Raw genomic sequence first — 217,424 nt, forward strand, 5'->3', positions numbered from 1 at the left:
TCTGGCCTTATATATAGAGATGTTCCCATATGAACTCATGATTCATGTGAGGACGGAAAAGATAAGTAAATAAATTATAATAGGTGAGGATGGTGAGGGTGCGCTGTTGACAGGACGGACCTCTGGCACCAGTGGTCTCCTGGTGCGTTGCGACTCCTTGGACAAGTAGTCGATGTTATGGCATCTCCTTGTTCGCATTCCGATCGACCATGACGAACCTTTCAAACAGCGAAAATTTTATGCGTCATTACGTCAGTTCCGTAACCGTCATTGCGTCATTTCCACAACACGGCGGTCGGCGGTCCAAGGTTTGTGTTTAAGCAGAGGCGGTGCACGTTTCCTGTCAATGTTTGCACGTCCCGATTTCCCAATGAATGTGAGTGTCACGCTTCGAGGCGGACTGTGTCCACTAGGAGCCCTGGGTGCACGCAAACCATGTACGAATACCGAATGCGCAACTGTAAAGCCTGTGTGCTCTGATGGTGCCGGGGAACATGTTGGACGGCGGGTGGCGGCTCCCAGGGGGCAGGTCGGGACTCGGGAGTGCCCTGACCTGAGGGCCCAAGGGTATGCGGGAGAGACCGAGGGGTCCGTGTGTTGTGACGACACTTTTCGAAATTTGGAATCTCGTATTCCGTTAACGTTCGCGGGATATGTCGTTTGCTTTAATTAATGAATGCAGGAAGCTGTTGTCACTATTTAAACAGATTTGCAAAACTAGAACGTCACTCGGGAGAGAGCGTACCTCCACCTAGACCTCCACCTGGCTGACAGTTTACGTTTTGTATCCCACTGATAGGCCGGGTCTGGATTCAGGCCTGAACCAAAATTGAATCGGCTTGTTCTTGTCACTTATCCAACTCAATGAGTTACTCATCCACCTAGTTTGGTCATAACTCCTCCATAACTTTTTGATGTGTCGTGCTCACAGACAGGTGTGAAAACCTTACACGAGTACCTTACACGAGTCTTACAGTCTTACACGAGTCTTACGAAACCAAAATCTTAGGTCTTACACGAGCCTCGATCTTGTATAAAAATTGTGATCTGACATGAGATTTTCTTCCTTGCAGGGTCAACGTGTCATGTGTGTCTTGATCGTGTCATGTGCTTCAAAATTGTGATCTGACATGGTCTTATTCCTTGCAGGGTCAATGTGTCATGTGTGTCCTGATCGTGTCATGTGCTTCAAAATTGTGATCTGACATGAGGTCTTCTTCCATGCAGGGTCAACGTGTCATGTGTGTCCTGATCGTGTAATGTGCTTCAAAATTGTGATCTGACATGGTCTTATTCCTTGCAGGGTCAATGTGTCATGTGTGTCCTGATCATGTCATGTGCTTCAAAATTGTGATCTGACATGAGGTCTTATTCCTTGCAGGGTCAATGTATCATGGGTGTCCTGATCGTGTCATGTGCTTCAAAATTGTGATCTGACATGAGGTCTTCTTCCTTGCAGGGTCAACGTGTCATGTGTGTCCTGATAGTGTCATGTGCTTCAAAATTGTGATCTGACATGAAGTCTTCTTCCTTGCAGGGTCAACGTGTCATGAGCTTCAAAATTGTGATCTGATGTGGTCTTCTTCCATGCAGGGTCAACGTGTCATGTGTGTCCTGATAGTGGCATGTGCTACAAAATTGTGATCTGACATGGTCTTCTTCCTTGCAGAGTCAATGTGTCATGTGTGTCCTGATCATGTCATGTGCTTCAAATTTGTGATCTGACATGAGGTCTTATTCCTTGCAGGGTCAATGTATCATGGGTGTCCTGATCGTGTCATGTGCTTCAGAATTGTGATCTGACATGAGGTCTTCTTCCATGCAGGGTCAACGTGTCATGTGTGTCCTGATTGTGTCAGGTGCTTTAAAATTGTGATCTGACATGAGGTCTTCTTCCATGCAGGGTCAACGTGTCATGTGTGTCCTGATTGTGTCATGTGCTTCAAAATTGTGATCTGACATGAGGTCTTCTTCCTTGTAGGGTCAACGTGTCATGTGTGTCCTGATTGTGTCATGTGCTTTAAAATTGTGATCTGACATTAGGTCTTCTCCATGCATGGTCAACATGTCATGTGTGTCCTGATCGTGTCATGTGCTTCAAAATTGTGATCTGACATGGTCTTCTTCCTTGCAGGGTCAACGTGTCATGAGCTTCAAAATTGTGATCTGACATGAGGTCTTCTTCCATGCAGGGTCAATGTGTCATGTGTGTCCTGATCGTGTCATGTGCTTCAAAATTGTGATCTGACATGAAGTCTTCTTCCTTGCAGGGTCAACGTGTCATGAGCTTCAAAATTGTGATCTGACATGAGGTCTTCTTCCATGCAGGGTCAACGTGTCATGTGTGTCCTGATCGTGTCATGTGCTTCAAAATTGTGAATTGACATGAGGTCTTATTCCTTGCAGGGTCAATGTGTCATGTGTGTCCTGATCGTGTCATGTGCTTCAAAATTGTGATCTGACATGGTCTTCTTCCATGCAGGGTCAACGTGTCATGTGTGTCCTGATCGTGTCATGTACTTCAAAATTGTGATCTGACATGAGGTCTTATTCCTTGCAGGGTCAATGTGTCATGTGTGTCCTGATCGTGTCATGTGCTTCAAAATTGTGATCTGACGTGAAGTCTGCTTTCATGCAGGGTCAACGTGTCATGTGTGTCCTGATAGTGTCATTGCTTCAAAATTGTGATCTGCCATGAGTTCTTCTTCCTTGCAGGGTCAACGTGTCATGTGTGTCCTGATCATATCATGTGCTTCAAAATTGTGATCTGACATGAGATTTTCTTCCTTGCAGGGTCAACGTGTCATGTGTGTCCTGATCGTGTAATGTGCTTCAAAATTGTGATCTGACATGGTCTTATTCCTTGCAGGGTCAATGTGTCATGCGTGTCCTGATCGTGTCTTGTGCTTCAAAATTGTGATCTGACATGGTCTTCTTCCTTGCAGGGTCAACGTGTCATGTGTGTCCTGATCGCGTCATGTGCTTCAAAATTGTGAATTGACATGAGGTCTTATTCCTTGCAGGGTCAACGTGTCATGTGTGTCCTGATCGGGTCATTTGCTTCAAAATTATGATCTGACATGGTCTTATTCCTTGCAGGGTCAATGTGTCATGTGTGTCCTGATCGTGTCATGTGCTTCAAAATTGTGATCTGACATGAGGTCTTCTTCCATGCAGGGTCAACGTGTCATGTGTGTCCTGATCGTGTAATGTGCTTCAAAATTGTGATCTGACATGGTCTTATTCCTTGCAGGGTCAATGTGTCATGTATGTCCTGATCATGTCATGTGCTTCAAAATTGTGATCTGACATGAGGTCTTCTTCCTTGCAGGGTCAACGTGTCATGTGTGTCCTGATAGTGTCATGTGCTTCAAAATTGTGATCTGACATGAAGTCTTCTTCCTTGCAGGGTCAACGTGTCATGAGCTTCAAAATTGTGATCTGATGTGGTCTTCTTCCATGCAGGGTCAACGTGTCATGTGTGTCCTGATAGTGGCATGTGCTACAAAATTGTGATCTGACATGGTCTTCTTCCTTGCAGAGTCAATGTGTCATGTGTGTCCTGATCATGTCATGTGCTTCAAAATTGTGATCTGACATGAGGTCTTATTCCTTGCAGGGTCAATGTATCATGGGTGTCCTGATCGTGTCATGTGCTTCAGAATTGTGATCTGACATGAGGTCTTCTTCCTTGCAGGGTCAACGTGTCATGTGCTTCAAAATTGTGATCTGACATGAGGTCTTCTTCCATGCAGGGTCAACGTGTCATGTGTGTCCTGATTGTGTCAGCTGCTTTAAAATTGTGATCTGACATGAGGTCTTCTTCCATGCAGGGTCAACGTGTCATGTGTGTCCTGATTGTGTCATGTGTTTCAAAATTGTGATCTGACATGAGGTCTTCTTCCTTGTAGGGTCAACGTGTCATGTGTGTCCTGATTGTGTCATGTGCTTTAAAATTGTGATCTGACATTAGGTCTTCTCCATGCATGGTCAACATGTCATGTGTGTCCTGATCGTGTCATGTGCTTCAAAATTGTGATCTGACATGGTCTTCTTCCTTGCAGGGTCAACGTGTCATGAGCTTCAAAATTGTGATCTGACATGAGGTCTTCTTCCATGCAGGGTCAATGTGTCATGTGTGTCCTGATCGTGTCATGTGCTTCAAAATTGTGATCTGACATGAAGTCTTCTTCCTTGCAGGGTCAACGTGTCATGAGCTTCAAAATTGTGATCTGACATGAGGTCTTCTTCCATGCAGGGTCAACGTGTCATGTGTGTCCTGATCGCGTCATGTGCTTCAAAATTGTGAATTGACATGAGGTCTTATTCCTTGCAGGGTCAATGTGTCATGTGTGTCCTGATTGTGTCATGTGCTTCAAAATTGTGATCTGACATGGTCTTCTTCCATGCAGGGTCAACGTGTCATGTGTGTCCTGATCGTGTCATGTACTTCAAAATTGTGATCTGACATGAGGTCTTATTCCTTGCAGGGTCAATGTGTCATGTGTGTCCTGATCGTGTCATGTGCTTCAAAATTGTGATCTGACGTGAAGTCTGCTTTCATGCAGGGTCAACGTGTCATGTGTGTCCTGATAGTGTCATTGCTTCAAAATTGTGATCTGCCATGAGTTCTTCTTCCTTGCAGGGTCAACGTGTCATGTGTGTCCTGATCATATCATGTGCTTCAAAATTGTGATCTGACATGAGATTTTCTTCCTTGCAGGGTCAACGTGTCATGTGTGTCCTGATCGTGTAATGTGCTTCAAAATTGTGATCTGACATGGTCTTATTCCTTGCAGGGTCAATGTGTCATGCGTGTCCTGATCGTGTCATGTGCTTCAAAATTGTGATCTGACGTGGTCTTCTTCCATGCAGGGTCAACGTGTCATGTGTGTCCTGATAGTGGCATGTGCTACAAAATTGTGATCTGACATGAAGTCTTCTTCCTTGCAGAGTCAATGTGTCATGTGTGTCCTGATCATGTCATGTGCTTCAAAATTGTGATCTGACATGAGGTCTTATTCCTTGCAGGGTCAATGTATCATGGGTGTCCTGATCGTGTCATTGCTTCAAAATTGTGATCTGACGTGAAGTCTGCTTTCATGCAGGGTCAACGTGTCATGTGTGTCCTGATAGTGTCATTGCTTCAAAATTGTGATCTGCCATGAGTTCTTCTTCCTTGCAGGGTCAACGTGTCATGTGTGTCCTGATCATATCATGTGCTTCAAAATTGTGATCTGACATGAGATTTTCTTCCTTGCAGGGTCAACGTGTCATGTGTGTCCTGATTGTGTCAGGTGCTTTAAAATTGTGATCTGACATGAGGTCTTCTTCCATGCAGGGTCAACGTGTCATGTGTGTCCTGATTGTGTCATGTGCTTCAAAATTGTGATCTGACATGAGGTCTTCTTCCTTGTAGGGTCAACGTGTCATTTGCTTCAAAATTGTGATCTGACATGAGGTCTTATTCCTTGCAGGGTCAATGTGTCATGTGTGTCCTGATTGTGTCATGTGCTTCAAAATTGTGATCTGACATGGTCTTCTTCCATGCAGGGTCAACGTGTCATGTGTGTCCTGATCGTGTCATGTACTTCAAAATTGTGATCTGACATGAGGTCTTATTCCTTGCAGGGTCAATGTGTCATGTGTGTCCTGATCGTGTCATGTGCTTCAAAATTGTGATCTGACGTGAAGTCTGCTTTCATGCAGGGTCAACGTGTCATGTGTGTCCTGATAGTGTCATTGCTTCAAAATTGTGATCTGCCATGAGTTCTTCTTCCTTGCAGGGTCAACGTGTCATGTGTGTCCTGATCATATCATGTGCTTCAAAATTGTGATCTGACATGAGATTTTCTTCCTTGCAGGGTCAACGTGTCATGTGTGTCCTGATCGTGTAATGTGCTTCAAAATTGTGATCTGACATGGTCTTATTCCTTGCAGGGTCAATGTGTCATGCGTGTCCTGATCGTGTCATGTGCTTCAAAATTGTGATCTGACGTGGTCTTCTTCCATGCAGGGTCAACGTGTCATGTGTGTCCTGATAGTGGCATGTGCTACAAAATTGTGATCTGACATGAAGTCTTCTTCCTTGCAGAGTCAATGTGTCATGTGTGTCCTGATCATGTCATGTGCTTCAAAATTGTGATCTGACATGAGGTCTTATTCCTTGCAGGGTCAATGTATCATGGGTGTCCTGATCGTGTCATTGCTTCAAAATTGTGATCTGACGTGAAGTCTGCTTTCATGCAGGGTCAACGTGTCATGTGTGTCCTGATAGTGTCATTGCTTCAAAATTGTGATCTGCCATGAGTTCTTCTTCCTTGCAGGGTCAACGTGTCATGTGTGTCCTGATCATATCATGTGCTTCAAAATTGTGATCTGACATGAGATTTTCTTCCTTGCAGGGTCAACGTGTCATGTGTGTCCTGATTGTGTCAGGTGCTTTAAAATTGTGATCTGACATGAGGTCTTCTTCCATGCAGGGTCAACGTGTCATGTGTGTCCTGATTGTGTCATGTGCTTCAAAATTGTGATCTGACATGAGGTCTTCTTCCTTGTAGGGTCAACGTGTCATTTGCTTCAAAATTGTGATCTGACATGAGGTCTTCTTCCATGCAGGGTCAACGTGTCATGTGTGTCCTGATCGTGTCATGTGCTTCAAAATTGTGATCTGACATGAGGTCTTCTTCCATGCAGGGTCAACGTGTCATGTGTGTCCTGATCGTGTCATGTGCTTCAAAATTGTGATCTGACATGGTCTTATTCCTTGCAGGGTCAATGTGTCATGTGTGTCCTGATCGTGTCATGTGTGTCCTGATTGTGTCATGTGCTTCAAAATTGTGATCTGACATGGTCTTCTTCCTTGCAGAATCAACGTGTGATGTGTGTCCTGATCGTGTCATGTGCTTCAAAATTGTGATCTGACATGAGGTCTTCTTCCATGCAGGGTCAACGTGTCATGTGTGTCCTGATCGTGTCATGTGCTTCAAAATTGTGATCTGATATGAGGTCTTATTCCTTGCAGGGTCAATGTATCATGGGTTGTCCTGATCGTGTCATGTGCTTCAAAATTGTGATCTGACATGAGGTCTTCTTCCTTGCAGGGTCAACGTGTCATGTGTGTCCTGCCATGGAAAGGTCCCCGGATAGGACAACGGATCACGCGCTTCGGTGTACACGTGACCACCTGTGGCGCGTCCAGGCTGAGGCCCTCTTTGAGCAGTGGGACACGGACCGCCGTGGACCAGAGCAGGAGGTGCCATGTTATCTGGGAACGCCATGGTTGGGGTCGAGCGACGCAAGAGTACCTGCCTGCGTTTGCCGAGGCCTCTTTGCTCAACAAGGTGGTGAAGCAGATTCCCGCCACTTTTATGACGTCTGCGTTATGCTGTAAGCGTGACGTCACTCGAACTGAGAAAATGAAAAACGATAATCAGGAAGGACAATCTGGACCCTGGGATCGTTTTGGCATCTGGGATCATCGCATCGATGAGCCAATCCTTTTGCCCCCGAGTATCAAGGTACGCATACCTCGATCCGAGTCCGATGATGTTGAAAATGCTCGCGCACTCGCTCGTCATCATTTTCCAACGTTGTCGTCTGATTTTGTCTTGTTCTTGTCCTTGTCCCCCAGTACGGCAAACTCATTCCGAAGGTGAGCCTGTCCAGGATTGGCATGGCCAGTCGGCTCGGTCGGCGGAAGGAGAACGAAGATCGCTGGGATCTCGGTGAACTCGTGCAGGGTTCCATATTGTATTTTGCCATCTTTGACGGACACGGTGGATCTGCCGCGGCAGACTTCTGTTCCAGGAACATGCAGAAGTACCTCGAGTACGTGTCGAAATCCCTCGTTGTTCTGTACCCCAACTTTAGGGGTGCACATGCTCGTGAAGTTTGGAGGGGTTCATTTGTACCTTGGGTAAACTTCAATGTACCTTTTCCTCTCCAGAGTGTAATACGTATCAACCGGAAGTATAGGCCGCCATTTTTTTTTCTTTTCTTTTTTTCCTAACATACAAACGTCACTGCTTAGTTATTCCAGAATTCGTCGGGAGAAGGGCGGCTAAGGGAAGCATAGCTAAGGAAATGTTGGGGGAAAGGTCGGAGGTAACGTTTTTACCAATTTGTGGATGTGATGGTTCAATGGCCTCCAAGGTATTCCTTCACGTCCATTATAGCCCACCTTCAGGATGTTTGCACCTGCATTAAAAGGTAAGTAAACCGATAAAGCGAAGCTGAAGTAGTGGTCAATAAGGTAGATTGAGTCGATAGTGCCGATGCCTGAAGCTTGAGTTCTATTTCCCTTTTACGGCATTTATCTCGGAATCTTCTTCTTCTTTTTCCACGCAAGTTGAAGGGACCGTGTTTTTGTCCCCCGTCGCACAGCGGAGCGAAATGGGGACTATGGTTTTCCCTTCCGTCCGTGTGTCCGTCCGTCCGTCCGTCCATGCGTGCGTGCGTGCGTAAGCGAAGGACCGCATTCGAATTTGGTGTGTGGGTGCAACCCACGTCAAAATCCAATATGGCCGCCGCCATGTATGTCTGATGCCATGTATGTCTGAACCTTGTGAGCTAAATATCTTGAAAAATAAGCGAAGTACAAACTTCTAATTTTGTGTGTGGGTGTATCTAGGCATACGGAAGAACGCTATTGAAAATTGGGTCGCCACGTTAAAATCCAAGATGGCGGCCACCATATATATGTCTGAACATTGTGAGCGAAATATCTTGAAAAATAAGCGAGGTACCAACTTCTAATCTGGTGTGTGGGTGTATCTCGGCATAAGGAAGAACGCTCTTTAAAATTGGGTCGCTACGTCAAAATCCAAGATGGCCGGCGCCATGTACGTCTGAACCTTGTGAGATGAATATCCTGAAAAATAAGCGAAGTACCAACTTCGAATCTGGTGTGTGGGTGTATCTCGGCATAAGGAAGAACGCTATTGAAAATTGGGTCGCCACGTCAAAATCCAAGATGGCCGCCGCCATGTATGTCTGAACCTTGAGATGAATATCTTGAAAAATAAGTGAAGTACCAACTTCTAATTTGGTGTGTGGGTGTATCTCGGCACAAGGAAGAACGCTATTGAAAATTGGGTCGCCACGTCAAAATCCAAGATGGCCGCCACCATATATATGTCTGAACCTTGTGAGCGAAATATCTTGAAAAATAAGCGAAGTACCAACTTCTAATCTGGTGTGTGGGTGTATCTAGGCACAAGGAAGATCGCTATTGAGAATTGGGTCGCCACATAAAAATCCAAGATGGCCGCCGCCATGTATGTCTGAACCTTGTAAGCGGAATATCTTGAAAAATAAGCGAAGTACCAACTTCTAATCTGGTGTGTGGGTGTATCTAGGCATAAGGAAGAACGCTATTGAAAATTGGGTCGCCACGTCAAAATCCAAGATGGCCGCCTCCATGTATGTCTGAACCTTGTGAGCGAAATATCATATCATAGCATGTTTTCTGCGTCTTCCACTTTGTCAACTCACATCACTTCCCCGACGGGGGACCTTGGCGTAACGCTTGTTAGGTTTCCATGCCATGACAAGTTTCACATCGATCGGTGAAGCGGTTTCGGAGAAGGGACCGTAAGTCCCACGAGACATCGTGCGATGACGACGTAGGTAGGCCTACTGCGGCTTGTAATTTGTGGGTCGGGCGTAGTGCTCGACATGTCGCTGCACAAACACACCTGATTATATAGGCCTTGGTCGCACCAGCCTGGAACGTCGATTCCTGTTTGTTTTGCGTAAAGCAGACACGCACCTCTGCGCAGCAACTGCTTGTTTGTTATGGTTTTTTCCAGTTTATTACCGTTAATTTTTTTTCCAAGACACAGGGAAGAGCCGTCATGCACCTTCGCAGACACGCTTTGATATCACATGTAGAGACAGCAGACAGACAACATCTGACTGCGTCGGACAAACACGCCAGTCGGCTTTGTAGGATGTTACTTCCCGGGGCAGCCGGGGTGTCTGGCCCCATCTGTTGGCACTTTTCTCTCCATAAACAGCGGGGAATTTTTTAGGGAGAAAGGTTGGCAGCTGTTTGATTTTGCATTTTTGAATTGCCTAAAGGATTTTCTAAAACCGATACACCTATCGTTACGCACAGCGCATGCAATTGCCTAAACCCTCACCACCTCCCTGATGTGATGTGATCCTGTATGATGTCCTGTATGATGATTAATTTGATTGTTTGTCTGGATTCAGGATCGAACTGGAGAAGGAACAAAACCTGCAGACCGCCCTGCATAACGCCTTCCTGGAAGCTGACAGACATTTTGTAGGACAAGCCCAGGCTTCAGGCAATGGTGAGAGGCAGGTGGTTAGGAGCGCTTTGATATCACCATGTGGTGTGCGTATCATCCGGTTGTTCGAGCTTTGTCACAGTAAGATGTCGTGGATATCACATTGGAGCTTGTCTGTGGTTCCTGTGATGTATTTTGAACTCTGCTCCGCTCCCCTCCTACCACCTCTTGATCCCCATTCCCACCCCCCCACCCCCTCCCACTATCCCATAATACCATAGTAATATCAATCTCAGCAGTTTAAGGTTGGTTTCATACGATTGATCATTTTAACATCTTTTCGTCAGCAAAACTTAAATAACTAGAGCGACTGTGTCGCCAATATGCCCCCTTGTAGGCCCTGCCCGTGAAAATGGGTAGGTGTCCTCGTTGACTGTCCTAAAAATAAACGAGTTTGATTTAAATTCCTTCAGCTGTTCTCAATTATCACATTTTAACCAGCCATGACAGGTTTCACATCGATCGGTGAAGCGGTTTCGGAGAAGGTTTTTTTTTTAAATATCGGCTTTCACGCTAATATGGCTGCCAAACCTCGTGATATATGACATCAAAAATGTACACTCTGCATATGTATGGGTAGGGGATCACGTTTGGGAAATTTCATGTTGATCGGATAAGGTTCGTTTTTCGATCCAATATGGCTGCCAAACCACGTGACCTATGACGTCACAAATATCATAAAAACATTCTACATGGGTGTCACTCCTACTCTAAAAGATCTGTCTCAATCAGACATGTGGTTGCTGAGAAAAACGAGGTTTAACCCGTACAGACGGACGGACGGACGGACAGACAACCCAAAAACATAATGCCTCCGGTCACCTTTGGGGGCGGAGGCATGCAAATCTTTATTTTTACCTGTAGTTATTTCATTTGTTAATTACTTTATTATTCTCCTGTCCAATCCCGACGACCTTGTCTGGTGTTGTACGTTTGTTTTGCACCGTTTTCGGTGCAGAAGCTCTGAGAAAGTGCCCTTAAGGTTTTTTTTTTTCTTTTTTTCTTGTAAACAAGATCGAGCCTCGTCAAAGAGCTAACATTAATCACACAAAAAATCAAACAGACACATAAAACATATAATAAGGGGGGCGGTAGACAAGATGGGGAGAGAGGGGGAAGCACACAAACACAACATTTGAGAGCAGGGATATCGGATGATCTGAGGGAGGGAGAGGGCTTGGGGGGAGGTGAGAGAAGTATAAAACACATGGACACTGCAAGGACTTCCAGGAAAGAAGTTGAAATTTCAAAAAAGTGGATCTGGGGTGAATTAGCGGGGGTAGAAAAGATCAAGGCTTTGGATGGAGGAAGACAAGAGATGGTGATGAACAGCTGTTTTAAAGACCTGGAGGGAGGAGTGGGATTGAAGAGAGTGAGGGAGTTTGTTCCAGAGGCGGGAGAAAAGAGGAGTGAAGGTGAGCAGAGAGTCTTGATTTTGGTAGTTTAACCATAAGAGGATTGCTGGCAGATCTTGTCGAACCTGTAGGAATATTTGGGGGACAGAGCACAGAGAGAGCTGGGGGAGCAAGGCCGGAGAGGAGTTGGTAGAAGACAAAAAGACCACCAACCCGTCTGCGGTGAGTGAGTGAAAGGCCCTCGGAGTTAGCTTCATCACGGGAGATTCCAATGATTCTGGAAGCATTGGTTTCAACAGCGTGAAGCCGAGCTAGGTGTGAGGCAGGAGCACCGACCCAGAGGGGGGAACAGTATTCCATTGAGCTGTGGATGAAAGCCTTGTATGTGGTGAGGAGCTCAGGTGTCCCAAGGAAGGACTTCGCACGATGGAGGATGCCCAGTCGGTGACTGGCTTTGGAGGCCAGCTTGGAAATGTGGTTTTCCCAGGAAAGATCATGGCAGATAGTGAGACACAAAAGCTTGAGTGACAGAACTTCTTCAAGAGGATTGTTCAGAAAGTAGATGGGAGGGTTGTCCAGTCAGTCTTTTCGGAGAGACATAGTAAGAGTGTTAAATTTGTCAGGATTGAAAGACATGTTCCACTTGTTTGACCAGTCTGTGATTTTGTCCAGGTCTGCAGAGAGTTAGGTGGCTGCAGACTGCCGATCTGAGGGATGAGGAATGGAGCGGCAGAGAGTGGAGTCATCAGCAAAGACATAGAGAGGATTTTCCAGAGAGTCGGAGAGATCATTGATGAAGACCAGAAAAAGCACAGAGCCCAGAACACTGCCTTGAGGAACTCCAGCCTGAACAGGAAGGGGAGATGAGAGAAATCCATTCAGGGCCACACGTTGACGATGACCCGAGAGGAAGTCCGCAAGCCATGCGTGGAGATTTCCATGGATACCATAGGAGGAGAGTTTGGTGAGCAAAGCGGGGGACCGTATCGAAGGCACATGATATGTCAAGGGAGACGGCTCTGATTTCCTGTTTGGCATTGAGGACCTCCATCCATTGTTGAGACAGCAGAAGCAGAATGTCCAGAATCGAATGACCTGGTCTATCCAAATTGATGATCTGAGATCAAGCCATTGGAGAAGAGGAAGGATTTGATATCAGAAGCAATGATAGATTCCATGACTTTGCTGATAATTGGGAGCAGGCTGATTGGTCTGCAGTTGCAAGGATCTGTTTTTGCACCTTTTTTGTGTAAAGCGTTAATGTTTTCTGATTTCCAAGATGCTGGCAGATGACCTTGAGCAAAAGAGAGGGTGAAGAGAACAGAGAGAGGGTAAGATAGAGCGGCAGAGCATGATTTTAGCACCTGTGGGCTGATGCTGTCTGGTCCAGTTGCAGAATCAGAGTCGAGGTTTGACAAAAGTTCTCCACCTTGTCAGGAGAGAAGGACACAGAGTCCAGGAGCAGCTGGGTTCGACTGGGTGAGGTGGATACAGAGAGAGACGGGTTTGGGACACAAGATTTTGAGGCAAACACAGAGTTGAGGCATTCGGCTTTGTCACGTGCGGAGTTTGATGTGTAGCCGTTTGAGGTAAGGGAGGGGATGGAGGGGGAACAAACACCAGAAACGGATTTGACCACATGCCACCAGGATTTGGAGGAAGGAGACATGTTTGAGAGTTCAGTCTTGAGTTTGGAGAGATAGTGCTTCCTAGCTCTCCTGAGGGTAGACACGCACTTGTTCCGAGCTTGGTGGAAAGAACTGAGATTTCCTTCAGTTGGAGTAGCGTTCCATGAGGCAAAGGCAAGTTGTTTCCGGGCAACTGCCTCACCACATGATTCAGTGTACCATGGACGGGAGGAAGGGTATGACAACTGAAGACGAGATGGGATAAATCTGTGCATGAGAGAGAGCAGTTTACTTTAGAAGAATTCCCAGGAAGAATTGATGTCAGAGGCAGGAGAAATGGGAGACCAGTCCAGATGATCGATGGCTCCTTGAAGACCGTGCCAGTTGGCCTGGGTGAAATGCCAGGCTCGTCGACGCTGAGGAGGCTCTCTGAGAATGGCCGGAGAGATATTTAAAAAAAAATTTTTAAAGATAAAAAAAAGATATAAAAAATATAAGAGATATAAAAATCATAGGTTAGGCAAAAATCAAGCTTGAAAGATGTGCCTGCATCATCTTGTGGTACCTCATCCCTATAAAAGCAAACCTCCCGTGATTCGTGAGGTGAGACCTTCTTGGGACGGGTTCGACATCTTCAGGTGCCACTTGGTGGGCTACAAGCGTGGTCGCAGTTTAGTAAAAGGCGCCTCCATTGTCTTTAAAACGATGACACTGGTGTTGCCCCGGGTTGGTGGAGGAGGAGACAGGTTTGTACCCTTTGTCCTTTGTTTTCTCGTTGTTTTCTAATCATTCTCTTTTGTGCCATTTGTAAACAAAACAAAAACACCAGTGATAAATATGCTCTTCAACATTGACAACTTTTTGCTTGTTGTCTATTTTGGCCGAAGATGTACAAAATCGAAGCGGGTGTTTGTCCATTGCCTCGTACCGTTTGCCCTCAGTCTGTGTCGTTCTGTTTTGCAGAAGCATGGCAGGCCTCCGGCTCAACGGCCACGGTCGCTTTGCTCAGGGACGGTGTAGAGCTTGCAGTGGCCAGTGCAGGTGACAGTCGCGCCATCCTGTGTCGTCGTGGTGATGCGACGAGACTCACCGAGGATCATACACCCGATAGGAAGGATGAGGAAGAGAGGTGAGTGTTGTCTGGATTATCCATCAGGAGCAGGAACTGAGGGTGGGGGAAATTCGGAGGATGCTTTGAACACAAGAGAAATATTAGGTTAACTGGTTAACTCATGGTTAACTGGTTAAATGATGGTTAACTACCCATCATTCTTTCCTGGAAGTCCTTGCAGTGTCCATGTGGTTTTTTTTACCTCTCCCACCCCCCCCCCCCCTTCCCACACCTTCTCTCCCCAAGCCCTCTCCCTCCCACAGATCTCTCGATGTCCCTGCTCTCAAATGTTGTGTTTGTGTCTATGTGTCGGTTTGTGTCGGTTTGACTTTTTGTGTGATTAATGTTAGCTCTTTCACGAGCCTCGACCTTGTATACAAAAAAAGAAGGTTTTCAGGACACATTTGGGGGAACGCGGGGTTTTTGGGGAAACGTGGAACTGGATGAGAGCTTTTTTTTTTGAACGAACCAGTCGTTTTTGATCGAGGGCACATTTTCCCTGTTTTCCGAATGTGGATAGCGACTGAGGCGAGTGGCGCGTTGTGGTGTCACGCAACCCTTACATAACTGCGTGACTATGGCCACCCAAAGAAGGGGAGGAAGTGCGGAGCAGGGCACGGCGTGTTTGCAGAACGAACTGGGATGCGGAGGAATGTGCTCGAGTTCGCAAAAATTCTACCTCCCGAAGAGGAATGCCACGGGAGCGTTATTTCACAAGGCTAGCCACAGGAATGTGCAGCAATTCCTCCCCCGAGAGTGCAAAGGTCCCAAGGTGTCCAAGCAATGTGCGCTTGTAATGCAACAATGCGAGTCGGAATGGAGGCTATAGAGGTGGGTTGATTTTTAGAGCAGGTAACCAGGTATGGCTGGTAGGATTATGAAAGATCGCTGATGGTTCTGGCATTGTTATAAAATTAACACTTGAGTCTCATGTTAACCCTGGTGGTGGAGAGGTAAGGGAGGTAACCAGGGGTCATCCTTATATTTTAACGTTTTCCCCTCAACTCTACCATGGTAGGAGAGAGGTAGTGGAGGTAACTCGGGGTCAGCCTTGTATTTTTTCCCCCCATCATATCTACCATGGTAGGGAAGGTAACTAGGGGTCATGCTTGTTTGTTTGCTTTATTCCCTCATCATCTCTACCATGGTAAGGAAGGCAACTAGGGGTCATCCTTGTTTGTTTGTTTTTCCCCTCATCATCTCTACCATGGTAAGGGAGGTAACTCGGGGTCATCCTTGTTTATTTGCTTTTCCCCTCATCATATCTACCATGGTAAGGGAGGTAACTCGGGGTCATCCTTGTTTATTTGCTTTTCCCCTCATCATCTCTACCATGGTAAGGGAGGTATGTAGGGGTCATCCTTGTTTATTTGCTTTTCCCCTCATCATATCTACCATGGTAAGGGAGGTAACTCGGGGTCATCCTTGTTTATTTGCCTTTCCCCTCATCATCTCTACCATGGTAAGGAAGGCAACTAGGGGTCATCATTGTTTGTTTGTTTTATTCCCTCATAATCTCTACCATGGTAAGGAAGGCAACTAGGGGTCATCCTTGTTTGTTTGTTTTTCCCCTCATCATCTCTACCATGGTAAGGGAGGTAACTCGGGGTCATCCTTGTTTGTTTGTTTTATTCCCTCATCATCTCTACCATGGTAAGGAAGGCAACTAGGGGTCATCCTTGTTTGTTTGTTTTATTCCCTCATCATCTCTACCATGGTAAGGAAGGTAACTAGGGGTCATCCTTGTTTGTTTGTTTTATTCCCTCATCATCTCTACCATGGTAAGGAAGGCAACTAGGGGTCATCCTTGTTTGTTTGTTTTTCCCCTCATCATCTCTACCATGGTAAGGGAGGTAACTCGGGGTCATCCTTGTTTATTTGCTTTTCCCCTCATCATATCTACCATGGTAAGGAAGGTAACTAGGGGTCATCCTTGTTTGCTTGCTTTTCCCCTCATATCTACCATAGTAAGGAAGGTAACTAGGGATCCTCCTTGTTTGCTTGCTTTTCCCCTCATCATATCTACCATGGTAAGGAAGGTAACTCAGGGTCATCCTTGTTTGCTTGCTTTTCCCCTCATAATATATACCATGGTAAGGAAGGTAACTCGGGGTCATCCTTGTTTGCTTGCTTTTCCCCTCATCATATCTACCATGGTAAGGCAGGTAACTCGGGGTCATCCTTGTTTGCTTGCTTTTCCCCTCATCACATATACCATGGTAAGGAAGGTAACTAGGGGTCATCCTTGTTTGCTTGCTTTTCCCCTCATCATATCTACCATGGTAAGGGAGGTATGTAGGGGTCATCCTTGTTTGTTTGCTTTTCCCCTCATCATATCTACCATGGTAAGGAAGGAAACTAGGGGTCATCCTTGTTTGCTTGTTTTTCCCCTCATATCTACCATGGTAAGGGAGGTAACTAGGGGTCATCCTTGTTTATTTGCTTTTCCACTCATCATATCTACCATAGTGGGGGAGGTAGGGGAGGTACTTGAGGTCATCGTTGTATTTTTACCTTCTTTTCTCATCATTTCTACCATCGTAGGGAAGCAGTAACTCAGGGTCATCATTGTATTTTTACTTTCTTTTCTCATCATCTCTACCATCGTAGGGAAGCAGTAACTTGGGGTCATCATTGTATTTTTACTTTCTTTTCTCATCATTTTTACCATCGTCGGGAAGCAGTAACTAGGGGTCATCATTGTATTTTTACTTTCTTTTCTCATCATTTTTACCATCGTCGGGAAGCAGTAACTCGGGGTCATCATTGTATTTTTACTTTCTTTTCTCATCATTTTTACCATCGTAGGGAAGCAGTAACTAAGGGTCATCATTGTATTTTTACTTTCTTTTCTCATCATTTTTACCATCGTAGGGAAGCAGTAACTAGGGGTCATCGTTGTATTTTTACTTTCTTTTCTCATCATTTCTACCATCGTAGGGAAGCAGTAACTTGGGGTCATCATTGTATTTTTACTTTCTTTTCTCATCATTTTTACCATCGTAGGGAAGCAGTAACTAGGGGTCATCGTTGTATTTTTACTTTCTTTTCTCATCATTTCTGCCATCGTAGGGAAGCAGTAACTTGGGGTCATCATTGTATTTTTACTTTCTTTTCTCATCATTTTTACCATCGTAGGGAAGCAGTAACTAGGGGTCATCGTTGTATTTTTACTTTCTTTTCTCATCATTTCTACCATCGTAGGGAAGCAGTAACTCAGGGTCATCATTGTATTTTTACTTTCTTTTCTCATCATTTTTACCATCGTCGGGAAGCAGTAACTCAGGGTCATCGTTGTATTTTTACTTTCTCCCCTCATCATCTCTACCATCGTCGGGAAGCAGTAACTAGGGGTCATCATTGTATTTTTACTTTCTTTTCTCATCATTTTTACCATCGTCGGGAAGCAGTAACTCAGGGTCATCGTTGTATTTTTACTTTCTCCCCTCATCATCTCTACCATCGTCGGGAAGCAGTAACTAGGGGTCATCGTTGTATTTTTACTTTCTCCCCTCATCATTTTTACCATCGTCGGGAAGCAGTAACTAGGGGTCATCGTTGTATTTTTACTTTCTCCCCTCATCATCTCCACCATCGTCGGGAAGCAGTAACTAGGGGTCATCGTTGTATTTTTACTTTCTCCCCTCATCATTTCTACCATCGTCGGGAAGCAGTAACTCGGGGTCATCGTTGTATTTTTACTTTCTCCCCTCATCATTTCTACCATCGTCGGGAAGCAGTAACTAGGGGTCATCGTTGTATTTTTACTTTCTCCCCTCATCATCTCCACCATCGTCGGGAAGCAGTAACTAGGGGTCATCGTTGTATTTTTACTTTCTCCCCTCATCATTTCTACCATCGTCGGGAAGCAGTAACTAGGGGTCATCGTTGTATTTTTACTTTCTCCCCTCATCATCTCCACCATCGTCGGGAAGCAGTAACTAGGGGTCATCGTTGTATTTTTACTTTTTCCCCTCATCATCTCCACCATCGTCGGGAAGCAGTAACTAGGGGTCATCGTTGTATTTTTACTTTCTCCCCTCATCATTTCTACCATCGTCGGGAAGCAGTAACTCGGGGTCATCGTTGTATTTTTACTTTCTTTTCTCATCATTTCTACCATCGTCGGGAAGCAGTAACTCGGGGTCATCATTGTATTTTTACTTTCTTTTCTCATCATTTTTACCATCGTCGGGAAGCAGTAACTTGGGGTCATCATTGTATTTTTACTTTCTTTTCTCATCATTTTTACCATCGTCGGGAAGCAGTAACTAGGGGTCATCATTGTATTTTTACTTTCTTTTCTCATCATTTTTACCATCGTCGGGAAGCAGTAACTCGGGGTCATCATTGTATTTTTACTTTCTTTTCTCATCATTTTTACCATCGTAGGGAAGCAGTAACTAAGGGTCATCATTGTATTTTTACTTTCTTTTCTCATCATTTTTACCATCGTAGGGAAGCAGTAACTAGGGGTCATCGTTGTATTTTTACTTTCTTTTCTCATCATTTCTACCATCGTAGGGAAGCAGTAACTCGGGGTCATCGTTGTATTTTTACTTTCTCCCCTCATCATCTCTACCATCGTCGGGAAGCAGTAACTCGGGGTCATCGTTGTATTTTTACTTTCTTTTCTCATCATTTCTACCATCGTAGGGAAGCAGTAACTCGGGGTCATCGTTGTATTTTTACTTTCTTTTCTCATCATTTCTACCATCGTCGGGAAGCAGTAACTCGGGGTCATCGTTGTATTTTTACTTTCTTTTCTCATCATTTTTACCATCGTAGGGAAGCAGTAACTAGGGGTCATCGTTGTATTTTTACTTCCTCCCCTCATCATCTCTACCATCGTCGGGAAGCAGTAACTAGGGGTCATCGTTGTATTTTTACTTTCTCCCCTCATCATCTCTACCATCGTCTGGAAGCAGTAACTAGGGGTCATCGTTGTATTTTTACTTTCTCCCCTCATCATCTCTACCATCGTCGGGAAGCAGTAACTCGGGGTCATCGTTGTATTTTTACTTTCTCCCCTCATCATCTCTACCATCGTAGGGAAGCAGTAACTCGGGGTCATCGTTGTATTTTTACTTTCTTTTCTCATCATTTCTACCATCGTAGGGAAGCAGTAACTCGGGGTCATCGTTGTATTTTTACTTTCTCCCCTCATCATTTCTACCATCGTAGGGAAGCAGTAACTCGGGGTCATCGTTGTATTTTTACTTTCTCCCCTCATCATTTCTACCATCGTAGGGAAGCAGTAACTAGGGGTCATCGTTGTATTTTTACTTTCTCCCCTCATCATTTCTACCATCGTAGGGAAGCAGTAACTCGGGGTCATCGTTGTATTTTTACTTTCTCCCCTCATCATCTCTAACATCGTCGGGAAGCAGTAACTCGGGGTCATCGTTGTATTTTTACTTTCTTTTCTCATCATCTCTACCATCGTAGGGAAGCAGTAACTCGGGGTCATCGTTGTATTTTTACTTTATCCCCTCATCATCTCTACCATCGTAGGGAAGCAGTAACTCGGGGTCATCGTTGTATTTTTACTTTCTCCCCTCATCATTTTTACCATCGTAGGGAAGCAGTAACTCAGGGTCATCGTTGTATTTTTACTTTCTCCCCTCATCATTTTTACCATCGTCGGGAAGCAGTAACTTGGGGTCATCGTTGTATTTTTACTTTCTCCCCTCATCATTTCTACCATCGTAGGGAAGCAGTAACTAGGGGTCATCGTTGTATTTTTACTTTCTCCCCTCATCATTTCTACCATCGTAGGGAAGCAGTAACTCGGGGTCATCGTTGTATTTTTACTTTCTTTTCTCATCATCTCTACCATCGTAGGGAAGCAGTAACTCGGGGTCATCGTTGTATTTTTACTTTCTCCCCTCATCATCTCTACCATCGTAGGGAAGCAGTAACTCGGGGTCATCGTTGTATTTTTACTTTCTCCCCTCATCATTTTTACCATCGTAGGGAAGCAGTAACTCGGGGTCATCGTTGTATTTTTACTTTCTCCCCTCATCATTTTTACCATCGTCGGGAAGCAGTAACTTGGGGTCATCGTTGTATTTTTACTTTCTCCCCTCATCATTTTTACCATCGTAGGGAAGCAGTAACTTGGGGTCATTGTTGTATTTTTACTTTCTCCCCTCATCATTTTTACCATCGTCGGGAAACAGTAACTCGGGGTCATCGTTGTATTTTTACTTTCTCCCCTCATCATCTCTACCATCGTAGGGAAGCAGTAACTAGGGGTCATCGTTGTATTTTTACTTTCTCCCCTCATCATTTCTACCATCGTAGGGAAGCAGTAACTTGGGGTCATCGTTGTATTTTTACTTTCTTTTCTCATCATTTTTACCATCGTAGGGAAGCAGTAACTCGGGGTCATCGTTGTATTTTTACTTTCTCCCCTCATCATTTTTACCATCGTAGGGAAGCAGTAACTTGGGGTCATCGTTGTATTTTTACTTTCTTTTCTCATCATTTTTACCATCGTAGGGAAGCAGTAACTTGGGGTCATCGTTGTATTTTTACTTTCTCCCCTCATCATTTTTACCATCGTAGGGAAGCAGTAACTTGGGGTCATCGTTGTATTTTTACTTTCTTTTCTCATCATTTTTACCATCGTAGGGAAGCAGTAACTTGGGGTCATCGTTGTATTTTTACTTTCTCCCCTCATCATTTTTACCATCGTAGGGAAGCAGTAACTTGGGGTCATCGTTGTATTTTTACTTTCTCCCCTCATCATCTCTACCATCGTAGGGAAGCAGTAACTCGGGGTCATTGTTGTATTTTTACTTTCCCCCCTCATCATTTTTACCATCGTAGGGAAGCAGTAACTTGGGGTCATCGTTGTATTTTTACTTTCTCCCCTCATCATCTCTACCATCGTAGGGAAGCAGTAACTCGGGGTCATTGTTGTATTTTTACTTTCTTTTCTCATCATTTCTACCATCGTAGGGAAGCAGTAACTCGGGGTCATTGTTGTATTTTTACTTTCTTTTCTCATCATCTCTACCATCGTAGGGAAGCAGTAACTCGGGGTCATTGTTGTATTTTTACTTTCCCCCCTCATCATTTTTACCATCGTAGGGAAGCAGTAACTTGGGGTCATTATTGTATTTTTACTTTCCCCCCTCATCATTTTTACCATCGTAGGGAAGCAGTAACTTGGGGTCATCGTTGTATTTTTACTTTCTCCCCTCATCATCTCTACCATCGTAGGGAAGCAGTAACTTGGGGTCATTGTTGTATTTTTACTTTCTTTTCTCATCATCTCTACCATCGTAGGGAAGCAGTAACTCGGGGTCATCGTTGTATTTTTACTTTCTTTTCTCATCATCTCTACCATCGTAGGGAAGCAGTAACTCGGGGTCATTGTTGTATTTTTACTTTCTCCCCTCATCATTTTTACCATCGTCGGGAAGCAGTAACTAGGGGTCATCGTTGTATTTTTACTTTCTTTTGTCATCATCTCTACCATCGTCGGGAAGCAGTAACTAGGGGTCATCATTGTATTTTTACTTTCTCCCCTCATCATTTCTACCATCGTAGGGAAGCAGTAACTCGGGGTCATCGTTGTATTTTTACTTTCTTTGCTCATCATCTCTACCATCGTCGGGAAGCAGTAACTCGGGGTCATCGTTGTATTTTTAGTTTCTTTTCTCATCATCTCTACCATCGTAGGGAAGCAGTAACTCGGGGTCATCGTTGTATTTTTACTTTCTTTTCTCATCATCTCTACCATCGTAGGGAAGCAGTAACTCGGGGTCATCGTTGTATTTTTACTTTCTCCCCTCATCATCTCTACCATCGTAGGGAAGCAGTAACTCGGGGTCATCGTTGTATTTTTACTTTCTTTTCTCATCATTTCTACCATCGTCGGGAAGCAGTAACTCGGGGTCATCGTTGTATTTTTACTTTCTCCCCTCATCATCGCTACCATCGTCGGGAAGCAGTAACTCGGGGTCATCGTTGTATTTTTACTTTCTTTTCTCATCATTTTTACCATCGTCGGGAAGCAGTAACTCGGGGTCATCGTTGTATTTTTACTTTCTCCCCTCATCATTTCTACCATCGTAGGGAAGCAGTAACTAAGGGTCATCGTTGTATTTTTACTTTCTTTTCTCATCATTTCTACCATTGTCGGGAAGCAGTAACTTGGGGTCATTGTTGTATTTTTACTTTCCCCCCTCATCATCTCTACCATCGTAGGGAAGCAGTAACTAAGGGTCATCGTTGTATTTTTACTTTCTTTTCTCATCATTTCTACCATTGTCGGGAAGCAGTAACTCGGGGTCATCGTTGTATTTTTACTTTCCCCCCTCATCATCTCTACCATCGTCGGGAAGCAGTAACTTGGGGTCATTGTTGTATTTTTACTTTCTTTTCTCATCATTTCTACCATCGTCGGGAAGCAGTAACTAGGGGTCATTGTTGTATTTTTACTTTCTTTTCTCATCATTTTTACCATCGTCGGGAAGCAGTAACTCGGGGTCATCGTTGTATTTTTACTTTCTCCCCTCATCATTTCTACCATCGTAGGGAAGCAGTAACTAAGGGTCATCGTTGTATTTTTACTTTCTTTTCTCATCATTTCTACCATTGTCGGGAAGCAGTAACTTGGGGTCATCGTTGTATTTTTACTTTCCCCCCTCATCATCTCTACCATCGTCGGGAAGCAGTAACTTGGGGTCATCGTTGTATTTTTACTTTCTCCCCTCATCATCTCTACCATCGTAGGGAAGCAGTAACTCGGGGTCATCGTTGTATTTTTACTTTCTTTTCTCATCATTTCTACCATTGTCGGGAAGCAGTAACTTGGGGTCATCGTTGTATTTTTACTTTCTCCCCTCATCATCTCTACCATCGTAGGGAAGCAGTAACTTGGAGTCATTGTTGTATTTTTACTTTCTTTTCTCATCATTTCTACCATCGTCGGGAAGCAGTAACTAGGGGTCATCGTTGTATTTTTACTTTCCCCCCTCATCATCTCTACCATCGTCGGGAAGCAGTAACTTGGGGTCATCGTTGTATTTTTACTTTCTCCCCTCATCTCTACCATCGTAGGGAAGCAGTAACTAGGGGTCATCGTTGTATTTTTACTTTCTCCCCTCATCATCTCTACCATCGTAGGGAAGCAGTAACTTGGGGTCATCGTTGTATTTTTACTTTCTCCCCTCATCATCGCTACCATCGTAGGGAAGCAGTAACTCGGGGTCATCGTTGTATTTTTACTTTCTCCCCTCATCATTTTTACCATCGTCTGGAAGCAGTAACTTGGGGTCATCGTTGTATTTTTACTTTCTCCCCTCATCATTTTTACCATCGTCTGGAAGTAGTAACTTGGGGTCATCGTTGTATTTTTACTTTCTCCCCTCATCATCTCTACCATCGTCGGGAAGCAGTAACTTGGGGTCATCGTTGTATTTTTACTTTCCCCCCTCATCATCTCTCCCATCGTCGGGAAGCAGTAACTTGGGGTCATCGTTGTATTTTTACTTTCTCCCCTCATCATTTTTACCATCGTAGGGATGCAGTAACTCGGGGTCATCGTTGTATTTTTACCTTCTTTACTCATCATTTCTACCATCGTCGGGAAGCAGTAACTTGGGGTCATCGTTGTATTTTTACTTTCTTTTCTCATCATTTTTACCATCGTCGGGAAGCAGTAACTTGGGGTCATCATTGTATTTTTACTTTCTTTTCTCATCATTTCTACCATCGTCGGGAAGCAGTAACTTGGGGTCATCGTTGTATTTTTACTTTCTCCCCTCATCATTTCTACCATCGTAGGGAAGCAGTAACTCGGGGTCATCGTTGTATTTTTACTTTCTCCCCTCATCATTTCTACCATCGTCGGGAAGCAGTAACTCGGGGTCATCGTTGTATTTTTACTTTCTCCCCTCATCATTTCTACCATCGTCGGGAAGCAGTAACTCGGGGTCATCGTTGTATTTTTACTTTCTCCCCTCATCATTTTTACCATCGTCGGGAAGCAGTAACTAGGGGTCATCGTTGTATTTTTACTTTCTTTTCTCATCATTTCTACCATCGTAGGGAAGCAGTAACTCAGGGTCATCGTTGTATTTTTACTTTCTTTTCTCATCATTTTTACCATCGTCGGGAAGCAGTAACTTGGGGTCATCATTGTATTTTTACTTTCTTTTCTCATCATTTCTACCATCGTCGGGAAGCAGTAACTTGGGGTCATCGTTGTATTTTTACTTTCTCCCCTCATCATTTCTACCATCGTAGGGAAGCAGTAACTCGGGGTCATCGTTGTATTTTTACTTTCTCCCCTCATCATTTCTACCATCGTCGGGAAGCAGTAACTCGGGGTCATCGTTGTATTTTTACTTTCTCCCCTCATCATTTCAACCATCGTCGGGAAGCAGTAACTCGGGGTCATCGTTGTATTTTTACTTTCTCCCCTCATCATTTTTACCATCGTCGGGAAGCAGTAACTAGGGGTCATCGTTGTATTTTTACTTTCTTTTCTCATCATTTCTACCATCGTCGGGAAGCAGTAACTAGGGGTCATCGTTGTATTTTTACTTTCTTTTCTCATCATTTCTACCATCGTAGGGAAGCAGTAACTCAGGGTCATCGTTGTATTTTTACTTTCTTTTCTCATCATTTTTACCATCGTCGGGAAGCAGTAACTTGGGGTCATCATTGTATTTTTACTTTCTTTTCTCATCATTTCTACCATCGTCGGGAAGCAGTAACTTGGGGTCATCGTTGTATTTTTACTTTCTCCCCTCATCATTTCTACCATCGTAGGGAAGCAGTAACTCGGGGTCATCGTTGTATTTTTACTTTCTCCCCTCATCATTTCTACCATCGTCGGGAAGCAGTAACTCGGGGTCATCGTTGTATTTTTACTTTCTCCCCTCATCATTACTACCATCGTCGGGAAGCAGTAACTCGGGGTCATCGTTGTATTTTTACTTTCTCCCCTCATCATTTTTACCATCGTCGGGAAGCAGTAACTAGGGGTCATCGTTGTATTTTTACTTTCTTTTCTCATCATTTCTACCATCGTAGGGAAGCAGTAACTCAGGGTCATCGTTGTATTTTTACTTTCTTTTCTCATCATTTTTACCATCGTCGGGAAGCAGTAACTTGGGGTCATCATTGTATTTTTACTTTCTTTTCTCATCATTTTTACCATCGTCGGGAAGCAATAACTCAGGGTCATCGTTGTATTTTTACTTTCTCCCCTCATCATCTCTACCATCGTAGGGAAGCAGTAACTCAGGGTCATCGTTGTATTTTTACTTTCTTTTCTCATCATTTTTACCATCGTCGGGAAGCAGTAACTCAGGGTCATCGTTGTATTTTTACTTTCTCCCCTCATCATCTCTACCATCGTCGGGAAGCAGTAACTAGGGGTCATCGTTGTATTTTTACTTTCTCCCCTCATCATTTTTACCATCGTCGGGAAGCAGTAACTAGGGGTCATCGTTGTATTTTTACTTTCTCCCCTCATCATCTCCACCATCGTCGGGAAGCAGTAACTAGGGGTCATCGTTGTATTTTTACTTTCTCCCCTCATCATTTCTACCATCGTCGGGAAGCAGTAACTCGGGGTCATCGTTGTATTTTTACTTTCTCCCCTCATCATTTCTACCATCGTCGGGAAGCAGTAACTAGGGGTCATCGTTGTATTTTTACTTTCTCCCCTCATCATCTCCACCATCGTCGGGAAGCAGTAACTAGGGGTCATCGTTGTATTTTTACTTTCTCCCCTCATCATTTCTACCATCGTCGGGAAGCAGTAACTAGGGGTCATCGTTGTATTTTTACTTTCTCCCCTCATCATCTCCACCATCGTCGGGAAGCAGTAACTAGGGGTCATCGTTGTAATTTTTACTTTCTCCCCTCATCATCTCCACCATCGTCGGGAAGCAGTAACTAGGGGTCATCGTTGTATTTTTACTTTCTCCCCTCATCATTTCTACCATCGTCGGGAAGCAGTAACTCGGGGTCATCGTTGTATTTTTACTTTCTTTTCTCATCATTTCTACCATCGTCGGGAAGCAGTAACTCGGGGTCATCATTGTATTTTTACTCTCTTTTCTCATCATTTTTACCATCGTCGGGAAGCAGTAACTTGGGGTCATCATTGTATTTTTACTTTCTTTTCTCATCATTTTTACCATCGTCGGGAAGCAGTAACTAGGGGTCATCATTGTATTTTTACTTTCTTTTCTCATCATTTTTACCATCGTCGGGAAGCAGTAACTCGGGGTCATCATTGTATTTTTACTTTCTTTTCTCATCATTTTTACCATCGTAGGGAAGCAGTAACTAAGGGTCATCATTGTATTTTTACTTTCTTTTCTCATCATTTTTACCATCGTAGGGAAGCAGTAACTAGGGGTCATCGTTGTATTTTTACTTTCTTTTCTCATCATTTCTACCATCGTAGGGAAGCAGTAACTTGGGGTCATCATTGTATTTTTACTTTCTTTTCTCATCATTTTTACCATCGTAGGGAAGCAGTAACTAGGGGTCATCGTTGTATTTTTACTTTCTTTTCTCATCATTTCTGCCATCGTAGGGAAGCAGTAACTTGGGGTCATCATTGTATTTTTACTTTCTTTTCTCATCATTTTTACCATCGTAGGGAAGCAGTAACTAGGGGTCATCGTTGTATTTTTACTTTCTTTTCTCATCATTTCTACCATCGTAGGGAAGCAGTAACTCAGGGTCATCATTGTATTTTTACTTTCTTTTCTCATCATTTTTACCATCGTCGGGAAGCAGTAACTCAGGGTCATCGTTGTATTTTTACTTTCTCCCCTCATCATCTCTACCATCGTCGGGAAGCAGTAACTAGGGGTCATCATTGTATTTTTACTTTCTTTTCTCATCATTTTTACCATCGTCGGGAAGCAGTAACTCAGGGTCATCGTTGTATTTTTACTTTCTCCCCTCATCATCTCTACCATCGTCGGGAAGCAGTAACTAGGGGTCATCGTTGTATTTTTACTTTCTCCCCTCATCATTTTTACCATCGTCGGGAAGCAGTAACTAGGGGTCATCGTTGTATTTTTACTTTCTCCCCTCATCATCTCCACCATCGTCGGGAAGCAGTAACTAGGGGTCATCGTTGTATTTTTACTTTCTCCCCTCATCATTTCTACCATCGTCGGGAAGCAGTAACTCGGGGTCATCGTTGTATTTTTACTTTCTCCCCTCATCATTTCTACCATCGTCGGGAAGCAGTAACTAGGGGTCATCGTTGTATTTTTACTTTCTCCCCTCATCATCTCCACCATCGTCGGGAAGCAGTAACTAGGGGTCATCGTTGTATTTTTACTTTCTCCCCTCATCATTTCTACCATCGTCGGGAAGCAGTAACTAGGGGTCATCGTTGTATTTTTACTTTCTCCCCTCATCATCTCCACCATCGTCGGGAAGCAGTAACTAGGGGTCATCGTTGTATTTTTACTTTTTCCCCTCATCATCTCCACCATCGTCGGGAAGCAGTAACTAGGGGTCATCGTTGTATTTTTACTTTCTCCCCTCATCATTTCTACCATCGTCGGGAAGCAGTAACTCGGGGTCATCGTTGTATTTTTACTTTCTTTTCTCATCATTTCTACCATCGTCGGGAAGCAGTAACTCGGGGTCATCATTGTATTTTTACTTTCTTTTCTCATCATTTTTACCATCGTCGGGAAGCAGTAACTTGGGGTCATCATTGTATTTTTACTTTCTTTTCTCATCATTTTTACCATCGTCGGGAAGCAGTAACTAGGGGTCATCATTGTATTTTTACTTTCTTTTCTCATCATTTTTACCATCGTCGGGAAGCAGTAACTCGGGGTCATCATTGTATTTTTACTTTCTTTTCTCATCATTTTTACCATCGTAGGGAAGCAGTAACTAAGGGTCATCATTGTATTTTTACTTTCTTTTCTCATCATTTTTACCATCGTAGGGAAGCAGTAACTAGGGGTCATCGTTGTATTTTTACTTTCTTTTCTCATCATTTCTACCATCGTAGGGAAGCAGTAACTCGGGGTCATCGTTGTATTTTTACTTTCTCCCCTCATCATCTCTACCATCGTCGGGAAGCAGTAACTCGGGGTCATCGTTGTATTTTTACTTTCTTTTCTCATCATTTCTACCATCGTAGGGAAGCAGTAACTCGGGGTCATCGTTGTATTTTTACTTTCTTTTCTCATCATTTCTACCATCGTCGGGAAGCAGTAACTCGGGGTCATCGTTGTATTTTTACTTTCTTTTCTCATCATTTTTACCATCGTAGGGAAGCAGTAACTAGGGGTCATCGTTGTATTTTTACTTCCTCCCCTCATCATCTCTACCATCGTCGGGAAGCAGTAACTAGGGGTCATCGTTGTATTTTTACTTTCTCCCCTCATCATCTCTACCATCGTCTGGAAGCAGTAACTAGGGGTCATCGTTGTATTTTTACTTTCTCCCCTCATCATCTCTACCATCGTCGGGAAGCAGTAACTCGGGGTCATCGTTGTATTTTTACTTTCTCCCCTCATCATCTCTACCATCGTAGGGAAGCAGTAACTCGGGGTCATCGTTGTATTTTTACTTTCTTTTCTCATCATTTCTACCATCGTAGGGAAGCAGTAACTCGGGGTCATCGTTGTATTTTTACTTTCTCCCCTCATCATTTCTACCATCGTAGGGAAGCAGTAACTCGGGGTCATCGTTGTATTTTTACTTTCTCCCCTCATCATTTCTACCATCGTAGGGAAGCAGTAACTAGGGGTCATCGTTGTATTTTTACTTTCTCCCCTCATCATTTCTACCATCGTAGGGAAGCAGTAACTCGGGGTCATCGTTGTATTTTTACTTTCTCCCCTCATCATCTCTAACATCGTCGGGAAGCAGTAACTCGGGGTCATCGTTGTATTTTTACTTTCTTTTCTCATCATCTCTACCATCGTAGGGAAGCAGTAACTCGGGGTCATCGTTGTATTTTTACTTTATCCCCTCATCATCTCTACCATCGTAGGGAAGCAGTAACTCGGGGTCATCGTTGTATTTTTACTTTCTCCCCTCATCATTTTTACCATCGTAGGGAAGCAGTAACTCAGGGTCATCGTTGTATTTTTACTTTCTCCCCTCATCATTTTTACCATCGTCGGGAAGCAGTAACTTGGGGTCATCGTTGTATTTTTACTTCCTCCCCTCATCATTTCTACCATCGTAGGGAAGCAGTAACTAGGGGTCATCGTTGTATTTTTACTTTCTCCCCTCATCATTTCTACCATCGTAGGGAAGCAGTAACTCGGGGTCATCGTTGTATTTTTACTTTCTTTTCTCATCATCTCTACCATCGTAGGGAAGCAGTAACTCGGGGTCATCGTTGTATTTTTACTTTCTCCCCTCATCATCTCTACCATCGTAGGGAAGCAGTAACTCGGGGTCATCGTTGTATTTTTACTTTCTCCCCTCATCATTTTTACCATCGTAGGGAAGCAGTAACTCGGGGTCATCGTTGTATTTTTACTTTCTCCCCTCATCATTTTTACCATCGTCGGGAAGCAGTAACTTGGGGTCATCGTTGTATTTTTACTTTCTCCCCTCATCATTTTTACCATCGTAGGGAAGCAGTAACTTGGGGTCATTGTTGTATTTTTACTTTCTCCCCTCATCATTTTTACCATCGTCGGGAAACAGTAACTCGGGGTCATCGTTGTATTTTTACTTTCTCCCCTCATCATCTCTACCATCGTAGGGAAGCAGTAACTAGGGGTCATCGTTGTATTTTTACTTTCTCCCCTCATCATTTCTACCATCGTAGGGAAGCAGTAACTTGGGGTCATCGTTGTATTTTTACTTTCTTTTCTCATCATTTTTACCATCGTAGGGAAGCAGTAACTCGGGGTCATCGTTGTATTTTTACTTTCTCCCCTCATCATTTTTACCATCGTAGGGAAGCAGTAACTTGGGGTCATCGTTGTATTTTTACTTTCTTTTCTCATCATTTTTACCATCGTAGGGAAGCAGTAACTTGGGGTCATCGTTGTATTTTTACTTTCTCCCCTCATCATTTTTACCATCGTAGGGAAGCAGTAACTTGGGGTCATCGTTGTATTTTTACTTTCTTTTCTCATCATTTTTACCATCGTAGGGAAGCAGTAACTTGGGGTCATCGTTGTATTTTTACTTTCTCCCCTCATCATTTCTACCATCGTAGGGAAGCAGTAACTTGGGGTCATCGTTGTATTTTTACTTTCTCCCCTCATCATCTCTACCATCGTAGGGAAGCAGTAACTCGGGGTCATTGTTGTATTTTTACTTTCCCCCCTCATCATTTTTACCATCGTAGGGAAGCAGTAACTTGGGGTCATCGTTGTATTTTTACTTTCTCCCCTCATCATCTCTACCATCGTAGGGAAGCAGTAACTCGGGGTCATTGTTGTATTTTTACTTTCTTTTCTCATCATTTCTACCATCGTAGGGAAGCAGTAACTCGGGGTCATTGTTGTATTTTTACTTTCTTTTCTCATCATCTCTACCATCGTAGGGAAGCAGTAACTCGGGGTCATTGTTGTATTTTTACTTTCCCCCCTCATCATTTTTACCATCGTAGGGAAGCAGTAACTTGGGGTCATTGTTGTATTTTTACTTTCCCCCCTCATCATTTTTACCATCGTAGGGAAGCAGTAACTTGGGGTCATCGTTGTATTTTTACTTTCTCCCCTCATCATCTCTACCATCGTAGGGAAGCAGTAACTTGGGGTCATTGTTGTATTTTTACTTTCTTTTCTCATCATCTCTACCATCGTAGGGAAGCAGTAACTCGGGGTCATCGTTGTATTTTTACTTTCTTTTCTCATCATCTCTACCATCGTAGGGAAGCAGTAACTCGGGGTCATTGTTGTATTTTTACTTTCTCCCCTCATCATTTTTACCATCGTCGGGAAGCAGTAACTAGGGGTCATCGTTGTATTTTTACTTTCTTTTGTCATCATCTCTACCATCGTCGGGAAGCAGTAACTAGGGGTCATCATTGTATTTTTACTTTCTCCCCTCATCATTTCTACCATCGTAGGGAAGCAGTAACTCGGGGTCATCGTTGTATTTTTACTTTCTTTGCTCATCATCTCTACCATCGTCGGGAAGCAGTAACTCGGGGTCATCGTTGTATTTTTACTTTCTTTTCTCATCATCTCTACCATCGTAGGGAAGCAGTAACTCGGGGTCATCGTTGTATTTTTACTTTCTTTTCTCATCATCTCTACCATCGTAGGGAAGCAGTAACTCGGGGTCATCGTTGTATTTTTACTTTCTCCCCTCATCATCTCTACCATCGTAGGGAAGCAGTAACTCGGGGTCATCGTTGTATTTTTACTTTCTTTTCTCATCATTTCTACCATCGTCGGGAAGCAGTAACTCGGGGTCATCGTTGTATTTTTACTTTCTCCCCTCATCATCGCTACCATCGTCGGGAAGCAGTAACTCGGGGTCATCGTTGTATTTTTACTTTCTTTTCTCATCATTTTTACCATCGTCGGGAAGCAGTAACTCGGGGTCATCGTTGTATTTTTACTTTCTCCCCTCATCATTTCTACCATCGTAGGGAAGCAGTAACTAAGGGTCATCGTTGTATTTTTACTTTCTTTTCTCATCATTTCTACCATTGTCGGGAAGCAGTAACTTGGGGTCATTGTTGTATTTTTACTTTCCCCCCTCATCATCTCTACCATCGTAGGGAAGCAGTAACTAAGGGTCATCGTTGTATTTTTACTTTCTTTTCTCATCATTTCTACCATTGTCGGGAAGCAGTAACTCGGGGTCATCGTTGTATTTTTACTTTCCCCCCTCATCATCTCTACCATCGTCGGGAAGCAGTAACTTGGGGTCATTGTTGTATTTTTACTTTCTTTTCTCATCATTTCTACCATCGTCGGGAAGCAGTAACTAGGGGTCATTGTTGTATTTTTACTTTCTTTTCTCATCATTTTTACCATCGTCGGGAAGCAGTAACTCGGGGTCATCGTTGTATTTTTACTTTCTCCCCTCATCATTTCTACCATCGTAGGGAAGCAGTAACTAAGGGTCATCGTTGTATTTTTACTTTCTTTTCTCATCATTTCTACCATTGTCGGGAAGCAGTAACTTGGGGTCATCGTTGTATTTTTACTTTCCCCCCTCATCATCTCTACCATCGTCGGGAAGCAGTAACTTGGGGTCATCGTTGTATTTTTACTTTCTCCCCTCATCATCTCTACCATCGTAGGGAAGCAGTAACTCGGGGTCATCGTTGTATTTTTACTTTCTTTTCTCATCATTTCTACCATTGTCGGGAAGCAGTAACTTGGGGTCATCGTTGTATTTTTACTTTCTCCCCTCATCATCTCTACCATCGTAGGGAAGCAGTAACTTGGAGTCATTGTTGTATTTTTACTTTCTTTTCTCATCATTTCTACCATCGTCGGGAAGCAGTAACTAGGGGTCATCGTTGTATTTTTACTTTCCCCCCTCATCATCTCTACCATCGTCGGGAAGCAGTAACTTGGGGTCATCGTTGTATTTTTACTTTCTCCCCTCATCTCTACCATCGTAGGGAAGCAGTAACTAGGGGTCATCGTTGTATTTTTACTTTCTCCCCTCATCATCTCTACCATCGTAGGGAAGCAGTAACTTGGGGTCATCGTTGTATTTTTACTTTCTCCCCTCATCATCGCTACCATCGTAGGGAAGCAGTAACTCGGGGTCATCGTTGTATTTTTACTTTCTCCCCTCATCATTTTTACCATCGTCTGGAAGCAGTAACTTGGGGTCATCGTTGTATTTTTACTTTCTCCCCTCATCATTTTTACCATCGTCTGGAAGTAGTAACTTGGGGTCATCGTTGTATTTTTACTTTCTCCCCTCATCATCTCTACCATCGTCGGGAAGCAGTAACTTGGGGTCATCGTTGTATTTTTACTTTCCCCCCTCATCATCTCTCCCATCGTCGGGAAGCAGTAACTTGGGGTCATCGTTGTATTTTTACTTTCTCCCCTCATCATTTTTACCATCGTAGGGATGCAGTAACTCGGGGTCATCGTTGTATTTTTACCTTCTTTACTCATCATTTCTACCATCGTCGGGAAGCAGTAACTTGGGGTCATCGTTGTATTTTTACTTTCTTTTCTCATCATTTTTACCATCGTCGGGAAGCAGTAACTTGGGGTCATCATTGTATTTTTACTTTCTTTTCTCATCATTTCTACCATCGTCGGGAAGCAGTAACTTGGGGTCATCGTTGTATTTTTACTTTCTCCCCTCATCATTTCTACCATCGTAGGGAAGCAGTAACTCGGGGTCATCGTTGTATTTTTACTTTCTCCCCTCATCATTTCTACCATCGTCGGGAAGCAGTAACTCGGGGTCATCGTTGTATTTTTACTTTCTCCCCTCATCATTTCTACCATCGTCGGGAAGCAGTAACTCGGGGTCATCGTTGTATTTTTACTTTCTCCCCTCATCATTTTTACCATCGTCGGGAAGCAGTAACTAGGGGTCATCGTTGTATTTTTACTTTCTTTTCTCATCATTTCTACCATCGTAGGGAAGCAGTAACTCAGGGTCATCGTTGTATTTTTACTTTCTTTTCTCATCATTTTTACCATCGTCGGGAAGCAGTAACTTGGGGTCATCATTGTATTTTTACTTTCTTTTCTCATCATTTCTACCATCGTCGGGAAGCAGTAACTTGGGGTCATCGTTGTATTTTTACTTTCTCCCCTCATCATTTCTACCATCGTAGGGAAGCAGTAACTCGGGGTCATCGTTGTATTTTTACTTTCTCCCCTCATCATTTCTACCATCGTCGGGAAGCAGTAACTCGGGGTCATCGTTGTATTTTTACTTTCTCCCCTCATCATTTCAACCATCGTCGGGAAGCAGTAACTCGGGGTCATCGTTGTATTTTTACTTTCTCCCCTCATCATTTTTACCATCGTCGGGAAGCAGTAACTAGGGGTCATCGTTGTATTTTTACTTTCTTTTCTCATCATTTCTACCATCGTCGGGAAGCAGTAACTAGGGGTCATCGTTGTATTTTTACTTTCTTTTCTCATCATTTCTACCATCGTAGGGAAGCAGTAACTCAGGGTCATCGTTGTATTTTTACTTTCTTTTCTCATCATTTTTACCATCGTCGGGAAGCAGTAACTTGGGGTCATCATTGTATTTTTACTTTCTTTTCTCATCATTTCTACCATCGTCGGGAAGCAGTAACTTGGGGTCATCGTTGTATTTTTACTTTCTCCCCTCATCATTTCTACCATCGTAGGGAAGCAGTAACTCGGGGTCATCGTTGTATTTTTACTTTCTCCCCTCATCATTTCTACCATCGTCGGGAAGCAGTAACTCGGGGTCATCGTTGTATTTTTACTTTCTCCCCTCATCATTACTACCATCGTCGGGAAGCAGTAACTCGGGGTCATCGTTGTATTTTTACTTTCTCCCCTCATCATTTTTACCATCGTCGGGAAGCAGTAACTAGGGGTCATCGTTGTATTTTTACTTTCTTTTCTCATCATTTCTACCATCGTAGGGAAGCAGTAACTCAGGGTCATCGTTGTATTTTTACTTTCTTTTCTCATCATTTTTACCATCGTCGGGAAGCAGTAACTTGGGGTCATCATTGTATTTTTACTTTCTTTTCTCATCATTTTTACCATCGTCGGGAAGCAATAACTCAGGGTCATCGTTGTATTTTTACTTTCTCCCCTCATCATCTCTACCATCGTAGGGAAGCAGTAACTCAGGGTCATCGTTGTATTTTTACTTTCTTTTCTCATCATTTTTACCATCGTCGGGAAGCAGTAACTCAGGGTCATCGTTGTATTTTTACTTTCTCCCCTCATCATCTCTACCATCGTCGGGAAGCAGTAACTAGGGGTCATCGTTGTATTTTTACTTTCTCCCCTCATCATTTTTACCATCGTCGGGAAGCAGTAACTAGGGGTCATCGTTGTATTTTTACTTTCTCCCCTCATCATCTCCACCATCGTCGGGAAGCAGTAACTAGGGGTCATCGTTGTATTTTTACTTTCTCCCCTCATCATTTCTACCATCGTCGGGAAGCAGTAACTCGGGGTCATCGTTGTATTTTTACTTTCTCCCCTCATCATTTCTACCATCGTCGGGAAGCAGTAACTAGGGGTCATCGTTGTATTTTTACTTTCTCCCCTCATCATCTCCACCATCGTCGGGAAGCAGTAACTAGGGGTCATCGTTGTATTTTTACTTTCTCCCCTCATCATTTCTACCATCGTCGGGAAGCAGTAACTAGGGGTCATCGTTGTATTTTTACTTTCTCCCCTCATCATCTCCACCATCGTCGGGAAGCAGTAACTAGGGGTCATCGTTGTAATTTTTACTTTCTCCCCTCATCATCTCCACCATCGTCGGGAAGCAGTAACTAGGGGTCATCGTTGTATTTTTACTTTCTCCCCTCATCATTTCTACCATCGTCGGGAAGCAGTAACTCGGGGTCATCGTTGTATTTTTACTTTCTTTTCTCATCATTTCTACCATCGTCGGGAAGCAGTAACTCGGGGTCATCATTGTATTTTTACTCTCTTTTCTCATCATTTTTACCATCGTCGGGAAGCAGTAACTTGGGGTCATCATTGTATTTTTACTTTCTTTTCTCATCATTTTTACCATCGTCGGGAAGCAGTAACTAGGGGTCATCATTGTATTTTTACTTTCTTTTCTCATCATTTTTACCATCGTCGGGAAGCAGTAACTCGGGGTCATCATTGTATTTTTACTTTCTTTTCTCATCATTTTTACCATCGTAGGGAAGCAGTAACTAAGGGTCATCATTGTATTTTTACTTTCTTTTCTCATCATTTTTACCATCGTAGGGAAGCAGTAACTAGGGGTCATCGTTGTATTTTTACTTTCTTTTCTCATCATTTCTACCATCGTAGGGAAGCAGTAACTCGGGGTCATCGTTGTATTTTTACTTTCTCCCCTCATCATCGCTACCATCGTCGGGAAGCAGTAACTCGGGGTCATCGTTGTATTTTTACTTTCTTTTCTCATCATTTCTACCATCGTAGGGAAGCAGTAACTCGGGGTCATCGTTGTATTTTTACTTTCTCCCCTCATCATTTCTACCATCGTCGGGAAGCAGTAACTCGGGGTCATCGTTGTATTTTTACTTTCTTTTCTCATCATTTTTACCATCGTAGGGAAGCAGTAACTAGGGGTCATCGTTGTATTTTTACTTTCTCCCCTCATCATCTCTACCATCGTCGGGAAGCAGTAACTAGGGGTCATCGTTGTATTTTTACTTTCTCCCCTCATCATCTCTACCATCGTCTGGAAGCAGTAACTAGGGGTCATCGTTGTATTTTTACTTTCTCCCCTCATCATCTCTACCATCGTCGGGAAGCAGTAACTCGGGGTCATCGTTGTATTTTTACTTTCTCCCCTCATCATCTCTACCATCGTAGGGAAGCAGTAACTCGGGGTCATCGTTGTATTTTTACTTTCTTTTCTCATCATTTCTACCATCGTAGGGAAGCAGTAACTCGGGGTCATCGTTGTATTTTTACTTTCTCCCCTCATCATTTCTACCATCGTAGGGAAGCAGTAACTCGGGGTCATCGTTGTATTTTTACTTTCTCCCCTCATCATTTCTACCATCGTAGGGAAGCAGTAACTAGGGGTCATCGTTGTATTTTTACTTTCTCCCCTCATCATTTCTACCATCGTAGGGAAGCAGTAACTCGGGGTCATCGTTGTATTTTTACTTTCTCCCCTCATCATCTCTACCATCGTCGGGAAGCAGTAACTCGGGGTCATCGTTGTATTTTTACTTTCTTTTCTCATCATCTCTACCATCGTAGGGAAGCAGTAACTCGGGGTCATCGTTGTATTTTTACTTTCTCCCCTCATCATCTCTACCATCGTAGGGAAGCAGTAACTCGGGGTCATCGTTGTATTTTTACTTTCTCCCCTCATCATTTTTACCATCGTAGGGAAGCAGTAACTCGGGGTCATCGTTGTATTTTTACTTTCTCCCCTCATCATTTTTACCATCGTCGGGAAGCAGTAACTTGGGGTCATCGTTGTATTTTTACTTTCTCCCCTCATCATTTTTACCATCGTAGGGAAGCAGTAACTTGGGGTCATCGTTGTATTTTTACTTTCTCCCCTCATCATCTCTACCATCGTAGGGAAGCAGTAACTCGGGGTCATCGTTGTATTTTTACTTTCTCCCCTCATCATTTCTACCATCGTAGGGAAGCAGTAACTCGGGGTCATCGTTGTATTTTTACTTTCTCCCCTCATCATTTCTACCATCGTAGGGAAGCAGTAACTAGGGGTCATCGTTGTATTTTTACTTTCTCCCCTCATCATTTCTACCATCGTAGGGAAGCAGTAACTCGGGGTCATCGTTGTATTTTTACTTTCTTTTCTCATCATCTCTACCATCGTAGGGAAGCAGTAACTCGGGGTCATCGTTGTATTTTTACTTTCTCCCCTCATCATCTCTACCATCGTAGGGAAGCAGTAACTCGGGGTCATCGTTGTATTTTTACTTTCTCCCCTCATCATTTTTACCATCGTAGGGAAGCAGTAACTCGGGGTCATCGTTGTATTTTTACTTTCTCCCCTCATCATTTTTACCATCGTCGGGAAGCAGTAACTTGGGGTCATCGTTGTATTTTTACTTTCTCCCCTCATCATTTTTACCATCGTAGGGAAGCAGTAACTTGGGGTCATTGTTGTATTTTTACTTTCTCCCCTCATCATTTTTACCATCGTCGGGAAACAGTAACTCGGGGTCATCGTTGTATTTTTACTTTCTCCCCTCATCATCTCTACCATCGTAGGGAAGCAGTAACTAGGGGTCATCGTTGTATTTTTACTTTCTCCCCTCATCATTTCTACCATCGTAGGGAAGCAGTAACTCGGGGTCATCGTATTTTTACTTGCTTTTCTCATCATTTCTACCATCGTAGGGAAGCAGTAACTTGGGGTCATCGTTGTATTTTTACTTTCTTTTCTCATCATTTTTACCATCGTAGGGAAGCAGTAACTCGGGGTCATCGTTGTATTTTTACTTTCTCCCCTCATCATTTTTACCATCGTAGGGAAGCAGTAACTTGGGGTCATCGTTGTATTTTTACTTTCTTTTCTCATCATTTTTACCATCGTAGGGAAGCAGTAACTTGGGGTCATCGTTGTATTTTTACTTTCTCCCCTCATCATTTTTACCATCGTAGGGAAGCAGTAACTTGGGGTCATCGTTGTATTTTTACTTTCTTTTCTCATCATTTTTACCATCGTAGGGAAGCAGTAACTTGGGGTCATCGTTGTATTTTTACTTTCTCCCCTCATCATTTTTACCATCGTAGGGAAGCAGTAACTTGGGGTCATCGTTGTATTTTTACTTTCTCCCCTCATCATCTCTACCATCGTAGGGAAGCAGTAACTCGGGGTCATTGTTGTATTTTTACTTTCCCCCCTCATCATTTTTACCATCGTAGGGAAGCAGTAACTTGGGGTCATCGTTGTATTTTTACTTTCTCCCCTCATCATCTCTACCATCGTAGGGAAGCAGTAACTCGGGGTCATTGTTGTATTTTTACTTTCTTTTCTCATCATTTCTACCATCGTAGGGAAGCAGTAACTCGGGGTCATTGTTGTATTTTTACTTTCTTTTCTCATCATCTCTACCATCGTAGGGAAGCAGTAACTCGGGGTCATTGTTGTATTTTTACTTTCCCCCCTCATCATTTTTACCATCGTAGGGAAGCAGTAACTTGGGGTCATTGTTGTATTTTTACTTTCCCCCCTCATCATTTTTACCATCGTAGGGAAGCAGTAACTCGGGGTCATCGTTGTATTTTTACTTTCTTTTCTCATCATGTCTACCATCGTCGGGAAGCAGTAACTCGGGGTCATCATTGTATTTTTACTTTCTTTTCTCATCATCTCTACCATCGTAGGGAAGCAGTAACTTGGGGTCATCGTTGTATTTTTACTTTCTCCCCTCATCATTTTTACCATCGTAGGGAAGCAGTAACTTGGGGTCATCGTTGTATTTTTACTTTCTCCCCTCATCATCTCTACCATCGTAGGGAAGCAGTAACTCGGGGTCATTGTTGTATTTTTACTTTCCCCCCTCATCATTTTTACCATCGTAGGGAAGCAGTAACTTGGGGTCGTCGTTGTATTTTTACTTTCTCCCCTCATCATCTCTACCATCGTAGGGAAGCAGTAACTCGGGGTCATTGTTGTATTTTTACTTTCTTTTCTCATCATTTCTACCATCGTAGGGAAGCAGTAACTCGGGGTCATTGTTGTATTTTTACTTTCTTTTCTCATCATCTCTACCATCGTAGGGAAGCAGTAACTCGGGGTCATTGTTGTATTTTTACTTTCCCCCCTCATCATTTTTACCATCGTAGGGAAGCAGTAACTTGGGGTCATTGTTGTATTTTTACTTTCCCCCCTCATCATTTTTACCATCGTAGGGAAGCAGTAACTCGGGGTCATCGTTGTATTTTTACTTTCTTTTCTCATCATTTCTACCATCGTCGGGAAGCAGTAACTCGGGGTCATCGTTGTATTTTTACTTTCTCCCCTCATCATCTCTACCATCGTCGGGAAGCAGTAACTCGGGGTCATCGTTGTATTTTTACTTTCTTTTCTCATCATTTTTACCATCGTCGGGAAGCAGTAACTCGGGGTCATCGTTGTATTTTTACTTTCTCCCCTCATCATTTCTACCATCGTAGGGAAGCAGTAACTAAGGGTCATCGTTGTATTTTTACTTTCTTTTCTCATCATTTCTACCATTGTCGGGAAGCAGTAACTTGGGGTCATTGTTGTATTTTTACTTTCCCCCCTCATCATCTCTACCATCGTAGGGAAGCAGTAACATAGGGTCATCGTTGTATTTTTACTTTCTTTTCTCATCATTTCTACCATTGTCGGGAAGCAGTAACTAGGGGTCATTGTTGTATTTTTACTTTCCCCCCTCATCATCTCTACCATCGTCGGGAAGCAGTAACTTGGGGTCATTGTTGTATTTTTACTTTCTTTTCTCATCATTTCTACCATCGTCGGGAAGCAGTAACTAGGGGTCATTGTTGTATTTTTACTTTCTTTTCTCATCATTTTTACCATCGTCGGGAAGCAGTAACTCGGGGTCATCGTTGTATTTTTACTTTCTCCCCTCATCATTTCTACCATCGTAGGGAAGCAGTAACTAAGGGTCATCGTTGTATTTTTACTTTCTTTTCTCATCATTTCTACCATTGTCGGGAAGCAGTAACTTGGGGTCATCGTTGTATTTTTACTTTCCCCCCTCATCATCTCTACCATCGTCGGGAAGCAGTAACTTGGGGTCATCGTTGTATTTTTACTTTCTCCCCTCATCATCTCTACCATCGTAGGGAAGCAGTAACTCGGGGTCATCGTTGTATTTTTACTTTCTTTTCTCATCATTTCTACCATTGTCGGGAAGCAGTAACTTGGGGTCATCGTTGTATTTTTACTTTCTCCCCTCATCATCTCTACCATCGTAGGGAAGCAGTAACTTGGAGTCATTGTTGTATTTTTACTTTCTTTTCTCATCATTTCTACCATCGTCGGGAAGCAGTAACTAGGGGTCATCGTTGTATTTTTACTTTCCCCCCTCATCATCTCTACCATCGTCGGGAAGCAGTAACTTGGGGTCATCGTTGTATTTTTACTTTCTCCCCTCATCATCTCTACCATCGTAGGGAAGCAGTAACTAGGGGTCATCGTTGTATTTTTACTTTCTCCCCTCATCATCTCTACCATCGTAGGGAAGCAGTAACTTGGGGTCATCGTTGTATTTTTACTTTCTCCCCTCATCATCGCTACCATCGTAGGGAAGCAGTAACTCGGGGTCATCGTTGTATTTTTACTTTCTCCCCTCATCATTTTTACCATCGTCTGGAAGCAGTAACTTGGGGCATCGTTGTATTTTTACTTTCTCCCCTCATCATTTTTACCATCGTCTGGAAGCAGTAACTTGGGGTCATCGTTGTATTTTTACTTTCTCCCCTCATCATCACTACCATCGTCGGGAAGCAGTAACTTGGGGTCATCGTTGTATTTTTACTTTCCCCCCTCATCATCTCTACCATCGTCGGGAAGCAGTAACTTGGGGTCATCGTTGTATTTTTACTTTCTCCCCTCATCATTTTTACCATCGTAGGGAAGCAGTAACTCGGGGTCATCGTTGTATTTTTACCTTCTTTACTCATCATTTCTACCATCGTCGGGAAGCAGTAACTTGGGGTCATCGTTGTATTTTTACTTTCTTTTCTCATCATTTTTACCATCGTCGGGAAGCAGTAACTTGGGGTCATCATTGTATTTTTACTTTCTTTTCTCATCATTTCTACCATCGTCGGGAAGCAGTAACTTGGGGTCATCGTTGTATTTTTACTTTCTCCCCTCATCATTTCTACCATCGTAGGGAAGCAGTAACTCGGGGTCATCGTTGTATTTTTACTTTCTCCCCTCATCATTTCTACCATCGTCGGGAAGCAGTAACTCGGGGTCATCGTTGTATTTTTACTTTCTCCCCTCATCATTTCTACCATCGTCGGGAAGCAGTAACTCGGGGTCATCGTTGTATTTTTACTTTCTCCCCTCATCATTTTTACCATCGTCGGGAAGCAGTAACTAGGGGTCATCGTTGTATTTTTACTTTCTTTTCTCATCATTTCTACCATCGTAGGGAAGCAGTAACTCAGGGTCATCGTTGTATTTTTACTTTCTTTTCTCATCATTTTTACCATCGTGGGGAAGCAGTAACTTGGGGTCATCATTGTATTTTTACTTTCTTTTCTCATCATTTTTACCATCGTCGGGAAGCAGTAACTCAGGGTCATCGTTGTATTTTTACTTTCTCCCCTCATCATCTCTACCATCGTAGGGAAGCAGTAACTCAGGGTCATCGTTGTATTTTTACTTTCTTTTCTCATCATTTTTACCATCGTCGGGAAGCAGTAACTCAGGGTCATCGTTGTATTTTTACTTTCTCCCCTCATCATCTCTACCATCGTAGGGAAGCAGTAACTCAGGGTCATCATTGTATTTTTACTTTCTTTTCCCATCATTTTTACCATCGTCGGGAAGCAGTAACTCAGGGTCATCGTTGTATTTTTACTTTCTCCCCTCATCATCTCTACCATCGTCGGGAAGCAGTAACTAGGGGTCATCGTTGTATTTTTACTTTCTCCCCTCATCATCTCTACCATCGTAGGGAAGCAGTAACTAGGGGTCATCGTTGTATTTTTACTTTCTCCCCTCATCATTTTTACCATCGTAGGGAAGCAGTAACTCGGGGTCATCGTTGTATTTTTACTTTCTCCCCTCATCATCTCTACCATCGTCGGGAAGCAGTAACTAGGGGTCATCGTTGTATTTTTACTTTCTCCCCTCATCATTTCTACCATCGTCGGGAAGCAGTAACTCGGGGTCATCGTTGTATTTTTACTTTCTTTTCTCATCATTTCTACCATCGTCGGGAAGCAGTAACTCGGGGTCATCGTTGTATTTTTACTTTCTCCCCTCATCATCTCTACCATCGTCGGGAAGCAGTAACTCGGGGTCATCGTTGTATTTTTACTTTCTTTTCTCATCATTTCTACCATCGTAGGGAAGCAGTAACTCGGGGTCATCGTTGTATTTTTACTTTCTTTTCTCATCATTTCTACCATCGTAGGGAAGCAGTAACTCGGGGTCATCGTTGTATTTTTACTTTCTCCCCTCATCATCTCTACCATCGTAGGGAAGCAGTAACTCGGGGTCATCGTTGTATTTTTACTTTCTCCCCTCATCATCTCTACCATCGTAGGGAAGCAGTAACTAGGGGTCATCGTTGTATTTTTACTTTCTTTTCTCATCATTTCTACCATCGTCGGGAAGCAGTAACTAGGGGTCATCGTTGTATTTTTACTTTCTTTTCTCATCATCTCTACCATCGTAGGGAAGCAGTAACTCGGGGTCATCGTTGTATTTTTACTTCTTTTCTCATCATTTCTACCATCGTCGGGAAGCAGTAACTAGGGGTCATCGTTGTATTTTTACTTTCTTTTCTCATCATCTCTACCATCGTAGGGAAGCAGTAACTCGGGGTCATCGTTGTATTTTTACTTTCTTTTCTCATCATCTCTACCATCGTAGGGAAGCAGTAACTCGGGCTCATCGTTGTATTTTTACTTTCTTTTCTCATCATCTCTACCATCGTAGGGAAGCAGTAACTCGGGGTCATCGTTGTATTTTTACTTTCTTTTCTCATCATTTCTACCATCGTCGGGAAGCAGTAACTAGGGGTCATCGTTGTATTTTTACTTTCTTTTCTCATCATCTCTACCATCGTAGGGAAGCAGTAACTCGGGGTCATCGTTGTATTTTTACTTTCTTTTCTCATCATCTCTACCATCGTAGGGAAGCAGTAACTAGGGGTCATCGTTGTATTTTTACTTTCTTTTCTCATCATCTCTACCATCGTAGGGAAGCAGTAACTCGGGGTCATCGTTGTATTTTTACTTTCTTTTCTCATCATTTCTACCATCGTCAGGAAGCAGTAACTAGGGGTCATCGTTGTATTTTTACTTTCTTTTCTCATCATTTTTACCATCGTAGGGAAGCAGTAACTTGGGGTCATCGTTGTATTTTTACTTTCTCCCCTCATCATTTCTACCATCGTAGGGAAGCAGTAACTCGGGGTCATCGTTGTATTTTTACTTTCTCCCCTCATCATCTCTACCATCGTCGGGAAGCAGTAACTCGGGGTCATCGTTGTATTTTTACTTTCTTTTCTCATCATTTCTACCATCGTAGGGAAGCAGTAACTCGGGGTCATCGTTGTATTTTTACTTTCTCCCCTCATCATCTCTACCATCGTAGGGAAGCAGTAACTCGGGGTCATCGTTGTATTTTTACTTTCTTTTCTCATCATTTCTACCATCGTAGGGAAGCAGTAACTCGGGGTCATCGTTGTATTTTTACTTTCTCCCCTCATCATCTCTACCATCGTCGGGAAGCAGTAACTTGGGGTCATCGTTGTATTTTTACCTTCTTTACTCATCATTTCTACCATCGTCGGGAAGCAGTAACTTGGGGTCATCGTTGTATTTTTACTTTCTCCCCTCATCATTTCTACCATCGTAGGGAAGCAGTAACTCGGGGTCATCGTTGTATTTTTACTTTCTTTTCTCATCATTTCTACCATCGTAGGGAAGCAGTAACTAGGGGTCATCGTTGTATTTTTACTTTCTTTTCTCATCATTTTTACCATCGTCGGGAAGCAGTAACTCGGGGTCATCGTTGTATTTTTACTTTCTCCCCTCATCATCGCTACCATCGTCGGGAAGCAGTAACTCGGGGTCATCGTTGTATTTTTACTTTCTTTTCTCATCATTTCTACCATCGTAGGGAAGCAGTAACTCGGGGTCATCATTGTATTTTTACTTTCTTTTCTCATCATTTCTACCATCGTAGGGAAGCAGTAACTCAGGGTCATCGTTGTATTTTTACTTTCTTTTCTCATCATTTCTACCATCGTAGGGAAGCAGTAACTCAGGGTCATCGTTGTATTTTTACTTTCTTTTCTCATCATTTTTACCATCGTCGGGAAGCAGTAACTTGGGGTCATCATTGTATTTTTACTTTCTTTTCTCATCATTTTTACCATCGTCGGGAAGCAGTAACTTGGGGTCATCATTGTATTTTTACTTTCTTTTCTCATCATTTTTACCATCGTCGGGAAGCAGTAACTCGGGGTCATTGTTGTATTTTTACTTTCTTTTCTCATCATTTTTACCATCGTCGGGAAGCAGTAACTTGGGGTCATCATTGTATTTTTACTTTCTTTTCTCATCATTTTTACCATCGTCGGGAAGCAGTAACTTGGGGTCATCATTGTATTTTTACTTTCTTTTCTCATCATTTTTACCATCGTAGGGAAGCAGTAACTCAGGGTCATCGTTGTATTTTTACTTTCTTTTCTCATCATTTTTACCATCGTCGGGAAGCAGTAACTAGGGGTCATCATTGTATTTTTACTTTCTTTTCTCATCATTTTTACCATCGTCGGGAAGCAGTAACTCAGGGTCATCGTTGTATTTTTACTTTCTCCCCTCATCATCTCTACCATCGTCGGGAAGCAGTAACTAGGGGTCATCGTTGTATTTTTACTTTCTCCCCTCATCATCTCTACCATCGTCGGGAAGCAGTAACTAGGGGTCATCGTTGTATTTTTACTTTCTCCCCTCATCATCTCTACCATCGTCGGGAAGCAGTAACTAGGGGTCATCGTTGTATTTTTACTTTCTCCCCTCATCATCTCTACCATCGTAGGGAAGCAGTAACTAGGGGTCATCGTTGTATTTTTACTTTCTCCCCTCATCATTTTTACCATCGTAGGGAAGCAGTAACTCGGGGTCATCGTTGTATTTTTACTTTCTCCCCTCATCATCTCTACCATCGTCGGGAAGCAGTAACTAGGGGTCATCGTTGTATTTTTACTTTCTCCCCTCATCATTTCTACCATCGTCGGGAAGCAGTAACTCGGGGTCATCGTTGTATTTTTACTTTCTTTTCTCATCATTTCTACCATCGTCGGGAAGCAGTAACTCGGGGTCATCGTTGTATTTTTACTTTCTCCCCTCATCATCTCTACCATCGTCGGGAAGCAGTAACTCGGGGTCATCGTTTTATTTTTACTTTCTTTTTTCATCATTTCTACCATCGTAGGGAAGCAGTAACTCGGGGTCATCGTTGTATTTTTACTTTCTTTTCTCATCATTTCTACCATCGTAGGGAAGCAGTAACTCGGGGTCATCGTTGTATTTTTACTTTCTTTTCTCATCATTTCTACCATCGTAGGGAAGCAGTAACTCGGGGTCATCGTTGTATTTTTACTTTCTTTTCTCATCATTTTTACCATCGTAGGGAAGCAGTAACTCGGGGTCATCGTTGTATTTTTACTTTCTCCCCTCATCATTTTTACCATCGTCGGGAAGCAGTAACTCGGGGTCATCGTTGTATTTTTACTTTCTCCCCTCATCATTTTTACCATCGTAGGGAAACAGTAACTAGGGGTCATCGTTGTATTTTTACTTTCTCCCCTCATCATTTTTACCATCGTAGGGAAACAGTAACTAGGGGTCATCGTTGTATTTTTACTTTCTCCCCTCATCATCTCTACCATCGTAGGGAAGCTGTAACTTGGGGTCATCGTTGTATTTTTACTTTCTCCCCTCATCATTTTTACCATTGTAGGGAAGCAGTAACTTGGGGTCATCGTTGTATTTTTACTTTCTCCCCTCATCATCTCTACCATCGTAGGGAAGCAGTAACTTGGGGTCATCGTTGTATTTTTACTTTCTCCCCTCATCATTTTTACCATCGTAGGGAAGCAGTAACTTGGGGTCATCGTTGTATTTTTACTTTCTCCCCTCATCATTTTTACCATCGTCGGGAAGCAGTAACTTGGGGTCATCGTTGTATTTTTACTTTCTCCCCTCATCATTTTTACCATCGTAGGGAAGCAGTAACTTGGGGTCATCGTTGTATTTTTACTTTCTCCCCTCATCATTTTTACCATCGTAGGGAAGCAGTAACTTGGGGTCATCGTTGTATTTTTACTTTCTCCCCTCATCATTTTTACCATCGTAGGGAAGCAGTAACTCGGGGTCATCGTTGTATTTTTACTTTCTCCCCTCATCATTTTTACCATCGTCGGGAAGCAGTAACTCGGGGTCATTGTTGTATTTTTACTTTCTTTTCTCATCATTTTTACCATCGTCGGGAAGCAGTAACTTGGGGTCATCATTGTATTTTTACTTTCTTTTCTCATCATTTTTACCATCGTCGGGAAGCAGTAACTTGGGGTCATCATTGTATTTTTACTTTCTTTTCTCATCATTTTTACCATCGTAGGGAAGCAGTAACTCAGGGTCATCGTTGTATTTTTACTTTCTTTTCTCATCATTTTTACCATCGTCGGGAAGCAGTAACTAGGGGTCATCATTGTATTTTTACTTTCTTTTCTCATCATTTTTACCATCGTCGGGAAGCAGTAACTCAGGGTCATCGTTGTATTTTTACTTTCTCCCCTCATCATCTCTACCATCGTCGGGAAGCAGTAACTAGGGGTCATCGTTGTATTTTTACTTTCTCCCCTCATCATCTCTACCATCGTCGGGAAGCAGTAACTAGGGGTCATCGTTGTATTTTTACTTTCTCCCCTCATCATCTCTACCATCGTCGGGAAGCAGTAACTAGGGGTCATCGTTGTATTTTTACTTTCTCCCCTCATCATCTCTACCATCGTAGGGAAGCAGTAACTAGGGGTCATCGTTGTATTTTTACTTTCTCCCCTCATCATTTTTACCATCGTAGGGAAGCAGTAACTCGGGGTCATCGTTGTATTTTTACTTTCTCCCCTCATCATCTCTACCATCGTCGGGAAGCAGTAACTAGGGGTCATCGTTGTATTTTTACTTTCTCCCCTCATCATTTCTACCATCGTCGGGAAGCAGTAACTCGGGGTCATCGTTGTATTTTTACTTTCTTTTCTCATCATTTCTACCATCGTCGGGAAGCAGTAACTCGGGGTCATCGTTGTATTTTTACTTTCTCCCCTCATCATCTCTACCATCGTCGGGAAGCAGTAACTCGGGGTCATCGTTTTATTTTTACTTTCTTTTTTCATCATTTCTACCATCGTAGGGAAGCAGTAACTCGGGGTCATCGTTGTATTTTTACTTTCTTTTCTCATCATTTCTACCATCGTAGGGAAGCAGTAACTCGGGGTCATCGTTGTATTTTTACTTTCTTTTCTCATCATTTCTACCATCGTAGGGAAGCAGTAACTCGGGGTCATCGTTGTATTTTTACTTTCTTTTCTCATCATTTTTACCATCGTAGGGAAGCAGTAACTCGGGGTCATCGTTGTATTTTTACTTTCTCCCCTCATCATTTTTACCATCGTCGGGAAGCAGTAACTCGGGGTCATCGTTGTATTTTTACTTTCTCCCCTCATCATTTTTACCATCGTAGGGAAACAGTAACTAGGGGTCATCGTTGTATTTTTACTTTCTCCCCTCATCATTTTTACCATCGTAGGGAAACAGTAACTAGGGGTCATCGTTGTATTTTTACTTTCTCCCCTCATCATCTCTACCATCGTAGGGAAGCTGTAACTTGGGGTCATCGTTGTATTTTTACTTTCTCCCCTCATCATTTTTACCATTGTAGGGAAGCAGTAACTTGGGGTCATCGTTGTATTTTTACTTTCTCCCCTCATCATCTCTACCATCGTAGGGAAGCAGTAACTTGGGGTCATCGTTGTATTTTTACTTTCTCCCCTCATCATTTTTACCATCGTAGGGAAGCAGTAACTTGGGGTCATCGTTGTATTTTTACTTTCTCCCCTCATCATTTTTACCATCGTAGGGAAGCAGTAACTTGGGGTCATCGTTGTATTTTTACTTTCTCCCCTCATCATTTTTACCATCGTAGGGAAGCAGTAACTAGGGGTCATCGTTGTATTTTTACTTTCTCCCCTCATCATTTTTACCATCGTAGGGAAGCAGTAACTTGGGGTCATCGTTGTATTTTTACTTTCTCCCCTCATCATTTTTACCATCGTAGGGAAGCAGTAACTTGGGGTCATCGTTGTATTTTTACTTTCTCCCCTCATCATTTTTACCATCGTAGGGAAGCAGTAACTCGGGGTCATCGTTGTATTTTTACTTTCTCCCCTCATCATTTTTACCATCGTCGGGAAGCAGTAACTCGGGGTCATCGTTGTATTTTTACTTTCTCCCCTCATCATTTCTACCATCGTCGGGAAGCAGTAACTTGGGGTCATCGTTGTATTTTTACTTTCTCCCCTCATCATTTTTACCATCGTAGGGAAGCAGTAACTTGGGGTCATCGTTGTATTTTTACTTTCTCCCCTCATCATTTTTACCATCGTAGGGAAGCAGTAACTCGGGGTCATCGTTGTATTTTTACTTTCTCCCCTCATCATTTTTACCATCGTCGGGAAGCAGTAACTTGGGGTCATCGTTGTATTTTTACTTTCTCCCCTCATCATCTCTACCATCGTCGGGAAGCAGTAACTTGGGGTCATCGTTGTATTTTTACTTTCTCCCCTCATCATTTCTACCATCGTCGGGAAGCAGTAACTTGGGGTCATCGTTGTATTTTTACTTTCTCCCCTCATCATCTCTACCATCGTCGGGAAGCAGTAACTTGGGGTCATCGTTGTATTTTTACTTTCTCCCCTCATCATTTCTACCATCGTATGGAAGCAGTAACTTGGGGTCATCGTTGTATTTTTACTTTCTCCCCTCATTATCTATTTCCGAATATAAAGCACATGCTGCGCTGGTCACGGCACGTAGTTCTTTTTTACCGTCGATATAGATGTACACCTCCTCTCGTGTGCATTGGCTTTGGAGCCTTTTTAAGACTAATCGATGGGTCTTCCCTCGTTAATTCTGCACACTTGTAGCTCGACTTCCAGCAAAATACAAATCAACGAGGAGTGCCGATAAATGTGCTCGGTTATCAGGATTGTGTTTTTACTACTTATAAACCCGATGTTTTTGGAGTGCGAGCTGTTTGAACGCTTTTTTAAAACCATGGAACCTTGGAGGTGAAGAGGTGTGGATGTCCGGAACCATGAGACCGGTGACTAAGGTTTCTACAAGACCCACACGTACTTCAGGATACTTTCAATTAGATGGTGGCGGGTCTTAGGAAATCACAAGGCAGTCTTGGGTCTGAGGCAGCTCTCATTTTTAGCTCACCTGGACTTTAGTCCATTGAGCTTATGCGATCGAGCAGTCTCCGTAGGTAAGTCAGTCAGTCAGTGAGTCTGTAAACACTTCAGTCGTTATCACTTGAACCAAACACGCGATTTTCATGAAACTTGGCCACAAGCTGCATACGTGAGGACTAAAAGAAGTTGTATTGACAGCATCAAAATCTGCGCTCATTGAGGGGAACTACGGGGGTGTACAAATTCCTGCCTTGACTGATTACTGGGAAGGCAATGGCAAACCACCCAGCATGAATTATCCTCAACAAGAAACTGCTTGGGTAACACAGACGCTCTGTAAATATGGCACATGGCACATCATCCTTGTCATCATCATCTTCATCTATTACATGCACAGAAATGGGGAAATGTCCACCACAACATCCCCTCGCCCAGCCCCACGTGCTGTCTTCCAAGCTTTCCCATTTGCTTTCCTAATCCTATTTATTTGTTTAAAGACTAAGTGAGACGACTGGGGATAAACCCTTCCACAATCCAGGTGGAGAAGGATTTGCAAATGAGGAAGCATGAAGAGGTTTGAAGAGGTACATCTGCTAATCCTAATCGTGTTCCCCACCTCAACGTGTCGCGCTTTGCTTTAGCTGCTGTCTTGCTATAATTCCCGGAATGAGGCATCAAGTGCCATAAGACCAGTGACTCCGTGTTGTCCCACTTTTGGGAAGAATGTTTCCATTATTTCATTTTTTTTTATTCAAATTTTTAGTTATTTAATTTTTCCCCCTTAATTTTTACCTCTGCCGCCGAAGGTGGATGGAGGCTGTTTTCACCCCTGTCTGTATGTTTGTTTGTTTGTCTGTTTGTGTGTTTGTGTGTTTGTGAACAGGATATCTCAAAAAGTTGTTGACGGATTTGGACGAAACTCGGTGGACGGGTTCGGTGTCTGACAAGGACAAATCGATTAAATTTTGGTTCAGGACCAGATAAAGATCCGGCCTATCAGTGGGATAGAAAACATAAACTGTTCAGCCTGGTGGAGTTATGTGCTCTACCGAGTGTGGTCCTCGTGTTTTTTTGTTATTGAGGGGTGGGGGAACCTGATATTGTGTAACAAGTGTTCAGACATGATGTTACAGGAGTACGTGATTCTGAAAATGCCCTTCTCCTGACCTTTATTTATAAATTTCCAAATACTCTTCCTCTCCCCTCTCTCCCTTTCCCCCTTTTACAGTCCGCGGGGTTCTTGGTTACTATGTCCACCCGATCCACATCGACCCACTCACAGCACGTTATTCCTCATCCTTTGCTATCTTGCTTTCCATGAGGCTCGACTTTGTACATGTTAAGGATGAATAAAAACAGCCGCAAGCTATTCTACAAGTCTCATTTCGCATTTGTGTTTCTTTCCTGTCCCTGACATGTCCCTAGAATACGCCGGGCCGGAGGCTTCATCACGTGGAACAGTTTGGGCCAGCCCCACGTTAACGGCCGCCTCGGCATGACGCGCAGTATTGGAGATCTTCCCCTGAAAGGCGCGGGTGTTATACCTGAGCCAGAGACCAAAGCCATAATGGTGAGCGTGAAACGAACACAGATTTTCCCTCCCACAGATCTCCCGATGTCCCTGCTCTCAAATGTTGTGCTTGTGTGCTTCCGATGTGCCGATGTTGTACCGATGTACCGATTCTTCCGATGTACCAATGTTGGTCCGATGTACCTATGTTGTACCGATGTACCTATGTTGTACCGATGTACCTATGTTGTACCGATGTACCTATGTTGTACCGATGTACCTATGTTGTACCGATGTACCTATATTGTACCGATGTACTGATTCTTCCGATGTACCGATGTTGTTCCGATGTGCCGATGTTGGTCCGATGTACCTATGTTGTACCGATGTACCTGTGTTGTACTGATGTACCTATGTTGTACCGATGTACTGATTCTTCCGATGTACCGATGTTGTTCCGATGTGCCGATGTTTGTCCGATGTACCTATGTTGTACCGGTGTGCCGATTCTTCTGCTGTGCCGATGTTGTGCCGATGTGCCGATTCTTCCGCTGTGCCGATGTGCCGATTCTTCCGCTGTACCGATATTGTGTCGATGATGTTGTACCGATGTTGGTCCGATGTACTTATGTTTTACCGATGTACCTATGTTGTACCGATGCACTGATTCTTCCGATGTACCGATGTTGTTCCGATGTAGCTACGATGTGCCGATGCGCCGATTCTTCCGCTGTACCGATATTGTGCCGATGATGTTGTACCGATATTGGTCCGCTGTACCTATGTTTTACCGATGTACCTATGTTGTACCGATGTACCTATGTTGTACCGATGTACTGATTCTTCCGATGTACCGATGTTGGTCCGATGTACCTATGTTGTACCGATGTCCCGATTCTTCCGATGTGCCGATGTTGTACCGATGTTGTTCCGGTGTACCTCTGCTGCACCGATTCTTCCGATGTACCGATGTTGTTCCGATGTGCCGATGTTGGTCCGATGTACCTATGTTGTACCGGTGTACCGATTCTTCCGCTGTGCCGATGTTGTGCCGATGTGCCGATTCTTCCGCTGTACCGATGTTGTGCCGATGTGCCGATTCTTCCGCTGTACCGATATTGTGCCGATGATGTTGTACCGATGTTGGTCCGATGTACCTATGTTTTACCGATGTACCTATGTTGTACCGATGTACCGCTGTTGTACCGATGTACCGATTCTTCCGATGTACCAATGTTGGTCCGATGTACCTATGTTGTACCGATGTACCTATGTTGTACCGATGTACCTATGTTGTACCGATGTACCTATGTTGTACCGATGTACCTGTGTTGTACCGATGTACCTATGTTGTACCGATGTACTGATTCTTCCGATGTACCGATGTTGTTCCGATGTGTCGATGTTTGTCCGATGTACCTATGTTGTACCGGTGTGCCGATTCTTCCGCTGTGCCGATGTTGTGCCGATGTGCCGATTCTTCCGCTGTGCCGATGTGCCGATTCTTCCGCTGTACCGATATTGTGTCGATGATGTTGTACCGATGTTGGTCCGATGTACCTATGTTTTACCGATGTACCTATGTTGTACCGATGCACTGATTCTTCCGATGTACCGATGTTGTTCCGATGTACCGATGTTGGTCCGATGTAGCTACGATGTGCCGATGCGCCGAATCTTCCGCTGTACCGATATTGTGCCGATGATGTTGTACCGATATTGGTCCGCTGTACCTATGTTTTACCGATGTACCTATGTTGTACCGATGTACCTATGTTGTACCGATGTACTGATTCTTCCGATGTACCGATGTTGGTCCGATGTACCTATGTTGTACCGATGTCCCGATTCTTCCGATGTGCCGATGTTGTACCGATGTTGTTCCGGTGTACCTCTGCTGCACCGATTCTTCCGATGTGCCGATTCAAATGTTGTACCGATGTCCCTATTGTTGTTGTGCTTCCCTCTCTCTCCCCATCTTGTCTCCTGCTCCCTTTATCATGTTTTATTTGTCAGTTTGTCTTTTTGTGATCAATGTTATCTCTTACACGAGCCTCGATCTTGTATACAAACCTCAGTTGTGGATTCTAGGCAAACCTGTGTCCCACACTGCAAAATAGCACTCACCATAGATCACCCGGTAGGATGCATAGGATGCATATTTCCCACTTTTGTTTCTTTTCTCTTTACCAGAAAGCTTTCCTTCAGTTTCGCCGACCTAGTACATTCGGAGAAATGCTCAATGTTCAGCTCGACTTTCAAATCAAACAAGCTCCTATCTATAATTACTTTGGATTCCCTGAGCTCCTTGTCTGTGCGAGTGCCCATTCTGTAAACGCAATGTGCTGTTCGTGTATGGTGTAAATGACAAGCTAACGTATCACACCGTGTACTGAACATTTGATCGCCAATGGTATTTATAAACGGAGCAGATCTGTCAAGCGGTGACAAACCCGTCACGTGTTGCGTCGCTCCATCTCCCATGCCACCTGCACACACCTTGTGCGTCGGGCGCTCCGTTTCTGGCCCTCAGCTCCACGCTGTGGCTGCATTATCGCAATCTGTACACCTTTTCATGGAATTTATCTGCATTTCCAGTTGTAGAACCCACAATGTTAAAAATGGAGTTGTTTTTTTTCTCCCCGATAACTAAATCGGCGTCTTGTTTTTAAGAACTGCAACCGAGTGCCTTGGGAATCATGTTGACGTCGGCCTAGCCTCATGGGTCGTGTGCCATTATCTGGGCACATTTGCCGGCAAATTCGGTTCTTGTGTGGGGGTCGGGATGCGCAATATGAGGCGGAAAGTGAACCATGCATATGTTGATTATAAATTTGAACAAATTTGGCACAAAGCACTTCAATTTCATGCTGCTCGTTCCGTGAATGCGATGTAATTGGCGATGACAGAGTTCCCTTTCTTGGTGGAAATGTTTTTAAAATACTATTTTGCGGTTCAATTCAGGTGACTATTTTTGCAGTTTATATTGCAGGCCTGTATAGTTCCACCTCAGTTATGATGAGAGCTCATGGCTCTCTCTGGCCATTCTCAGAGAGCCTTCTCAGCGTCAACGAGTCTGGCATTTCACTCAGGCCAACTGGCACGGACTTCAAGCAGCCATCAATCATCTGGACTGGACTCCCCTCTCCACTGCCTCTGACATCAACTTATCCTGGGAATTCTTCCAAAGTAAACTGCTCTCTCTCATGCACAGATTTATCCCATCTCGTCTTCAGTTATCATACCCTTCCTCCCGTCCATGGTACACTGAATCTTGTGGTGAGGCAGCTGCCCTGGAACAACTTGCCTTAACCTCTTGGAAGGCTAATCCAACTAAAGGCAATCTTAGTCAGGTCCTTTCACAAAGCTTGAAACAAGTGTGTGTCCACCCTCAGGAGATCCAGGAAACAATATCTCTCTACTCTCAAGACTGAACTCTCAAACCTGTCTCCCTCTTCCAAATCCTGGTGGTGTATCGGTCAAATCTGTTTCTGGTGTTTGTTCCCCCTCCATCCCCTCTTTTACCTCAAACGGCGACACAGCTGACTCCGCACATGAAAAAGCCGAATGCCTCAACTCTGTGTTTGCCTCAAAATCGTGTGTCGCAAACACATCTCTCTCTGTACCCACCTTACCCAGTCGAACCCAGCAGCTCCTGGATTCTGTATCCTTCTCTCCTGACAAAGTGGAGAAGTTTCTGTCAAACCTCGACTCTGACTCTGCAACTTGACCAGACGGCATCAGCCCACGGGTCCTAAAATCCTGCTCTGCTGCTCTGTCTCACCCTCTCTCTGTTCTCTTCACCCTCTCTTTTGCTCAAGGTCATCCGCCATCTGCTTGGAAATCAGCCAACATTACCGCTTTACACAAAAAATGTGCAAAAACAGATCCTTGCAACTACAGACCAATCAGCCTGCTCCCAATAATCAACGAGGTCATGGAATCCATCATCGCTTGTGACATCAAATCCTTCCTCTTCTCCAATGGCTTGATCTCAGATCATCAATTTGGATTCAGATCAGGTCATTCAATTCTGGACATTCTGTTTCTGCTGTCTCAACAATGGATGGAGGTCCTCAATGCCAAACAGGAAATCAGAGCTGTCTCCCTTGACATATCTCGCGCCTTCGATACAGTCTGGCACCCCGCTCTGCTCACCAAACTCTCCTCCTATGGTATCCATGGAAACCTCCACACATGGCTTTCAGACTTCCTCTATGGTCACAGTCAACGTGTGGCCCTGAATGGGTTTCTCTCATCTCCCCTTCCTGTTTAGGCTGGAGTTCCCCAAGGCAGTGTTCTGGGCCATGTGCTTTTTCTGGTTTTCATTAATGATCTCTCCGACTCTTTGGAAAATCCTCTCTATCTCTTTGCTGATGACTCCACTCTCTGCCGCTCCATATCTCAACCCTCATATCGGCAGTCTGCAGCCTCTTCACTCTCAACAGACCTGGACAATATCTCAAACTGCTCAAGCAAGTGGCACATGTCTTTCTATCCTGACAAATCTCACACTCTCACTTTGTCTCTCCGAAAAGACCGTCTGGACAACCCTCCCGTCTACTTTCTGAACAATCCTCTCGAAGAAGTTCTGTCGCTCAAGCTTTTGGGTTTCACTATCTGCCATGATCTTTCCTGGGAAAACCACATTTCCAAGGTGGCCTCCAAAACCAGTCGCCGTCTGGGCATCCTTTCTGGGCACTTCTGAACTCCTCACCACATACAAAGCTCACCACAAACAAATATTCGATTTTGATGAAGATCTGAATATGGATTCGGTTAGGAGGATTATTTAATTTTTCAAGTGATTCTTCGCCATTGACTGATATGGCCAACCAGGTGGAGGTATGCTCTCTACTGAGTGCCGTTCTAGTTTTCTCTTGTATTCTCTGCTTTACCTTGGATATAGATTTGGCCAACTACAGTTCATTGGTGGCTCTTTGAGGCAACTTTTTATTCCCAAATGTATCCTCAATGCTACTGTCTCTACGTTGGTGGACGTTTTAAGATCCCGTGGTGTCATTCGCGAAGAGTAGGCAAGCTATTGCCAGCACCATGGACAAATTACAAATTCCTGCTCTAATCCACCAGGGGCACTGATCAGCATGCTGCACTCCCAGGAATAATGTAAATCCACAGCCATGTGCTGCACACCAAAGAAGAAGAAGAAGATTACTTGTTGTGCTGTACCGAATTTGCTTTTCTTTTCTTGTTTTTCATCAAATGTCAAATTGGTTTTTACCTCCACCACCGAAGGTGGATGGATGTTATGTTTTTACTCCCTGTCTGTCTGTCTGTCTGTTTGTTACTTGCAAAATCGAAGATTTTTCAAGTATATTGGTCAGTTGCGTTTGTTATTCTGTCTGTCTGTTTGTTTTGTTTGTCACTCGCCTACACGTCACAATTCCAAACCGATCGTCATGAAACTTCACCAAGTTGTAGAGGTCGTCACAATTGAGAAGCTTATTGATTTTGAGGTCAAAGGTCATCTGGAGGTCAAATTTCTAAAATCGCCATTTTTCATCTGATTGACTTTAAGAATTTACTTTTCTTTATCACAGCATCTGTATAATTTTCACCCTTTTACTCAACTCCGTTTCGCTGTTATTTTGTGGAGCAAAAAGTCAACTGAGCTTTATAGATATTTAGATCTATATATTGAACCGTTTCTAAAATGCAAGTCAATGAGATATGTTCCAGCCTCACAAAATATTTATAAAGTCCAAAAATCATTAATAAATTTAAAAACAAGACATTTAAATAGAAAAATAACAACAACCAGAACTGCCACTTTATAACTGCTGGCAGTGATGACCGGTTTCCACCGCCTTCCCGCTTTCATTCAACCCCGCTTTTGATACAACCCCGCTTTCACATTATTTTTTCACACACACACACACACACACACACACACACACACACACATCCCCATACACACACACACACACACACACATCCTCACACACACACATAGACATCGCCACACACACACACACACACACACACACACACACATAGACATCGCACACACACACATACACATCCCCACACACACACACACATACACATCACACGCACACACACACACACACACACACACACATCTCGTTTTTTCATTTCTGTTCCTCACAATTCTATCTCTCTCTTTTATTCACAGACACACACACACACACACACACACACACACACACACACACACACACACACACACACACACACACATACACACACACACACACACTTAATTAATTGTACAGTATCGGTTGTTCCTAAACTTAAATATAAATAATTTAAAGGATTGTTGGAAATGATGTTAATTTCACAACATCCCATATTCAACTTTATTTAAATTGTAAACCTCAAACAGTTCCTCCACCTAAAGCAAGAACCTTAACCCGTAAGCAATTGACTCGTTTCCCCACTGCATGGATCATCAGCTGGGCACCGTTCTTCCTCGAGGTTTCGATCCTTTCAGCCCAGGACCTCTCCAAACGGCGGATCCACAACCTCGATCATGGATCCACATCAATAGATGGTACATCAGTAGATCCACAACCTCAGTTGCGTCCAGGCAGTCAGTCAACCCATCAATGCACCAACATATTGCATCGCACATTTGCTACAGGTCAATAGGTAAACTATATTTGAGGTTTTACATGTAATTAATTCTTTAGCTTCTTTTAACTTGTAACATCTAGCCGTTACTGTACAATTAATTATATTGTTTGTGGTTTTCATGCTTTGAAATCTAGTTGAACAAACATAAAATATCATATAAATGTAGTTTAACAAACACATTAAAATCACATCAACAAAGAATAAACATATAAATATATGAGAAACAGTATCGTGGATTTTCCACCAAAAGATAATGACAAATCAGCAGGAGAAGCTTCACCAGAAGCAATGTCAATCATCACACACATCTCGTTTTTTCATTTCTGTTCCTCACAATTCTATCTCTCTCTTTCACACACACACACACACACACACACACACACACACACACAGCCACACACACAGCCACACACACACACACACACACACACACACACACACACACACACACAGACAGCCACACACATACACACACACACACACACACACACACACACACACACATCCACATCCACATCCACACAGGCTTACTTGGGAGTTCTCCATGTAAAATGCGATCGTGTGATATGTTCGTCAAAAATAGTCGGCATTTTGCCAAATCTATTTTGGTCGTGTGTGAATATACCCTAGCGATTGACAAATCTGAAATGAGAATTTTATTTGAGGTTGAAATTACCTCATAAGGTCGTCCGTGTGTAGCCTGCATGCCCTGGACAGTATGATAATTAATTAATTCCCCACTCTGGATTCCCCGCTAATTAATTAATTTCCCACTGCCATTCCTTGTGAGCTATCGCAAATTCCAAAAGGGCATTTTAGCATGCCGACATGGGGAACATAATTGTGAAGTTTCCATTCGATATGATCAAAAATGAAGGAGGAGCTAGCTTTTAAAGGTTTATGCTTCAAAACGTCATAGCTCCTAAACCATGTGACTTATGACGTAAAGCTCGCTGATGTTTTTGTTCATCATGGGTATGCGATTGTGACTGCAAAGTTTGGCCTCGATTTGTTCAGTTGTTTCAGAGAAAATGGGTTTTTCATGGTTTTTCAGGCTTTCCACTGAAAACAATATGGCGGCCGAACTACGTGACCTTCGACGTCATTATAATTTTCTTTCTGCATCAATTTATACCGAGACGATGCTCAAGAAATTTCATCCTGATGGATGAAGTTTTTTTTACTTGTCGAATGATGACGTCATCATTCACATATGTTATCCTGCATGGGGTGTTCTTTGCAATGAGACAGGTCTCAATTATTTCTGTGGAGTTTTTGGAGATATAGAGGTACAAAGTTTTGCGGTTTTTCCAAGATGGCGCCAGTACCACGTGACCTGTGATGTCATAATTACCATTAAAATATTCTACAGGCCGAGGCGCTCATATGGGGAAAATTTCCTGTAAATCGGTCCAACTATTGCAAAGAAAATGATTTTTAAAGGAAATGAATCCGAAAAATGGTAATGGCGCAATCCGTTACATGGCCTAAGAAGAAAAAGTGTTGCGCTTCTTCTTCTTTCAACAATAACGACTTCTAACTTCCAGACCGTATAACCAATCCAATTTAAATTTTAAACACTTATTCTGCTTGATGAGAGCTACATTGTATTAAAATTTCAAGTCAATCAATGCAGCGGTTCAAGTGATGGAAGCTTTTTATGATTTTCGTTCAATTTTCTATTGCAGCCAAACCATGTCACTTATCAAAACTTTTCAAGTAACGTTTTAACTTCCCCCCATGGGGAACATTTGTGTAAAGTTTCCACTCGATATCTTCACATATTAAGGAGGAGATAGGATTTTAAGTTTATGCTTAAAAACGTCATAACTCTGAAACCATGTGACACATGACGTCATGATCACTGAAATCTTTATTCGTCATGGGTATGCAATTATGCATGCCAAGTTTGGGTTCGATCTGTTCAGCCGTTGCCGAGAAAAAGGGGTTTTAGTGTTTCTCATGGAAAACAATATGGCGACCGAACCACGTGACGTGTGACTTCGAAAAATTTTGCATTCTGAGTTTTTGTTAACTAAGATTATGTTTAAAAAAATCATTTTTGTGGGAGCAAGGGATCTATTTGTCGAATTCTAACCTCGTAACGTTAGCACTTTTAATATCCTAAATACACATTTTTGGTCCCAATGCAGAGTTCTTTAGAATGAGCCATGAATCCATTTTTTCCATTGAGCAGTTTCGGAGATATAGATGGGCAAAGTTGAAGGTGTTTTCCAGGATGGCGCCCATACCACGTGACCTATGACGTAATAGTTAGCATTAAAAAATTATACGTACCTAGCCCATCACTTGATGAAAAATTATTGTCAATCGGAGCAACGGTTGCTGAGAACATTAATTTTAAAGTTTTCCAAGGTGAAAAATAGGGCGGAAGAATAATAATAAGAAAATGTAATTGTGTAATGTAATTGTAGAGGAAACCTAATTAATGAAAATAAGATCAAATAAGTAACATTTACCATCAATAAGAAGGCTTTTCTGCTTAGAGTGCCTGCACAGTACAGTACAGCATGGGTGAAACGGATCGCGCATGTACAGTACAGTACAGCATGGGTACAGTACAGCATGTATGTATTTTTGCTTTGATTGCACACCAAGCAGTGATGTCATAGCTGTTGGTCATAACCATCACACCCTCCCCCAATCCACTGTTTGGTTTGATTGTATTCATCTCAAGCTGATAACCTAAGTAAAACATAATATCAAGTTTGGATTTGTCGATATTACACATTCACCATCATGACCCCTGAACTTTGTTCTTCTGAGCTTTCCCTCAGGCTCTCATGCATTCTCTTGCCATCTACCACCCCCTACCTCCCATTCCCCTTAGTTACGCCACTCCGTTGATGCTTTTCTTGTCCTGACCACCGATGGCATCAACTTAGCTTTAAACAGCCAAGATATATGTGACGTCATCAACCGATGCCACGAACCTGCGGAGGCTGCCAGCAATGTCGCTGACCAGGTGCGCTGCATACCATTGCACCTAACAGCAATGTCACAAGCTCACAGTTAAACTTGTAACCAGACTCGGTTGCTAATCGGGACTCCTTCATATTGAACTAAGGAACGGACCCGTCACCCATGTGTTGCATCTTCACTCATCTTGCACTTAATAAATATAACGACATCCCACAATGCTTAGCTTCCATATCTATGGCAGAGTCTTCTTCTTTTTCTGTATCACGTTGGAAGAGCAACGAAAGTGAATGTCCATGTCTGATATCCTTCAATTGCAGCAGGAGAAGCCGAATAGTTATGCTCTTAGTTGGTCTGAAAGCCCTGACTGTGCTATGCTTTGTAGCGTCCACTTCCCCAAACATTACCCCCAACCCCACCCACCAGCTCCCCTCTCCCATACCGTTGTAAAATCAGCAGTCAGTGATACATCCAATATATAATTTGAGGACCTGGCTAGGATTATGAATAGGCCTGATGGTCGAGCATGATCTTATTCATGTTCAAATAAAAAGTCGCTCTGTGTCGATCTCAAGTTGTCGTGGCGGTCCTTTCGTAGGTCGTCATCTGCGCCACTCACCTCGATTTTCACCGTGACCAAAATGTGGCATGTAGATTGCGCACCAAAAATGCATTCTCACAAATACTCTCATGTCTGCGGCTCACCAACGTGATAATACCTCAGCACCGGGATATTTCGGCCCTTGACTGACCGAACGGTTTCTGAACTACTGCGTTCACTTTAATTAATCTACTCTTCACCGTTCCCCAAGGTCGCCCAAATATACAGAAATTGATGGCATACGCACAGGAGACAGATGGATAGAACATGTTTCTTACCTTTTTTAAGGTTTATTTATAAAGAATATGAGGAGAAAGGTGGACGGGACGAGCAGTTTGGAACAAACCATGCAAATCAACAGACACAAAGAGGGAAATGGTGACACGCAAACTTATGTACAAGGATGAGAGATAAATAAAAGTTAAACCACACCAAGTACCACAGATCACACTTGTACAACAACAACAACAACAACAACAGGCATTTTAAGGCAATTTTCCCTGCAAGACCTGGGGTTAGCTTTGCGGTCCCCATGACAATGTTCTCCATTTTGCCCTATTTTCTGCATCTCCCCTTGTTAACCCCCTTGCCCGCATTTCTTCTTCGACCATCTTCAGCCAAGTCTTTCTCGTTCTTCCCCATCCTCTACTTCCTTCTACATTCATTTCCATCACTCTTCTCAACCAGTCACTTTCAACCTTCCTCAACACATGACCAAACCATCTCAAACTGTTTCTCTTCACAGCATCCATCACAGGCTCTATTCCCATCATCTTTCGCAATTCATCATTTGTCTTCCTCTCTCTCAACAATACTCCACACATCCACCGAACCATTCGCATTTCCACCCTTTCCAGCCTTCGTTGCTGCTCTACGTTCATTACCCATGTCTCGCTCCCATAAATCATAACACTTCTCACACATGCAGCATGCACCTTTCCCTTCAGCTTCAACGACACTCCCCTCCTCGTCAGCACGCCACTCAGTTCCCGAAACTTCTTCCATGCACATCTCACTCGAGCAACCGTTGCCGAGTCTGATCCACCTTCTCCATTCAGCATGTCTCCTAGATAACAAAATGTTTTCACACCTTCCAGCTTCACGCCGTCTCCAAGATCCAACTCAACATTTCCTCCATCTGCAGCTCCCTCTGTGCACACCTTACACTTGAATGTAGCTGCCACACTGGTTAATGACCCTCTCAAACCACTACATTTTTGATGAACCCACTCAGCGCACATTGTACATTGAATGGAATTCACTCCGACACCCTTCCTGCACACAGCACATGGCCACTTCCCAGTTCTTTCCACCTCACCACATGCTTTACCACTTGCCATCACCTTCGTTTTTCCGATATTCACCTTCAGACCTTTTGTCTCCATACATTCCTTCCTCTTGTTCATCTTCTCCTTCAGTCCATCCATACGTTCTGCAATCGACACCAGATCATCTGCATACAACAACTCCCACGGTAAACCCTCCTTTACGTTCCAAGCCAGCACCTCCATCACAGCTACAAATAGTAGTGGGCTTAGTACCGACCCCTGATGCACTCCCACCTTCACCTCAAACTCACCACTGTTCCCGTCATTCGTCCTTACAGCTGTACGCGCTCTTTTGTACATTGCCATCACTCCTCTGATCAACCATTCCTCCACTCCTAACTTCCTCAATGCCCATGTCACTACTTCACGTGGAACCCTATCGAATGCTTTCTCCAGATCAACAAACCAAAGAAACAACTTCTTCCTCTTCTCCATGTACTTCTCCTGCAACAGCTTCACAATAAAAAGCACGTCTGTCGTTCCTCTTCCTGGCATAAATCCAAACTGCATTTCGTCAATCTTCACTTTCTTCCTTATCCTCCTCTCCAACACCCGTTCCAATACCTTCATTCCATGCTCCAATAACTTTATCGCTCGATACGAGCCACAGTCCAGAGGGTCACCTTTCCCCTTGTATAGAGGGACGAGGGTACTCAGTTCCCAATCCACTGGAATGCGGCCTTCTTTCACCACCAGATTGCAGACCTCTGTCATTCTCTTCACACCGCAATTTCCCGCTGCCTTCAACATATCTCCCACAACTCCCGTCGGCCCTCCCACTTTTCTACTCTTCATTGCTTTTATCGCTTCCTCAACTTCCTTCTCGGTTATCTTCTCTGCTGGTCCTAAAACTGGGTTACTCTCTATGTTGCCATCCCATTCATTCTCTGTATTCAACAGTATTTCCATATATCTCTTCCATCTTCCTTTAATTCCATCTGGGTCCACAACGATTTGTCCCACTTCATCCTTCAAGCAACTCACCCCCATCACATCACACCTCTCTTTCGCTATCTGCTTTGCAATCCTGAATACCGCTCTCTGACCCTCTTCCAAATCCTAGCATTCTCCGAACATTTTCTTACATGCCTCCTGCGCCTTTGCTACCTCTTTCTTTGCAGCCTTCTTGGCTGCCTTATAACTTTCATGCTCTGCCTTTTCTGCCCCCATACCCTTCGCCTTCTGCCACTCCTTGAACTTCTTCCTCTTCTCATCAATCTTCTTTCCAACTTCATCATCTCACCACCATGTTTCCGAGTGCCTTGGTGGTCCTTTTGTCCATCCACATACCTCACCAACGGCTCCCAACAGACTATCTTTCATTGACATCCAACCACTTTCAAGCTCAACCACATCATCCTCTACCCTACTCAGCCACTCTTTTTATGCCTCCCTCACTGTTACCTCTTTCAACCTCCACACCTTCATTCTCGGTTGTTACTTCACCCGCCAAGCTCTCCTCGCACCTTTCACCCTTATGTCGCAGACAACCAAGTGGTGCTGTGAAACAGCCTCCTCCCCCGGGATCACCTTTGTGTCCCGGAGGTGCCCCCTATCTCGCCTACGCACCATCAGGTAGTGGACGGTTGTCGTCGACCCACCTGACGTGTATGTAACAAGCTTATTATCCTCTTTCTGGAACTGAGTATTACAAATCAACAAACCAGCTCCATCAGCAAACTCCAAAATCCTTTCAGCTTCTCCATTTCTCACACCATATCCGTAACCCCCATTAACTCCCTCAAAACCATCCATACTCCTTCCCACATGTCCATTTAGGTCTCCTCCCACCACAACAACTTCCTAATCTTTCACGTTTTCCATCAGCTTCTCTATCGCACACCAGAACTTGTCCTTCTCTTCATCGCTCCGACCAACCTGCGGAGCATATCCCGAGATGACGTTCACCAAGAGCTTTCCAATCATCACTTTCACCATCATCAACCTTTCACTCACTCTAGTCACACTCACCACACTGTCTACAAACTCCTCAGGAAACAGGACACCAACACCGTTCACACCTTCTGGGCACCCTTGCCACACAAACTTGTATTTCTGTCCCTGCCTACCCTTCACCATTCTCACACCACTTCCCTCCCATCTCGTCTCCTGCACACAACATATGTCCACTCTTCTTCTCACCAATACTTCCACCACTTCTCCTGATCTCCCTGTCATTGTCCCGACATTCCATGTCCCAAACCTCAGAAACCGATCTCCACGTCGGGCATCAGACGTTTCATCGTCATAAATGGAGTGATTTCCACCCTTGCTTCGATCGGGTTCCCCACCTTGAGTTTTGACGAGAGGGAGTGGGGTCCCCCACGGGGTACTTCGGGCTGTATCCTGCCCATATGTAGTTGTAATTGTCATGGTTCTCTTTTTGAGGCAATGTTTTTATGGCCGGATGCCCTTCCTGACGCCAACCCTTTTAGTACAACTAAAAGGTTTCACACTTGTACAACAACAGAATAATTCAGGTAAGGACTTCCCTTTGGTGATGTGTGGAGTGCAAGGCGATGGTATAGATCAGAAACAGTGTCCATGTTTGAGAGAGCCATCCACCTTGAGCAACAACAAAACAGAGCCAGCTATGAGGCGAGCCAGCGACGGTGTGAGCCAGCGATGAGGTGAGCCAGCGACGGGGTGAGCCGAGGCAGCGACAGGGTGAGGCAGCGACGGGGTGAGGCAGCGACGGGGTGAGGCAGCGACGGGGCGAGGCAGCGACGGGGCGAGGCAGCGACGGGGCGAGACAGCGACGGGGCGAGGCAGAGACGGGGCGAGGCAGCGACGGGGCGAGGCAGCGACGGGGCGAGGCAGCGACGGGGCGAGGCAGCGACGGGGCGAGGCAGCGACGGGGCGAGGCAGCGAGGCAGCGACGGGGTGAGGCAGCGACGGGGCGAGGCAGCGACGGGGCGAGGCAGCGACGGGGCGAGGCAGCGACGGGGCGAGGCAGCGACGGGGTAAGGCAGTGACGAAGTAAGCCAAAGATGAGGAGGAAACTAAACCCCAAGGGGGTTATCCGCAACAAACGGGGTTGTGTGTTGAGGTGTATGTCCTTGTTAAGATAGCTCTATCGTGGCGTTTTTCCAAAGCCGCTTCTAATAACAAACATAACAACACCAAAACGAAATATAATAGCATAATATTAATGTTATTACAAAACAGTATTAATAATAATAATATCCCGTCTCCCCAAGGGGTTTTTCCTCCTTGAACAAACGGTGTTAATGTGTATAAAGAGCTTATCGTGGTGTTTTGTGGGAGCACCGGCCTCTACCAGAAGTAAAAATATTATAAACCACAAACACATTGAGTACCTTTTGAAAAAGTCACTAATGTTGTTTAACACGAAACTGAAAGGGAAGAAACCCGGGTTGTGTTTAGTTACTAAGCAGCGAGTTAGCGCTTGCTTAGCTAGCCGTTCCTTGTCAACAGTTTTAAATGGAGTGCTTCATCGAATGGTTAAACCACTGAATTGAAAATATATAGAACGCTCATACTCCGTGAAAAGTGTAGCCGCCGTGTCGCCATCTTGGTTAGCACGACTTGACCAACTCGCTTCGCGGATCTCGTTTGTTTTTAACGTGTCCCAGATTTTAAAAGCCAGAAAACTGTTAAAATGCCATTTTGTGCGGCAATAAACTGCTCCAATCGGTTACGGAAGGGTTGTGGAAAGACGTTTCACAGCTGTTTCAACACCGGTTACTACACCGGTTATACACACCAAATACACACCGGTTACTTGGATGATTATATACCTGCTACTGGAGTGAGTATACCGTAGTGACAAAATCATGTGACATACAAAAACAAACATTACATGTACACACCGACATGTACATTCTCCCGGCTGCTCACTCTGCTAACCATTTGGGCCTACTTAATAAAGTTGATTACATTTCATCACTTTAGTTTGCATTATTTTGATACGTAATAAAAGGACAGCTAAATTCATGTTTTCAATTTTGACCAAAAACAAATCATTGTGAAATAATTCGGACAGACTCTTCGCAAGTTTCATGAAAATGTCCCGAGTTCTGCACGCTCCCAAATTAACAATATTTGTTCTCAAATTTTTTTGTGTGAAAAGGAAAGGATAAAGGAAAGTGTTGTAGTAAATGTGATAGGTTTCCTATTGAAAAACGATTGCACAAAAGGTGAAAAAACGCAATCGCTTTTCGCTCTGAATGACGTGCAAACGCATGACGGAAATCACCATCGCCCAGCATCGAGTGCCAACCAAGATGGCGCCCGGTAGCTACATCTCCACCTGTGTGGTGTGAATGGCAATGGTCTTTCTATATATTTTCAGTTCAGTGGGTTAAACCACTTGGCGAGCTCTCCACAAGAAACTTGGTAAATGAACACACCCCCGATGTTCTTGAGGCCCGATCCTAGATCTACTGTAATCTATATATCCCAGAAAGGAATGACCCTAGCTGCCATTCCCATTTGGGAATGTGTGTACTGGAAAAATAAATGCACTTCAACTCTTCTGGGCTCCACAGCACACTGTGCCGCCATGGCTGGCACACACCGGCCAGAGAGATCATGATCGACCTTTTTGGTGCATGTGACACGCCCTGCCCTCAGACAAGATGTGTCTACGCATACAGTATTACCCGACTATCCTGTCTATAAATTACATATGTTGCCTCCTCGGCATCATGTGTTACAAAACTATTTACTCCGACAGGTGCCCAATACTTCCAACCTACTCGAAACATGTTACACTTATCACTGTCTAGCTATGGATCCACCTATTCTCCCTCCCCCCTCCCCCCCCCCCCCGCCCCCTTCACGCAACAATACTATTACCATATGCCAGATTATGTTGATGTTCTTATGCCAGATTAACACCGGAAGTATTCAATTCTGAGCCCGCTGTTTCTATTTGCTGCGCTGCGATTCTATTTAGACAGGCGATTAGCTGTACGCGTGTACAACGATGTTTTTGTCCGCGTTTAAGGGTTGGGCATGTGTTAGCAATAAGCGCCTTTCGTAAATTCATCCCGTAGTGTTTTCTCATTCGGTATTTTATGTCCAGGCTGGCTGGATGGCCCAGAGGTGCGCACACTCACTTCTGAGCTGTTTGGTCTCGGTTTGCATCCCAACCCAGGTATAAGCTGTCATACCTGTGTTTCACAGGCAAGATGATTCGTCAGTGTGTGTGCCGTCCCTCGGATGGACGTTAAATAAGGCAATAAGGCAATGATCACCACGTGGCAAGAAGGTTTGAGAACAGTGTAATTTTGGCCCCACATGCCCCAGGGGTTGGGTGTGGGGTCTTAGGGTCACAGCGATCAAAACGGTGGGAAAATAAATAAATAAATTAATCCAAATTTGATATTGCGTCATTCCGGTTGGAACCTTTTGCCATCTTTCAACTTTGCTTTAGGTGGGACGTGTGGGGATTTCCGATTACCTCCTTCCCTTTCTTCCCGCAAGGCTCTCCAGTATGGCACGGACGATAACTCGACCGCGATGGTTATTCCATTTGGAGCTTGGGGTGCCTATGCTGGAGGCGGTCCTGGTTACCCTCTGGGTCGCACACTTTCATCGAGCGGGCGTTGGGCCTAACCTGTGAAGACTAGTGGACGGAAATGTCAAACTTGCACTTGCAAACCTCAATATCTTCTTCTTCTTTGCTGTAATGTATGCTTTTGGGTAAAGTTTGACGATTGTGATGATGTCCCAGTTAATTCCAAATATGTGATGAACTATTACTATGATTTTTTTTTTTTTTTTACGAGGTCTGTACTCGTATTTTGATGGCATTCTGTATGACATGTTATCCTGTACATCACGTGCTGTTTTCAGCCATATTGCCCTGTCGATCAGAAGTCAGTGCAGCTCCATGTGAAAAACTTCCTCGCTTCATTGACACCGTTTGGAAAGAGGAGTCCATTGGACATGCCAGGTATTTCAACCAACCGCACCAATGATAGTTCAGCATTTGTTTGGATCAGAGTCAATACCCAGTCCAACTTGATAATAGTCTTCCACGATAATAGTCTTCCCCTAGTCCACGAAGAGGCATCTTCATCTTGGTGTTCTCATCTGTGTGCACAGCTCGTGATGCTGCAATCCCAGGTTTAAATCCCACACACTGTTCCTCTGACTGTTGTAAATCATATGATAGTAAACTGATGACTTTTACCACCCTTTGGTGCCCGCATGGACTTGTACAAACTCCTCCGTGAGCCTTCACAGTCCGAGCCTGTGAAAATGGGAGGTGTGGTCCACAGCTGGTGTACCAACACAGACGTCATTGAGTGTCATGGCCTTTTAAACGATCTCTCCCATTGCTAGACGTGCTTGAGTTCCACGCATAGATGGATTTCTGATTTGTTTGTGGAAAGCGATAATTTTTCTTGTGAGAAAAACGAGAAAAAGTGTTAAGAACAAGGGGTGTGGCCAGGTTTGAGTGTGTACCAAAATGACGTCACATTCTTCACCTGCTTTGCTTGTCCATATGGTTTAATATTAAACGTTTTTAGCATATTAATAAATTTTATCATATTAATAAAAACTAAGAAATTAAGTCTCCTTCTTATGCTCTCCTTCAGTCAGATTTAAACACCATACTTTAAGTGGAGTAAGTTTTGGCAAATGTGATTTAACGCATTAAAATACTATAAAATGTCTGTTGCATGTAAGAGAATCTAAAGTAATCACAACTTATAAACGTAACAATCGATTCCCACCCTCAGTAAGTTGAACACTATCCTTATTTAGGATTAGTTATGAGGAAAGATCTTCGTTGGAAACCCCACATTGCTTAGATTTGCAACAAATTAAACCGCATGATTGGCCTTTTCAGAAGGAACCTGAGTTAGTGCACAACTGCCATGAAGTCCATTGCGTACAAGGCTCGAGTACGCTCTTTCATGAAGTATGGATGCATCAGTTGCGACCCTAATGCTAAGCCCCAATCAGAATATTTAGAAAGGATTCAACGCAGAGCAGCCCATTTCATCTCGGGGAAAATATAGCTGGACGAGAAAATCATCGTCCATAGTCCACAACCTGGGCTGGGACTCGCTGCGAGAGAGGTGCATCCCTAGTCCACAATCTGGACTGGGACACGCTGAGAGAGAGGCACATCCCTAGTCCACGATCTCAACTGGGACACGCTGAGAGAGAGGCGCATCCCTAGTCCACGATCTCGACTGGGCCACGCTGAGAGAGAGGCACATCCCTAGTCCACGATCTCGACTGGGCCACGCTGAGAGAGAGGTGCATCCCTAGTCCACGATCTCGACTGGGCCACGCTGAGAGAGAGGCGCATCCCTAGTCCACGATCTCGACTGGGCCACGCTGAGAGAGAGGTGCATCCCTAGTCCACGATCTCGACTGGGCCACGCTGAGAGAGAGGCGCATCCCTAGTCCACGATCTCGACTGGGCCACGCTGAGAGAGAGGCGCATCCCTAGTCCACGATCTCGACTGGGCCACGCTGAGAGAGAGGCGCATCCCTAGTCTACGATCTCGACTGGGCCACGCTGAGAGAGAGACGCATCCCTAGTCCACGATCTCGACTGGGCCACGCTGAGAGAGAGGCGCATCCCTAGTCCACGATCTCGACTGGGCCACGCTGAGAGAAAGGAGCATCCCTAGTCCACGATCTCAACTGGGACACGCTGAGAGAGAGGAGCATCCCTAGTCCACGATCTCAACTGGGACACGCTGAGAGAGAGGTGCATCCCTAGTCCACGATCTCGACTGGGCCACGCTGAGAGAGAGGCGCATCCCTAGTCTACGATCTCGACTGGGCCACGCTGAGAGAGAGACGCATCCCTAGTCCACGATCTCGACTGGGCCACGCTGAGAGAGAGGCGCATCCCTAGTCCACGATCTCGACTGGGCCACGCTGAGAGAGAGGCGCATCCCTAGTCCACGATCTCGACTGGGCCACGCTGAGAGAGAGGCGCATCCCTAGTCTACGATCTCGACTGGGCCACGCTGAGAGAGAGACGCATCCCTAGTCCACGATCTCGACTGGGCCACGCTGAGAGAGAGGCGCATCCCTAGTCCACGATCTCGACTGGGCCACGCTGAGAGAAAGGAGCATCCCTAGTCCACGATCTCAACTGGGACACGCTGAGAGAGAGGAGCATCCCTAGTCCACGATCTCAACTGGGACACGCTGAGAGAGAGGCGCATCCCTAGTCCACGATCTCGACTGGGCCACGCTGAGAGAGAGGCGCATCCCTAGTCCACGATCTCGACTGGGCCACGCTGAGAGAGAGGAGCATCCCTAGTCCACGATCTCAACTGGGACACGCTGAGAGAGAGGCGCATCCCTAGTCTACGATCTCGACTGGGCCACGCTGAGAGAGAGGCGCATCCCTAGTCCACGATCTCGACTGGGCCACGCTGAGAGAGAGGAGCATCCCTAGTCCACGATCTCAACTGGGACACGCTGAGAGAGAGGAGCATCCCTAGTCCACGATCTCAACTGGGACACGCTGAGAGACGGGTGCACCAAAGCACGTTTAACATTTATTTATAAGGAGACTCACAGCCTTATCCCAAACACAATCTCGCATCTGAAAACTACGCTTGCTCATACCTTCCTATGTTTGCTTATCCCTATTCCTACCCAACACCAAGCTTTAATGAAGATTGTTTTCGATTAAATGGTCTCTTTACCCATGTACAATACATGAATGGAACCTCCTCCCTAAAAATACAAAGAATGTCCCAAACCTACAAACTCTTAGAACTCTTTTAGACGGTCTTAAAGTTGGAATTGTTGTTCAGTCAAGCCTATTATACAAATTAGATTACCTCTGCTTCTTCCCCCACTCCCCAGTGCAGCTGTGCCGCTGATGCAGTGCAGCAGTTCCCCCTGTAGGTTAGGGCAGGAATTTGTAATTTGTTCAAGGTGCTGGCCATAGCTCACCTACTCCATTGGATATTTGACGTCCACCAACTAATGCCAGCAAAACGGATGCCCGTTTAACGTCCATCTGAAGGACGGCACACACGTACATTGATGAATCGCTCAGTGTGTGAAACACCAGGGTGACAGTTTACATCCGGGTCAGGATTCGAATCCAGGCTAGACAGCTGAGACGAGTGTGTGTACCTCTAGGCCTGTGTTTCTCACATGGATTTACCAGAAGACCCACCTGTCCTGGTATTTGGTCGCCGCGACTCCCTGTTATCCCCTACGAGGGTTGAAAAGAAAAGACAGGAATGGGGATTGTGAAAAAAAAAAAACACTTTCTTTACTGAGTTTATTCAATTGGGGTTTTTTTTAACCCAGGTGGGGAAAACTGGACTGGGTGAATTTGTGCCAACCCTGACCTACAAGTGACAAAAAGGGTTGGAACCTGGACCATTTTTATTTCCTTCTTGCACACTTGTCAGGTCCGGGACTAGTCTTGCTCAGCGAAGACTAGTAGCTAGCTCTCGATATCAATCGGCCTGTTTCTGGCTTTAGTTTTGATCACTGCTAAGCTTAAGAATGCAAGTTCACATCGGCAAGTTATTGGGAACATCACTCGGACTTCTGCAACTAGTCAGCGCAGACAGCTGGCGACCCCATGGAAACCCAGTCATGGCCCCAGAAAGGGGGGGGGGGCACAACCCACGGTTTGAGAAACACTGCCCTAGCTAGGCCTTCCTTTCAATGCAGATCTAGCCCTGAATCGTTCTTTCTAAATCATTCTGTTGGGCTGTAAGTATTGTTTTTATTTTACTATTAATCCTCATCTCCATCTTTATCACTCCCTTACAGCATGCTCGGTACCCGAAACTTTCTTTATCTTGATGCAGAGTTAAATTTGCTTTTTCTCAAATACTAATACTTCATAGTTTCTGTGAAATTGTTTTTGTTTACAAAATCGAAGCTCAGGAAGAGCCTGATGACAGAGGGTAAAAATCAATAAACTGACAGCGGGGCAACAATTGCAAGCATGCACCCTAACCCTAACAACCCTCTTATGGTTAAACTGCCAAAATCAAGACTCTCTGCTCACCTTCACTCCTTCATTCCTCTTTTCTCCCGCCTCTGGAACAAACTCCCTCATTCTCTTCAATCCCACTCCACCCTCCAGGTCTTTAAAACAGCTGTTCACCACCATCTCTTATCTTCCCCCATCCAAAACCTTGATCTTTTCTACCCCCACTAATTTCACCCCAAATCCACTTTTTTGAAATACCAACTTCTGTCCTGGAAGTCCTTGGTGTCCTTGTGTTTTATACTTCTCCCCCCCCCCCCCCTTCCCACGCCTCCTCCCCCCAAGCCCTCTCCCTCCCACACATCTCCCTGCTCTCAAATGTTGTGTTTGTGTGCTTCCCCTTCTCTCCCCATCTTGTCTTCCGCTCCCTCTTTTTATATATCTTGTTTGTCTGGTTGATTTGTTTGTGAAATAAATGTTAGCTCTTTCACGAGCCTCGATTCAGTATACAAAAAAAAAAAAAAATTAGAACGGCACTCTTCGACGTCACCTGATATGCCTCCGCCCACATTATTACATCATCATAATACTTGTATCAACTTTGATTTAAATCCATTCAGCTGTGCCCAAGTTATCACATTTTTACCTTACATGACCTCTGACCTTTGACCTATTGGCCCCAAAATTTAATCAGTTCATGGTTACATCATTATACATACCTGTACAACTTTTAATTTAAATCCCTTCAGCTGGTCACAAGTTCTCACATTTTTACCTGACATGACCTTTGACCTTCGACCTTGGGATCCCAAAATCTAATAAGTTAATCTTTACATCATTATACATATCTGTACCAAGTTTGAATTATATCCCTTTCGCCATTCTGAAGTTATAGACCTATTACAGACTTTGACCTTTAACCCAAAATCGAATCAGTTAATCTTTACATCATTATACATACCTGTGCCAAGTTTGAATTGGATCTCTTCAGCTGTTCTCAAGTTATAGACCTATTACAGATTTGACCTTTGACCTCTTGACCCCAAAATCTAATCAGTTTATCTTTACATCATTATATATAATTGTATCAAATTTGGTCAGAATCCCATCACTGGTTCACAAGTTATCGTGGTGACAGTATTTTTTACCTAACATGACCTCTGAGCTTTGGCCTTTGACCTCGTGACCACAAAATCGAAACAGTTCGTCTTTACCTCATTATACAGACCTGCACCAAGTTTGACTAATATCCCTTTAGCCGTTCTCAAGTTATCGCGGAAACAAAAACCTATCAGGATGGACGGACGGCCGGACAACTTGAAAACATAATGTCTCCGACGACTTCATCGGCGGAGGTATAAAAAGTGCGACCAGGAAAATACGAGTGTGTAGGGGAGAAAACCCTATAACATGCTAAGAGGGTTGGGTTGTGAAGGGTTAACTCGGGTAGAAAATAGTACAGGTAGGAATGGGAGACATTTTGAAAAACATTTTGTGTAATTGGTCGAGGCTCGTATAATAGCTAACACATATAACATACTAGCAGGAGTACCCGGCATGCCGGAGGAGGGGGGGGAGGCAGTAGAGGGAGGGTTGAGGAAGGGAGTGAAAGGGGAGAAGTGCGAGAGGTGAGGGGAGAGGGAGGGGAAAGTCATACTACATCTACATCTTTGGGGGGGGGGGAGGGGTGGCTTTGACAGGCCCCTCCGTTTTGGGGGAGGGGGGGGGGGGGAAGGAGGAATAATTTACCCTTGCAAAGAGTACTTTAACCTCAGTGTTGCCCAGGTAAAAAAGGAAATTGTAATACCCTCTGCCACCATCACCAGGTGGTGCTACACTGTACACATTTACATAGAGCATTTACGCCCCTCCCCTGGCCCCCCACAACCCCCGCATGAGGCCGCGGCCACATAGCCTATGTTACCCCCGAGACAAAGTTGTATTTGTATTTGTACCCCGAGTAAAGTAAATATGCGTTTAAAGCTGGAGTACCCGGCGTAGCTCAAGAGAAAAAGAAACATTAACAAATTTGAAATGAGGGCAAATATAATGGAAAAACAAATTACATCCAAATCAGAATCCATCACTAATGTCAAATCATCATTTCACCTTTTCGTTGAATATATGTTGGTGAATGTACCGTTCATCACGTTTCTGAATTAAGTATGATGTCGTTGAGGAAGAAGAAGAAGCCTTACCACCAACTTTGACCGCTTCCGGAATTGTTTGATTATTTGTGTTCAAATGTCTGGTAATTATTTGTATTTATTTATGCGAATGTGTACTTGTGTATAACTGTCATTAATCAAAAAGGCTTAGGCACTATAGAGCGATTTAAAAGAAAAACGAACTTTCTTTTTCCCAAAAAACAAATGTTTTTTTGTTTTGCCCAAAACACTCACAGGCACTCACTGATAAACCTCTGAAAGTTTGACGAAGATCCGTTCAACCATCTCTGAGAAACATGGCGACACATGGTAACAGTATTTTTACCGACACACCTTCGCAAACATGTGGAAGGGAGAAGGCTCGGGCGGGGTACACTGTATAAACAAGATGGACACTACTATGAATTTCAGGAAAGAAAAGGAAATTTGAAGGACATGGATGTGGGGTGAATTAACGGGGGTAGAAAAGGTCAAGGTTTTGGATGGGGGAAGATAAGAGATGGTGGTGAACAGCTGTTTTAAAGACCTGGAGGGAGGAGAGGGATTGAAGAGAGTGAGGGAGTTAGCTCCAGAGGTGGGAGTAAAGAGGAATGAAGGAGTGAAGGTGAGCAGAGAGTTTCGATTTTGGCAGTTTCACCAGAACATGGTTGCTGGCAGATCTTGTGCAACCTGCTGGAATATTTGGGAGACAAGGGGAAGGGGCAGGGAATGGGGAGGGCCAGTCAACAATGACGTTGCAGTTCTCATGGTCGGAGAGCAGCACAACAATCGCGACATAGTCCTGCATATTCGCAACAGCACGAAGCGGATTTTGGAGACTCACCGATCCTGTGACGCCCTCCAGTACCGGCGTTGCCGGGTGGGGGAAGGGAGACCCGTACATTCCCAACCCGTACATTCGCCCTCTCGACTCAAGCTCACTCGGACAAAAGCCTCGCACAAATTACACCGTGAACGCCCAATGGCCATGTCTATGCCACAAATCAAGTACCTGAGCGAGTCAGGTGCACTGAATTGAAAATATATAGAACGCTCATACTCCGTGAAAAGTGAAGCCAACTGGCGGCGGGGATGGAATAACTCACATTTTTTCAACCTGAGAGGTGTTTCACCTCGCTCTGGTGGATTTTCCTGCCGATGCGCTTATTACTTGGATTTGTCCCAATGGAGCAAGGTGATTAAGAGGCCAAAGGATACCAGAGTCAACGACTCTGAAGTTCAGCTACATCTTAGCTCAGCCACAGCTAAATACAACACAAACTATAGATGAATAGGCTAACAACGGCACGTTAACATTTTTTTAATTTTTTTTTACTTTACTTTAAACACATCGCAGACTCATGTGGCACACTCAATTGATTGTGCTTATTCGGAACATCACGTGATCGCTCTGAGCGAATCAGCGCGTTGCTCTGCCACCGGTCAGAATCCGTGTATAATATTCCTCGCTGAAACAAAATCTATGTGAAACATGCTACTATCTATGCTAAATCATGCTAAATCATGCTAAATGCTAATCATGCTAAAATAAAATCTCTGCTACTTGCTGGCGGAAAGGAACATCACGTGATCGCGTCACGAACATCATTCGTGATCACGTCATCACGTGATCGTGATCGTCATTAATGAGCGCGAATCAGCGAATCAGCGTGCTGCTCTGCCACCGATTCAGATTCGCTGAAAAAAAATATGGATCTAAAGATGAAAGAAAAAAAACCTATGTGGTGTGAATGGCAATGTTCCTCGCTGAAATGTGAAAAAACGCAATCGCTTTTCGCTCTGAAATACGTGCGAACGCGTAACTGAGTTAATGGCGGCAAGGAACATCACGTGATCGCTCTGAGCGAATCAGCGCGCTGCTCTGCCACCGGTCAGATTCCGTGCATAATATTCCTCGCTGAAATGCGCTGAGGTAAAAATATGGTAAAAAAAATATTATGAAATAAATTTTTAGGTCGGCCATGTTCTTCCCAGGCTCAATGGCCATGTCTGTGCCAAATATCAAGTACGTGAGCCTCTCCTTTTAGGAGTCTATCGGTAACATTACACACACACACACACACACACACAAACTGTGTTTTATATAATATAGATAAGAATATATTATTGTTATTATTATTATTATTATTATTATTATTAACATTTATGCGCTTAATCTCTTTTCAGCCATAAGCACCCACACAAACTGAAACATAAACCACAAACTAAACCACACACAACACCGAGAGAAAAAGACGCAGAGAAATTGGGAAAAGTCCTGACTGGAACAGATGTTTTAGATTTAATGAAAACCCATCAGCAAATGATACTCCAAATGTATGATGTGATATTAATTTTCTCTGGCCAAATGAAAAAGTTTATGTTGGTAAAATATTACCATAGTTACAAGCTCTCAATATTCTAACCTCATTTTTTTATTGAAATGCAAGGGGGGGGGGGGGGGGGAAGTGTTACATACTTTAAGTGGATGTTAAGAAAAAAATTGTAAATTAAATGTGCACTGTTGTAATGTTGCAGAACTGTAAGTTTCACATACTAATCTTTATCCATCTCAAATTATCACTTCACAGGTGTTAAGACCCAGGACATGAGAGACCCCAGTGGGAGCATGATCTTCCAGTACATGTAAACACAAATATGACATACAAGCCCTGGTGTTGGCTGAGCGGTTAGGGTGCCGGCTTGGGATCCTAGGGTCCTGGGTTCGAATCCCGGTCGATCGCCAAATTAACGCCAGGGGGGTTGACTCAGCCTGTCATCCTTCCGAGGTCGGCAAATTGAGTACCAGCTTGCTGGGATGAATGATCCCAGTGTGTACCCCGATTTAGAATAGGTACACCGTATCCCTGCGCATCGTAAGAGCGTGACCAAGGGTTGGCGCCAGGAAGGGCATCCGGCCATAAAAACATTGCCTCAAACAGGGAACCATGATTGTCATGGGGCCCGCAAGGCTAACCACCGCTCTAGCGGGGAAAATGGCCTTAAAACGATCATTCCTTCATTCATTCATTCATATACTGCATAATATTTTGTTGTGTTCACACAGAACAAAAATGTTAGTATAATGCAAAGTATTTAAATCTGTATAATCATCTTTCTTGTATTATTTTATGGGTATTGTACTTCAGGATCACTGTATACACAAAAATGTGAGTCAAATGATCAACACTGATACAAAGATAATGATACAAAGTCACTAACTTAGTCTTCCACCAAATCATCATCATCATTCACATGTCCAATCTAACGTTACATAAGTTAATTTTAAAGTCATTCTCAATGCATGGTGCATGAGTTTACACATACCTTGTCCTTGAGAAGTAGATTTCTTTGCAAATGACTTCTCTTTTCTTCTGATTTTACTGATGTCACAGAAGCGCTTGTAGCAATTGTAGTGGTAGCCAATGTTACTCGACGGCGAGGGCTGAGCCGCAATGCATGCAGCAGTATCGTGAAAATCAATACGCAGTATCGTGAAAATCAATACGCAGTATCGTGAAAATCAATACGCACTACGCAGTATCGTGAAAATCAATACGCAGTATCGTGAAAATCAATACGCAGTATCGTGAAAATCAATACGCAGTATCGTGAAAATCAATACGCAGTATCGTGAAAATCAATACACAGTATCGTGAAAATCAATACCAAGCTTTGTTGCAATCTCGGTAACGATATCACTCTCTTTGCGTCGTAATTCACCCATTTGCGAGCGAAATCGACAAATCGCTTCCACGATTCATTATTGAACACGATGAAGTTAATTTTTGTTGTAGAATCTACGTGCATAACGCAAAATTTTGAAGAAAATGTACGATCCGCCGTAGAACTGCATTCCGTGGGCGCTGCCATCTTTGATTCGCAGTGCAATGGCACAGCGACCATGATTGGTTTATTCTGGGAAACTACGTCATCAATTTCACTGAGCGTCAAATACGGTAACGCTGATTGGCCTATTTCATCACGTGCATCGACTGGTCAGCAAAATTTAATGTGACATTATTTACCGAAATTATTCAATTTTTATGCTTTTATGAGCAATTTTGGTGATTGGGGACACACATTTTCTGAATGCTTATAATATTTTTGGAATTATTGATCAAGAATAAAGTTGCCCCCAGTAATGTTGCACGAAACAGAGAGTTAGATACGGACGTATTGTGGTCTACTTTAGCCTTTGGGCAGATCGAGTCGGGCGGATGTGCTGGCAGAGCTTTCTGGGCAGATGTGCTGGCAGAGCTTTCTGGGCGGATGTGCTGGCGGAGCTTTCTGGGCGGTTGTGCTGGTGGAGCTATCTGGGCGGATGTGCTGGCGGAGCTATCTGGGTGGATGTGCTGGCGGAGCTTTCTGGGCAGATGTGCTGGCAGAGCTATCTGGGCGGATGTGCTGGCGGAGCTTTCTGGGCGGATGTGCTGGCGGAGCTATCTGGGCGGATGTGCTGGCAGAGCTTTCTGGGCAGATGTGCTGGCGGAGCTATCTGGGCGGCTGTGCTGGTGGAGCTGTCTGGGCGGGAGTGCTGGTGGAGCTATCTGGGCAGGAGTGCTGGTGGAGCTATCTGGGCAGATGTGCTGGCGGAGCTATGTGGGAGGATGTGCTGGCAGAGCTATCTGGGCGGATGTGCTGGTGGAGCTATCTGGGTGGGAGTGCTGGTGGAGCTATCTGGGCTGGAGTGCTGGTGGAGCTATCTGGGCAGATGTGCTGGCGGAGCTATCTGGGCTGGAGTGCTGGTGGAGCTATCTGGGCGGGAGTGCTGGTGGAACTATCTGGGCGGGAGTGCTGGTGGTGCTTTCTGGGCAGATGTGCTGGCGGAGCTATCTGGGCGGGAGTGCTGGTGGAGTTATCTGGGCAGAAGTGCTGGCGGAGCTATCTGGGCAGATGTGCTGGCGGAGCTATCTCGGCAGATGTGCTGGCAGAGCTATCCGGGTAGATGTGCTGGCGGAGCTATCTGGGCAGGAGTGCTGGTGGAGTTATCTGGGCAGATGTGCTGGCAGAGCTATCTGGGCAGATGTGCTGGGGGAGCTATCTAGGCAGATGTACTGGCGGAGCTATCTGGGCGGGAGTGCTGGCGGAGCTATCTGGGCGGATGTCGATGGCCTGTTCTCTCTTTTTGCGCTGCCACTTGCTCGATCACAAGCTTAAGGCTCCCTGTAAAGTGTAGAGCGAAGACCACTCCATGAATCTTAAATCGTGTTGTAAAGTTATTACTGCGTTGTGAGGTTCATATCGAACCAAGGGGCCATCTGTGTGATGAGGCCTATTTTGCGACCTTATCTGCGTACAAAGGGCTATTCGTTAAAGTGCTCAGAACATCTCTTTATGTAGTTAAGTGTAAGTTTGAAATGCATGTCTGTTATATGTTCTCATGTAACCCCTTTGCATGTCCTGTACCTCGGTGCCCTTTGCATGCTGCACATCGACACCACAAGTCTGTGTCCTTTTCATTTGAATCACCGTGTTTAATTTACTGCGGAACTGTAATGTATTCTTGAAGTATTGTTATCACAAAACAATATCATTCCATGACAGGTTCACGGAGCCGTTGGGAGCTTTTCTGAGCTTCTTGGGAAAAAACAGCCGAGGTCTTCTGCACGAACATGACTCCTTGTTACTCTCGCAAAAGCGTTTGAGTCGCTTTGTTTGTTAATTGCCAGAAAAGATTCCGGCAAGCATGTTGATCGGTTGGTTTGTCTGACTGTCTGTTTGTTACTTGCCGGAAAAATTTTTCCGGCAAGTATGTTGATCTGTTCGTTTGTCTGTTTGTCTGTTTGTCTGTTTGTCTGTTTGTCTGTTTGCAGCACTGCGTCTACACCGTTGCACGGAGAATCGCCAAACTTTGCACACATATTCGTCTTGCCCTGGAATAGACTATGCCCAATTTATGACGTCATCGGTCACGTGTTTCGGCCGCCATCTTGGAAAAACCGAAAAACTTTGCACCTCCATATCTCCGGAAGTGCTGAATAGAAAAAATTGAGACATGGCTCATTGGAAAGAACTCTCCATGGGGAATAAAACATGTTAATGATGATGTCATCAGTCACGTGGTTCGGCCGCCATCTTGGAAAAAACGAAAAATTTTGCACCTCCATATCTCTGAAAGTGCTGAATAGAAAAAATTGAGACATGGCTCATTGTCAAGAACTCTCCATGTGGAATAAAATATGTTAATGATGACGTCATCGGTCACGTGGTTCGGCCGCCATCTTGGAAAAACCGAAAACTTTGCACCTCAACATCTCCGAAAGTGCTGAATTGAAAAAATTGAGACATGGCTCATTGTAAAGAACTCTCCATGGGGAATAAAATATGTTAATGATGACGTCATATGTCACGTGGTCGGCCGCCATCTTGGAAAAACGGCAAAACTTTGCACTACGAAATCTCCAAAAGTGCTGAACAGAAAAAATTGAGACATGGCTCATTGTAAAAAAACTCTCCATGGGGAATAAAATATGTTAATGATGTCATATGTCACGTGGTCGGCCGCCATCTTGGAAAAACGGCAAAAACTTTGCACCACTATATCTCCAAAAGTGCAGAATGGAAAAATTTGAGACATGGCTCATTGTAAAGACCTCTCCATGGGGAATAAAATTTGTTAATGATGACATCATATGTCACGTGGTTCGGCCGCCATCTTGGAAAAACCGAAACCTCCACATCTCCGAAAATGCTGAATAGAAAAAATTGAGACATGGCTCATTGAAAAGAACTCTCCATGGGGAATAAAATATGTTAATGATGACGTCATCGGTCACGTGGTTCGGCCGCCATATTTGTCCTAAATGGCCAATAAAAAAGTACATTCCGGCAAGTCCTCGGTCTCTGACCGATTTTTCATCTGTCTGTCTGTTTGTCTGTTTGCAGCACTACGTCTGCACCGTTGCATGCATAATCGCCAAACTTTGCAAACGTATTTGTCTTGCCCTGAAAGAGACTGTGCCCAATTGATGACGTCATCAGTCACGTGGTTCGGCCGCCATCTTGGAAAAACCGAAAAACTTTGCACCTCCAAATCTCCGAAAGTGCTGAACAGAAAAAATTGAGACATGGCTCATTGTGAAGAACTCTCCATGGGGAATAAAATATGTCTATCATGATGTCATAGGTGCCTCCATTATGACGTCGTAATTCGACAAGTACAAAACTTCATCGATGAAGATGAAATTTCTTGAGCATCATCGAGGAATAAATTAGTTTAGAAAACAAATAATGATGACGTCATCGATCACGTGGTTCAGCCGCCATATTGTCCAAAATGGCCAATAAAAAAGTACATTCCGGCAAGTCCTCGGTCTCTGACCGATTTTTCATCTGTCTGTCTGTCTGTTTGTTACTTGCCGGAAAAGATTCCGGCAAGTATGTTGATCTGTTCGTTTGTCTGTCTGTTTGGCTGTTTGTTCGGCCGCCATCTTGGAAAAACCGAAAAACTTTGCACCTCCATATCTCCAAAAGTGCTGAATAGAAAAAATTGAGACATGGCTCATTGTAAAGAACTCCATGGGGAATAAAATTTGTTAATGATGACGTCATAGGTCACGTGGTTCGGCCGCCATCTTGGAAAAACCGAAAAACTTAGCACCTCCATGTCTCCGAAAGTGCTGAATAGAAAAAATTGAGACATGGCTCATTGTAAAGAAATCTCCATGGGGAATAGAATATGTTAATGATGACGTCATAGGTCACGTGGTTCGGCCGCCATCTTGGAAAAACCGAAAAACTTAGCACCTCTATATCTCCAAAAGTGCTGAATAGAAAAAATTGAGACATGGCTCATTGTAAAGAACTCTCCATGTGGAATATAATATGTTAATGATGATGTCATTGGTGCCTCCATTATGACGTCATAATTTCGACAATTACAAAACTTCATCCGATCAAGATGCAATTTCTTGAGCGCCATGTCGGCATAAACTGGTGGAGAAACAAATAATAATGATAACGTCATCGGTCACGTGCTTCGGCCGCCATCTTGGAAAAACGGAAAAACTTTGCACCTCTATATCTCCGAAAGTGCTGAATAGAAAAAATTGAGACATGGCTCATTGTAAAGAACTCTCCATGGGGAATAAAATATTTTAATGATGATGTCATTGGTGCCTCCATTATGACGTCATAATTCGACAAGTACAAAACTTCATCTGATCAAGATGAAATTTATTGAGCATCATCAAGGAATAATTTAGTTTAGAAAACAAATAATGATGACGTCATCGGTCAAGTGGTTCGGCCGCCATATTTGTCCAAAATGGCCAATAAAAAAGTACATTCCGGCAAGTCCTCGGTCTCTGACCTATTTTTCATTTGTCTGTTTGTTTGTCCGTACAGAATAAATATGATTTTCTCTGCAACCGTTGGTCCGATTGAGAGGAAATTCCCACGATGGTGCACCTCCACCTGTCAATTTTTTAATGATAATTATGACGTCATCAGTCACGTGGTACCGGTGCCATCTTGGAAAAACCGAAGAAAATTTGCACTTCTCTCTCCCAAAGCGCTGCATAGAAAAAATTGAGACATGGCTCATCGTAAAGAACTCTCCATGGGGAATAAAATATGTTAATAATGATGTCGTATGTGCCTCCATTATGACGTCATAAGTCAACAAGTACAAAATTTCGTCCGATCAAGATGAAATTTCTTGAGCGTCATCTCGGGATAAATTGGTGGAAAAAAATAATAATGACGTCATCGGTCACGTGGTTCGGCCGCCATCCTAGAAAAACCGAAAAAAATTGTACCTCTGTCTCCAAAAGCGCTGCACAGAAAACATTGAGACGTGGCTCATTGTAAAGAACTCTCCATGGGGAATAAAATATGTTAATGATGGTCATAATTCGACAAGTACAACGCTTAATTCGATCAGTATGAATTTTTTTTCTCTACTATTGTTGGTCCGATTGACACGAAATTTTCACCATAGGAGCGCCTCCTCCTGTATAATATTTTAATGATAATTATGACATCATAGGTCACGTGATACAGGCGCCATCTTGGAAAAACATTGCACCTCTATATCTCTGAAACCACTCCATGGAAAAAATTGAGACCTGCCACATTGTCAACTACTTCGCATGTGGAATAAGATATGTTTATGATATCATCGGTGCCTTCATTATGACGTCATAATTGAACAAGTACAACACTTATCCAATCATTATGAATTTTTTTATCTCAACAACTGTTGGTCTGATAAACACGAAATTTTCACCATAGGAGCACCTCCTCCTTTTTAATATTTTAATCATAATCATGACGTCATAGGTAGAGGAGTTTGTACTCACCCGATTCACGTGAAATTTAAAGAATTTGCATATCGAATTGGTGGTTTTGCATGTCACTGAATTGGTTCACTAATCAAAAGGTAGAATTCGATTGTGTTTTTTTTAGTTAAAAAGGTCAAAGGTCATCAAGGATGCATAAAATCATCAATTTTCGTCCACTGACATGAAATTTGAAGAATTTGCATATTGGGTCACAGAACTGGTTTACCAATCAAAAGCTAGAAGCTGATTTTTTTTTTTTAGCTCTAAATCTCAAAGGTCATGGCTGCATAAAATCATCAATTTTCATTTTGTATCTTTACCACCGCCACAGAAGGTGGATCCACCGAAGGTGGATGTAGGTTATGTTTTCACCCCTGTCTGTCTGTGAACAAGATATCTCAAAACGTTGTAGATGGATTCAGGCCAAATTTGGCAGAGAGGTAGCGTATGTGACAAGGACGAAATGATTAGATTTTGGTGAAGATCCGGATTCGGATCCGGCTAGAAGTAGTAGAATTTTAAAGTGATTCTTCACCATTGGGAGATAGAGCCAAAAATGATATATAGCAGGATATCTCAAAAAGTTTTGAACGGATTTGCACGAAACTTCGTGGAGAGGTTGGGTGTGTGACAAGGAAGAATTGGTTAAATATTACGTGAATATCCATGTCCGGATCCGGCTAGTAGAATATTTTAAGTGATTCTTCACTATTAAGAGATTGGACGAAAAGCGAGATAAAACATGATATTTTAAAACGTTGTGGACGAGTTATGACTAAAGTTGGGGGATGAGTTGGTTCGGTGACAAGAACAAGCTGATTAGATTTTGTTTCAGGTCCGAATCCAGATCTGGCCTATCAGTGGGACACAAAACGTAAACTGTTCACCAGGCGGAGGTACATGCTCTACCGAGTGCCGTTATAGTTTTTACGGCTACGCCCTATGGGCAAACCCGTCTAGAACAGTGTTTGTCCGTCTGTATGTATGTATGTCCCCTCAAACGTATACCAATCAGAGCTGAGGATCTGGTCACATGACAGGGTGATGTGATTACGTCTGATGTCATTAAGGCGTTACAGCGGCTAACTCTCCACACACCGCCATTTTGATTTATATGCCGTTCATGCCGAACATATAATCGAACCTGTTATACATCACAATCTCCTTGCTCTACCTTTACGTTTTTCATTCAGTGTGAAACGCAAACAACCCGATTGTTAAAATGATCATCAAATATCGAAAGCATTGGCGTTACGTCTCTTCCAACAAAACGGTACGTACCCAACGCTTGTGGGGTATAATCTAGATTACAGTAGATCTTCTCTCAGTTCTGCAAGTATAACTTACCTCAGGGATGTCGGGAAACCTCCAAATTTCTTCGTTTAATGTTATAAACAGCATTAGCGACTGTTTCAAAAGCTTATCATGTGTGTTTGTGGTTTATAATATTTTACAAGCCCGGCTACGCCGCTGTTAGACTTTCGTTCTTGTTTTCAGGTGATTCTTCACCATTGAGAGATGGGGCCAAAAATGATGTATAGCACGATATCTCAACAAGAACAATGCGACTGTGTCGCCAATATGCCTCCGCATAGTCTCACAACGGGTAGATGACATCACTGTGCATATGTATGGGTAGGGGATCACGTTTGTGAAGTTTAGTGTTGATCGGATAAGGTTCGTTTTTCTATCCAAGATGGTTGCCAAACCACGTGACCTATGACATCATAATTTTCAAACTATATGCAACAGTGCTGTTAGATGATATTTGTAAAATTTCGCATCAATAGGGTGAGCGGTTTCGGATATATTATTATTTAATATTTCCCTTCAATCCAATTTGTCTGCCAAACCATCTGACATATGATGTCATAAATTTAATATTTCAATACAAATGGGTCATAGATCATGTGCATGCAATTTCAGTTTTTTAGGATAAGGAATTTGATTAAAACATTTTTGGCTGGTATACCACTTCACCTATGATGTCATCATTATCATGCTTTTGTTCCCCATTGGGAGTACTTCACAATGTGCCAAGTTTCAAATTTTTGCATTCAGCGGTTTCCAAAAAATATATTTTAAAATTATTTGTGTTTAATTCAAGATGGCTGCCATATCACGTGACCGATGACGTCACAATTATAACAACATTCTGCATGGGTGTCACTCCTACCCGAAAAGTTTCGTCTCAATCGGACATGTGGTTGCTGAGAAAAATGAGGTTGAGCCCGGACGGACGGACGGACGGACGTATGGACAACCCGAAAACATAATACCTCCGGAAACTTTGTCGGCGGAGGCATAAAATGTATGGACGCCTCCTGACAAAATTAGGTGGATGAGTTGGGTGAGTGAGAAGAAGAAGGCGCTTAGATTTAGGTTCGGGTCCGAATCCAGATCAAGGCCCATCAGAGAGATACAAAACATAAACTGTTCAGCCTAGCGGAGGTATGTATACTATGTACGAATTGTCACCTTGATTACCCAATGTGTCCTCCCTCCCCTGCCCCTCATAAATAGAAAATATAACAAGTCAGGAGACGACGATGGTTCATGAGCGGGCGGTATTCAATGACAATGCTCAATGAGCAATGTTATGAGGTTAGTTAGCTACACAATACCGAAAATTCGGTTCGATTCCGACAACTTTGAAAATTTGACCTTTGTGACGTTCAAAGGTCGAAGATTCTGAAATTTGTTGGAAAACTTGTATTTCATGATGTATGTGATAATATAAGATCATGTACGACATTTCACCCTATCTGGAAGCGAACAATGTAATAAAACCATCAAAAATCGACTTTCTAAATTTCGTGACCTTGTGACCTTGTGACCTTGACCTTGGGGCGAAAATGAAAAATCGAGCTCCGTGGGGCTGGACACACGACATTGGCCTAACCAAATACCGAAACCCCTGCCAGATTCCACCAACTCCCTCGGAGAAGATGCTGCTTGAACTCGATTACCCCCAATGGGCGCAATACGCCCACTCTCGGCAGGACACAACTAGATCATGATATCAACCTCCCACCCACGTTTCATCAAGATCGGATGATATCATCGGGTAGTTATGCTGCGGACAGACAGACACACACACAGACACACACACACACACACAGACACACCCATGACGAATATAGTGGTCACTCTGTTTGATAACTCGTGAACCAACAATTGTGGCAGGAATTTGTAATTTGTTCAGGATGCTGGTGATAACTCGCCTCTCTTGGCGAAGGACACCGTGGGATCTATAACATGCACCGACTAATGATAGCAGGCGGGACACCCGGCTTAACGTGCATCCGAAGGACGACACACACACACACTGATAAATCACCCGTGCCTGTGACGCACCGCCATGACACCATGTACCGTGCCTGTGACGCACCGCCATGACACGATGTACCGTGTCTGTGACGCACCCCTATGACACGATGTACCGTGCCTGTGACGCACCATCATGACACGATGTACCGTGTCTGTGACGCACCGCCATGATACTATGTACCGTGTCTGTGACGCACCGCCATGATACTATGTACCGTGCCTGTGACGCACCGCCATGACACGATGTACCGTGCCTGTGACGCACCGCCATGAGACTATGTACCGTGTCTGCGATGCACCGCCATGACACTATGTACTGTGTCTGTGACGCACCGCCATGACACGATGTACCGTACCTGTGACGCACCCCCCATGACACTGTGTACCGTGCCTGTGACGCACCGCCATGACATGATGTACCGTGTCTGTGACGCACCGCCATGAGACTATGTACCGTGTCTGCGATGCACCGCCATGACACTATGTACTGTGTCTGTGACGCACCGCCATGACACGATGTACCGTACCTGTGACGCACCGCCATGACACGATGTACCGTGTCTGTGACGCACCGCCATTACACTTTCTATGTCCATCTATCTTTGCCGAATAAGTCATATTATTTCTTTCTTTCTTTATTGGTGGGGACCTTTCGGCCCCAGCAAGCTGGTGCTCAGTTTGTCCACCTCGGAAGGATGACAAGCGTTTGTCCACCTCGGAAGGATGACAGGTGTTTGTCCACCTCCGAAGGATGACTGGCTGAGTGCACCTGCCTGGTGTTGACGATGACCGCCAAAACCAGGCTTACCCATCAGGCATCACCCCCATGCGAGGAGAGACATCTATATGGCATCTGTATGCGGCGGGACCGTTCGCGCGATCTTCAGGTTGAGTAAGGAAAAACAGGTAAGGGAGCAAGAGGGGTGGGGAAGGAAAAAAAAAAAGGGTTGGAAGATCTGCGACCGTTCACTCGCCATAGAGTCTGGTTCTGGTGCGAAAACAGTAAATGATGTTATCAATAAACGCGGACGTCGTAGGAAACAGCGTTCAGGTAATTCATCAACGCGGACTTCGTGGGAAACAGCGTACAGGTTTTCCGTCCGTTTTGTGTTTTCTCTTGACCTTCTCCCGCCGCCGGTCGCGTCGTTTCACCTCGCAGGAGTTCAATGAATTGAAGTGATTTTCCCTGAAAGCTCCGGTGAGTAATTCTCAACCGATCTGTTGTTATTATATTACACGGATTTCAACAACAACATTTACCTCAGCTGAGGGAGAAGCCATGACGAGAATTTCACGCCATCCGCAGGTTCTTGGAATACTGACCACGCCCAAAGGGGAATTCCAGCGTTTTGGAGAACTCGTCGTCCTGTTTTAACAGTTTTATTTATAATTCAGCCATTCTGCACTCCATCTGCGGTAATATTCACATTTCATCTTTGACCAAGTTGCACCTTCACCCCTAATCGTGCGTCTTCCACTTCCGCCTCTTCCGTTGCCGCGCAACGGTCTTCTGAGGTAAGGGAGGTCGCACGAAGGATTTGGTTGGAAGGAATGAGTGATGGAGCGAAGGATGAAGGAAGCAGGTAGGAGGCAGGGGGGTGTTCCGTCAGCAAGCAGCTAGTTACCCTCGCCAGAGGAGAGGTTTTTCCATTTGAATCCGTTTGTTTGTTATTTGGCAAAAAAAAACAAAAAAAATTTGCAAGTGTGTTGGTCACTCCGGTTTGTGTGTGTGTTTGATTGTCCGCTCACTTATACTTGCGTACAGGTCACAATTTTAAACCGATCTTCACGAAACTTCACCAAATGGTAGAGTTCGTGGTCCGACAAAATCCGATATATTTTTGGGGTCAAAAGGTCAAAAGGTCAACATAGGCCAGAGGTCAACCACATTTTTTCAAATTTCTAAAATCCTCAATTTTCATCCGATTGACTTGAAATTTGAATAGGATATACACATCAGGTAACTGAATTCAACCACCAACTATTTTGAGATCAGCATAGGCCAAAACGTCAACATAGGCCAAAGGTCAACAACAATTTCTAATTTCTAAAATCCTCAATTTTCATCCGATTGACTTGACATTTGAATAGGATTTACATATCAGCTAACTGAATTCAACCACCAACTATTTGTGAGGTCAAATGGATGTTCTACTGAGTGCCATTCTGCTTTCTTCTCTTTTGCCAAGTGTCACTCTATGAGTGATTTTTCATTTATTACTTGCCGGAAAATATTCCGGCAAGTATGTTGATCTGTTGGTTTGTTTGTCTGTCTGTCTGTTTATACGCAGTACTACGTCTACACCGTTGCACGTAGAATCGCCAAACTTTACACACATATTTGTCTTGCCCTGGAATAGACTGTGCCTAATTTTTAACTCTCTCGGCCGAAGTCCTCCATTATGACGTCATAATTTGATAATTTGACAAGTACAAAACTTCATCCAATCAAGATGCAATTTCCTGAGCGACATGACGGCATAAAATTGTAGAGAAAAAAAAGAACGATGACTTCATCGGTCATGTGGTTCGGCCGCCATCTTGAGAAAACCGAAAAACTTTGCACCTCTATATCTCCGAAAGTGCTGAATAGAAAACATTGAGACATGGCTCATTGTAAAGAACTCTCGATGGGGAATAAAATATGTTAATGATGATCTCATCAGTCACGTGGTTCGGCCGCCATATTTGTCCAAAATGGCCGATAAAAAAAAGTATATTCCGGCAAGTCCTCGGTCTCTGACCGATTTTTCATCTGTTTGTCTGTCTGTTTGTGCGCAATACGTCTACGCCATTGCACATAGAATCGCCAAACTTTACACACATATTTTGTCTTGCGCTGGAATAGACTGTGCCCAATTTTTAACTCTCTCGGCCCAAGGCCTCCATTATGACGTCATAATTCGACAATTCGACAAGTACAAAACTTCATCCAATCAAGATGCAATTTATTGAGCGACATGACGGCATAAACTGGTGGAGAAAAAAAATGATGATGACGTCATCGGTCACGTGGTTTGGCCGCCATCTTGGAAAAACCGAAAAACTTTGCACCTCTATATCTCCGAAAGTGCTGAATAGAAAAAATTGAGACATGGCTCATTGTAAAGAACTCTCCATGGGGAATAAAATATGTAAATGATGATGTCATTGGTGCCTCCATTATGATGTCATAATTCGACAAGTACAAAACTTCATCCGATCAAGATGCAATTTCTTGAACACCATGTTGGCGTAAACTGGTGGAGAAAAAAAAAATGATGACGTCATCAGTCGCGTTGTTCGGCCGCCATCTTGGAAAAACCAAAAAACTTTGCACCTCTATATCTCCAAAAGTGCTGAATAGAAAAAATTGAGACATGGCTCATTGTAAAGAACTCTCAATGGGGAATAAAATATGTTAATGATGATGTCATATTTGCCTCCATTATGACGTCATAATTCGACAAGTACAAAACTTCATCCGATCAAGATGAAATTTATTGAGCATCATCAAGGAATAAATTAGTTTAGAAAACAAATAATGATGACGTCATCGGTCACGTGGTTCGGCCGTTATATTTGTCCAAAATGGCCGATAAAAAGTACATTCTGGCAAGTCCTCGGTCTCTGACCGATTTTTCATCTCTTTGTCTGTCTGTCTGTTTGTGCGCAGCACTACGTCTACATCGTTGCACCTAGAATCGCCAAATTTTACACACATAATTGTCTTGCCCTGGAATAGACTGTGCCCAATTTTTCAATCTCTCGGCCCATGGCCTCCATTATGACGTCATAATTTGATAATTCGACACAAGTACAAAACTTCAACCAATCAAGATGCAATTTCTTGAGCGTCATCTAGGGATAAATTGGTGGTGAAAAAAAAGAATGACGTCATCGGTCATGTGGTTCGGCCGCTATATTTGTTTTAACACAAAAGCTTTGGAAACCACTAAAGACCCGTTTTCTCCAAAACCGCTAAACAGATCGAGGCAAGACATGACACCCATGATCACATGCCCATAATGAACAAAACATTGCGTGACCATGACGCCATTGGTCACATGGTTTTGCAGCTGTGATTTTTTGAAGAATAAAACTTTAAAAAGCCACTCCTCCAGAACAGCTGAACAGATGGAATAGAAAATTCAAACATATGTTCACCATGCCTTGCGTATCCCATACTGCCCTTGAATAATTCATACGTCACATGGTTTGGTGGTCATGTTGGATTGAACGAAAATCTTAAAATAATTATATCTCTTGAACCGCTTCATTGATCGATGTGACATCAAAATGATGTAGCAGTCGTAAAGCAGAACACGTGTTTAAAATTTCAATATGATTGGTCTTACCGTCTGGCAGTCAGAAGTTGTTATTGTTTGAAGAAGAAGCACCGCTACGGTATTATCTTCTCCAGCCATGTGAGTTTTCAATTTGTCTATTAGTTATGTACTGTGTGAAGTCAGTGGCATCCTGTCTATTAATTACGTGTCTATTAATTATGTACTATCGGAATGTACCTTTCGACACTTTGGACTGCTGAGACCCATTGGACCTTTGAAGAATCTTTAAGGGCCCTCAAGACCCTTAAAACCACCAAGACTACAACATACCCCGAAGATCCTTAAATACCATGAAGAACCAAAGAACCCCAAGGACCCAAAATACCCTGAGGACTCAGAAGACCCAAAATACCCCATGGACCCAAAAATACACTGAAGACTCCGAAAACCCAAAAGACCCCGAGGACTCAAAACACCCAAATGACCCCAAATACCCAGTAGACCCAGAGGACCCAAAAGAACCATAGGACCCTGGTGACCCAAAAAACTCCGAGGATGCAAAAGACCCGGGGACAGCCTCATTAAAAAAAAAAAGATTTTTAATGCAACACCGAATCCAGTTTTACAAAGAGGACGTAATGTGTCACGTGTGTCTGATGAAAGTGGGGTTGTACAAAATAATGAAAGAATGTACAAAAACACCCCTCAAAATACACCTCACAAATACGTCCTGGTGAGTGTCTGCAATCTCTGATTGCTCTTTTGTTTGTTTCTGTGTACGACATCCTGCGAGCCTGTGATACAACCATAACGAAAACCCTCACGGAAAATACGTGCTTGGTTGCCGTTATAAACACGGTGGGTTATAAAGGTTCTTCTTCATTTTTGATGAACGGACAGACAGACAAAGCCAAATATTGAAGCGGCTTCACCGCTTAAAAATTATGTCAATGCGCGGTCTCTGCGCATGTGCGATCGAAATGAATCCAAAGCCAAAATGCGATAAACGACAAACTTGTCTTTCTATTCATGTTCCGATTCGTGTTCAAAATATAACATCTAATTCAAATAAGTTGTTCTTTGATCATAAACTGAACAGACGGATGGACGGACATGAAGTAATTGCTTAACCCCACTTTTCGCTTCACTGGGTACTTAAAGAATTCTCATGTCCGGATCTGGATCTTCACCAAAATCGAATCAATTCGTCCTTGTCCGACACCCGACCTGTCCACCAAGTTTCGTCCGAAGCCATCTACAAGTTTTTGAGATATCCTGCTCACAGACAGACATGGGCGAAAACACAATCTCCATTCACCTTTGGTGGCTGAGGTAAATAACTGCAATACGTTTGTTTCTGCACCGTACCGTGTGGTCCTGAATCTAATAGAATATGGAAAGCGGAAAATAATTCAGTGAACGCCACTTAAGCTGTCCAGGTGATGCTTTATTTTATTTTTGAAAGGTTTACTTGCCAGGTGTACATTTCAGGGGTTCCAGTTTCTCTTGTGTTTTGGCCATTTGAAGAGATCCGTTGTGACTCAAGTCGAGAACGATGCGTCTCCACCTGCCATGCCAAACCTTCTAACCATTCCAGGTGGGATTACCTCAAATTGGCCTCTGTTTCCAGTATCCCCACCACAATTCATGTCTCCAGTCCTGCAATTAATTATTGTTTTAAATAATTAAAAATTAAATATATATATTTATAAAATCGATCTTACAATTTGCCCCTGATGCCCTACATAGAACATATTAATAACATGTGAAAACAGGAATTTCTATCAATCATCTGCTTCAGGAAAGGTGTGTGTGCGTGTTTAATGGTAATAATGCAAATTTATATGGTTCGTCTGCTTGAGATGCAAACAATCTCACTGCAAGAACAAGAATATATCTGTATTTGGAATTATGAATATGTATATTAAATGGATATTGATAAACCACTCCCCACATGTCACCGCATTGTTCCACTGGATTTATATTTTGGAAAGTCCATTGCAATGGAAGGAGAGTGGAGGGTGAGGCAGGGACTCAAATACAGCAAAGTGGCTCACCTCTTCACCAACACGCCATTTTGTTCTGTAAATGAATTTACTTCTTCCTTCCTTACGCTGCTAAGCCTGGTGTTGGCTTAGCGGTTAGGGTGCCTGCTTGGGATCCTAGAATATTGGCTTCGGATTAAACACCAAGGGGGTTGACTCAGCCTGTCATCCTTCCGAGGTCGACAAATTGAGTACCAGCTCACTGGTAATTCCCCGTGTGTCGCAAGAGGCGACTAACAGGGTTGGTGGCAGGAAGGGCATCCGGCTGTAAAACATTGCTTCAAAAAGGGGACCACGGTGCCCAAAAAAAGGCCAACCCCTGCTCTGCGGGGGGAAATGGCCTCTAAAGGCGGTTCCTTCCTCACGCTGCTGCACATTGATTGATGGATCAATGTTGTCGACGCAGAAGCAAGTTCTGCAAATCCTGGTGGCACATGGAGTCCAATGAGGCTCCATCGAATCGGACGAATGGCAACTAAGGCATAGTAACCCTGCTGGCGTCTGGATTGAGCAGAAGAAGCATGCACGCATTGGGACGACTTGGGAAAGGTGAGTGAGATATTCCAGATGGTGTCTCTCCAGCAGTCGTGCGATTCAGACCTACTTCCTGATTCTCCTAAAAAAGCAACGATAGCAACGCATTCCCAACAGCATGCCGATAACGACTTCAGGAGATTCCACCAAACAGCGGCCAGCTGTCATCTCCTTCAGGCTGCAGACTCGTTAGAGCCGTTTGCTTAAAAAGAAAAAGCCTCCGACAAGAAACGGAACGTTAATTTGTAACACCCTTGAGCAGAGTCTTTGCAAAGGTGGAGAAGAACACAGGTGTTGATGGCATGAGGAGCAAAAAGTAAAAGGCCGGAGAGATGACGACGGTCCACGTGTCCTAATGAATTCTGTCCAAGACGTTTCCATCTTCACCTTCAGGACCTCCTTTAACGACTGCCGGTGTTTCTGAAGGAACTTGATCCTCCACCGATGGGGATCCGTCTCGCCAATTAGGATTGCTTGGGTTCCCATTGGCAGGTGAGGTGGAGAGACCCATTAGAGTTTCTGTGCACAACGCCAGAGACGGTGACGGTGGGTTGTTCGGCCTGTGGCACTCGGAGGGCTGTGTAGGCTGGCACGGGTCGGTGATCGAGTACGGCGGAGGTTCGTCCATCGGGCTCGGGAGAAACAACGAGCCTGGCGCCAGGCAATCCTCGTATCTACGGAGAGGGCCAAGTGCAGTAACGAAAGCAATTTGAAGAACGTTATCCAAATATACACATCATGTATCAACACTTGAAATGTCATCTGGACTTGTTTATCCTCACAACTACGCTTGAATGTCTTTGACAAAAATGAGACGTCCGTACAATGGGCTCACCCATACGGTGGGAATCCCACGGGCATGGAGGTGTATCGTTGCGATCGGTGCAGCCGTTAGTGCGGTACCCGGGAAAATAACGTTAGGCGGGAGTCCAAACCTGAAAATGCTGGAGACCAAAGCTGAAATTGGAAAAAACAATATGGCCTATTTTACTCCAGGAGATCCCAGGATTACCCACCCAAAATATCGTTGTGATCGGTTCAGGCGTTTTTGCGGTACCCGGGACAATAAGGTTAGGCGGGAGTCTAAACCTGAAAATGCTGGAGACCAAAGCTGAAATTTCAAAAACAATATAGCCTATTTTACTCCAGGAGATCCCAGGATTACCCACCCAAAATATCGTTGCGATCGGTTCAGCCGTTTTTGCGGAACCTGGGAACGGACGGACGGACGGACAGACATTTGGTGAATTATAGGAAGATTGCTTTAAAATGCGTTCTCCAGCTTTGGGCACACACTTGTTTCATCCGATCGTAAGCCTTCGGTGTGGAATTAGGACGTGCACACAGCCAGTGAAGGGAATCTTGAGAGCTTCACTCACCACAATATTCTTGCCCCCAAGATGTTTGATCTTTAACACAGATATCCTTGACAAGCGATCACCACCACTGTGCAGCAATAGTCTAGACATGAAAACCGGCTTGACCTACTAGTTGACCAAGAAACAAGTGGTCATGGGGATTGATTACCAACTCGAAAAACACAAATCCTAAAAGGTCACATGTCATGCCTCTTGCCATTAGGAACATATGGCATCTGGCACGACTTTGAGAAACACTCCACCTGCCGATGCCAAAGTGACCGCGCTCGGAGCCATCAGGATGGGAATCGTGCCCGCGCTCACAAACATATCACAGTGAGCGATAAATCTTTGGAATGAAAATGAGTGATTACAAAAATGTCTGCTGGAAATACAATACAGTAATGAGTGATTACAAAAATGTCTGCTGGAAATACAATACAGTAATGAGTGATTACAAAAATGTCTGCTGGAATTACAATACAGGAATGAGTGATTACAAAAACGTCTGCTGGAAATACAATACAGTAATGATGGGGTAATAGTCAACCTCTGTGTTGTATAAAACGTGTGTGGGGTGAGTGAGTATCGTGTTCGAATTTTAATGATGTAAAAAAAAATTCGAGTATTTGAGCTACATTTGTTACGGATTCGTCACTTCCGTTGTTGTGGTTTTCATCCACTGTAAACATTTTTGATTCCATGTACTATTATTGTTGTCGTTTAAGGGAGATAGAGGTTACTATTTTCAAAAGGTAAAAAAAGTCAATGTTTTAAATGAAACCGGAACCAGACGACGACGAAGAGGAAGAGAAGGAGGAGAAGGCGGAGCGTGTGAGTCGGGGAAGAAGCCTAGCTGCTTCGAGGTCTGGAGCAAACGTTGACGAACGGAGGTCACTAGTGAACTTCGGGTTTCCCGGGAAAGGGATTCTTGCGACAGAGTTGTTATCGCTGTGACAGATCAACCTGCGTGTCAGGTTTTGGCGGTTGATTCCGAGGAGAATCATCGTCGTGCCGTTACGCCTCGAGAACGGGCCGTCGGCCATTTTGACTCGCGCGCTGCGCAAGGTTTTTCGCTTCACTTCAACCATTTTCACCGCACCCAGACGTTTATCTGGTGTGTGTGTGTGTAACGTCGATTTTGAAGGTAAATCTGCGGTTCGCCGGTTTGGAGCCGTGAAACGTCCATACCCGAGGGTGTGATTTCCCAGTCGCCTGGAGGGCGCCTTTGGATTTCCCTGTCACCTTGAGGGCACCTTTGCGCAGCTTTGGCCACGTGACTGTGACTGTCATCCAAACGGGATTCTGGTCTCGATTCGACATCGTTCTGACGATTACTGGAGCGGATCGACTTTGGCTTGAAGCCGGAAGCAACTTTGGCTTGAAGCCGGGAAGGAGACATTGGGGAATGTTCTTCTTTTCGCTCACTTGGAGCACAGTGAGTTATATTGTACGAACCTGATGGTACCATCATAGGAAATATATATTGGTTGTTGGAGCACAGTGAGATTACTATTGTTGTACTGTTATTCTTGTGTGATCTTAATACAATATTTGTTTGTTGGTAACAATTGGTGTGGCTTCACCATTGATCTTTGACATACAGAATAACACATCTTTCTGCCGTGACTCCTCTCGGGGCTCGGAGGTAAACCGTGACCAGGGGGTTTGGGGAGGAGCACATAACACATTGTATAACTACATAAAAATATTAAATTTGTTACAATCTGAATTTATTAACTGTCTGATATACTCAAGAGAGTAACCCCATCTATATATATATATATATCTCTCTATATCTATATCTATCTCTTACTCTCTTACTTACTCTCTCTTACTTACTCTCTCTTACTTACTCTCTCTTACTTACTCTCTTTCTCTTTCTCTTTCTCTTTCTCTCTTTCTCTCCCTCCCTCTCGATCTCTCTCCCTCTCTCTCTCGATCTCTCTCCCTCTCTCTCTCGATCTCTCTCCCTCTCTCTCTCGATCTCTCTCCCTCCCTGTCGATCTCTCTCCCTCCCTCTCGATCTCTCTCCCTCCCTCTCGATCTCTCTCCCTCCCTCTCGATCTCTCTCCCTCCCTCTCGATCTCTCTCCCTCCCCCTCGATCTCTGTCCCTCCCTCTCCCTCTCGATCTCTCTCCCTCCCTCTCTCCCTCTCGATCTCTCTTCCTCCCTCTCTCCCTCTCTCTCCCTCTCTCTCCCTCTCTCTCCCTCTCTCTCCCTCCCTCTCTCCCTCTCGATCTCTCTCCCTCCCTCCCTCTCTCCCTCTCGATCTCTCTCCTCCCTCCCTCCCTCTCTCTCTCTCCCTCTCGATCTCTCTCCCTCCCTCTCTCCCTCCCTCCCTCTCTCCCTCTCGATCTCTCTTCCTCCCTCTCTCCCTCTCGATCTCTCTCCTCCCTCCCTCCCTCTCGATCTCTCTCCCTCTCTTTCTCCTTTTCTCCCTCTCCCTATCCAAGACCTTTAAAAAGTGTGTGCCTGATAATACAGCGTTCCTATAAGCTATCAGCATATTTTCCAGATTATGGAGTTATCGTGTCCTCCACGCACCCCACTCCATCCTGGAAAATAAATGTCTACATGCCACTACCCTACATAAGACCTTTCGCTGAGGTATAGGTCATCATTGTACATCAAGCGTGATTGATTAACTCTTCATATATATATATATATATATATATATATATATATATATATATATATATATATAGATATATATATATATTAATTTTTTCAAGTGTATGTGCATTTGTACATTATTCTTTCATGGTTAGCACCTCGAGGCCCATAATTTTGGGTGTTTATACTTCTTATTTTGGGTAAGGTTGTAAGCTACCACGCGTTGGCCTTGACATCCGTTTTGAAGCCAAAGGCCACTATAATGTGTATATTGGGGTGTGAGGTCAGGCATTATTGCCACTGGCATGCAGGCAAAAGGTGACCTCAATGAGGCCAATATCTCCATAGATTGTCAATGTCCAACACGGCCAAAAATCACCACCAGAAATAGCTAAGCCAGCTGGGCAACGCTGAGTAGTCTCTGCTAGTATAGAGTAGCCTGAAAAGGTATTCACCCCCTCCAAAGTTTTCACATTTTGATACCACCTGAGCTTATTTCATGATGCTTTCAAATCAAACTCAATATATAGTCTTCATAAACTACTCCAAAGTGATAAAGGTAAAAAATGTAGATAAAATGTGAATACGTGGGATTAGCCGAGAAAATCAGATGATTCTTAGGTGCATTTGTATTCAACCCCTTTGCCTAATTAACCGTAAATCACTTCAAGAGAAAATTATTTGTTTGAAAGGTTACGAAATAAGTGTGTAATAGGTTTCATCTGTATGTAATCAGTGGTTTAACTTAAAAAAAATATGCCCTACTTGTCGAAGGAGTTTAAATCTGAAACTCACTTGCTCACCCAACAAGGCAAACATGAAGACCAAGGAGCTTTTCAAAGAAGTCTGACATAAAGTGGTGGAGAAGCACCATTCAGGAGAGGGTTATAAGATGATTTCAAAGTCAGTCATTATCCCTTTGAGTATGGTGAAATCCATCATTAAGAAGTAGAAGACGTATCTTCTACTTCTACCGAGACCTACCCATACCACCCACCCAGACCTACCCATACCACCCACCCAGACCTACCCATACCACCCACCCAGACTCTACCCAGATCAGGTCGCCCATCCAAACTCAGCAGCTGGGCAAACAGGAAACTGGTTCGGGATGTCACTGTAAATCCAACAATGGCTGAAAGATCTACAAGGCTCTATGTCCAAGATGGGGGTCAGTGTTCATCAATCAACAATATCCCATTCCCTTCACAAAGCTAGCATCTATTATAGACAGGTGGTATTAAAGAAGCCATTATTGAAAAATACGTATCTAAAAGCTCATGACATAGAGTTTGTGAAAAGTATCTTGATGAAACTGCAGGCATGTGGAGAAAAGTTTTGCGGTCAGACGAGACAAAAATTGAACTTTTTGGTCTCAATTCAAAGTGTTATGTCTGGTGCAAGCCTAACACTGCAAATCACCCAGTCAACACCATCCCGACTGTCAAGCATGGTGGTGACAGCATCATGTTATGGGGCTGCTTTTCCTCAGCAGGGACTGGCAAAGCTTGTCTGGATAGAAGGGACAATGGACGGTGTGAAGTGCAGGAGAATCCTTGATGAAAACCTGCTTGAGTCAGTGATGAATCTGAAACTGGGTAGGAGATTCACATTTCAGAAGGACAATGATCTGAAGCACAAAGCTAAAGCCACACTGAAGTGGCTGGATAAGAAGAAAATAAATGTTCTTGAGTTGAAAATGCCCAGTCAAAGTCCTAACTTGAACCCAATTGAACATTTATGGTGAGACTTGAAGATTGCAGTCCATCGACGATCCCCATCAAGCTTGGCAGAACTAGAGCAATTTTCACACATAGAATGGGCAAATATTTCACCAGCCCACTGTACAAATCTGGTAGCGACCTGTACGACCCATAAAGACTCGTAGTAGTCATTGTTGCAAAAGGTGCTTCCATCAAGTACTGACCTAAGGGGCTGAATACTTTTACAACCAGTGAATTTTGATTTGGACATCTTGTTTTATAGGTATTCCTGACACGTAACCTTCTTCGACTATAGCAGTGATCTCTTCGGTTATGAATAAAAAGTTCATTTTGAAAATTTGTTTCTACATAATTCATCTAAATGTGGCATTATTGGTAGGGGTGAATAATTATGCAGACCACTGTATGTATGATTGATATATATACGTATATATATATATATTGTTGCGGATATGAGGATTGTGTTTTTTTATTGTGTTGTATTGTATAGTAAATTGTTGTAAATATCACCCTCTGTAAAATGTAATGATTCCTTGTAAATACCTCCGTAGTGTAAAGGTAAAAAGGGCGTCTCGGTAATTAGTCCATAAAGCATACACGTCAGCCAATCATAGAATACCCCTGTTCGATAGCTTATATCTTATTATGTGTTTTAGAGTAAGGCCTTGTCTTCCATTAGAATGACACTCCATTGCACCGAATTGTCCATTAAGAATAGCTCCCCTTCAATAATTCCATTTCCCAGCCAAACTCTCCATCTGTAGGTAAAGCAGTTCACAAGCATGGGGTGCACGCCCTCTCAATTCGCTGCTATAGTGAAAATGTGCTCCGTGCTCTGTTTGAACAGGAGGGGCGGGGTCGCCAGGGAGAGGCAAGCCCAGGGCGCGCCACGAAGGGCGGGGCTGTGCAGCCCCATGCCCAAATAAGGAAACAAGCCCGTGGCTCACCATGAGGGGCGTGCCGTCGGCGCGATGCCCAAATAAGGAGACATGCCCGTGGGATTACGATACAAGGTCACGAAACAGAGCACGGGGAAGAGGGCGGTACCGAAACCGAAGAGGGCGGGTCAGACCCGCGCTAACGGTATGCGAGAAGGGTGCAAAGAGGCAGATGAGCTGGAGAGAAGTGAGAGAAAGGCTGAGCTGAGCTGCGTGGAGAGGTACACTAAAAGGAAGGGTCCAAGAGAAAGCCGAGGAGCTTTTACGAAGCAAGCTACACGAGAGATACAGCCGAGGAGTGCAGCTCCGTTTCAACCAGCCGCGTGAAGCCCTGACGGTGTGCGCTGTAAAGCGGATTTACAAGGCGCTGCCGGCTTCTCGCTTCCCGCCCGGAGTGGACCTGCTCGCTGTGCCCTGTGATCCCACCTGCTCATCCTTTCCAGCCATTCCTGCCCGCAAGTTCCCCATTTTGCCTACGTGAGTTTGTTATGTTTGTTCTGTCCTGGGTAGTAACTAAGTCTGTATAAGCTAGTAATTTTCACTGTGTCACCTGCGTCTCATGTCCCCTGTAAATAATCGTGACTGCTCTTTTTGCTTATGTGTGTAAATAATAAATCCCGTTACTCTTCTGTACGTCTTCTTCCTCTTTGCATTCGGTCGCTTTAGAGTTTTCCCGATTGAGTAGCTGTGGCGCGATACGGCCAACGTTTGGGTAAATCGGGTTTTAGTCAGGGAACAATTGTTCGGCCGCGGTTACACCACCGCTCGGTAAAAATAACATCTAATCCGCGGACCGTAACAATATATATATAATATATATATATATATATATATATATATAATATATATTTTATATATATATATATATAATATATATTTTATATATATATATATATAATATATATTATATATACGTATATATATATATATATATATATATATATATATATATATATTGTTGCGGATCTCGGGTTCATCGACGTACTAAGGGGGGGGTTAAGCCCTGCTCCCCCTCGAACTCCGAGTCGACGAGGCCGCCACCCACACTACACTCATGGTGGACGGATTACTAAGCAATTCCAGCCGCCGAGCCCGGAGCTACGCGTGGAAGGGTTAACGGTCACGACCCGAGTACCTTCGACACACGCAGCTGTGAGAGCAGGGACTGAACCTCGCACGAGTCACACTGGTACTGGACGCCCGAGCGGTTGTGCGTCACGTAACTCATGCCATTAACACTATTGAACCCGATGGAGCAGTTTTAATTCGGGCAATGCGAGGCCAATGTTGAAAGCACGATGACGGCCAGGTTGTAAACCAAACCACAGGATTTATTTACAATGTACAGTATTCACAGAAAAAGGGACACAGGGAAGAATCTTAGCGGCCTTACCTAGAATCCCAGACAAGGGCCCTCAGATTCGTTCGGGGAAGGGAAGGAAGAGGGTAATGCGCACAAAGCGTGGCCGCTTCATGCCGTTTTCCTGGACGGGCTCGTTGGACGGAAACCGCCAAGGATCGCTCCAACCTGGGACACCACAGCCGGGGATGTTCGCGGTAGGGGCGTTGATCAAGGACGTGCACGTAGCAAGTCGTAGCAGGAATCCGAGGAGCGTATCTCAGGGTCAGCGAAGCAAAGAGAGTCTCAGAGTCAGCGAGGCAGAGAGAGTTTGGATCGCCTGCAAGAGAGCATCAGCCAGCATCTGCAAGAGAGAGAGAGCAGGGGGTCCGGGCCGGGTTTTATAGCCCCCCCGACACCCCACCCGAACGTTCCATGGGCCTCCATTGGCCGCCTGGGGTCACGTGTCGTGACAGCCCCTTCTTGGTCACCCTCGGCCACTCCCTTCAGCTCCCATTGGCTGTTCGCTGCTCACTGGCCATGCCCTCCAGCTCCTCCATCGGGCCTGCAAGGCCTGGCCTAGGCCCATGACGAGGCATTTTAGGCTGCAATGAGGCCTACCATTCCCCTGCCTGCCTCAACGCATACTAACACTGGGCTGGGGGCCACTACTTCACATTTAATAAGAAATAACTAACTATGCGAGGCTACATGTTGTGGTATAACTAACTATGGGGGGGGGGGGTTTGCCTTTATTTACAAAACCGCAACACGACCCCCCTCTCCGACCAGACCCATCCCGAGTCGACCTCAGGCGGAACGACCGGTAGAGTCTGTTTTCAATTTTTACCTTTAGCATTAGTGTGACACATAGATGTAATCCCTCTAACATTTAACTCTAGCCCCTGTGTGCGACATCATTTACTCTAGATATGTCCCTCCTAATGTGTTGAGCAGCTATCTAACAGACTCACACCCACAACTGTTCACGCATTTCCGGAATTTTTGAACTAAACACATAGCCGGTGGGCAACATTCTTATATTTACATGCACAAAACTTAACCTTTATTTACAACACTACGACCCAGGACCTGGACTTGAGGGAAGAAATGGAGGAAGGAAATGGAGGCACTTGCTGCTTGTATCATCTTCTCGTGGCTTCTTGTGGTGTGCGGGCTAACAAAAACCGGTTGGCCCTGACCGGCATACAGGCCATTTGAAGATCAGGGCCATCTAAATCTTCACAATTACACACATGGATCACTTTCTTTATGCACAAGCAGGGCCACTTGACACGTGGTCCAAATGCGTGACATCAGTGCCACTCAACAGGTGATCCATGTGTGTGTGGTGCCAGTGCCACCCAACAGGTGGTTCGAAGGTTGGCCCAAATGCCAAAGCAGCCAAGAGCTGCCACAGCAGAGGTGCGGGGCCACAAGGCTTGTGGTCCATAAGTGTAAGATGAAGAGATGTTTGGTAGCAGGATGCTGCAACAGGTGGGCCTCCAAATGGTCCTGGGTGGGGAGGAAGACCAGGCGCAACAAGCACACAGAAAAGCAAAAAGTGGCACACAAAAAACAAGGTGACCAGGCACCACCATACCTGGTGCGGTGAGAGGAATGCGGCAGAGTGAGCGGAGCAAGCTCGTCCCTAACCGTACATACCCCCCCCCCCCAAAGTTGGCTACACTACCCTAGCCCCCCTTGTATTTAGAATTCGTCTCTACATCTTGTCTCCCATATCTCCCTCTAATGCCAAATTCATCCCCAAATTCCTCCCAGGTTCTCCCAGGAAGGAACGGATGGAATAAAGCAATGTTTCACTCATGTCGTGATGCATCTTACTTCCCAAACAACTTACAGAGCCTCTCGGTGTGAAGTTCGTCCTCCGTGGTGAATGGTTGTGGATGGTGTGAAGGGGTCTCACATCCTAACTACACTAACAACATTACTCTTTTTAATCTCCCCGGGTTTGTACCCTGCCAATCGGCCTTCTTTAAACTATGTGGTTCTAAGAACCCGAATTCCCATTGCACACACTGTGGTGCCCTCCTGAATTTGGGTCTCACCCAACAAATTTTCTCCGTGTGCCCTCGCACAATTTCGGGGCTGGGTCGTGTGGCTCTACCAGCGGGTCTGCCTACCTGCGCTCCTCCGTCACTGGAGCTGCCTCCTGAGCTTGCCTGCTCCTTTCACTAACCTACCTGGGGAAGGCCCTCCCTGGCGCTTACTCCCTCGATGCCCACCTCGGCATTGGGCAACCCAGTCCTTTCCTTGGATCCTCGGGCCCCACTCACACTAACCTAACTGGCCCCCAGAGCCTACCTGCAGCCTTACCTGGCCGACGAGCTCCCAGTGACGGAGTGCCTCAACAACCATAACTACTAATTAAAACACACGCCCAGCCATTTCACCGCCTCTTGCACCTCACAAAACACTACATTCCACCATCAGCACCACAGGTGTCAATATGCATGCAATTTACCTGCACCCTCTACCTAACTTTAAACTACCCACCCGGGCTTTCGTGAATGGGTTCCACTCCCCCCCATCCAATCCTTTGCACCATGCATTCCACACCAATTATTTCCACACCATGCATTCCACACCATACATTCCACACCTTTTATTCTCACACCTCAACACAATTCCATTTATTCTCAAACACAATTCCTCAAACACACAGCATCATCTATCTAACTAATTTCCCCGACAACTCGTGCTTCCCCGTCGTCCCTTTAAACTATACACACCATTTTCTTTAACAACCACTAAACTCTCTACGTCCCCTCTACAGTTCATGTCACTACTTAATTCTTGTCCCTATTGTCGCTCTTCGGGCATAATCGAATAAGGTATTCACCCCCTCGCTCTTCAGTCGCTCTTCGGTTATCATAATCCGGGCTAGTTATCCTAGCCCTCCCTCGGCTAGTTCCGGTGCCCCATGGAGGCAACCATTGCTGGCCCCTCCATGGGCCTAACACTGCCATCCCCCTAAACTAGTGCTCATGCCCCCCCCCCCCCCCCCATGTCATCCCGGTGCGTACACAAACTTTGTACATACTCCATAACTTCCTCCCTTAATTCACTCCCTGTCTCTCCTTGTGTCTTTGTAATTTCAATTATTCCTTCCTCTACCTCCTTTATTTAAAAAGCCTACCGGAAGCAGGACATCAAGCACTATGGCTGATAACACCAACTAGGATAGCAACATCGAAGCAGGCAGGTCCATGGGGCCATGCCCAGGAGGAGCCGCCATTGGTCAGGGTTTTGATTGACGGGACGGACTGTAGGGAGCAACTCGCTGATTGGTGAAGGAGTCATGGTTGACGTCAGAGAGCGGCGTGTAAAGTAGTTGGGGTGGCGGTTTTCTTCTTCTCATGCTGGAGACGACAGTGCACGGTCACAATTCTCTCTTGCTCCCTTCTCGTCTGGATGCCATAGAGAACAGTCGTGGTTGCTCCTCTCCTCCCCCTTCTTGGTTTTGGTTCTGGCAGTAAAAGGTGTGTGCCTCTTCTCCTCGTTCCCCTGTTCGTGTGGCGTCTGGGCATTGAGAGCGAACATTCCCTCTTGCGCCTTCTCGTTCTGGATGTTAAAGCTAACGGTTGTGCTTGCTCTCTGCACGGGGAGGCTTCATCATAAACGCCCGCGTCCCGAGACTTTGCTGGTGGTCGTGAAGAGGCGGAAGAGCCGCGGATGGAGAGCTGCAGTTTTCCAGGCAGGAACGATGCGTGGATGAGCGCTGCTGGCTCCCTGTAGTGCGAGACACAGCGAGGCACAGGTTCCCACCAACGAACGGTTGGTTCCTGCCAACGAGTGAGCGGTTCCCGCCGACGCACCGGGCGATTTTGACGACCCCTGACAAGACCCCACCAGTGATCAGTTAAGTGCACTAAATAACCACACATATTATTTTATATAACGTTATTTTATCCTTTGTCTGTGTGCAAGTCTGTTTGTGGGGACGTCCTGTTTAGGAATTTAGTTGATCGTGCATTTTCTTTGTACCAGCATTTATTTAAATAAACCTGTTATTTTTGTATATTTTAAATCCGTTTTCATTTGAGTTTATTTGTTGCAAAGTTTGGAGACTGCCGGTGGGATCGACAAGGTAAGGCTCCGGTCCTTCCCCTCCCTCTTGCTTCCCCATGCGTATTCTCTGCCATTTGAACTGAACGCTTCAGAGTTAAAGCTCGCTTGGCCATCTGTGCTACCCTAAGGTAATCACCAAGGGTAGTCACATGACAATATGTATATTCTCCGACATAAACAACAAATGTGTGTCTGCATATATATAGAATTGTTGATGTAATTGTTGAAGGACTGACTGTTACAGCGTTCATCCCAAGTGCCTTTTTGGCACGAGGGATGTGAAGGACACCTGATTGCGAGTTTCCACATAATGTAATTGCCTCGTGCAATTACCATGCAGCACCCTACAACGAATGCACCGTTAGGTTTTTAGAGGTGACACTTGCTTTTAGAGGTGACACACCGTTCGGCTTGCTGAGCAAATTAAACATGGTCTGTCCAAGACGCCAGCATGTGGACCATCCAAAAAACACAGACTACATTATTTATTGAGGAAGCATCCCAAAATGCAAAGCGCATCCGCATTATATAGTACAGTACTCAAAATATACTTGACCAAAACAGCTAGAAAATGTATATATAAGTGTACATTTTATGAATTTGTTTTCTCCATATTCTCATAATAAAGCAAGCAAAAGGTTTGTTGAAAAAAAGCTCAATTCGTAAAACAAGTTATGACCTAGACAGACGAACTAAAGCTCAATGGTAAATAAATAAAGGATCACGGAAGTGATGAATAAAATGGGGCGTCTCGTGTTGGACGAGCTATCATTATGTACCATTTTCATAATCGGTTACCTAATCGGAAGGGGTGAACATGATGGGTGAGCTCAATTTGGTATGAGTCAAAAAGTTCCATCTCTATTTCCAAGTGGAGGGAAGGTGAGAGAGGAGGAGGGGTGTGAGGTAAGAGTGGTGGGCCAGTGAGAGGAGGAGGGAGGGAGATTAGTGGGGAGAAGAGTAGAAGGAAGGAGGGTGGCAGGGTCTCTCCGAAAAGACCGACTGGACAACCCTCCCATCCACTTTCTGAATAATCCTCTCCAAGAAGTTCTGTCACTCAAGCTTTTGGGTCTCATTATCTGCCATGATCTTTCCTGGGAAAACCACATTTCAAATCTGGCCTCCAAAGCCAGTCGCCGACTGGGCATCCTCCGTCGTGCGAAGTCCTTCCTTGGTACACCTGAGCTCCTCACCACATACAAGGCTTTCATCCGCAGCTCAATGGAATACTGCTCTCCCCTCTGGGCTGGCGCTCCTGCCTCACACCTAGCTCGTCTTCACGCTGTTGAAACCAAAGCATTCAGAATCATTGGAATCTCCCACGATGAAGCTAACTCCAAGGGCCTCACTCACTCACCGCAGGCAGGTTGGTGGTCTTTCCGTCTTCTACCGACTCCCTTCTGGCCTTTCCCCCCAGCTCTCTCTGTGCTCTGTCCCACAAATATTCCTACAGGTCCCACAAGATCTGCCTGCAACCCTCTTATGGTTAAACTGCCAAAATCAAGACTCTCTGCTCACCTTCACTCCTTCATTCCTCTTTTCTCCCGCCTCTGGAACAAACTCCCTCACTCTCTTCAATCCCACTCCACCCTCCAGGTCTTTAAAACAGCTGTTCACCACCATCTCTTATCTTCCCCCATCCAAAACCTTGATCTTTTCTACCCCCGCTAATTTCACCCCAATTCCACTTTTTTGAAATACCAACTTCTGTCCTGGAAGTCCTTGGTGTCCTTGTGTATTATACTTCTCCCACCCCCCCCCCCTTCCCACGCCTCCTCCCCCCAAGCCCTTTCCCTCCCACACATCTCCCTGCTCTTAAATGTTGTGTGCTCTCAAGTGTTTGTGTGCTTCCCCTTCTCTTGTCTTCCGCTCCCTCTTTTTATATATTTTGTTTGTCTGGTTGATTTGTTTGTGAAGTAAATGTTAGCTCTTTCACGAGCCTCGATTCAGTATACAAAAAAAAAAGAGAGGAGGGGAGAGAGGAGGGGAGAGAGGAGGGGAGAGAGGAGGGGAAAGAGGAGGGGAGAGAGGAGGGGACCATCTCACACTGAACTCTGTCGCTGACTGATGTTACCCTGTGACAATCTTAGTCAACAGTCACAAAAAGGTCCCACCCCTCCAAAACACAGACACACACTAGTGAAGGAACTTAATCATCATTTTGTGTGCAACCTGTGATGCTGTGAGAGGGGAAGGTCAGAGGAAGAGTGGAGAGAGGCGGGGGGCGGATAGTGATGTGGGAAGGGGAGGGGAGGAGAATGTATTCAGTCATGTGTCGTTTGTAATAATTTTCTTATTCAAGCTTTAAAGTTATCAAAAAAGGAAGTTACAGAAGAAGCCCTGAATACTTTTGATCATTTTCTCTACCGAGAAATAAACAGTATATAGGGAGGGAGACCTCCAGGCAACCGCATTCCCGGACTCGTCTCGAAGGCGAAAAAAACTCGAGCTTGCTGCCGCTGGACCAATAAGGGCTTTGTTTAGTTACTATGACTTTGCCCTTTCAAATTTTGACTCAATTCTTTATTTTTTTTCTCCATATTCTCATAATAAAGGTTTGTTGAAAATTTTATGACAAAAACTAAAATGGTAAAAAAAAAAAAGTTATAACCTGGACAGATGGACAGACACACGCACACATGTGATTACAAAACCCCTGTTCCTGCTATGCAGGGGGGAAAATGCTGTCTAGAAAGTTCATAGAACACCTTACCCTGCACAACATGGAGAATAATGGCATGGGAAGGGTCTTTCCATCTCTTGCATTGTGTTTCCGAGCACGATCTACAGACTTGGCATTTAATATGGAATATTTTTTTTGTGGGGGTGAACTTACTTTTCAAGATGTCTTAGAACCAAAAGTTCATTGGAATTATGTTGAAATTATTCTAGATTTGGTTAATGTGACCTTTAAATGAAACAAAAACCACATTTGACATTTCGAAACAAATAAATTGATCCTTGAAAGTGATGTAAACTGATATCGAACTCAATTCATGGACAGTACTGTGTTAAACTTCTGTACGTTTTCCAGAAGTATCTCTTTATTTTGCACATTAGCCAAAAAATTTTTTAACAAAAACAAAAGTGAAATTATGACTGGGATTACGGACAGTAAAATTACAGTTCAGTACTTCGTGTAACCCCCACGAGCATTCAGGAGAGCACGTACACGTTGAGGCATGCTGTTCACGAGATATGCCGAGGTTTGGACAGGAATCGCTTGCCATGCAGTGACAATAGCCTGCTGCAATTCACGCACAGAGGTCGGCTGCTGGTCCAAGTGGTCGATTTGAAGCGTTAATTCTGCCAACAAGTTCTCTATCGGATTCATATCCGGAGACATGGCAGGCCACTCCATATGCTCTACACCACGGTCAGCAAGAAAGTGTTGGATCATGCGAGAACAATGAGGCTGTGCATTGTCATCTTGGAATACAAAGTTTCCTCGAAAGGCTGCACAAGCAAATGGAAGCAATGTTTCTTCCAGAATGGCCCTGTACTTGAACTGGTTCAGGTTTCCATTCAGAAAAACCAGGTCAGTTTTGCCCCCTGCATGAAAAGCAGCCCAAACGGTCACCCCACCACCTCCAGCTTGGACTCTTGGCACTATACAATCATTGTTGTAGGCTTCGTGCACTTGTCTGCGCACTCAGACGCGGCCATCTTGACGATAGACCAGAAATCTAGACTCGTCACTGAAGATCACGTGATTCCAGTGTCCTGGCTGCCATTGACGGTGCTCTCTGGCCCACTGCAATTGGTGCTGGCGGTGTTGTCTGGTCAGGCGTGGCTTTCTCAGGGGACGCCTGGCACAATAGCCTGCTTGAACCAGTCGTTGGTTGACTAGCCTTCTGGATACAGGCACATTTGTTAGTTGCTGCCACTCAGCCCTAAGCCGATTAGCTGACTTGGTACGGCCATTGCGGACTAACCGGTGCAGCTGGCAATCATCCCTCCTTGTGGTTCTGCGGGGACGTCCTGGCCTCGGTATTGGAGTAGGGACACCCCTCTGAGCATTTCGTTTCAGGATCTTTGACACCTAACCTTGAGTGATGCCATACTGCCGAGCAATAGCACGCTGTTTCATGCCGTAATTTCGTAAAGCCACCACTCCATGACAACCAGCATTGTCGAGTTGACCGACCATCTCCAGAGGAAGCGACAATAACTTTTGGAGACGTGCAGTAGTTGTTTTCCACTAATACAGAACGCAACAACCCTTGTGTACCTGACTGTGAAGCCAATCATCAAATGCACCTGTCCATACATTTTGCCACGCCACCTGTGATATAATCCTGTTGTTGACTTCTTGCTGCGACAGACAATCAGTGACATGGTTCTTTTAACAAATAAATCACCAAAGTGTAAAAGAAACTCACCAGATTGATATACTGAGTTAAGAAAGTAAACCCAAGTCAAGAAAAAAAAAAATCCATATTAAATGCCAAGTCTGTATATTAATTGTTCGTGAACTTCAAAAAACAGACGCGATGGCAACCAGATGAAGTCGATGGGTTAAAGGGAACAGTCCAGAGCTGAAACACATGCCAACTCTTCTCGGAGAAACTGACGATTGCGGAACCATCTTTGAGAAAAAATTGCACTTAATCAAACAGATCTTTTAGACGAAGTTAGCTCAGGCGTTGCATCGCTGGATGCTGACATTTTGTCTGAATCTTGATATTTCCCTGCACTGAGAGCACAAGCGGCAAATTTGATTGGTCAAGACAAAATTTGCCAAATTGCTGCTAAACTGCAGGTTTGTGGAAGTGCAAATAAGCCGATTCATTTTCTACAGTGTTCAAAATATCAAATTCAATTGAACTTCCTCGTTCATAGACTGACAGACACGCAGACAGAGCGATCCAACTGCTTACCCCGCTTTGCGCTACATGTGGGGTCACAATCAATTACAATGGTCCATCTATCAGAAAATGATAGGAATCACATCATTGCACAGGTTCGAGCAGGCTCTTCCATTCACCATATTGTAAGGCTCTTTTAGCATGAGGGAGAGGAACTGTGTATATCAGAAGACTTTATCAAGCACTGGATGAACAAGTGATATACAAGAAGTGGATGTTCCAGGATGAGGACTCCAACTCAGGTCTCAGCACCGATATATTCGCACGACCCATCGACCCCAGCAGTTTCAACATGCCCAGAGTACTGCAAACACACTCCCCGGACCTCGCAGGACAAGTGCCAACACCATCTTGAGGGCTCATTTGTGATGCAAGATCCATATTGTCGTCCTGTTCAAGTCCAATACTTACACCACGACTGTGCCAATGATGCGCAGCTGTGCCGATGTTACACAGCTGAGCCGATGGTGCGCAGCTGTGCCGATGATGTGTGGCTGTGCCGATGATGCGCTACTGTGCCGATGATGCTCTGCTGTGCCAATGATGCATGGCTGAACCAATGATGTGCGGCTGAGCCGATGATGCGCTGATGTTCCGATGATGCGTGGCAGTGCCGATGATGTGCGGCTGTGTGTATGATGCTCTGCTGTGTCGATGATGCGCTGATGTGCCGATGTGCGGCTGTGTGGATGATGCTCTGCTGTGTCGATGATGCGCTGCTGTGCCGATGATGTGCGGCTGTGCCGATGATGTGTGGCTGTGCCGATGATGCGCTACTGTGCCGATGATGCTCTGCTGTGCCAATGATGCATGGCTGAACCAATGATGTGCGGCTGAGCCGATGATGCGCTGATGTTCCGATGATGCGTGGCAGTGCCGATGATGTGCGGCTGTGTGTATGATGCTCTGCTGTGTCGATGATGCGCTGATGTTCCGATGATGCGTGGCAGTGCCGATGATGTGCGGCTGTGTGTATGATGCTCTGCTGTGTCGATGATGCGCTGATGTGCCGATGTGCGGCTGTGTGGATGATGCTCTGCTGTGTCGATGATGCGCTGATGTGCCGATGATGTGCGGCTGTGCCGATGATGTGCGGCTGTGTGAATGATGCTCTGCTGTGTCGATGATGTGCTACTGTGCCGATGATGCACTGTGCCAATGATGCGCGGCTGTGTGGACGATGCTCTGCTGTGTCGATGATGCACTGCTGTGCCGATGATGCACTGCTGTGCCGATGATGTGCGGCTGTGCCAATGATGTGCGGCTGTGTGGATGATGCTCTGCTGTGTCGATGATGCGCTACTGTGCCGATGATGCGTGGCTGTGCCGATTATGCGCTACTTTGCCGATGATGCGCGGCTATGCCAATGATGTGCAGCTGTACCGATGTACAGCTGTGCCGATGATGTGCAGATGTGCCGATGATGCGCTGCTGTGCCGATGATGCTCTGCTGTGCCGATGATGAGCTGCTGTGCCGATGATGTGCAGCTGTGCCGATGATGTGCGGCTGTGTGGATGATGATCTGCTGTGTATATGATCTGCTGTGCCGATGTGCGGCTGTGCCGATGATGTGCGGCTGTGCTGATGATGCGCTGCTGTGCCGATGATGCTTTGCTGTGTCGATGATGCGCTACTGTGCCGATGATGCGCTGCTGTGCCGATGATGTGCAGCTGTGTCGATGATGAGCTACTGTGCCAATGATGCTCTGCTGTGCCGATGATGCGCAGCTGTGCCAATGATGCGCGGCTGTGCCAATGATGCGCTACTGTACTGATATTGTGCAGATGTGCCGATGCTGTGCTACTGTGCCGATGATGCGTGGCTGTGCCAATGATGCGCTACTGTACTGATATTGTGCAGATGTGCCGATGCTGTGCTACTGTGCCGATGATGCGTGGCTGTGCCAATGATGCGCTACTGTACTGATATTGTGCAGATGTGCCGATGATGCGCTACTGTGCCGACGATGCGCAGCTGTGCCAATGATGCGCGGCTGTGCCAATGATGCGCTACTGTACTGATATTGTGCAGATGTGCCGATGCTGTGCTGCTGTGCCGATGATGCGCGGCTGTGCCAATGATGCGCGGCTGTACAGATGATGTGCAGATGTGCCGATGATGCGATGCTGTGCCGATGATGTGCAGCTGTGCCAATGATGCGCGGCTGTACAGATGATGTGCAGATGTGCCGATGATGCATGGCTGTGCCGATGACACCGATGATTGGAAAGCAAATTCCTATTTTGGGTGGGGTCAAACCCCACACAGACCACCTTGGACCTTGATTTTTTTTATTCCATGAACAAACATTGGTACATCACGGGTGATGAAGGTTGTGGGCAAGTTCCATCGAAATTGCGTGTGTGTCGTTTCGGAGAAAAGAGCAAATACCTATTTTGTTTTTGGGGGTGGGGGGGGGTCAAACACACCCCCGTAGTTCCCCGTCATGAGTGCACATTTTAATGCAGTCAATAAAGCTTTGTTAGACATCAGATATGAAGCTTGTGGTAAAGTTTCATCAAAATCGTGTGTGTAGCTTCAGAGAAGAGAGCACATACCTATTTTGGGGGGCAAGCACACCCCCCCCCCACCCCTCATAATCCCTCTTAATGAGCGCAGAGTTTGATGTGGTCAGTATACTCTCGTTAGGCATCAGATATGAAGCTTGGGACCAAATTTCATCAAAATTGTGTGTTTGCTTCAAACGATAATGACTGAAATGCTTACGGACTCACTCACTGACTGATTAACTGACTTACATACGGACACTACTCGATCGCATCCTGAAAATCGCTAAAAAATGAGGGTGACATCTTGGAGGGAACTACGGCCTGCAATGACCTCCTGTCTCTAGAAATTTTGTAAACGTCATTGGTTTGCGCAACACGACCACCAGTTGCCCTCCAACTCAAAGTCTTCACCCATTGAACCCCGAAACCAACCTAATGGAGATTCTAATGTAGCAGCTTACCTGGGTGGACCATCCAGGAAGTTGAGAGGCACATGCGACATACAAAGGGACAGTGAGATGGAGTGATTGCACAACTCTGGCTCGAGGCCTGCCAAGCACTCTGTCCTTGATAGGCTCAACTCCCCAAGGGAGCCACTCAATGATAGGCTGTCTCTGCCTGAGGTGGAGGTGTAATACAAAATGGCGTCAACTTTCCAATTGAATCGTGTCAGCTTATAAACTGATAACAACAACAAAACTAGAACAGCACTCGGTGAAGCGCATACATCCAGGCTGAACACTATATACGTGGCATGTTGTATCCCAGCGATAGGCCGAATCTGGATCCGGAACTGAACCAAAATCGAATTTCCTTGTCCTCGTCACCAAATCAACTCATCCACCTTGTCTTATCATACTCCGTCCACAAGTTTTTGAAATAACCTGCTGCATATCATTTGTGGCTCCATCTCTCAATGTTGAAGAATCACTTCAAAACTCGAAGGATCCAAATCTTCACCAAAATCGAATCGATTCATCGATTCACCCAACCTGTCCACCAAATTTTGTCTGAATCAGTCAAAAACGTTTTTGAGATATCCTACTCACAAACAGACGGACAAACAGGGGTGAAAACACAACCTGCGTCCACCTCCGGCGGTGAGGATGCAAGCAGAGTAGAAGATGCCATTTTTGGGAGAGTAGAAGGAGCATGTCCAAGGTAGTGACCTGGTCTGAAACCAAATCAAGCTGAGCGTGTGAGGCAGGGGAGCCAACCCAGAGGGGAGAGCGGTACTCCATCAAGCTGCAGATGAAAGGTGGATAGGAGTTCAGGTGGGCCAAGGAAAGACTGCGCGACAGAGTGACTGGCTTTGGAGACCAACATAGAAATGTGGTTTACCCAAAAAAGATCATTGCTGATGGTGAGAACAAAGGTTTGAGTGACAGAACCTCTTCATGAGGGTTGTTAAGAAAGGAGATGGGAGGGTTTGTTAGACGGTCCTTTCGGAGAGAGATAGTGAGAGCGTGACTTTTGTCAGGATTGAAAGACCCATTCCAAGTATTTGACCAGGTTGTGATTCTATCAAGGTTTGAAGAGAGGGAAGAGGCTCCAGTCTGCCTATCTTAAGGATGAAGGATGTCACGGCAGAGGGTGAAGTCATCAGCAAATCGATAAAGGGGATTTTCCAGAGAGTCAGAGAGATCATCGATGACGATTAGCAATAGGAATGGGTCCAGAACCCTTCCTTGGGCAACTCCTGTCTTGACAGGGAGAGGAGATGAAAGGATTCCGTTGAAAGACACATATTGTCTACGAGAGTACAGGAAGTTGGTAAGCCATGAATGGAGTTGGCCTTGGATGCCATTGGCAGAGAGTTCGGAGAATACGGCAGGATGGCAGACTGTATCAAAAGCTTGAGATGTGTCCAGAGAGACAGCCCTGATCACATATCTGACATTGAGGGCCTCCATCTATTTTTGGGAGAGTAGAAGGAGCATGTCCAAGGTAGTGACCTGGTCTGAAACCAAATTGGTGATCTGAGATGAGGTTGTTGGAGAAAAGGAAGGATTTCATATCAACTGCGGTGATGGATTCCATGCAAGCTGAGGTCTGTAGTTGAGGGGATGCTGTGATGTTGGTGGATTTCCAAGCAGTTGGAAGATGACCGAGGGCAAAATATGGTGAAAAGGGCAGAAGTAACTTTATCATCTTTCCAGTCACATTCAAAGTAACTTTCTCATCCTTCATCCATGTCATTTCACATAAGACACATGCACATGATTTTGAAATTTAGGATTACGGACTGCCATTGAGAATATTGCATGGATCAAGGATGCAAGCAACAAAACTCACCTTGAGCAGGCATCATGCCAAGCTGAGAGCCACGCATGCGGCTATCCTTTTTCAGGCTTCCAGCTATGATGGTGATGCAAGAAAGGACCAGGACAAGGCCTATGACTATTCCAGCGACAACGAGCGGTGACACCAGCAGGCTCGTCTCCCTGGGACCCCCACTTGTAGAGATGCTGCCTCCGATTTCAAAAGCTCCATTGTCGAAGGAATCAAAACTGCTGCCAGCTTCATCGGCTGGTTTTATCTCTCCACTCACATTTGTGGCATCTACAAGGGTGCGGAACATTACAGCGAATGGAAGTCGCAGGTAAGCGTTGAGATGTTATCTGATAAATTGCCATCAATCACACCAAAACCTAGATATTAAATCGGTCTTTTTTCCATTTACCTTCCACTTTCATACACATTTACCATTTCCCTCTCCTCCACTATCCATGTACCATATCCCTCCACTTCACTGTACCCACATCAAATTTTACATTCCCAAAAGACCATTGATGAAAACTACCTGGGATTTTGTGCAGTCATGTTGTGTTTCAAATCAATGAACTTGGACATTTTGGGGAAGGAATTGTTGAAGAACAGAGTACCTTTACTTTTATGTATTCCGGATTTCTCCTAATGGCAAATCCTCCCTTTTAGAATTTGTAATGACCACCTTCCCCGCTAATGTCTCCTGCTGTTCATCTCATCACGTGCTTGTGAGAGTCAACATCTCCCTGGCTACTCTGTGAGAGCTTCCTCAATGCCGACGAGTCTGGCATTTCCCTCAAGCAGATTGGCAGGGACTGCAAGAAGTCATCACTCTTCAGGATTGGTCTCCTATATCTACTGCCCCTGATGCTAGCTCAGCCTGGGAATTCTTCCACAGAAACCTGTTCTCTCTTATGCACAGATCCATCCCATCTCGTCTTCAATTTATCCTACCCTTCTTCCTGCCCATGGTACACTGAATCCTGTGGTGAGGCAGTTGCCTTGAAACAACTTGCGTTCTCTTCCTGAAAGGCAAATCCGACCGAAGGCAATCTCACTGCATTCCAAAAAATTCGCAACAAGTGTGCGTCCACCCACAGGAGAGCCAGAAAACATCTGGCCAACCTCAAGAATGAATTTTCAAACTGGTCTCCCTCCTCTAAAACTTGGTGGTGCCTTGTAAAGTTTGTGTTCAGTGTATGCTCCCCTTCCATCCCTTCCCTCTCTTTAAATGGCACCACAGCCAACTCCACTCGTGAGAATGCCGAATACCTCGATTCTGTATTTGCTTCCAAATATTGTGTCCCCGGCCCCTCGCTTTCTGTTCCCATCCTTCCCTGTCATACCCAACAGCTCCTGGAATCTGCGTCCTTTTCACCTGAGAAGGTGGAGAAGACTCTGGCAACCTTCGACTCTGACTCTGCTACTGGACCAGACAGCATCAGCTCAAGTGTCCTAAAAATCTGCTCTACTGCTCTTGTACTTCCTCTCTCTGCCCCTTTCATCCTGCCATTTACCTCAGGTCATCTTCCATCTGCTTGGAAATCTGCCAACATCGCTGCATTATATACACTAGGGCGTGCCCGTACGTGGGTGCAAAAAAACATGCGTGCAAACAACAACAACAAAAAAAAACGTTGAAACCACGTGGCAGTAACGACCACAGAACCCCCCCCTCTATTTACATGAAATGGTTTGGTCCATTCGCAAAGCCAAAGCGAACGGCTTGCGTGTACGGTAGAACCCCCCCCCCCCCCCCCCCCTCTATTTACATGAAATGGTTTGGTCCATTCGCAAAGCCAAAGCGAACGGCTTGCGAGTACGGTGACCATACGTTGGGAACCACTTGTCCGATTAATTTCAAACCTTGAAAAGGCACATCCTCGGGTCCCCAGCAATATACCTGGCAAGTTTCAAGTATATCGGACCCGTGGTTGTCGAGAAACAGCGGTCACAGACAAACACACACACATACACACAGAGATTACTGGAATTATAGATAGATGGTGAAAAAAACTGATCCACTTAACTACAGGCCTATCAGATTACTTTTAATCATTAGCAAGGACATGGATGGAAGTCGTCCAAGGTGGAGGATCTGTACCACGTCATCATACAACAATCATCCTAGTTATGAAATCCTTCCTCTTCTCCAATGGACTGACCTCAAGCCATCAGTTTGGATTCAGATCAGGTCACTCCACCTTGGACATGCTACTTCTACTCTCAACAATGGATGGAGATCCGCAATGTCATATATGAGATCAAGGCCGTCTCTCTGGACATATCCCGAGCTTTCGGTACAGTCTGGTATCCTGCCTTACTCTCCAAACTCTCTGCCTATGACATCCCACCTCCACCTAGCATTCCTCACGTGACTGCAGGGCGCATGCGGTCAGACAGTAAACCCCTTCTGGGGAAACTCCAAAAATCCATAACTACTGCTCACCTCCACTCATTCGTTCCTCCTTTTCCCATCTGTGGAACCAACTTCCTGAGTCTCCTCAATGTCATTCTTCCGTCCACGACTTCAAGTCAGCTGGTCATCACCATCTCAGCTCATCCCCCATCCACAACAATGATCGTTTCTACCCCTGTGAACACCACACTCCCCTACTCCTCCAAAACCACCTCTTTCCAAGTTTTTTTTCCTCCCACTTTGTGATTGAGGGTTTGCAGTTGTATCCATCTTCTTGACTCCGTGTCATCCCCTTGCCGTCATCATTCTGCCACACATACATGGCTATCTCGACCACCAAAGGTGGACAGAGGTTATGTTTTCACCCCTGTTTGTATATTGGTTGGTCTTGTGCGTTATTCTGTCTGTCTGTCAATCACCTACAGGTCACAATTTTAAACCGATCTTCATAAAGCTTCACCAAATGGTAGAGTTGGTCATAAGGAGGAAGCCTATTCATTTTGAGGTCAAAGGTCATCTTAAGGTCAAATTTCTAAAATTGTCATTTTTCATCCGATTGACTTCAAAGTTTAACATCATTTGCATATTGAGTCACTAAATTGGGAAACCAACTATTTTTGAGGTCAAAACGTCAACTCAGGGTCAAAGTTCTATAATAATCAATTTTCATCTGAAAAATCATCATTTGATGTCCTATTGTCCTATTGAACCAAGCTTTGATTAAGATCGTCATTTTAAATCTTAATGAAATGGGCAATTTGATGTATCCATGGCAACATTTTTTGGGGAGGGGTGGATTTTGCCAGTATCAAGTGTAACTCAGTGTAACTCATTGGTTGGAACTAGTAACGAACCAAGGTACGAGCAGGTGGTCGTAAGAATGTCAGGAATGCATCTCGCCCTGTCGAAGCTGGGAGTCCTGTTGTGTAGCTTTAGCACGGCCCCGGGCTAACACACATTCCCAAGTCTTCACTATTGACTTGGGACATCGGGATGCAAAGAGGGTGAAGGAACTCCCCAGCAGGGGGGCGAGCATGCATGACCTCGGGGCATTTGCGGAGAAGGGATTAGCGCGACGAGGCCCATATAAACCAGAGCAAACTATGAGTCAGGATCACTTGCCATCAGAAGTCCTGCCCGATGGGATGAACGAGTACGGCGTTGCGGAGGAATATCGGCTGAGAAAGAGGGACTATGCGGATAAGAGTTATCTGGTCCATTGAGTTAACGGTAGTCATTAGTATTTGAAACAAGTGAACTAGCAGTTAATAAAGTTGTGATCTTTTGTAAAACCTGTTTCCGATCATTGGAGTCTTGAGTCCGAAATCACTTCCACGACAATTTGGCGACCCAGATGGGACAATTCACCAGTCTGAGAAGGATTCCGTTGAAAGACACATATTGTCTACGAGAGTACAGGAAGTTGGTAAGCCATGAATGGAGTTGGCCTTGGACACAACATCTGAGAAGGTAAGAGTTATTCTTTGTTATTCTTGTCCAAAATATGATCTACGAACCTGCGTTTAGTTCTTGTACAATGTACATACATGGTGGAGGAGGTGGTGTGGGGCTTGATTTGTCTGTGATAATGTCATTTGTCATTACCCAATCGGAAAAGGAGTGTAAACGTATTTTTGTCACGACTGTCCGAGGTAAAAAGTCACGGATGGAACGTTTTAAATGATTCTATTATTCGTGTGTTTGCGAGGATGCGTACGTTATACGCTGGGTGTTAAGAGCCTTACTCTGGCCTGCAGGCAAATTGGCTCATGAAGTGCACCATGAGGCGATTTGTTTGCCGGTTCGGTAAGGTCTGTACACGTGTACAATCGTGTACACCCGTTTTAAATAAATAAATAAATAAATTTTTTTCAGTTTTCCCACCATGTCTAAAACTCGTTTGATCAACGTATAAATTAATGACAGACAACGCCATCTCATGCCGGTCCAGAAATATTATGAAAGATGGCGATTGGATGAAAATTGCATACCGACACTCCCTCACTGTCCCTCATTGTCCCTCATGTCCATTCCGGCTACCTGTCTCTTGCTCCCGCTCCTTCCCCCTCCCTTTAGTTCCCATTGGCGGATGCTTTGCGAGGAGCAAAGCGTTTGTGTGAACCCTCAACCTCAACCTAAGTTGAAGTTGTTACTGCAGGGTTATTGTTTTTTTGTGTATTTTCTCTGCGCCCCATGCTCGCAGATTTGGTTGGTACAAATATTTTATTGAAAGGTGAAAGATTTATCTGCGATTAAGCTTCAAAAAAAAAAAAAAAAAAAAAAAAAAGGACAAATTTTGAGAAATTGAAATAAAGTTGACACCCATCCGGATCTGTAAATAAGGGTTCCAACGCAAACAAATACGCATAATGCATGTGTGTGTGGGTATTTTGTGTGTCAGTGTTTTTGTTTTTGTGTATCAATCTTACAAGATTGTTGACACCGACAGTGTGTGTGCCTTGTCTGAAAATAGATAGTTCCATGGGGATGGGATCGCATATCGAGAGAATTCGTAAAATAAAAATAGAAATATAATTTGATTATGAAAATTATCACTTTTGTCAAGGGAGATGGAGAATAAAGATTTGATTTGCTGAGTTATGAGCAGCTATTCATTAATAGTAAAAATTGGAAGTAATCTTGGGATTCCATTGTGATAGAATTTATATGAGAATCAAAGCTATTTATGGATATGAGCTTCATAAAAAATGTGGGAGTACAAAATTAGCCAAATTTTGGAGAGGTCTTACACTGACTTCCCAGAGTACTCTGCTCACGGATTTTATATATATATAAACTTGAATTTTATCAGAATATAAATTGGGCTGTATGTATGGATGTGTTTTAGGCATAGATGATATGGGAAAATAGTAAAGGAAATTTTGCTGGTTTGAACTATTGTGAGTTTTGAGTTCTGGAGTTCAAACAAAGTCACTGGTTAACAGATGAGAATGGATAGTAAATAAATTCTTCGATGCTGGGTAAATTAAGTACGATATTACTAAGACTTATGAGAGCTATTGTTCTTCCTTACAGCAGTGCGAAATTATTGGAAAAAAAATATATATATATATTAGATCCAACATAATGAATCTATAAATGAATGTCAGAGGGATAATATCCTCAATTTGTACTAATTATTTGATTGCGGGTAAAGGAATTAATTTATCATAGTGGATTGTTAACAGCAGCCTGAAAATGTCCTGAGAGTGCATCCATGTAATCGGAAATCCCAGATTTGTTTTTACAAACAACATTTTGGTAGAGGTCTTGTGTGGACGAGCACTTCCTTGGTAGATAAAAAACGGTACTGCATGCTGGCAGCCACTTTTGCGGCCAGTTAGGCCAAACAAATTGAGAGGAAATTGTAGTTAAATACGTAAGTTACACATGGCTATTTGTAAAAAGGAAATTTGTTGAGATGGGAAACATTTTTCGAAGGTTTATTAAAGTGTTATAATATGACATGTGGCAAGGCAAACTATTGGATGGGAAAATTAGATCTGGTTATAGAATAAATTTATTGACCCCTTGAAGTTAATTCTTCGAATCATTGTTTCACTGGCATTTTTTGTTTCACTTCGAATCATTGTTTCACTGGCATTTTTTGTTCACATTGGAAATAGTTTGGCAGAACTTTGGTTAAAACCTTTGGTTGCGGTATTTTGGAACAAATTGATAAACCATAGGAGATTGATAAGAATAGGAACAAATATGGACCCAAAATAGAAAGTTGCATTAATGCCTCTCATTGCAAGCAAGCACATGGGGCTAAGATGGACGATCCCACAGAAAATGAGGCTGCACCTAGCAGCCCAGCAGAACATTCAGTGGCGGATAAATGATAATCGTGATTTACATTCATTTGAATTACATTTTAACACCCCTTGCATTGATAAACATTACATTTTCAACATTTAATATTCCTACTTGAATTAGGGAAGATAGTGACATTTATTTGCCGACATGACATACCATTATCTACTGATATTAGCACAACATGAGGGATAATGTATCACAACTACACTCATGATTAGGGGATTTAGTTCGACCCCAGGAGATAGGGGGATCAGGGTAAGACAAATAATCTGATTTATGTTACATATTAAGGGATTTTCTTTATTTACCTTTTAGGAAGCTTGTTAGTTTGGTATATAATGTTGAATGTCGTCGACATATAATTATGTCATAGGTATGAATATATACAAGGAGTAGCAGACTTGTTTGTGGGTTTAGTAGTTATATTGGCAATTGTTTTAGTGGTGGCTTGCTTGAAAGCCTTAGTGACGGTGTGTTTGAATAAGGTAACCAACAACACGATGATAACGCATGAAGTGACAAATGAGGAACGAAATGTGGAACCACAAGAGGAAGACTTTTATGGCGACATAAATACTGAGATTAAAAGATTAAATCAAGTGATGTTGCAAATGAATACAGTAGAATTAAGATAATGACATAACGAAATGTTTTGTGTTGTGTCAATTACAAGATCAGTGAACTCATATCACCACAAGTGACACACTGTTAGTAAAAAAAAAAAAAGAAAAAAAAAAAAAAGAATGAAAAGGAAAAGTGGGGAGGAATTATGGTAATAATACATTATGCTTCATTTGTTGGTTTGGGAAAATTTTTGGTGGGAATTAGATATTCCTGTTTGTGATTGTAATCATATACAATTTATTTTCTTAGAGTAGTGCTAAAATACCTGCACGAGTTAATTTTGAACTATATTAACCTGAAAGCAATTGTGGATGCTATTCTTAGTTTAGTAGTAAAATACATACCTGATTGAATATTACTTGTGTGACGCATATAAATGAATATAACTTTTTGAATGTTGTAAGGGAAAACAACAAATTGTTGAATGTGAAACTGTCGGAAGATATACATAATTATGCTGATTTCATGGTAAGATGTACCCTATCTGATTCAGTGTGTGTGGAAAGCAGATTCAGATGTGACTGAGCATAAGGATAAGACGAGATCACATTTGAAGGGGGTGCTAACGGAATTGGGAAGACGTTCGAGAAAGAAAATTTGTGGCTAAAAAATGAAGTTAATCGTGGCATACACCCTCTTTCTCAAAGAATGATGAAGACATTCTCCCGTGTAACTTGGAGATGGATGCTTACCTTCACCAAGGAAATTTATGTGACCATTTGCCTGGATCACACTGCAACATATGAAAGAAAGGCGATCACTTACTCTTGTTCGAAGGCTTCGAACATTCATCACATCAGAAGTTGCAGGACAACGACATTTTACCTGCAACCTCTGTGAAATGCGGGGACATATGTTATTACTTCACCAACGTCCGGGGAACCAGCATGTAGCTGCAAAAAACGGCTGTGCCCTTGTCACAACAGCTGTGCACGATTCTGCTGGTTGCTCCTGGTATGGACCATGAATGACCTGAACACCATGGTCCCAACATCATTGTGGATGCATCCGGCATCCCTGTTCCACATCTTGCTGGCCAATCAACATTACACCAACACTTGCTGCCCACTCATAATGAGGGAGGAGGCAAGTCGACTACAACTGGGCGAAGGCCTTGTTCAGGAATCATTATGGTTCACAGCAAGAGTGGCAAGAATCCTACATGGAGAGCAGGGTCAGTCTATGACTCCGCACCATTACCACAACAGCGAAATCCTACACGAAGTAGTGCAGGTGTTTATGAAGACATTAGGAGAAAATGTTTCATACCTGAATTCAAACACAAGTGATCAGCCCTTCCTTTCAAACAAAGAATCAACATTTGTTTGGAGGCAAACGTTTTTGCCAGATGTTGCAGATGCTTAAAAACATGAAGATGGTGAAGTGTTGTTTTGAAAAGATATTTGTGATGCAAATGCAATAGATTGAACAATATGGAAGGAGTCAATGACCAACGAAATGTTTTGTGATTCTTGCAGGATGACGGTGTATGCCTAAGGGAATTTAATTACCAAAGTTGTGGTTTGAATACTTGTATTGATATTTACTTGTAGTGATTGAGTACTTGTATTGATGTTTACTTGTAGTGATTGATTGAGTACTAGTATTGATGTTTACTTGTAGTGATTGATTGTTTACTTATATTGATGTTTAGATTAATGGTTAATATAAACAAAAACAAAAAAGATGAGGGAATTGTGGAAGTGTAACTCAGTGTAACTCATTGGTTGGAACTAGTAACGAACCAAGGTACGAGCAGGTGGTCGTAAGAATGTCAGGAATGCATCTCGCCCTGTCGAAGCTGGGAGTCCTGTTGTGTAGCTTTAGCACGGCCCCGGGCTAACACACATTCCCAAGCCTTCACTATTGACTTGGGACATCGGGATGCAAAGAGGGTGAAGGAACTCCCCAGCAGGGGGGCGAGCATGCATGACCTCGGGGCATTTGCGGAGAAGGGATTAGCGCGACGAGGCCCATATAAACCAGAGCAAACTATGAGTCAGGATCACTTACCATCAGAAGTCCTGCCCGATGGGATAAACGAGTACGGCGTTGCGGAGGAATATCGGCTGAGAAAGAGGGACTATGCGGATAAGAGTTATCTGGTCCATTGAGTTAACGGTAGTCATTAGTATTTGAAACAAGTGAACTAGCAGTTAATAAAGTTGTGATCTTTTGTAAAACCTGTTTCCGATCATTGGAGTCTTGAGTCCGAAATCACTTCCATGACAGTACTCTGCACGACGTCTTTCTTGTCTTGTTTGTTTGTCTGTAAGCAAGATATCTGAAAAAGTTATGGACAAATTTGGATAAAATTTTGTGAGCAGGTTGGGCATGTGACACAGTATGATTAATTTGATTTTGGTGAAGATCAACATCTGGATCTGGATCAGATCTGGATTTTCACCATTGAGTGATAGGCTAAAAACTATATATACCACGATATCTCAAAAAGTTATGGATAGATTCGGCTGAAACTTGGTGAACAGGTCAGGTGTGTGGCAGGGAAGAATTGCTTCGACTTTGGTGAAGATCCAGATCCGGATATGATAATGTTTTCGTGATTCTTTGCCAATGGGAGTTAGGGCCAAAAACAACATAGACCATACAACAACAACAACAACAACAACAACAACATGCATTTTAAAGGCCATTTTCCCTGCTAGAGCGGGGGTTAGCCTTGCGGTCCCCATGACAATCTTCTCCATTTTGCCCTATTTTCTGCATCTCTCCTTGTTAACCCCCTTGCCCGCATTTCTTCTTCCACCATCTTTAGCCAAGTCTTTCTCGGTCTTCCCCGTCCTCTGCTTCCTTCTACATTCATTTCCATCACTCTTCTCAACCAGTCACTTTCATCCTTCCTCAACACATGACCAAACCATCTCAACCTGTTCCTCTTCACAGCATCAATCACAGGCTCTATTCCCATCATCTTTCGCAATTCATCATTTGTCTTCCTCTCTCTCAACGATACTCTGCACATCCGTCGAACCATTCGCATTTCCACCCTTTCCAACCTTCGTTGCTGCTCTACGTTCATTACCCATGTCTCGCTCCCATAAATCATAACACTTCTCACACATGCAGCATACACCTTTCCCTTCAGCTTCAACGACACTCCCCTCATCATCAGCACGCCACTCAGTTCCCGAAACTTCTTCCATGCACATCTCACTCGAGCAACCGTTGCCGAGTCTGATCCACCTTCTCCATTCAGCATGTCTCTGAGGTAGCAAAATGTTTTCACACCTTCCAGCTTCACGCCGTCTCCAAGATCCAACTCAACATTTCCTCCATCTGCAGCTCCCTCTGTGCACACCTTACATTTGAATGTAGCTGCCACACTGGTTAATGACCCTCTCAGACCACTACATTTTTGATGAACCCATTCAGCGCACATTGTACATTGAATGGAGTTCACTCTGACACCCTTCCTACACACAGCACAGGGCCACTTCCCAGTTCTTTCCACCTCACCACATGCTTTACCACTTGCCATCACCTTCGTCTTTCCGATATTCACCTTCAGGCCTTTTGTATCCATACATTCCTTCCACGTGTTCATCTTTTCCTTCAGTCCATCCATACTTTCCGCAATCAACACCAGATCATCTGCATACAACAACTTCCACGGTAAACCCTCCTTTACGTTCTGAGCCAGCACCTCCATCACAGCTACAAATAGTAGTGGACTTAGTACCGACCCCTGATGCACTCCCACCTTCACCTCAAACTCACCACTGTTCCCGTCCTTCGTCGTTACAGCTGTGCGCGCTCTTTTGTACATTGCCATCACTACTCTGATCAACCATTCCTCCACTCCTAACTTCCTCAATGCCCATGTCAATACTTTGCGTGGTACCCTATCGAATGCTTTCTCCAGATCAACAAACCCAAGAAACAACTTCTTCCTCTTCTCCATGTACTTCTCCTGCAACTGCCTCACAATGAAAAGCGCGTCTGTCATTCCTCTTCCTGGCATGAATCCAAACTGCATTTCGTCGATCTTCACTTTCTTCCTTATCCTCCTCTCCAACACCCTTTCCAATACCTTCATTCCATGCTCCAATAACTTTATCGCTCGGTACAAGCCACACTCCAGAGGGTCACCTTTCCCCTTGTATAGAGGGACGAGGGTACTCAGTTCCCAATCCACTGGAATGCGGCCTTCTTTTACCACCAGATTACAGATCTCTGTCATTCTCTTCACACCCCAACATCCTGCTGCCTTCAACATATCTCCCACAACTCCCGTCGGCCCTCCCGCTTTTCTACCCTTCATTGCTTTTATCGCTTCCTCAACTTCCTTCTCAGTTATCTTCTCTGCCAGTCCTAAAACTGGGTTACTCTCTAAGTTGCCATCCCATTCATCCTCTGTATTCAACAGCATTTCCATATATCTTTTCCATCTTCCTTTAATTCCATCTGGGTCGACAACGATTTGTCCCATTTCATCCTTCAAGCAACTCACCCCCATCACATCACACCTCTCTTTCGCTATCAGCTTTGCAATCCTGAATACTGCTTTCTGACCCTCTTCCGAATCCAAGCGTTCTCCGAACATTTTCCTACATGCCTCCTGCGCCTTTGCTACCTCTTTCTTTGCAGCCTTCCTGGCTGCCTTATAACTTTCATGCTCTGCTGTTTCTGCTCCCGTACCCTTCGCCTTCTGCCACTCCTTGAACTTCTTCCTCTTCTCGTCAATCCTCTTTCCAACTTCATCATCCCACCACCATGTTTCCGAGTGCCTCGGTGGTCCTTTTGTCCATCCACATACCTCACCAACGGCTCCCAACAGACAAGCTTTCATCGACATCCAACCACTTTCAAGCTCAACCACATCATCCTCGACCCTACTCAGCCTCTCTTTTAATGCCTCCCTTACTGTCACCTCTTTCCACCTCCACACCTTCATTCTCGGTTGGTACTTCACCCGCCGAGCTCTCCTCGCACCTTTCACCCTTACGTCGCAGACAACCAAGTGGTGCTGTGAAACAGCCTCCTCCCCCGGGATCACCTTTGTGTCACGGAGGTGCCCCCTATCTCGCCTACGCACCATCAGGTAGTCAACGGTTGTTGTCGACCCACCTGACGTGTATGTAACAAGCTTATTATCCTCTTTCTGGAACTGAGTATTACAAATCAACAAATCAGCTCCATCAGCAAACTCCAAAATCCTTTCACCTTCTCCATTTCTCACACCATATCCGTAACCCCCATGAACTCCGTCAAAACCATCCATACTCCTTCCACATGTCCATTTAGGTCTCCTCCTACCACAACAACCTCCTCATCTTTCACGTTTTCCATCAGCTTCTCTATCGCACACCAGAACTTGTGCTTTTCTTCATTGCTTCGACCAACCTGCGGAGCATATCCCGAGATGACGTTCACCAAGAGCTTTCCAATCATCATTTTCACCATCATCAACCTATCACTCACTCTCGTCACACTCACCATACTGTCTACAAACTCCTCAGAAAACAGGACACCAACACCATTCACGCCCTCCGGGCACCCTTGCCACACAAACTTGTATTTCTGTCCCTGCCTACCCTTCACCATTCTCACACCACTTCCCTTCCATCTCGTCTCTTGCACACAACATATGTCCACTCTTCTTCTGACCAATACTTCCACCACTTCTCCTGATCTCCCTGTCATTGTCCCTACATTCCATGTCCTAAACCTCAGAAACCGATCTCCACTTCGGGCTGTACCCTGCCCATATGTAGTTGTAATTGTCATGGTTCCCTTTTTGAGGCAATGTTTTTGTGGCCGGATGCCCTTCCTGACGCCAACCCTCTTCGTCGTCTTTTACCACACGCAGGGATACGGTGTACCTATTCTTATCCAGGGTACACACCGGGACCATGATATGTCAAAAAGTTATAGACGGGTATGACAAAACTTGGTGGATGAGTCGGTGACAAGAACAAGCCGATTAGAATTTTGTTCAGGTCCGGATGCAGATCCGGCCTATCAGTGGATACAAAAAGTAAACTGTTGAGCCTGGCGGAGGAATGCGCTCTAACGAGTGCCGTTCTAGTTACATTCTGTTCTATCCTGATCTGTTTTGTGTTCTAGCTCCTTCATGAGCCTCAACACCGTTTATCAAAAACAAAAGCACCATGGAAGTGCCATCTGATACCACAAAGACTGATCAGATGGACTTAAGTTGGCAGGACAGCACAAGTTCCCAACTGCGCTCGTGTATTGATTGGCATTGCAGGCCGTCGCCACACCCAGCTACCTCATCCATCTTCACGTAACTACCACCATTATGGTTTCAGTCACACTGAAAGTCACCTAAACCAAGTCAAATCAAGTTTTCAAGTCAAGACAGTCAAGTTTCAGTCACCTACAGGTCGCACAAGATCTGCCAGCAACCCTCTTCAGGTGAAATTGCCAAAATCAAGACTCTCTGCTCACCTTCACTCCTTCGTTCCTCTTTTCTCCCGCCTCTGGAACAAACTCCCTCACTCTCTTCAATCCCACTCCACCCTCCAGGTCTTTAAAAAAGCTGTTCACCACCATCTCTTGTCTTCCCCCATCCAAAACCTTGATCTTTTCTACCCCCACTAATTCACCCCAGATCCATTTTTCTGAAATACCGACTTCTTTCCTGGAAGTTCTAGCAGTGTGCATGTGTTTTATACCTCTCCCACCCCCACCACCCTTCCCACACCTCCTCCCCCAAACCCCGTACCTCCCACAGATCTCCCGCTCACTTTATTTCATCCTATGTGTCCGTTTTTTTTTTTTTGTCATTCATGTTAGCTTTTACACGAGCCTCGATCTTGTATACCCCCCCCCAAAAAAAAAGAAAAAAAGATTTACCTCATCAGGTGGAATTTAACATTGTGTTTCCTGTGTCTGTTCTTCTCATTTGAGTAGTTAGAAATATCTTTAGCCTCGGTTGTTTTCCGAAGGTGCTCGACACAAAATATTCTGGCACTTAAGGAGAAACAACTGGTCCAGTTTGCCTGTCTTTCACTTTTTATCCGCGTCCAGTTTGCCTGTCTTTCACTTTTTATCCGCGTCAACGTTAAATACTCCTGAGATTGATCTTCAGTGACTTGCTGTCCCGTTTGCATCAAATGAGCTTGTCGCACCTTGATAAAAGGTGAGCCGAGCTTACAGCCATCACATCTTCACGGTAAGAACTGAGCTCTCCTGTTTTTCCTTTTTCAAGAGCTCTCTTTTTCTATGGGCTGCCTACGGATGGTAAAAAGATACCCGCTCCACTACATGGGAATGGTGACAAGATGGATCATCACTCCTACAGACCTATTAGTCTTATTCCCATTTTAAACTCGGTAAAGAAACTCTCAACGTTAAGAGATTAATATAAATTGAAGATGGAAGATGCATCAATCATTGAAAAAAAAAGAAAACCACTTACTGAAGGAGGCGTTTTCAAGAGTGGTGGAGAATGTGACTGCTGTGCACACGAAGGAAAACCAGAGTGCTGGGGAGTTTGGAGCGGGGTGAGGTCAAAAGGAAAAGTACAGTCAAACGTGTTAAAAGGAGATGGGCAGGAGATGGAGATGGGCATTCCATAAATGTAGGTGGCTGAGTGTTTCAAGAAAACGAAAATGCAAAATAATGAACACGTTTGTGGCATAGTATTGAGTAGTCTTCATATTTAGTAGAACGAAAGATACTAACACTTGGCTGGGATGGGCAATGACACAATGACCGTCGTCCTGAACATCAGGAGGGTAAACAATACATCAATTGTTTAAACTTTTGATGTTTAATTGTTCAGCCTGTTGCTTATGTAACTAGATGGTATTCATAGAATACTTACCCTGCGCAGTCAACTTGTTGCGAGCCAACTCTTCTGTTTTTGGACATTTTTGGGGGGATCCAATATGGCTGCCAGACCACGTGAGCGATGACATCATAAATTTATGTTCTATTTTTGCATAGATCACGCTGAATACATTTCAAACTGATCAGACTAAGCATTGTCCCTGTCCAATTATGACGTCATAATTATGGCACAAATGACGTCATTGTTAACAGCACCTATTCCCCATATGGAGTTCTTTACAATGAGCCATGTTTCAATTTTTTCCATGCATAGGTTTTGGAGATAGAGGTGCAACATTTTTCGGTTTTTCCAAGATGGCGACTGTACCACATGACATATGACGTTATGATTATCATTAACATATTCTGCATAAGTAGGCGTTCCTATGGAGAAAATTTCGTGACCATCAGACCAACAGTTGCTGAGAATTTTTTTTTTCAAAATGATCGGATAAGTGTTGTATTTGTCGAATTATGACGTCATAACGAAGGCACCCATGACATCATTAACATATCTTATTCCCCATGGTGAGTACTTGACAATGAGCCATGTTTAAATTTTTCCCATGGAGCAGTTTCAGAGATATAGAGGTGCAACTTTTTGGGATTTTTCCCAAGATGGCGTCTGTACCACGTGACGTATGACGTTGTAATTATCATTTTAAAAAATTATACAGGAGGAGCCGCACATCTTCTGAAAATTTCGTGTCCATCGGACTAACAGTAGCAGAGGAATTTTTGTTTTATTCATACTGATCAGATCAAGCGTTGTACTTGTCGAATTATGACGTCATAATTAAGGCACCGATGACATCACCATCAACATATCTTATTCCCCATGGTGAGTACTTGACAACGAGCCACGTTTCAATTTTTTCCATTCAGCAGTTTGGGAGATTATAAAGGTGTAACGTTTTTCCAAAATGGCGTCCGTACCACGTGACCTATGACGTCATAATTATGATGGCAAAATTCTACAGGCGGAGGCGCTTCTATGGTAAAGTTTCGTGTCAATCGGACCAACGGTTGCCGAGAAAATGAATTTTCATTTTCTTGAAAATTGCCGCAGACACGGCACACGTACGCACTTGAATGCTTAACCCCGCTTTTCGCTTCGTGAGCGTAGGGTAACGAGAATGGCACTCAGTAGAGCGCATGCCTCTGTGAGGCTGAACAGTTTATGTTTTGGATCCCACTGATAGACCGGATCTGCATCCGGACCTCAACCAGAATCGAATCAGCTTGTTTTTGTCACCTACCCAACTCATCAACCGAGTTTTGTCCGAATCCGTCTATGACTTTTTGAGATATCCTGTGAACAAAGAGACAGACAGACAGACAAGGGTGAAAACGTAACCTCCGCCCACCTTCGGTGGCGGACGTAATAAATAGATTACACCATATTAAGACGATTGTCGAGGCAGCGAAGCAACATGACAGCTTGAGCCGTGCACAAACTGATTGGTGTGGGGAGATAGATGAGACAAGTTGTAAAGAAAACCTCATGACTTATCCTGCCCACAAACCCAAGGAGTACAAAGAGCGGTCCACAGTGTTCACCTGCCAAGGTGGGAGCATACAGGTCCATAGGAGAAAGAGCTGCCTTGTGCTGCAGACAAATGGAAAGGAACACGAGATTAAAAGTAAAAATGAATCAGTTATATTAATATGTATGAAACATTTCCATAAATAGCACATTTGCGTCATTTCATGTGAAGTCCTTCGGGGGAATATTTCGGGTAACTTTGATGGTTTTCAAGTCTGGACAAAATGTTAGAACTAGGACAATTAGGACAATTCAACTACACAGGTATTTTCGGTAAAAAGTTCAGTTTGGTCCAATCCTCATGGAATGCCATTTTATTAATGTTAGAGATTACAAAAGGTAATTAATAATGTCCATAGAGCTGGCGTTACATGTCCGCAAGACAAGCGCATGGTAGTGGATGTTGCCACACAGACATGTACAAACGAGATGAGTGTGAAGCGGCGAAAGAACCAATAGCAGAATCTGTCTACAGGTTATTGAGCTGGCCCAATGAATCACATCTTCATTTAGGGACGGCCGAGTAATCTTTATTGGGCCAGGTCTTTCACGAACTGGCTGGCCAGGACTGACGTTCGACCGAAAGTGATTTGGGCAAGAATTTGCAATTTGTTCTGGGTGCCGGTGATAGCTCACCTACTCTTCATAAAGTACACCGTGGGATCTTTAACATCCACCAATTAATGCCAGCAGACTAGACACCCAGCTTAGCATCCTTGCGATGGAGGGTCCACTTCATGCGAAGTGCCAAGGTGGCAGTTTATAGCTGAGTCGGGATACAAAACCAGGATAGATAGCTCGGATGACGGTGTGCATCCCTCCACGCTATCCTGCAAGCACTAACAGCAGAATCTGTACAGGTAGACAACCATCATGGAGTATGGAATGTAAAATGGAAGAAGCACACACATATGTGGGAACATGGGTCAGGGTCATCATGGACATAGAAATGGATGAGGCAGAATATTCTTTACCTTCAATAGTACCCTAATTTGTATTCAGGTAGACAGTGTGACACACACACACACACAAACACACACAAACACAACTATACACAAAACCATACACAAACACAGACATACACAAGCGAACACACACAAGCACATACAAACACACAGACACACACACAAACACACACAAACACACACAAACACAGACACAACTATACACAAAAACATACACAAACACAGACATACACAAGCGAACACACACAAGCACATACAAACACATACACACACACACACACACACACACATACAAACACACACAACTACACACAAAAACATACACAAACACAGACATACACAAGCAAACACACACAAGCACATACAAACACACACACACACATACAACACACACAAATATACACAAACACAGACATACACAAACAAACAAACACGAACAAATACAAACATATACAAACACAAAAGCACATAGAAACGCAAAAACAAACAGAAACACAAACACACACACGAACATACACAAAACACACACAAAAACAGACATACACACACAAACACATACAACAATGTACAAACACACACACAATCATATACAAACACAAAAACACATAGAAACACACACAAACATACATACACACACACGCACACACAAATGCATACAAACAAACATACACGAACACAAACAAACATACACTTACACAAATAGACGCACACACATACATGCACACACACACACACACACACACCCAAGCACACATACTGACACACATACACACACAAACACACATACTCACACAAACACAAACAAACACACAAACGCATACAAACAAACATACACAAACACAAATAGACATATACATACACACACAGACAGGCAAACACACACGTGCATACACCCAAACACACACAAACACACATACTCACACACATACACACACACAAACACACATACTCACACACACACAAACACACATACTCACACACATATACACACATACACACACATTCAAACACACCCAAACGCAAACACATACAACGGACAAACACACACACAAAAACACATATAAACACACACAAACATACACACACACACAAACATACACGAACACATACGAACATAAACAAACAAACACACACAAACAAACATACATGAACACAAATAGACACACACACACACACACACATACATACATACAGACAAACATACACACACACACACACACACACAGACAAACACACACACAGACAAACACACACACAGACAAACACAGACAAACACACACACAGGCAAACACACACACACGCACACCCAAACACACATACTCACACACATACACACACAGAAACACAATTTTTTTTATTCCTCCAAACAATTATAAAAATTTATTAAACAGTAAATAATGACGTAGTTTGGATAAAGTAAGAACCTTTATAAGTTTGAAGCGAGAGACCGATTATCTGACTGCCTCGGTCATCAGTTGGGTTCCATTCTTCATACAGGTTTCGACCCTTTCAGCCCAGAACCTCTCCAAACGGTGGGTCCACATCAGTAGATGGACGACCGAGGCCGTGTCCATGCAATCCATCAATCCTGCAATGCAATCCCACTTTTAAATACTCATTTTCATAGTGACACCTTATCGCCTTCCCTACCGACGTTTACCTTCGTTTGTCGAGCGTTTCATGATTCATATCGTACATTCACAATCATCGGACATTACATTATCTAACCGTACCTGTGCTACCATACCTTACATTACCGGTGAATGTGTATATATATATTGTTACGGAAATGGAGTACGGCTCTTCCCCTTAGCAAGAGGTGGTTAGCCCCTTGTCTTGTTAAGCTGACCGTCTCTGCTCCTGAAGCTACAACGTCCTTCCCGGACCGACGGTAGGTAGGGTTTGTTAGGCCTAGGGGTTCGCTACGTACCTAATTACTACCGCCAGCCGGGAACGAGGGAATAACTTCTGCTCGAACCACGGTTTTAGATGGACTAGTTGCCGAGCGGTTTTAGCAACCCGAAGTTCGAGTCGTTTAGCAAAGACTAACCCGATCCTGAACGTTGGCCAAATCGTGCCACAGGTGTTCAATGATGGAAAACTCTAAACCGAACGGATGTGAAGGAAAAAAGGCAAAGGTAGGAAGAACAGAGATTTATTAATTATTTACACAAACCAAAATCAAGAGGAGAGGAAATAAAAGTAATATACAGGAAAATGGAAGGATCAGAAGGACACAGAGCAATTCCTTAAACAAGCTTAACTCATACCCAGGGACAAGACACACAAAACAAACTCACGTTCACAAATAGGGAATTGCAGGCAGGAATGGCTCATAGTCAGGGCCCTTAGGGATATTTTGGGGCCGTTTGGTTCAAATTCTTCCAAAAGCACCAAATTTGGCCCAGATGTTGCCCATGCCATACTCTTTCGATTTTTGACAGGCGCCAAGACGGGCGCCCCCCCCCCCCCCGGGGGCCCCATATTGGCGAAATACTAAATGGCCGCCACCCGGATTAGAGGAAAATCAGTTAAATAACCAAAAGGGTTGGAATCATGTATGATACCACTTTTCAGGGGTTTTCGAGGTCGAGGAATCCAATTATGATGTTATTTTGATGATTCGAGGTCAAGGTCAACCCTCAAGGTCATCTTAAAGGTCATTTTTGAGTCAAATGTCAGTTTTTGAGTTTTTTGTCAAGATTTACGCGAGGTTCGCCATTTTATGTTTCTGGGTTGGGTAATCGAACTCTGACCTTATTTTTGACAATTAGAGGAAATATTTACATGTCTATTTCCTAATTTTCAGGCATATGCAGTTCATCAGTCTAATTACAAAGGTACGGATTTTGATGTTTTATGAACTGTATGCCATATCCTTGTGTTTAATTTTTGTACGATCATGATCCGGGTTCATGTATACATGATTGTATACATGTCATAAATATGACGTCATGGGTCATGTGACCTGGCGGGCATATTGGATTTTATGAAAACCTTAAAACTGGATACCTGCCTTCATTTTTCGATCGATTCATTTTGAACTTTGACCACTTATAGTAAGCCATGTGATTGGATGCATATCCTAATTATGACGTCATAGGTCAGGTGACATGGCGGGATGGACCGGTATGGTCCCCGGATCATAGCGCCTTTGACGCCCGTCAAAAATCGAAAGAGTATGGCATGGGCAACATCTGCGCCAAATTTGATGCTTTAGGAAGAATTTGAACCAAAATATCCCAAAGGGCCCTGACTAGGGAGCGAATGGTCCAGGCCGATGGTGAGGATGCATCAGCGGGGGAGAAGGATCCAGGCAGCGGTAAGCGTTGAAGTTCACGCTCCGGGCTCGGTGCGAACAGCAGCCGGCAGCTCTGCGTCTTCACAACCCCGGCGACAATAGGGCCCCTAGAGGGTCTCGGTTTATTGCCGCAATATCAGCACCCCCTCATGTCTTTCTGTCTTCTCCGGTTCAGCTGGATCACACATCTCCTGGTTCATGCATCTGCCACATCTTCCGCATCTTCCTGAAAAGGCTTGCACGGGCGCTTTTATAACACGCTTTTAGATCAATGTGCGCCACGCCCGGGATGGTATCTCATGAACCCTGGTTGGCTGGTGGGGGCTCGCTGGCTCCACCTTTTGATGACGATGGGCGGGTAACGCCCTTGATGTAGCTCCTCCCCCCTTCTTCTCCGAGGCTTGACCATGTGCGTAATGGCGGCAAAGGCGCTGACAATAAGCCAAAGCAGTAGTGGCGAACGCCGCCGTACTGGCGCTTTTTAGGAGGCCATGGGGGTGTCGGAGGGATCCTATCTTATTTCAATTCGGTGCAATGCAGGGTCAATTAATGGGAGACAGAGCCTTAAGCTAATACACATAATAAGGAAATAACTATTTAGAAGGGTATATGATTTTCTACGTGCATGTATATGGACTAGCTACGGTGCACTCATTTCAATTAACAGCCAATTAAAAGGGGAAATGTACACAGGAATTTTAATACTAAATTTACAAAGTGAAGGTTCTAAAAACCATAACACAGCACCCTCATTCCTCACGGCACGACTCGGGCCGACAAAACTTTAACTTAGTGTGGCACGTAGGTGTAATTCCCTCTACAATTAACCTGACCCTGAGTGCGACAGTTTTAAAACACAAATAAGTATGTCCCTCTGCTGCATTGCACCCTACCTAACAGATTCACGCCCAAAGGATAACCGAATTGCGGAATGGTTCTCAAACTACACATTTACGGTGGGGAGCATTATTTACAAGTGACGTGACTTTGATTATTTACAAAACTAACCCAGGACCTGTGATTTTTCTTTTTGGGGGGGGGGGGGGAGACAGCATGCACTGCATCGACGCACCAGCACCAATAAAGAGCACCAAAGCACCATAAAGCACCAGTCAGTGCACAGTCACCACAGTTCAAAACTAAAAAACAAAACCCTGTTGGTGGTCTTCCTCTTCGGCTCCCTCTGCTGGCCATTGTTCTTCCAGATGTTGTCAACTTGTTCTTCTTGTTTGCGGCCTATTTGGTGGAAAAAAAAATGCACAAAACGTGTCCGTTTTTTATTTATGGCCCACAGGGGCCGACTATGAGTGGTTCACCTGTGGGCTTGGTGCCACCTCACTGGGTCCGCAAGCAAGATCTTAGGCCATCGTGGCCGGTCTCAGCAGAGGGGCCATGCCCCAACCCGTGGGGTCCATGAGTGGTGCTCAGCCACAGACATGTGGTCCATAAGTGGTGCGTGGATGCAGGCAGCTGGTTGTGGGGATTCGGGCACACAATGGCGGACTCCCGCACGCTCCCCTCAGTGCCCAGAGAGCACGATCCATGGGTCGGGGAAGGAAGACAGAGAGGGCAGGTTAGCGAGGGGTAAGGGTGCAAGGGTACACATCAACACAGGAAATGCAGAACAAGGTGCGCATGGAGAGCGAAGTGAGAAAGCTCGTCCCTACCGTACGCCACCCCCCGTTACCTTCTCCACCCTTGCCCTTACCCATATTTACAAAAGCCTACACATTTACAAATCCGTCACTACGTCTCGTCCTCCCTATATTTCCCCTATACCAAATTCGTCACAATCCCGTTAATCCAAAATTTGCCATCACCAATTCATCATCAATCCTCATAAGGAGGGAGAGATGGAACATCAGCACAATGTCACACCCACGTCATGATGCGTCTCACAATCCAAAACATTTGCACAGAAATAACAAAAACACATGGCATGGTGTGGAGTTACGTCGCCCCAGGCGAGTGGATGTAGATGGTGCGAGGAGATTTCCATCCTATCTACCTTCTAAATGACATTAACACACTTTACACTACCCGGGGTCTTTCCCTGCCAATCCATTGGCCATCTTACTCTATGCGGTTTTAAGAACCAATTCCCATTGACCAGACTGTGGGGCTTCCTCAATTTGGGGTCTCACTCCCCCGATTCAACTCCCTGTGCCTTTGCACAATTTCAGGACTGGGTCGTGTGGCTCTCCCAGCAGGTCTACCCACCTGCACACCTCCACCACTGCAGTTGCCTCCGAGCTTACCTGCTCCTTACCCTAACCTATCTAACTGGGGAAGGACCTCTGGCGCTCTCCCCACTCGGTGCCCTCTCTGGCACTAGTTTACCCGGGTCCGTCCTTTGGATCCTCGGGCCCCATCCACAACAACTCTACCGGCTCCCAGAGCCCATCTGCGGCCTCACCTGGCCGACATCCTCACAGTGGCGGAGTGCCCATTTAACTACACACACTAACAGGCCACACGCCCAGCCATTTCCACGTCACTAATGCACCCATCCAAACACCATTCTTCCACCACGCACCACAGATGCCAATATCCAACCACAATTTACCTACTCCCTCTACCTAACTCTTAAACTACCCTCCCCAGGTATTCGTGATGGGGTCCATCCTCCCCATACACACCTTCGCAACATCCACTCCACTCCACAGTTTCCACCATACTCACTCCATACCATCCATTCCATACTCCATATATTCCAGACCATTTATTCCATACAACCATGCTCACCTGTATTTGCACACCTGTGTTATCACTCCTGGTGCTTCCTGCACCCTCCTTCCTCCAGGACCATTTGCTCAACACAACACGCAATCACCATTACTCAGTCATACACTGCTCCATACACCTGTTCACTTGCACACCTGTGCAATCACACCTGGTGCTTCCTGCACCCTCCTTCCTCCCAGGCTTCTTCAATCATTCAATACAATGCACAACCACAATTATTCATCATGCACTGCTCCATACACTTCCACGCTCAATACAACTCACAATCACCTCACTCACTCATACACTGCTCCATACACTTTCGATTCTCAAACACACGGCATCATCGGATCTACCTGGTTTCCTTCTAACTTGGTGCTCCCCGTCTTCCCTTTAAACTAAGCACACCCCACGTCATTAACAACCATTCTAACCTCTCTATGTCCCCGACTACCTGTCCAATGTCGCTACTTACCTCTACCATTACCTATGGTCCTCTCTAGGTCCCTAATCCATTATCCAAACCCTCCCTCGGTGAGCTTACACTGCCATAAACCCCATAGCTAGTGCTCATGTGCCCCGTTTATGTGAGGGGTGGCAGAGTTTCCATCCCACCACATCGGGCATGTCCCACTATAAATTTTGCCCATCCAATTTCCTGCAAATCAAAAATTTGCCAATCATCTGCCAATCAGTTTACCAATCATTTGCCAATCAAATTTTTCCAATCACAAATTCCCTATCCCTACCAAATGTCCTTTAACTCGAGCCTCGGTGCATTTTTACATTCGCAAAGCTCGGCTTCGCCAAGCCGAGCAATGAATGCGGGTCGTTCGTTGCCGGCGGTTGGGTCCGTCCGGCATTCGGTGCAGGGAAGGAGGCTTACTCGGGCCGGGATTCCACGCACCATCTCGGCACGGAACCGTACGATGCCCCAATCTCGGCCGGCTGAGACGCCGCAACCACAAGGGGTCGCTGTGCTGACCCTTCCTACCTGTCCTCGAACCGGGCCACCCGCTCGTTCAGAGCGAGGCCCGGCGTAGATCGCGCACGGCGACCGTTCAGAGCGAGGCCCGGCGTAGATCGCGCACGGCGGTTCTTTCGAAACCGCCGTGGTTACGATCCCCGTTGGTTCCCGCTGCACACAAAGCCCGGCACGAACCGAGGGCTCGCTTCGGCTAAAAGTCGATCTAACCGCTGCTCCGTTTAACGTCGATGCTTCACTTGCATGCTCACACCACGCGTTCCGTTCCTTATTCGCACATCCAAGTGTCTCCATACACTCCGTCATTGCACCTTCTCTTACACAACACCCCAGGTACACTCATTCCGCTCACAGACTTCGCTACACACCTGATCACCGCACACCTTAGCACACACTCGTCGTTCGCACACCTCGTCAACACACCTCTTCGCGCCCACTCCTCGGTCACATCCTCTGTGACAACCACGGGTGTGCACTCTTCTACACACCCAATCACGTGCTCCACTACCAACTCAAGTGTGCATTCCCACACGCGCTCAACCATTCCAGGTGTGCATCCTTCCATTCCAGGTGTGCATCCTCTCTCACCTGCTACCACCAACTCGTGCTCCATGTCACTCTCACTACTCTCACCACCACACTCGGTCGCGCATTCACCCTTACTCTCGACAGCACACTCTGTAATCATGCACTCCTCTGTTCCACACCTTTCTCACGCATCCTGTCCCGGTACATACTCCGTACCACTCATGGGGGTGCATTCTTGCACACACCCGATCACCGCCGCACACGCTGGCTCACAAATACCTTCCGCATTCCCCATAGTCGGACCTCCTTGCACACCTCCTCTTTCCATACACTCCGGACCAGTTATACACCTCACCATTGGTCCCTCACGAACACCCGGGTCTAAACCAACACCCAAGCTGACTGAATCTCCCCTCACACCATATACATTTCCGAGTATATCGCCACTCACCTCGGCACCTCGTCTTCGCTCCTCCTCCGCCACCTGCAAACTCTTTATTTGGTCAGAAAGCACATCATCACGATTTGAGCACAGATCTTGCACCAATTCCATCACCTCCTCCTTTATCTCTCTCTTAGTTTCCCTCCGTCTATTCTTAATTTCACTCACCCCCTCTTCCACTTCCTCTAATTTTTGCTTTACCTCTTTTATTTCCCGGTGCGCCCCCTCAATTTCTTCCTCTAATGCCACCTTGGTCGTTTCTATGTGCGTCCTTACTTCCCATTCTTTCGTCTCCATTGCCTCTGTTAACTCGTCCAACCTCTTTGTCAACCCCTCATGTACCATCTGACATTCCCTCTTTGTCGCTATGAGTTCCTTTTTTATCTCCTTCTGTGTCGCCTTTAACCCCCCGATTACCGCAGTGTTCTTCTCCACTTGCTCCCCTAATTCCTTTTGTCCCACCGTCAGCTGTTCTACTCCCCGTGTCAGGTCTTCTATGCCCCCCTGTAACCTAGCCATACTATTTCTCACCTCTTTCTCCATATGGTCCTCACCCCGCTTTACCTCATCGCATACCCCCACGACCTCTTCGCCCACACCTCATCTGATCTCCTCCCCCATTTCCCCCATCTCTTTGGTAGATGCTACCCTCATCTGTTCCAAATCATTCCTCTGGGCAAAAATTTAGTTTCCAACCCGATTTTCACCTCCTCTATCTGATCTCCCATCTGTTTAATTTCCCGGGCGGATTGCTCCCCTATTTCCCTCAATTTGCCTTCCATGGTGTTTTCTAACCCCCCTAACCCATTCTTCACCCCTTCCATCTGGTTCTCCTGGGCAGCCATTCTGTTTTCCAACCCCGTTAACCCCTCCTTCATTTCCCCGATTTGGTTACCCAAGTCCTCCAGTTGGCCCCCCAATTTACCTTCTAGCCCTTCCAACCTGTTGTCTAACCCCTCAAATTTGGCTTCTAGCCCCCCGATTTGATTTCCCATGTCCGTTTTTAATCCCCCAATTTGATTTTCTAATCGCTCCCCCATTCTGTTTTCCAATCCTACAATTTGGTTTCCCATGTCATTCCTCAATTCCCCAATTTGGGCACTAGTACCCCTTGCTTCGTCCCTCATTTTATCCATCTTTGCATCCATTTGGGTCAGGAATAACCTAAAATCAAACCCGATTGGCACAGCGGCCCCAGCCGCCACCGCGGGCTCGACCTCCGCGGCGCCGCCATTTTGTGCACCCCCAACCTCATGCGCGAGGCCGCCATTTTGTGTGTCTGAACCCTCCGCTACCCAATGCGTATTGCGCTCCTCCATTACTCCCAAATCCTCCCCGGGGTCCTGGGTCGATTCTACCCCCCCTTCTAACTCACCCACCGGCATCCGGTCGCCTTGACTATCCATGGCATGATTTTAAATTTGGATGTTTTAATAAAATTTTGGCCACTCGTAATTTTGAGTGCGCTAAGCACACTTCAGGTCCGAATCCCACTCCTGACACCAATTGTTACGGAAACGGAGTACGGCTCTTCCCCTTAGCAAGAGGTGGTTAGCCCCTTGTCCTGTTAAGCTGACCGTCTCCGCTCCTGAAGCTACAACGTCCTTCCCGGACCGACGGTAGGTAGGGTTTGTTAGGCATAGGGGTTCGCTACGTACCTAATTACTACTGCCAGCCGGGAACGAGGTAATAACTTCTGCTCGAACCACGGTTTTAGCAACCCGAAGTTCGAGTCATTTAGCAAAGACTAACCCGATCCTGAACGTTGGCCAAATCGTGCCACAGGTGTTCAATGATGGAAAACTCTAAAACGAATGGATGTGAAGGAAAGAAGGCAAAGGGAGGAAGAACAGAGATTTATTAATTATTTACACAAACCAAAATCAAGAAGAGAAGAAATAAAAGTAATATACTGGAAAATGGAAGGATCAGAAGGACACAGAGCAATTCCTTAAACAAGCTTAACTTATACCCAGGGACAAGACACACAAAACAAACTCATGTACACAAATAGGGAATTGCAGGCAGGAATGGCTCAGGGAGCGAATGGTCCAGGCTGATGGTAAGGATGCGTCAGGGGGGGAGAAGGATCCAGGCAGTGGTAAGCGTTGAAGTTCACGCTCCGGGCTCGGTGCGAACAGCAGCTGGCAGCTCTGCGTCTTCACAACCCCAGCGACAATAGGGCCCCTAGAGGGTCTCGGTTTATTGCCGCAATATCAGCACCCACTCACGTCTTTCTGTCTTCTCTGGTTCAGCTGGATCACACATCTTCTGGTTCACGCATCTGCCGCATCTTCCGCATCTTCCTGAAAAGGCTTGCGCGGGTGCTTTTATAACGCGCTTTTAGATCAATGCGCGCCACGCCCGGGATGGTATCTCATGAACCCTGGTTGGCTGGTGGGGGCTCACTGGCTCCACCTTTTGATGACGATGGGTGGGTAACGCCCTTGATGTAGCTCCTCCCCCCTTCTTCTCAGAGGCTTGACCACGTGCGTAATGGCGGCAAAGGCGCTGACAATAAGCCAAAGCAGTAGTGGCAAACGCCGCCGTACTGGCGCTTTTTAGGAGGCCATGGGGGTGTCGGAGGGATCCTATCTTATTTCAATTCGGTGCAATGCAGGGTCAATTAATGGGAGACAGAGCCTTAAGCTAATACACATAATAAGGAAATAACTATTGAGAAGGGTATATGATTTTCTACGTGCATGTATATGGACTAGCTACGGTGCACTCATTTCAATTAACAGCCAATTAAAAGGGGAAATGTACACAGGAATTTTAATACTAAATTTACAAAGTGAAGGTTCTAAAAACCGTAGCAATATATATATATCTATATATCTATATATCTATATATATCTATATATATATATATATATACAGTCCCATGAAAAAGTAAGTACACCCCATGTAAAGTTTTGACTTTTTCAACATATTTCAACATACAGCTATTTGATCTTCATTTCAACAATATTGATAGATAAAGGTGATATAATACAACAAATATCATGAAACATTTACATTTTGTAGTCCATTGTATAATTTAAATAAACAAATGCAAATTTCGCATATGGAAAAAGTAAGTACACCCTTGGCTCTAATAGGTGGTATTGCCCCTTTGGCAGAAACAACCTCAAGTAGACGTTTCTTATAACTGTCTACCAGTCTCTGACATCGACTGAGAGAAATCTTTGCCCACTCCTCCAAGCAGAATTCTTTCAGCTGTGCGATGTTTGAGGGGTTTCTTGCATGCACAGCTCGTTTCAAATCCCTCCACAACATCTCGATGGGATTTAGATCCGGGCTTTGACTTGGCCATTCCAGAACCCTCCATTTTTTTCTTTTCAGCCATTCCTTGGTGGATTTACTGGTATGTTTAGGGTCATTGTCAGGTTGCAAGGTCCACCTTCGGTTGAGCTTCAACTTTCCGACAGATGGCCTCACATTATCCTCAAGCACCCTATGGTACAAAGAAGAAATCATCGTGGATTCTATGCTGGTGAGCTGCCCAGGCCCTGATGCAGCAAAGCTGCCCCAAACCATATTTCCACCACCATGCTTTACAGTTGGTATCAGGATCTTGTGGTCAAATGCTGTCTTTGGTTTTCGCCAAACATGTCTTCTGGTACTGTGGCCAAATAGCTCTACCTTTGACTCATCTGTCCATAGCACATTGTTCCAGAAGTGCTGGACTTTGCCTCGGTGTTCATTGGCAAACTTTAGTCTTGCCCTGATGTTCTTTCTGGACAGCAAAGGTTTCCTCCTGGCACACCTCCCATGTAGATCAAATTTGTGCAGCCTCTTTCTAATGGTAGACTCGTGCACTTTGACATCAACAGTGGCAAGAGCTACCTGTAGGTCCCGTAATGACATTCTGGGGTTCTTGGAGACTTCTTTCAGCATCTTGCGGTCTGCTCTCGGGCTGAACTTGCTGGGGCGACCTGGCCTGAACAAGTTAGCAGTTGCTTGGAATCTTCTCCACATGTAGATGATCTTCCGGACAGTCGAATGATTGATTTCAAATTGTTTGGAGATCTTTTTAAATCCCTTCCCAGACTCGTAGGCATCTATAACCTTCTTTCTGAAGGCCTCAGAGAGCTCTTTTGATCTAGGCATGGTGACGCCACACACTTCAACAACAAAGGGCAAACCAAACTAAATGTCTGAGGTTTAAATAAGACAGGTTCCTCCAAGATCCTCTCTGACGATGTTCTTATCATTTGCACCTGAGCTGGTGCACCTGATTCTAATTTTAGGTATTTGAAATAGTGATAAATGTATGGGTGTACTTACTTTTTCCACATGCGAAATTTGCATTTATGTATATTTAAATTATACAATGGACTACAACATGTAAATGTTTCATGATATTTGTTATATTATATCACCTTTATCTATCAATATTGTTGAAATGAAGATCAAATAGCTGTATGTTGAAATATGTTGAAAAAGTCAAAACTTTACATGGGGTGTACTTACTTTTTCACGTGACTGTATATACGGTATACATATCTTACCTTGCACATTATCCAGCACGTCCATTTTGATTAACACTGAATCAGGTTGTTATTCAAATTCAAAAAGAGTCATTATAACGGATTTCTCACGTGATCTAGTGCACCCAATAGCAACAGGGGAGCAAATACTTTACTCAGTTACTGCACCTAGTAACCCCCAGGTAAATGCTCTGCTATATCCCCTAGCAACCACAGAAAATGATTTTAATTACAAGTATTTGAATATTTCAACACACGGACACACACACACACACACACACACACACACACACAAACACACACACACGCCTCTATGTGTTTTTTCTCTCCCATTAAGCATGACGCATTTGTCTGCCTACCCTGAACCCATCCCCACGCCACCCTTACTATCCCCAACCCCCTCTCAACTCCCTCGCACCAAATAAATTGCTTTCCATAAATGTAGGCTGATGTGTATGAAGGAAAATGAGTGTTGATGCAAAGCGACTGCAAGTTTAGTAAAATATCTGTGTGAAAATTGATATTAAATGCGATCGTGAAGGCCTAGAATGCGATAACACGTACCCCAATCTCATGCCAATTTAATCAGATTTGGTACATGATGACAATCATGATGATCTCAATTTAACCATGATGATATCAATTTAACCATGATTATTATTTATTTATTTTTTGTATACAGAGTCGAGGCTCGTGAAAGAGCTAACATTTATCAAACAAACAAATCAAACAAACAAGCAAACAAAGTATATAAAAAGGGGAGCGGTCAACAAGATGGGGAGAGAAGGGGAGGAAGCACACAAACACAACATTTGAGGGCAGGGACATCGGGAGATGTTTTCGGAGGGAGAGGGCCTGGGGGGAGGCAGGATAGGTATAAAACGCAAGGACACCAAGGACTTCCAGGAAAGAAGTCAAAAGTCACCTCAAAAAATTGGATTTGGGGTGAAATTAGCAGGGGTAGAAAAGATCAAGGTTTTGGATTGGGGAAGATAAGAGATGGTGGTGAACAGCCGTTTTAAAGACCTGGAGGGAGGAGTGGGATTGAAGAGAGTGAGGGAGTTTGTTCCAGAGGCGGGAGAAAAGAGGAATGAAGGAGTGAAGGTGAGCAGAGAGTCTTGATTTTGGCAGTTTAACCATAAGAGGGTTGCAGGCAGATCTTGTGCGAGCTGCAGGAATATTTGGGGGACAGAGCCCAGAGAGAGCTGGGGGGCCAAGGCCGAAGAGGAGTCGGTAGAAGACGGAAAGACCACCAACCTGCCTGTGGTGAGTGAGTGAGAGGCCCTCGGAGATAGCGTCATCGCGGGAGATTCCAATGATTCTGAACGCTTTGGTTTCAACAGCGTGAAGACGAGCTAGGTGTGAGGCAGGAGCACCAGCCCAGAGGGGAGAGCAGTACTCCATTGAGCTGCAGATGAAAGCCTTTTATGTGGTGAGGAGCTCAGGTGTGCCAAGGAAGGACTTCGCACGACGGAGGATGCCCAGTCGGCGATTGGCTTTGGAGGCCAGCTTGGAAATGTGGTTTTCCCAGGAAAGATCATGGCAGATAGTGAGACCCAAAAGCTTGAGTGACAGAACTTCTTGGAGAGGATTATTCAGAAAGTAGATGGGAGGGTTGTCCAGTCGGTCTTTTCGGAGAGACATCTCAATTTAACAATGCTGATCTCAATTTAACCATGATGATCTCAATTTAACCATGATGATATCAATTTAACCATTATCTTACTATAATTCACCAAATGTCCGTCCGTCCGTCTGTCTGTCTGTCTGTTTGAAGGTACTATAAAAACTGCTGAACCGATCGCAACGATATTTTGGGTGGATAATCCTGGGATCTCCAGGTGTAAAATAGGCTATTTAGTTTTCCCAATTTCAGCTTTAGTCTCCAGCATTCTCAGGTTTGGACTCCCGCATAACATTCGCGTTCGCATAACGTCCATTGTGACGATGTTCTCATTGTGACGATGTTTTCCTGGGTGTGCGCACAAACGGCTGCACCGATTGCTGCACAGCCGCACCTGCCACGATCAGGACACAGGTTGAATCTATGCTTAAGAGAATACTAACCCATTTCAACTGAAGGAAACACGTATCGGGAGTACATACGACATAGCGATTGTGAACACGATTATTGATCACGATTCACGATCATCACGATCGTAGTGTATCGATCACTGTGGGACATTTGGTGAATTATAGTAAGATACTGTTTAGATTTTAATGATTTGCGTGTGATATGATTTAACGGATGTTTATATAAATCGTTTAAAATAAAAAAAGCCTTCAATTTCTGATATTTTACCTTTTCATTTGGGCCTCCCAATTGAAGCCCTCCCATAGGGTGGGTACCGTTGCTAACATTCGCATAACGTTCATTGTGACGATGTTCTCATTGTAACGATGTTGTTTTCCCGGGTGCCGCACAAACGGCTGCACCGATCGCTGCACGGCTGCACCGATCTGACTCGGTGACCTCGGACAAAGACCTTTTATGAGGAAACGGGTTGTTAGAGGACACGGGAGTACATACAACATCAGGAGTACGAACTGCATGCGTCTTCAGTAACAAGCTTAAATCTGTCATGGCGGATCTGAAGAGCGGAATGCTTGGAGAAGTGGTGGGCTAGTTCGGCATGAAGGAGGATCAGAAACGTGAACTCCCACACTGCCACATCCTGCTGATACTTGCTCCCGCATGACGTTATTTTCCTGGGTGCCGCACAAATGGCCGCACCGATCAAGATTTAACGGATGTTTATATAAATCGTTTAAAATACAAGAGCCTTCCATTTCTGATATTTAGCCTTTTCATTTGGGCCTCCCAATTGAAGCTCCGTCCATAGGGCGGGTACCGTTGCGCGTGATATCAATTTAACCATGATGATATCAATTTAACCATGATGATATCAATTTAACCATGATGATCTCAATTTAACCATTATGATATCAATTTAACCATGATGACCTCAATTTAACCATAATGATATCAATTTAACAATGATGATATCAATTTAACCATGATGATATCGATTTAACCATGATGATATCAATTTAACAATGATGATATCAATTTAACAATGATGATATCAATTTAACCATAATTATATCAATTTAACCATGATGATATCGCTTTAACAATGATGATATCAATTTAAACATGATGATATCGATTTAACTATGATGATATCAATTTAACAATGATGATATCAATTTAACAATGCTGATATCAATTTACCCATGATGACATCAATTTAACAATGATGATATCAATTTAACCATGATGATATCAATTTAACCATGATGATATCAATTTAACAATGATGATATCAATTTAACCATAATGATATCAATTTAACAATGATGATATCAATTTAACAATGATGATATCAATTTAACCATAATGATATCAATTTAACAATGATGATATCAATTTAACAATGATGATATCAATTTAACCATAATGATGTCAATTTAACAATGATGATATCAATTTAACAATGATGATATCAATTTAACCAAGATTATATCAATTTAACAATGATTATATCAATTTAACAATGATGATATCAATTTAACAATGATGATATAAATTTAACCATGATGACATCAATTTAACAATGATGATATCACTTTAACCATGATGATATCAATTTAACCATTATGAAATAAATTTGACCATTATGATATCCATTTAACAATGATGATATCAATTTAACCATTATGATATCCATTTAACCATTATGAAATAAATTTGACCATTATGATATCCATTTAACCATGATGATATCACTTTAACCATGATGCTATCACTTTAACCATGATGATATCAATTTGACCATTATGAAATCAATTTAACCATGATGATATCAATTTAATAATTATGATATCAATTTAACCATTATGATATCAATTTAACCATTATGATATCAATTTAACCATGATGATATCAATTTAACCATGATGATATCAATTTAACCATGATATCAATTTAACCATGATTATATCAATTTAACAATGATTATATCAATTTAACAATGAGTATATCAATTTAACCATGATTATATCAATTTAACCATGATGATATCAATTTAACAATGATTATATCAATTTTAAAATGATTATATCAATTTAACCATGATTATATCAATTTAACCATGATGATATCATTTTAACCATGATGATATCAATTTAACCATGATTATATCAATTTAACAATGATTATATCAATTTAACAATGATTATATCAATTTAACAATGATTATATCAATTTAACAATGATTATATCAATTTAACCATGATGATATCAATTTAACCATGATATCAATTTAACCAAGATTATATCCATTTAACAATGATTATATCAATTTAACAATGATGATATCAATTTAACAATGATGATATAAATTTAACCATGATAATATCAATTTAACCATGATAATATCAATTTAACCATGATAATATCAATTTAACCATTATGATATCAATGTAACCATGATGATATCAATTTAACCATGATTATATCAATTTAACCATGATGACATCAATTTAACCAGGATTATATCAATTTAACAATGATTATATCAATTTAACCATGATTATATCAATTTAACAATGATAATATCAATTTAACAATGATGATATCAATGTAACCATTATGAAATAAATTTGACCATTATGATATCCATTTAAAAATGATGATTTCAATTTAACAATGATGATATCAATTTAACAATGATATCAATTTAACAATGATGATATCAATTTAACCATTATGAAATAAATTTAACCATGATGATCTCAATTTAACCATGATGATCTCAATTTAACCATGATGATCTCAATTTAACCATGATGATATCAATTTAACCATGATGATCTCAATTTAACCATGATATCAATTTAACAATGATGATATCAATTTAACCATTATGATATCAATTTAACCATGATGATCTCAATTTAACAATAATGATATCAATTTAACAATGATGATATCAATTTAACCATGATGATATCAATTTAACCATGATGATCTCAATTTAACCATGATGATCTCAATTTAACCATGATGATCTCAATTTAACCATGATGATATCAATTTAACCATGATGATCTCAATTTAACCATGATATCAATTTAACAATGATGATATCAATTTAACCATTATGATATCAATTTAACCATGATGATATCAATTTAACCATGCTGATATCAATTTAACCATGATGATATCAATTTAACCATTATGATATCAATTTAACAATGATGATATCAATTTAACCATTATGATATCAATTTAACCATGACGATATCAATTTAACCATGATGATATCAATTTAACCATGATGATATCAATTTAACCATTATGAAATCAATTTAACCATGATGATATCAATTTAACCATGATATCAATTTAACCATGATGATATCAATTAACCATGATGATATCAATTTAACCATGATGATATCAATTTAACAATGATGATATCAATTTAACCATAATGATATCAATTTAACCATGATGATATCAATTTAACCATGATGATATCAATTTAACCATGATAATATCAATTTAACCATGATGATATCAATTTAACAATGATGATATCAATTTAACCATAATGATATCAATTTAACCATGATAATATCAATTTAACCATGATGATATCAATTTAACCATGATGATATCAATTCAACCATAATGATATCAATTTAACCATGATGATATCAATTTAACCATAATGATATCAATTTAACCATAATGATATCAATTTAACCATAATGATATCAATTTAACCATGATGATATCAATTTAACCATGATGATATCAATTCAACCATAATGATATCAATTTAACCATGATGATATCAATTTAACCATGATGATATCAATTTAACAATGATGATATCAATTTTACCATGATGATATCAATTTAAGCATGATGATATCAATTCAACCATGATGATATCAATTTAACCACTCAATTTAACAATGATGATATCAATTTAACCATGATGATATCAATTTAACCATGATGATACCAATTTAACAATGATGATATCAATTTAACCATGATGATATCAATTTAACCATGATGATACCAATTTAATCAGATTTGGTTCATGATGACAACATGATGATTTCAATTTAATCAGATTTGGTTCATGATGACAATATGATGATATCAATTTAATCCGATTTGGTTCATGATGACAATATGATGATATCAATTTAATCAGATTTGGTTCACAATATGATGATATCAATTTAATGAGATTTGGTTCACAATATGATGATATCAATTTAATCAGATTTGGTTCATGATGACAATATGATGATATCAATTTAATCAGATTTGGTTCATGATGACAATATGATGATATCAATTTAATCAGATTTGGTTCACAATATGATGATATCAATTTAATCATATTTGGTTCACAATATGATGATATCAATTTAATCAGATTTGGTTCATGATGACAACATGATGATATCAATTTAATTAAATTTGGTTCATGATGACAATATGATGATATCAATTTAATCCAATTTGGTTCATGATGACAATATGATGATATTAATTTAATCAAATTTGGTTCATGATGACAATATGATGGTATTAATTTAACCATGGTGATATCAATTTAACCATGATGTTCATGATGAAAACCATGATGATATCAATTTAACCATTATGGTATCAATTTAACAATGATGATATCAATTTAACCATGATGATATCAATTTAACCCTGATGATATCAATTTAACCATGATGATATCAAATTAACAATGATGATATAAATTTAACCATGATGATATCAATTTAACAATGATGATATCAATTTAACAATGATGATATCAATTTAACCATAATGATATCAATTTAACCATGATGATATCAATTTAACAATGATGCTCTCTATTTAACCATGATAATATCAATTTAACAATGATTATATCAATTTAACAATGATTATATCAATTTAACAATGATGATATCAATTTAACAATGATTATATCAATTTAACAATGATTATATCAATTTAACAATGATGATATCAATTTAACAATGATTATATCAATTTAACAATGATTATATCAATTTAACAGTGATGATATCAATTTAACCATAATATAAATGTAACAATGATGATATCAATTTAACAATGATGATATCAATTAAACCATGATGATATCAATTTAGCAATGATGATATCAATTTAACAATGATGATATCAATTTACCAATGATGATATCAATTTAACCATGATGATATCAATTTAACAATGATGATATCAATTTAACAATGATGCTATCAATTTAACAATGATGATATCAATTCAACCATGATGATATCAATTAAACTTTGATGATGTCAATTTAACTTTGATGATATCAATTTAACAATGATGATATCAATTTAGCTTTGGTGATATCAATTTAACTTTGATGATATCAATTTAACAATGATGATATCAATTTAACAATGATGATCTCAATTTCACAATGATTATATCAACTTAACAATGATGATATCAATTTAACCATAATGATATCAATTTAACAATGATGATATCAATTTAACCATTATGATATCAATTTAACCATGATGATATCAATTTAACCATGATGATCTCAATTTAACCATGATGATCTCAATTTAACCATGATGATCTCAATTTAACCATGATGATATCAATTTAACCATGATGATCTCAATTTAACCATGATATCAATTTAACAATGATGATATCAATTTAACCATTATGATATCAATTTAACCATGATGATATCAATTTAACCATGATGATATCAATTTAACCATGATGATATCAATTTAACCATTATGATATCAATTTAACAATGATGATATCAATTTAACCATTATGATATCAATTTAACCATGATGATATCAATTTAACCATGATGATATCAATTTAACCATGATGATATCAATTTAACCATTATGAAATCAATTTAACCATGATGATATCAATTTAACCATGATATCAATTTAACCATGATGATATCAATTTAACCATGATGATATCAATTTAACAATGATGATATCAATTTAACCATGATGATATCAATTTAACAATGATGATATCAATTTAACCATAATGATATCCATTTAACCATGATGATATCAATTTAACCATGATGATATCAATTTAACCATGATGATATCAATTTAACAATGATGATATCAATTTAACCATAATGATATCAATTTAACCATGATAATATCAAGTTAACCATGATGATATCAATTTAACCATGATGATATCAATTTAACCATGATGATATCAATTTAACCATGATGATATCAATTTAACCATAATGATATCAATTTAACCATAATGATATCAATTTAACCATAATGATATCAATTTAACCATGATGATAGCAATTTAACCATGATGATATCAATTCAACCATAATGATATCAATTTAACCATGATGATATCAATTTAAGCATGATGATATCAATTCAACCATGATGATATCAATTTAACCATGATGATATCAATTTAACCATGATGATACCAATTTAACAATGATGATATCAATTTAACCATGATGATATCAATTTAACCATGATGATACCAATTTAATCAGATTTGGTTCATGATGACAATATGATGATATCAATTTAATCAGATTTGGTTCATGATGACAATATGATGATATCAATTTAATCAGATTTGGTTCATGATGACAATATGATGATATCAATTTAATCAGATTTGGCTCACAATATGATGATATCAATTTAATCAGATTTGGTTCACAATATGATGATATCAATTTAATCAGATTTGGTTCATGATGACAATATGATGATATCAATTTAATCAGATTTGGTTCATGATGACAATATGATGATATCAATTTAATCAGATTTGGTTCACAATATAATGATATCAATTTAATCAGATTTGGTTCACAATATGATGATATCAATTTAATCAGATTTGGTTCATAATGACAACATGATGATATCAATTTAATGAAATTTGGTTCATGATGACAATATGATGATATCAATTTAATCCAATTTGGTTCATGATGACAATATGATGATATCAATTTAATCCAATTTGGTTCATGATGACAATATGATGATATTAATTTAATCAAATTTGGTTCATGATGACAATATGATGGTATTAATTTAACCATGGTGATATCAATTTAACCATGATGTTCATGATGAAAACCATGATGATATCAATTTAACCATTATGGTATCAATTTAACAATGATGATATCAATTTAACCATGATGATATCAATGTAACCATGATGATATCAATTTAACCATGATGATATCAAATTAACCATGATGATATCAATTTAACCATGATGATATCAATTTAACAATGATGATATCAATTTAACAATGATGATATCAATTTAACCATAATGATATCAATTTAACCATGATGATATCAATTATTTATTTATTTATTTATTTTTTAATCAATTTTATTTTATCAATTAAACCATAATGATATCAATTTAACCATTATGATATCAATTTAACCATAGTGATATCAATTTAACAATGATGATATCAATTTAATGAAATTTGGTTCATGATGACAATATGATGATATCAATTTAATCAAATTTGGTTCATGATGACAATATGATGATATTAATTTAATCAAATTTGGTTCATGATGACAATATGATGATATTAATTTAACCATGATGATATCAATTTAACCATGATGTTCATGATGAAAACCATGATGATATCAATTTAACCATTACGAAATCAATTTAACCATTATGGTATCAATTTAACAATGATGATATCAATTTAACCATGATGATATCAATTTAACCATGATGATATCAATTTAAGCATGATATCAATTTAACCATGATGATATCAATTTAACCATGATGATATCAATTTAACCATGATGACATCAATTTAACCATGATGATATCAATTTAACCATGATGATATCAATTTAACCATAATGATATCAATTTAACCATGATGATATCAATTTAACCATAATGATATCAATTTAACAATGATGATATCAATTTAACAATGATGATATCAATTTAACAATGATGATATCAATTTAATCATGATGCTATCAATTTAACAATGATGATATCAATTTAACCATGATGATATCAATTTAACCATGATGATATCAATTTAACCATGATGATACCAATTTAATCAGATTTGGTTCATGATGACAATATGATGATATCAATTTCATCAGATTTGGTTCATGATGACAATGTGATGATATAAATTTAATCAGATTTGGTTCACAATATGATGATATCAATTTAATCAGAATTGGTTCATGATGACAATATGATGATATCAATTTAATCAGATTTGGTTCACAATATGATGATATCAATTTAATCAGATTTGGTTCACAATATGATGATATCAATTTAATCAGATTTGGTTCATGATGACAACATAATGATTTCAATTTAATGAGATTTGGTTCATGATGACAACATAATGATATAAATTTAATTATATTTGGTTCATGATGACAATATGATGATGTCACTTTAATAAGATTTGTTTCACAATATGATGATGTCAATTTAATCAGAGTTGGTTCATGATCACAACATGATGATATCAATTTAATGAAATTTGGTTCATGATGAGAATATGATGATATAAATTTAATCAAATTGGGTTCATGATGACAATATGATGATATTAATTTAATCAAATTTGGTTCATGATGACATTGTATCAGTTTCATCAAATTTGGTTCATGCTGACAGCCATGATGATGTCAATTCAATCAGATTTGGTTCATGATGACAACAATGATGATATCAATTCAACCCGATTTGGTTAATGATGACAATATGATGATATCAATTTAATTATATTTGGTTCATGATGACATTATGATGATATCAATTTAATTATATTTGGTTCATGATGACAACAATGATGATATCAATTTAATCAGATTTGGTTCATGATGACAATATGATGATATAAATTTAATTATATTTGGTTCATGATGACAAATGATGAAATCAATTTAATAGGATTTGGTTCATGATGACAATACGATGATATCAATTTAATTATATTTGGTTCATGATGACATTATGATGATATCAATTTAATTATATTTGGTTCATGATGACATTATGATGATATCAATTTAATCAGAATTGGTTCATGATGACAATATGATGATATCAATTTAATCAGATTTGGTTCACAATATGATGATATCAATTTAATCAGATTTGGTTCACAATATGATGATATCAATTTAATCAGATTTGGTTCATGTTGACAATATGATGATATCAATTCAATAAGAATTGGTTCATGATGACAATATGATATCAATTTAATTATATTTGGTTCATGATGACATTATGATGATATCAATTTAATCAGAATTGGTTCATGATGACAATATGATGATATCAATTTAATCAGATTTGGTTCACAATATGATGATATCAATTTAATCAGATTTGGTTCACAATATGATGATATCAATTTAATCAGATTTGGTTCATGATGACAATATGATGATATTAATTCAATCAAAATTGGTTCATGATGACAATATGATATCAATTTAATGAAATTTGGTTCATGATTACATTATATCAGTTTAATCAAATTTGGTTCATGATGAAAACAATGATGTTATCAATTTAATCAGATTTGGTTCATGATGACAATGTGATGATATAAATTTCATTATATTTGGTTCATGATGACAATATGATGATATCAATTTCATCAGATTTGGTTCATGTTGACAATATGATGATATCAATTCAATAAGATTTGGTTCATGATGACAATATGATGATATAAATTTAATTATATTTGGTTCATGTTGACAATATGATGATATCAGTTTCATCAGATTTGGTTCATATTGACAATATGATGATATCAATTCAATAAGATTTGGTTCATGATGACAATATGATGATATCAATTTAATCAGATTTGGTTCACAATATGATGATATCAATTTAATCATATTTGGTTCATGATGACAATATGATGATATAAATGTAATTATATTTGCTTCATGTTGACAATATGATGATATCAGTTTCATCAGATTTGGTTCATATTGACAATATGATGATATCAATTCAATAAGATTTGGTTCATGTTGACAATATGATGATATCAATTCAATAAGATTTGGTTCATGATGACAATATGATGATATAAATTTAATTATATTTGGTTCATGTTGACAATATGATGATATAAATGTAATTATATTTGGCTCATGTTGACAATATGATGATATCAGTTTCATCAGATTTGGTTCATATTGACAATATGATGATATCAATTCAATAAGATTTGGTTCATGACGACAATATGATGATATCAATTTAATCAGATTTGGTTCACAATATGATGATATCAATTTAATCAGATTTGGTTCATGATGACAATATGATGATATCAATTTAATCAAATTTGGTTCATGATGGCAATATGATGATATCAATTTCATCAGATTTGGTTCATGATGACATATAAACTACCCAGCGAATCGCCCCTATATCAGTGGGATTCCAACACTAAGTTACTGAACTCCATAACGTATTGGCTTTTCAGATGCAAGAATAAAATATCATTCAACTGCAGCCTACTATTAGCCTTTGGGGTGTTTATTGTCATTTAAAAATGTCTAAAACGGTTCTAATTTTTCAATGCACCAAAAAGCTTCCCACTAAATTTGCCAATATAACTCCTTCCCCAAATTTGTTCGAACAACACAGCCCGATCATGTGATCCTTGTGCTCGGTTTGCTGCGTTCAAATAACTTCACAAATAATTCATGACTGCGAGTCGGTAAACGGTCCAAAACCAGGCAGAACGCAAGGCAGCGAGTGTGCAGAGCCAGGAACGGAATTGAAGATGCAGTGAGACATGACAATTTCTCATGGGCTTTAAAATGGAAATCCAAGCAGGCCAACAGGCAAAAAGAGCATGCTAACCCAGAGCAAGTAGAAAAAAAAGTCTGCGTGGACCACACACCGCCTGCGTGGACCACACACGGCCTGCGTGGACCACACACGGCCTGCGTGGACCACACACGACCTGCGTGGACCACAAACGGCCTGCGTGGACGACACACGGCCTGTGTGGACCACACACTGCCTGCGTGGACCACGCACGGCCTATGTGGACCACACATGGTCTGTGTGGAAAACACACGCACTGCATGACCACACACGACCTGCGTGGACCACAAACGGCCTGCGTGGACGACACACGCCCTGTGTGGACCACACACTGCATGCATGGACCACAAACGGCCTATGTGGACCACACATGGTCTGTGTGGACAACACACGCACTGCATGACCACACACGGCCTATGTGGACCACAGACGGCCAGCATGGACCAACGACGGCCTCCGTGGACCACACAAGGCCTCGGTGGACCACAGAAGGCCTCTGTGGACCACACAAGGCCTCTGTGGACCACACAAGGCCTCTGTGGACCACACAAGGCCTCTGTGGACCACACAAGGCCTCCGTGGACCACACAAGGCCTCTGTGGAGCACACAAGGCCTACGTGGACCACATATGGCTTGCGTGGACCACACAAGGCCTACGTGGACCACAAATGGCTTGCGTGGACCGCAGGGGGCCAGCATGTACCACCGACAGCCTCTGTGGACCACACAAGGCCTCCGTGGACCACACAAGGCTTCCGTGGACCACACAATGCTTATGTGGACCACAAATGGCTTGCGTGGACCACAGGCGGCCAGAATTGACCAACGACGGCTTGCGTGAGCAATACACGGCCTACATGAACCTCATATGGCCTACGTGGACCACACACGGCCTGCGTGGACCACACACGGCCTGCGTGGACCACACACGGCCTGCGTGGACCACACACGGCCTGCGTGGACCACACACAGCCTGCGTGGACCACACACAGCCTGCGGGGACCACACACAGCCTGCGGGGACCACACACAGCCTGCGTGGACCACACACAGCCTGCGTGGACCACACACAGCCTGCGTGGACCACACACAGCCTGCGTGGACCACACACACCCTGCGTGGACCACACACAGCCTGCGTGGACCACACACGGCCTGCGTGGACCACACACGGCCTGCGTGGACCACACACGGCCTGCGTGGACCACACACGGCCTGCGGGGACCACACACGGCCTGCGGGGACCACACACGGCCTGCGTGGACCACACACGGCCTGCGTGGACCACACACGGCCTGCGTGGACCACACACGGCCTGCTTGGACCACACACGGCCTGCGTGGACCACACACGGCCTGCGTGGACCACACACGGCCTGCGTGGACCACACACGGCCTGCGTGGACCACACACGGCCTGCGTGGACCACAAACGGCCTGCGTGGACCACAAACGGCCTGCGTGGACCACAAACGGCCTGCGTGGACCACAAACGGCCTGCGTGGACCACAAACGGCCTGCGTGGACCACAAACGGCCTGCGTGGACCACAAACGGCCTGCGTGGACCACAAACGGCCTTGTGTGGGCCACACACGGCCTTGTGTGGGCCACACACAGCCTGTATGGACCATAAACGGCCTGTGTCGATGATTTTGTTCCTGAAGAAGAATTTCCTGTGAGAATAGCTCAACCTCATATTTCCACTTCCACCCTCAAACGACTCCATCCTAAATTACAACCATAGCTTCATATATGCCGGTGTTCCCAACCCATCCTTATCCCGCTCTGTCGCCATATACTTCCTTGTACACACTCAATACTGCACTTCCTATCCTCACCCGAAAAGGTAGAAAAAGTTCTGTCTGGCCATGAGCCTTCTTGGATGATGGGCCCAGATGCAAGATCGCACCAGTGCCCACGTTCTCAAAATCTGCTCTGCTGCTCCCGCTTCTCCTCTTTCTACCCTTTTCAGTTTTCCAATCTCTTTTGGCAATCTCACGTCTGCCTGGAAGTCAGCAAATGTCACTCCTTCGACAGGAAAAGAGCAAAAAGAGATACGATCAACCACAGACCAGTGAGCAGACTTTCCCTATTATGAACAAAGTAATGGAATCCATCATCGCTGCTGAATTCAAGTCTTTCGTCTTTTCAAACAACCATATCTCTCACTGTCAGTTTGGCTAACTATGGACATGCTGCCCCTCTCTCAGCAATGGTTGGAGGGTTGATATCACAAACAAGAGCTTAGGACCATCTTCCTGAATATATTCCGGGCATTCGACAGTCTGTCATCCTGCTCTATTTGCCAAGCATAGAAGGTCACCTTCATACCTGGTTTCCTGAATTCCTCAACTCACGTAGTCAAACACATTGCTACGAATGGAACCCTCTTCTAGTGTAGGCTCGAATGCCCCCAAGACAGTGTCTCAAGTTTAGTCTTGTTCCTCTTCTACCTAAACAGCCTCTCTAATGTTCTGGAATCCCTTCTTCATTTTGTGGCCTTGTCACCCCAAAAGGTAGAGTTAATGTGCAAAGATGACTCTGCATTATGTCGTATGCTACTCCATCGCATGTGACTGCAAAGCAGTCAACAGCTGCGTCACTTTCTGCCGATCTGAGATTGATTCGGTGCTGGTCTGACAAATGGAATGCATCTTTCAATCCTGACAAATCTCAGACTCATCCTGTCACTCCGGAAGGAAAGTCCAATGACATTGCCAATCTATATCCATGGTTTGTCACTGGAAGAGGGTCAGCCTGATGAACTTCGAGGCCTCAACATCCATCATAACATCTCTTGGGAAGACAAAATTGCAAAGCTGAACTCCAAAGCCAGCTGCGGACTGGGCATCCTCCGTCATTTCAATGCCATTCCTTGAAAAGAAATCAGAACTGCTCACAATCCATAAGGCATTTGTTAGTAACTCAATGGAGTACTGTCCTCTCCTTTGGGTTGGTGCTTCAGAATCACATTTATGTCTCGTCTTGAATTGAAAGCTCTCAGCACTATTGGCAGCTCCCGCGAGGAGGCCAACGAACAAGACCTGTTGCTCTCACATCGCAGACAGATTAGTGGCCTCTGTTTTTACCGTCTCTCTTCTGGTCCAGCTGTTTCTGCCATCTCAGCAATCTGACCCTCTCCAGAAACTCCAGGATGTTCTTCGTTCGAGGAACCCCCAACTGGTTAAACTTCTAAAATCCAGGGTGACCACACACCTCCACTATTTTATCTTGTTTACGGAACCAACTTCCTGAGGCTGGTCAATTCCACTCTTCCCTCCAGGACTTCAAGTCGGTAGTGAACTACAATCTCATACCATCCCCAATTCCAACATACTGTTACAGATCGCGATTAGATGTTATTATGGGCCGAGCGGATGGTCCACCGCGACCTAACAGTTCCCCCGATTCTTCCCCAACTCACCCGATTCCACTCGAACGTTGGCCAAATCGCGCTACGCTAAATCAATGATGGAAAGGACACAACGACTGGGATAGATGAAACGACGCAAGGGGTACAGTTCTCAAGACCTCCGGAGGAGGATATAATTAGTGGTGGAGAAAAGGGGTAGATTACAAGGTAGAGTGAGGTAAAAGACACAGAAGAGATGGGCACTTAGTTACAGTCTTATCTTATCCCCGACAGACCACAGACAAACGGAACAAGGCTGACTTACACAGGGATTGATGGCAGGAAGGGACAGGCAGTCGATAGCACAAGGTGCACCTTGGCTCGGGGACAGGATCAAGCACGGTCCAATAGATGCAAGGAGGCCTCACAGCGCTCGGAGGTGGCGTCTTTCTTTCTCCAAGCTCCGCGCGCATCTGACGTCACCTCCCTCTCGGCTGCGCATCTGACGTCACCTCCCTCTTCCTGCGCATGCTCAGCGGGGAGTGACACGCCCTCGGCTGGTTGGCTCCGCCCCAGATGGGTCCGGTCCGCCGCTTCTATTGGGTGCGGGGGTTACCGGGCTCCGCCCTTGACGAGGAGCTGACAGGGAGCCCCTATTTGGTAACCCCGTCGAGCACATGTTCGATGGCGGCTCGTTGGAAAGGCCTGGTGCCCTCCCAACACCCCCTACCAACCAAGCCGGAGTGAGGACGCGCACTCCCCGCGCCCGCCGCTGCTGTTGTTGTTGTTGTTGTTGCTGAACCGTGAGGAAGAGCTGCGGGGAGGTATTGGGAGGTCCTAAACTTCCTAACGGTGCCATACAATCACATTCTGGTGCAACGAAGAGTCAGAATTAATGGAAACGAGTCCTTAACTGACATAGACTAAGAATAACTAGCAAGATGTCCTATAGTTGTCTTACATGAGATGCGGTGAACCTGGGTGCGACATTTAATGGGGGAAATAGGGGGAGGTCGGGTCTACAGAGTGTTGTTTACAGAAAATGGGACTAGGGAATGGGGGATTGGGGATAGTTGGGAAGTATTTTTTTTTTTTTTTTTTTTTTTTTTTGTATACAAGATCGAGGCTCGTGAAAGAGCGAACATTAATCACACAGAAAGACAAACAGACACATAAAACAAATAACATCGGGAGCGGTAGACAAGATGGGGAGAGAGGGGGAAGGACACAAACACAACATTTGAGAGCAGGGACCGAGAGACATGGAGACATCGAGAGATCTGTGGGAGGGAGAGGGCTTTGGGGGGGAGGCATGTGAAGGGGGGGAGGCATGTGAAGGGGGGGGGGGGTGGGAGAGGTATAAACATATGGACACTGCCAGGATTTCCAGGAAATAAGTTGGAATTTCAAACAAGGTAGATCTGGTATTGAGGTATTGAGGAATTGGAAATTGGGGAAATATTGAGGAAATTGAGGAAATTGAGGAAAAGGTATTGAGGAAATAGGGGAATATTTACAAGCGGATATGGATGGATGCAAATCCCATATCCGCAACATTGCACCCTTCTCTACCTCGGGGCGTCCCGACCCGATAAATTTTTACCTACGTTAGTGTGGCACTCAGATGTAGTTCCCTCTACTATTAACTCAACCCTGAGTGCGACAGTTTTACAGATGTTCACAAATGAGTAAATATGTCCCCCTGCGACGTTGCACCCTTCTCCTAACAGAACCACACCCACAGGATAACCGAATCGCGGAAAGCATCCTCAAACTAAACATACAGCCGTTAGGGAGCATTATTTACAATTGACGCTACTTTATTTACAAGACTAACCCAGGACCTGTGATTGTTCTTTCTGGGGGGGAGACAGTCTGCTCTGCATCAATGCACCATTAAAGCACCCAAAAAGCACCAATACACACCCAAGCACCAATCGGTGCAGTCACCATTGTTCATGAAAATAAAAACAACAATCCCTAACCCTGCAGGTGTCACTTGCTCTTCGGCTCCCTCTGCTGGTTATTATTATTGTCTTCCAGTTGTTGTCTTTCTTTCATTTTCTTACTGGCGGCCTATTTGCAATAAAGTGTGCCCAACGTGTCCATTTTATTTTCTTTATTTATGGCCCACAGGGCCGACTACGTGTGGTTCACCTGTGGGGCATCGGTGCCCTGTGGCCAAGGCCCGCCAGCAAGATTTCGGGCCCTCATGGCCGGTTCCAGCAGAGGGGCCATGCCCCAACCCATGGGGTCCATAAGTGGTGCTCGGCCACAGTCATGTGGTCCATAATGTGGTGCATCGATGCAGACAGCTGGTTCTGAGAGTGCCGGGCGCACAATGGCCGACTCACGCACGCTCCCCTCGGCACCCAATGGCGCACAGGTCATGTGGGAGACAAAAGAGACAAATGAGCGAGGGGTAAGGTCACAAGGGTACACATCAATAAGGCAATGCAATGCGAAATGCATACGGAGGGCGAAGTGAGAAAGCTCGTCCCTACCGTACGTCACCCCCCTGTCACCTACACTACCCTTGCCCTTACCCAATATGTACAAAATCTACACATTACCAATCCGTCGCTACTGTCACGTCTCCCCATATTTCCTCTATACCAAATTCGTCACCACAATCCCTCTATCCAAAATTTGCCATCACCCAATTCGTCATCAATCCACATAAGGAGGAAGAGATGGAACAACAAAGCACAATGTCACACCCACGTCATGATGCGTCTCACAGTCCAAACATCTGCACAATAAAATAACAAAACATGGCATGGTGTGGAGGTACGTCATCTCAGGTGAGTGCATGTAGATGGTGCGAGGAGACTTCAATCCTAACTATCCTCTAAATGACATTAACACACTTTACACTACCCGGGGTCTTTCCCTGCCAATCCATTGGCCAACTTACTCTATGGGTTCTAAAAACCAATTCCCATTGACCAAACTGTGGTGCTTCTCAATTTGGGGTCTCACTCCCCCGATTCATCTCCCGGTGCCCTCGCACAATTTCTGGGCTGTGACGTGTAGCTCTCCCAGCAGGTCTACCCACCTGCACACCTCCACCACTGTAGTTGCCACCCGAGCTTACCTGCTCCTTAACCTAACCTATCTACTGGGGAAGGCCCCTCCTGGCTCTGTCACCCCACTCGATGCCCTCTGGCACTGGGCTACCCGGGTCCGTCCTCCGGATCCTCGGGCCCCATCCACAACTACCGGCTCCCAGAGCCCACCTGCGGCCTCACCTGGCCGACATCCTCACAGTGGTGGAGTGCCCAAACCAACTACACACACTAACAGGCTACACGCCCAGCCATTTCCACAACACTAATGCACCCATCCAAATACCATTCTGTCACCCGCACCACAGATGCCAATATCCAACCACAATTTACCTATACCCTCTACCTAACACTTACACTACCCGCCCCGGGTATTCGTGATGGGGGTCCACTCTTCCCCCATTCACACCTTCGCACCACCCACTCCACTCCATCGTTTCCACCATACTCACTCCACGACCATCCATTCCAATACTCCACTTATTCCACACTCCATGTCTTCCACACAACCATTTATTCCATTCACCTGTTGGTGCACACCTGTGCACTCACACTTGGTGCCACCTGCACCCTTCTCTCCCCCAAGCGCATTTGCGCTGATCCACAACACTCACTACTCCCTCACTGCTCCACACACCTGTCCAGTTCTCACACAGCATCATCTCATCTAACTACTCCCCTCTGAAACTTGCGCTTCCCAGTCGCCCCTTTAAACTATTGCGCTCCCTCATCATTATCATCCATACTAATCTACCTGCGTCCCCACTACAGGTATCAGTCACTAACTAAACCTTAACGTTACCTAATGTCAATCTCTTCTAGATCCCTACACACAATATCCTAACCCACCCGGGCTAGTTTTCACTGCCATCAACCCCATAAGCTAGTGCTCCTTTGCCCCCCCCTCGCCGTGAGGGATGGTGGATTGCCCATCCCACCACATCGGGGAGGTCCCACTATCAATTTTGCTCGTCCAAATTCCAACCAGTTCAAAAATTTTCCATTTACTGCCAATTCTACCCACTATTATAAATTTCGTATCAAATCACGACCATCATCATCACAGTCCGCTATATCCTAGCCTCGGTGCGTCATGACATCATTAAACTCGGTTCGTAAAGCCGAGCAATGAATTCGGGTGGTTTGGTCGCCTGCAGGTTGAATCCATCCGGCTTTCGGTTCAAGGGAGGTGGTTTGGTTGGACCGAGGTTCCACGCACCATCTCGGCGCGGCACCTTGCGGTCCCGGGCCCGATGGCTCAATCTCCCCCGGTCGGAACCCCGTCCCCACGAGGAGGCACCGTGCCGCTTCCTCCCACTCGCCCTTGAACCGGACCGGTCGCCTCGCCCGCCAAGGCCCGGACTCGACCGTGCGGGGCGGGGCCAAGCCCGATTCGGCAACGACGCTTCGAAGAGAAACGACGCAGCTTCGATCCGCGCCGGGCCCTGCATCCAACAAAGCACGCCGCGCCCCGAGCGCTCGCATCGGCTATCCGTCGCCCTAACCGCTAACCCGGTTACCGTCGATGCTTCACTTGCATGCTCACACGCATACACTACCCCTTTCACCCTCACAAAACCCGGCGTTCCAACGCCGTCCGTACATTCCACCAACGCACTCCCTGTTACAAACCACACCTCTCGCGCACACTCGCCGCTCGCACACCTCGGTCCACACCTCTCCTCTGTTACGTCCTCTGTAACACTCACCATGGGCGTGCACTCTGGCATCCACCCACTAACGCATTCACATGGGCTCTCCCACACTCGCGCTACCACCAATTCAGGTGTGCTTTCTCGCACACGTTCCACCACCACCTTACTCTCCGTGTCACACTCACCCTCGCACGTACACTCCGTATTGCTCTCACTCCCTGTGTCACACCCCGTACACACCGACGTGCATTCTCGCTCGCACTCGGTTTCACTCCCACACTTTATAACACACCCACTCGCCGACGCACACTTTTTCCTCACACGCGTGCCATTTTTACTCACACGGGACCCTTCACCAACGCCCGGGTGCCATATCGATCCCAATCGCGCGACAATTCTTTTGTCGCTAAACATCCATTTACAAAATCTCCCAGCACAATACACAGCACGTCTCACCTTCGGGGTTCTTCTTCCTCCCTGCACCAAAACCTGCAAACTTCCATTCGGGTTAAGCACAGCATCGTGATGTGAGCAGGGACTTTGCACATTTTCCATTTCTCCCTGCAATTCCCGGGCTACCTCCGTCATCTCTTCAATTTTAATTCCCAGCACTGCTTTGTCTTTGTTCCCCTCGACGACCGTTGGCTTTAAATTTAATAAAACACCCTCTACCTCATCGGTCGCCGGCTTTTCCAAACCCCGTGTCGCGATTTCTACCCCCGTCATTGTACCCGTGCTTTCCTCCGCTTCGCTCAACCGGCGCTTCTCGACCCGCGTTACCTCCTTGTGCACCCCTGGGACCCTTTCGCCCAACTTGCGGTCTCTGTCCCTCTGCTCCCTTGCCTCTCTATCAGCCCTCATTCCGTTCGTTGTTGCTTCAATTTGGTTTCTCAATTTCTCCCCCTCTATTCTCAGCATCTCGGTGAATTGCGCCATGAAGTCCCCCACATCAAAGCCCGCTGCTACGGTCACGGGCGCGGCAAAATTTGGTGCCGCTGTAACCACGTGCACGAGAGCGCCATTTTGTGCACCTGATACCCCCTCAACCACACCTTCTTTACTCTCCTCCACCATTTTCCCCACTTCTTCCCTGGGGTCCTGGGTCGATTCTACCCCACTCTCCTCTACCGGAACCCAGCCGTCTTGATCTGCCATAGCGCGACTTTCAAAATTCGGGTTTTTTTTGTAAAACAAAATCAAATTTCGGTGTCTTTATAATTTTGACCAAATTTTTTCCTAGATGTTTTTTTTTTTAATTCGGTTCGGGCCTCGAATCTCACTCCTCGACACCAATTGTTACAGATCGCGATTAGATGTTATTATGGGCCGAGCGGATGGTCCACCGCGACCTAACAGTTCCCCCGATTCTTCCCCAACTCACCCGATTCCACTCGAACGTTGGCCAAATCGCGCTACGCTAAATCAATGATGGAAAGGACACAACGACTGGGATAGATGAAACGACGCAAGGGGTACAGTTCTCAAGACCTCCGGAGGAGGATATAATTAGTGGTGGAGAAAAGGGGTAGATTACAAGGTAGAGTGAGGTAAAAGACAGAAGAGATGGGCACTTAGTTACAGTCTTATCTTATCCCCGACAGACCACAGACAAACGGAACAAGGCTGACTTACACAGGGATTGATGGCAGGAAGGGACAGGCAGTCGATAGCACAAGGTGCACCTTGGCTCGGGGACAGGATCAAGCACGGTCCAAGAGATGCAGGGAGGCCTCACAGCGCTCGGAGGTGGCGTCTTTCTTTCTCCAAGCTCCGCGCGCATCTGACGTCACCTCCCTCTCGGCTGCGCATCTGACGTCACCTCCCTCTTCCTGCGCCTGCTCAGCGGGGAGTGACACGCCCTCGGCTGGTTGGCTCCGCCCCAGATGGGACCGGTCCGCCGCTTCTATTGGGTGCGGGGGTTACCGGGCTCTGCCCTTGACGAGGAGCTGACAGGGAGCCCCTATTTGGTAACCCCGTCGAGCACATGTTCGATGGCGGCTCGTTGGAAAGGCCTGGTGCCCTCCCAACACCCCCTACCAACCAAGCCGGAGTGAGGACGCGCACTCCCCGCGCCCGCCGCTGCTGTTGTTGTTGTTGTTGTTGCTGAACCGTGAGGAAGAGCTGCGGGGAGGTATTGGGAGGTCCTAAACTTCCTAACGGTGCCATACAATCACATTCTGGTGCAACGAAGAGTCAGAATTAATGGAAACGAGTCCTTAACTGACATAGACTAAGAATAACTAGCAAGATGTCCTATAGTTGTCTTACATGAGATGCGGTGAACCTGGGTGCGACATTTAATGGGGGAAATAGGGGGAGGTCGGGTCTACAGAGTGTTGTTTACAGAAAATGGGACTAGGGAATGGGGGATTGGGGATAGTTGGGAAGTATTGAGGAAATAGGGGAATATTTACAAGCGGATATGGATGGCTGCAAATCCCATATCCGCAACAATACATTATTTTCTCCCTAACATAAACACAACCTCAAAAACCATTACTTGTAGGATACCGTGTTTCCTTCCTTTTTCCCCTCTACTCTTTTCCTGTTCCTGTCCTTGTTGGCTGGCAGGAGATCTTACAGGTATGCACACTCCACTTTGAGCTGTCTAGACCGGTTTTGAATCCTTATGGAGCAGTTGTCCTGATGTTTTGTAGGTAGAGCGATGCATGGAATATGTGTCCCACCCCTCAGATCACTGGGGGACTTCAAATATTCCATGGTGTCGTTCACAAAGAAGGGGCGAGTTATCGCCAACACCCTGGACGAATTACAGATTCCTGCCATAACGTACGTTGGGAAATGCATCAGCGGCACACCTGTACCCGCAGCAGTCATACAAACCAGCAACCATATGGCTGCACATCAAACGATGATTTCCTTGCTCATTGTGTCTAACTCTTGTCCCACAGTCTGTTCGTTGCCTTTTTACCCTCTGTGACCTCATCCTTCCATGAGCCTCGATCTTAGATCGGAAGAAGAAAAAAACAAATAGACAGCTCCATCCTCACATACCTCCTTGCCTAACCCTAACCTTCATACTCATTTAGACTTGATACTAAATTTCAGTTCCATGTTCAATTACACCATCAAACCCAATTAGGTACACTCTCATACTCAGATTATAATATGATTTCCTTTTCAAGGAACTTCGATGCAGGAGGAGGTCATTAGGCCTATCAAAGCCTACGCAATTGTTGAACAACGTATGGTTTGTCGGTCTACTATCTTTTTAAATGCTGAGCTTTGGTATGACTCGATCGGGGTTCAAACTCCAACCTCAGAAATGACGCTCTGGAAGTTGTCTAACCATCACGCCACTGAGTCTGGTTCATAGGGTACACCTCTAACCTCATCATCTCAATCCTCACACCTATCCAGCCTCAAATTCATACTCTCAATTGCTGTCTAGCACCTCAAATCAACAGCCCACTCTTTCTCCCATAAGAGCTTCCAAAATGTCACAGCACAACGCTGTTGGTCGTCCCAAAAGTACTAATGATACCTGAATCTTTAACAAGGATACACCTGCATACATTCAGAAAAAGTCACATTACATACCCTGTTCTGCCGCAGTGCCTCTCCTCGTCTTCCTGTAGTACCTGCTGGGTCGTGTTCCTTTCTTCTGGATCCTCCCCGAGTCTGTGCTACATGCTACGCCATGATATTCAAGGCCAATCGCAACGAACCGAACTGCGCATCCTTGTCTACTCCCTTCGGCAGCGGACGGAGCCTGTTGCTAGGCTCCCACCTCCAGCCTGTCCTCCCTCTCTGCATGGCTCCCACCCATCGTCGCTCCTCTCGATCATTCCCACCCAAACACCAAATTGCACTCACCCTTATCGATCCTTCCCCATTGTGCCCATCCTATCGTCCGCCTCGCTCCCAACAATCCGCACTCCTCCCCATCGCTCCAAACCATCTTCGCTCCTCCCATTCTCGTTACACCAAATGCCACTCACCCTTTACCGTTCCTTATCATCGCTCCATTCCCTTGTAGTTTCACCCATCACCCCCTCTCAATGATCCTCACTTCTCCCCATCACCCCCTCTCAATGATCCTCACTTCTCCCCATCACCCTCGCTCCTGCATCTCCCTCTATCGTGTCCTCGCATCGATTTCCCTTGTCTTCACCAATTTAAGAAAATTGATGTTTTGCTCGTTTCGCTTTAGACTTTTAATTTGCAGAAGGGACCTAATTGATTGGACCTTTCGTCAAACACTGTCTTGTGAGCTAGTAGTTTTCAGATGTGGCTTTGTAGAAAATTGTGGCTTTGAAAGGAGGTTTCAGTGAGTTTGTGCGACGAGCTGCCAGTTCAACTGTACCAGATATTATCCAGCATCAATGATGTACTTTTTGTGGTTCTGCAGACGGCCAAGTCACATGGGAATTCTGGATGGATGCTCACGAAGGATTACCCTGAACCACGACTCAAGATGGATGGTGCCCAGCGGTCACATTTTCAAACATAGATGGTCCCTTGTGGGATGTTGAACTAAAGATCAAGTGAGTGAGAAGGATGTAGAGACTTGACGGGCATATAGCTCGTGCTGGACCCTTTTTTGGCCCATCTGCCCTCGGGACGACTATATCAGGCCACCTGGGGCTCTTGGAGGAGCCTGTACGTAAAACATGTACATGCTAGGCCAGATTAACGACACCATTGAAGCGCAAGCCAAGGGCTCTTGAAGATCATTCGAGATCAATATTGATAACTACATGGTATTCATAGAATACTTACCCTGCGCAGTCAACTTGTTGTGAGCCAACTCTTCTATTTTTGAACATTGTTTTTCTTTAATCCAATATGGCTGCCAGACCACGTGAGCGATGACATCATCAATTTATATTCTCCAATATAATTGTTGCATAGATCACGCTCAATACATTTCAAACTGATCAGACTAAGCGTTGTCCCTGTCGAATTATGACATCATAATTATGGCACCAATGATGTCATCGTTAACGACACCTATTCCCCATATGGAGTTCTTTACAATGAGCCATGTTTCCATGCAGCGGTTTTGGAGATATAGAGGTGCATCATTTTTCGGTTTTTCCAAGATGGCGCCTGTAGCACATACCCGATGATGTCATGATTATCATTAAAATATTTTACAGGAGGAGGCGTTCCTTTGGTGAAAATTCCGTGCCCATCAGACCAACAGTTGCTGAGAAAAAAAAATCATAATGATCGGATAAGTATACTTGCCGAATGATGACGTCATAACGAAGGCATAGATGACATCATCATTATCATATATTATTCCCCAAAATGAGTACTTGACAATGAGCCATGTTTCAATTTTTTCCATGAGCGGTTTCGGAGATATAGAGGTGCAACATTTTTCCATTTTTTCCCAAGATGGCGTCTGTACCACGTGATCTATGACGTTATAATTATCATTAAAAAATTATACAGGAGCCGCTCATGTTCTGAAAATTTCGTGTCCATCGGACTAACAGTTGCAGAGGAATTTTTGTTTTATTCATACTGATCAGACCAAGCGTTGTACTTGTCGAATTATGACGTCATAATTAAGGCACCGATGACATCACCATCAACATATCTTATTCCCCATGGTGAGTACTTGACAATGAGCCACGTTTCAATTTTTATCCATAGAGCAGTTTGGGAGATTATAAAGGTGTAACTTTCTTCCAAAATGGCGTCCGTACCACGTGACCTATGACGTCATAATTATGATGGCAAAATTCTACAGGCAGAGGCGCTTCTATGGTAAAGTTTCGTGTCAATCGGACCAACGATTGCCGAGTAAATTTTTTTTTTTAATGCAGACACGTACGGCACACGGCACACGTACGTAACTGAATGCTTAACCCCGCTTTTCCCTTCGTGAGCGCAGGGTGAATATTGTGGATGATCGTATGACAATACCTGTAACCTGTCAGGACGTCCCAATGGCACGCAAAAGTAGATCAAGGATGGCAACGCGAATTTGGTTGGGATCCGGATCAACGTTCCTTTCCTGGAGGAAGCAATGGACCCCTTTTCCCTCCTCAACATAATGTATGATTTTGCTCCTGAGGCCTGCAATGATGGGCTGTTCACCAGGTGATAACACATCAATCCTCAAACTGAAGACGTTGCCAACACCTGATCGTCCGGTCACATGAAGGTGGCAAAAGTTTTGTCGAACAAGTTGAAAGAACTTGCTGATGCACAAGACCAATCACCACAAGACCAAGCAAAGGCCATGCACTCTTGTGAATGGTCTTGAAAAATATTTGAGAATAACATTCACGGTACACTCTGGACTTCTGTTTTAGGTCAGGTGTTGGCTTACTGGTTAAGGTAGCTCAAGATCTTAGGGTCTTGAGTTCGAGCCCCGGGATCATGCCGATAAATAACACCAGGTGCGTTGACTCGGCAGGTCATTCTTCCGAGGTGGGCAAAATGAGCACCAGCTTCCTGAAAACAGGAGCACTGCATCAGCGGCACAACTGCGCTTCCAGAAATGATGCAACCAGCAGCCACAGGCTGCATACAAAACGACAACAATTTCGGTCTTCCCTAGGCTTTCATCACCATATATCTTGTAAAAGCTGAAAAATAAAATCGCTCACTCGGGTCATTGAAATCAAAGGGAGGAGCAAAGAGCTCCTACCTTTATATACAGTCACTTGAAAAAGTAAGTACACCCCATGTAAAGTTTTGACTTTTTCAACATATTTCAACATACAGCTATTTGATCTTCATTTCAACAATATTGATAGATAAAGGTGATATAATATAATAAATATCATGAAACATTTACATTTTGTCGTCCATTGTATAATTTAAATAAACATAAATGCAAATTTCGCATGTGGAAAAAGTAAGTACACCCTTGGCTCTAATAGGTGGTATTGCCCCCTTTGGCAGAAACAACCTCAAGTAGGCGTTTCTTATAACTGTCTACCAGTCTCTGACATCGACTGGGAGAAATTTTTGCCCACTCCTACATGCAGAATTCTTTCAGCTGTGTGATGTTTGAGGGGTTTCTTGCATGCACAGCTCGTTTCAAATCCCCCCCAACATCTCGATGGGATTTAGATCCGGGCTTTCACTTGGCCATTCCAGAACCCTCCATTTCTTTCTTTTCAGCCATTCCTTGGTGGATTTACTAGTATAGTTTAGGGTCATTGTCATGTTGCAAGGTCCACCTTCGGTTGAGCTTCAACTTTCCGACAGATGGCCTCACATTATCCTCAAGCACCCTCTGGTACAAAGAAGAAATCATCGTGGATTCTATGCTGGTGAGCTGCACAGGCCCTGATGCAGCGAAGCTGCCCCAACCCATAATATTTCCACCACCATGCTTTACAGTTGGTATCAGGTTCTTGTGGTCAAATGCTGTCTTTGGTTTTCGCCAAACATGTCTTCTGGTACTGTGGCCAAATAGCTCTAACTTTGACTCATCTGTCCAGAGCACATTGTTCCAGAAGTGCTGGTCCTTGCCTCGGTGTTCATTGGCAATCTTTAGTCTTGCCCTGATGTTCTTTCTGGACAGCAAAGGTTTCCTCCTGGCACACCTCCCATGTAGATCAAATTTGTGCAGCCTCTTTCTAATGGTAGACTCGTGCACTTTGACATCAACAGTGGCAAGAGCTACCTGTAGGTCCCGTGATGTCATTCTGGGGTTCTTAGAGACTTCTTTCAGCATCTTGCGGTCTGCTCTCGGGCTGAACTTGCTGGGGCGGCCTGGCCTGAACAAGTTGGCTGTTGTTTGTAATCTTCTCCACTTGTAGATGATCTTCCGGACAGTCGAATGATTGATTTCAAATTGTTTGGAGATCTTTTTAAATCCATTCCCAGACTCGTAGGCATCTATAACCTTCTTTCTGAAGGCCTCAGAGAGCTCTTTTGATCTAGGCATGGTGACGCTGCACACTTCAACAACAAAGAGCAAACCAAACTAAATGTCTGAGGTTTAAATAAGACAGGTTCCTCCAAGATCCTCTCTGACGATGTTCTCATCATTTGCACCTGAGCTGGTGCACCTGATTCTAATTTTAGGTGTTTGAAGTAGTGATAAATGTAGGGGTGTACTTACTTTTTCCACATGCGAAATTTGCATTTATGTTTATTTAAATTATACAATGGACTACAAAATGTAAATGTTTCATATTTGTTATATTATATCACCTTTATCTATCAATATTGTTGAAATGAAGATCAAATAGCTGTATGTTGAAATATGTTGAAAAAGTCAAAACTTTACATGGGGTGTACTTACTTTTTCACGTGACTGTAAGGGATCATGTCTCTGTTTGCAGCTTTAACCTGGCGACTGAAAATACATTTCCCAGCTTCTACTGGACGAAATCCGCTGAAAATTTCAGAAGTAAATGCTTTGTACATTGAGGTAATATGTTCCAAATTTCAGCAACGTCCGTTTATGCATTTCTGAGTTATATTTAGCAAACCCTCGAAATCACGTTGGTGTCCGTCCATCCGTCCACCAAAAATGTGTTGGCGCTCATATCTCAAGGACTGTACATTGAAACTAGCTGAAACTTAGAATATACATCGGCCAATAGGTCTAGTTAATGGCTTTCGAAACAAATTCCACCGAGGTTTTTGCTTCACATTTAAATATATATAAATATATTAACATAAATAAATATATAAAAATATTGTTGCGGATATGAGGACTGTATATTTTTTTGATTGTGTGAATTATTATTATTGTTTATTCTGCGCCCCCTGCCTCCGGAGCTGTGTAAAGGTAAAAGGGCATCCCATAATTAGTCCACAAGCATACACGTCAGCCAATAATAGAATACCCCTGTTCGATAGTTATATCTTATTCTGTGTTTTAGGGTAAAGCTGTGTCTCCCATTAATTGAAGTACTCCATTGCACCAGTGAAAGAGATAGATTCCCTTCATTCCCATTCCCAAAACCTCCATTCCCCCTTTTCGTCGTTTGGCAATTACCTCCCCTCCAATAACCGCCATTGACCACGAGGCAGGGTCAGAGAAGAAAGGCGTGTCTCCACCTCGTCATAGAGGGGAGGAGTGAGCCAGCCCCACTCGACCAACCATGAGCCAGGGGTTTGGCTAGAGAGGGCGGAGGAAGAGCGATCGGGGAGGTTCGCAAAGGTTGAGGGGCGGGGCCTATATAACCCACAGCGCGACGCTCCCCAAGCAGTCGAGCTTTGAAGAAGAAAGAGAGGCGCTGAGAGGAGGGAATGAGCAGGCGTGACCACAGCTAAAATCCGCAGCGCGACGCTCCCAAAAGAGAAGCTGAGACGAGCTTTGAGAGATGAGCTTTGACCGGCAGACAAAAGGGAGCCCAAGCCGTTGAGAAGAGAGAGGGTCCAAGAAGCAGAGCTGAGTTGTGTGGTTTTGGTCGTCAGTGGTTGCGTTGTGGTGGTCAGTGGTTGCGTTGGTTGCGTTGAGTTGTCGGTGGTGAGGAGTGATTGGACCAAGAGAACATAGAGAACATCCAAGGAGAGGACATCCCAGAAAGCACAAAGCCTGTTGTAATCCTGGAAAAGCAGCGGCGGCCACAGCAGCAACAACACCCAACAGCCGCTTGGGGCCTGGACGGCAGTTTTGAGCAGGGCCGCGAAGGAACGGCGGCTGCTAAAAGCGCCGATCGTGCTGCACAATACAACTCCACGCCATCCTCTCCTTCCAGCCAACTCCTGTCATCATTCCCCGTGTGAGTCTGTCTTTTGTTTGTTCTGTCCCTGGGTTAATTAAGACTGTAGGTAAGCTAGCGTTGCACTGTGTCACCTGCGTCTTATGTGTTGTAAATAAACGTGACTGCTTTCTTTTTGCTTATGTGTGTAAATAGTAAATAAATTTAGTAGTATTTCCAAACCTTTCTTTGCCTTCGTCTTCCTCTTTGCATTCGTCGTTTTAGTCTTTTCCAGATTGGGCAGCTGCGGTGCGATACGGCCAAAGTTTGGGGTGAATCGGGTGAGTTGGGGAAGAATCGGGGGAACTGTTAGGTCGCGGTAATACACCACCGCTCGGTCAATATAACATCTTAACCGCGATCCGTAACAATTGGTGTCGAGGAGTGGGATACGAGGCCCGAAGCGCGCTTAACGCGCTCAAAATTACGAGCTGCTGAAAAATTGTGTTTTACAGAAATAAAACCCGAATTTTGAAATCGCGCCATGGCTGGTCAAGGCGATCGGATGCCGGTGGGTGAGCTAGAGATAGACGGGGTGGAATCGACCCAGGACCTCGGGGAAATGTATGTGGAGGAAGGGGAGGAGGAGAGCAATGGCAATGTGGTTGAGGGAGTATCAGGCGCACAAAATGGCGCTCTCGCGCATGAGGTATCAGGCGCGCAAAATGGTGCCTTTGCGCACGCGGTTACAGCGGCACCAAATCTAGCCGCGCCCGTGACCGTAGCAGCGCCGCTGGGGAATTCGGACCTTTTTATGTTACAAATGGGGGCCCTTATGGACAGGCTAGAAGCAAAAATGGATGCTCAGGGTGAGCGAATGGGACAAATGGGGAACCGGATGGATGCTCAGAGTGAGCAATTGGGAGTAATGAGGGACGAAGCGAGGGGTACCGGTGAGGGATTAGAAAAAAAATTTGAGGGGTTAGACAACGGGATAAAAGAGGTGAAAAATGGGTTAATGGGGTTAGAAAATAGGATGGAGGACAAATTGCGGGAAATAGGGGAACAATCTGCCAGGGAAATCAAACGAATGGGGAACCAGATAGAGGAGGTGCAAATCGGGTTAGAAAGTAAACTGGATGCTCAGAGGGATGAATTGGGACAGATGAGGGTGGCATCTACAAAACAGATGGAGGAGATGAAAGAGGGGATACGACGAGGTGTAGGTGAGGAAGTTTCGGGGCTACGCGAGGAGGTAAAGCGAGGTGAGAAGCGTATGGAGAAAGAGGTGAGAAATGGGACGGCAAACTTACAAGGGGGAATAGAAGATCTGACGGAGGAGGTGGAACAGCTGACAGAGGGACAGACGGAGTTAGTGGAGCAGGTTCAAAAGAACACTGCGGTACTAGGAGGGTTAAAGGCGACACAAAAAGAAATTAAAAATGACTTAATAGCGACACAGAGGCAATGTCAGATGGTACGTGAGGGACTGACAATGAGGTTGGATGAGGTGACAGAAGTAATGGAGACAAAGGACCGGCAGGTAAGGACGCACATAGAGATGGTCAAGGTAGCCTTAGAGGACGAACTTGAGGAGACGCACCGGGAAATAAAAGAGGTGAAGCAAAAATTAGAGGAAGTGGAAGAAGAGGTGAGTGAAATTAAGAAGGGACGGACAGAAACTAAGAGGGAGATAAAGGAGGAAGTAATGGAATTGGTACAAGGTCTGTGCTCGAATCGTGATGTGCTGCTCACTAACCAAATAAAGAGTTTGCAGGTGGCAAAGGAGGTGCGACGACAAGGTACAGAGGTGAGTGGCAATGTATATGATGTGAGGAAAGCTTCAGTCGGCTTGGGGATTGGTTTGGATCCGGGTGTTCGTGAAAGGCCGTTGGTGAAGTGTGCGACAGGTCTGGTGTGCGAAAAAAGAGGTGTGTGAGAATGTCCTACCATGGGGTGTGTGAGGAAAAAGCGCGCGCCGACTAGTGAGTGTGCTGTCGAGAGTGAGTCGGTAGTAGCGCGTGTGCGAGGGAGCACATGGAAGCGCGGTGTGGGGAGTGTTATGGAGGAAGTAACGAAAAAGTGTGCGCAAGAGGATGCGCGAGAAAGGTGTGTAACGGATGGGTGCATGGGGAAAGCGCATGCTGTCAAGAGTAAGGGAGAATGCACGCCTGTGGTGAGTGTTACAGAGGATGTAACGGGAGAGTGTGCGCAAGAGTGTGCGCGAGAAAGGTGTGTAACGGACAGGTGCATGGGGAAAGAGTGCGCTGTCGAGAGTAAGGGTGAGTGCGCGACCGAGAGTGGAGGTGAGAGTAGTGAGAGTGACACGGAGCGTGAGTTGGTTGTGACAGGTGAGCGAGGATGTACACCTGGAATGGAAGGATGCACACCTGGAATGGTAGAGCGTATGTGGGAATGCACACTTGAGTTGGTCGTGAGGCACGTGGTTGGGTGTGCGAGTGAAAGCACACCTGTGATGGTCACAGAGGAGGTGACCGAGGAAGGGGCGCGAAGAGGTGTGTTGGTGAGGTGTGCGAGCGACGAATGTGTGCCAAGGTGTTCGGTGGTCAGGTGTGTGACCAAGTCTGTGAGCGGAATGAGTGTACCGAGGTGTGTAAGGAAAGGTACGAGGAGCATGGGAACAGCTGGAGGTATGAGCAAGAAAGGGGTAGCGTATGCGTGTCAGCCTGCAGGTGAGGCATCGACGGTAACCGGGTTAGCGGTTAGAGCGACTTTTAGCCGAATCGGGCCCTCGGTGCGTGCCGGGCTTCGCGTGCCGCGAGAACCAGCGGGGATCCGAGCCACGGCGGGTTCGAAAGGACCGCCGTACGCGATCCATGCTGGGCCTCGCTTGGAACGGCCGCGTCTGTGCTCCACTAGGCGGAGCGGGCAGCTCGATAGGAAGGGTCGTCATGGCGACCACTTTTTGTTGAGACGTGCCGGCAAGTCGAGATCGGGACATTGGATGGCTCCACGCCGAGGTGGTGCGTGGGATCTCGGCCCGGGTAAGCCCCCGTCCCTGCCCCGAATGTGGGACGTATCCAGCCGCTGGCACAAAACAACCCGCATTCATTGCTCGGCTGTACGAAGCCGAGCTTTAGACGTGAATTGGCGCACCGAGAGGATCTAGTAAGTAGACGGGTGATGAGGTTAGTGTTTTGGACCCAAAATTAGAAAAAGGCAAAATTTGATGATTGGTACGGTGATTAGCAGTAAATGGCAAATTTTTGATTTGTTGGATTTGGACGAGCGAAATTGATAGTAGGACCTCCCCGATGTGGTGGGATGGCAAATCCACCATCCCTCACAGACGGGGGGGGCAAAGGAGCACTAGTTTATGGGGTGTATGGCAGTGAAAACTAGCCCGGGTGGGTTAGGATTTTGTGTGTAGGGATCTAGAAGAGATTGACATTAGGTAACGTTAAAGTTTAGTTAGTGACTGATACCTGTAGTGGGGACGTAGTAGCTTAGTGGATGATAATGACGAGGGAGCGCAATAGTTTAAAGGGACGACTGGGAAGCGCAAGTTTCAGAGGGGAGTAGTTAGATGAGATGATGCCGTGTGTTTGAGGATTGAACAGGTGTGATTGCACAGGTGTGCAACTGAACAGGTGTGTGGAGCAGTGTATGAGTGAGTGATGGTGATGTGTGTTGTGTTGACCAACTGGTCCAGGAAGAGGAGGAGGGTGCAGGTGGCACCAGGTATGATTGCACAGGTGTGCAACGACAGGTGAATGGAGGACAGGTGTATGGAATAAATGGTATGGAGTATTGGAATGGATGGTCGTGGAGTGAGTATGGTGGAAATTGTGGAGTGGAGTGGATGGTGCGAAGGTGTGAATGGGGGAAGAGTGGACCCCCATCATGGATACCCGGGGCGGGTAGTGTAAGTGTTAGGTAGAGGGTACAGGTAAATTGTGGTTGGATATTGGCATCTGTGGTGCGGGTGAAAGAATGGTCTTTGGATGGGTGCATTAGTGTTGTGGAAATGGCTGGGCGTGTAGCCTGTTAGTGTGTGTAGTTGGTTTGGGCACTCCGCCACTGTAAGGATGTCGGCCAGGTGAGGCCGCAGGTGGGCTCTGGGAGCCGGTAGTAGTTGTTGTGGATGGGGCCCGAGGATCCGGAGGACGGACCCGGGTAGCCCAGTGCCAGAGGGCACCGAGTGGGGTGACAGAGCCAGGAGGGGTCTTCCCCAGTTAGTTAGGTTAGGGTGAGGAGCTAGGTAAGCTCGGGTGGCAACTGCAGTGGTGGAGGTGTGCAGGTGGGTAGACCTGCTGGGAGAGCTACACGTCGCAGCCCAGAAATTGTGCGAGGGCACCGGGAGATGAATCGGGGGAGTGAGACCCCAAATTGAGAAGCACCACAGTTTGGGCAATGGGAATTGGTTTTTAGAACCCATAGTGTAAGTTGGCCAATGGATTGGCAGGGAGAGACCCCGGGTAGTGTAAAGTGTGTTAAGGTCATTTAGAGGATAGTTAGGATTGGAGTCTCCTCGCCCCATCTGCACCCACTCACCTGAGGTGACAGGTACTCCACACCATGCCATGTTTTGATTATTTTTTACTGTGCAAATGTTTGGATTGTGAGACGCATCATGACGTGGGTGTGACATTGTGCGTAATTCCATCTCTCCCTCCTTATGAGGATTGATGACGAATTGGGTGATGGCAAATTTTGGATAGTGGGGGAGTGAAGACGAATTTGGTATAAGGGAAATAAGGGGAAGACGTGACGGTAGCGACGGATTGGTAATGCGTAGATTTTTGTACATATGGGGTAAGGGCAGGGGTAGTGTAGGTGACAGGGGGGTGACGTACGGTAGGGACGAGCTTTCTCATTTCGCTCTCCGTGCGCATTTCGCCTTGCATTGCCTTATTGACGTGTACCCTTGTGACCTTACCCCTTGCTCATTTCTCTTGTCCCCCTTTTGTCTCCCACATGACCTGTGCGCCATTGGGCGCCAAGGGGAGCGTGCGTGAGTCGGCCATTGTGCGCCCGGCACTCTCAGAACCAGCTGTCTGCATCGATGCACCACATTATGGACCACATGTCTGTGGCCGAGCACCACTTATGGACCCCATGGGTTGGGGCATGGCCCCTCTGCTGGAACCGGCCATGAGGGCCCGAAATCTTGCTGGCGGACCTTGGCCACAGGGCACCGATGCCCCACAGGTGAACCACACGTAGTCGGCCCTGTGGGCCATAAATAAAGAAAATAAAATGGATACGTTGGGCACACTTTATTGCAAATAGGCCACCAGTAAGAAAATGAAAGAAAGACAACATCTGGAAGAACAAATAATAATAACCAGCAGAGGGAGCCGAAGAGCAAGAGATCACCTGCAGGGTTAGGGGTTGTTGATTTATTTTTTATTATTGAACACTGATGAACTGTGGTGACTGCACCGATTGGTGCTTGGGGGTGTATTGGTGCATTTTTGGGTGCTTTAATGCAGAGCAGACTGTCTCCCCCCCCCAGAAAGAACAATCACAGGTCCTGGGTTAGTCTTGTAAATAAAAATAGCGTCATTGTAAATAATGCTCCCCATCGTCAGTGTGTAGTTTGAAGACCATTCCGCAATTCGGTTAACTGTGGGCGTAAGTCTGTTAGGCAGGGTGCAATGGAGCAGCGGGACACATTTATTTATGTTTTAAAACTGTCGCACTCAGGGTCAGGTTAAAAGTAGAGGGAACTACACCTACGTGTCACACTAAATAAAAAGTTGTAGGCCCGGGACGTGCCTAAGAGGAGGAGGGTGCAGTGTTGCGGATATGAGAACTGTATATTTTTTTGATTGTGTGAATTATTATTATTGTTTATTCTGCGCCCCCTGCCTCCGGAGCTGTGTAAAGGTAAAAGGGCATCCCATAATTAGTCCACAAGCATACACGTCAGCCAATAATAGAATACCCCTGTTCGATAGTTATATCTTATTCTTTGTTTTAGAGTAAGGCTGTGTCTCCCATTAATTGAAGTACTCCATTGCACCTTTGAAAGAGATAGATTCCCTTCATTCCCATTCCCAAAACCTCCATTCCCCCTTTTCGTCGTTTGGCAATTACCTCCCCTCCAATAACCGCCATTGACCACGAGGCAGGGTCAGAGAAGAAAGGCGTGTCTCCACCTCGTCATAGAGGGGAGGAGTGAGCCAGCCCCACTCGACCAACCATGAGCCAGGGGTTTGGCTAGAGAGGGCGGAGGAAGAGCGATCGGGGAGGTTCGCAAAGGTTGAGGGGCGGGGCCTATATAACCCACAGCACGACGCTCCCCAAGCAGTCGAGCTTTGAAGAAGAAAGAGAGGCGCTGAGAGGAGGGAATGAGCAGGCGTGACCGCAGCTAAAATCCGCAGCGCGACGCTCCCAAAAGAGAAGCTGAGACGAGCTTTGAGAGATGAGCTTTGACCGGCAGACAAAAGGGAGCCCAAGCCGTTGAGAAGAGAGAGGGTCCAAGAAGCAGAGCTGAGTTGTGTGGTTTTGGTCGTCAGTGGTTGCGTTGTGGTGGTCAGTGGTTGCGTTGGTTGCGTTGAGTTGTCGGTGGTGAGGAGTGATTGGACCAAGAGAACATAGAGAACATCCAAGGAGAGGACATCCCAGAAAGCACAAAGCCTGTTGTAATCCTGGAAAAGCAGCGGCGGCCACAGCAGCAACAACACCCAACAGCCGCTTGGGGCCTGGACGGCGGTTTTGAGCAGGGCCGCGAAGGAACGGCGGCTGCTAAACGCGCCGATCGTGCTGCACAATACAACTCCATGCCATCCTCTCCTTCCAGCCAACTCCTGTCATCATTCCCCGTGTGAGTCTGTCTTTTGTTTGTTCTGTCCCTGGGTTAATTAAGACTGTAGGTAAGCTAGCGTTGCACTGTGTCACCTGCGTCTTATGTGTTGTAAATAAACGTGACTGCTTTCTTTTTGCTTATGTGTGTAAATAGTAAATAAATTTAGTAGTATTTCCAAACCTTTCTTTGCCTTCGTCTTCCTCTTTGCATTCGTCGTTTTAGTCTTTTCCAGATTGGGCAGCTGCGGTGCGATACGGCCAAAGTTTGGGGTGAATCGGGTGAGTTGGGGAAGAATCGGGGGAACTGTTAGGTCGCGGTAATACACCACCGCTCGGTCAATATAACATCTTAACCGCGATCCGTAACAATATATACACACTTTATAACTCTTCAAAATATTATTATCCAAATCTAATGTGCTGGCCCAATGGCCTAACGAATAAAGGATCAACTCCTTTATTCAAACAAAGGACTAGTTGTCATACCCTTCCTCCCGTCCATGGTACACGGAATCTTGTGGTGAGGCTGTTGCCCAGAAACAACTTGCCTTCCCCTCCTGGAAAGCAAATCCAACGGAAGGAAATCTCATTTCCTTTCACAAAGCCCGAAGCAAGTGTGTGTCCACCCTCAGGAGAGCCAGGAAACAATATCTCTCCGTTCTCAAGACCGAACTCTCTTATCTGTCTCCCTCTTCCAAATCCTGGTGGCGTCTGGTCAAATCTGTTTCTGGTGTTTGTTCCCCCTCCATCCCCTCCCTTACCTCAAACGGCGACACAGCTGACTCTGCACGTGAAAAAGCTGAATGCCTCAACTCTGTGTTTGCCTCTAAATCTTGTGTCCCAAACCCATCCCTCTCTGTACCCACCGTACCCAGTCGTACCCAGCTGCTCCTGGACTCCGTGTCCTTTCCTCCTGACAAGGTGGAAAAGTTTCTGTCAACCCTCGACTCTGATTCTGCAACTGGACCTGACGGCATCAGCCCACGGGTCCTAAAATCCTGTTCTTCCACTCTTTCACTCCCTCTCTCTGTTCTCTTCACCCTCTCTTTTGCTCAAGGTCAACTGCCATCTGCTTGGAAATCAGCCAACATCACCGCTTTGCACAAAAAAGGTGCAAAAACAGATCCTAGCAACTACAGACCAATCAGCCTTCTCCCAATTATCAGCAAAGTCATGGAATCCATCATTGCTTCGGATATGAAATCTTTCCTCTTCTCCAATGGCTTGATCTCTGATCATCAATTTGGTTTCAGACCAGGTCACTCTACTCTGGACATGCTGCTTCTGCTGTCTCAACAATGGATGGAGGTCCTCAATGCCAAACAGGAAATTAGAGCTGTCTCCCTCGACATATCACGTGCCTTCGATACGGTCTGGCACCCCGCTCTGCTCACCAAACCCTCCTCCTTTGGTATCCATGGAAATCTCCACGCATGGCCGGCGGACTTCCTCTCTCGTCATAGTCAACGTGTGGCCCTGAATGGGTTTCTCTCATCTCCTCTTCCTGTTCAGGCTGGAGTTCCCCAAGGCAGTGTTCTGGGCCCTGTGCTTTTTCTGGTCTTCATCAATGATCTCTCTGACTCTCTTGAAAATCCTCTCTATCTCTTTGCTGATGACTCCACTCTCTGCCGCTCCATTCCTCATCCCTCAGATCGGCAGTCTGCAGCCTCCTCACTCTCTGCAGACCTGGAAAAAATCACAGACTGGGCAAACAAGCGGAACATGTCTTTCAATCCTGACAAATCTCACACTCTTACGATGTATCTCCGAAAAGACCGACTGGACAACCCTCCCATCTACTTTCTGAATAATCCTCTCCAAGAAGTTCTGTCACTCAAGCTTTTGGGTCTCACTATCTGCCATGATCTTTCCTGGGAAAACCACATTTCCAAGCTGGCCTACAAAGCCAGTCGCCGACTGGGCATCCTCCGTCGTGCGAAGTCCTTCCTTGGCACACCTGAGCTCCTCACCACATACAAGGCTTTCAACCACAGCTCAATGGAATACTGCTCTCCCCTCTGGGCTGGTGCTCCTGCCTCACACCTAGCTCGTCTTCACGCTGTTGAAACCAAAGCGTTCAGAATCATTGGAATCTCCCGCGATGACGCTATCTCCGAGGGCCTTTCACTTACTCACCGCAGGCAGGTTGGTGGTCTTTCCGTCTTCTACCGACTCCTCTCCGGCCTTGCTCCCCCAGCTCTGTCTGGGCTCTGTCCCCCAAATATTCCTGCAGGTCGCACAAGATCTGCCTGCAACCCTCTTATGGTTAAACTGCCAAAATCAAGACTCTCTGCTCACCTTCACTCCTTCATTCCTCTTTTCTCCCGCCTCTGGAACAAACTCCCTCACTCTCTTCAATCCCACTCCTCCCTCCAGGTCTTTAAAACGGCTGTTCACCACCATCTCTTATCTTCCCCAATCCAAAACCTTGATCTTTTCTACCCCCGCTAATTTCACCCCAATTCCACTTTTTTGAGGTGACTTTTGTCTTCTTTCCTGGAAGTCCTTGGTGTCCTTGCGTTTTATACCTATCCTGCCTCCCCCCAGGCCCTCTGCCTCCCACACATCTCCCGATGTCCCTGCCCTCAAATGTTGTGTTTGTGTGCTTCCTCCCCTTCTCTCCCCATCTTGTCGACCGCTCCCCTTTTTATATACTTTGTTTGCTTGTTTGTTTGATTTGTTTGTTTGATAAATGTGAGCTCTTTCACGAGCCTCGACTCTGTATACAAAAAAAAAAAAAAAAACTCCCAAGTTGGGGGTTGTGGGTTAAAATCCTGTCTGGGTTGAATATTTTTTTTCCCTTACTTTTTCAAGTCTTTTGTATCGTCTTGAATAAAGTCTTATATGGTGAACAAATGCATTTTGTTCGTATATAAAATGTATCTTGTGAAAAATGCCAGGGGCATAGAAACCCTTTATATGGTATGTGGCAAACTCTAGAAAAGAAGGGACATTCTTGGGTAAAATGCCAGGGACATAGAAAAGCCCCCTTTATATCAGGGCAAGTGCCATGTGGCAAAGTATATAAAAGAAGGGACATTCCATAGCTTATAGAAAATGCCAAACAATACAAAATAAGGGGCATTCAAAAATCTCGTGTGCATGCTGGACTACCCTTGTGTTCTGAAGAGGAACCAAGTAATGCTCTAGAAAAGTTCATTGAAGCGGCACCCTACATCTGGCGAATAAAATACTGTTATGTTTGTGGGTGGTAGGCAATGAAATACTTTAGGGCCAGATAGGATTGTATAGGGTAGTGTGCTCCAACTGTCGTGAAGAAGAAGAAACCTGTAACTTAAGTCAGCTCTGTGTGTTATTGTAACTTACGTCAGTGCCACCATTATTGATCCAGGTTTGCTAGACGAAAGTGTTGGAAGCTGGGACAAAAATTGATAAAGTTGCAGGACACAGCCTTCAACTGGCTGCGGGGGCGACGGTGCCAATATTGGGATGCGGAGTTGTAGGATGGAGTTGGGCAGTCTGGAGGTCAACGTGGTGTTATGGGTGGCCGAGGTGTGCGGCCACGTCTTCTGGGATAGAGTCTCCTGGTGGAGTATGGCTGTTGGCTAGACCTTGGGCATGGTCATATGTGGGTGGGCACTTGTGGCTGCATGTGGGTGGACTGGGGGATGTGAGAGGTGCAGGGGATGTGATGGGGATGCCACGCACTGCGACCATGCCCCCCAGGTCTGAGGTTTTGGGAATGGCGGAGTTGGCAGCAGGTGTTCACCACATTGGCCAGCTAGGGGCTCGTGGAGCCGTGGTCCTCGCAGGGGGACGAAGGATGGATGGTGGGTAGCACCCTTATGGACACTCGTGGGCCGTGTTGCTCGTTTCGGCTCAACTTACCCAATGGCTCTCGTACGGTAGAGGGGCGGAGCTTCCGTAGCCAAGGGTAGTAGTGGAGTAAATGTCATGGGAGAAGGCGGATCCATATGCTTGCCAGTACAGCGGATAAAAGGAAATTTGGGGAAATTGGTTGGCCCCATGGGATAAATTTGGAATTCGGCCGGGTGAATGGCACTCTTGGACCCGACCAACCTGCAACTACCTGCACCTTAGGTGAGGCCTTGACGTTTATTGTCCCAGGGTTCAGTACTTGCTCATAAATTGGGACATGAGTAATTTGGAATGGGGGCGGGTGAGAGTGATGACATGGTCGGTGAGGGGATTGGTTTGGTGTGCCACAAGTGTCTTGTGGGTGGCGTTTATGTGTGAAGGTTTTGTGTTTTTGTGTGGTCGTGAGAATGGAAATTGAGTTATGATTGAGATGTGGGTGAATGTGAATATGGGAAATTCACATGTAAGCAGGCCATGGCAGCATCTTTTTATTGAAATATGTGTTGAGAATTGAATGTCAGCAGGGGAGGAAATGTTATTGGGGATTTTGTGGGTGGGGAAGGTGAGTGTGTCCGCAGGTACGGATCAAGCTCTGGAGGAGCGGTGACTGCGCCCCCCTCACCCCCCCCCCAAGGTAATTTGCCCCTGGCAACCAGTGGTGTCTGGGATTTGGAAACCCGTCGGTCGGGGGGTTGGAGGGCACCTTGAGGTATGGAGACCCCTGACGACCCGGCGGCTATGTGAGCCTGAGGAAAAGGAGCCTGGTGTGGAGACCTTCCTGGCGAGACGACAGCTCAGGAGCTGTTAGGCTGTCACAGGGCCGATAGTTGAAGGGGGGGGGGGGGGGAGAGGGTGAAGAAGTCGCAAGTCGGGCACTTGATTTTGGGACTGCGGGCACCACAGCCTGAAGTACACCCACCATCTTGCTTGTACGGTACCTCCCCACTGCCTAGTTGAGGAACACATCTGTGTTTTATGACATCTAAGCCATGGTCTTGCAGGGGGGTTGAAATGAGTGTTGATTATTGAAATGTGTATGGCTGATTATTGGGTTTGTGTGACCGAATGGGGGAAGATCCACCAAGCCAGGCCACTCACCTGTAACACCAGGACAGGGCCACATAAATTTGGGTCGAATGATTGATAATCAAAAATAATAATCAAGAAACAATCCTGAGTTTCCAACTTATTGCTAAATTGATAGCTCAGATGGATGCACATAATATGCACCCATAATATAAACCACGGTGCCAATGAAAAAAAATATGCGATAAAAAGTTTCTCCAAACTGTCCCTATTTCTTGATTATTATTTTTTTGTATTAGTGACTGTCCCTATTCACCCGTAAAACGGGGTGAATAGGGACAGCCATAAAAATCCTATTTATTCCTATTTAACCCATATATGGGGTTAATAGGGACTATAAGTTGCTTTTTTTTAAAACAAGAGAACACTTTCAACCCAAATATCAACAAATCAGGATGGTCATCAATTTTCAGCAAAAAAAGTTTCCGAACTTTTTTTCAGTTTGTGTCCCTATTCACCTTGCTGTCCCTATTCACCCCATTTTACGGTACCCTTTTAAAACACATGATCCAACACAGGGAATACCCAGACAGCTCCCCAAGAATCATGTCATTCTCATGAGTCCACAACACATTCACACTCAGTCAGACGTCTACCTCCAAATCCTCAAGGTGCAGCTACTGCTTGTTACACAAAGAAATGCATTATTTGTGACATGAAGTCACACAAAGGAGACGATGCTAAGTATCATATATTCGAGTCAAATCGTGCTAACTTATTCCTCGCAGTAACAGATTCCTTTTCGAGGATGGCATCTTCACACTAACATGTGTCCTTCACGACGAGCACGCTCTTTTCGGCACCGATTTTCAAAGTTTTCAAAATGCCTCAAGTTCATCTTGTGTGATGTCTAATGAGTTGACCCAGAAACAACATGCATGGGATGAGATTGTGCCAGAGCTGGAACAGGGGCTGAACAATGGCAGAGGCTGCATGAACTCATTGCTATCGGAGATCACTTGAATAGTTCTCTTGTTGATGATGAGAATCAATTTGGCAATGGAGATGTGAAGATATTCTTGTCAAAGCACTTTGGCAGTGCGATTGATTTCACTTATCCAGGTGAGTTAGGTAAATCAATGATGGTGTTTGGAGAGCCAAATAATAGTGCAGATGGGTTGGCTGGGAGTATTCGTTCTGTTGATCCTGTAACAAGTATGTGCTGGTGTGCATGGGAAGTCTCTTGATGATTTTAATTTTGCTGATTGATTTTATGATGCTCAAGACGTTAAACGTGCATGTTCCAATATTCCTGAACATTCCTGAACCTGTACGTGGCTTTCTGGGGTATTTGTGCAATTTCAAACCTGAGACGTGTCCAAAAGCAGCTGCTGCGGTCATGATGGAGGAGAAGCTCACAGCTGGACAAGGAGACGGCGATGATGATGTCGACGTAGGAGATGAAGATTGGCAGGATACCGGTAAAGATGAACAGACTGTTGATGTCAGCCTCTCCACACAACGTTGTAGAGACATGCAAGCTCTGTTTCGGGTCATGTTCTACGTGCACCATTGCGGCAGGAAACGAACTTTGGAGCTTTCGAGGTAGACGTCTGACTGAGTGTGGACGTGTTGTAGACTCACGAGAATGACCGAGAAATTAGTGCAGCTGTGTGTCCCATAGGGGACAAAGAAGCGTGAGGGTAAATGTCCGTATGAGTGGCATTGGGACAAGGAGACTCGTTATGAGATGAGTACAGTCCATACGAGCTTCATAGATGCACTGTACGCACGCTAATAGCCGGCGAAGCCGGTGTCAATCAACGAGTACGTATTATGTTGAAAACCTGATTATGCCTTGGCTCGAGAATCTGAAGCGCAGTGGACGCAGCCATCTTGCGGAGGCGGAAGTATGCATAACAAATTTAAAACGTTCATTAGGAGTTTCTTTCACCCGTCGTCGTTTGATTCACAATCTTATGCACCTCCAATGTATTAATAAAATAATTTAAGACCAACATCGGCCCGCACGGGCCTGGTTATCTTCAACAAAACGCGTCACCAAACACCGGACCCAATGAGAGTCGAGCATTTGCAAAAATATTTCTAAAATGAAATCACTCAATGGTGGCCGCCATCGACCGGATGCGGAAGTTTGCATAAAACAATTGCGAAAAAGTTCAATAGGAGTTTGTTTCACCCGTCGTTCTTTGATTCATAATCTAATGAAACCTCTCATTAGTAATTAAAATACGTTAAGACCAACCTCGTTATCTTCAATGAAAATCGTCATCAAACACCAGAACCAATGAGATTCGAGCATTTGAAAAAATATTTTTATGCGTTTCGGACGGTGAAAACGGCGTCAAATATTCTAACATTGACGAAGAATTATTTTTTAGAAATCTCACGGCCGTATGGGATAGTTTTTCACGGCCAGAAATATGGTATAAGCGGTTTACATATTTAGTTTAGAAATACGGATAGTTTTTCACGGCCGGAAATATCCGAAGTTGAGACGGAATTCACCGAATTAATCACTGCAAGCTAACGTCTTCTGGTGGAGGAAGCCGCCGTGCCCGGAGAGTCAGAGAACCAGCCCTGGCGCCTGACAGCGACTGAAGTTAGAAGACTACACACTTACTGTGAAAACGCATGTTAAGCCCAGTTAAAAATAGGCCTTAAGCTAGCACATCGTATAGTTACTTCCTTAAGCTTCTTGTGACATTTATTGAATGCAGGTATTGCCATTGGGGAGGACTGTCTGCTCTTCTCTTTTACCAAGTCTTACCAGGTACGGTACCTACTACACCTACCTACTACCAACTACCTACCTACCTACTAGCAACTACCTACCTACCTACTACCAACTACCTAACCTACTGATGCCATGGTGATGGGTAAAATAGTGGCAAGAGGTTTTGGCTTCACCGGCTCATTGCGGCTTTGCAGTCGGTACTAGTAGCCGGCGAAGCCGGTGTTGTCAATAGACGAGTACGTATTATGTTGAAAACCTGATTATGCCTTGGCTCGAGAATCCAAAGCGCAGTGGACGCAGCCATCTTGCGGAGGCGGAAGTATGCATAACAAATTTAAAACGTTCATTAGGAGTTTCTTTCACCCGTCGTCGTTTGATTCACAATCTTATGCACCTCCGATGTATTAATAAAATAATTTAAGACCAACATCGGCCCGCACGGGCCTGGTTATCTTCAACAAAACGCGTCACCAAACACCGGACCCAATGAGATTCGAGCATTTGAAAAAATATTTCTAAAATGAATTCACTCACTGGATGGAGTGCTGGAGACAGCCATCGACCGGATGCGGAAGTTTGCATAAAACAATTGCGAAAACGTTCAATAGGAGTTTGTTTCACCCGTCGTTCTTTGATTCACAATCTCATGAAACCTCTAATTAGTAATTAAAATACGTTAAGACCAACCTCGTTATCTTCAACGAAAATCGTCATCAAACACCAGAACCAATGAGATTCGAGCATTTGAAAAAATATTATTACGCGTTTTGGACGGTGAAAACGGCGTCAAATATTCTAACATTGACGAAGAATTATTTTTTAGAAATCTCGCGGCCTTGATTCACAATCTTATGCACCTCCGATGTATTAATAAAATAATTTAAGACCAACATCGGCCCGCACGGGCCTGGTTATCTTCAACAAAATGCGTCACCAAACACCGGACCCAATGAGAGTCGAGCATTTGCAAAAATATTTCTAAAATGAAAGCGCTCAATGGTGGCCGGTGGGTGCCATCGACCGGATGCGGAAGTTTGCATAAAACAATTGCGAAAAAGTTAAATAGGAGTTTGTTTCATCCGTCGTTCTTTGATTCACAATCTAATGAAACCTCTCATTAGTAATTAAAATACTGTTGCGAATATGGAATTTGGCCTCCATATCCGCTTGTAAATATTCCCCTATTTTCTCCAATACTCCCCAACTTTCCCCGATCCCCCATTCCCTAGTCCCATTGCATGTAAATAACAATCAGTAGAGCCGACCTTCCCCTTATTCCCCCATTAAATGTCGTGCCCAGGTCCACCGCACCACACGTAGACAACTTTCGGACATCTTCCTAGTTATTCTTATTCTATGTCAGTTAAGGCCTCGTCTCCATTAATTATGACTCTTCGTTGCACCAGAATGTGATTATATGGCATCAGTAGTGAGTTTAGGACCTTTCCCATACCTCCTTCCATCTTCTTCCCCAACAATTACAACAACAACAGAGGAGATGGCGGCGGAGCGGGGGAGGATGCGTCCTCCCACCGGCTCGATTAGCTCCAGACCATGCGCTCCACGGGGTTACCACGAAGGGGCTCCTTGTCAGCTCCTCGTCAAGGGCGGAGCCTGGTAAACCCCCCCGCACGCACCCAATGAGAAGCAACGTGCCGATTCCATCTGGGGCGGAGCTAACGAGCCGAGGGCGTGTCACTCCCCGCCGGATATACGCGGCCCCGCGCCGGATGTGACGAGAGATGCGCACCCAGCTTGGAGAAGGAAAGCCACCTGCGAGCGCTGAGTCAGATGCGCACCCAGCTTGGAGAAGGAAAGCCACCTGCGAGCGCTGAGTCAGATGCGCCCCCAGCTTGAGCAGACAAGACGCCATCCGAGCGCTGCGACCTCCCCGCATCTCTGGACCGGACCGAGTCGATTCTGACCTTTGAGCCCAGGTGCACCTGGAGCCATCGCTACCCGCCTGTCCTTTCCATCAATCCCCGTGTGAGTCAGCTTTGTCCCGTTTATCTGTCGTCTGTTGGGAATAATATAAGATTGTGTCTAAGTGCTTGTCTTTCTATGCTGTCCCTCTTGTAGTTGTAATCTAACCTTCCGCCTTAATATAACCTCCTCCGGAGGTCTTGAGAACTGAACCCCTGGTGTCGTATTGTGTTATTGTAATCCAGCCGGGTGTCTTCTTTTTCTTATTGAGCCAGCATCGCGCGACTTCGTCAACGTCGAGTATAGTCGGGTAATTTGTGCGGACACGACGGCCATTCCGCTCGGCCCACTTTAACATCAAAGTCGTGTCTGTAACAATTGGTGTCAGGAGTGGGATTCGAACCCGGGACTAAATTAGTTAGGCCCAAATTTTGGGAGGGAAAATCGAGCCGGAGCGCGTACGGCGCTCGACCGAATCGATTCGGAGCGCGTTTCCCGCGCGAAATTATAACGGCGAAATTTGAATTTGTTTTACGAAAATAAAAAAATAAAAAACCGAATTTTGAAAGTCGCGCTATGGCGGATCAAGACAGCTGGGGTCCGGTAAAGGAGAGTGAGGTAGGGTCGATCCAGGACCAAAATGAGGGAAAGGAGGAGAGCGAAGCAGTGAGGGCGGCAGGTTCGCAAAATAGCGCCGTCACGCACGAAGAAGCGGGCGCGCAAAATGGCGCCTCGCTGGTCACCGTGCCCGCGACCGAAGTAGCGCCGCTGGGAAGATTGGAACTTTTTTTTATACAAATGACGGCCCTTATGGAAAAGAATAGTGAGCGATTGGAAAACCAAATGGGGGTAATGGGAAACCAAATGGGGGTAATGAGGGACGAAGCGAGGGGTACCAGTGAGAAGTTAGACAATAATTTTGAGGAGTTAGACAAGAAAATTGGGAAGTTAGACAATAATTTTGAGGAGTTAGACAACGGGATAAAAGAAGTAAAGAATGGGTTAACGGGGGTAGAAAACAGAATGGCCGCTCAAGAGAATCAAATGGAAGGGATGCAAAAAGGGTTAGAGGGGTTAGAAAACAGTATGGAAGGCAAATTGAGGGACATGAGGGACCAAGCGGAAAGGGAAGTTAACCAAATGGGGCAGCAGATAGAGGGGGTCAGAATGGGGGTAGAAACCAAATTGGATGCTCACAGGGAGGAAATGGAGCAGATGAGGGTGGCATCTGGGCAGGAGATGCAAGTGATGGGAGAGGAGATCAGAAGAGGAGTGAGTGAGGAGGTCGGAGGAGTGCGCGAGGAGGTGAGGCACTGTGAGGAGCACATGGAAAAGGAGGTGAGAAAGGGGACTGTAAAGTTACAAGGGGGCATAGAGGACCTGACGCAGGAGGTGGAACAGCTGACGGAGGGACAAAAAGGACTAACGGAGCAGGTTCAAAGGAACACTGCAGTATTAGGAGGTTTAAAAGCGACACAAAACGACATAAAAAACGACTTAATAGCGACAAAGAGGGAATGTCAGATAGTACGTGAGGGACTGACAACGAGGTTGGACGGGGTGATAGAGGTAATGGAGACGAAGGACCGGCAGGTGAGGACGCACATGGAAACGGTCAAGGTAGCCTTAGAGGATGAGCTTGAGGAGACGTACCGGGGAATAAAGGAGATGAAGCAGAAATTAGAGGAAGTGGAAGAAGGGGTGAGCGAAATTAAGAAGCGACGGAGAGAGGATAAGAAAGAGATAAAGGAGGAGGTAAAAGAATTGGTCCAAAGTCTGTGTTTGGATCGTGATGATGTGCTCATTAACCGGATGAGGGATTCGCAGGTGATGGAGGAGAAGCGAAGAGGAAGAGGACCCGGTGTAAGTGGTGACCAATATGGTCGTGCGTATGATGCGCCAGGGGATTTAAGGAGCTTGGGGGTCGAGATAGACCCGGGTGTTCGTGAGAGGCCGTTGGTGAAGTGTGCGACAGGTCTGGTGTGCGAAAAAGGAGGTGTGCAAGAAAGTCCGACTCTAGGGTGTGTGAGGAAAAAGTGCGTGCCAAGGAGTGAGTGTGCTGGCGAGAGTGAGTCGGTCGTAGCGCGTGTGCGAGGGAGCACGTGGAAGCGCGGTGTGGTGAGTGTTACAGAGGGTGTGACCGGAGAGTGTGCGCAAGAGTGTGCGCGAGAAAGGTGTGTGACGGACAGGTGCATGAGGAAAGAGTGCGCTGTCAGAAGTAAGGAAGAATGTCCACCTGTGGTGAGTGTTACAGAGGGTGTAACGGGAGAGTGTGCGCGAGAAAGGTGTGTGATGGACAGGTGCATGAGGAAAGAGTGCGCTGTCAGAAGTAAGGAAGAGTGTCCACCTGTGGTGAGTGTTACAGAGGGTGTAACGGGAGAGTGTGCGCGAGAAAGGTGTGTGACGGACAGGTGCATGAGGAAAGAGTGTGCTGTCAAGAGTAAGGGTGAGTGCGTTGTCAGGAATGGAGGTGAAAGTAGTGAGAGTGACAAGGAGAGTGAGTTAGTTGTGACAGGTGAGCGAGGATGTACACCTGGGATGGAAGGATGCACACCTGGAATGGTAGAGCGTGAGTGGGAATGCACGCTGGAGTTGGTGGTGAGGCACGTGGTTGGGTGTGCGAATGAGGGCACACCTGTGATTGTCACAGAGGAGGTGACCGAGGAGGGGGCGCGAAGCGGTGTATTGGTGAGGTGTGCGAGCAACGAATGTGTGCCAAAGTGTTCGGTGGTCAGGTGTGTGACCAAGGCTGTGAGTGGAATGAGGGTACCTGGGTGTGTAAGGAAGGGTACGAGGAGCATGGGCACAGCTGGATGTGTGAGCAAGGAACGGGCTGCGGGGTGTAAGCATGCAGGTGAAGCACCGACATTAAACGGGTTAGAGGTTAGGTCGACTTTTAGCCGAATCGGGCCCTCGGTGCGTGCTGGGCCTCGCTTTGAACGGCCGCGTCCGTGCTCCACTAGGCGGAGCGGGCAGCCCGATAGGAAGGGTCGTTATGGCGACCACGTTTTGGTGAGGCATTCCGGCAGGCCGAGATCGAGCCATGGGATGGCTCCGTGCCGAGATGGTGCGTGGTATCTCGGCCCGGGTAAACCTCCTTCCCTGCACCGAATGCGGGATGTATCCAGCCGCTGGCACAAAACAACCAGCATCCATTGCTTGGCTTTACGAAGCCGGGCTTTGGACAGGGATTGGCGCACCGAGAGGTATTAGTGAGTAGACTGGGTGATGAGGTTAGTGTTTTGGCCCCAAAATTAGAGAAAAATAAAATTTGATGATTGGCAAGGGATTGGCAGTAGTGATTGGCAGATGATGGGCAGTGATTGGCAAATTTTTAATTTGTTGAAATTTGATGTGCAAAATTGGTAGTGAGAGACCCCCGATGTGGTGGGGTGGCAAATCCACCATCCCTCACAGGTGTGGGGCAAAGGAGCACTAGATTATGGGGTGTATGGCAGTGAAAACTAGCCCGGGTGGGTTAGGATATGGTGTGTAGGGATCTAGCGAAGATGACAGTAGGTAACGTTAAGGTTAGTTAGTGACTGATACCTGTAGTGGGGACGCAGGTAGATTAGTAGGGATGATAATGACGTGGGAGCGCAATAGTTTAAAGGGACGACTGGGAAGCGCAAGTTTCAGAAGGGAGTAGTTAGCTGAGATGATGCCGTGTGTGTGAGAATTGAACAGGTGTGATTGCACAGGTGTGCAACTGGACAGGTGTGTGGAGCAGTGTATGAGTAGTGAGTGTGTGGATCAGCGCGAATGCGCTTGGGGAGAGAAGGGTGCAGGTGGCACCAAGTGTGAGAGCACAGGTGTGCAAGTACAGGTGTGTGGAGAGAGTTGGAGTAAGTGGTACGGAGTGGTGTGCATGGTGCGAAGATGTGGATGGGGGAAGAGTGGACCCCTTTCACGAATACCCGGGGCGGGTAGTGTAAGTGTTAGGTAGAGGGTATAGGTAAGTTGTGGTTGGATATTGGCATTTGTGGTGCGGTTGCAGAATGGTGTTGTGAATGGGTGCATTAGTGTTGTGGAAATGGCGGGGCGTGTAGCCTGTTAGTGTGTGTAGTTGGTTGGGCACTCCACCACTGTGAGGATGTCGGCCAGGTGAGGCCGCAGGTGGGCTCTGGGAGCCGGTAGAGTTGTGGATGGGGCCCGAGGATCCGGAGGATGGACCCGGGTAGCCCAGTGCCAGAGAGGGCACCGAGTGGGGAGAGTGCCAGAGGGCCTTCCCCAGGTAGTTAGGTTAGGGTAAGGAGCAGGTAAGCTCGGAGGCAACTGCAGTGGTGGAGGTGTGCAGGTGGGTAGACCCACTGGGAGAGGTACACGCCACAGCCCAGAAATTGTACGAGGGCACCGGGAGATGAATCGGGGGAGTGAGACCCCAAATTGAAGAGCACCACAGTTTGGCCAATGGGAATTGGTTTTTAGAACCCATAGTGTAAGAGGGCCAATGGTTTGGCCGGAGAAAGACCCCGGGTAGTGTAAAGTTGTTAAAGTCATTTAGGAAATAGTTAGGATTAATGAACCTGTCGCACCATACGCAGCCACTTACCTGTGGTGATGATGATGACTCCACACCTGTGTTTTCTTTGTTTGTGTTGCAGAAATGAGAATTGCTGTTGGATTTGTGAGACGCATCACGACGTGGAGGAGACATTGGGGTGATTCCATCTCTCCCTCCCTAGGAGGGACTGATGATGAATTGGTGATGGCAAATTTTGATGTTGAGTTGGAGATGGCAAATTTTGATGAGAGTTGAAAATGGCAAATTTGATTGGTTAGGAGGGAGAGAAGACGAATTTGGTATATGGGAGGAACGGGGAAGACAGTAGGGATGTTTGTTGATTTGTAAAGTAGATGTTTATGGGTAGTGTTGTGTTTTGTGGATACAGTAAGGGGTAAGGGAGGGGCCATGTAGGTTACCTGGTGGGGGGGGCGTACGATAGGAACGTACCTGTCTCACCTGGTTCCCATGTGCCCCCAGTGTGCATCACCTTACATTGCGTGCACTTTTGCGCCCTTACCACCTTACTCACTTGTTTCTTCTTTTGTCTCCCACCTCCGAGGATCTGGCTTTGGGGTAGAGAGAGAGGAGAGAGAGGTGCTGGCTGCGCAGTTGTGGGCCTGCACTTTCGCTGTTTGCTGCCGGGATCGATACACCATATGGACCGCAATGTTTGTGGCCACCCACAATGGACCGCAGTTCGTTTGCGGCCAAGCACCACCCGGGGATGGACCTATGGGTCAACGTGGCACCTATGCCATAAAGGTGAACCACTGTTAGTTAACACCAAGTGCACCACAAGAAGAGCAAGAGACACCTGCAGGGTTAGGGGTTGTCGAATTTATTTTTATTCCAATGAACAATGGTGACTGCACCGATTGGTGGTGGGGTGGTGCTTTTGATGCTGGGAAAGGGTGCTCTGCACGTTATTAAAGGCCGTCGGCCACAGAGCACTCGTGGGTTGGTGTATCGATGTTGGCAAGCGCTCTCTCTCTATGCATAACATCTGCATGTGTCCCTCCAAAAACAGGTCCTGGATCGTAGTGTAAATAGCAGCGTAGTCTTGTAAATAATGCTCCCTACCGGCTGTATGTTTAGTTTGAGAATTCTTTCCGGATTCGGTTATCCTGTGGGTGTGTTTCTGTGAGGAGAAGGGTGCAACGTCGCAGGGGGACATATTTACTCATTTGTGAATATCTGTAAAACTGTCGCACTCAGGGTAGAGTTAATAGTAGAGGGAACTACATTGCGTGCCACACTAAAGTAGGTAAAAATTTATCGGGTCGGGACGCCCCGAGGGTAGAGAAGGGTGCAATGTTGCGAATATGGAATTTGGCCTCCATATCCGCTTGTAAATATTCCCCTATTTTCTCCAATACTCCCCAACTTTCCCCGATCCCCCATTCCCTAGTCCCATTGCATGTAAATAACAATCAGTAGAGCCGACCTTCCCCTTATTCCCCCATTAAATGTCGTGCCCAGGTCCACCGCACCACACGTAGACAACTTTCGGACATCTTCCTAGTTATTCTTATTCTATGTCAGTTAAGGCCTCGTCTCCATTAATTATGACTCTTCGTTGCACCAGAATGTGATTATATGGCATCAGTAGTGAGTTTAGGACCTTTCCCATACCTCCTTCCATCTTCTTCCCCAACAATTACAACAACAACAGAGGAGATGGCGGCGGAGCGGGGGAGGATGCGTCCTCCCACCGGCTCGATTAGCTCCAGACCATGCGCTCCACGGGGTTACCACGAAGGGGCTCCTTGTCAGCTCCTCGTCAAGGGCGGAGCCTGGTAAACCCCCCCGCACGCACCCAATGAGAAGCAACGTGCCGATTCCATCTGGGGCGGAGCTAACGAGCCGAGGGCGTGTCACTCCCCGCCGGATATACGCGGCCCCGCGCCGGATGTGACGAGAGATGCGCACCCAGCTTGGAGAAGGAAAGCCACCTGCGAGCGCTGAGTCAGATGCGCACCCAGCTTGGAGAAGGAAAGCCACCTGCGAGCGCTGAGTCAGATGCGCCCCCAGCTTGAGCAGACAAGACGCCATCCGAGCGCTGCGACCTCCCCGCATCTCTGGACCGGACCGAGTCGATTCTGACCTTTGAGCCCAGGTGCACCTGGAGCCATCGCTACCCGCCTGTCCTTTCCATCAATCCCCGTGTGAGTCAGCTTTGTCCCGTTTATCTGTCGTCTGTTGGGAATAATATAAGATTGTGTCTAAGTGCTTGTCTTTCTATGCTGTCCCTCTTGTAGTTGTAATCTAACCTTCCGCCTTAATATAACCTCCTCCGGAGGTCTTGAGAACTGAACCCCTGGTGTCGTATTGTGTTATTGTAATCCAGCCGGGTGTCTTCTTTTTCTTATTGAGCCAGCATCGCGCGACTTCGTCAACGTCGAGTATAGTCGGGTAATTTGTGCGGACACGACGGCCATTCCGCTCGGCCCACTTTAACATCAAAGTCGTGTCTGTAACAATACGTTAAGACCAACCTCGTTATCTTCAACGAAAATCGTCATCAAACACCAGAACCAATGAGATTCGAGCATTTGAAAAAATATTATTACGCTTTTCGGACGGTGAAAACGGCGTCAAATATTCTAACATTGACGAAGAATTATTTTTTAGAAATCTCGCGGCCGTATGGGATAGTTTTTCACGGCCAGAAATATGGTAAAAGCGGTTTACATATTTAGTTTAGAAATACGGATAGTTTTTCACGGACGGAAATATCCGAAGTTGAGACGGAATTCACCGAATTAATCACTGCAAGTTAACTTCTTCTGGTGGACGAAGCCGCCATGCCCGGAGAGTCAGAGAACCAGCCCTGGCGCCTGACAGCGACTGATGTTAGAAGACTACACACTTACTGTGAAAACGTATGTTAAGCCCAGTTAAAAATAGGCCTTAAGCTAGCACATCGTATAGTTACTTCCTTAAGCTTCTTGTGACATTTATTGTGTGCAGGTATTGCCATTGGGGAGGACTGTCTGCTCTTCTCTTTTACCAAGTCTTACCAGGTACGGTACCTACTACACCTACCTACTACCAACTACCTACCTACTACCAACTACCTAACCTACTGATGCCATGGTGATGGGTAAAATAGTGGCAAGAGGTATGCAGGTATTGGGGAGGACTGTCTGCTCTTCTCTTTTACCAAGTCTTACCAGGTACGGTACCTACTACACCTACCTACTACCAACTACCTAACCTACTGATACCATAGTGATGGGTAAAATAGTGGCAAGAGGCTTTGGCTTCGCCGGCTCATTGCGGCTTTGCAGTCGGTACTAGTAGCCGGCGAAGCCGGTGTTGTCAATAAACGAGTACGTATTATGTTGAAAACCTGATTATGCCTTGGCTTGAGAATCCGAAGCGCAGTGGAGGCCGCCATCTTGCTGATGCGGAAGTATGCATAACAAATTTAAAACGTTCATTAGGAGTTTCTTTCACCCGTCATCGTTTGATTCACAATCTTATGCACCTCCAATGTATTAATAAAATAATTTAAGACCAACATCGGCCCGCATGGGCCTGGTTATCTTCAACAAAACGCGTCACCAAACACCGGACCCAATGAGAGTCGAGCATTTGCAAAAATATTTCTAAAATGAAATCACTCAATGGTGGCCACCATCGACCGGATGCGGAAGTTTGCATAAAACAATTGCGAAAAAGTTCAATAGGAGTTTGTTTCACCCGTCGTTCTTTGATTCACAATCTAATGAAACCTCTAATTAGTAATTAAAATACGTTAAGACTAACCTCGTTATCTTCAACGAAAATCGTCATCAAACACCAGAACCAATGAGATTCGAGCATTTGAAAAAATATTATTACGCGTTTCGGAGGGTGAAAACGGCGTCAAATATTCTAACATTGACGAAGAATTATTTTTTAGAAATCTCGCGGCCGTATGGGATAGTTTTTCATGGCCAGAAATATGGTATAAGCGGTTTACATATTTAGTTTAGAAATACGGATAGTTTTTCACGGCCGGAAATATCCGAAGTTGAGACGGAATTCACCGAATTAATCACTGCGAGCTAACGTCTTCTGGTGGAGGAAGCTGCCGTGCCCAGAGAGAACCAGTCCTGCCAGCGACTGAAGTTAGAAGACTACACACATACTGTGAAAATGTATGTTAAGCCCAGTTAAAATTTCTTAAAATAGGCCTTAAGCTAGCACATCGTATCGTTACTTCCTTAAGCTTCTTGTGACATTTATTGTATGCAGCTATTGGGGATGACTGTCTGCTCTTCTCTTTTACCAAGTCTTACCAGGTACGGTACCTACTACACCTACCTACTACCAACTACCTACCTACCTACTACCAACTACCTAACCTACTGATGCCATGGTGATGGGTAAAATAGTGGCAAGAGGTATGCAGGTATTGGGGAGGACTGTCTGCTCTTCTCTTTTACCAAGTCTTACCAGGTACGGTACCTACTACACCTACCTACTACTAACTACCTAACCTACTGATGCCATGGTGATGGGTAAAATAGTGGCAAGAGGCTTTGGCTTCGCCGGCTCATTGCGGCTTTGCAGTCGGTACTAGTAGCCGCCAAGCCGGTGTTGTGAATAAACGCGTACGTATTATGTCGAAAACCAGATTATGCCTTGGCTTGAGAATTCCGAAGCTCAATGGAGGCCGCCATCTTGCGGATGCGGAAGTATGCATAACAAATTGAAAAACGTTCAATAGGAGTTTCTTTCACCCGTCTTTGTTTGATTCACAATCTTATGCACCTCTAATTGATAATTAAAATACTTTAAGACCAACCTCGGCCCGCACGGGCCTGGTTATCTTCAACGAAAAGCGTCACCAAACACCGGAACCAATGAGATTCGAGCATTTGAAAAAATATTTCTAAAACCAAATCCACTGATCTCTACAACCACTGGATAGCGCATCGCCCACTGAACGTAACACACACAACTGACGCTGCCGCACACACAGGTCGGCCATCTTAACCACTCGCATCGTATGCGGACGCGTCAGGAGTCGGGGAGTGAACAACACGTAATTTGTATGCAATTCCCAACTAAGCTCGCGACGTTCCTTCAGATCTGGACTTTATATCAAATCCCTTATACTATAGTTTCAAATTGTATTCTCGTAATAGAGGCCTACATCAACATCAACTTGTTTAATCATCAAAAAAATGTCCTCCACTACACCAAGTCCCAATCATTTGCTTCCGTCTTCAAAACAAAACAATGCTGTTAATGTTGCAGCATTTTGCAACCGAGATCAGCAATGGCGTCCACTAACAGTTCTTATTGAATGGTAATTTGTTTTCTTTGCTGAATAAAAGTAATTTTAAAAAGGTAATTACTTTCTAGTGATTTATTTCCATTCTTATTTCTTTTCAGAAGTAAACTCTTTTCAGTAGTAAATGGGGGGGGGGGGGGGGCATGAAGGAATCTTAAAAATCATTTAAGGAATACATGTACTGTTATGGCAATAAAAGGCAATTTGTAAGGCAAAAAGTACAGTTGTGGCAATAAAAGGCAATTTGTAAGGCAAAAAGTACAGTTGTGGCAATAAAAGGCAATTTGTAAGGCAAAAAGTACAGTTATGGCAATAAAAGGCAATTTGTAAGGCAAAAAGTACTGTTCTGGCAATAAAAGGCAATTTGTAAGGCAAAAAGTACAGTTGTGGCAATGAAAGGCAATTTGTAAGGCAAAAAGTACAGTTGTGGCAATGAAAGGCAATATGTAAGGCAAAAAGTACAGTTGTGGCAATGAAAGGCAATTTGTAAGGCAAAAAGTACAGTTGTGGCAATGAAAGGCAATTTGTAAGGCAAAAAGTACAGTTATGGCAATGAAAGGCAATTTGTAAGGCAAAAAGTACAGTTGTGGCAATAAAAGGCAATTTGTAAGGCAAAAAGTACAGTTGTGGCAATAAAAGGCAATTTGTAAGGCAAAAAGTACAGTTATGGCAATAAAAGGCAATTTGTAAGGCAAAAAGTACTGTTCTGGCAATAAAAGGCAATTTGTAAGGCAAAAAGTACAGTTGTGGCAATGAAAGGCAATTTGTAAGGCAAAAAGTACAGTTGTGGCAATGAAAGGCAATATGTAAGGCAAAAAGTACAGTTGTGGCAATGAAAGGCAATTTGTAAGGCAAAAAGTACAGTTGTGGCAATGAAAGGCAATTTGTAAGGCAAAAAGTACAGTTGTGGCAATGAAAGGCAATTTGTAAGGCAAAAAGTACAGTTGTGGCAATAAAAGGCAATTTGTAAGGCAAAAAGTACAGTTGTGGCAATAAAAGGCAATTTGTAAGGCAAAAAGTACAGTTATGGCAATAAAAGGCAATTTGTAAGGCAAAAAGTACTGTTCTGGCAATAAAAGGCAATTTGTAAGGCAAAAAGTACAGTTGTGGCAATGAAAGGCAATTTGTAAGGCAAAAAGTACAGTTGTGGCAATGAAAGGCAATATGTAAGGCAAAAAGTACAGTTGTGGCAATGAAAGGCAATTTGTAAGGCAAAAAGTACAGTTGTGGCAATGAAAGGCAATATGTAAGGCAAAAAGTACAGTTGTGGCAATGAAAGGCAATTTGTAAGGCAAAAAGTACAGTTGTGGCAATAAAAGGCAATATGTAAGGCAAAAAGTACAGTTGTGGCAATGAAAGGCAATTTGTAAGGCAAAAAGTACAGTTGTGGCAATGAAAGGCAATATGTAAGGCAAAAAGTACAGTTGTGGCAATGAAAGGCAATTTGTAAGGCAAAAAGTACAGTTGTGGCAATGAAAGGCAATTTGTAAGGCAAAAAGTACAGTTGTGGCAATGAAAGGCAATTTGTAAGGCAAAAAGTACAGTTGTGGCAATAAAAGGCAATTTGTAAGGCAAAAAGTACAGTTGTGGCAATAAAAGGCAATTTGTAAGGCAAAAAGTACAGTTATGGCAATAAAAGGCAATTTGTAAGGCAAAAAGTACTGTTCTGGCAATAAAAGGCAATATGTAAGGCAAAAAGTATAGTTATGGCAATAAAAGGCAATATGTAAGGCAAAAAGTATAGTTGTGGCAATGAAAGGCAATTTGTAATTGATTGTCCTTTGGCAACGTTGGTATTTAAAGGAGTACAATTGTACTGGTACAATGAGCTATCAACTGAGGCTATTCTCATTACAGCGACTTGCCACAGGGGGACTCAAGTTGCATTTAATATGCCGACATTTGCTGTGGGTCTTTGACTTGCAAGCTTTTGGTTTGCATTGACAAAGTCAATAGATGTAGTGATTTAGATAAAATATCTAAAAAGTTATCCTGTACGTCCATCCATGGTAATGGGATGCGGGTAGTTTCCTTGTTCATGGAAGCTGCTAATAGTTCGAACTACTCATGCCGAAATAAGATGAGCTTTGACAATTGTTTGCGTAGTTTGGGTCCTGTTATCTTCTCAGTGAAGCACTTGGCAAGGTGATGCATCCGGATCTTGATGTAACATGCTGCAATGCACTTGATAAGCACAAACACGTGATTGTGGTCTGGCGGACAGTCGAACATGTGATCGTTCAGCTGTGCAAACAAACATTGAGATCCGACATCATGCAGAACAGCCGTCGATAGGGCAGATGCAATCCCTTCGGACCGAGGTAGAGCACCGTCTGTTGTACGGAGCAGTCTCTGGAGGCATCGCTCAGTAGATCTGCACACCTTCGCCACATCATCAGAAGATTTGATAAGGCCACCCCGATTCTTTCTCTTCAAGAGGCGTCCACCAGCATCCATCCCATTTGAAGTCAGAACCTGTTGACATTCAAGGCAAGGTGTGCGTCTCTTTACCATACGTACAACGTAGCCTGCTATGTATCCTATAGCATCATGTAGCACTGGAGACAAGGGAGGGGGCAGTAGTTTACAGTCATGTAGTGGCAGTATTGCTTGAGCTACGAGTCCAGACTCTTCAATGACAATGTGACTAGATCTAGAGTCGAGACTCTAGATCTAGTCACATTGTCATTTGTGTAAAACTGTAATCAGATCTAGATCTGATTACAGTTTTACACCGTAATTTTGTGCATTTTTTTTTTACAGATTTTTATACTTCACTTACACAACACACACACACAACATGCATTTTAAAGGCCATTTTCCCTGCTAGAGCGGGGGTTAGCCTTGCGGTCCCCATGACAATCTTCTCCATTTTGCCCTATTTTCTGCATCTCTCCTTGTTAACCCCCTTGCCCACATTTCTTCTTCCACCATCTTTAGCCAAGTCTTTTTCGGTCTTCCCCGTCCTCTGCTTCCTTCTACATTCATTTCCATCACTCTTCTCAACCAGTCACTTTCATCCTTCCTCAACACATGACCAAACCATCTCAAACTGTTCCTCTTCACAGCATCAATCACAGGCTCTATTCCCATCATCTTTCGCAATTCATCATTTGTCTTCCTCTCTCTCAACGATACTCCGCACATCCACCGAACTATTCACATGTCCACCCTTTCCAACCTTCGTTGCTGCTCTACGTTCATTACCCATGTCTCGCTCCCATAAATCATAACACTTCTCACACATGCAGCAGACACCTTTCCCTTCAGCTTCAACGACACTCCCCTCATTATCAGCACGCCACCCAGTTCCCGAAACTTCTTCCATGCACATCTCACTCGAGCAACTGTTGCCGAGTCTGATCCACCTTCTCCATTCAGCATGTCTCCGAGGTAGCAAAATGTTTTCACACCTTCCAGCTTCACGCCGTCTCCAAGATCCAACTCAACATTTCCTCCATCTGCAGCTCCCTCTGTGCACACCTTACATTTGAATGTAGCTGCCACACTGGTTAATGACCCTCTCAGACCACTACATTTTTGATGAACCCACTCAGCGCACATTGTACATTGAATGGAGTTCACTCCGACACCCTTCCTACACACAGCACAGGGCCACTTCCCAGTTCTTTCCACCTCACCACATGCTTTACCACTTGCCATCACCTTCGTCTTTCCGATATTCACCTTCAGACCTTTTGTCTCCAGAAATTCCTTCCACTTGTTCATCTTTTCCTTCAGTCCATCCATACTTTCCGCAATCAACACCAGATCATCTGCATACAACAACTCCCACGGTAAACCCTCCTTTACGTTCTGAGCCAGCACCTCCATCACAGCTACAAATAGTAGTGGACTTAGTACCGACCCCTGATGCACTCCCACCTTCACCTCAAACTCACCACTGTTCCCGTCCTTCGTCCTTACAGCTGTGCGCGCTCTTTTGTACATTGCCATCACTACTCTGATCAACCATTCCTCCACTCCTAACTTCCTCAATGCCCATGTCAATACTTTGCGTGGTACCCTATCGAATGCTTTCTCCAGATCAACAAACCCAAGAAACAACTTCTTCCTCTTCTCCATGTACTTCTCCTGCAACTGCCTCACAATGACAAGTGCGTCTGTCGTTCCTCTTCCTGGCATGAATCCAAACTGCATTTCGTCGATCTTCACTTTCTTCCTTATCCTCCTCTCCAACACCCTTTCCAATACCTTCATTCCATGCTCCAATAACTTTATCGCTCGATACGAGCCACACTCCAGAGGGTCGCCTTTCCCCTTGTATAGAGGGACGAAGGTACTCAGTTCTCAAACCACTGGAATGCGGCCTTCTTTCACCACCAGATTACAGATCTCTGTCATTCTCTTCACACCCCAACTTCCTGCTGCCTTCAACATATCTCCCACAACTCCCGTCGGCCCGCCCGCTTTTCTACCCTTCATTGCTTTTATCGCTTCCTCAACTTCCTTCTCAGTTATCTTCTCTGCCGGTCCTAAAACAAGGTTACTCTCTATGTTGCCATCCCATTCATTCTCTGTATTCAACAGCATTTCCATATATCTTTTCCATCTTCCTTTAATTCCATCTGGGTCGACAACGATTTGTCCCACTTCATCCTTCAAGCAACTCACCCCCATCACATCACACCTCTCTTTCGCTATCTGCTTTGCAATCCTGAATACTGCTTTCTGACCCTCTTTCGAATCCAAGCGTTCTCCGAACATTTTCCTACATGCCTCCTGCGCCTTTGTTACCTCTTTCTTTGCAGCCTTCCTGGCTGCCTTATAACTTTCATGCTCTGCTGTTTCTGCTCCCGTACCCTTCGCCTTCTGCCACTCCTTGAACGTCTTCCTCTTCTCGTCAATCCTCTTTCCAACTTCATCATCCCACCACCATGTTTCCGAGTGCCTCGGTGGTCCTTTTGTCCATCCACATACCTCAGCAACAGCTCCCAACAGACAAGCTTTCATTGACATCCAACCACTTTCAAGCTCAACCACATCATCCTCGACCCTACTCAGCCTCTCTTTTAATGCCTCCCTTACTGTCACCTCTTTCAACCTCCACACCTTCATTCTCGGTTGGTACTTCACCCGCCGAGCTCTCCTCGCACCTTTCACCCTTACGTCGCAGACAACCAAGTGGTGCTGTGAAACAGCCTCCTCCCCCGGGATCACCTTTGTGTCCCGGAGGTGCCCCCTATCTCGCCTACGCACCATCAGGTAGTCAACGGTTGTCGTCGACCCACCTGACGTGTATGTAACAAGCTTATTATCCTCTTTCTGGAACTGAGTATTACAAATCAACAAATCAGCTCCATCAGCAAACTCCAAAATCCTTTCACCTTCTCCATTTCTCACACCATATCCGTAACCCCCATGAACTCCGTCAAAACCATCCATACTCCTTCCCACATGTCCATTTAGGTCTCCTCCTACCACAACAACTTCCTCATCTTTCACGTTTTCCATCAGCTTCTCTATCGCACACCAGAACTTGTCCTTTTCTTCATCGCTTCGACCAACCTGCGGTGCATATCCCGAGATGACATTCACCAAGAGCTTTCCAATCATCATTTTCACCATCATCAACCTATCACTCACTCTAGTCACACTCACCACACTGTCTACAAACTCCTCAGAAAACAGGACACCAACACCATTCACGCCCTCCAGGCACCCTTGCCACATAAACTTGTATTTCTGTCCCTGCCTACCCTTCACCATTCTCACACCACTTCCCTTCCATCTCGTCTCTTGCACACAACATATGTCCACTCTTCTTCTGACCAATACTTCCACCACTTCTCCTGATCTCCCTGTCATTGTCCCTACATTCCATGTCCCAAACCTCAGAAATCGATCTCCACTTCGGGCTGTACCCTGCCCATATGTAGTTGTAATTGTCATGGTTCCCTTTTTGAGGCAATGTTTTTATGGCCGGGTGCCCTTCCTGACGCCAACCCTCTTAGTCGTCTCTTACGACACGCAGGGATACGGTGTACCTATTCTTATCCAGGGTACACACTTCACTTACAATTAAGTAATAATTCATACTTAGCTCCACACAAATCTGTGGTTTTGCAAGCTATTTGTTTTAAAGTAGCCTAACTAAAAGTTAGATTGTAATGTAAATCTAAAATATAGAACTTTTTTACACAGCAACTAACAAGGGAATCTACACATGGGTCTGTACAAACATCTAACTCGTTCATGTGTTGCACGCTATTAACTCTAAACAGTCTCATTTACAGTAACTTTATTATACTTACAGATGAAATGTTGGATTGCAACCCTCGAACTGCCTATTTGTGCAGTTGACCGCAGCACATGAAGGCATCTTGAGTCCATTTATAGTAACTAGGGCATGCCCGTACTATATATATATCTAAAAGTATATCCCCCCCCTCTATTTACATGAAATGGTTTGGTCCAAAGCGAACGGCTTGCGAGTACGGTGACAATCCCCCCCCTCTATTTACATGAAATGGTTTGGTCCAAAGCTAACGGCTTGGCGCTTGCGGAGTTTGGTAAAGAAATCGCCATCGCGTGCACAAATGCGCAGGAAAGCGAATGAATCGCAAATTAGTTTTAATTAGTTTTAAAACATAGTTTAACGCCCGAGCGAGTTTAACGCAATCGCATATCGCAGGAAAGCGAAAGAATCGCAAATTAGTTTTAATTAGTTTTAAAACATCGTTTAACGCCAACATAGCGCCAACATAGTTTGCCGACGGGAAATAAATGAATACGCTCTCAAATGTGCCATCCGAGGCAGAGTGTGTTCGCCACGTTCGGCACACGTGATAGCTCGCTGCTCTGATTGGTTGAATCGTTTTTTGGACATAGCTCGGTAACTACTTCTGCGATTAATTTAAAACCTTGAAAAGGCACATCCTCGGGTCCCCAGCAATATACCTGGCAAGTTTAAAGTATATCGGACCCGTGGTTGTCGAGAAACAGCGGTCACAGACAAACACACACACAGACACACACACACACAGACACACACACACACACACAGAGATTACTGGAATTATAGATAGATAACGAATCAAAATTATATATGTATTGGCAGGAGTGTTAACGCGAGCTTTCTTGGAGAATCAATGCGAGTGGTTAAGATGGCGGCCGGTTCGTACGTTTGGCGTCAGATCGATCAGCCAATGCGCCATCCAGTGGTTGTAGAGATCAGTGACCAAATCACTCAATGGAGGCCGCCATCGACCGGATGCGGAAGTTTGCATAAAACTATTGCGTCACCAAACCAATGAGATTCGAGCATTTGAAAAAATATTTCAAAAAAGCTTATTACGCGTTTCGGAGGGTGAAAACGGCGTCAAACATTCTAAAATTGACGAAGAATTATTTTTTAGAAATCTCGCGGCCGCAGGGGATAGTTTTTCACGGCCGGAAATATCCGAAGTTGAGACGGAATTCACCGAATTAATCAAGAAGTAAATTTTATCAATTTTAATCTCATCCAGAATGCAAATGGTACCGACTACACCTACTACACCGACGGTACCTACTACACCTACCTACTACCAACTACCTAACCTACTGATGCCATAGTGATGGGTAAAATAGTAGCAAGAGGCTTTGGCTTCGCCGGCTCATTGCGGCTTTGCAGTCGGGTACTAGTAGCCGGCGAAGCCGGTGTGGTCAAAGAACGCGTACGTATTATGTTGAAAAGCCCGATTTTGCTGGATCCTTTGAGAATTTCGAAGCTTTGACGCACCAAATCGCTCCATGGAGGCCGCCATCTTGCGGATGCGGCAGTATGCATAAACAATTGCGAAAAGGTTCAATAGAGGCTTTGGCTTCGCTGGCTCATTGCGGCTTTGCAGTGGGGTCATATTATAAACATGGCGCCATTTCTTTATTCCCGAGTATAGTTTCCTTGCATGACCCATAAATACAACCTTAAATTCATACACTTTTTATTTTCACTTGGTTTTATTTTCCCATTGAAGTAGCATGCATTTTCATGACACACGACGTCGATTCAACACCTGGTTGGCTCGCTCAAAAGCGACGGCCATTGTTGCAGGCATTAATTAGCCATTAGCGACCTGTCTGGACGCTCCGTTCATCCTGAAAGCCATCGGGAGGCAGCGGGATTCGCTCCGTGCTTGTGATGTGGACGGCGGACGTACCAGTAGTGATTGAGGAGGGGGCCGTTTGGTTCGCCGGCCGGCAGGACCGAATGACGGCATCCGGCTAAGAAGGGGCGGGGCAGCCGACCAATCATCACCGACAATCCGCCGACGGACCTTCGAGAAGCCACAGGCCAACAACAGGGCCTGAGGAACTTTCTCGCACCTTCTGGGGGGCTCGTGGAGGCAGGGAAATGCGACGGCCCACCAATCAGCAGGCCGAATAAATTTCTAGAGTGGCCCTCACCCTCGCCAGGGCCTTATTTAAAGGCCTCCGCCTCTCTCTATCTAGGTCTCTCTCGCCCTGACTGCATGACTGACTTTGTCTGATTGCTGCATGGTGATCGTGCCTTTGCAGGCCCGTGCTCGTGTTGGTGCCAGCCTTTGCCTGCCCGTGCTCGTGTTGGTGCCAGCCTTTGCCTGCCCGTGCTCGTGTTGGTGCCAGCCTTTGCCTGCCTGTGCTCGTGTTGCTGCCTGCCTTTGCCTGCCCGTGCTCGTGTTGGTGTTGGTGTTGGTGCCAGCCTTTGCCTGCCCATGCTCGTGTTGCTGCCAGCCTTTCCCTGCCCGTGCTCGTGTTGCTGCCAGCCTTTGCCTGCCCGTGCTTGTGTTGGTGCTAGCCTTTGCCTGCCCGTGCTCGTGTTGCTGCCTGCCTTTGCCTGCCCGTGCTCGTGTTGCTGCCAGCCTTTGCCTGCCCGTGCTCGTGTTTCTGCCTGCCTTTGCCTGCCCGTGCTCATGTTGATGCCAGCCTTTGCCTGCCCATGCTAGTGTTGGTGCCAGCATTTGCCTGCCCGTGCTCGTGTTGCTGCCAGCCTTTGCCTGCCCGTGCTCGTGTTGGTGCCAGCCTTTGCCTGCCCGTGCTCGTGTTGCTGCCTGCCTTTGCCTGCCCGTGCTCGTGTTGGTGTTGGTGCCAGCCTTTGCCTGCCCATGCTTGTGTTGCTGCCAGCCTTTCCCTGCCCGTGCTCGTGTTGGTGCCTGCCTTTTCCTGCCTGTGCTTGTGTTGGTGCCAGCTTTTGCCTGCATGTGCTCGTGTTGGTGCCTGCCTTTTCCTGCCTGTGCTTTTGTTGCTGCCTGCCTTTGCCTGCACGTGCTCGTGTTGGTGACTGCCTCTGCCTGCCCGTGCTCGTGTTGGTAACTGCCTCCGCCTGCCCGTGCTCGTGTTGGTGCCTGCCTTTGCCTGCCCGTGCTCGTGTTGGTAACTGCCTCCGCCTGCCCGTGCTCGTGTTGGTGCCTGCCTTTGCCTGCCCGTGCTCGTGTTGGTGACTGCCTCTGCCTGCCCGTGCTCGTGTTGGTGCCTGCCGTTGCCTGCCCGTGCTCATGTTGCTGCCTGCCCTTGCCTGCCCATGCTCGTGTTGGTGCCTGCCTTTGCCTGCCCATGCTCGTGTTGGTGACTGCCTCTGCCTGCCCGTGCTCGTGTTGGTGCCTGCCTTTGCCTGCCCGTGCTCATGTTGCTGCCTGCCCTTGCCTGCCCATGCTCGTGTTGGTGCCTGCCTTTGCCTGCCCGTGCTCGTGTTGGTGACTGCCTCTGCCTGCCCGTGCTCGTGTTGGTGCCTGCCTTTGCCTGCCCGTGCTCATGTTGCTGCCTGCCTTTGCCTGCACGTGCTCGTGTTGGTGACTGCCTCTGCCTGCCCGTGCTCGTGTTGGTGCCTGCCTTTGCCTGCCCGTGCTCATGTTGCTGCCTGCCCTTGCCTGCCCATGCCCATGTTGCTGCCAGCCTTTGCCTGCCCGTGCTCATGTTGGTGCCAGCCTTTGCCTGCCCGTGCTTGCGTTGGTGCCTGCCTTTGCCTGCCCATGCTCGTGTTGGTGCCAGCCTTTGCCTGCCCATGCTCATGTTGGTGCCTGCCTTTGCCTGCCCATGCTCGTGTTGCTGCCTGCCTTTGCCTGCCCGTGCTCGTGTTGCTGCCTGCCTATAGCCTGCCCGTGCTCGTGTTGCTGCCAGCCTTTGCCTTCCCGTGCTCGTGTTGGTGCCAGCCTTTGCCTGCCCGTGCTCATGTTGGTGCCAGCCTTTGCCTGCCCGTGCTTGCATTGGTGCCTGCCTTTGCCTGCCCATGCTCGTGTTGGTGCCTGCCTTTGCCTGCCCGTGCTCGTGTTGGTGCCAACCTTTGCCTGCCCGTGCTTGCGTTGGTGCCTGCCTTTGCCTGCCCATGCTCGTGTTGGTGCCTGCCTTTGCCTGCCCGTGCTCGTGTTGGTGCCAACCTTTGCCTGCCTGTGCTCGTGTTGGTGCCAGCCTTTTGACCGCATGTTGCTTGCGTTGGTGACTCGAGCTGTGAGCCTTGGGGTAGAGGAGCACCGACCAAATTAAGGGCCAAACCGCATACACTACACGGCTACACCCTTACACCCCACCAGTTTTTCTCCCCTTCACTCCCCCTCCCTTACCGTTGGGTTACGGAACCACGACTGGTCCCGTCCGGTGAGCGAGAAGCCGTGCCCCCCCCCCCACCCCCCACACGTCGTTCACTCCTGACGTTCGTCCTCCCACCCCCTCCCCCCCCCCTCCCCCCTCCATGAATGTCTGATGTGGCGCCCTGTTTTGTTTAATCGCAGTTATCATCATAAGGCATATAATAGGTTAAGTTAAGTTTCTGCTACTCATCCATTTTGCTTTGCTATTTGTAGCTCACCTAGAACGAAGTTCAGGGGAGCTTATGAGATGGCGTGTCGTTAGTCCATCCGTCCGTTCGTCCGTCCATCCGTCAGTCAGTCCGTCTGTCCGCCAGTCCATCAGTCCATCCATCCGTCCGTCGGTCCGTTGGTCCATCAGTCCGTCCGTCCATCAGTCTATCAGTCCATCCATCCGTCCGTCGGTCGGTCCGTTGGTCCATCAGTCCGTCCGTCAGTCCGTCCATCAGTCCATCCGTCCGTCGGTCCGTTGGTCCATCCGTCAGTCTGTAAACACTTGCAAGTTCTTCTCTGAAATCGCTGATGGGATTGTGACCAAACTTGGCACAAATTATATTTGTTGTGTTGTGACTAAAGTTTGTTCATGGCATTAAAAACATCGGGGTCTAAGGGGGTTTACCGGGGTCAAAGTGGATCCAGGGTTGACCCCCAAAATAGGAACCTGCTTTTCCTTCTGAAACTACGAACACTATTTCGATGAAACTTGATGACAACCTTCACCACCCGTGATGTACCAAAGTTTGTTCACGGCATTAAAAAAAAAATCGAGCCCTGAGTGCGTATACACGGATTGGGATTGGTACACCGCCGGAAGGTACGCTCCCCAATTGGACAAGTCACGTGATGCAGGTAAACGGTGACATCAGACGGTAGGACCCTGATATCACGCGACGGACCCATTGGCGTTCGTCGTTGCTCAGCAACCTGCCAAGGTACAAAGGTATTCGTGCGAGGCAGCCTCAGGTCCGGTAAGTTCGGGAGGGAATGGAGGCTAACCCCCACGTCGTTGCCCCGAAACCCGCCGCAGTAACAATATTTTTCAAGATCAAGAGAAGAATCCTCATATGACTCGAATAGTGAAACAGACTCCATCGTTGATGCTGCCAGCAGTCAGGATTTGTGCGGCTGGCTCGTTGTTTGCCGTTACACCTCAACAAATCAGCACTCAACACACCTGGAAATTAAAAAAAATACTGTGTTCAACAAGCAAGCAGAAGACAGCAACATCATCATTATATGTATTATATTATATTATATTATATATGAGGAGAGCTGAAAATAGTTAAAATCTCTATTTTGCGGTAATTTTGGCAGCCATCTTATCTATGTTAATTAGATGACGTCCAATCACCTAGGCAATACCGTCAATGCCCCATGGTCAAAAACCATTTATTAGACACCAAGATCATGTCTCTAGCAATATTACTTGAGGAGATATGTATATTTCAATATTTTAATCACCGAGCAGAGTACCACCTGCCCTACGGACGATCTTGCTCCAAGCATGCAACAAACACAATGCAACACGTTCCTCCGGTTGCCGAGAAAAGGATTTTTTCAAATGCAGACAGGTAAGGTCAGGTACAACACACATCAACGTCTGACATGGTACACGGCACACGTACGGCACACGGCACACTTACGCACGTGAATGCTTAACCCCACTTTTCGCTTCGCAAGCGCAGGGTAATAAGCCAGGTTACATGCATGAAGCAAAAACATGCCAACTGCTTGCAATTCAAAATACCTTATTGGACTGAAAAATGCGGGGACAGGAACACTATATGGACTGGAAAGGGTGCGACCAGTAATACCCTTTCCCACCTGCAGGGGCGTACACAATACACATTTACATCGAGAATTTGCATCTGCATCATTTGTAATACACAATCAACACACGGTATAACCAACACAAGGTATAATCAACACACGGTATAACCAACACAAGGTATAATCAACGCACGGTATAACCAACACAAGGTATAACCAACACACGGTATAATCAACACAAGGTATAATCAACACAAGGTATAATCAACACACGGTATAATCAACACACGGTATAACCAACACAAGGTATAATCAACACACGGTATAATCAACACACGGTATAATCAACACACTGTATAATCAACACACGGTATAATCAACACACGGTATAATCACCACACGGTATAATCAACACACGGTATAATCAACACACCATGTCATCAACACATGGTATAATCAACACACTGTATAATCAACACAATGTATAATAAACACACGGTATAATCACCACACGGTATAATCAACACACTGTATAATCAACACACTGTATAATCAACAAACGGTATAATCAAAAAACGGTATAATCAACACACTGTATAATCAACACATGGTATAATCAACACACGGTATAATCAACACACGGTATAAGCAACGCAAGGTATAATCAACACACGGTATAAGCAACGCAAGGTATAATCAACACACGGTATAATCAACAAACGGTGTAATCAACACACGGTATAATCAACACACGGTATAATCAACACACCATACCATCAGCACATGGTATAATCAACACATGGTATAATCAACACACGGTATAATCAACACACGGTATAATCAACACACGGTATAATTAACACATGGTATAATCAACACACGTTTAAATTAACACATGGTATAATCAACACATGGTATAATCAACACACGGTATAATCAACACACCATGTCATCAACACATGGTATAATCAACACATGGTATAATCAACACACGGTATAATCAACACACGGTATAATCAACACACGGTATAACCAACGCAAGGTATAATCAACACACGGTATAATCAACACACGGTATAATCAACACACGGTATAATCAACACACGATATAATCAACACACGGTATAATCAACACACGGTATAATCAACACATGGTATAATCAACACACGGTATAATCAACACACGGTATAATCAACACACGGTATAATCAACACACGGTATAATCAACACACTGTATAATCAACACACTGTATAATCAACACACGGTATAATCAACACATGGTATAATCAACACATGGTATAATCAACACACGGTATAATCAACATGCTGTATAATCAACACACGGTATAATCAACACACGGTATAACCAACACACGGTATAATCAACACACGGTATAACCAACACAAGGTATAATCAACACACGGTATAATCAACACATGGTATAACCAACACAAGGTATAATCAACACACGGTATAATCAACACACGGTATAACCAACACAAGGTATAATCAACACACGGTATAATCAACACACGGTATAATCAACACAAGGTATAATCAACAAACGGTATAATCAACACACGGTATAATCAACACACGGTATAACCAACACAAGGTATAATCAACACACTGTATAATCAACACACGGTATAATCAACACACGGTATAATCACCACACGGTATAATCAACACACTGTATAATCAACACAATGTATAATCACCACACTGTATAATCAACACACGGTATAATCAACACATGGTATAATCAACACACTGTATAATCAACACATGGTATAATCAACAAACGGTATAATCAACACATGGTATAATCAACACACTGTATAACCAACACACGGTATAACCAACGCAAGGTATAATCAACACACGGTATAATCAACACACGGTATAATCAACACACTGTATAATCAACACATGGTATAATCAACAAACGGTATAATCAACACACAGTATAATCAACACACGGTATAATCAACACACAGTATAATCAACACACGGTATAATCAACACATGGTATAATTAACACACGGTATAATCAACACACGTTTAAATTAACACATGGTATAATCAACACACGGTATAATCAACACATGGTATAATCAACACATGGTATAATCAACACACGGTATAATCAACACACGGTATAATCAACACATGGTATAATCAACAC

The 217,424-nt window shown here is 44.6% G+C and overlaps 2 protein-coding genes across 6 annotated transcripts; one reads left to right on the plus strand and one right to left on the minus strand.

Annotated features, from left to right (window-relative positions):
- The first annotated feature begins 215 nt into the window (after positions 1 to 215).
- PPM1K (protein phosphatase, Mg2+/Mn2+ dependent 1K) lies at positions 216 to 69,769 on the plus strand. 5 transcript variants are annotated; one of them, XM_068128064.2, is made up of 8 exons: positions 216 to 308; positions 7,104 to 7,520; positions 7,634 to 7,830; positions 10,219 to 10,319; positions 14,263 to 14,428; positions 51,651 to 51,795; positions 61,205 to 61,339; positions 68,674 to 69,769. In XM_068128064.2, the coding sequence occupies exons 1-8, from the start codon at positions 240 to 242 to the stop codon at positions 68,803 to 68,805; spliced, it is 1,362 nt and encodes a 453-aa protein (XP_067984165.2). In that variant the 5' UTR covers positions 216 to 239; the 3' UTR covers positions 68,806 to 69,769. The 5 variants fall into 5 exon arrangements, with proteins under 5 accessions (XP_067984165.2, XP_067984166.2, XP_078641102.1 ...); XM_068128065.2 differs by having other exon boundaries at positions 297 to 437; XM_078784976.1 differs by having other exon boundaries at positions 301 to 380.
- Positions 69,770 to 93,593: 23,824 nt separating this feature from the next.
- BEAN1 (brain expressed associated with NEDD4 1) lies at positions 93,594 to 171,046 on the minus strand. The gene is made up of 7 exons (XM_078784977.1): positions 170,755 to 171,046; positions 135,078 to 135,241; positions 132,703 to 132,751; positions 130,730 to 130,795; positions 116,490 to 116,756; positions 114,656 to 114,812; positions 93,594 to 95,420 (listed from the first exon to the last, which is right to left on the minus strand). Exons 3-7 carry the CDS (start codon positions 132,728 to 132,730, stop codon positions 95,099 to 95,101), a joined length of 840 nt encoding a protein of 279 aa, XP_078641103.1. The 5' UTR covers positions 132,731 to 132,751; positions 135,078 to 135,241; positions 170,755 to 171,046; the 3' UTR covers positions 93,594 to 95,098.
- Positions 171,047 to 217,424: the final 46,378 nt, after the last annotated feature.

This window comes from Myxine glutinosa, chromosome 9 (genome assembly GCF_964187855.1).
Source record: "Myxine glutinosa chromosome 9, kmMyxGlut1.1, whole genome shotgun sequence".
Classification (NCBI taxonomy): domain Eukaryota; kingdom Metazoa; phylum Chordata; class Myxini; order Myxiniformes; family Myxinidae; genus Myxine; species Myxine glutinosa.

What these genes read in the sequence shown, in the direction of transcription:
- PPM1K (XM_068128064.2), top strand. Translation starts at nt 240, where the DNA reads ATGCGTCATTACGTCAGTTCCGTAACCGTCATTGCGTCATTTCCACAA. An exon ending in CAGAGACCAAAGCCATAATG is followed by an intron (nt 51,796 to 61,204) that starts GTGAGCGTGAAA and finishes CATTCCCCTTAG; the next exon opens with TTACGCCACTCCGTTGATGC. An exon ending in CCAGCAATGTCGCTGACCAG is followed by an intron (nt 61,340 to 68,673) that starts GTGCGCTGCATA and finishes TCTTCCCGCAAG; the next exon opens with GCTCTCCAGTATGGCACGGA.
- BEAN1 (XM_078784977.1), bottom strand. Translation starts at nt 132,730, where the DNA reads ATGGACCTGTATGCTCCCACCTTGGCAG. An exon ending in TGGCATGATGCCTGCTCAAG is followed by an intron (nt 114,813 to 116,489) that starts GTGAGTTTTGTT and finishes CCTCCACCTCAG; the next exon opens with GCAGAGACAGCCTATCATTG. An exon ending in TTCCTGGATGGTCCACCCAG is followed by an intron (nt 95,421 to 114,655) that starts GTAAGCTGCTAC and finishes CCCTCTCCGTAG; the next exon opens with ATACGAGGATTGCCTGGCGC.